Source organism: Chlamydotis macqueenii, chromosome 12, assembly GCF_036417535.1.
Source record: "Chlamydotis macqueenii isolate bChlMac1 chromosome 12, bChlMac1.mat, whole genome shotgun sequence".
Taxonomy (NCBI): Eukaryota; Metazoa; Chordata; class Aves; order Otidiformes; family Otididae; genus Chlamydotis; species Chlamydotis macqueenii.
In genome coordinates, this window is record NC_141567.1 from 1,722,714 (window position 1) to 1,963,016 (window position 240,303).

Genomic DNA, 240,303 nt, shown 5'->3' on the forward strand with positions numbered 1-240,303 from the left:
TACACGGCTCCCTCCACCCCAGTACACGGCTTTGTGCACCCCATCTCTCCCACACTGCAACCCTCCCATCTCTCCCACCGTGTCCCCCCTTCCATGCACTCCACACCACCCACCATGCACCCCCAGTGCACCCTCAGCCCCCCTAACACGCACCCTGGCCCTCCCCCACATACGCCCCTCGACATGCCTCCATTTCCCCGCTGTCCCACCCCCCCAGCTGCTGTCACCCCCGTGTCCCCCGTGGCAGTGCTGCCCCTCACCTTCCCGGCCGCCCGAGCCCCCCGCCTGCCTGCCCTGCCAGCTCTCATTTCCCTCGGCCAGCGTGGCTGTGGTGGAACGCGGCGTGCGCCATCGATAGACGTGACTTTATTGATCAGGTCCAAGCAGCGCCTTCGCCAAGACGGAGCGGGACGAGCCGAGGGTAGGAACGAGCTCTGCCTTCGCCGGGACTCCGCGTTCCTCCAGGACAGGGCTGCACCCACCTGCACGCAGGGCCTGGCCGGCAGCTTCGTCTCTGCCGCAGAGAAGTTCTCCTCCTCCTGCGTGTAAAAGCCCCCGACATCCATTTGCTATCAAACACCCCCCCCGTTTATAAACCTTGAACTTTCACTGCGGGACGCGGCGGTGAGAGCAGCCGCAGCGGGGTCCTGGCGAAGCGGCGGCCGCTGCAGCAGCCGGTAAGGCTCAATCTATAAATCCTGCCCGGAGCGCGCGCGTGCTTTATGGCCGTACCCTCTGCTGAAGGTAAAGCGGCCCTGGGTCAGCGCAGCTCCTCGGCAGCCGCACCGCTGCAGCTCCCCGCAGGGACAGGCACAGACCTCTCAGCTCTGCTGTTCTTAAAGCACAACCTGCTTTTTGTTCAGTGCGACCAAAATAATACTGTCAGAGATTTTTTCCCCCCCCAGTTAGGCTCTCCCAGCCCAGGCCAGGCAGACCAGCGGTGTGATACTGGTGAGCTGGGGGAGCAGGAGGAGGCCAGCAAGGTCAGGGCCTGGACCCCCATCCCTCCAGATCCTGTGAGCCCCCTGCCAGCCTGAGGGGTCCCTCAGGGAAGGCTGAAGATGGGTTCCCCTAAAATACCTGCTGTAGCTCAGGACCCCGCCGCCGTGCAACGGGCCCTGGTTCCCCGTCCCTGCCCGTGAGCCCCCCTGCACCCCAGGGCCTGGCGGCCACCACGGGGACAGCGGAGCTGTAGCATCTGGGGCTCCGGCTGGCTCCTGCCTTTGCTCTCAGTCAGAGGATTTTACTCCCTGCAGGATCAGGGATTTTTTTTTTTTCCAGTTAAGACCCAAACTCCCAGGTTTTGTTTCAGACCTTGCCCGCGCGCTCCCTGCACCGCAGCAGCCGAGGGTCCCTGCAGCCCATCCCTTTTCCATCCATACCTCCAGGTAAACTTCCCCTGCAGCTCCCAGAGGCAGGAAAACGCATGCGTCGCTCCTAGATTCAATCCTTCGGGATGCTTCTGCTCTTGGACGTCAAAGGGAGCAAGCGAAGCTGGTGGGAGCTGTTCTGGGCGCTCGCTCTGTTGTTCACGTCAGCCCCTCGCTGGCCGCTGCCGTCCCTGCTCGGCCGACACTGAGCCCGGGCCGGGGACCCCTCGCAGCCACAGCCCGCTGCAATTCCCCGATTTTGGCTTCTTTGCCAGATGCGTGTGTGGGGACGGACAGACACACCCACCCACCCAGAGCGCTTTTCAGGCTGCTTTTTCAGAAAACAGACACCTTGCCTTTGGAAAGCTGACAGCAGGACGTATTTGGCCACGGGATACAAGAAACAAAATATTTTCAAATTCTGTGCTGTGTTTAAGGAGAACCTGCCCCGGCCTCATCTCACAGGACGAGCTTCGCCTGGCAACGATGGCAGGCAGGGGAAAGCGGAAAACAGTGGAAATTTCGGCACAGACGGGACATACCCGGTTTTCCCCAGAGCCCGAGCTTCCGCATACGCGCTCCCATGGGAGATGGGGCTGTGGGTGCCGCCATGCCTGAGGTTACAGGGAGAGGAGATGTGAGACCGGTGTGGGTGCTGGTGGAGCCCCTGAATGAGATGGTGGGAGGGGGAGTGGGACTGGGAGAGATGGGGGGGGTCAACGAGTGCACCTATAGCATCCGCTGCCGAATTTGTGTTCATTACGCATGCCCCTGTTGCCGTCTTCTGAGTAGGACTCAGCTGCAGGGTGTAACTTTCTGCAAGCTCTTCAGCCAAGAAACGCCTTGATCTGGACTCCAAAAAGTTGCAGCAGGAAGGAGGCACAAGGCCCCCGGGCAGCCCTGGCCCCAGCACAGCTCCTGCCTCGTGGTTCCCCAACCCCGGGGCGGGTTTCAGGGCCGCAATGCCGTTACCCAGCCCTGGAGCGGGTTTTGGGGTCACCATGCCGTTACCCAGCCCCGGGGGCAGGTTTCGGGGCCACGATGCCATTACCTGCTAGGCTGGCGGCAGAGCCCGGGGCTGGGCTCGCAGCGATGCGTTGCACATGTCTTGGCCATCCCAAAGTCACGTTGGCCCAGGGTCACCTTAGCCCGAATGCAGCACTGCAGCCCCCCCGGCTGCACCCCAGGGTCCCCTTCATCCAGGTTTTGGGGGGACCCTACCTCGCTGCCGCTCAACACCCACCGTGGCAGCGAGGCTGGCTGTGATGAAGAAGAGCCGGATTTTCCCCAACCCGCCTGCTCCGCAATCCCATCCAGCCGTAACTCCCCCCAAAACAGCGCTAACCCCGGCGCTGGGAGCGGAGCGGGGCGGAAGCTCGTCCTCCTCCCATCCCCTGGCTGCACCGAATTCAAGGCCCTGGGGAAGGAAAGACGACAGAGGCCCCAAACCTCCTGCATCATCACCGGATTGATTAAGTACACTGATGAAGACAGCAAGGTTAATACGCGTGCCAGTGAATTATAACGCTGTCAGCCCCTCGGCCAGGAGATTTTTCACGTTTCCATCAGCTGGCATCCCGAAAAGATTTTCAGGGTGACGTCTTCCCCTCCCGACCTTCCTGCCAGGGAAAGCGAGAGGAAGAGCCTTGGTTTTACTGACTTTTTAACTAAATCTGAGGGAGAGACTTTTTATCCAGAGAAAGCTAATGCAAACTGTTAGGGATAAATAAATGGCAGAGCTGCCTGCAGTCTGGTCGGCGCAGGGGGAAGAAATTTGTCTCACTTTAGAAAAAGGACCTGAAGGAACGGGGGCCACTGGCTCATTCATTGTACTGTTATCTGCCAGGGAGGTTGTGACATCAGAGCAATTAAGACAAACTTTAGTCTATAAGTTCATGCCTGCAACCTCTATACTTCAACGGAAGACAAACGATCCCTCCAAGGAAGGAAACAAATTCTTTTCCAGGCTGCTTCCAAAGTAACATTTCAGATTTGCAGCGGTTCAGGAGGAATTTTTCACCGCACGGGTTTGCTTTTTATTTTTTTTTAAGCTGCTGGTATATAATAAACTACCTAAGCTTTTTTTTTTTTTTTAGCAAAAGTTTATTTCTAATGCAAAAACAAGCAAACAAAAGCCCCGACCTCCTCCCTTGCCCGAGTCGCAGCAATGCTCAGCTCCTTAACCTAAACCTCAGCCCTGCCTTTCCTCGTTCTCCTCTCATCTGTGCGTTTTTAGTAAGTGTCTCAACGCAGGGGCTGGTTAAATCTGTGTCAGCCTGGCGTGGAAGCGTCCACAGAAATGGCAGGAGCAACAAACACACAGCGGAGACATCACCATCGTTCCTTCCTTTACGGTAACAGCCAGCCTGGGAGCCTTTGCCCGACCCAGCCGCACGCATCCCGCGGCGACTCCGCCGTAAGAACGTAAGCGACCCAAGGTAGAGCTGAGACAGGCAAGACGCCTCCCAGCAAGCCACAACCTGCTGCGGTAAGAAGCAAACCCTGCGGCCTGTTCTCCGGCCACGAGGGCAAGCGGCACAGCGCGGCCCGAGCCCCTCCACGCCGGCTCTTCCCTCCCCAGGCTGCGGGGTGCCCCCCCAGCAGGACCCCTTCCCCCCGTCTCACCTCTTCCCCCTCACCTCTCTCCACCTCAGCAAAACCCTTCCGCACGTTCGGACCGGCCCGCGGTGCCCGAGCATTGGCAGGGTGCTCGTTGCGCGCAGCGGAGTGCTGTCTGCTTGCTTGGCCCTCCCAGCAAACCCCAGTCCCAGCAGCAGGATGGGCAAGTCTATCTATCTTTTTTTTTTTTTTTTTGTTTGCTTTTGTTTTACATTTAAAACCAGCATTTTGCGGATGTCTGCGCTCAAAGACAGCCAACAACTCCTTAGGAAATCCTCTGAACACTCAGCGTGTCCTTCGTACAGTAGCAAAAGACTAACGGTTAAAAAATACTCTGGAGCCAGGAAATATATAATACATTCAATAACAAAAAATATAGATATAAAATACTTGCTGTAAGGCTGTGCACAGTTTAACTGAAGGTAATCTGAGGACATTAAATTGCTCAGCAACAAAAGAAATGTGGGAAGAAAACTCCTTAACGTGATGGCGAGGGAAAGGCAGCAACAAATATCCTGGAAGATTTTGTTGATGCTCCTAGAAAAATACTTTCAGTAAGATACGATCCAGAGAGAGTCTGAAGCGCGGGGCTGGCGCTGCTCGTCCGGGGTGAGGCAGGGCGGCTCACTGCGGCCCCTGGGTCGACCGCCGCTCCTCCAGCATCCTGCACACCCACATGGACACCACTTCGGCGTTCCCATCGTTGTACTGCACGATGAACGGGTGGCCCTGGAAAGCAAGAAAGGCAGAGTTAGCCAAGAAAAACTCAACCCTCCCCGTGAAAACCCCAAGCGGTTTGTTTTCTTAATTATTTTTTTTAAATACTTTGGAACATCCTGTAGTTACAGCCACAAAAATGCAATAAATCAGCGATTCAAACCAGGGAACTTTCTCTTGGATCTGTATTATCCGTGTTCATTGTTCACACAGTGAAGGGAGGGCTGGGGGAACCTTAGCCTAGCACTCCTTGAAAACTCTGATTAAAAAAAAAAGTTTGATTAGCTCACTGTATTTTGAAAACACGCAGCCGTACGACTGCCACATTCACTGCCATCTGTGTCCTTGACTTTTATCCGTGGAAATCTTACAGGTATCCCTTAAACGGACGGTCCTACACACTCCCTAGAAAAACACCAGTATCCCTGCAAGCGTTGCGTTCCTTCTGTCACTCGGTCGTTGAGCTCGGCGCCTGCGGACGCAGCGGGACCGGGCGCCAGGCTCTGCGGCACTCGCAGCGTCCGTAACGGACCGGCGTTCCTTCACGCGCGTACATGCTAGCACATGGCATTTGCAGTGATCCCCCACGTATGACTGACACAGGTCTTCAGGAGGAGCTACTGTGGGAATTAAGTGTGGCGGAAAGCGGGTAACTATCAGATATTCTGGGGCATGGATGACACGGTTACTGCAGGCACTGGAAGGCCGTGTCTTAGACACCTCGGAAAATCAGAGCAGCATCTCGGCATGAAGCAAAAATCATAGAATCATAGAATCATAGAATGGTTAGGGTTGGAAGGGACCTTCAAAGGTCATCTAGTCCAACCCCCCTGCAAGGAGCAGGGACATCCCTGACTAGGTCAGGTTGCTCAGAGCCTCATCCAGCCTGGCCTTGAACGTTTCCAGGGATGGGGCCTCCACCACCTCTCTGGGCAACCTGTTCCAGTGTTCTATAACTCGCATCGTAAAAAATTTTTTCCTAATTTCCAATCTAAATCTACCCCCCTCTATTTTAAAACCATTACCTCGTCCTATCGCAACAGGCCCTACTAAACAGCCTCTCCCCATCTTTCCTGTAGGCCCCCTTGAGGTACTGGAAGACCGCTATCAGGTCTCCCCAGAGCCTCCTCTTCTCCAGGCTGAACAGCCCCAGCTCTCTCAGCCTGTCCTCATAGGAAAGGTGCTCCAGCCCTTTTATCATCTTCGTGGCCTCCTCTGGACCTTCTCCAACTGGTCCATGTCCTTCTTGTGTTGGGGGCTCCAGAGCTGGACACAGTACTCCAGGTGGGGTCTCACCAGGGCAGAGTAGAGGGGGAGAATCACCTCCCTCGACCTGCTGGCCACGCTCCTCTTGATGCAGCCCAGGATGCGGTTGCATCCAGGATACGGGCTGCCATTTCAGCAGCCAGCTTAGGCGGCTCATGCCTCAATCTGGCCACATTCCTAGAGATGGGAACATGCCATCTTCAGATGAATCTCAAATGAAGTATAAAAATCCACAGGAAACCGAGCACTGCAATTACAGAAATGACTGAAAGAAAGCAATCGCCAGGAGAAACCATCACAGATGATGGAAACCTCTCCTCCCAGTCACTCGGAAGCAGCTCTGTTTTTGCAGCACTAAACTTCACAGCTCTCACAAATAACGCCTGAAAGGAATCAGAGTTGATCTGCCGGGGAGCCTTCGGGGAGGGTGACGTACGTGTGGGAATTGCCGGCGCGCGCAGCCCGATGCCAGCCGCGGCGGTGAACGACGACCGTCGGCGCAGGGAGAGCCAGCGCGGGTCTGAGGCGGGGCCCAGGAAGCCCGGCTGGGTTAGGGTAGCACCGAGCGGAGCAATGAAGCAGCACCGGGCTAAATAGAGCACAATAAATCCTCACGGCATCAGCTCCAAGCAATAAAACGCTCTGCGGGGCCAGGGCCAGCAAATGCAGGAGCCACAGGAATAAAATATGCCATTATCTGCAAGAATTATGGAGGAAGCGTGAGATGCTGTTGCTTCCACTCCTTGGGATGGCTGGAATCAGAGCTAGAACTTTTTAGGGAGAGGTCTGGGATGCGGAGAGCCCTTCTTCGGATCTGACTGGGACCAGCTCAGTTGCTTTCCCAGTTAACTTTGCAGAGGAAAGCTGGAAGGAATTCTCCGGTGGGGTTGAGCAAGAAGTCCACCACAGGGAGAACATGACGCACAGACCATGCCACGAAGCTGCAAACGTCCCAAGTGTTTTATTTCGCCACGCTGGCTAAATTTAGGTGCCCTGAAAGCTACCTAACAGCCCCAGGCACGAGTTTCTGTGCAGCAATGCAAGAGTCATCGCGACCCGAGCCTGCAGACACGGAGCAGAGCCCAGCCCAAGTCTTTCCCTCACCTCAGCAACCTCCTGGCACCTGGCATCTCAGCTTGAAAAGGGTCCGGGTCCAGCAGCAGGAAAGCCGCTGCCCACATCAGCGGAGGTGCCGATGAGCTCTGCTACCTTGCGTTTTAAGCTCGGAGAAGAAAACCAACAGACAGCAATCTCCATGGCAGCAGGGTCCCCAGACAGGCACCTGCAGGTCCCCGTACCCACAGAGCCAGCACATTACTTGGTCTTTATCTCCTCTCACGTTGCAATCTCTGCTGTACTCTCCTGGTGGGGAAAAACTGCAGATGTGGCTACATCACCATGAAGATGGAGAAATGCCATAGCGAGAGGCAAGACAGGGCTAAAAACCCCACAAAGGTGAACTCACCAGTAGCTGCCGGGGGCCAGCTCTCACTTCCATTCATCTCAAAGGACGAATTCCCACAATTAAACTCGTGAGAGTTGCGGTGGTACAGCCCACAGACCAGAGACAAGAGGTGTATTAAGAGGAAAGGATAAGGTTAAAAAAAGGTAAGGGAGAGACCCCAAAAGTGGGGGAAAAAGGAGAAGCAAGTTTGCCTGTCTGCTAATACAGAGCTGGGAGGTGGCAGGGGGCACAACCACACCAGTCAGGACATTTAGGGGCTTAATCTCTCAGCTACAAAACAGATTTTACTTTGGAACTACTAAAATGAAACCCTTCCCCATCCACTCACCAGAGTGGAAGAGACCGCACAGGTTTGTGCTGTGAATCACACTACAAGCATGGCCAGACCTTGGAGAGAAGATAACTGGGACAGATGTCCTCTCCAGTATTAGCATGAACAAAGCTCGTGAGTTTTTCTGCACAAAATTCCTTTTGTGTGAAAGCCCACACACATGGGAACATGGACACCCCGCAGGAAACAACCCCTGAGACGTCCAGGTCTGCAGAGATGAGATCACCCGACTCCAGCAAACTAGAGGCTGCAGTGTGACTCTCGTGTGGCTACAGGTTTCCAAAGCAAAGCTCGTCCAAAGAACTTGCCTTCCCCTCCTCACATTTGTCAGGGCATCCCACCAGGCACAGGCTGCAAGCCTTTAATTTTATCTCCAGGCCTTTGGAACTGTGGGCAGCTGCTAGCTGCCATTGCAATCGACCTCTCTGAGGTTCCTCTTCCACCAAGGAAGAACACCACATCCGGAGGTGCCCGAGTCCGCTTGAGCTTTGAGGATGGCGGCACACAGTTCAATGCTACCAAGAGAAGATGGATGATCTTAAAACGATGCACTTAAGTACACAGATGCTTGTGGAATTGAGCATACAGACAATGTCTTCTTCCTTCCAACACCTGGCTACCAGAAATCTCCAGCTTTGGTCTTGAATGTCAGGAAAAACACTATGGAAAGACTGCACCCTCTTTTTTTTTTTCATCTCATACTCCAGACATTTCACGTATGTTTGGATTTCATCATTTTACTCAACAAATTCAACCTGAAATATTCCTGCTTTTACTTGGCTCCTACCTATGAAAACAATTCAGGAGAGGGCACGACCGGGAACCCAGAGGCAGGGTCCTGGTTTATTCCCAAGCTGCCACATACTTTCCAGCGTGCCCTTCACAAAGCTGCTTAATCTCCCTCAGCCTCATGGTTAAAAAGGGAATAAATGACTCCACTGTCTCCCGAGAGTGCTGTAAGAATGAGCGCGTGCGTGTTTTGCCCAGCACTTCAGTATTTTTGGGTGCAAAAGGTGCAAGAGTAAGAAAAATGCTTACGATCAGCAAGGCAGCCTAGAAGCAGCTGTTTGCCTCTTAAACGAAACACCAGTCAAGGACAGTAGTGAGAACCGGGAAAAACAATCAAGAGTTCACAGACAAGGAAGAGCAGATGCACCGGGGCAATTCAAACCCAGCTATTACAGCCAGTCCCCTCCGCCCATGAATCTCCTTTACGACGGAGAGACTCCCTGCAGAGAAAGGTGCCTCACACCCAGCACATCCTCGCGACTCACGACGTGCAAAGGGAAACTGCAGGCTAGCTCTGCACGGCTTAAAACATCGGCTGGCCGTGCTCTTCATCCCGCTTGCTTTGTTTTGTGGGGTTATTCCACCGAAGCCTGGGGTTTTACACACTCACTTTCCTCCCTAGGAATAAGCTGAAATTGAAACTACTGTCCAGATTTTCCTTGGTGTCAGACCACATTGCTGTAGGGAGGGTTTTTCTCAGGCTGAAGGGATGTTTTTACCAGAAACGCTTTTTCAGAATCTGGTGGTTGGGTTTTTTTAGTTTTGTTTGTTTTGGGGTGGGTTTGTTGTTGTTGTTGTTGTTTTCCTTTTTAATAGGGAATGGAAAAACAGAGATTTCCACCAAAGCTAAGACTACAGTGTCAGTGGGCCCTGTCCTTGCGAATCTTGGTGGACAGCCCATGGCATGTCCAGGTCAGGCACCCAGAAAAAGGTCACAAGCAGCACAAGGACGTACAACATCCATGGACCACCTGCGCTGAAGTCTACACCAAAACCACTCTGCTGCTTCTAATACCTGGCCTCGCTAGATCACACCTCGCTCAGTGGCATCTTGCCTGCTGCAGTCACGCCTGCAACCGCAGTAAAACACGCATCAAAGAGCAATACAGAGTTGTGGATGGTGCACAAGTCCATCAAAACTTGCCCTTGGCCTGCTTACAGCAACATTTGAAGTGAAAATGCAGTACCAGCTACGTACGAGGGACTGGCAGGTGGCTTAGCATCCAGAAACATGGAAGATTTCCTCCAAAGTCTCCAACCACCACATTTCCACCAGCAGCAGTCTCCTCTGCCCTTAGCAACTTCTTCACAAAGCCACCCTGACAGGTTCTCTGCATTTTGTCACTATTCAGCATCTCGTCTCCCATTCCCCTGCTTCAGGCAACCATTACTCTTGCAGTCCAAAACACGCACACCTCAGAAACCAGTGCCTTAAACTGGAGATATCTCTGGAAGGGAGAGCGGAGAGAAGGTGCAGGGAAGGAAGGAACAAGGGAAAAAACAAACTAAACCAACCAACCAACAAACCCAGCAAAAAACCACAACAGGTGAAAATCAAGACTGCTAAAGGAGAAATGCAGCTGCACTACTCCAGGTCTAGCACATGCCCAGGCTGCAGCATGGGGCTGGGATAAACTCTCAAAAAATAAAACCAACAACCCAAAAAACCCCAACCCCAAGTCACCACAGCTTGGACACTATTAATAAATTCTGTTCACTGAGCGTCTCAGGCACAAGTCAAAATCCCAGCCCCGACTTCCACAGAAAGCAACGTGTTCTCAAACAAACCCAAGCAACCCGCTGTACTTCAATATTCCCATACTGATCTATTTTGCTTTGCAAGGCAACGCTGAAGAAAGTTAAATGTGTGGAAGCTTGAAATGCATTTTCTGTTGCAGTGGCTGGTTTCTGTACCTTTTTCGCAGGATGGCAGCCATCCATCCTTTTTTTTGGTGCGGGGACATTCGCCAGCTTCCAGCCCGGATCGCGGTGCCCCCAGCCCTGCGCTCAGATGGCCCAGAGCAGCAGCAGAGTCGGGGTGCTGAGCTGTACCCGGCTCTCCTGCTCCAACTGCACCCCAAAACGTCAGCAGAGAGCCCGGCCCTTTTACATTGACACCATGTCCACTGTGAACTGGCAACTAAGGGGCTGAGATTAAACCTTCCTTAGTAACATCACTGCCACGCAGACCGTTCATGCCCTGCCAGCGATGGTTCAGCCAACATCTGAGTCTCAGCAACGCGCGAGAGCTCACCGCAACACTGGCAGGCGGGAAGCGTGACGCCAAGGAAAGAGATGCTGACGAGAGGAGCCTGGAGGTGTCACGGGACGTCCCAGTGGCAGAGCCAATCCCACCCCCACGCATTTCATGTTTGCTCAGGCTTCGTTACAAAACAGTAACCATGGCCTTGCCAATTCTTAAACACTCAGCCTTAAAAATACGCGGCAATCTGTACTCCCAGCAGACCCAAGCAGCACAAAATATGCTCAAAAGCCACCACCAAAGCACTCCCCACACCTGCCTCACCCCGGCCGGCACTCTTTGCTCGGTAGGACGCGCAGCAACTTTTGCAGCTGAGGGGAAGTGGCCGTCGGCAAGCACACAGCAGCTCGGAGCCGAAAAGGTCAGGCAGGATGGGGCCAGGGATAGCCCCGGAGTGAGTGTCAGCCAGCCTAATTTTCTGTGTCAACTCCGAAAATTAGATAAACAATGACAAACCAGGCTTCTTAAATGGACTTGTCTCATCTCGTTCTCTTGATAAAGGGTACATTTCTCAAGTTGCAGGGTCCCACCAGACAGGTTAACTCTTTCACAGGGGAGCGCCTTGCAGAGGGGGATGTAAATGATTTAAATATCTGACATGAAATTAAAAGGGCAGTGCCCCCCTGAACACACAGCCCTGGTAATTCGAACTCATTGCTCACAAACCATCAATCATTTAGCCCAGTCAATTAAATTGCCATTATTCAAGGGTAAAAGTTCCGTAATTTTACCTGCCTTTAAAATTCAGCAATTTGCTTTCATGGCCTTCTCCTCCGGCCTGAGAAATCTTCGTTTCTGCTAACAACCCACGCAGAGCTCATTGCAGCAGACCTTGCATCGCATCCTTGGCAGGCCTGCAGGCCTGGGGGGCTTTTCCAGCACCAGGTGCCCCCGTGCAGCTCTGCTTCGGATCTGCTCACCAGCACTGCCGGTAGCAGCGAGGGTGAACTGCTCGGGGGAGACAAAAAGTCCCTCCTGGGACACAGCCCTAATAGAAGATCCGTGCATCACCCACAGCCCCAAATCTGGGCTACCTGAACCCTTTCAGCTGTCTAGTCCAACGCATACGTAACTGCCTCTCACACACAAGTCCAAGGAAGATGAAAGCTTCACAAGAGTCTCTCCCATAAACAGGTTCCTCTGCCACTGACTCCAAAATGCTCATGTTTGGATAGCACCAAGGGGGTTTAGACCAACGCTGAGGCTCCTGAACACCACCAAAGGACAGGCAGATGATAAATAACATCCTGTAAGCAATGCTTCTGTGATTTCAGAGGACTTTCCAGGCACAAATCAAGTGAGTTTGTTGTGAGACTGGTTTAAAGGGTCCCTGAAACAGGCAGCTACTGACCTTAGCGACAACGTACATTCCCAACGCGAAATACCAGTCAGTCACCAATTTCCTTGTAAATCTGAAAAAATGACAAGATGCTGTTTCCTGGGGCAGAGGACATGAGCAGGACGAGGAGGACACGGACAGGAACCTTCATCCCAAATGGTGCTCAAGGATATTGCTCTTCTTTTGCCAGTGCATCCAGATCTAACCCACATCATCAACTCCTTGGATTTCACCGGGCAGCGAGAGGTTAACTGGGGAGGGCAGCTCTTCTGGAAAAGGTGCCAGGGTCAGTGCTGCCCACAGAGCTGCAGGGAGAGCGGCATTGCTGCAGGAGGACACAAAGGCTCAGGGGAGGAAGGGCTACATGACACCCACAGGTAACCACAACAGCTAGCTAATTAGAAACTACAGCAACAGACTTCATGCTTATGCAAGGTAGGCTAGGAAATAAGCAGTGCTGCTGTTGTTTGCAACAGTGCCATCCTTTAAACGTTCTCTTTTACAGGAATCCTCCCAGACTGCAGTGAAAGGACTGTGCTCCACTTATTACGAAGAAGCGCAGACAAATTACGCCTTGCATTTAAAAACTTGAATTCAGCATAACAAAAACCACAACAAAAAGATCCCAACTGTTGCAGGCGCAGACTATCAAGACGATGGCAGCGCCCTCAGACAGCCTTTCAAATACAGTTTATTAGCGTGTGATATGAAAAGGGTATTTTTATTGCATGATATAATGCAATGGGACCTTGGGCGCTCTGCAGAAGGACCTTGCACTCAGAAGTGTAATGAACCCATAGTCCAAAAAACATTATACTGTACATTAACCTATCATTAATGGCACATTAGGGCTAGGGGCATTGCACGCTTGCTGGTCAGGGCTCCATCAGGACAGTATGGAGGAAACCACAGTCTTCACAGGCTTAAAACAAATAGAGAAAATAAATATTACTGATGGCTACAGGCTGCTTTAAGGGAAGCTCACTCTCCGCTTAACATGCGGTTTCGATGCCGTTTTTTAAAAGGAGGGAGGGAGAAGACAACGTGGCAGTTTATTAGGCACTATCCGAGATGGCACGTCACTGCTTTGCAGCATCGAATGTCTCTGCGGTGCAGCACATGCATCAACACAGCTTTTCCTGCACCAAACATGGCACCGCTGAGCACTCGGGCACCTTTTAAGAACAAAATAAAAACCAGAAATCTGCTCCCCTTTTCTGCCATTCCCTAATCCCCGATGATGCTGGTAAGGCTTCCCTGGCAGCAGGAGTTGAGACTTAGGAAGAGCGTCCTCCCGCCCAGCTCTGCACAGCCCCATCGCTGCCCGCAGGACAGCTGGGACCCCTCCTTTTGCATCCACACTGACTTCTACCCCACACCACATCCGAGAGCCGTTCGGAGGAACTCCTGCCACGACACTTCTTACGTTCCTCAATCCGCTGGGATATCCAACACCTTTGTTCACTGGAGGTGCTCTCTTTGTTCAAAGGCAAGCTTGATCAGCTGGCCATAGCGCCAGCTTGAAATTCTTGCCCATTCACGAGTTTAATGGGAACACAAGTCGGACCTCCAAAATGAGAAATACAAACCTCGGCTCCAGAACTGGGCTGTCTTCCCAGGACTCCTAGAGATGTGAAGTCCCCGAATAACCCAAACTACCCCGCACTGACCCTGCGTCCCCCTCTCCTGACCTCAGCACACGTGAGATTCCATCACTCTACCACTGCCGCCAGTAGCGGAGGGGTATACATCTAGAGCTCCTGCCTCCAAGGACAAGCCAAACTAAACGCTGCTCTAATTATCTGTGCTAGCTATCCACAAGGCCGATTTCTGCTCCCGCAGCCAGGAATAGCAGCGAGGAATCCTCAGGCCAATACTCTACTGCCGGCTCCCCAAACATTGTTAATTCCCAGCCACAGAAGGCGTCAGAGTCCTCCTCGGGGGCTGCTCCACGCAGCAGGCTTCCCTCCGTCACTCGCTTCTCAGGCTTGAGTGGGGCAAAAAAATCTGAAGGCTCCAGACACTTGCACGGATCCAGCAAGTTGAGCCATGAAGTACCAGCTTTTCCTATGTACTTACATGGCTGTGCTTGATCTGGGACCAAGTCTTTACTGGCCCAGTTCTCTCTCCCAGTTCCCGTCCTCAGAACAGGGACTATTCAGGGCAAAGACTGCCTCTCGCTGTGCTTGGTGAGGAATTCAGCATCCCCTGAGAGCCTGCTCTCGGCTGGCTGCTAGAGTGAAATCTCCCGTGGCAGGGGCCGAAGATGCTGTGCTTCAACAGATCTGCCTGCAAAGCTGCGGGTGGCACAGGCGGGATGGGGCACAGGGGCTCCCGGAGTCATAAGAAAAAAGCACCCAGAAGACAGCGTTTTCACAGAATTTCCCACCCTCACGAGGGCATCACGCGTAGCTTCTGCCAGCTCAGAGAGCAGAAGGGACCGACCTGTCTAGAGAAGGGTGCGGGCAGCAAAGAGGGCCAGAAAGCCGCATTGATCGGCGGTGTTCTCTGGGTGGAGATGAAGCAGGGACAAGAATACCTCCGTAAGCAAAACCAAGTATCCTTAGTCTCCTGGAAGTTTCTGCTCTCTTTCCTCATTCCTGATTCCGCGCAGCAGACAGCACGGCCCCAGCCTGCTGAACAGTTCCACGCGGAGTGTCGGGAAGTGGCGAGTCGTGTTTGTTGCACGGCCTCCCTAACACACACTGTAATTAAAACGTTGATTACTAAACAGTTTAAATATATGACAGACAATGCAGTTAAAGCCTACAGTTAGGTCAATATGTGATTTAGATTTGCCATTTAAAAACTCTCATTTAAATTTTGCATACATTAATCACTAGCATACTTCAATGTTCTGATATCCACCTGACTACACTATTAAAATAAAACTTGCTGCCCCAGGGAAATCCTACTTATTCTTAATTGTTTCGAGGCTTTGATGGGCTTTTAATCTAAGATTAATTTATGCAATTTTAAATAACTCTTCTTATGATTAATAAGCTTGAAAATTAAAAGGAGTCTAAAGCAATTATAATGAGCATTTGGTCATAACCTCATTAGGAGAAGGAGTGAAGGATACAGCTCCGGAATTCTTACAAGACTACAATTTAAGGTTACTTTCAGAGGAGTCAAACATAGTTCTTGAAATTGCAAAGGCAGATTAGCCTAGGTCAGTGTTAGAACCATGGCTATCTAGATTAGCACACTAATGACTTTATCCCTCTGATGATATTCAAGATGGTGAAAAGATGACAAAAAAAAAAAAAAATCTATCAAGCGAAGATAAATGGCTAACACTACTACATGGTGAAGTCTTGGAGCTGTATTTCTTGTTTATCCTTTTTTTTTTTCTGAAAAGGATTCCTTTTCGTTCTTTAAATTTTGCATATCATTTCTCTATTTCTAGATTAACTTTTAACAATGCACTTTCACTTTTTATATGGTAAAGTTAATTGCAAATGATTTTCAGCTGGTTTAGTATTTGTTGAGGCACCAAAATTCTGCTGCAATTTACAGAATTTGTCTTTAAATAACAGCAGTTCCCAAGCATAATGGATGGGCCAAGAAGGACAGTTTAACTTAAACCTGAAAATCTTAACCCGAGGAGGAACGGTCAACATATCACACCTGAATTTCCATTTTTAAACAGCAGTACAGATCCTTCTATTATGATTAAAATAATTTTTTCACCCCTCTTCTGAAGCTCTGGACATTGGCCACAGCCAAACAACTTGTCGGTGGTCCTAAAAACAGCCCTCAGAGACCCCTCATGCACTTGAGCGATGCGTCCAGGCTGGCAACTCATCATCAGACTTGAGGTCAAGAGGGATTTTTTTTTTTTTCAGGTCAGATTAGCAGGAATCAGTGCAGCTCCTCTGGCTTCTGTGGCGTGGACCCGAATTCAGACAACTCCATCCCCTCCCATTTTGGGACCGCAGTGGGTGCGCGGCTGCATATGTGGATGGGTCTGATTTTCGCTGTTCACGTTCCGTGGCGTATACTAGTCTTAAATTTACTACAGAGTTTTGGTTTTGGCTGTGGCACAGGGGAGTCTATTTGCCCATCTGCACATCATTCTTTCCACAGCAGTTTTGCTTTTGATATTTGCTGTTAAACCGATAACTGTACTTGGCATGCCTCTTGGTGTTCAGCTAACAAAACGAGCCAACTCCCAGCAAAGGTAATTTTTTTTGTGATGACTCTTAAAAAAAAACTAAGACAACCAAAATACAATTGGAGTGAGTTTTTGCAAATGCTGTTGAGGTTAAGAAGAGCCGTAGAAGAGGAATAGCGAGAGTGGCCCAAGGCTGGTAAGTGTATGTCAACATTAGCAAGCTGTTGACAACAGAAGCAGATCCGCAGAGTGAAACGGCTGGTGTGATGTTTCAGGGATGGAAGAGGTTTTACTTTTGACCAGCTCCGGTCTGGTCTGTGGACACAGCGCCCATTAGTGGCTGGAGCTCATTAGGTGTGTGCCTGGAGTGCATCTTCTGGTCCGGTTTCCATTTGAAATCGCTTCAATCCATGAGCTTCAAGACCTGGCTGTGATGAGAATGAAAGAGCGGAAGCTCTGAAAGAGCGGAAGGTTCACACCAAACAGGCACGCTGGACCTGAACTCTAACGTTCATGTGGATGCACCTGCAGAAGTGTCTTCAGCCCATGTCTCACCACCAGCATTGGAGTGGTCTTGCATACATCAAACAGAGCTAGCCAGGTTAAAAACTGATGTAGTATTTCCTTCAAATGGGGACTAAGTGTTCCCCTGGACTGGGGAAGAAGGGTGGAAAAACCAATTGTTTTCTCCAAGTTTTGAGAAACTGGTTTCTACTGACAGGGAGGAAAAAAAAAATATCACTAAGCTAGAGTAAACTGAAACAATCACCTAAATGTTTTTCACCCAAACCTTGGAGTAGAAAATGCTGTGTGCATACACACATGCACACACACACAAATAACAGCAGTTAACAAAAAACCCCGAAAATTATCTGTCTGGAAGCAAAAAGGGAGAATGAAACAGCCCGCATTTCTCTAGCATTTCCGTGATTAAGTTTCTGCAAATGAACAATTTGTTTTAAAAAAACTCCGCACAATCATACTGCGTTACATGCCTACGCACTGACGGCATCCAGTGCAAAATAACATCCCCGTGTTTGCCAGGTTTAGTAAAAAGACTAAATAAAGCAAGTACTAAATAATCAAGCATGAACACACTGTCGAATCACCCCATCTCGGGAGCAGAAAAAGCACAGGTATGAAACGACATCCGCACAAACGCGTGGAGCCCTGCTGAAAACACAGAGAAGGCGGCAAAATAGATCACCACTAGTTGGCTCGGGAAAAGAAAAATTCCTTTGAATCTCTCACAAGGTCACTGAACAAACGACCGAGGCCACCAGAACCACTTCCATTCTCAGACTTGTGTTTTAATGCCACCGTTCCCTCCCGGGAGCCCTTCCCCCGTGGAAACCCCAGCTCTCTCCAACCGCGCAGGCAGACGCCGGCAGAGCCATCCTGATTTACACCAGCCGAACGTTTACCCCAGCATCTCCCATTAAATCCGAACAGGCAGATGCACATTTATGGGACAATGAACTTTTCCACGGCTGCGGCTCGTCGTGCTTTGCTGTTACGGCCTTAATAAACCTGCGCATTCCCGTGCTGCGGCAGCTGCCTCGGGTGGGAGCGCAAGCAGCCAGAGAGGCCGCAGCTTAAAAAAAAAAAAAAAAAAAAATCATGTTTAATTTAAAAATTAGAAACTGGAGCAGGCTGTGAGCACAGAGGTTGATTGAAACAAAATTTAAATTCCTGTCAAGCCCATTTAAACACAGGGGCCCTTCATAGACAATTAGCTGCTCCCTGTGAACGCTGAATAAACTCGGGCCTGGTCACTGTTAGAAGAGAGCAGACCTACTGTGAGGAGCTGGAAAAAAATTAACTAAAATCAGGCTGTATGAAATATTTAGCCTCCCAGTTTATCACGGGGGTTTGGAAGTGTAAACAAGACAAAAATCGATTCCTCGGTGCCCTCCAATCAATCCCCCAAAATGGTTAGGGCATCTGTTTCTGCTAAATTTTGTTTACTCTGGCAGATTTGCCTTAATTGCAGTTGTTTATCTCCCATTGTCCCCGGGGCCCTAATCTCCCGATTACTAATACTTAACACTCATTTCACATCTAAAGCTACTTCTAATCCTCAACAGGTTTCTGGGGCTCTTAAAATTATTGAAACGGAGGAGCCAGGAGATGCAACCTCTTTGTGAAAGGCACATTTTCTTATCTACTACCAGCTGGGCCCAATCATCACCAGGGATGGCGGCAACAAAGGTGCTAAAAGGCTCTTTCACAGGCTCTGCTGCTCCGCTGGGGATTCAGCGGATAAAAAAAAAAAAAAAAAAAAAAAAGAGCTTTGATGGAAAAAAAAAAACAACAAAAAACCACAAAACCCAACCCTGAACAAGAGGGCTATAACAGTCCAGCCAAATAAAGTTACTGTCATAATCAAACGCTGTCAATCACAATGAAAATCCAATTAAAAATCTTTCAGCGTGGCCCTCTTAAGTAGAAAAATGTTCCCTATTTATATGTGTTTTTATCAACCGCACAAATTAGAAAGTAGTATTAATTGATTTTTTACTACTTCAGGCCCTGATCCTTCAGCTGAATTTCTGCAGATGCAAGAATCAACCGGCGCAAATCTGATTAAGGGATTTGAGGCATAATGCACACAGGTCACTAAGAAGCCATATCTGTATCTCCTGCTTTATACGCCGCTTATTCACAGGCAATTATTACTCTTATTTAACACTGCAGGAGCGTCTGGAGGTGCTGATCAGAATACAGACCCACAGGTAGCTGGGACTATACAAGTGCCAGCAATTTTAATCCATGCAGCAGGTCTGGGACAATTTAAAACTCCAGTTTTATTACACAAATACTGTATGCGGATTTCAACAGTCGCCTGTTAAAGCAAATTCCTTGATAAATTTGGAATGGACAGGAAGGACAGTATTGTGGGAATTAAAGATATGGCTCTTGTTTGGGAATTCTTAACTTTTTTTTTTTAATAAATATATACAGAAGACAGCTGACATAAAAATACCAACAAGACAAACGCACAACTTCTCAATGAAACATAATTGAGAGATTTGCAATTCTGCTGCCAAAATGTGCAAGATGTAAATATTTGTCTCTGTGTCTGAAGAAGGAGGAAACAACCAGAAGTGCCAAATGAAACATTTGCTCAAATTAAATAGCAAACCCAGGAGACTCAAGTAACCAAAAATATTAACACTCTAAGCTGTTGCCAATTTCATTTTGTCTGATTTTTTTTAGATTTTCAATACTTCTTTGAGCCAACTCAAGTTATTTCTTTTCACATTTCACTGGAAAGTGCTAGTATATTGTGCAGCTTTAGGGCATGTTAGAAAAATCAGATGTTCGCATTTTCTGTAAAAAGTCAGTGGTCGCACGAGCAATGGGATTGCAGAAGACTGAATGAATGTAACCCCTTAAAACTCCAACCTCGTCACAGTCTTAGTCCTCTGTAATTGCTGGATTTAGTGACACTGATAGCATGTACTTCTCCATTTTGATAGCTGATTCCTCAAGTGACAAAGAAGAGCAAATCATACCCCTAAGGACAGAGATGTCTTGTGGTTGTTTTTTTTTGTTTTTAAGACAGAGTGAAAGATCCACAACTCACCTTTCCCCATTTCAGCTGAGTGGGGAATAAGCTGAACAATGCAGCCACCTGAAAGAAGACTTTTTTTTTTTTCCTCTCCCTCCAACTCTTGAGCTACCCTGACCAAGAAAGATGATGAACACAGGAACATTCTGAGCCCTAGTGTGAAATCCTCCCATCAATGAAGTCAATATAAATTCTGACGTTGCCTCCGATGTACCTGGGATTTGATCCAGAATTCCTTGCCCACTGCATGTCTGAATCGATAGACTGAAGATACAGTTTAATATCAATCATATTTACAACAGCTAAAATACTTGGCTCTGTACTTTTTTTCCTTGGGAAATCAGGAGAGAGCCTTTTCCTTCCCATTTGGCATGTGGCTTGGTGTCTGTCAGAATTCCTGCTCGTCATGGGATGAATAACTGGGATCATTGTGACAGAGGAGAGTCTAAATGTTTGCAAACAAAACCATCCATCACTGGTTCAAGCAGGGTCAATTTTATGCTGGACAAATCATCACTGATAGGAGATCCTGCACTGGCTCAGGTGAAAAAAAAAAACAAAAACCAAACAACAAAACCAATGCTTGTAAGTAGCCAAAAAGGGAAAATTCTTGACTCACAGTGATCCAGCAACGATGCACAAACATCTAGAGAGATGCAGACAGAAAACATTTATCTGTAAAGGCGTCTTCAAAAGATTTACGGGATGCGTTTGTGAAAAGCAAAGTGCAGGCAGCCCTCTGGTCTTTCTTAAAAGTTATGACCATCAAAAACCCCAACCCGTACAGTACCTCAGCTGCTCGGTCAACGACGCCACCGCTATAACGCAAAGCCGAATTAGCTGCTGGAGGCACTCCCTTCTATCAACAACCCTAAGCAGCAGGATTTTACTGCCTTTATTCTGAGGGTTTATACGAAAATCCAGGTAAGATTATGCCAATCCTACATTTGCTTGTTTAAATGAGAAAAGTATTTCCTTAGAGCTACAAACAATGGTTTAACAACAAGTTGTGAGTAAGTTTAGCTCTACCTGGTAAGAAATCCTACTGTCCAGACCCGACAGAATTTAGCTACTTAAAAAACAGCTACTTAAAATCTTCTCATTTTTAATGCCCTATACTTGTTGGAGATGGAGGGGAATAACCTGACAGAATCCATTTTTGAGCATCTGTAATATCCTGACTTTAAGAAAGCACACTTAAATATAAAACCAAAAGATCTATCTGAAAAAAATGCCCATTTTGGCTAATGAGATGAGGGTGCCTGGACTAAACGCCATTCCTGAAATGGAGAGGGGATTGCTGGATGCACAGGAATGGGAAATTTCAATTCTGCACTGGGCACTAAAACAACAACAGAAAAACCCAACAACACAACAAACCCCACAAAGGAGGAAGAATACATTTTTCAGCAGGTCAGTGGTTTTGACACAGACAATACCCTATTTATCATACAATCTTTGGAAGTAATAAGACGTCAACATAAAAAGCATTGCTAATTTAAACTTAGAACGGAGAAAAACTAAAAGTTGTGCTTCAAATTTGGAGACCCAAACAAAAATGAGAAGATCTGTGCAAAAGCAATCAAGTGCAGAAGCTGACCATATCCTTGGCCAAAAGCATTGCCTCTCCCTGCCCAACGCTTTCCTTGAGAAATCCAAGTGGCATCCCAAAGACTGTATTTCTGCGCATCCATGGGAAGGCATAACGGAGTAACTGCAACAGGCTTGACTTCTGGTATTTCAAATACAATTTAAGTAAATGGCTTTCGTATAAACAGCCATGCGTAGCACGGTAGAGTTCAATGCTGTACCGACAAAAAACTCAACAAGAGACTTCAACAGTTCTGCTGGCTTTCTGAACAGCGCACACAATCTGCAAAATAAAAGGCCAAGCTTCCAGCTAAAGAAGAGATTTTAAACAATTACCAAAGCGGGATAGTGATATCATAAAGGCAATTTCTGCGCTAGCTTGTTTTCTTTGCCTCCGAACAGCTAGAACAGATAATAACTATTAGTAAATCAAACTCCTGCAATATCCAGCTGTGTCTCACACATTTACATACAGATAGAATGGGTATATGTTTTTAATATGTATGCGATACGTACTTTTACCACAGCTGAAGTGCATGCTACAAAGGAGGAGGAGAATGGGAATGGAATCAGCATGAGATAATAAAGTGGCCTAGATAAAGTATTAGCCAGCGATTGATCTCAAACAGGGGATGTTGCTTCTCTCTGACCTGATTACTTACTATGCATAGATTCCATTAAATAGAGCTTAGAATGGAAAGCTTCTGAAAAATACCGTAAATACAGTCAGATCTACAGCTTCCTGAGCCAGACCAGCCTGCGGATACCTACTTGTACACTCGGCACAAGTGGGAGTTTAAACCTCACCCGTACTGCCACATCACACCTGTTAAATACACGCGTACGTCTGCGCTTCCCTGGGAGCCAGGCTTGTGACGCCAGGAAACTCCACCTTTTAAACGAAAATGGGAAGTTCACAGGGAAAAATAAACAAAAATAATCTTCATACAGAAGAATTGTTGAGATTTTCCTTTTCTAGTTGGAAGGGGAGAGAAGAGAGACAGAGGAATACGCTACGATATTGTGCAGACTTCCCTGGTGCTGAAACAGGAGTACGTTCAGTTTAACTGACTGTTCGCCTTTCCCTTCTTAGGGGGAAACAAACTGGAGAGAAAAGAGCAGACACTGTAAGCACAGGGTTCAAAATAATCACCGGTGAATTAATAAAGATTGCTCCTTTCCCTGGATGGGGAATTTTCCCATTGCTTGGCAAACCTACATTTTTTTCACTCCTGTGGAAAATGTCTGTTAATTTGAAATACTTGGCAACAATTAAATCATTGATTATGTATACGCAGAGAAGGTGGTGATGTATCTTGTTTGGTGGATGGATATACGGCAGAAAGGGCATAGCGACCGAGTATAAATACAGGAACCTGCTTTACACCTGCTGTTCCGGAATCTGGCGTTCGCTTGCACAAGAGTATCTATGGTACTGGACAGCCTGACTTTATACAGGAATTTCATACAGCTTTGGCTCTATTTTCTGACAAAATGTGCATAGTGACTTTTATAAAAAAGGCTTCCTAACATGATAGACAGGGTAAATCCATCCCCGATGTAACCCCGGGACTTCACCGGAGTTGCCAGTCTGGCACTCCAGGTATTGTTAGTTGGCTCTTAAAATGCATTTAACAATTCACCGATTATCAGGAGAGTAGAAAAAGATTGATGTTCTGCTCCCTTCATTTTGCTTTCAGTCTTTAATTATACTAAATTGGTTACAAAATAGTGACTTTCAGTACGGTTAACGTCCATAGGGGAGAAAGCCTGCACTCCACTGTTCTGTCTGAAGTTAACGATGATTGTGTGTTACACCTTTCATCTTCGCTAGTACATTTCTTCTAAATAAAAAGAAAAAAAACAACCCACAACCAAACCAAAACCCAATGAACAAGGTGAAATGCTCTCATTTAAATCAACGGTAAGCTGACCTTGCCAAGTCCAGGATTTCACAGATAGCATCTGCATCGCTCTACCCACTCCGATAGTTATCGGGGAGATACCCACCAGAACCACAACAGAGGTTTCAAAAGGGATGACGTGGAATCAGAAGGATTGTGTGGTCAGCAATTCCAGAATTCAGAGGATATTTAACAGTTCTTGTTCTGGCCCCGTTTTCCAACAAGGCATGGTAATCTATATACGCATACGTACATGTATGTACAGATACGCTGTATCCGTATGGACATAGGATGCTAATGTATAGCTGCATGTGAGTTTTATGAATAAAGTGCTCCTTGACTAGACTGGGTAGGTTGCACAAATGTAAAGGGCGTGACTGGCGAGCAACTCCTGAGCTAACAGCGAGTCTGCCACAGAAAAGCACCGGCTGCTCCGAGCCCATCCGGATGGAGAGGGGAATTAGGGCAGCTTGAGGGTCAGCCACACTGCAGGCGAGGGCCGGGTCACTTCTGTATTTCAGCAGCAGTCTCCCTCATGCTTTAATACTTGTTGTTGCAAGTCCATTTATTATTGATTAGAAAGTAGCATGAGGGGAAAAATGCATTAAACAAAAGATTTTGTTTAAAAAGTAGGAAGGCTTTTTTTTTTTTTTCCTGAGCTGCTATAATTTCAAAATTATTTTACAAAATACCTCCTTAAAAGGGGACTAGCGCACTCCAGGGCATGTAGTTGTAAAGATAAATCTGTGCACTTCCCTGGTACTGCAGGCACTCACCCTTTGGCCTCGTTTTTATGACTCTACACCCTGGAGTGGTGTTATTGCTTACAAACATACATACACACTTATGGGGGTATGCGTGATCCGCAGATGTTTTATTTATAAGTGGCAGGCCTATTGCATCACTGAGACACGCATTTACAAACAGATACAGGTTTTATGAAACCCTATTCCGTTGTTTTAATAGCTAAGCTATCCAGCCATAGCATAATGGTGCACAAGGCAAATGTGTCTACATCTCTAGAACCTGCTCCAAGTTTTCTCAGATGTGACTAACTGCAAGAATTTTCCAACCATCAAAAGTTAATAAAAAAAACCCAAAATAAGGCACTGCAAACCTTTCACAGGAGACACACCACCGCAAAGTGGAGGGGCTCTGATAAACTTTAAGGCCTCATTTTGCCAAGGTATTTAAGCGGATGCCTACCGTCAAACGTAGATCTACTGGAGTTAATATCCTTAAAATTAGATTCACAGTTAAATACTTTACTAACCAGGACCTAAATTGAGACTAGTCTGAATTGCGAGATACCTGCCCCAGGGTGTCTGCGGAGATTAGCCTTTAACTAGAGAATAGCTGCACCAGAAACACTTCTTTATTCTACCTGCAATTCGCAGCATGCAAGCGAGAAATGAGATGATACGCATGTGTATATACCTCGTTAAAATTATTCTTAGATTGTTAATGAACAGAAAATAAATTACGATGATTTTACACAAACCTCCAAGTTACAGGAAACGTAGCATATAAAGAAAAGTAATGAAATATTTAAAAATTGAATATATTTGATGCGCGTCAGAGGGACTACAACTCTTATCTACAATGTAAGTTATAGTAAATATTTATAATAATGGTTTGACACAGTAGTTTCCTAACTGCTTAGAACCAGTCAAAACAGCACTCTGCACTAAATGCAGTCACAAGGGACCAGCTTGCGAGCAGGTACCCTATTATTGTCTTACCGCAAGCAAAAGAAGCGGTCTCTGAGCTCAGATTCCAACACCGAGAGCCCTTCTATGGACAGACCAAAGGTACGTATTAACTCAACTTTTGGTAGCCCATCCAATTTTATTTTACATGAATATAACTGAAATCAGTAGTCCCTGCATTTCATCAAAATACAATATCTTGACCATATCCCCCATTTTCAATATTCAGATTTTGAAAGGTTAAGACTAGCAAATGGTGACAAAGAGTGACCTACATTAAGCTGTAATCCCTGGACATGCAAACTGAAAAAACTGTGTACTATGCATCCAAATGGTTTTGATTGAAACTTGACACTGGCTGTTAACTCCCCAAATCACAAGGGAAGCTTTGGCCACAATGAAGGTAGCAGCAAAATACCCATGAGCTTCACTGGGATTGTAACTCCACCTTTGGTCTGTGTGCTCTCTGGAAAGAAGTAATTGCTGCACAAGCCAGAAAGAGTTTACATTTCAATTTGTACATATTGAAAAATGTATAAAAATTGGATAGACATATATATGAATAAAAAGTATTCACAGACAAATACACGCTCTGAAGTTTCACTTACCATTAAATCTTCAGGTGCTGGCCTTTCCTTTGGTTGCTTTTTCATGCTATGTGTCACAAAACAAAATGTTCATAGATAAACAACTGTCCATTTATATTTATTGCTTAAATATTGAAGATACCCTCTTTAAACCCAGACTGAAGAATTTCAATGTGTTTCTTAACTTTATCATGTGCTGATGGAAGACCGGGTTCCTAATTGTGGCCAAAATGTGAATGGATTTTTTCCTTTCCTCCCGTCCCTCCCTCGTGGGACGCAGTGGTTTACACTGGTTGTGACCATCAAAGCGTGTAAACATAAGAGATCACTGAAAACCAGCCAGCTCAGAAGGCACAGTAAGCTCGTTCTCATTTTGCCCGGGATTATGACATAGCTTGACACCAAGTACGACACAAACAGGTGGGAAATGTAACTCTAACAGTCAGCAGCTTCAGGAGAACACAATACCCTGGGGTTTCTACCTTCATTTTTTCCCATTTATTTCCATTACACCGCAGGGTGATAGTTCATTACACAGCGTTAACCCGTTTATAAGATCATGTTTCTCATCCAAATAGTCCTAGTTTTCCGTGCAACAGGTGCAATTAGCTAGCGGAGGCTGCGCTGAGCTGTGTGAAGGAACACAATAACGTGGCATGGAGGTGACCGTCAGGAGCTGCCTACTGACTAATTGGATTACAGCCAAACAGCCTGCGTTTACGGCGTAATTGGCATAAAGTCATAAAGTCGGATAACACCGTTCACTTGACATCTCATACTTCCTAGGAATTGATTGCTTAAATAGCAGATAGTTTCTTATTTGCTTTTTTTTTTAAAGCCGTAATGCCTCCCACTAAAAAGTGCAGCCAATATAACACTGTATCTAAAATACTAGATGATTTGTGTGGTAAATCGGAGGTATTAACGATACAATTTACCTTCCCTACAAATAACAAGCACCTCAGATAAAGCAGGCGTACGTAACGCAAGCCGTCTGAGGAGCAGGCTGGTAGCAGTTCTAATCTGACAGTCCAAAGTAGCTGTGTCCCCAGGGAAAACAAGGCTATTAGCCACCATCAGTTATGCTTCAGTTTGACATCTGTGGAAATTTTAACACAGGTTATCCCTCCCTCTGCCTCAATGAGAATTTTTTTTTTTTTAAAGCAGTCTGTCACCATTTTTTTTGCAGGGATAAAAAGCGTAGACCTCCATGCGCATCAGCTCATTGCGCTGCAGAATCCTCCAAATAGCGCTGCTCTTTGTAAACTGAAACTATTGAAAATGGAGGCCTGCAGTACACAAACTTTAATTATTTAGTTACTTTAATTAACCGATAATCAGACTGCTTTTTGTGTCTGCGTTATTTGTTACCGAGTACGCCAGTCCTGAGAGGTACTTTCTCCTGTGCTATGTATTCAAAATTCTACTTTATTCAGACGACTTCTGCTGCAGCGGCCCTGCCACGGAGACCCCGAAAGGGCTGCGCAGCCCGACCCACAGACCCGTGCGGGGCCGAGGGCTGCGAGAGCCTTGCTTTGGCCGAGGACGCGGCCCCGAAGCCGGACTCCCTCCCGGCATGCGGCTGCAGCTCGCAGCGGCACACGCTGAGATGGCTCCGTCTGACTTAGCACACAGCTGAGCATCCAGTCCTGGAAACGCAGAAGGGATGCTTCTCTGTCAAACACATCATTTTTGGACAAATTTCAAGCTTGTTCCTTCTGCCATACATAAATAAAAGCCCTTTGTTTTTTTTCTTTTTTGGAGGGGGGTGAAGAGGAAACAAGACAGTTTAAAAAAATATATTTTCCTTCACTTTATTTCTTTAGGAGAGCTTACCACCAAGATTTTTATTCTCTAGTCACTCAAGAACTGCATTCTTTATTCTACAAATTCCTCCTCTCCCCAATTCTCCTTTAATTTAAAAGGTTTCCAATGAACTATTCAGTTTTAAGGAAAAAAAATATACCCAGTGGTGTGTTTTAAAATACGACTCTCAGTAAAAATTACTTACTGAAAAGCCAATGGATTAATCAAGGCTGCTTGCCCTTCCAAATATTGAGGGAATTTTATCAGTAATATTTTAAAAAGCCCTGAATAAAGCTATTATGCACACGAGTCTTTTTGGCCTCTTTACCCCCAGATGAATTCGTAGGAGTCTCCGCGCACAAGACTGCACCCACACTCAGGGCAGGTTTATTAAACCAGGAAAAAACCCCTTGTAAGTACTTTTATGACCCTTTGTGTAAATAACGTTTACATAATTTAAACAGTTTGCTTAGCTTTGCTGCCCCATCTGCCCAAGGCCCCCAAGTCCCTCTCCTCTCAGAAAGGATGCAAGAGAAGCCATAAGGTCTCGCGGAGCGGCGGAGTTAATGGCATGTATCATTTACATCGAGGGCACGGCGTGTTTGCAAACCGAGCTTACCATTGAGTGATGAAGTGTACAAATGGCTCAGAGAACTCCCCGGCTGGAAGGACGGGCGATTCCTGGGATTGGATTGAAACAAGAAGCAGAGTCAGGAGGAGAGACGACGATTTTTTTTTTAGAGAGACTAATATAACAGCGACAACAAAAAATAAATTAAAAAAAAAAAAAGCGTGACAAAGCCTCCTTTTCACACAGAGAATTTGAGGGAGAAAGGTACAAATTCATCCGAGAATGTGTTATAAAACACTGAATTTCAAGTAATGAGTATTACACAATGGGTAAAAACATGTGGAAAGACACTGAGGGGAGGTGAAAAAAGGACAATGATAGCCACAGGGTAAAAAGGAAGGTAGGGAAAGTGTAAATGAGAAATTAATGATTATTTAAGTAACACACAAATGGTCTTGTAATTAACAAAGAGCTGTGAAATTATTCTTGTGTTGACCTTTGTTTCTTTCACTGCATTCGCTATTTATTTACACTCATGTTTATTTACACTTATTCATTTTAGAGGCTGTCCTCATATGCTGTCTGTTCTAGATTTAAAAGGCAAAAGAATTTTTAAGGGGAAAAATTGCGGGGTTTACCAGTCTGGTGGTAGAAAATAACCAGCCGGTGTTTATGAAAGAAAAAAAAAAAAAAACTAAAATAAAAAATTAAGAGCACAAGGAAAAAAAATAAATTACAAACAGGGAACAAACAACATCACCATTTGCAAAGAAGTGCTTTACGAATTTAGGAGTTTTTCCAAGAATGACAGAGAGCTCCACTGTGTTTATAGTGTAACGGCTCAGGATGTAATGAAATTACACCGCAGAGTACTTTACCAGTGTCATCTCATTAGACCTACAGTTGGAACAAGAGAGCCACATAAACCAGGCAGCTGCAAATGACTCCATTCTCATCTATTCTCATTTGCTATTAAAAATACCTTTCGGCGGCTTTTTTCCTCCCTGACATCCCTACACAAAGTACCCTGCAAAGTATGATACATGCACCTATTTAAATTAACAAAGGAATGACTTATTTTAATCTCACTGTGCTTTGGAGTGCTTTGGCCATTTGGATGAGCAATATATCATTACATACAACCTTCCAGCGCTGCAGGCAAGAAACTCGGAGCGTGCAGCATTTGGTGGGAGCCAAACAATTTCTCTAGCACACAACTGTGTCAAATGCATGCATGTATTCATTACGGAGAACGCGAGGAAATAGCTTTGATGTAGTGGAAAAAAGAAGATGATAAAAGCACCTCTGCAATGTGTGTGCCATTATCAATGGTGGCAGATAGACACAACTGCGGAGCCTCCTATGTGATTAGTAAATATACATATAATTGCTGCGGCCAATTATCAGAAAAATGAGATCGGTAATTACAAGACAGAAAATTAACTAGAACTCTTATTAAGGCTTTGTTTCCAATTCAAACAATTGGAAACTGCTGGAAAATACAATTAAACCAAAAGTAAGTGAAGAGTAAAAGGAGAAGCCAAAATTGCTTTACAATTTCAAAGACTTCTATTAAAAACAAGGAGCGTTTGATATAACATGCCCAAATTCTCTTTGAACTTCGCCCGGGTGAGGGAGAGGTTATTGTTTCTAAACTTATAAATGACATCAATATAGGAAGGTTTCCACTGGAGAGTGGAAGGAACGCAAGGAACTAAGCACTGCAATTAAACTTCCTCCACTTCAAAGAACCGCGCATGAAAATTATTCTTATTAATACAGAAAAAGCAAAGTGTCAGGCTTGCTTGTGCAGCGTGGAGCCTCTCCCCATCGCTCTCTTGCCCAGCGGAGCCCTCCTGCGCTTGCACCTGAAGCGGCATGAGCCGCTTTCCCCGGTGGGACAGACTCAACGCAGAGCGGTAGGAAACACTCCGGGCGTGAATTACGGATCATTTTGAGAACTACAGGGTGAAGCTCTTGGAGCCCATTCCCCAGGAACTGGCCCTGCCCAGCCATCCACTCCTGCTGTTTAAGGAAACCCCACGGTGAGAGGGGAGGAGAAGCCGATGAACTGCTCTGTTTCGCTTCGGCTATCCCAAGCTAAGCTGGCGTCAGGGTTCCTGCAGGCATGGGAAGAAGTTGCTCCAACGTCTATATCAACGCCTTGGCCGCGTGGCTCTCAACTGCAGCACAGCCAGGAAACAAGCTGCTCCTGCATAAGCATGCAGAGAAAACGTCACCTGGATGAAAGTAAATGTTAAACGCTAATTTTTTTTTGTCACATTTTTTCTGTACAATGCAGGTACTGTACAGAACCCCCATCGAGGCTTGCTCTCTTCTGCCGTAGACCAGTCAGTCACGGCCATGCCTTGGTTGGTTTGCTCTCAGGAGCTCAGGAAGAGGTTGCGTGTGTGGAGATGAACACCATCTCTACACCAGCTGGATCTCCGGGTGAAAATCAGGCGCTTTAACACTGTCTTCCCAAGGGTTTTAGACTGGGCACCCACAAATTTATTGGCTACGTGCCTGACAAACTGCAAGCTTTTGGGAGAGTCCATCCACCTCAAGATAATACTTGCTGGGAAACGTGTTTGAGGGCAAAGAGATCAGCACAGACAAAAACTTTAATTTCACCCCTGTACATGTGAGCTGGCCATTACTTTACAGTCTAGGTAAGACGGGGAAGGAGGTGGCAGGTTTTGGTTTTAGCTGAACCTGGGAAGTACGACCCTCAAAATGGCTTCCAAAGGTGAACACTGAAAAGCTGCCTCAAATGCTGCATTTTGTGTTAGAACGAGAAAACAGCCAGTCAGTTATGCTATCTACCCAGGGAAAACAATGACCGAAATATTTTGATTTCTGATACTGTTCTACGCAAGACCATTTGAGTAGCAGAAAGGTGAGAGTATTTTCCAGTTACAGTCATTTCTAATGAGGGAAAGTGTTGTCATTCCTACCTCTGTAACTTGAGCAATCACTACGTTGATGCTTAAAAGCAAAATTTCCAAAACTACACAAAATAAATACATCCTATATTGTATCCTGAAGTTCCCTGGACTTTGGCTGAGACTTTACCCAATCTACACTGTCCGTGTGATGCAACAGGGTCACGTTTGATGTCACCATAGGGAACGGTCCAGCACGCTGATGGCCTGCCTTAGTTGACCCACCTGCATGCTGAAATCATACTACAGAGGCAAAAAAAAGCAGAAAACCAAGATTTTAAATGAGTGAGAAATAGAAATACTAATTTTAAACTCAGAAATGGTGCTTTTGTTTTCATTAAACCCTATCTTCTAACCAAGATCACAAAGCCCTACATCTTGGGGATGCTGCTACAACAGCAATCAAGACACAAACGGTTGGAAGGGTCAACGTACCACCGGCCTCTTGCACTCCCAGGCAGCTTATTCCCAAGGCTGGCTATTGCCCTGAGCATCCAAAAAACGTTTCCGTAAGCGGGATCTCCCGCAGGAGGAGCCAAGATCAGCCTCTGACTCCTGAAAACCAGCCGAACTGCGCGCACACAGGGAGAACGGGGAAGGGCAATAGGAAAAAAAGTTTGAGTGATGCCTTTGCCTTGTGAATAATGAACAGTTCAAGGAGGTCAACCCATTACAACTGAAACCGTTTAATTATTAATTATGCACAATCTATGAGCAAAAGGACAAGTTCAGAATGTTTAATGTGTGGTAACTCCGACTGGACCCTCTCTTGGCATTTTGTTATTAGCACTTGTCAGCAAGGTGCTCAGGCATAAAGAAAAAAGCACAGCAGCAGAAAATCTGAGCTAGCAGGAGAAGGGAGGGCTTTAAACTTCAAACACTGCTCCTAATATTTAATTTATAGAGTGCCAAGGCACTCCGGTATAAACCTTATTGACTTCCACGGAGTTGTGGGACGTCGCATTATCTAAATGAAGAGCTGAGAAGGTGACTACTGCGACAACCCCTCCGACAGCACTCTCTTTTGAAGGCAGTGAGAACATCACCATCTGTATCTTCTTGTTTTTTTCACAGCTCTGAGCAGAGGAAGAGTGAACCACCTAATAGCGCGTCCAGAAGTCAAGCAATCCTTTGCAACCTACGCAATAAGAGCTTGAATTACAGGTCTGAGCATTATCCTCACCTACTCCTCAAACCTATTATTCGAGATGCCTCCTGATCTGTTTGCTCTCATTAAGCACAGCGGTAGCAGATATGCTACTGAGGCTCAGGAAACAATGCCCAGCAAACCCACAAATAAATACGGACAAGGCACCTTTCCCGTCTTTTCTGCCCAGCTTGGAGATTTCCCTGGATAAACTCAAGAAGCAAATTCAACAGATACAGCTCTGAGTTGCTTATTTTCTTTGGAAACACTCTTGTGTCAATGAAATCTGGGAGTAACTCTTGACTGGCAATATCACCAACAGCATCTCCTGCTTCAGAGGTCTTACTCCACAGACCATTTCTTAAGAGCAAAATATTTTCTCAAAGCAATTGGAAGTCAGAGATGTATCACATCCTTTCTGATGAAAGAGAACGCCCACAATCTCCCTATAACAGGAAAATCAGCAAACACAGCTTTCTACCTCAAACCGTCCCGAAGGCGACGGCGAAGCCCCCAGCTATGTGTTAAGATCAAACCTGCGTCCCTCCTGCCTCCTCTGTCGGGGACCAGCCTGATGGGCGGCCAGGGCGAGAACGATAGCAGCCTGGCATCGGCACGTCCCCAGAAGCCCGGCTTGAAGACAAGCTCAGCCACGCTTCGTGGGCAACAGAGGTTGGCATTCCCAGTGGATCCCCACCCTCAGTGCAAATAGGTTTTACCCCCTCTTCTCATCTGCTAACTCCCTCTCCGTGAAGGGTTAAATTTTCCCATTCCCCACAGCTACTGCTATTTTGCAATACGCGAACGCTTGTGCAGAAGGAAATGCCATGGTCCTATGGCTCTGTGGCCACAAGAGGGAAGTTAGCAGAACCCAGCAAACCAAACTCCAGCTCCTCTCTCCTCTGGGTTCCCCCAGCACACCCTCTCTTTGAAACGATCATCTCCTCTGGGCAGATACTCCCGTTCTGCAACTCGTCCGTTGACTCTGAAACGGCAGTGTTTAATAAATAATGCGTGCGCCTTACAAAGCATTGCTGGCTTATCACTTCAGCCTAAAAAATCTCTAGGATTAAAGAACTTATATGCACTCCAGCTTCTCAAATAATATATCTATTTTTATATAGTAGCTGCATTTTATCTTGTGGCCAAATACTGATTTTTTTTTTTTCAGACAAACTTCAGTTTTAGATGCACCAGAACTGCTGCCAGGTGCAATTAGCTGTAATAAATGCAGTGCATTTCAACAAGACCAGCAAATCACAGTATTGTACATGTTCAGATTTACTCCTGCAAGGACAACTTTCTTTTACAGCATTCCCCCAAAAAAATAATTCAATTTCTGACTTTCTAGCCAATCTACTTCAAAAGCCTTGCAGGAACCTAATGGCAGGTGATTTCCTACAAGTAACAAGTTTGCAGAGGACAGCGATGTCTGGAGGTGGCTCAGAGGCCCAGACTTGAAAGCATTTCTGGATTGTCCCCATTATGCTCCCGCCCCCAGCAGGAAGGTGAAAGACGATTACATCTCCGCGCCAGGTCGCTTCTTGCTCTTTTCTTAGTAGCAGATGCCAGATGTGACAAATTATACGTGGGGGCATTTTGGTGTGAAGTTTTGTCCGCTGGGATTGGAGTGTCAGCAGTAAACTCATTTATTTCCCGATCTCGAGCTGGACGAGAACCAAGGTCGAAAGGCCAGCGTTTTATCCACCAAAACACTCAGCCTACCTTTAACACCCCAAACCACGTGAGAACCAGCTATGCTCTCAGCAGCGCTACCCGCTCCCCGAGTTCTTGAAAATATCACGTCTGCGTAACCTACATCTGTGCCCAGCGCGTGGGATGTCTCTGGTTAAAGAAGTCAGTAGGCACTCGGGGCTATCCGGTTGTCACTTTTGCAGCATTTGTCACTTTGGGATATTTTCCAGAGCCCAAAAGAAGGAAAGAAAGAAGTGGAAGAGTAATTAACGCCAGGAATAATCTAGACTGTACGACACGACATTTTCTACCTCTTGCCAAGCTTTCTGCTCGTCAGTGTGGCTCGCTAAAGGGCCTTGCACATAAGCGTACAGGTAGCTGGAAAAACAGGTTAATCCTTTAACCGTAACTGTAATTGCTTTCTCTCTAAAACAAACAGAAGAATTTTTGCCTCTCATTGCTGGTCTCTTGCCGATCATAAGCTAGCAGAGCACAGCAGTGTTTTGGGTAGGTACACACGCACGCACATTTCAAATAGCTAAGGCACAGCAGCATGAAACGCAGCCGCTACCTGCTCACACCGAAGGGACTCAATTGAAAAACTAAACCCATTTATTGTTCCCTTTTTTCCTCTGTACACTCCCAATGCATTTTTATTGCTTTTTCATAAAACACTGCTGCAAATAATCAAGCATGACCATTGACATCCACAAGATTGAGTTTTAGGAACCATTAAATGAGCTTGCCCTCTTGGGAAGGTTCTTGCTCAGGTTGGTCTAAAGGTAATTATTCAGCAATTCCTACCTGTGGTTTTACCTTGTTGCTGCAGAAGTCTCTGAATCTCAAACACTAGTAAGGTCACAGTTTCTGTCTCAATAGAAGTACAGCCCAAAACAACTTCTCCACAGGACAAATTACGAGGGTTTGCGTGCACACGCGCACACACGTGTGTATATCCTACCAGCAGCTTCTCTTGCGTGGAAATCTTCAAAACTTTTGAAATTTTCAGGGTTAAATATAGGTGTTCACTTAAACCAACACCTGAGACTCTAAAGAGAAACTGCTAAAGAAAAAAATAATATCTTGTTTCATTCTGAGCCTTTGGAGTTTTTACTTCATTTCTAGAAATAGCAAAACGTAGCCGTGATGCATAAGGTTACGAAATTCAGCCCTCGAGAGGCAGCGGTTTTCATTGTGCTATTTCATCAAGCCGAACATCCTGTGAATTTTTAAGGCTATGCTGTAGCAATAAATAGAGGGATGTATTTAACCGAGTAAGAAAAGAAGGGAATACAAACAACTACACAGGATACACGTATTAAGTCCAAGTTATTTTTTTCTACGGAAAAATTTGAAAATTTATTAACACTGAAATGCTTCATAGCTCAGCACTCACACTACACCAGCATTACTGATGCTGCTAAATGTTTCTAGAGTACTAATTTAAAAAGGAAAAAAAAAAAAAGAGCTCTTTGATTTGTGGAGTTTGTAAAGTCCTTGAGCTAGATTAAACTGCAGTCTTGTGAGACCGAGTATCTCTGTGGGGGCACTTAACAGAAATCCTCAGGAAACTCATGGAAAGCTTCTCACTACTTACTCCTGAAGCTATCAGAGTAAGAACTGGTGAGTACAACTCATTAATTTTTCTTTTAAAATTCTGTTCAACTCATCAAAACCAGTAGGTTTTCCATGCTGCCTCGTATTTATAAAAATAGGATTTGTTCTTGTAAGTCTTCACTCCTCAAGCTTCTGGTGTAATTGGAATAATGCAATAATTTAACTAAAACTGATGGACAAAAATAGAGTTATTTTTCTCCCTAATTCAACAGTTTGGGAAGAAAAAAAAAAAAAAAAGGCAAACCCAACACCTAAGTCACTATTACACTGAGCCAAGCTATGGAAGCTTTGAAACCAAAATCAATCTATTTCAGGTTATGAAGAAGAAAGGGCTGGAAACCAGAGCTGATGCTTAACTACAGAGCTGGTGACCACAACTGCTCCAGCACAGTGAAACCGGGTTTACAGCAACCACCCAGGGGGCTGCCAATAATTGCTTTCCTAGAAGGGATCCTCTAACTAAATAAAGGTCAAACCAAATAGCCCTGGAGAGCTTAAAGAAAATTTAAAGGAGCGCTTAAGTCAGGAGGGCTGCTGCTGGACGCACTCCACAGTGTGAATTTTGTCTACCCAACCTTCTCCAGCACCCTCATTTACCTTCTCAACTGAGAATTTTCTAATGCATTAAAAGGAAAATGCATAATTATGATCAAGGGTATGGTTCTCCTGCTTCCAGCAGAACTCCATCCTCCTTCCTGCCGGAGCGTTTCCGGAAAGGCTGCATGCTCAGCACGGGATGCACGTCCTTCCCAACAGGGACTCATCCGCACTGCTCAGCGCTTTGCTACAACACAGTGAGCTGGAGACAAACGAAGTTGAGCGCTAGAATATTAAACTCCTCTCAGCTCCCAAACAATAGCAGACTGCCTTTATTGCTGGCTGCGTTGCAGGATGAACTACGCTAACAACCAGTCCATCCTCATCTTTGGACCAGAAGCAGAAGTCTTGTCACGGTGGGGGATGCTGCTACAATTAGAACTGTTGCTTAAACGAGCGTGTCTTATGTGGAGCTGGATCGGATTTCACCGTAAGTTACCACATGTTAAAAAATAAAGGTCCTGGCAGGCACCTATCCTATTCACACAATGTTCCTTGCCAGTTTTCCCATTGAAAAAATAATCCCAGAACCAATGTCATTAAAAGCCAACATAATTTAACAATAAAAATGTCAGGCGCAGTTGACTGCGATTTGGGAAGAACCACCATGTCTGACAGTTTTTTGTTAGATTATCCTGCTTCTCAAATCCCTTATCCATTCCGCAGAATTTCTGCAAGCAAATCTAAGTCCCAGAAAATGAGCAAACAGACTTTTTAAACTGCCACAGTGACCTACTGTCTCATGGATTCCACCAAGAGCTTAAAGACAGCTCCAAAAATCTCACTACTGTGGAACACCTAAAAGCCCCCATGCATGGCAAATTTATTCCATAGCGAGGCACCTCACAGAGCTTGAGAAACATCCAGGATACCTCAGTGATACAGAAGGAACCTCTTAACTCGTTCAGTCGTCACTAAATCTGATGAATTAATGACGATGAATGAACATAACTAACTTTTGGATTCCTGCTGTCTTTTGGTGGAACGTGGAACAGTTCTACAAACCCCAATGACTACCAGTATAATAAGCAACTATTATAGAGGCAAGATCTCCATTTCATCATTTTAAAGAACTTCTAGATTGTCCCATATCAGTAGTTCTCCCGTATCTAGAGTTTAGCTGGCTCTGGGGGGAAAGACTGGGGTATGCATGCTGCCAGCAAAGACCCCATTTCAACAAACACTCTCTTCCTCAGAGCTGTTTAATCACAATTTTAGGAGCTGAAAGTCCAAACCGTTCTCTGTCACACACACACACACAAAAATTTACTAAGGGACTTGAAGAAAAAAAGACCCAGAGTTTTCAACTGCAACAACTTCAGCAAATTATTGCTATGGCATAAAGCTACTTGAAGGTCCTGAGGCAGCTGGATCCTTGCAGATCTGTTCCTCCCACACCCTACGACACTACGGCTCCTCCAGACGCCATGACGTTACGGCAGCACTGCTGTGCTCTCTGCTTGGAAGGAGAGGCGAGCTACAGATCGTCACTCCTCGCTGTTCTGATCGTCGTTAAGCTGGGGAATTCTGCACCAGTATCCGGGGGGGGTCCTATGGGACGGGCTGTTCAGTGCAGCTCAGGGAGTGGGCTCTGCTCCTGCCTCCTGTGAGTTTTAGGACCTCCTTACAGCCAAGGGGAAAATGTGACCCCAAATAATCAGTCTTACAACACTAAGCATTTCTAATCCTTAATACTCATGGTAGTAACAGCAGCTGTACAGTTCCAGCCAGTAAAGAGACTTTCCCTCTCAAAAGGTCCTTGCGTAGAAGGAAGAGCATGTACCAGCCAAATCAGCAGGTCCCTCCGTTATTCTCCAGGAGGCACATCTTACAGAAGATAAAGTGAGGAGGAAAAAAAAAAAAAATAGTTACAAGTGAAACGCGTTTTGCTTTGAGTTCTTTGTACATGGGACAGGGCTGGGGGTGGCAGGAGGACCTGTTAAAGTCAACACTACCCACGAGCTGGAACAGAAAACCTCCTAATATAAATGTTCTCCAAGCCACCGTCACTCCAAGAATTTGCACTACCAAGTGTGCAGCCACTATCTAACCGCGATCTATCTTATTAAATGACCCCCTGACAACACACACGCACCGAGCAAACACCACTACGGAGCCAATCCATTCCCCCAGGCTCTAAACGTTATGGCACGCGACCTCCACTTAGACACCGAGTGTGTCACAAAACAAAGCGAGTCGCACTGAAAGAACTTTCAACTCAGCTACGCTCTGTAACCTGAAGTCCTAACGTGCCCATGAGCTCGGCGCACTCTGAACCACCTCCTCAGGAGCACCGTGGCTCTGCGGCGTACTGCGGAGTATAAAATAAGTTAAAATGAGTAAATACCAAAACTCTAACCTTAAAGCCAGCCCGGTACTCAGATGTTTACAGACTGCACAGTATCCCATGGCTAAAGTTGTTGTGAGAAGGCTGGAGCGATTCTAAGCTCGAGGAAAAGACGTGAAAGCTGCAAGATGCTCTACCATAACCTGCAGCTCTGCAGGGCTGTATTTTAGCACAGAGAGCTTGGACTCAGGCACCAGTACCAGCCCATTTAAAAGCAGTTTGTCTGGCAGTAGCGAAACACAGGTAAAAACATGGGCATCGTTAACCGACCTCCTTTAGGACAAAGGTGGCCTTTTGCTGGTGGCATACACAGCATCAGTGCTTTGGCATTTCCATGCCTCCACCAAAGATGAACGTACCAGGAATAACAATGGACGAAAAAGGTGAAAGAAACAGAATTGCCTACAAACCTCCCAAAGAACCAGATCGCCATAAAGAGCCAGGTGAAAGAGCTAGTGCTGCTGGAGGACTAGGAGAACTTCTCTCCCTGACACAAAGGATGCCTGCTCGTTTTAGTTTAACTGCATCCCTCAAGGCCCAAATGTCACTTTAAAAAGGAAGTTCAACTGAGCCACTAAGTCATTCTCCAAGAAAAGCACAAAAGCGTTCACTGCAGGTAAGAGCAGTTCATACAAGCAGCCATTACAGCCGTTACGCGGGACAGGTTGGACGCAGCTGAACGGTCTACGTGGATGCGTCAGCACCAAGGCACCCCAACCTGATGAGCCAGCAACGACGTTCTACTAGAGACTGATGCAAGTCTTTACAAAGTTATGGCTTTTTCCTCTCGTTCAAACGTCCTACTTATCATCATCATATTAAACATTAAACCCAAGCAACACCGACAGCAGTCTGCCCTCGGCTGTTGTTGTACTATCAAGAGTTGGGACCCCTGCTCACACTTCAGTCTGCGACAGGAGATGGGAGCTGCCAAGAAGTGTTTCCATGGAGAAAGGTGATGTTAGCCACTGAAATTCAGTCTAGCGTTCACACCTGGATCTCCCACATCTCAGCTTTTTATTTTGTCCTTCTGATTAAATAAAAATGACTAGACGACATGCAGATGCTTCCTGCTCCCACCGTGAGTTTCTCTCCTTGTCAAAACGCCCTTTTTGCCCATCTGAACCGCAGCAAAAGCCCGCTATGAAGCGTGCCATCACTCGAACGCCTCTGTTCCAGCTCATCCGGCAAAGGCAGAGGATGGACTCACGCGGCGAGGCCGAGGCTCTCGGGCCTGAACAAGGACAAGCCTTTGAGATGACAGACTTTCTCAAAGACTCAAGAGTAGAAAACCACCATAAAGTGGGACAAGGCCGGTTGATGTTCGACAGCTCCAAGCTGCACAAGGCAACGCGTGCTCTGAGGATGTTGGGCATTGTGCTTCATTAGGAAACAAAATATAAGCTTTCCACTCCATTAGGAATGACTTTAGGAGTGAAAGCACATAAGACGACGACTCACCTCATCAACAATGCACTGCAATAACTGGAGAGGCTGCAATGGAAAGAAGAGAGGGAAAAAGTATTAGCCCGTATGCAATATCTTTACAGTGGAGTGGAAAGAAAAAATCATTAATGCAATAAAATATAGCAAGATTAATCAACAGCAGCAAACTCTTATAAAAACATTGATGCTCAGGATGTTCTATTATTTCTAATGGTACCTAATCTAATACAGGCAGTTAAAGGTTTGCATTTTCCTCAAAATGCAATTTGCTAAGTTTAAAACAAGGCATTCAAGCATGCAGAGGGAGCAGCCATCAGGAAAAAGAAAAGTGAATTTTTTTTCTGAACTCATAAAGCTTACCATTAAAGATCCCTGGTTTTTCTGAATCTGAAAAAAGGCAATATGTAATTAGCATGTCATAATCAAAATGACTCACTTGGACACATTATGATCACTGAGAGAAAATTATTGCATCGCTGGTGGCAATTTGTGGGCATGTGTTAACACAATTTACATAATGAAAATACACAAATGTTAATAGCTCGCTTCTCATTTATAGGCGAAAGTCAGCAGAATGTTAATTTCACACAACACTTTTTAGTACCCTCCAGGTTGTATTAGAATAGGAAGAAAAACCATAATCCATTTCAAAAGGCTGTTTACGATTCAGATATAAATAATGTTTTATATTGCTAGATTGTGAACACTGGGCTTAATGTTGCAATCATTGCTAATGTTATGAAGCTCACTCTTTTTAAATTAAAAACCGATTTATTTAAAATTGAAATTAAATCATAGTCAGAAATTAGAATTTTGGATTACTGCCAGACTCTGCTCACAATCCCTTTTTTTTGTGAAGAAAACTTTAATTATGTGGTTGAAGTATCTGCCGCTGCTCAGGAAAGCCACCAATGCTCCACTTTCACCCCAGTTTCTTACACATTCCCACCCAGTTCTACTTTGACTACAAGTGGAGCGTTGCCATCTGTGAGGCTGGAAAGTTTGGTGAACTTTGCGTTGTTTTAAACGGCAACGGAAAAACTTGTTATTAGGCATCTCTGAGCCCTTCTTCAGTTTCTTAATGTCAGTTTGCTAGGTAAATGAATTAATGGCTCGTAGTAACAGACCATTCGGCTGCTTACGGAGAGCTACAGAATGTCCCGGCCCGTATCGGCGGAGCATCCTTTGATTACAAAGGGAAACAAAGGCAGAATGACAACGCAAACAATTAAACACAAAACACAGAGGAGGTACTTAACGCGAAACATCGGACTGAGCTGAGGGATGCTGGTATCCCGATAATCTGTACCCGCACACCATCTCCAATGCGTGTGGATAACTAATGATGTGTTTTTCCTAAACAGACGCAAAGTTGCCTGCAACCCATCATAACCGCAGCACACAGAGAACGCAGTCCTTTGTGAAAACGTGGTCCCCTGCTCCAACAGAGTTTATCTGGCTCGCCCCTTGCATCTCTCATTCTCTGCTGCGCAGCGCCACGATGACAGACGCTGCGGGGCTGGATCCTCCAGCAATGCTTTCCAGGGGGGAAAAGGTAATAGAGGAGGCTGAAAACTAGCACCCAGAAAACAGCTGGTATTATGCACGTGGACTCTGTCATTATTGTATTAGTAGCGCACAAATATACACATCAAGTTTCTCTGTATAATTCTATTTTTTCCAAGGAAGTAAAGGAAATAATAAATAGATAGAAGTAGTCCATTATATTTTTTAATGGTCAACATCAATCTGTTACAATTCAACAGAACAAACCTGCTGTTTTACATTATTATTGTTAATAAGCAAAATATTCTCTGAATATAAAAAGACTTTTTTTCCATACTTCACTTCCAGATGCTAAGCGACAAAATAGACTCAGCTGATTCGACAGGGACGATTCGCAGCTCCTTTAGATCAGCGCACACGAACAGGCGGCTCAGTCTGTCACCCAAACAGGGTATCGGTCACATCTCCTTCCCGGGAAAATAGGTCTTGTCATGAGAAGGAATGGGAGTGGGCTCACATATAGCAGCCCCAGCACAGATATGATTACTTCCAATTTCAGAATCAGATTTAAAATATTATTTCTAATAAAAGTGCTCAGTGCTTCTAATGAAAAATAAAGCGAGGCAAATTGAAGCATTACAGAATTCTTCCCGCGACACTGCGACTCTGCCGGAGCAGCAGGCCCAGCTTCTGCGAGGGGGAGAGACGTGTGCTCGCTCACACACACATCGTTACCGGGTTTTATTGCACAATTTTGATGGCGACATATTATTTGGAGATCATCTTCATAAATTTTGCATTAAGGTAGCTGTGCCAGTACCTGGAATTGATTCAAAATGCTTAAGACACTCAATTACTTTTTAACACCGTTACCCGATGTAATGACATATCTGCTATTTCCCCTGCATTTGATGATGCAACATCATTGTAATTGATTCATTTTCTCAATTAAATAAAGCTACTGTGCTTTGCTCTGTGCGAATGCCACCGAGACTCCCCGGTTAGATGTATTACCTATTTTCTCTGTCTCAGATATATTGCTTGTAAGGCCGCGCCGCGCTCCTCCGTTAACTCCCCTAGAAAATGCAACGTTACAGTCGTATTTTTCAAGTTCTGAAGAGCAATGAACGTAGCTGTATTTATATTAGGCATATTTTTCACTGTTCAAACTATGTTGTTTACCTTTTCCGAGACCACATTATTGGGCGGCCTCCGCGACTATAAACCAAACCTAACTGACGCCAACTTTACAGTCGGTGCCTCTCCTTTTGTGCACAGTTCATGAAAAAGTGAAGCATCCAGTTTTATAGCGCATTAAGGACAGTTTTAAAAGTACTCAACATAAAATGTTTTATCTTCCCGTTCACCCACGCTCCTTATTTTCCCTCCCCTAACCGCCTGGTTTTCATGCGCGAGCGGGAGAGAAGGAGTTTGGGAGGCGTTCACCACGAGGGATCACAAGGCAGCGGCTGCGGGTCTAAAGCTTGAGCATTCGGCACATCGCTTTCCCCAGGCGATGCTCAGAAAACTCGGGGCTCTGGAAGGAGACTGTCACCGTCACGTTTCTGTACTTTCCATGAAGGATTTCAAACAGCGAAGTGGTAGCAGAGACACAACTGAAACCCCGACTCAAAAGGAAGTGCACATTTTCGGAGGAAGGCTTGATTGCGCTCGTTAAGACATCATTCTCGTTGTGGAAACAACCCCCACCACGGTCCCTCAGCCGCCCCGGAAGGACCCGACCTGCTCATCGTTGGAAAACCCAGCTGGTCACAAGGTTTTGTAAGCTTTTAATAGGCAACCAAAACTGTGAATTTGCAGAATCAGATCAGCTATTTGATATTTTGGAATCTGTACTGGGTTTGCTGTGTTTTGACTTACTGCATGTGATAGTTTGTAACTTGAAGAAGCAGGGAGAATGATAAAGAAATCTACCACAGTACCGGTCTGCCTCTCAGGTCATGAAGTACCAGTGGTATCTGGATAAACTCCTCCGTGAAGCGTGTTCTCCAAACGGCATTTTTTTTAGGTTGGTTAAAAATGCAAAAGTTTGCCTCCTGCTTCATCTGCTATTTAATGAATGCCTCTGGTGATGAAAAGCAACTTTTGACAGACCATCAGGTTCTATTTCTGTCTCCATGGAGATACTTTGGACGGGAAGTGGCTGAGAAGACCTCTACCATTCCTTTCGCATTCTATTCACAAGCACAATCAACGGAACTCAAATGAATCCACCCCGGGTAACTTGGAGGAGTCACTCGCTACAGCTTTAATTTTCGCTTTTACTCTCTGGAATTAGGACTTGCCCTGGAGCTCTTGTTTGAGAGATTTGCAGGTGACCCAGGGTTAGATCTTCCCATATCAGTTAACAAATTTTCTCTTTACATATATACTGCTTTTCAAGCTATGATTTTTTTTTTAATAGAAAAATACATATACCAACAAATCATACAGTTATGATTTTTAAGGGAGGCTTCACAGTAGAACATTTATTTTCCTAATCCAGGAAACTGTGGATTTTAGAAGTACATATAACTTATCTTCAATCTTTATGAATGGGGATTAAGATTTCTTGAACAGAAGAAACACCAAAAGTTGTCTCCTATTGACAAACAACCAACACAGACTCGCTTTGTCTCTGCCCCGATATGAAAGGAAAAGGAATACGTAACCGTACCGCGTTTCCACATGGTCCTCACCACCATGGGTTTTAGACTTCCTCTGGAATGAAAGCCTGATCTTCCGACCTATTTCACAAAGTCTTGCAGAACTGCCTGGTTATACTTCCAAAAGAAGTCAAAACACTCTAGCCAGTAAGATTGACCCCCCCCCCCCCAATTTGTTCCTGATATTCTGAACAACCCTCCCCATCCCAATCTGTGGGGATTTTGCAAACGGCAAACTTCAATCACTGTCACAAAACAGAAGACAAAAAAAGGACAAAAATAATTTCAAAATGTAAAAAAAAGTCAATTCATAACAACCTTAATATTAAATATATTCTTACAATTATATTACGCTGGTTCTCCCAGAGGTCTACAAACAAATTTATATAAAGAGATTATTTCATCCACCAGTGAACTGCAGCCACTTCTCACAGAAATCTGTTTACCGGAGTTCAGTAACACAATTCAACAAAGCGGGCATGAAAAACTACACACTGCTGAAATTACGGAGGGAGCGCAAGAAGCCAACAACAACTACTACACTGGAGAGGACCAGGATACTAATGGTAAGCCATTCCTCAGCCAGCAGGAATGTGGGACAAGCAAGTCTTCCAAAAGACAGCAAATTTAGCGAACCGCTGTTGAAGACCTTGTTTCAAACGCCACAAAAAGTGCAATAATTAGAAGAAAGGGTGGTCAGCCAGAAACCATATAAAGGAAAAGGGGTTAGTTCTAACCTGTTCTTGCTTCTTGTCACTCATTGTTATCAAGTTTAGTGAAACGACCACCGTGGTAATAGAGAGGAAAACCAGGAGAACCTAGAGAACACTTCGGAAGAGGAAAACTAATAACAATCGAGCAGGAACAATGTCACGATGCTACCAAAAAACCACCCCAAAAGCCAGCAATCTAGAAAGGACAGAGTGAGAGAACTGGGATCTGCAGACTAAATCCAGAGCAAGGTTGACATAACCACCAACAATCCTGCATCTTTTCTCCATGTTCATTACGCACACAACCACCACTACGCCCTGCGGAGGAACAAAGCATCTAAAGAAAAAAGAGCCTCCAGTACCAGAAGCGTTGGAGAGCACAGGCGAGTCTCCATCAGGACTGTCCCTCCCCAAAAGCGCACCACTGCAAGTCCCTTCTAGCTCAAAAAGAAACAGGTTAAAACACGAATTGCTAAAGCCTGTCACTGGAACCCATTGAGAAACATCCTGAGCTTTCTCCCATGAGCTGCAAAATCAACTGTGATCGCTACACGACACCATTCTAGGGACATCTGAAAGGAAATAATCCAAAGCAGCAAAAATTCAGGTATACCAGTGGGGTTTTCTATCTAAACTGAGGTGCTGAGTGTGTTTGGACAATGAAAGGTACGATGCTATGCAATGAGCACCCTCTGTGATGTCATTTGACTGGCTACCACAGGTAGCATAGCACTCCCATGTGAATTAAATCCATAGGTCCATGGGGCTGGCAGAAAAACAGCTGCCGACGAAGGGACTCACTTACCTAGACCTCAAAATCATTCACTCTTATTCTGGGCTTTGAGGTTCCTTACTACACCAAGCAACCATCACTCAGCAGAGGAGGACGAGGTGCTGATGGGTGCTGCATGCTCCTACAAGCAGACACCCCTGTGCTAGCAGTCCACGGATGTAGTGAAGACCAAAGGTTTGGACTGCTACCTCCATCTCCACAAGTGCCCTACAACCTCCCAGACCATGAGGAGCAGGTAACCTTGCTCCTCAAACAGGCTGAGAGCCACAGTTCATTTCTGAGCTCTTACACCCGCACCCTTGGTAAGGAAATAGGCAAATTGGAGCAGGGATCTGCGGTACCCTTGTCTCTGTTCATCTCCAGTTCCTGGGTGACTTGGGAGGAACCATGCCTCCTCCTCATCCTGGCCCAGAGAGCCTGCTCAGAGTGCAGGAGATGTAAATTTTCAGTAAATTCAATATTTGCTGACAGTTTGCAAACAGCCACCTAAAAAAAACAACCACATAAATCAATCCTCCTGCTGCCAGCTTTCTTCCTAAGGAGAGCTGATCTCCCAGGTCTGAGTTTTTGTTCAGGCAAGTCATTCAACGGCATCATCTGCAGGAACTATAACAGGGAAAGCCTCCTTCCAAGCCCTACAGGAACATTTCCCATTCCACAGGAACACCAACTCAAGCAGGAGATCCTTACATATTTGCAAAAATCTCTCTAAAGAGATTTCAGTATTTCCTTCTGGATGTTTTGGGTTTTTTTTCCCCTCCTGGTAAGTAGCTCTCACAGCAACAAACATCTCATTCCAGGGTCTCGCTCAACTTGTGCGGTCAAAAAGGTCTCAGCACCGTCAGTCGTGTGCTATGAAGGCAAGATAACTCCATGGAGCAGCGAGAGGGCTCGTTGCATTAAGCCATTTTTAAAATTCAGTACAAATGGTGAGGGGTGACAGTGCCATAACTAACTGAAAAACATCAGCTCACAACCTGCCGGCGAAGACGCACCCATGGGTGACTGTCTGTAGGAGTTCTCCTCCCGCTGCGGTACATGGAACTCTGCACAGGTTGGACGTTGACGCAGCGCGGCCGGGTACGGAACACATCCTGGAGTGACGGGCACGGAACACAGCCTAACCCCTGGCCCTCACGCTGCCTGCCATTGTTAGGGGTAGAGAGCAAAAATAATTACATCAGGCTTTCAGGAGCATAAGCTGATAACCCACTCTTAAAATGTATTAAAACATATTATAAAATCAGGATTTACTAGTTACCTACATTTCCAAGCTCAACTATGTTACTCAAACATCAGTTTTACATTTAAAAAAAGACAATAAGATAAAAATTGAAAAATCATAAATTCGTCCTTATACTTCAGATTCCTAATAGATTTTTTTTTTTTTGCGCTAAAATATCCCCATTTTCCAAAAAGATAACACCTCTGGAAAAAATAAAACTAAATTCAAATTTTAAAGCAAGTTTCTAACAGACAAATCAAATTGAAGTTCAAACTTCTTTCTGGCTAAGGAGAAAAAAAATAATAAAGCAGAATGTATCTGAAGTATATTGTCTCAGGAGTCATATACGTAGTGAACCCTATGGTAAGAGAAATTAGTAAGAGTTTAAAATAATAGCAGATGACTTAAAATATTGTCAGTGATTTCTGGACTACACTATAAAAGCAAAAAATATTTGCACAAATCTATCACAGTTAAGATATTATACAATAATTTTTTCACTATTTTGGCATTAGCAGTTGAACAGTGTTTAATGTCTTTTAAATGGTGAGATATAATGATATATGTGGAAGAAAAACATTTCTGTCTTCCTAGGAAACATGCTGTAACCAGCCCTCAATTTATTCCACAAAATAAATGAATACTTAAAGGATGTTTCTGTCAATTGAAAAAACAACAGTAAAATGGCTACTTTACATGCCAAGTTAAACCAAATATTTTTTTTCCTTGACAACCTGCTTACATTTAAATGAAACTAGGCCAAATTTGGTCAATAGTATGGATTACGTATAACAAAAAGAATCTCAGAGCGTGTTAATACAGGGATCAGAAAGCAGCAACTTCATTTAAAACCATGCAATTATTTAGCAAACTAAGATACAGCAAATAAATGAATCTGTTCTAAATGGAAGCGCTTGCACGGTAGCTTTTGGACCTATAATTAAATCTTACTTGCAGAAATCACAGCGAGGGCAGAATCTGCTGATGAAAGGATAAAAAGAAAACCTTGCAAAAAACCCCAGCTTTGATATCAGAAACTAAACAAAAAAAAAACCCAAATCTTTTCCTGCGGAAAAAAGGAGCCGTGTCCCAAAGCTGGGTCCGTCCGCACCGTCCCCGCTCCCCCGGCGCAGCGGGGCTGCTCCGCTCCAGCCGAGGATCCGGCCCAGCACACAGAACATTCCGCACGGCGCCTGCGGCGCTTCGCTGCGCCGGGCTTGGTCAAACGACAAACCTTCCCTACCAGGAGCAGCAAAAAGCCGGTTTCTTGCACCGAGGATTTTTCGCCTGTGTATTTTCCTATAAAGCAAACCAACGGCAAGTCTATAGCAAACGCTTTCTTGGGCTATAAAATTTCCTGTTATCCACTTATGCTTTCTTTGCAGTGGGATTTAAGAACGTCTCTTCCTTCAGACGAGCGATATGTCATCGTTTGGTTGAGCTAACGGGCCTGACAGCCTCCTCTCTCCGAGCCAGAGACACCGCTGCTCTGCGCTCGCGCTGCTGGGAAAATGAAGGTGAAAAAGCTGGGAGGATGAAAAAAAAAAAAATGAAGGGGAAAATCTTAACTATAACTAAATTATTCACTAATTCCTTCCCATTATTTATCATGCTGCAAAAACAAACTCTTTATATTTAAAAAGATCCCTAAATTAAGGTCTCTCTTACTTTCACTACATGGTGAAACAACTTATGTGAATCCTCAGATTATCTATTTTAACAAATATCAGCTGCTGGATTCATCATTTCTCCTGTCTTTTTAATCTTTTTTTTCCTACTTATCACGTTCTTTATTTGAAGCAGATTTTTAACAGATAATCTTGATCGTTACAACAATATCTTGCTTGCATTTTATTCAAATAATTCTTAAAAACAGCTTAAAAAGCCGTTTGGAATAACATCAAGCTCTCCATCAATCAAATGAAAAAATTCCGCTGGCGGTTGTATAAACATCAGATCAACTCTGATGTCTTCAAGGATTTCAGAGCGAACCATAAAAAACTCCATTAACTTCTGACAAAGAATGCAAATTAATCACAACATGGGGTGAAATGAAATTAAAGGCTCTTTTCTAATCAATGACAAGGCAGGATGAAATATTCCTTCCTCTCCGCGTCGCGGCTGCCGGGATGCCGCCGTTCTCCCCGCGCGCCCCCCAAAACGCTGGGACGCGAGCCGGGGATTCACCCGGGGCGGCCGCCGGGCCCCGGCCGCCCCTACGGCGATCCGCTCGCCCGTCGCCCGGATTCGCGGAACGCACTAATCATCCGAATCTCAGGTGCATCCAATTTGTTATTCACACTCGCCCGGTGCCAGCGAAGAGCCTGGCGTAGACAGATGCAGCGGGAACCTGAAATGACAGTTTTGGCCTCCGGAAGTGCGATCGCTACAGCAAAATCTAGTACAGCCTGCAGGTGAAATGTCTGGAGCTCCATATGGAGCAGGGAAAATTAACAACAAGATGAAAATCGCTGTAGCAGCGGGGAGTCTGAATTTAAAAAAAAAAAAAAAAAAAAAAAAGAAAAAAAAAGGAAAAAAAAATTTAAAGATGAGGAAAGAGAAGTAATAAATTAATGGGGTGTGAAAGCATTCAAAGCTTTACAATACCGGGGGCAGTGTTTGCTCAGATCGGGGGGGCAGCGGGGTGGGAGGGGGCGGAAGGGGGACAGCATTTTTGGGTGGATTTTTTTTTTTTTTTTTAATTTTAAAACTTCAGGTCATTTTCATGTGATTTATTAAGTGAGGCCTCGAATTGTAGCCAAAGGAAGGAAAACGTTTCTCTAAATGCAAAAGTATCTTAAATATACTCGTAACCCACACTTTCCTGTGGCTGATTAAATCCCCGGCAGCTGAGCGCTGCCTGCTTCTTTGGAATATTTCCCTAATGGATGCGGCATCCTTTTAACAACCTGCTTTGTATAAAGTTTGACTACAAGCCGAGAATATTTAGTGGGCAGTTCTTTTCATTTATCCCAAATTGCATTATCATTAAACAAGCCATTGCCCCCATCGTGTTTTTACACAATACGCTGAATTTGAATTTACGCGATGAACCACACGTCTCGGAGTCTGCGAAGCCGCTGCGCATCTTTGGGGTTCCAACTTCAAAATTTAATTAAATGTACTGTGAGGTGCCATGGCTTTTTGTTTGTTTTTGTTGTTGTTGTTGTTGTTGCTGTTGTGTTTTGGTTTTCTTTTTTTTTTTTTTTACAGTTCTTTCTGCACAGACACGCGAGATAAAAATCACATAAATTAAGGTTAAACTTTTAAAAGAAATTTGAAACTTATTTTCCGTCAGTGCCTACTTCAGATACCTAAAAAGCTGGACAGAGTATGGACTAGCAGCTGGCTTTGGTGACAGGGGTTTCCTTTCATTTTTAGGTGTTTACGTAGGAAAGAACTTTATTCAAAATAGACTGGTTTGTGTGTGTGCGCGCGCCACTCCTATCAGTTTTAACAGAGTTACGCAAACACATCAGGGGAAAAATATACCCTGAGTGGTTACGTTTGTGTCTGCAGAAAACCCTATGAGCACGGTTGCCTACGATTTCCAAAAGGAGTTAGACACCACAGCAAGCAAGAGCACACTGCCACACCACGCCAGGAAAACCACCAACAAAACAGCGAAACCCGTAACAGTTCTAGAAATTTATTACAGTTTAAGGATTACGGTATCCCGTGCAAAGTTTTTTATAGCAGAAGAGTCTGTTCTAATTATTACGCTTCGTTAATTCCTTGTTCAGACCACCACCTTTGGCAGTCAGCTACAGATTATGAAGTTAGCTGCGTATCAAGACCAAAAAAATTGTACCGAAACTCCAAATGCACCCGTAACAACTCTACTTACTTGAGTAGTTGCTGGCACGCTGAGGTGCTTTAAAGAGAAGACTTTATTATGAACATAAGACTAACGATAGTGTGCAAAGTGTGTGTTAGCAAAACAAACACTTACAAAAGATGTGCTAAGTTCTATCATTAAAATATTCTACTATAGGTCAGGAAAAAAAATAATCCCTCAATCTTACTGGCATATTGTAACAGTCCTGAATTTCCACACTGCAATGACTTCCCCTATAAATCTTATTTATTTAAACTGAATTTACACACACCATTTGCCTGTGTCTTAAAAATAGAGAAAAAGGAATTTTTTTTTCCTTTATTTTTCCCCCCAGCTTCAGTTGCAGATAAACATTCATTTGCAGGAAATTTCAGGTGTTCTCAAACATGCATCCATATTCTCCATTTTCAGAGAGAAGTAACTTCAAGTTATTTAGGGACAAACCCTGCAAGCACACATTTGATTAGCTTCATCCGCTTGAACGCGCCCACTGAAGTGAGGAGGATTTGCTCAAGTGAGTGACTGCAGAATCAGGCCCTTACGCAGGGAGACAAATAGATATTTAGACATCACCCCCCCACTAATTATCCCCCTAAACAGAGTGGGTTTCTAAGGGTTCCTCTGAACAGCTATGTAAGTACCTGTCTAAAATACATTTCTTCACGCAAAAACCCTTATGAAAAGCAGTTGCTTGAAAAGCTTAATAGCTACATTTTAAAGTTTCACCTCCTCAACTGTTTTACATCAAAAAAATATATACAATTTCATGGACTACTGACTTGCCAAATATTCTTTCGCAAACCCGATCCATTTTTTAATTAGAACAGCAAAAAAGGATCTTAAACTAGCAATCGTGGTTGGCTCCCAATTCAGAAAACAAATTTTTGTCCAGAAGCAGCCGCACCGTATGCGCTCGAACTTCCTCACGCTCCTGCGAGCAGAGGGTCGCCTCAAACCGCGGCCCAGTCACCGGGATTCAGTGTCACCACACACCCCGTACCGTAAACATCACCCACTCCACGGGCACAAGTGAGGACACTTCAGCACAAGAGCTGCTTTTTCAGTCCTCTCTTCAAAGGAGAGGGTACGTTTCAAAATACGGATAAAAGACGCAAAGTGTGTTCCGCTAACCTGCTACAGCTCCGTCACTCGGTAAATTTTTTCCACGGGAGATGAGAAAGTGAAAAAACAGTGTATTTCCACATATGCAAAATCTTTGCAAGTCCATAAAAGTGTCAGGAGAATTTGCTTAAAACAGCTTATAAAAATGGGAGCGAGAATGAGCCCCAGCCTATTATTCAATAACCATGTTTGTGAGGCATCTGCATAATCTAACCATGCATAAATTAGTGTGTGTATTACAACAGTTATTTGCATAATAATAGCAAGTTAATAGATGCTTAAAGAGCACAGACCAACACCACCTTTAAATCAGACATGCCTCCAGGCACTCTGATCTGTACAGACCGAGATGCAGAAAACACTGTTCATAAAACACACGAAAACATAAAAACCACATTCAAATAATTCATTTCAGTCCCTGGACACTTCACTTTTCCCCTCTCCCAGGAAAGAATGATTTGAGGAACCACGGAATAGTTTGTTACTATGAATTCTGACATCTGTCTTGCAATACGAATTTAAAGTAAGCATCAAACCTGTTTCCAGATTAGCTGTTTTGTTCAGAGCTTCACGTTTTTTCAACCATATGAAGTAAAATCTTACGTGGTAACGCAGCGCTCAGCATTGGCCTGACCGTTGCCGCTGAAGATGGAAATAGTTTTACCACTGACTTCAATGAGACTGAGTCAGGGCAGCGGGAAGTTAGAAAACGACAATATCTAAAGAAAATAATAACATTAGGTCCTCTTAAAAGGGACAATCCAGAGGTCCCTCAAGTATTCCATTCACACTGTATTTTTGATTTGAGATTTTAGATTATTGTACCATTATTCAAAATTGGAATGAAAAATGAAAATATAAAAAAGGAGTAGATACATCTCCTTGCTTCAAAAGCACTGTTGTACATCATATTGGATTATTTTTTAATCTCACAACAGAAGAGTCATTAACATGATCATAATTTTCATTCTCTCTAGGGAAAGAAAATCTAGAGTTTGGAGAAGAGAAAAAGAGAGATTAAAAAAATCAATAGAGACTTCTAAATGACTCCTTCAAGATACCACTTTTCAATTTAACAGGACAGATTTATTTGTATGTGGCTCAAATGTTCACAGTTGCTCTCTGCACCTTCATACATAGGAATGAATGTCACAGTGGCAAACAGCAGTAATGAACAATCTTACCTGAGGATATGGAAACCTCCCAAGAGCAAGCTGGGAAAGGAAATAATATTTGTCTAGTTATATAGATTTGCATGGAGGGCACATTTTCTTAAAGAGAGAAAAGTACTCAATTCTTACTATTGTATCAATCGGAAAATGTCAGCAAAAGTAATTCTGAAAACGCACCGAGAGCTGTATTTAGAATGGAGTCATTCACAACAATTACCTCTTGTTCTCCCTTTCTGAATATTTCCGTATTTTTCAGCCTCTTTTGTCTGTACACTCAGTAACACCGCTTGATGCCCAAGTTCCCCAGGACTCTCTAAATTAAACCAGTTCAGCCTCAACAGCGAGGCCAACGACACTGACCTTTCCCGATAATTATCTGCGAGGAACAGGTACTGCAGAGCACGCACTGAACTCCCAGACTCCTTCCCTAACCGGCTCAGAGTAAAATCTGGGTTACACATCCTTATCGGTGTCAAACCCAGCCAGGAACCCGTGGGTGGGATCTGGAGAGAGACCACTGCACCTGCAAAATGCCACTTGGCCTTTTCTTCAGGTCTACTCTCACTTGCACGTGGTATCAACTGGATTTATTGCCCACACTGTTTGTAAGTCAACTGATGCAACAGTAGAGTATCTGCTAGGATGAGTATTAGACCCAACAACGATACTACTCTGCCATAAAGCCATAGCTACTAAGTACTCCATGATAAATTCTTCATACAAGACTTTAGGTTTTCCCATTTGGTATCTGACCCTTGGAAACGATTTCAGCAAAACACAGCTAGTTTAAGTTATTTCGTCTACTATTCAGTGAAGGATGAGGGTTGACACAGACTCCTTCAAAAGGGCATTCAGAGCAGCTCCGTTCTGTCCCGCTTTCTGGATGAGCCCACCTCTCTCCACCGCATAGAGACAAGCCATGATCAGATGAGCTTCTCTACACTGCCGTCAACCGTCATGAACCCTGCCCTTACCAGCCTTCACAAGGAGGTCTACCAAAAAAAAAAATTACAGATGCACTACTATCATCAATTTGTCTGCATGACAAGCTCGGTATATAGACATCAGACCGAGCAACAGCACTAATGCTGAAGGCCATCGTGCCACCTACCACAAATGCCAAACCACAGGTCAGTGCTGGGCGAAAGCTCTTGCACGGCACCTGTATTGCCACCAATATTTGAGCTCCTTGGTGCCATGGTTACTTGACCTCGCCAGATTGCAGCTGAGGCAGCTGTGCTGAGCTATGATGAAATTCCAGCCTGGCCGGCAGCACAGGACTACCCTAAGTATGGACAATAAGGCACAGGCAGAGCTGCAGCAAGGCGGTGCAGTGGTGGGGAAAAGGCGAGTAGACATACTCGAGCCCCACCAGTTCAGGAAAAAGGTGATGAAAAGGTAATATGCAGAAACTTGAGGGGAAGCAACCAGGCAATGGTGGAGGTGGTGCCCTTTCTGCAAATCCAGCTGCCCTCCAAACAGAGTATGGTACTAGCCTTTCGACCATGAGCCTTTGGAAATCTAGCAAACCTCTCCCAGATGCTCAGAAAGAAGATATTACAGAAGCAGAGTAGGTCTTGAAAAATTTGTGTAAGAAAAACATGCAAGAGAAACCCAAAGAGAGGAAACTATTTTTTTTTGTGACTGCTCTTAAAAGAGGTTTTTGCAATAGTGAGATAGGACTTGTCCTGAAAACCTACAGACATAGCGAGGGGGCTCTAAAAGGGCTGCACTGTTTCTGCAATATCTCTGAATGCTCACTTACTGCACAGACATGTCATGGCTACAGGAACTGCATAGCTAAATTTCCATGCATCACTCTGAAATACCATCCCAATCTTTCCTAAATCAGTTGGAGTTTGCAGAATGACTGAGGAGGAGCCGTTGTGGTCTGCTATACCAGAACAGTGCTGACCGAGGATCCCTATGAGCAGTACTGTAATGAAGCAGAGCACAGTTTTTCTGAGATGTTCCTACTGTGCCACTCATCCCTCTGGAAGCTGTGGTCTGGTTGTATTGTAGACTTCCATTTGGGGGTCGTTGTGTTGGCTTGGTTTGTAAGACCAACACTACAGAATGCAGAAGAAAACAGGTTTACAAGAGACACTGGAATAGGGAACAACACTGAGGTGACAATCTCTTCAGGTTCTCTGAAGTGAATTTAAGCTAACTTCCTCCTCTGGGTTTCTTCTGTGCTTTGTCTTCCCGTTTTGCCTTTAAGACTCAATCTTTGGCGTGAATTCTGCCTTTCAGGTTTGTTTCTGGTGCAGTGCTGAGCGCATAGCTGCTCTCTGCAGCAAATCCATCCTCACAGCCAACAAACTTGAGCTAAGCAGGCTTGATGGCCATCCTTTCTATCACTCGTGTCTGGTTCACAGCTTCCCCCAGCTCAGAGTCACGCCAGTCACTCTTTGACGGCAGGCTTTGAAATACACTGCTAAACAGTTCAGCAAAGACCCCACGTTTTCTGTCACACTCAGTCTTAAGGAGCAGGAGCTAATAACACATACAAAGCAGTGCCCTTTGTCAGCACCTCTTCATCTGGGAGGACCAACCTCAATTTCCAAGAAGGGGCTCAAGATCCCAAGAAGCTCTGCTGCTGTGATAGCCTAGAAATGCCTAGAAACAAACCTGTAAACGTTAAACACTTTTCCACGAACAGAAGTAGAAGAAATTCTGATTTTTCCAATGACTACCAACTTAAGAATAGTCATTACGATAGCTACAGACTTGTGGGAATGTAATAGTTATCCCAGTGCCTAACAAGAGGATAATTATGGCTACATGCACAGGGCATCATCCTGCAGATGTTATTTAAGCAGAAAAACGACCACCGCCTCGGTGATGACTTCAAACTATGCATTTCCCTTCTCACCGATGATCCCTCTCCCTGACCACCAAGTGCCTCAGCAGGGGCTCCAACGGCAGCAGAGTAACTGGGGAAAAAGCGGTTTTCTGCCAGACATAAGTACGGGGTGTATAAATGAGCTTCCGAAATCCGAAATGTGTCAGGAAGAAGTTTCTCAGCGAGGCTGCTCCTTGACTGAGAACTGGAAAGCAATACAGCCACGGACGGATCGCGTGGCAGTTCCACATCCCCCCGAACCATCGCTCGATTTATCTAGGCAGAGCTGTTTCCTCCCTGCAAGATTGTCAAGGTATTATAAATTAAGAAACTTAGCAAAGAGTATGTAATCTTCCCTGAAATAGCCTGCAGATATGTCACTGTACTAAATGTGTTTCAGATTTAATGAAGCTTTAATGTCCTTTTTAATTTTGCCTGTTTCTATATCACCAGGGGTCGAGCGAGGCAATCAGCACTCAAGAGGGTGGTTTGGTTTAAAACTAGGAAAAACTCATTTGCTTATGAGTTGCACTGTATTTTCTTAATTAAATTTACTAAGTAAAACGGTTTAAGTTCAGCCAACCAGTGACCCCTGCATGTAGATTTAGATTTATAAATAGTGTCACAGTTAAAGTAAAGGAAAAAAAACCCCAAAAACCAAATAGATCAGAGCTTCACTAAAGGGATTTTCATACTCTATCATCTGTCTCAGGGAAGTCACATAAACATATGCAGCATAAGCCCAACGCAGGATACAAAAAAATGTAAACTACCAAATTAACACACTATCAAAAAGTTATTTCCTCTGCATGTACATGATGAAACTCAGTAACTTGCAATTTGGTTTTTAAGGCATTATAACCAAAATACAGCATTTCCCTGCATAGTTCGTTTGGGAACTGATCGGTACTTTATGCAGCACTGGCTATTAAGGAGGGGAGAAGGGAACGCTTACACTTTGAGGAGCTGCTTCTCATTCTTCTAGGGGTGCTTTCCCACTACACAACTGTAAAAAAACCAAACATCATTTTAAAAAGGCCCCACGACCAGAGGTTGTGTCCTGAAAAGTGATGTGCACTTCCACGTTCAAGTACCTGACCGGAGCCTGCCCCAGAGGTGCGGAGGGATGTGCAGGGTGCACCACCAGACTTTAACACAATAACTGATAAACTAAGAAACCATTTTGATTTACTAAATAAAAGGTAGAGGTACACTGTGCACATACGCTGATTTTTATCAGGCTATATCAAAATATACTAAAAAAAAAGGAAAAACCCTACAGAAAGCAAAGAGAACAGCAGGAGTAAGAAGGGCTGGAAAGCAGCTCTAACTTATCTCCAGTACAGACATTTAGTGTGCAAATGAGTGAACACAAGATTAAAATGACATGTTGAAATTATGTAATTAATAATTTTGGAACTGAAAATGGAAATCCTGAAATTCTCACTAACAAACTGCTTTCTCTACATCGCTCTCGCCCGCTATTGTTGATAAGAAGACGAGGAACCGGGCCCTCACCTGGTCAGAAGGTGACAGAGGGAAGGAAGTTCAAACCAGATTTTTAGGACACTCGGGCAATAAAGTCTCCCACTTAGATTACTGTCTACGTTGGGCAAGTTGTTTTTTAATTTACAGTTACACCGAAAAGCATGGGATGTTTTTATTCTTAATTTAGACACATTCCATGTTTCTCAGCATAACTGCAAATTGAAAATAAGCACTTACAATATCGCTAGCGATCTAGCTGAAGGAGGACTTTATAGTCTGAAGTGTTCTAAAATTTGTTCTTAATTACCTTGTGCACATTTTACACAATTAAATTTCCATCTAAGGATTTTGCATTTAGATGGTGCACTGCAGTTAAGCCCTCATTTTATGGAAAAGCAGCCGCCACTTCGGAACATTCAGACATGGGAAACTTTAAAAATCAGACTTAACTACTGGATAACATAAAATTCCCTAGGTGAAATTTCATTCCAAGACCAATTTATACATTCCTAGATAGATGGCTTAAAATCACCTGAAACTCTGCAGGGTATGGACCTTAATAAATATTAAATACCTCAAAAACTACTCTAAGATTTTTCTTTCCTTCTCATATCAATTTCACTGTCCTCTTATTGCACGGTTTGGAAAAAAAAAAAAAAAAAAAAAAAGAAAGAATCCAAAAGGATATAACAGCAATTTACCAGCATTAAAGTGCTTCTGAGGTTAAACTGACAACAAAGAAGCAGAGAAACACAAAGCATCTTGAAGTAGGGTTTCAATTAAATGTGCAGGATTTAGTAATGCAGGACGAAAAAAGAGTTACAAATTAATTTAATCTTCTGCCTATAGTTTGCAGCTGCACTCCAAAGTGTCTGGGGCTTAAGAACAAAGCCTTGAAAGGCCTCAGAGTGAGGAAAGCTTCAATTTTTAATGTATAACGCCATTAGCTGCTAACTTGTGGAATCTGCGACCCCTGCGGAGGGGCAGGAGCGCGGGTAACGGAGACTGATGAAGTGACATATTTGTTCACGGCTAGGACCGCGAGGAAGAAGGTTATTACTGACACCGGCAGGCCCAACACAAACCTGCCCTAATAACCTTTGGGACATTCCTTGGCTTGAGCAGATGAGTTTGAGAGCTCTCTCCATGAAAAATATTAAAAATCAAAGCCTAATTCACCTTAATTAAAGATAATTAGTTTCACTTTGACTTCTTTTAAATGTGAACTATAGTAAATGCACTGCAAACTAAAGACTGCAGACAATCATGATTAAATTGCACATTTTTTTCTCGCCACAAATCCCTGATATTACCAGGCTTTTACCGCTGCGTCTTCAAAGGTGCTGCTCAGAATGGCGGTGCCTTTTCTGAAGGGAAAAGGTGGGACAGCAGCCTTTCAGGGCCAATCTATGGAAATTGTCAGAAAAATTAACGCAAATGGGCCATAAAGATTAATGAGCCTACTTGTTAGAGCGGAGAGGCTTCCCACTTATTTGATCGCTGGACTGAGATTCAATATCTAAAGGAAAATAACGGTAAATTCGGTTGTGCCGGTGGAAATGCAGCTCAACTTTGGCGAAGCAGCAGCAGGGCTGCTCTCCACCTCCCCTGGCACGAGAGAGCTCATCTGCCAGTACAAACCAGTTAAATATCAGGGAAAGGCAGACTCAAGTGACAAACATTTCTAAATTTTTCACTTTTTTTACAAGTAGAAACAGCTATTCTACACAGTACGAGAACGGGGAACATAAATCTGTGTTACATAACGGCAGATGTTATATTTATACCGCAGCGGATGTTATCCCTTAATTGCCCACCCATCCATCCACGCAGGTAGAGAACCGTATTATTTATTTCGCTGCCGCCCAGCCTGCCCGCAGTGGCCTACGAGCAATTGCCGCGAAACATGATACATTGAGGTCTCAACCCGCGCAAACTGTACCTAAACTTCCACTTTATTGCGGCTTAGTTCACAATCTTCACCTAATATAGGGTTACATCCCAGCGCAGCGAGCGGATAAATCATCCCGGAATATTACTCTGGCTAAGTTTAGCTGGGAGTGGAGCATATGTGCTTCCGAGTCACTGAAGCAAAGGCCCATAAAATACACTAATTACTGGAAGTTATGGTCACTGAGTGATTGATAGCGCTCTGCCAGGCAACTTCCCGTTTTCCAGCTATTCTGACGGGCCTCCCCCACCACACAGCAATTATTAATTCATGACCCAACCCTCAGGCACTGGTACCTCTACTTCTAATTCCGCTACCACTAAGATTGTGGCGTAGCTGGACATTGTCCGTCTTCATCCTCGTGGCCACTGAAGAAGGCAGAAACGGAGCTAACGGCCACTGCTTGGAGAAACTGCCCAAAATAGCTCAAGGGAAACAAAATAATATAAATCTAGGTCAGCTTTTTCCTAAGAACAAGTTGCCGAAACACATAATTCTATAAAGAATTATTAAAACTACATGAATATTCTACAATAAGAAGAATTCAAGTTATTGAGTAAAATTCTGCATGTGCTACAGCCACTCTCAATGGCAAGGATTTGACCACCCAAGTCACAAACATCACACCACTACAGTCCTCAAAAATACAGACTAACAAGGTGAGGCTTATTTAAAAAAAAAAAGCGCTTTTAATATTCTTGCTTTCCTTAATCCTATATAAAAAAAAAAAAAAAAAAAAAAGTCTGCTACTAAATAATCACACCTACACAATTATCAGTGGTCCAAGCTACGAGAATCGCGGGTTCAAGGCATGAGTCCGCTTCTCAGTTGTACTTCATAAAACCAGAAAAAGGTCAGAAATTAAACATTTTCTCCATAAAATTGGTTCCTTTCCAGGAAGGGTTGGGCCAAGGGCTGAGGCCACAGAAACCAGGGCTGCCTGAGGCCCGGCTATTGGCAGAGGGAAGATGTCAGCCCACTGAGGTTTAAGTTTTCTCTAATATTAATATTATTTAGAGGGATTTGCAGTGACCAAGTAAACACTCATCGCATCCAAGCACTGCTGGGCACAGAAGTAAGGCCTGGGTTTGTTATTAGCTTAGAGGAGGCTGGAATTCAGTAAGGGGGGAAAAAAAGAAAAAAGAGAATAATTTAAGACACATCATACTGTATCTACTGGATCTACAGGTCCATCTAATGCCTTAATTTACGAACTTCTTGAATTCCCAGTGTAGGAATGGGACAATCATGCTCGTCACACGTTTGCTTGGTGATGAACTCAGGCCTTCTGCTACGAGCCATTCCCAGTGGCTCTACCAGCACCAGCACCATCACCACGGCAAGGCCTTTCCCAGTCTCTCCAGTTTAAACGCACAGAATGAAATCCTGCTCATTCCAAGCACACAAAAAGCAAGGACGAGCCCAGTAGGAACTGTCACTTGATTGGAGACACCTCACTTCGGCCAAGTATTTTGTTACAACATCAAGACTCCTGCTCTGCCTGGAGATTGAATGCAAATTCTCATTTCCCTTTTAAGCTTGACCCTTGCCATCTTCTAATGGGTTATTTTATGCTTCCAGCAGTCACACAGACATTCACAGCTGCCCCATCGTCATCGTACCCCTTTCTACCAAACCTTCACCAAGTCTCCAGTGCCAGTGTAGAAAGCTGTGCTGCACCACCAAGCTTCGGGTCTCAGCTCTCCCCCCAACATCTGTCTACCTGCTGTTGTTTAGGTAAGGGGGTAAAATTGATGAAAGACCAACCACAATGTTCACACATACGTGACATCCTGCAGAAGACGAAATCGCAGTCTGCAGACCTTCCTGCAGATGAGCTCACAACCGTTATCTTGAACCATTATCACTTCAGAGTTGGTAAGTGACTGATCACATATTTTAGACTCTTTACGAAGAGTTCTTCTGAAACCTCCTCTCCTTGACCAAATCACATGTAAGTGAGTCCTTCCACCAGTTCTATGCAGTGAAACTTAAAGACTGCAGTGCTTTAAGAGAATCACCTTAAAGCAGAGCTGCTTCTCAGGCAGCGCCCTCTTCAAACACGTTCCTCCTCTTTGCCTTCAAGGTCTGAGAGAGCTCTTCTTCCTTTAAACTTTAAACTAATTTTTATTTTTGGCAGAGGGAAGACTGAGCACCCTCAAGACACCTCTGACTTCAAAAGGAACAAGAACGCTCCCCATCTCTCAAAACTTAGGGGTGCCCACATCTAATACTTCTCACACAGCAAGTTTTTTGGGGCAGTTTTCCCAACCTTCAAAAGTAACAGTTCAGCTTCTCATTACACACAGCTTTGCAGCAAAGAAATTTGAGACTTTTTAAAGGCTCAGAAGAATATTAAAGAAAATGAGAACATTCACTTAGCTGCTATTTGGTATGATCGTATGTCAGAACAGCCCCTGCAGACTTGGTCCCACATGGCATTTCTTTAAAATGAACATGTTATCACTGTGCTACCTTGAAGTTGAAGGGACTGGAGTATTACACTGCTCAGTGGAGATGGTTTTTAAATCCTACAGCAAACGCTAACTTCCCTTTTTAACAGTTCCATCAACAAGAGCCTGGGTGTCTCCACTACCAACCCCCATGTCAATACCGTGTTACTTTAATGACAGTGACCTTGTGTGGCTCTTTGAGCATCTTCACCTTTTTTGAGACATTTTTCTAAGCCACTGTCCTTGCTTTCATCATTTAACACATCACTCAAACCACTTCAATAAAACAGCGATCACGTTGAAGAGAGGTCTCGGAGGCCCAGGTGACACACCAATTAACAAAGCACACACAACCAAATTGGTTTTTGTACGTCTGGTTCAGAAGATGCTTGTGGAAAGAGAAAGAGGAAAAAAAAGTTCGGAAGGTTTAAAAGAGGAGAGTAAATGCAAATGAAAGGAGTTTTCCTCCTGTCGGCTAATATAATGTGAAATTCATCCTTCAAATCAAATTAATGACCAGACAGGTTACCTACGAATAATCCTAAACTAAACTCCCAATATCTTAGTCTACACAGTAAATCTTTGGATTGCTGCTGCACTTCAAAATATGTGTTTTATTCAGCAAAGGAACTAGTAAATGCATAGGACTTGCACATTTTTAACACTCCATTCCACTGTGAGCCAGGAAGAACACTATAGTCAAGTCTGAATGTAACACAACCTTGTTTTAGCCCTTTGTTGCCTAAAAAGAAGTCATGAGGGCTCTCCAGCATCACAAACCATTAAAAGTTGCAGTAAAACAAACAGAGAACTGCATCCTTGGCGACACATTAAAGTATGGCATTACTGTAATTCAGAGCCAGCGTCAGCCAGACTCTGGAAAAGATTTACAAGATCTGAATGCAATGATTCAGTATTAAATGTTTTCATTTTGGTTAAAACTGACCTGGTAAGGAATGTATAATTTTAAAATGTAACACTAGTCCCGGCTGATTTTCAGGCTACAAAATGTGAAATTTGCCTCGATGGAGAGGGCCAGCACCAAGACTACTGAACCTCAATCTAATCTTCTGCTCAAACGTCAGCTGCACTTCACCAAAATGTAAATTCAGCTTCACCTCAGTGATACCACCTTGCACCAGAGGAGAAGGGAAGGGCACCTGTATTTTTTCAGTTAATCACATCACACCTTTGTCAGGCTGTGCAAAAAAAGATGATGCAAGTCATCAGCGGTTTGAATGAACTGTTCTTACGGGAAGAAACAACTACTCGAAGCAGAGGGATGTTCTTTCATGAGACTGTCCTTGAGGTGAAGAAGCCTCCCAAGAGCTTATTGCTTGAGCTGTCAAGGCTACAAGGGTTTCTGACCATAGCTCACTTGTTTGTGGCGAGCCTGGGCCAGCGTGAACACAGCCTTCCACCATCACCAGAGCAGAGCCACCCGTCCCCTCTGCCTGCCCAGACCAAGCCAGATCTGACTGCACCTGTCAAGACGTGATCACAACACAGGCATTTCTACTCAACTTACATGCTCTAGGCCATCCTTCCTATAAACAATTGTCTGTTTTCATAGTCATTGAAATTCACGTTTCTTAAAACATCTGAAAAAAAAACCAAAACCCTTTTTCCTGATTCAAAACCAACCTTGCTCTGACAGCCTGCAGAAAGCACGGCTTCTCTGGAACGACCGCATTTACGACCACATTCTCTTTGAACTGCTTGGTTTTGATAAGCCTTTCTCCTGCTTCAAACTACATTTGCGAGAAATCTTTCTAAAAGCCCTTGTGAACATGTAAATTCAAACACTTTATTTAATCGCACAGGGAGAGACTCAAACCATCAAATATTTCTGCAAAGATTTTTGCAAGGCCATTAACCAGCTCAAACCTTCAATCTGCATAACACTAATAACAGCCCACCCTACCCTGGCCTGTGAAGATGCGATACAGAAATGTCGGCATCTTCAACCCCGGAGGCGCTGAAAGGATGCATCCAGGTTCCAGGCCTCACTCCTTACTCTCACGTGGCGTTTGGTTAGAGGGTTTAAAAGCGTTACTGGGTTTGCACAGAGGCTTTTTCTATCGAACCAAATTGGATGCTGTAAGAACAAGCCCATTCTAAATACAGCCAAGAATTTAGCGACAGTTAAAAGCAAGCACACCTAAAAAACTACAAAAACTACATTAAAATATTTTGAGGTTAGATTTCATTTGATTCTTGCAAGGTGCATGTGAAAATGATCAATATTTGCATACCTCCATGAAGGAAATCCCCAAACTCCAAACGTCCGAATGAATTCCGTACTGTTCTCCTGAAATCCGCTCAGGCTGCAAAGAAACGGAGAAACATCTTCTTCAGCCTAGCGAACACACACACATTCCACCAAAGGTAGCCCAGGGTAAACAAATCAACTGAGAAAGTTAAAGCCCACCAGCTAACCTGGCAGAGAGCAAACCCACTCTTCAAATGTGACATTTATTTATTTTGGCCTCTTCTGCAAGCGCAAAGGACTCGGATACCCTCGGACTCGTGGCCACGCATGGCTACGTACCTTGCAGAGTTGGCCTCGGCATTTGGGTTCGGGCTGGTTTAGCCGACAAAAGAGCCAACGGCTCGCACGCGCGCAGCGAAGCGCAAGGACAGGCTGTGAGAGCTCAATGGTATGGGCACCCACCGCTAAGGGCAGGCACGGCAGCGAGGGACGCAAGGAAAACACCCGTGACGCTGAGTCACGGGGCTGGGGAGGAACCAGGGTTTAAAAAGCAAAGTTATGGGAGCCAAAAGAATCAATGAAGTCACATGCCAGCAATTTTCTTGTATCTACTTTTTAATTTCAGTTTTGACCTATAGAAAAAAAAAAAAAAAGACTTCACGCAAAACTATTAATAGCCAGTTTAATGCCTCATGAAATAGAATGCTGTAAAACATAACTGCTAGTTTTTACTTGAAAGCTACAATTTACGCATTTCCAAGGTCAAGTACAGCACGAAATGCAACAATAAAAGGCTCCAGGAGACCTCTCTCCCCACTGTGCTCTTAATGCACCTGTCTAGCCCAACCACCTACCAAGCACCGGCTGTATTTTCAGTCTTTAATAATCCAGAGCCCTTTTTTTTTTCAGAAAACAAACTCCCAAATTAGTGCCAGTCCAATGTGTTTTCGGATGTTTACTCTGCGCTGCTAATCCCAGGTCAAGAGCTTTTACCTCAGCGTGAATGTTAAGTAAAAAACCACCGCGTTGCCCACGTTACCTGTAAGGACAGCCTTCCACAACTGCCATAACCTAAAAAACCACCCTGGAAGGTAACTGGAACAGAATCTTTTTGACTGAGCCTCATTTATTTTGAGCTGAACAGTGATTAAAAAAAAAAAAAAAAAAAAAAAAAAAAATCTCTCTCACATAGAGAGCGGCAAGTAAATTGTTTGCAATTTAAATAAAAAGTCTAGTCACATGAATTTAAAAGTATCGAAAAGAAGGTGAAAATAACACACGCACAAAGTAAAGGGTGCAACGCAGATCGTCTGAAGGATACAGAGCTCAAAAATATTTTCTCACAAAAATTTCTACAAGTGGTTACTTTTTTCATCTAATTTTTTTTTCTGCATAAAGTGGTGATAAAATGACTGTACAGAAAATGTAATTTTGTCGAAATTTTTAATTTCTCAATCAGAAAGCTTTTTTGCTTATTTTTTTTTTTAAACAGAACTTTTTTTTTTAGTGTTTTCAAATTCACTCACAGTCTGCCAAGACAAACCAAAACTTACGACCTTCATTATTTTTTGATGACTAGACTATAAATTCGATGATGACAAATGGCTCATTCAGCAAGCAAAACAATTTTAACACAAGAAATCAGATCAAGTACGTTTTAGCTTAAACTTCTCTTTTTCAAGTGACGAATGCATCACATTCATCCACAAACAATAAGAAAGAGTAATTTATTTAATGTGCACCTGGCAAAGAATATGGTAATCTTGATTTGTACACTAGCAGCATAATACAATTTAATTCTCAGATCTGCTGAAGAACACTATAAGAGTAACACCTGAGTTGGAAAAGTTGATTAATTTGAAGCTGTTCATTTCTCTGAATTGCTGTATTCCAGTTCTTTTAGAAAAACAGAGGCACAGAAATAAGCAGGCTCACTAGCAGAAGTGGTAATATATAACAGCAGGGGTTTTTCCTCTCTCTCTCTTTTTTTTTTTTAAAAAACCCATTTTTCCACATGTAATATACTGATGACACAGGATAGCCCAAGCTTTCTAGGATAGTGACATGAGTGTTTCAGAAGCTACATAATGAGTACACCTTGACTGGAAAACCACTTAGCAAATAAATGGACACCCTGGTCTGCTTTCTTCTGATGAGAAAGTAAGAAAAAAATACCTGAAAGCGATTAAAGGTCATGGATTTCTCTCTTCTCTTTTCTGAGGTTTGAAAAGTACAAGTATCAACCACTTCATATTGTTTACTTTTTTAAAAAAATACAAGCTGAGCACTTATTTTTTTTCCCCTCATTAATATTACGATATAAGTAGTTTGCTAAAAGAATCTTAACGACCAAAACCAAAAGACATCAGTTACTGTAGCGCTTTAAACTGAAGTGGTCAAGTTTTCACATCTGTTAGATGCAGAACTAAAATTATTCAAACAGATTAATGGAAAACATGCCGATTTTAGTAGTTTACTTTCAGACTGGCTCTCGTCACCATTTTAATCTCAAAGACAGGGACACCACGTGCCCATCGTCAGGTCAGCCAGAGCTGCTCCAGCCAGACCTCACAGCCTAGCTCGCAGCAGCAGCGTCCCCCAGGTGACACATCTTTAGCAATGTGCTGCTTTGGTCTAAAAAGGATGGGAATCTGTGCTTTAACGTGCAGAAACAGGACAAAAGCAGTCTCATCATAACAAGCATTCTGACCAAAATTCATACAGGAAAGTGAAATGTAATGATGACTCGCTAAGCATGGTATGAACATTACACAATATGCAATTTAATGCCCTAATATTATTAGACCAAATATTTTTAGCTTCAGATTTCCAGGGCAGCTGGAAAGGAAGCACTCACACAGGTGTTTAGGTATCAAGAAGCCCGTGAGATGCCTGCACGGGTTTAAAGGCTTTGCTAAACTGCGGGCTCGGAGCAGTGGTTCCCAAACTGCGGACAGCACTGGAATGTCCGTGGTCTGTGAAGAGCCACAGGCTATCAGGGGAAACCTGGCTTTTTAATGTTCAACTGGCTCTCTTCTTTGTTCCCAGTTGTTACAACGCATTATAGATGACTAAAATCCATGAAACATACAATTTTCCAGTATTCCTCTTCCCTACCAGCAAGAAGCGCAGTTGTCACAGAGCTGGAAGGTGAGCAGAGACAGGGAGTGGGTCCGTGAGAGCAAAAGGAGTCGTTTGTGGCACAGCTTATGCCGGGGTGGAGAGATGAAGTCTGAGAACCCATTTAGAGTACATCCCGCAGCACACAGAACAAGACTGGGAACAAATACTTCTATTTAAATGTTATTCCTGCATAAATCCACTTACCGCCATATAAGCATTTGTTCCAACATACGTCTTGGCTATGGAATTCACCAGCTATCAGACAAAACAGTCTGTTAGAACAATATAAAGATAATGTGGAAATAAAATGGGCAATTATTCCTCATTTAACCTACAATCATCATTCCTATAAATCAACTAAAAATTATGTAAAGGGGAACAAATTTATCTGCAAAGGCATTAAAAATGATTAAATCTCTCTTTTGTTCAGAATGAGAGTTCCAATTTAAACAAGCACTGCATTACAGTTTATGGCAGATAACCTTAAACAATTCTGTTAAACAGGATGCTTATCGCTTTAGTACCCCAAACTAGTCTGATATAAAAAGTCAATTTGAAGTGGGATTGAACACACTCATTTTTCAGTCAGCTGGCTCAAGATGTGAATAGAGCCACATTCATCACTTGAATGCAACGAGCACTAAATACGCTGGAGGGACAACAGGCTCTGACAACCCATAATACAAGGCTGACCTTCTCTTTGGTCCTCATGTTTGGCTGAGAGGAAAGGTGCTGAAATTCAAATCAACATCACAGCAAGCTCACGGGTCACTCTCAGAGAGGTTCTCCAGGGAGGCCCAAAATGGAAATTAATTAAAATTTGTGCTGCACATTGTAAAAGCCCACCACTATTGTTACTCCCAATATTAATTTTTATTGTGGGCCAGTTGGGCTCCCCAGACACATCTCTCGCTCTGCCCTCCCTTTTGTCTGGCCAAAACACTTTCATATCAAAGCTGCATATCAATGAAGTTTGCTATTCGTAAGTAGTAATTACAATATCAGCAGTTTTTACTGTCATTAAACAATGAACAATCATATTCAGATGAAGAAAAGTCGCCCGGAGATTAAAAATGAATAGGGCTGTCCCAGCAGAGGGGAGCTGCTGTGGGGCTGCCTGTCTGGCAGCCAGGTGATTTTGATGTTAGAGAGAGCGCGGGCAGATATCTAACGGGGGAATTACCTGCGTGCTAACCCCAAAGTCACACAGCTTCACCTGGCCTCGTGTGTTCACCAGCATATTAGACGGCTTCACATCTGCAGAGGGAACAAAACTGCATTTAATCTACGTTATCCTAGACACGCATCGTATACCGAGGTCGTCACAAATATCGGCATGATGGATTTTAATAGGAAATATTGCCAAGATACATTTCAAACGCAACCTCTGGTTTGTAACCGTCAGTAGCACAGATGACATTATATATATACACATACACACACACACACCTCTCAAATACTGATAATCCCCGTTATTAAATAATATAGTCATTTAGCTTGGAAAAGACCATCGAGTCCAAATCTGCAGGTGACACCAATCTGGCAGGGACAGCAAATGCCCCGAAGGATGGGACCTAGAATTCAAAGTGATCTTGACAAATTGGAAAAATCAGTCTGAAAATATAAGATGACATTCAACAGGGACAAGCGGAAACACTACATTTAGACAGGGATTGATCAACTGCATAAATATAGGATTAAACAACTGCTGCAAAAAAGGCCCTGCAGATTACGGCATGGAGTGGAAATGACACAGAGGGAACAAAATGTCACCAGACAATTTAGGAGCAAGCCAAAAGCAACGGTGCACGCAGCAAAGCCCGTGTTTGTACCAAGGGATCACCAGGCCGGCCTTTTAAGGTTCATCCCAGCCCTGCAAAGCTACTCTAACACCGCAATTAACCCTGCCTCCGCCTTCTCTAACAGCTCGCACTTAATTTCCTGTAGTGGCAAGAGCAGAATTTAATATTCTACAAAAACTGCAAACACAAAGTTTCCCATACAAACACCTGTACATAGGAACACAGGCAAAACACAGACGAACGAGCACGTTTGAGTCTCCTTCTGCCACAAGAACACGGACAGCGTGGCTTTGCTCTTGCACACACCGTTATTCAAAGCTACCGGCTTCCACCTCTGTGCTGCTACGGCACGAAACAGCTCCCATCTCACCGCTTCAGAGCCTTTGCGGAGTAAACCGCCAGCAAGGCCTTAGAATAATCACTAATCCTGCTCCAGGAAATAAAACATCAATGTACACCGCAAAGCCAGGTTGTCAGTGCAAAAATCTTAATGATGACCCCCTTTGATGTCAAAAGAAGTTGGTGTGCTTCCATCGCATGCTGTAAAATCGGCATGTGAATAAACCGCTGAACATCCCGCCTGACTGCAGCGCAGCAAACACTGAGCATCTTCTCTGTTCCAGGGCTGCCAGTTGGAAAACATAATGTGCACGTTATGGCCTGGCTTAAACTTGGGGAGATTAGAGCACAGTGGCTTTGCCTAATCACTGCTTTCTTCTGTCAAGATGGATTAAAAGCAATAGCTTGTGTCTCTGCCTTCTTTAAAAGTGAACACTAGTTGGGCGCAGATGGATGAAACCCAACTAGAAAAGCACCTAATTTTGTTTATCATTAAGTTTGCCTTTGTTCAGCAGATGTTTTCTGGTACCACAGTAGCTTGCTTAATTTGTCTCTGCAATGTAGAAATGTATAACCTCAATTAACAAGCTGATTAAATGCTTTCCTATATTTGAGCTAAAAATCCAGTTTAAAGAGGGGAGCGCTCAATAGCACGCTATACAGCTTACGCGGATCTGTACGCTTTAACTTCGGTATCAATACTGCTGGTACGGTTTGCAATTTCCCCTCGAAGTCAACAGACAAATCAGTCACCAGTGTCCCTGTCACGTTAACAGCATCGCCAGACTCGGTTTGCGGATGGCGATCGCCATTTCCCCTTCAGGAACTCAGCCTGTGTGCCGCAGTTTGGGTGGCGTTTTACCTGCGCCAGGTGCTGAGCCACAACGCTGACACAGAGCAATCCCCGCAGTCCCAAAATCTCCTATACGCGTCCCAACGACATTTTAGGCATATGTTTTCTCACTGAAACTTCAGGGAGACTCAGATATTTGCTTTCAGCAACCTGCTAGGCAGGCAGGCCTCTGCGGTGCCGAGGGACTTCGCTAAATTGAACAAGAGGTGCCAAGCACATCAGCGGGCCCTATCCTGAACCCTGAGAAGAACAGTACCTGGCACAGTAATCCTGTTTAATCTGCTTTCTGAAAATATGGCAGCCAGCAGAGCCATCTCGTTACTAGGCCGTACTAAACCGCAGATGCAATTACACACACAGAAAATCCTACATTCTGCGCCACCAATCTAGCAGTGGGCAGTACCAACACTTTTAAAAGAAAACTGCAGTGTAACAAGAGCCCCTTGCTTTTAATTGTGAAGGATGCAACAAAAATAATTAATAATAAAATAATTAATAATAAAATTTTGGTGGAGTATGGCTGGAAACAAGTTTGTGGGAAAAATCCTTCTGCTCCGAGTGAAGGGTCTGGGAAGGCAGAAGGAAGCTCTGAACACAAAACACTACAACCTCATGGAAAGTGATGACAAGGCAACATGTGCGTAGCCAAATTTTCTTTCTATAAGGACTCAACCATGCCATGGATTCGGAAGAAGACGCAGGAAGTTCTCCAAGCATAGCCCACAAGGCCTTGTTCCCTTAACAGGACCCAGACGAAGCCACCAGGCCACATTTGTCCCCTGTCCCAGCAGGGCTGCCCATCAAGGAAGAGCCAAGGCCCTACCCAGCCACCGCCATGTGTCACTGCGGATCTGCAGGCCCCATCTCCCCTGCCCTGCGATGTGACAGTAAGTCGATATAATTAAAAAAACATCTGTCATTCATTAAGCGTTGCTTGATCCTGAAATCCTTTCATAAACAGAACTGGAACAAAAAAAAAAAAAACCAACACAAACCCCGAAGAGAAAAAAAAGCCACTGGGGATCAGCCCGTAACGGAAGGGAAGCCTCTGCAGGCTGGGGACTCCACTGAGCAAACCGCAGCCAAACAAGCACCGCTAAGAACAAATACTATGCATCCTTGCAGCAGAATTTAAATAGCACCATCAACGGGGGATTTGAGCAAATATTTGATATGAATTCCAGCAGTTGCGTTAGTTTCCTCAAGAAAAAAGGAAGTGACAATCCTGGACAAAAATGTCACTTCACAAAATGTCTCACACAGAAAGCGGGGACAAAAATCACCCCATCAGCAAATTAGCCTTTCTGTTTCACACACCGCTTCAGTTAAAGGGTTAAACATTTTTTTGTTTTTGGAAAACAAATGTGCATAAATAATGTTCTGCACCATCTGCTTGTGATTAATATTACTGTTTAGAAGTGCAAGAATTTAAACAAGAGCCAAAAGGGGTCATTATGCTCCCATTACCAGTGCTTGCTTAATACAAATGATTTCTATGAAGCGTCATTACAGAGGATGAACCAGTCCTCTTTATGATCTATCTGCCGAAGTCGCTTCACCTCTCCGCAAACAAATGGGACCTCCAAGCTCTTACTTACCAGTAAACAGAACTGTCAGAGGTTCAGCTTTCTGAACACCAAACACTGCAGTCATCTCATTTTATTGAAAAGCAAACAGATTAACGATTGTGGGAGAAAACCCCCAGATTTTTAAAAGCTGTCTCTTGACTTTTTCTGTCTTTTAAATATATAAACCCGCAATACGCTAGGTTCAAGGGAGACGGGAGACAAAGCACAATTTTAGCGGCAGACAGCTCACAGAGCATTACATTAACAAAGTGAAGCTGCCAGAGAATGAAAATATTTTCTTGCCATAACGACCCCATCAGCATGCTTTCTGCAAAGGTCAGAATTTTTTTTTTTAAATAAGCCTGAGTGGTCCATGAGTGTGCATGTATGCGTTTAGCTATACACACACATATATACATGTAAGTATGCAGAGGTATACATACACACGCCCTAGTATTTTTCTTTGTGCTTCATTACGTGCGGCACTGATGCTGATTAATTCTCACAAAGCTAAAGAGCAGTGAGAGGAAATACGCTGCTCTGGACGGCTTTGGTGAAATCCAGAGCAAACTCCGGTTCCTGCTGAGAAGACGGGAACACTCTTTGTCCACACTGCACCAGTGCCTAGCCCTACCAACCAGTATCCCTCCCATCAGCTCAATCTTGCACATCACAAACCAGATAACATTCCCAAAACTCCGACACAAATTCAAATCCGAGTCGGAAACCAGGGTCCCCAAACTGCGGAACCTGCACCGGTCCCCAGTACAGAGTCAGGCATACAGATGGGTACAATTAAAGACAAGCAGGTAACATTTATTTCATGCATTTCTTTCAGTAAGGAGGTGTGAAGAGAGGCAAACATACCAGATAAAATGCACATGGTCTATACTTATTCTTGAACTTAACAGATTTTGGTTCGTCTTTATACAAACTTTGACTTTGTACATGATTAGACTTGTTTAATTGCTAATTCTGTTTTAAATCTAAGTTAATTTCTCATTACCCTTCCATTTCTACTTCTTATCCTCTGGGGAAAAGAGCACACTTATCATTGGGACATTCTCACATCTTCCAAAGACGCGGTGTAGGTGTTAATCTTATGTTTACGTTTGATGTGGGTGTGATGACTACGACTACAGCGTTGCGTTCATTAATATGCACGGCTATCACCTCATTAGTTGCAAGGTTTGTTTTGAAGTTAAGCTGTAATATTTGCTGAAATGTCTGATCTGAAATAAAAGACTTGCTCATTGTTTGTTTCCTTCGCTTTAATCCACACTCTAGTCACAAACAGTCGTTTGCTGCGCTGCCTTACACAGCTTCTTCACCTTCGTTATCACCGCGGTGGAAACTCTTGACTTCTTAGCCTACGCGAGCTTCCCGCACGGTCTGCTTTACACATGACAGCAAGGAAGTCAGGGTTGAATTTTCTTTCCTTTACCTCTGGTGCATTAAAACCAGCAGAGAGCCGCAGGAGATTACCCTGAGAAACAGGTACCTTCCTTGCATGGTATTACTCTGTACTCATTTTTAAGATCTAGTACACACACGTTCTGTATCTTAAAAATGGGTACAGAGAAATATTGAAACCCAGTCCCTTGAGGAAACTCTGCTGAACCCTGGAACGCTAGTTATCCCCTCCATGGCATTTTGCACTGCTGTTCTCACTTTGGTCAACCCCCAACAGACCAAGGCCAGAAAAACCTGAAGAGTGATGAAAATTCAGTTTCTGTGCTTTTCTTCAGACCACAGCAAGGACTGTACACAATACATCAAAAACTCAGAGCTGCTCTTCAATCATGGCAATGAAACCCATGCAGAAGGGGAGCCTGTGTTTTACTCGCAAAGCAAAAAAAAATCATACCCAAGTTCTAAATTAACAGCAGCAGCAGAATTAAACATTATAGTATTTATGCCTGCCCACAATGATCTCTCCAAATCACATTCAGTAGGTGGCGAGAATCTTTAGTGAAAAAAAAATTTACATTAAAAAAAAAAAAAAATCAAATCTGCTTTTTTCTCTCTGGGTGTTATAGAAGTGCGACAAAGACCGTGCAGCCTATACAGAGCAACACCCAGCCACGGATGCTCCAGCTGCTTTTTCTTTTACACTTATTCTGACAACCACCGTGGCAGCTCTGGCACCTAGACTACTCATCCTCTTGCTGCGAGTGGACGGAGCTGACAAATCCCTGCACCCAGCAGCATTCAGGCTAGTAGGTGAAACGCTTAAACCATCATCAGACATGAAGCTTCCTTGGTAACCTGCACCGAGCTGGTCGTGGATCCTGGGTTATTTCTGTTCTTTTAATCCAGTGACAGCCTAGGGTCACCAGCAGCCTTAGCATTTCACTCACCCTCTCATCAGGGGTAACAAAGCCAGGTCCTCACTTGATTTCTGCTCACTCTTCTGGCCACTGCCCTCTTTCTCCCACTCAGGAGAAAGCCTGTGCTCTCACGTCACAGCAATCTCCCAAGAAGGAGATGCTGTGAGACTGAGAAGGAATCGAAGCCGACGTCCTGTTGCGCAGCTGCTTGCTGGGCCATCGCATAAAGGAAGGACCAACCTGCTCCTCCACTACAAACTCTTCACAAAAGCCTGAGGACAATCTGAGTCTAAACTCCACGGAGGAGCAGAACCTCAATCCATACTGGTAATTAGTGTTTCCTATTAGCGTGTTCTCCCCACTCAGCGCACAGATTTCTGGATTCCTCTCCAGAGCCGCCCAGCTCCCTGTACTGACCCCACCAGAACACTGGGCACCAAACCCAGGCATCGCTCAGCACCCTGCCAGAGCCTCATACCTCCTCAGCCACTCCAAAGCTACGCACCCCAGGAGAAACCATCTTACCTATTTGGTTTGCAACTTAACATTTGCTACGTGTCTCTCTACTTTACACTTCTCTTTCAATCACAAGTGATGTCGGTTACTGCACGCTCCAACTGTGCACGCGGGCTGAGCGAGCAGATGGGTTAAATTAAACAGTATTGTTAGCGACATTAGGAACCAGAGCAGTTACTTTCAGACACTTTAGAAACATTATAAATGTAATGAGTTTCTCTTTCTTCTTTTTTTTGGGGGGGGGAGTGGTAATGGTGGTGTAGGAGGAAGGGCTTTTCTCTGTTCTTTAAGCAGCATTTTCCACTGTTTCCATAACTGATACTGATTTTGAAAGTTCTAGTATATCCTAATTAACTTACCACAACAAACAATTAAAAAAAATGTAACAGCATTAAAAACCAAGAAATAAATGGGAAGTTTAAAAAAAAAAATACAGATTAGGTTCATGAAGAAGACTAAACAGCAAAATGCAAAAATGGCTTATGTCCAAGCAGGTTTAAAGTTTCTTTAAATATTCATGACCATATTTGAAGACAGTGGGCCACAATTTTAGAGATCTTGAGAATCTAGCAACGCTTGTGGCTGTCACGTGAGATTTCCGAAGTACAGAAGAAAATTCTTTTATTTTCAATACTAGTCAAGCATCCGATTTTCCTTGCTCAGTTTTCCACTGGGCACTTGTTTGTAACCCTAAGCATCTCAATCTCTGTAAAATTCATTTCTCTCTTTAGTCTTTTTCTTTGTAGGGGAGGAGGGAGGACAATAAAAGAGAACAGCAGTAAAAATATTTTATCAGAAAATCTGCAAGGCTAATGAATAAGATTCATTCTGCAGTACTTCACTGGAATCCAACCAGATGTTAGCATAGTCTACCTTCTCTGTGGAAAGTGTTGTTAAAATAAAATACAGTATTTATTTGGAAAACAGAAAATATCTGTTACTCACCTCTGTGTAAAATCTTGAGACTCCATAAATAGGTAAGGCCTTTCACAACCTGAATTCAAGAGAAAAAGCAACGACACATGTTAAAGATTTCTGGAAGAAACATTACACATCTTAGCTGGTGCGAGTTGTTAAAGACATGAGTTCCAGGACCACGAAAAGGGGAGACAAAGCGTCCCTTCCAAGGACTGCAGGACCCAGATGAGTCCCTGCTGCGGACTACATGGCAACAGTTCTTTAAGAATACACGAATAAACCTCGTCCCATGATCTGGGTGGTGACGTTAGGTGGGCTTATACTGAATCTCTGTAGACATTTCAATGTTATTTTTAATTCTTCTGGCTTTGCTGGGGTGTTAAAAGTTACAAAAGAGGAAGCGTGTAATGATTTGTCTTCTTGCAGCAAAAGCAACCCAGTGAAATTAAAGGCAAGAAAAGAAAATCTCTAACTGCTTCTTCCACTTCATCTTCCCTTTCCCTTTCTTTCCATTTGGTGCTTCTGTACTTTTTCCTTCTTTACTTCCCATGCGTTTACTCAATGCATGCAAATGCTGAACATTCCTTCCTGAACAGTACAAACTGTCTTTTTCTTCATATTGCTCATCTTGGCCCAAACGCCAGCCTTACTGTATTCCCTAGCCCCAGAAAACACAACTGGGACCCCTGAAAGATAAGAATTGGGGCAGACTTTGGCCACCGTTCCAGAATTTGCTCCTTCCACCTGCCAAACTTCAAACCAAACTCAAACCCTTGTTACTCCAGTACTATGCTGGAGTGCCTTATGTACGAGATGTATTTTAACGAAAATTTGTAGGACATGCTTGCATAGCTGTATTTCCCAAAACAACAACCCAAGCCACTCCTTGCACAGAACACGTACATACGGCTCTTTTGTATCTGACAAGACCATCGCTGGATCCAGCTAGCACTCTATTTACTATACGCAACGTGACTTTAACAGCCCCACATTGACCAGGATGCTCAGTCTGAGAGAGCAGCTGGGTACTGCAACACCTCTCTGCAGGTTTTGTTTCCGTAAAGTATTTAAACCCCAATATTTCCTGCATTTTTAACATTGTCATTTTTGCCCCTAGATTCACCCAAGATTCAACAAACATATTTCTATTACTGCTTACTTTTTACCCAAACCATCCCTGCTGTCTCAGCCAGCTTTTTTTAATAAGATGGAAACCTTGTAAAGAAGATTTTCTCTATGAGATGACATTTCATTCATTTTCCTGGCACACTCTCTCTGCACATCTCCAGAACAACAAAGCATTTCTGATGTTTGTAAACTTGTAGGAGTTTTTCAGACAAAACAATTCCATTCTTTTCATTGTCCAAGTAGATGGAAATGAAATTACTCCCGTTAGTGATCAAGCAGAAGTGCTAAAAATACTATACAGCCTGAAAGCAGACAGCAGAGTAACTTTCAGCCTTCCTACTGGATTAGAAACTCTTTTTAAAATTTATTCTGTAACCAAAACCAAAGTCAGTGAAGTCTGAATCTGTTTTGTAAAGCAAATAATGGCCCTGCAATTCCTCAGCGGTGAGCTCGCACTCCATCCCCAGCTCTCTCACGGCCTCGGATGGGAATTACCTGCGCCAAAAGGCCGCACTCACTTCTGCACGCCCAGCAACGCGGCCTTGTGCACGTCAGCCTTTCAAAAAGCAAAGCTGAGGAATTTACTTACACAGCATTTTTGACATAAGGGGGAGGAAAAACAAGTATTGACGCAAAAAATAAATAACCGGAGTGCAACATTTCAGGCTTCCTCCAATGGTGAAAGTGATTTTGAGATTAGTAAGCTGCTTTGATTATTAAACATATATTTAGACTATTTAAAATCTTTAAAACCATTTTAAAACTTTTTGATTTCTTTTAAAGCATGTATTCATAGGAAAAAAGGAAACATTTCCTATGGAAAAAACCCAATCGCTGTGAGTTATCAAACACTTATTATGGAACATGTGCTGAACAAGCAGTTATAAAAGACACAGCGTTAAACAAACTCACACATTCAGATTCTCGCAGCATCAGTGTGCAAAGGAAATAAGTTTTTCCCCTCCATCCTGGGCTGCAAACATGTACCCAGGAGCCTCCCAAATGGACTAACACGGTGTAACGCACCGTTATTCACTCACCTTACATGTGCCTATCAGGGAAGGACTCCGAAGCATTAAATATTATTCCAAAATGGTGCTGGAAGTGAGTATCTTTTGATTGAACATCTAGCAGGAATTATTGGTATTCAGTAAAGAAGGTTTTACCACAATGACTTGACAAAGCCTTGACACAAAAAGTACGTCTACCTGCTGTCAATCACTCACTCTCTTGACAGTTCAAGTGCACATCCTTTCAGGGAGAACTTCAATCAACATTAGCACTCAAAATACAGTGCACAATGTCACTGCTTCAGAAATTGAAGTGAAAATAAATGTGTGAAGTGGCAAGCAAAGGCTTTCACACCGGCAGACCCAAATAAGTACACACCAGTAAGAAAACAGGAGCGACCATAACATCACTTTGGGGGTGCCAAGACAGAATTTTCCTTTGGAAAACACCACCACTCCTTTGCACAAATAAAGAACACAAGGAAGAAGAGAGATTTTGTCTTCTCATTGACACTGCCTCATAGAGGTAACCAGGAAGAATTTTATGATGAAAGCAGAGATCCCTGGCAAATGCTTTCCTCTTTCAAAGATTTATTTTTACTACCTTGCTTTATTTGCACCATTCTGTCTTTCAGCCTCAAACCTACTCCCAACTCTTTACTCCTCAAAAAAATAACGAAGCGAGAAGAGCATCACATTCAGCAATCCATTCTTGCTATTTCAGCTCGAGAACTGATTGTTCATCACAATTAATGGTGATCCCTTCTTCAACAGGAAAGGGATAACAAGGACGCCAAAGAAGGCGACGGTGTAGAGACTACATGTAGGCTCTGCTAACCAGTCTAATCCTGAGCAGATAAAGGTTCACATCAGAAACAATACTGTGGCAGTTCCTATTATCAAAAAACGTTTGAACGTCTCAGCAGACAAAACTCTCCTCTGGCTCCTGCCAAATCATGAGAAAGTCTGGTTGGGACGGGAGTGTATGAGAAAGCAAGTACCACTCACGCCCATTAAGCAGTGCATTGCAGGTATCTGTTAAGCGTTTCCAGCACTGTTTCACGGAAATAAGTAGCAACATCGTCCTACTCTTTCGGCTACAGAAATTCAGGGTTGTCAAGAAAGAGAGATGTCTCTCAGGGAGTTCAGTCTGAGCCTGTGGAGATCAAAGAGTGCAAGGAAGTGACCTTGAGGACAACTCAGCGTTTAACTGAGCAAGAGGAGCGCAGGGGCAGCACGCTCCCTTTGTCCTATCATGTGGAGCAGATGCAGATCTTGTTCTAGACCAGCTCGAATTTCCTGTGCCTTCTGCGTTCACTGCTGTAGGACAATCGTTTCTAAGGGCTGTCAGTCCATCACTTTTCATGACTGTTAAACTTGTATAACAAGAAAGGAAGCAAGAAAATCATCAAGTCGGAGTGAGAGGAATGCTGGGATGTTGCTAGATGTCTACACATGCCTGCATCATTTTTCTCTGGAAATCGTTTCACTTAAAATCTTCTACAAGTACAACAAAAAAGTGCTCTAATTAACAGGTGCAGGTCACACATACTAGTAAGCAGCTTCAATAGACTACTGCACTGTACACGTCTCGGGAGAATAAAAGAGAAATGACTGTGTACATGGCGCAAGGAAGGTAGAACGAAAACATACAGACTGGAGGGAAAAAAAAAAAAAAAAAAAAGAGACTATAGAAGCACCAGATTTTCTCCACAAAATCCATGCATGCAAGCTCTAGCTTTTGTTTCACATTCTCCTCCTCATCTGTACACAAACAGAAATCCTCCAGGCTTTGGGTAATCTTCCCAAGCTGTTCGGGTGGGGATTACGGTGTCTGCGTACAGTACTCAGCAAAAAGGTGCCCCAGCCCACCAAAAGCGCTGCTGGGCTCCACTGAAGTGTCAGGCAGCCATTTCGGAAGACTTAAAGGAGCCTCTCCTGCTGCCCCTGACAAATCATAGAGACAACAAAGGCTTCCACAGCCTCCTTCCAACAAGTCTACTGTGCCAACTGAGAAAAAAAATCAGCAGCAGAGCAGAGGACGCTGCCAGAGCTGGTTCAGCCTCAGCGCACACCTTCTGTTACGGGAAGCAGGAGAAAGGGGAGAGTTCCTTCTCTGAAGGCACCTCTTTGTTCACCTTTTTACTGACCTCCTGCACCGCAGCGGGCATGGGCACAGGTTGCTAAAGCAGCAAATGAAACAATGAGAAAAAGTTAAGTATCAGCTCAGTGTCCATGTCAGGGAGTCATGCTCACTAACTAACAGATTTGTTAAGAGATGACCCTGCAGGTGAAGGGAAAAAAAAAATATATCTATATGAAGACATAAAAGATGGACTTGAAGCACCACCATTATGGACAAGTGGAAAACTGGAAGAGAACATCTGCAGAATAGCAAGGCAGGGGGGCTGGGGAGGAGAGACAAAAGCAAGTAAGGAAATGATACGGCAAGTTAGCGTGGGTGTATTAAGTACACAATGTGAAGGGAGACAGGGAAAAGGAGAAGGAAGAAGCACCTGAAGAAACCCTTGAAAGCCCATGCCAGTATTGTTACACTAAACACATGCTACTCGGCGTCGGGAATATGAAGACACCATGAGCAACTGATCATTCACCGCTCCGTAGGGAAGAAGAGATGAAACGTTTTCACTCTGAACTAAAGGTGAAAAGCATTCAAATTCCATAAGAAACTGCCAGGCGATATAATGAGCAGATTTGAAGCTACTTAGAGGAAACAGCATCAGAGAAGGATGTTCATCACCCTGGGCAGGCCACACAAATTAAGAGAAAGTAGAGCTGTGAATTACAATGAACAGAGACTAAATAGCTGCCTGTGTTGGATTAAAGGATTTAAATTGTCAGCTTGATGTATAATGAATGTGAAAACCCAGCACTTAATTAAATGGCACATGATAGAATAACTTTGTTATGCTTTAAACTGCTTAAGTTATCAAAGTATTCCTTACATTTAGCAATTGTTTAGCAGTATCTCACTCCCTGGAGAGATCCACTAAGGCAGTGGTCATTTACCCTGTGTTCAGCTCTGGCAAGGTATGGATTTTATTTAATTATTTCATTATTTTTTAATTTTTGTTGTTCTGTAATTTGAGTTTTCAATCACAGCTAGCGAATTTCTAGCAAGGCAGTCACTGAGTGCTGCTGAGACACAATGATGGGCTACCAGGTGCTCTAAGGATCCCACTGTCAGCACTTTCCTCCCAAATTCAGTGGACACTGGGGACTGAAAGCCCTCCCTAGATCACACCCCTAAAATGACTGCTAGCTCTTCAACTGCGACTGCTCGCATGTGAAGGGTCCCAGCACAGGGGTGAGAGAGCAGCCTGTCCCCGGGCAGTCTTTGTCAGGCCTGGCTCACGCCAAACAAAAACTTCAGCCTTCCCCTTATCTGTCTTAAGGAGTACATCTGCCATAGGGGAAGGCAGCAAATGTGTCCTGCCATTGCATTTTGATAACAGGAACTGACTTAATTTTTCAACCTGGGAAGCAAGTCTAACTGAGTTACTTTGTAATGAGGACAGGTAGAACGGAAATCACACAGGAGAAGCAGCAGAGGGATCACCGTAAGGGCTAGGACAGGGCTTCTGAATCACTTGTTAAAGGAGCTATCTAGCACAGGACTTAAAGGCTAAATAAAGGCGATGAAGAGGACCTCTCCATCCTACAAGGGTTGATATGAAGAAACAGGACCGCACAGCTCTCCAGCAAATTAACGATTTTTTTTTTTTTTCTTATCTTATTCAATTTATCACATCCTTTTACCTTTCTTGAGCAACCAGCAACTCACGTGTTGGTCACTCAAAACGAAGGCTTCCTCAACCCCGGTATCCATGTGCACACAGGGTGGTTAGGAAGAGCACAAGGATCCTCCCCTTCACACAGGCACAATGAGGACACGGATCCTGGAGACGACTCAGCGTCCCAAGGGACACGGCACGCTCAGATCAGAGATGCGTTATATGCACAATCAAAACCAGAAAGACAAAAAGAAAAAAGTACTTACAGCTACCGCTATTCTTCCAAGCACGTGTTCTGGAATTTTTCTATAAACATCCAAAGAACCCCCTGCAGGGACAAACAAAACATGCTCAGGTAAAACAAAATGAAATACTGCCCTAGATTTGAAGTCACAAGGGTTTTCTAGGCCTCTGTTATTAATAAAAACACCATCAACGATATAACAATAACTGTGTCAGAAATAACCGACCTTAAAAATCTACTAAACTGAGTAAACGCGTGGAACAGTACTCAGGTCTCTTTTCACCCACATTAATTATGTTTGCTTGCAGCATTAATGCTCAAACTCCTGTTAGAAAACCTCCCTGTCACAGAACAGAATAGAGAAACTGGAGAACTCAAAACCACCAGGCTTGGAGTAACTTCTCTAGAATAACAAATCCCAAAAAGCAGCAGTGGACGAAGGCATCCTGACCCTTGTTCCCCAAGCCGGGTGCTGACGTTACACGGTGTCTGACACAACGCTTATATACGCGCTCAGAGCTGTTTCTCCTTGACGATCAAACCAGTGAAAGCTTGGTTGAGTGTTGCAGTCTGTGTCCACGCCTGAAAACAAAAGACAAGGAGCTCCTGGGCAAGCAGATAAGTTTAGCCAGTAAACTCCAGTACGGGACCAAACTTACTGTTAGTTCTAACCCAGTCCAGCCGTCATCACACCTTCATGGGGACAGCGAGAAGTCGAAGTCTCTCTAACGGCCCTACGGACATTCCCAAGGGACTGGGAAGGATTGTTTCCCTTATCTCCTGCAAAGGAGATTCAGGACCAAACTAGTATTTAAAATGTCCCTGGGGCGAGATACAAATTCTTGGGCAAGAACTTTAGAACTGAGAATTAAAAATACCCAAGTGGAATGGGAAAAAAAAAAAAAGATGACAAGCCAATTACAAGCAGAGCATGTTACACCTAGCTGGGAAGAGCGTGCTGTCTTATTCAAGGCCTGAGGTTCTCAGAAGCGCTCAGCACTGATCCAGCTGCTCTCAGCGTAGCACATGGATTTTACTGATGACACCACTGGGAAAAGAGTCAGACCAACACCCAGCAATTAAGAAAATGACATCTTGTACTTTGCTTATGGTTCAGTTTTTAAAAGTAAAACCCATTCATTCTGAAATTCTGAAATCCAAAGAAGTCACAAGGTCTTTAATCCAGTCTTCAGCCTTAATTACACAACAGCTCTTATTTATACCAGACTACTTACTCTGCTGTCCACATTCCTGTGGGTTACAACGAATCTCAGCTTTAGAAGTAAATGTAAGGACTATTTCACAGAAATAGGAGAATGTAGCATCACAGACACCTACTGCTCGTTACAAAAGCCAAACAGAAGGCAATCACATGGCAGGTGGTTCCTGTTAATGGTCATAACAGACCCTTAAATTCCGGACAAAAAAAACCCAAACAACCTATTTTCATACCCCAAACTGCTAAGTCTCACTAGTACAGATGTCACTAAAGGCAGCGCTGTTTGAAAAATGAAGGGAAGTTGGTTTTTTTTTTTTTTTTGTGAACAATCAGGGCAATCTACCATTTTTCTGTGGAGAAAAAATTCTGTAGCGGACAACATTTCCAAATCCAAATAACGTTAGCTGCCATATCTATATGTAGACATCCGGCTACAGTCTGAGAACCTGCGCCTCTCGCTGCTTTTGAGGGGAAGCCAGTGGGTGCTCAGCAGCTCCAGGGAAAATAGGCAACAGCATAAGTAAAAGGCAAGAGTGCATTTCACCACCTTTATTTAGAACATCGCCTTTATTATAAATATAACCGGGAAACAATTAGAAAGCTTCATTTCACATCTCTGTTGCTCTTTAAGATCAGTTGGCAGGTGGGAGGGTGATCCAGGTCAGCTGAACCTCAGCGCTTTGATATCTGCAGACTTGGAGTAACTTGGCTCTTTCCTGCATGCAGGTGCCGGGAAGGAACCAACGTGGTACTACACGCACACCTTTTCCCTGTGTGCTCCGAGGATCCCAAAGGGGCAGATCCATCTGTACCCAGGTAACTCAAAAAGGAAATGCCCGTGTTTTGTAATATCGTACAGGACAGAACTGGGCAAACAAAGTCATGAGACATGGATTCGGGAAACACTACAAACTGATCTAAGACAGTCAAAAGGGCTCAAAATTTGTCAAGGTTAAAGCTGTTCACCTACAGGATGAGAAAGTATTGTTTTCTTATCTTTACCTGCACCCTTACGCACCAAAATTAAAGGTCTGGAGGGGAAAAAATGGCAAGGTCTCTTTATTTGCATTTTGTTCTTCCTTTAAATGATTGCTGTTGCGTTCTGCCAGAAGGAGAGCGCAACATGAGGCGGAGCAGAGGTCATCTCCAGCATAATTCCAAGTAATTTGTGCATGGTCAGTAAACACCATCGTTGTGCAACACCACGAGGGACGCATACCCTAAAGGCTGGAATATTTTCAAGCAAGAATTCAGAACTGCACGCGTTTATGTCCGTCATTTTTTAACATCTCTGAATTAACAGGAGCGTAGACACCGCAGCAGATGCATGTTTTGGCACGAGCACACACTTCCTGACCGCATGTGACTACTGCTTACCAGGGGCTTGTGAGTCTGAGTGCAACTGCAAGGACAGAACAGAGAAATGGCTAACAGTCACACAGCACGAGAGCAGCCAGGACTTTAACTTGTGGGCTTTGCTGAATAAATAGAATAGTTTTCCAACAAATATGGAAAACCTGAGAGAATACTTAAGCTTGGAAACAGGGCACAATGATCCCTGGGAGGAAGTGTAAAAAGAGAGAAATAACAGGAATAATGGACGATTTGAACAGGGAGAAAACAAAATGCACCACAGAACCCGGAATAGCTTTATCCGCAGTCCCCATCAGAAAGAGAGAAGCTACTCAGCGATGTTTAATGGTACGCATTTGGATTTGGAAATTTCTCCTGCCAGAAAGCTTTCCCTCCACAGTAAATTACTTGCAAGACCCCTACTTCTTTACACCCAGCTTAACCAAACCTTTGTGAGAAACCTGGATGAGGCATAAAATGCTGGCTCATAAGAAAATCCTGGAGAGAGTAATTGACTATCGCTTGTAACGACAGTGTGATATTAGAGGTTGAACGCTGTGAAGGGGGTTCTTGTGTTCAAGACACAAGGAGACTGCATCTGTCACGAGACATGCTCTCAGAATTGATACACAGAGGGCAGCAATGATTATAAATTGCCGTAATCAGGATACTTTTCCTGCCTTTTCTCCAAAAACGCCCCACAGCACAAGATTTCAAAGCAAAGTACTACTACATCTCCATAACGACAGCAGCATCGGATTGTGGGGAAGGGGATACTGTTGGTCTGAAGATTCAGATTGGGAGAAAGAGGAGTACACTCAAAAAGAAACTCGGCACAGCGCTGCTAAACAGCTGTGTTGGAAAATAATTCCTTGTCTTGCAATTAAGAGACGATTTCCACTGAAAACACATAGGACATTGGGTTAATAGATTTCTTTAAAAGAAAATCTGTTTTGGCTATCAAAACAGTAAAAGTGAGGAACAGCTGTTTTGTCAGCAAGGACAGATTGTATAGAAGACTCAAATATCAAACCACAAATTAAGCCAGCATTTACTTCTGTTCTATTTACATTTTCAATAAAAGTAAGCGAAGTTACGCTCAGGAAAATAGAGCGTACCATGGAGAACATAACACAATCCCAATACTAAACTGGTTTCTTAAAAACTACCTGCAAAGTTATTCATACTTCACATTTTCGAGTCATACCACTGCATTTTGCTTCATTCTGGAAAAGCACATCTTTGTCTGATTCTCCCATTTACATGCTTAGGAATCAAAAGCACGCTAGATACACAACTCACCATCCATGAACTCTGTACACAATGAAATTCTGTTTTCTACAAAAAAAGCACCATAAAATCCTATGATATATGATGAGTCACACTGGAAAAAGAAAGGAAAAAGAAAAGCCCATTTTAAAATTTGCTCTAAGAAGATTATAAGCAAGAATAATGAAAATTATAAAATCTATGTACCTTATAAAGGATTTCTAACTCCGACATTATCTGCTTCTGGAGTTCCAGTGTTATATCTAAGGGTATGACCTAAAATACAAACAACGGACATGTGATTAGAAAAAGTAAGTGAAAGATTCAAAATAAAAACCAAAAGACCCATGTATTAATTATCCTTATGTGAGAAAGCGAAAGAGAGGAATAGGTGGAAAGGATATCTGAACAGAGTGATGAGCACAGGAAGGAAATTAAAAATGAAAGGAAGACAAAAGGACAGATTTATTTACTTTGAAAAGCCAGTTACAAGTGAACCAAGTTTTACAGCCAGTATTATCCCTGAGATGTCATAAGGTTTGCGGTTTAACATTTCACGAAGAGACAAGTCAGAACCTGAACACAAGCCTCACACGCAGTGCGAGGAGCAGGCGTGGCAGATCTGCAGGTTGGTAAATTCAGAGCTGCTGCTTACGCACCCGAAGTGCCACCACCTCCCAGCTCCTGCTCGGTCCAGCCTCCTCATCTGTCTGGCACCGGGTTTCCTCGCTGCAGAGACACCTTGTGAAAAAGCCTGGAAGTCTGTGACCCCCGCAGGCCTTCCTGAATGCAGCGATGTTAACTCTAAGGGCTAACGAAATACTGCAGTACTGAAAGGATCTCTGAACATCTCAGTGGTGCCCTAAAGGAGCGTCTCCTACCACCGCTCTTACAGTTTCAGCTTCTTTACTATTGACACCTGTATTTATGTAAATCCTTAACGCTGTATATTTGTACGAAACATGGAAAATTTTTAAATATGCAGAAAAAATGCAGATGGTACAGATGCTTAGGTGAGCATTACCAAAGGATTCCTCAGAACAACTACAGCCAGCCTGACTTGGAGCGCTCAGCTCAAACCAGCCACTCATTGCCAGGCCTATCTGCTACTTCCTTCACCCCCGCCCTCGTTCTTCACCGCTCTGAGCCAGGCTGCTCACCAGGAATAAAGGACCAAGCGCTGCAGTGAAGGTGGAGTGCCGTGCCTGCAGTGACAAGGTTTCAGGATTTTCAAGACAGACCCTCTTAAAAGGATGCTGGTTCTGACAGAACCGGCGTTGAAGGTCAACTTCCACAAACAATTTGTTGCCGTGATATTTTGAACAGTTGCACGCTTAATTATTAAGTACTACTGTATAAACCCAAGTAGAGTGTAAACGGCTCGGTCTGCTACCAGACAGTATTTCACAGTTAATACTTTAAGCTAAAGGGAAACAAAACCTAGCCAATTTGCAGAATTAGCAGAATAGGTGTTCTAAGCTGCACATACTGCTGACAAAACAAAATCCAGAGAGATCATTTCCAAACACAGGCACTTTATGGTATCAAAATCTGTCTAAAAGAAAAACCGATAACCTGTTTCTATCAAGAGTTTGCTTTAGGGTTATTTATAAAAGCTGTCACTAAACTCAATTGTAAGTGTAATACAGGGCTGCCAAGAAACGTTTAACACACTTGTCTAGATCAATAATCATTTGCCAACAATATTCACTTACATTCTTCCAGCGTGAAAAACCTAAAATAATTTGCTGGAATACCATCGGTTTTACTTACTGAATATTAACAGAATTTAATCTTGTCAACAGCCTAAAAATTAAATTTTATCTCACTAAATTCTACTCACAGTGAGAAATTTCCCTGCCTCCCTCACCACGAAGGCTCCACCAGCCTGAGCAATGACTAGTTAGCACGATTGGCGTCAAATACATCGCTGACATCCAATCAACCGAGACCTGGCACGGAGAAAGGTCGCTGGTCGATTTGCATTAACTATAATTACACACAGACCCTGCATTCTAACAGTGAGGATAACCTGGGAAAGCAGAGCTACCCTATTTACAAGCGTTCAGGATACTACGGGGTAGAGAACGTACAGAAACGGTGTGGTAAGCATACATCACCATGAAATAAATTAGGAGAGACCACCGTCTCACGTTCTCTGCGTAGCTACTGTACAGAAGTGTTTTCTTCCATCGGAACGTGCGTGGCTTGCGTGACTTACAACACCGGAGAGACACCCATCTGATGTCAAGGTTGGAGGAACCTTATGCCATTTGCAGCACTGAAATGCAGGACAACGAGGAAAAAATATCTATATAACACTGTCTTAATCTGCATTTGTCATCTCCACGGTCATACTCCTTTTGTATAAAATTTCCAAGCGTATTTAGAAAGTGGAGTTTGTATGGGTGGAACAACTTGAAGAACAAGTGAGCTGCCAGTGTCAGGCATGGGCTGGGACAGCGTGAAAGCAAGGAAAATCCCAACCCCTCCTCAAACCCAGTGCTACCAAGGACAAAGTTGGAAATAAGGATTTGGCTGCAACTTCCACAACTAACACAGGTGAGCAAATGAGATGTAACATTAGACAAAAAACTTCTCCAGAACAGCACCTTTGGGAAGAACTTCTTAGCAAAAAATCACCATGATATCTAGAGATGGGGCCAAGGGCAACCTGGGCTGGCTGGAGAAGATGGGCTGGCAGCTGAGCTCCGAACTCCAGTACCTGCCCTGATTTCAAAACCAGTCAAAACAGTGCCCCAAAGGTAGCGCTGGAGAAGGATACTGGAAAAGGGGGGCATTTAAAAAATTTAAATGACTTTGCAGTCTTCTGGGATTCAGTAAGGAGCCCCAGGCACACCTGCACATCCTCCTTATCAAGCTCCTGCCTAAAATACAGCAATCTCCGAATCATTTAACGCGCTTACAACGTAGGCGAGCTCAGCGTACCTAACGCTTCAAGTGCAAAGGGTTAATTTTCAAAAGAGGAATACCTGAGCCTATTTCCTCTGCTCTCCACTACACCTCCAGGACAAATAAGGATGAGTTGTCAAGTTAAATACAAGCAGTCAAGTGACTGAATTATAATTTACTCTGTGCTCAATTTAAATTAGTGTGAGGCTATTAAAATATACAGTATAAATACGGCAATTCATCACAAGCTGTCATGGATGACTTCATCTATTTGCTGGAGTGGCATACGTTCCACTAAAGGGAACGAGAGCAAAATCACAGGTCAAATTAAGCTGCTATTCTGTTTTAATTCACTTATTTAATCTGCGGTGACATAATTGTCTTTTACAGTATGTACAACTCAAAGGAAATTTGGGAGTATTACAGTCAGTATACAGATGATTAATCAAATGGTCCATTTAAATGCTAGCTTAAGAGCAGGAGAAACTAAAAGCAGCTGAAGAACAACAATCAGCCAGTGTACACTCAAATTTTTCTCTTGGATTTTTCCCTCTAACCAGAAAAAAGTTACCTTAGGGGAAAAAAAAGTAATCTATGAAGTCCTTTCCACGCTATCTAGCTGTAAAGTTTACAAAAAATATGTAATGATACAGCTTTGGTCTATATCTTGTGTATTAGCATTGGTTTGTTCTCCTGTCCAATGTATTTGCAAGATTAACGACCAGCTGAAAGCATTTTAATCAACAGGTTTTCAGAATGTTATCCTGTCCTATCAGCTGTCAAAAAAGCCCCAAAATGCAGAGCTCTGCTTTCACAGATCCATCCAGTGATGTCTCTATGAGCATGGTAAACCTCTGTCAGAACACTTGATCCTTGTGATGACCGTGTCAAGACGCTGGCATTACCATCCTCTTTTTACTGCTGGGATGCTGAGCCATAGCTACGTTCAGCGATCTCCTTAATCGAGCAAGCTGGCACGACGACGATCGCGGCAGCTTTCCTGACCGCCAGCTTGTGAGTGTGCTATTTTAAACTATGATAATGCACACGTTGACACAATACTACGTCTGAAATCACACCAAAACCATATCATTTAGAGTGACAGGACCACCATGAGCAGTATCTACAAGAGAACCCAGCTTCCCAGGTCTTCAGGATGCTAATTATCCACGAGGACTAACCAAACCCTCGGACTCTAAGGGAAACAAGGAGGTGAAATTGCTGGGGGAAGAGGCTTTTTGCCACAGGGAGGTGATTTCAATTAACCTTGCAAAGGGTGAACTCATTTCCCCTCCTGCCTGTGTAATTTTTCTCTTGCTCCACCTCCTCTCCAGGCACCTTCGGAGGGCACCTACGGCCCCACGGGGCAGGCTGGAGAGCGGCAGTGCCAGCGCCGAGCAGAGCTGGCACAGAAGATCCTCTCTGTAGAGCTTGAAGAAGACTATTAGAGGAAGCAATGCAGTAGGTGCCAGGGAAAAGCGGCATCCTCACACAACCCCAGCAGTTAGGGGAAGAGCTTTTTTTAGTTCCACATTAATAGTTGTAATAAAACTATTTTCGATTATTAAACTCTCTGTACTTTTGTGCCTGTTACAACTTGGAGAGCTCCTGTCTGGCTCTAACTGCTCATGACAGGTTTAGGAATGATGGGTACCACTTGAAAGGACTTCTTCAAGGTGACTTTTTCAAGTGATATTTGTATCCCATACAATTAGAAGTTATTTGGATGTTATTTCAGTTTCCATATTTTCCACATGTAGAGAAACATTTCAAATCCAGTAATAAGCATTTGCTTTTCTGCAATTCACTGGAAAGTCAAAAGCATTTCTCCTAGCAAAGGGATTTATGGCATGCTCAGGAAAGCTGAAACACGAGCAGAATCTCCTTGTGGTATCTGATTGGAAAACAAGAAATCTGAGCCCAAATGTGAAAGTTACCCATATCCGTAAACATTGCCTGGTAAATAGAAATGCTCCATTTGAAGTCTTAGTGTATATAATCTTCAATCTTTAAACTCCATTTAACACCAGTTCTGCTTGCCGCAACCAGCTCCCATCACTCCTCCTCTTGCTCTCCTCTCCTACCCCCACATTCTTTCAGTTTAACTCAGTTACACCAGCATTTAATGATTAAATAAAGACAGCAAAAATAAAAAGATACGATACAAAGAGCCCATGTTACAGTTTTCTAAGTAATTATTCAATAAAATATATTTTTTAAATATGTATTTTTTAAAAGAACCAAAAATAACTCTAATTGTATGATTGCAATTAATTTGTTTTCCAAAAGTCTCTATTGCTTTGAGCTTTAACTTTTTTTTAAAAAAAGGTTTGATATATCAAAAAAGGACATCTCCCTTTCATTTATATAGATTAACTGTATTAATAATTCAATTTAACAAATTGCATACAAGAGTTGGCATACTGTTGTCAGCCTTGTGCTATTAGTTTACCAGAGCTTTAACTGAACTTTCAGAAAAGACTGGTATTTATCTGACCACATAACACTACAGTATGAGCTTCACTGCAAAGAATGCTAGCAAGAAAAGGGGAAAAAAAAAGACGACAGATCAGTTGGATTTAAAAAAACCCCAAACAAACAATCGGGGGGGCGGGGACGACGACACAGGACATTAAAATAAATAAACTTGTTACAACCACAAAATCTCCTAGGAAAACAGAATATTATCCCAAAGAAAAGAGGGAAATTATCTTTATTTAAAAATGAGGTTGCAGAGACCACTCAAGAACATGCCCTTGGGAACAGTTTGGCATTAGCAGAGAAAGGTACAGGCTGACATTCCGTGACTTCTCCATTCCCGCTCCCGGAATGCCGGGTTCAGGACGGTGGAGCAGCATCTCTGCCAGTCGCCAGAGAGGCGCAAATCACAACCGCACGTGGACGCATGCACGGAACTCCGCGGGAAGACGTGGTGGTACCTACACACCATGCCGAGCACTTCCCAGTGGGTGAAATCTGGATTCTGGGAACTCTGTGCTCATTTGGAATTTGGATGTTTATGGGCTGGGGTTTTGCTGCTTAAGCCATGTGAACTTCAATGCAACAAAACAAATCGAGATCTAAATCAGAGGGAGGGAAAGGAAACCAAGGTCAAGAAAGAATGGCGAGAAAGAGAGAAAGAAAATTACTGTAATATCTTACCTTTACTGCTAGTATTTTTCCACTAGGGACATGAAATGCCCTGCATGAGGGAAAAAATTAAATAACTTGAGATCACATAAAATTACCTCCATACATATGTGCAACATGTATACACTAATTTCACAGAAAAATGACTTGGAGCTAATGTGTTTTACGTTAAAGCAATCTTATACAGCATTTCTAAAGAAAGACTGATGAAAACAATTGATCAAAAGAATATACTTACAATGAAACCGCTTGCAGGTTTTTCCATCTGCATGTTTTATGTAAAATTTACACATTGAAGACTTTCGTACAGCATAACAGCAAACGTACAAGTATGAATTTATCTATATGTACCCAAAATAATTTTCCACAGTATTTCAAGAGCAGTTTGTCTTAATTTCTGAAGACAAACATTCACAATTGGCTATTTAACAATGACTTGTGTATTCCTAACCATGAACTCGTACGAAATAAAAAGGTAGGCAAAAAAAGTCTACTGAAAATCCGATGTAATTTTGCATAAAAACAAAACCATTAAAGGTTTTCCTCTTCACTAGTTTTATTGTCTCATACTGATTTATGGCACTACGCGCAGTAATGTCATGTATGTGGCACTAACTTTAAAGAATTATGATATTTTACCATTGTATACCTCTAGCAATTATTACTGAAGAAGAAAAGCTTTAATAGTTTGGGGTTTTTTTTCAAAATCATACACAGTACAGGGCAAGACCATTGTTTAATCTTATAACCCTGAGTGCTTATATAATTTCCGTTAATAGCACCGAACTTTTAAAAACTTCACCTTAATTTAATAACTCATGGATAAACATTTATGTAACTGAGTGGCATCAGCTTTTAGGAACAAACCCAGTTTAAAAAGCCACACCAAAAATCAGTGCCATTTAACGGCAGGGCAACACGCAAAAAGCAAGATGACCAGCCGAAGCCCTGGCAGACCGGCAGCTGAACGCACAACCGATGAGTCCAGCGGGTAAACGAACTCTGCTGTAACTGTGGATGAACCAACAGCGGCAGAGCACGACGGGCTTCAGCTCCGCAGAAACGATAAGAAAACGCACAGGTTGAGACAGCGTGCTGTCGGCGTGCCTAACGTCTGTTAGCTTAATACGTACTGCGCCGGCCAGTTTGGCAACTTAATTAGCCTGTCAGGAAAGCTGATCTTTTTTCCATAAGAGAGATCTCCTGTTTCCAAGTGAATTAAAAGGGAAGACTTGATTATTTAATTATGATGCACGCTAATTCATCCGTGGAAGTTTGGGTTAAATTTCCAGCAGAGGGCAGATACTTGGTTTGGTTTACAGAGCACTGACAGTACCAATTTAACATTTAATTATCGCTGAGAATTGGATCACAAAGGAGATACCATGCCCATGGGTACGGTGCGTCCGGTGGCTTTGCGAGCGGCATGCTACCTGGGAGGAAAGGAATTTGTTTACTCCGGGCTGATCCGGCCTCTCGGTTGTCCTGACCTCCCCCAACACAATAACTGTAAAGTGATTAATGAAGTTTGAAGAGGAGCTTTGGTTACACCAAAAGACAACCGTACACCTCTGTAGTGTTTTAATTAACAGCTAACACTTCAAATTAGTCTGTAGTTGCTACAGTAATTACCCGTTCCAATGAGCGCGTAGGGAAAACGTTTTTGTTGGATATTACGTAGAACTGGAAGTTGGAATTGATCATTTTGGTTACAGTCAGCACAGCTAAAGCCTGAGATTTAGTACCTTTATGTAGCTCCAGAAGGATGCACTAAAAAAAAACAAACAACCAACCTCACAGAATAATGTGCACAGCATGAAGAAAAACACACTTTTTGTGCCTACTGCACCCGTCAGTGAGTCCGTGGATGTCTACGAGGAGATTAAACTAATATTCATACTCTGAGTAATGTGGAGTCTCATCCCAAGGTTCAACTCTCACAGATTTCAGTGTCACCTCCAAAAGTAAGTAAACAAACTCATCCCTGCAGAACCACGTCATTAGATGAAGCAAAAGCAGCAAAATGCAAAAGGTTCCTCAGCAACGCTCCACATTTCACTGAGCACACACTGAAAAATCTTCCAGGATGGCAGGCAAACGATGCCGCCTAATAAACAGCTCCAACAACAGCTCCTCTTGCTAGGAGCGCATTTGAGCGGTGCGGAACAGTAAAGACACGCGGATGCTAGAGACGAGTGAAAACAGTTGCTAAATAGCTGCTGAACTACTTAGAGACAAATGTAAAGAGCAGAAATTACAGGCAATGAAATGCAAAATATTCAAGGAGAACGCTGTTTTGATGTTGGCAGAATTTAAGTCCTTGCAGAAACCGGCTTTGGGAGGAGCTGATCATTTTCCTGCTTTTTGTTGGTTGGGTTTTGGTTTGCTTCTGACTCACCGCAAAAGCTGTAACAAATGACCGGGAACAGGCGGCTGTAAGTCATTTATTGGTAAAGAGAAATCAAAGAGACAGTACTGCATCAGAGAGTCAACCGCTGCAATCGGAGCGGTGCCCTTTTTGGACACTTGATGCCAGTACCACCGATTAAAAATATAAAAATTATTATTTTTGTCGCAGTCTGCCAGTTGCAGGAAGCCGGTTCCAGTCTGCATTTCCCCTTCCCTCGCTGCCTCTTAGTTAAACTGGGAATTTATCAGACAAATTCTGGGGCGTGGAATGCTCTTTTTACTCTCTAGAGAGCAAACTCCTGAGAGGCACTGGGACAAGTTACGAACAAACCCATGCAGGGGCTGATCCAGATCCCACCCAGGTTAGCTAGAGAATTGCATCTACCACAAACTTACTGTTTTATTATTTTAAGTGCAAATTAATGGAAATGCCATTAGATTAATAACCATTTTAGTAACAGCTTTCTCCACTACTACAAATACTTTTAAAGGAAATATTAAAAAAATATGACATAGTATTTATTACGATAGTAGAAAAATAAACACAACAGCAATCAGGGAATTCATTTGGTGCCCAATTTCTGTGCCTAAAGAGACTGCAATTCCGGCACCGTGCACCCAACTAATTGGATTTTAAAAAAAAAAATCAAAATAGACAGTTGTTAGCTACTGTAGCCACAACACACTGGCGACGGGAGATGGAGGATGCAGTCGGCATCTCCTTTTGGGAAGTTCTCCTAGCAAACACGCACAGCACGCGATGCGGAGAGGTTGGCTTAAAGCTACCGCACGTTGCGTAAGGAAAGAACAGGCAGACTTCAACCATCGCGTGTTCTGAAACATTCCCACGAGTGAGAAGAAATTTAAATCTCTTCCTTCACATTCCCATTAGAGTCCTTTGTTCTGAGCCCCCTGCATCCATTACAACAAACGGCTTCTAAGCAAGACTGGCACAGTTGTGTCAAATATTTTATTAACCTTGACTATTAACCATATCCCCAGACACTTAAAGCCCTGAAGGGACCCATGCGAGCCAAATCCTTTAGCATAACTTTGTCTCTACTCTGAAAACGGAGAGGCCCTTCAGGGAGCCAGGCGAAGGCAGCCTGCCCAGCTCCACGGCAAAGGCTGGGTTATTTTGGGGAAGAAAAAAAAAAAAAAAAAACAAAAAACCAAAACCGGTGTGAGCAAGCACGCACTCTGCTCGAACAAAGCCCTCCAGCTAAGCCAGAAAAACTTCTGACGGACTGCGGAGTATGGCGTGTGCATCCCTTGTGTTCCAGAAAATAAAAATCAATATCATGGAAAAGTAGAATAGGGCTTTGGGGGAACTGCCAGCTCCTCGGCATCTCTCCCCTTGTATTGAAGATGTGTTTCTACAAGAAAGCAAATTTAAAAATGAAAGCATCACAAGCAGCTGGTTTCTGTTTTAAAAATAAAAGGAAGACAAAGGTAGCTGAATTTCACATCGCCTGCTTTGTTTTTCCTGAGCTCTACTGCAAAGAAAACCAGGAGAAATGTAAGATGTTTTGGCTCAATCCTCGTTACGCAATAAACCACCGCCCATTCTAATATTTAATGCTAAAAAATTCATACGCTATGGTGAATTTCTACTTGGTTCAAAAGTAAACCAAACAAAACCAACCAAACAGAACATGCACAAGCTTCCTAATAAATAGCTTAGATGTCAAAACAAAAAATTTCTCTCTCTTTCAACTTGCTAAGACTAACAATTTTATATTCTTCCTCTGAGAAATTTTACCTAAAAGCACAGTGGGGAGCTGCGTTACTTGCTGTGACTGAGGTATAATTTCTTCCAGGGCAAACGAAGAACTAACTCCAGGTTTCAACATGCAGGCACTCAAGAGAAAGAGCAATTTTCAATTTCTTTACTAATTTTTAATTGTAAAGCATTTGCCCACATATGTGTAACATAAGGATGGTCACGTCAGAGGCACAGGCTGATTCTACAAAGATCCCTGAGCTTTCTCAAATAGCTTTTCCTAACATATACAGGACCTTTTTTAGAACCTGAGTTTACTATTATCTGAAAAGTCTAAATGTAATCTCTTCCAAGAAGCAAAAATTCATTTAAATCATTGCATCATGCTGCTAATGCAAAAAAAGCGCTGAAGCAGCCTGCAGCAGCCCGCCATGCAAAGACCCTGCTTCCCACCTCTTCCCTCCGGCCACCAGGATATATTTTTCTATTTTTCCCCCCAATAGCCATAGACACAATTTCTAATCAATAAGATACTCCTTGGCAAGACCAAATGATTCAAGGGAAAGCCATGACCTGTCTGCTATGCCAATGAGTCAGTCCTTTCCCTTCCTAGAAATATAACTAACATCAGCAAATATGACAAAATGATATACTGACAGCGCCGCTGCACAGCACCGCGACTGCAGGGATGCAACACTCCCCTCGCCGGGGTACCAGAGACACCTACGGCTGGTGCCACCAACTCAGAGCTGCTGTAGTGCTACCGGCTCACAAGCATTGGGGCGTCATTCTGCTGAACGATGCTTTTCATAGATGAAAGGGTGGCTGAAAGGGACCTCTGCACAGCATCCAGTCCAGCCTCCTTGAAGCGGGACCGTAGCAGCGGATGAGCTCAGTGCTGAAAGCCTCAAGGAAGGAGATCTCCCTGCCCCGTTACAGAGCTGCACCGTCTGACTTGTGAAAAGGTTCCTCCTAATGCCCAACAGGACCTGCCCAAGTGGCAACTTGAGGCCACAAAGTAAAAAGAAAAGTAAATATTTCAGGTCCTTTCTCCCCGATATGTTTCCTTCTGCTTGGTATATATTCATTATATGCATGCATTTGTTAAAATCATCAAGATATCACTTCACTCAACAAGAACCACAAATGCTGTCCCGTTTCCCCATATCTCTACCAGCTCACCCATCGCACTGCACCGATGAACCGCAGAGGGAGTCCTCCAGACATCCTCCTCACTCGACGCACGGAATAACACGCACGAAAGGTCTGTGGGACAGGCAGAGTGTCTCCTAACAGGAATGGACACACACACAGGAGCCCTAGGTTTCTTGTTTGACTTAAAAAGTTAGCACAAAAAGCTATGGTTGTAGCTAGCTGCACCTTCAGATGTCAGGGCACTGAATAAAGTCAAACTGAGCATTTTCCCGCCCTGTGAGAAATAACCTAGAGCAAAACGACTGTGTCTGTGTCACGCAGGATAAATACCATTCTCTAAGTGTTATGCATTGCAGAATGACATGCCAGCCACCAGCTGCAAACTATACGCAGCAAAACACCCACGGATTTGGTTTACTGTTAGGTTTTCCTCTTTTTCCCTGGTACTGCCAGTGTCTGTTGTGCTCCTGGTCAGACTCTGCCAGCCTGACGATGGAACTGTCACATACTCTGATGGCCATCTAAAGAAACAGATTCAAATTGTTCCTAGGAAATAAACACTTTGACAGTTGTTGCCTTCTGCAATAGACAAACACATTAGCCGGTTAAAACAGCAAATCCAGAGTGCACAGCAGTTGTAAAAAGGAGCTTTTATAGGGGCTGCGCTAGTTCAAACAGTAATCTACGCCAACCTCCCCTCCATCTAAAATCCCATTACAGATGCTTGAGTACCGACTGCAAAATGATTTGTTGTTAAACTAGAAAACAAACCAAAAATACTTGTATCTAAATTTTAAGCTTTTCAACAGAGCAAAATTGGCACCAGAAGCTGCATAAAGAAAATGTCTCACTTAACCCATTGCTGTGGGAAAGAGGCGGGTTTGGCACGCGAGCCTAAGCACAGCAGGATGAATCCCTCACCTCTCCTGGGCTGTAACCCACTGCCATTTCCATCTGTTACCACTTGCGTGAGTCTTCCTTCTCCACTGCAGCCAAACATTCACTGTCAGCCTTTGAGAACTGGATTATGAGTCTTCCTCCTTGTACCCATCCCATTGCAATTCTGTCTGTACAGCTCTCTAAGGAATCGGGAGAGAAGGGACTAAAGACGGAGATGGCTTAGCCTTGCACTGCTTTGGGAGGCCGTGGTGCCACCATCACCAATACGAGGTCACTCGCTACCACAGGACCAACCCAGAGAAGATGCAGACGCAGTAACGTACTGGCTTTAAACGAGCTGAAAGGACAAAAGACAGCAGAGCAGTCATAGGCTTAGACTGACACGGACTGGCATTATCTGACACAGCATAAAACCTGCCAATACAAAGTAAACCCACCACAATTTTAGGAAGAAATTTGAAGCAACAGAGTGAGCCAAAAAGTACGTCACGCCTATGGTGACAGCAATTTAGATGGTCATGTGTCTCCACGAGGACACCGGAAGCCGGATTTGCTGCATTATCAAACCTTTGGTTCACGAGAGCTGTGCTATGACACGCACAGCATAACAACTATCAAGGAGAAACAGAGCTGTTCAGTAATTCCGTAATGACCAGCAGTAGAAACCAGAACGGTGCCAAGAAGCAAAAGTTCTCTACGTCTTCACTGTAATAACTCAAAGAGAGTTTTCTTCTAAGCACAGTTCAGTTTCAAGCAGAAAGCTTGCTCTCCCCCAGCAGCAGGCTGAGAGCACGAACACCGTGAGGGCAGTTACACTGCTCCGCTCGCTCCTGGACTGTGCTGAGATACCACTGCAAGGAGCAACATGCCAGAAGCAATTCTGGCATCGCTCCTCCTGTATCGCTCCTCGTCACCATCACTAGGACAGCGGTGGTGACATACAGGGAAGGTGGCCACACGTCAGAGCTGAGTGTGGCTGGCTGAGCCTTATGATGATCCATCGATATCTGAGCGTTGATTTTTAGCATTTTGAGTGAACTTGTTCAAATAATCTGGGGTGAAAAGAAATGGAAGAAACCAACGCCAACCTTGCCGGTGTTGTTACACCCACTCGGTTCTTCAACGAGACATCAGAGATTAAGGAGAGAATCTGAAACACAACACTGGCAGTATAACGACAAAAAAAGATTCTTACATAAACCCACGTTCTTCTGCCCCATATTATCGCACACCCACTACTATGAGCAAAAGTATTATTTTAAAAAATATTCTATATTAGGGAACAGTCAGTGCCTATAAGCTTGGCATAGCTTGGCTGTGGCAAATTCCACCAGTTCCCTACTATGCAGTGTTATTTGTAACCAAGAAACAGGCAGTATCACCCACGTCGCGGCGAGACACAAAGCAAGCTGCGCTACGCTCACACACCGCCTCAACTCACGGGGAACAAGAACAGACTCAAATTTTCAGGATTGCTATTCGCTTAATCTTCCAAGCCACGGGCATGCAAACAAAACAACTTTAATTTAAGAATCATCCAGTTTCTAATTAAACAGCCATAGGCAGCTGGCTGGATACATTTTAATCAGTTTCAATAACCTATTGATTGTATACTGAAGCTTAAAAATTAAAAGTAAAAAGATGACCAGGGAATTGTCCCATCTCAGAACAACAGCAGAACCCTCTGTAAATAACTCCTCTTTTAACCATCAGCTAAATGAACACTTCAATACTGCAGTACAAAGTCTTCTGCAAAATTACTTTAACTAACAAGCAGAAATTTATCAGCTTCAGCCAAAATCAATGCTGAAATCAATTTGAACACTGGTTGTGTCTAAAGGGGCTCATTGGCAATTTAGGGAAATTACACCATGTAAATGCCTGTGCTTTAATTGAACAGTTTCATCAACTAGGCTGTGATTGCTGTCCATTCATTTATTTACTTTCACTGCAGCTACCATTCTGCAAAGGAAGGGTTTTTGTCAGACTCGAAGGAGGTACTTTATCTTCATTTTATGCACTTTTGCGCATAACAGATTTTATGAGGCAGGCAAGCGATAGCCGGGGTCAAAAGAAACAAGTGAACAGCAATCACTGGTCAGTCTTGTTTAAGCTGCAATGCTAATACACAGAAATTTGCTGGGGTATTTCTAACTCAGTCCAGCTATTATTGCGTCAATGCTTTTCAGTGTGACTAAAAACAAAACAAGAGAAACAGAAAATGAATGTGGTCTGGGAAAGGAAATAAAGGAAAATGCCTTCACAATTGCAACATGAGAACGCAAGGAGATGTGATTTCCAGACTTCCCATGGCCACACATCTGTTTTGTCACCAAACAAAACACTGAACCTGCCTGTACTTCCTTCCTTCAGAGCTGCGTCAAGCATCAGTCTGGGACAAGCAATGTGCGTCAAACGTAGTGAGAACCTCCCCTGGAAGCTGCGTGGGTCGGCTGGCAGTGCTCTGGGCGGGGAACCTGCAGAGATGGGCTCCGTTCCTGCTTCTGTCGCTGCTTCGCTGCCTCGGGGAAAATCATTTCCCTCTGTCTCCATTCACCCTCTGCCACGTGTAGAGGATGACACTAGCCTCCTTTGCAAAAGGGCTAAAATAATCTGTGAGTGAAAGCATTTTAAAGAGGGACAAATTATTGCTTTGTATTCCATATTCATCAGAGAAACAAATGAACAGAAGAGAGCAACAGCTCTGCTTAGATCCAGACTGGTTTCCCACACCATTTGAGATGGATGATGGTTACCACTTCTGAAGAACAAACTGGAACTATACCGACTCTCTTGAGGGAGCTCCTTCAAGACAGCACTGGTGTCCTGCCATGGGACAACCCAAAAAGAGCAAACCCTGCTGAGCCAAAGCTCCTCAAGACAAGGATAAACTCCAGCTATTCCACCACCATCCCACGTCCACCTCCCTTACACCCAAACGCAGCTACATCTCCAGCATCCTCGCTCCAGGACTGACAGCGCCTTTCCCTGCTCACATTAGAGGCTCTGCAGTGCACTCACCAGGCACAGTGTGCAGCCTGTCTTGCCAGAGACAGCAACTTCCCAGCTGTCTCGCCACGCGCTATGTTTAACGTGCTAATGGGGCACCCCAAGGTTGGCTGAGATGGAGAATAAAGAAACGGGCATATGCTGGGACGTACAATTCAACTGAACAGCAAAACTGCTCAAGTAAATTGCTCAAAGAAATTAAGTTTCCACATTTATTGGTATTTTCCCTAGCTATACAACTCTTCCGGGCGGTACATCATCAACAGCTACTTCTCTCCCAATTACTCAACTTAAAGCAAAGCCGTCTGGTTTACCAGCATTTTGCTAGGATGATAACGGATTCTCCCTCTCCCTCTCTCTCTCCCAGATTTGAGGTAACTTCACAAATCAATTACGGCATCACTGGGACTTTATGTTTATTTCAGTATCCGGAGCGTTATAGCTTGCTGCTGCTGAAGACTCCTCTAACAGAATCCAAAGGTTTACAAATCACACACAACACACATTTTTAAAAAATCCCAGGCACACAAAAGGCTATGCCATCTCCTGAGTTCCTTGAACATCTCATTTCTCATTAGCTAGAATTATAAAGAAAAAACTAACAAACACAAAATAAGAGATAAATATTTTTGCTTGTACGTAAAGGAAGGAAATAGCAATACTTTAGATATGCCATGTGAGAGAGACTTCACAGAGTAATTATTTGCCAGAGATAAATATCTCTACTCTGTAATGCTGAGATTCAAAATACACACAACTAAGGATTTTAGGTCTAAATAACTTCATGTAGCTATTCCTGAGACTGGCTGGCAGAGCGCACACACCCCATTACAAAGCACAACGTTAACCTTCTTTCTCTGAAGTAAAAAAGAGCAATCTCCGCAAAACGGTCTCTCAGAGCTCTGCAGCCAATGACGGAGTTAAAAGATGCAGCGCAGAAGCACATCCTTTAAATGTCTTTTGGACCCACCAGTGGATGAGTTTTTCCAAAAAAGCAATTTAAGTAAATACCATAGATGTACCGGTACACTGAATTTCTCTTCTGCTGTGAAGCAGCCCAAACCCTGTATTCTCCATCCTAGTAGCTTCCATAAAACCGTTCATAAAAAAAAAAATAAAAAAATTAGAAGTCTGTCACAGAGCTGGAAGGTCATACATCCACCAGTACAACAGGCTAAGGGCCCTCTTGTCAGGTCCAACCTCCATAAAATAATGGCAGCTGAGAGTTTCCAAAAATTTGTAAAATTGCACTTACGATACTCCATGAAAAGCAGAAATCCCAGTTAACGATGTAGACTGCCTACAACAACTGCAAACAGAAGAGCAAGATACTGGTGCGCTTTCAGTCCTCGCACGGCAGATTTCATCACTTTCTTGACAATCCTTAACAGCAGATAATTCTTGCTTTCTGATTGTATATTCAAAGATACAAAGAATCCCAAACTATATATTAAAAAAGTATGTTCTCGTATATTTTTTAAAAATAGAAGCAATCAGAAAGCAAAAATAATAAACTGGTTTTGCCATATCTAACTCTATAATTGTTACCATTCCTTAATTAAGAAAAGGGTGTATCAAAAGGTAGGGGAAAAAAAGGAAGTCCAACAACTATAAAACCCCTTCATTTCAGAACAGGAAAAACATTTAGATTCAGCAAGTTCTCGCTAGAAATATTGCTATAAAGTATTGATTTTTTACCAGACTCAATTGACTGAAAAGTTGTTTGTATAGCAATATTGGCCAAGCCAATATACTGGAACAATTTTGCTACACACAGTAATCAAGTGTATTTCTAAAGTATAATTATACTGTCATAAAAATAAAGCTAAGATACCTCTTCTCCAAGCAATAAAACAGCCGCAGCTGTAAAGAACCCAAATAAATGAAATACATTTTCTAACTAAACATAGTGTCTTCCAAAGAGAAGGAGAACACCTCCCCTCTCCCCCTTAAGGCAAGGTTAGCATGAAAAGTGATCAATACTTCCATCTCAATAAACTATTTCAATAGTAGTTAATTCACGTGGAAAGAGAGCCTGAAAATTTTTGCTCAGCGACCTGCGACACGCTATCTTGTCTGCTGAATGCTGATAATATATCATCGCTGTAATGGATATGACTTAGTATAAAGAGCTAGAAAGAAAAAAGATACCACACGGACACGCTCGTTCTTTAGATTCAGATCAATACTACACACAGCCTCTTCTAAAACAAACCGACAGCGTGGAATGCTGGAAGAGGAAAACAGCCAAACGTTTGCAATTAATTTTATTTGACAAATGTTCATTGATTTACTGGAATAAAATATATGTGGGCTGCTATCCATGACTAGTGCAATCCAGCCACCTGTAAGTATTCCATTTTGCAATTTCTTACTGGCTTTTGTCGCACAGATGCTCGAGGGAGAACAGGCTCCCCTTTACGAAGGGACGATGGTTCCAAGACAGGAAGCTCTGCGTGCTTTGCCCAAAGCACATCACCATGGCACGGTACCTGCCAACTCCCTGCAACAACGGCAACCAGCCGCTCTCCAGGGATGACAGAGTGAATTGGTACAACCCGTCAATTCAACACACCAAGAAATAAATTTGGGAACACCTGAGAGGAACGCACGGCTTAGAAGGCAGGTTTGGGAGAAAACCGTATTTCATATTTATATCCTGCTATCGTTTGCATTGCCTAAAAAGCCAGACTTCAGGAACGTGCAATGCATCCGCATGTCAAAACGGTGCGCGTTCCCTGGAGCAGCGCAGAATGACACTTGCGCTACAAAAAATACTGTGAAGTCACTGCAACTGCTGACTTAAAATACGAACGCAATAAAAAGGAAAAAGAAAGGCAGAAATATTTCCCTGATACAGAAGAGGGCTCCTGTATTTACAGGTAACATTTCTTACTTTCCCAAATCGCAGGCAAATACAACGCTCAACCACTTAACAAAGCAGATCACACCATCAGCCCGCACAATGCAGCACGTCAACACAGAAGAAACGCCAGGTGGATTGCGCATTCCCTCCTGTGCTATTCTCCTCTGCACCTTCAGCGTTCACACCTCTGTTCTAAAGCAGCAGTCATCACAAAAGAAAAATATTTTTGTTAAAATATTAAACAAAAAGCAGGCATGTTACTATATGACCCTTCAGAAATACAAAAAGAAGTCCAAAAGTGCAAGTCTGGCTTTCCATAGCATTTTATCCAAATTTCCCATATGGATTTTATGAAATGTGAAATACACTCTATGCATGTGGCAACATTATAGAAGAATGAGACATTTTTGTACTGCCTTCTGCGTGTAAAAGCACCGCATCACAATTTTGCATTGCTAGCTCCTTACTTCAGCTACTTCTCTAAAGAAAATGACCCCAAATTGGGTAACAGTGACACATGCGGCTTCCCTCCCTTTGTGGGATATTCCTTTTCCCTGACTGTGCCTCAAGTGCCTTCCAGGGGGATGACAGCATGTGGCTCTCCTCTGCGATGACTCTCCCACCCACATCCACTCCCAGAGCCACCATCAGTACACGGGGAAGGGAAGCAACCTTCTCTAAATCAGAAAACACCAAGTCACTAAGTCGTAAAGTTCAACACTCTTCTCAAATCTTTCTTGTTACAAAGTAAGAAAAGAACCCCGTTTCTGCAAGTTTCTTGGTCTAGGAACACCTTTCTACAAGAGAACACCAACGAGAAGATTGCTGAACTACATCCCACCCACAAGGCTAACCTGATTTCTGAAGAGTCCGTTAAAAAACCAGATTTGTCCCTTTAAGGTTTTGGAAGTCCACTTTCATTAAACCTTCTGCAAGGAGACCAAAGCTAGTAGTTGTGCAATGCTGGCAGCCAATCAGAAGCTAAACTAAATGCACGGTAGCTTTTAAAACATTTTTTAAAAAATTGTTAATATCAAAGTTAAAATGTCTAAGGTATAAACAAAATGATAATGGGATGCTGGGTTACTGTATATGGTAAATAGCTCTCTGGAGGAAACCTTTATTGCTCCCTCAGGGCTTTCTTACAAAGTATGGATTTCTTAATTCCCAGAGGGATATTTTTCATACATCACTGCAGACTATTAAGTACCAGATATTACATTATGTAGTTTAAACTTTGCACTATGCATGAGAAAGACTTTCCTGTCGAGAAAACTATCTCTCTGCTATTATAATCTTTACAATATTAAAATTAATACTGGCTGCAGGGTATAAGCTTCGCTACCAAAATTTGGGGGAGTTTATCATTTAATATATTCATCAGCCTGTGCGTGAAGCTGCTCGTTAAGGGAGGGAAGTCACTGCAACAGTGCAAGGGGTATTTACTAATTTTCAATTGCTAGAGAAAGGCAGAGCCGTGGTGTCATCGCATCCCACCGGTGTCACTCTCAGCACTGGGCTAGCGAAGGGCGTGGTGAAGCAGCAAGAATAATGGCAATGCAAATACTGAAGGCAATTCATTTTGCTTCAGGACATTTCAAGTTCCACTTGCGAACCATTAACTTGTTACCCAGGAGGGATTCAAAGCTAAGTATTAAAAAGATAATAAAAATGCACCAGCCCTCACGGCACCCAAGAGCAGATACCTTGTAAATATGTAAAGAGAACTCTTTAAAAGTGTATATTAAGAATGTATTTTATAATCTTTTCTGCATAGCAGCAATGGCCCACCTAGTTCTCACTATAAATATCACTATAAATATGAAGGGGGGGGGAAGAGTGCTGTTAAATTTTCTTTTCAAAAATTTTAAGTGAAATTCAACACTCACTTGTAGACCGTGCCTCCATTGCCATGACCGAGGATGTCTCGATACCGTATGTCTTGTTCATTCATCTCCACAAGAAAGAAAGAAAAACAAAAGGGATGTCATGCTGTGGATGGAAATGTCAAGGAAAAGCAACTCTAGGCCATAAACAACAAGCAGTCTGGGTCATTTCAAGTTCAGCTGCAAGAACGAGAAGATCAATACAACATTTGCTGTCCAATTTATAAAAGACGATACCAAGGGACAAAGTGATGGAAAGTTTAATGACAATTTGTTTGCCTGGGTCATTTCATTAAAGTTTGATAAAAGGTGTCAAAATGGAATGATATAATATAGCTCAAGAGGGTCAGGTCACAGATACTGATAGGAAAAGGGTCTCCAGAACAGCACATCACCAAAGCCAAAGTTGGAGGTGAATGGAAGCAATCCAACAGAAAACTGTCATCTTAAGTATGGCTAGAAAAGTTTATGATTTATTCTGGAATCGGCATAATTGACATTAATTGAGCGACAGTTCTGTCAGTAGGATTCCTTTGTGGTGCTTAATTTACGTACCTTGTAACTAAAGCAAATATTCTGAAAAAATTAAGTCTTGAATTGCTATACAATAAAAATCATTTTCCTTGAAATACACAACTAATTGCTTACCTCAATCTTTCTGCTCACTGGGAGAACTCTCCAGATACGGGATATCCTCAGATATTTAAGCAGAAGCCTGATACAGGCACTGCACATTGCAAAAGCTGGAATTTGGGATCTTTCTGATATGGATTTTATGAAAGCTTATTATGCATCACCTTGTTGGATGAGCAATTCAAACGTAAAACTACTGGTCAAACTTCTCCTGTACAAATACATTTATACTGATCTTCCAGCTAAACCATTTATTAAAAAACTACAGTTTTACTGGGTTTTAACCCAGTCACTACAGACATTTTTGGAACGCACGTGCACACTTGAAATTAAATATTTTAGTAAGAGTAAATTCTGGGCTGCATGCATTTGCTATTCCAAAAAGACCTCCTCCATTGCTTGATCTTTATGAGTAATAAATGCCTGGGCAAATCCCATTTTTAAAAGATATTTTCCTAGGAATTTGTTACCAATTCATTAACTTGTTTCTATTAAGTATTTATATTTGATGGTATATGAAGTTAAACTTTTTACATGAGTTGGCATGGCTAAAGTCTGTCATTTTTATGTGTTAAAAGGCATCAAAAAAATCTGAATGATATGTCTGCTCTGCTGCCACTGATGTGATTAGAGATCACGTAAGCACATCTGAGAGCTTCAGGTCTGCTGTTTCAAGCACCATGGCGAGAGCCACGCAGAGCTTGCCATAAGCTATCTGCATTTATCCGGCTTCCAAAATGGCTTTTAAAATTCAGTGGGGACACGTGCCCTTCAGTTACTGGGCCCAGTTGAAGCATCCCCTTTCGTACGATGGCAGCGGAGATAAGAGGAACTTTGCCCCAGCTTCAACTGGAACAAGTAAGTGATGGTAACGAGCTGAAACACCCTAAAGAGTCAGCATGTCTTACCAGCAGAAAACAGAGTATTTAATTGATTTAAAACACTAAGTTTTAAAGACAGAAGTTATGAACTCCAAAATTTGTGTTCTTTCCTTTCACTACCCGAACAAAACCCATGCTTGTTTCTCACAGGCAGTACTCATCCTTTGATGCATTTCTTCCCGTGAGGTCAAAAATCTCTGAGTTCTGAGAAAATCTGAAATACCTCAAAGTAGAACCTGACGCTACATTATCACCTAGTGGTAGTTAAATCTGGGCCAGGTATCATAAGATGGTATGAAATGGCCCATTCTAGCACCAAGGTTTATGATGAAAACGAAAATTTATTTTATTACTGAAAGCTAGCTTGCTTATTGTACCAATCAGAAAATGTAAATAAGGAGGGGGGAAGACACCTCATAAGGAACAACTCACGAATGGGTTTTAAAATACGTAAAGAATCTACACTAGATCCCTAGCGCTAAACAGAACGTCTCTCAGACTGCAGTCCTCATTGATTTCAAGGACATATTGTGTTTAAGGAGTTCTGCTCCCCTAAGCTGGAGGACCTTAGCTCTGCAGTCTTTGAGGTAACAAGAAACACCTCTTCCCTATATTCCCAGCAATGCTGTTCTAAACAAAACTCTTACGAGAAATCAAATGAATGCAAAAGCTATGAACATTCTTGTATCTTTGCTTCTTGAGGGGAGGGAAAAGGACATTTTTTTTGGTAGTTACACAAGTTACAAGCAACAAATTGAGCAGAACGAGAGACGAAGTGCATTGTCTTTTCTCCTGCTTTTGCTAACTGGTAAAAGGAGAGCATTTTCCTTGCACCGTTCCCTAAAAACCAGTGACAGGAGCAGCTCCCTCCTCTGATGCTGCACCGCTCGCACCCGCTGCCAGCTCAGCACCACTTCTTGTCTCCGCACAAAGGAGCAACCAGAAACCCAGGGTGAAATGGGAAGACTCGGGTGGAGCAAGGATCTGCCAGCAACTGATAGAGAGATAAAGTGTGATTTACTGGCTCAAATAAAGATGCCAAAAACATGTGGTGATTTATTTATTTTACTGGGAAAACTAGATTCTCAATCATAAAACGATAACATAATAACAACGAACCTGACAGTAAGGACTGGAATATTAAACCCGCAAAACCAAGTTTGATTGGATGCCAATTTTAACAGAATTAATGAAAAGGCAAAACTGACTTCAATTACGGATCAGCAAACAAAACATCCCTTGCTTATACCCGCTGGTTTTGAAAGAAATCTGTGTCTATCTCTTGTAAATCATTAAAAACAAAATGCTCAATTAATCCTTATTTTACATGTAGAGGCCTGACAGAGGCGAAGTCCTATCGCCATACCTTTGCTTTACGAATCGAAGCAATATTGGTTTCAGAAAGCAGTCACACTCTCTGAGCAGACAATTGAAGAGATTTAGTAAATCCCACTTTATAGAGCAGAGACTAATCGGAAAACACAAGCCAGTCAAATGTTTCTTATGAACTGTTGACACTATATCAATGCTGAATCAATTGGTGGCATTTACTCTGAGTGACAGAAAAGAAATAAATATTTATATCACATCACCTATATCAATGAACCTAGGCAGAAAGCTATTTCTAACCTGTCAATATTTGATTATCTTGAAGAATCATGTCCCCTTCTTTTAATGATTAATATGAATTCCTTATTAAACCTAAATGGAAACTACTAGAGGAGTATCATTATGAATGCCTGAAAGCATAAACTGCCAAAAAATAACTAAAAAAAATAACCCAACCCATACTTAAGTAATGGTAAGTGTGACTTAATCCTCCAAAAGGGGGAAAGTTAAAGTTACAGCTAGAAACCTATTTCCAGTTGTGCATCTGTGACCGAATTTTGCAGAACACAATGCAGCATAACAAAAAGCATTTTCTCTCGACAGAAAGCAGTGCAATTCCTATCAGAGCATTGTGACAAAAAGGTAGTAAACTTTTCTTTTTTAATACTAGGTTTAAGTAACATTGTTTAATATCATAAGAGGTTTGGTTCCTTTATATCTTTCTAGAATTCTACTAGGCAGGAAAAATCTGTACATCTGTTGCAGGGCACACCAAACACTCATTCCGATTGCTCAGAACAGATAAAATGCCAAACTCGGTTTACGGACTCAATCACAAAAAGATGGCTTTTACTTACATTCCATAATTCTACTTCAAAAACATCAGTAATATTGGAGTAATTATCAACTTCATTTTAAAAGTTCAGAAGCATGCTGCTAGTACTTGCATAATTGTAAGTTACCCAGAGAAATACATTGCTTAGCTAGGATTTTGAAGCATAAACAAATCTACCTGGTAGGAATCTGTGAACACTGAACTAAGTCTGCACGTAAGGAACGCTGACAAGCTTAAAAACACATCTCCAAGCTGTATTCAAAGGATTCGGTGCCAAAGAGGCAAGGCTGCAGCACCGGTCTGTTCGACTCATGGTGTAGAGGGGCACTCTCATCTATTAGACCGCAATGGTACAGGTGATACTGAAGGACAAGCACGGAGACCAGCCTTTATCTTCTTGACATGCTCAACTACAACTACTTGATTCATGAAATGCCAATGAGGCTTGGAGAGGTCATTGTGTGAAGGCACTGAATACGCATCTGAGATAATTAAGATTTCAGCCTTCGAAACATGGAGGGGAAGTGAACAGCAGTTAAGAAAATCAATAAGAGTCTTTTATTTGCAGTGACACAGATGTCTCAGTCAATAGAGCCTAATAGGCAAGCTTGATCGCAACGGACAGGTGCCTGCCTCCAAGGCTATCAAAGGGTTTCACGATGACAAACGTTAAAACATATTTACGCTGCTGCTGAAGAATCCGCGATTCTTTTAAGGTAGTTTAATTTAACGGTGTATATTTAATGCCATTACGCTACTGGGAGTCTACCCAGCTCAAAATGGGCAAGAAATGGTTGCTCCGTTTGTCCAGGACATCCACTTGTCCATCACTTGCTACATTAAACTTTTCACTTCTGGGTGCCAGAATCTGAACACCTGGAGCAGGAAGAGAAAGTAACATGACAGCTTTCTACAACTTTGGGGGTTTTTTTGGTTTAATTTTTTTTTTTTCCTTTTTAGGAAGCTACAACATAAGATGATTCCAAATAGTACAGAGCAGTTCCTTGCAGGAACCTGCTAAATATTTAAGTACCTACTGCTCTAAAAAATACGAAGGTCATTCTAACTGAGCAGTTGACTTAGTTATTCAAAATTGATTAACTTTCTTCCCTGAAATTGTGGCAGCGGCGCAACATGTGTGAGGTACTTCAATCTATTTGGAGCTAAATCTGATTAGCACATTTTGAGAAATGGGAAGCAAATTGCTATGCCAATCAAAGTAAATCAGGACACATAACTCATTCTTATCATGGAGGCTTTCATGGTCCCTCCAGTTCTGTATTAAAAGAACACATTACAACTAAACAAGCAGTAAGCATCTCTCCACCTATTTGGGGTATGCCAATCACGGCAGTATTAGGCAGTAACGAGACGTGCATGTAGCCAAGACTCAATTCAGTGCACCTACCTGGCCATTTGCAAGTATTTTCTTCAGCTCTGCAGAAGACTTTTTTAAGCTGAAAAAGTAAGAGGCAATTACTTTTAACGACTGTGCCATTTCACTCTATAAAACGAAGTGAAAGCATAAGAAACAACAAGCCATCAGGTTAAGTTCGTGGTTACATATTCCGAATGGATTTATCTTTAGCAACGCTGACTGATGTTCAGAATAGCTACTCCTCAAGCTGCAGAACGCAGAAATGGAAAAGCAACAAACATTTAAGAAAAATCAATATATTTTTCACCTTTACAAACTAGCTTTTTTGGATACCTGACTCTACTACCCCTTGAGATACAAGCTATTTGTCAGTTCAAAGAAGAAAAATAAAAAAAGACACTCTCACACACCAGGTGTTTCAAAAAACAACAGGAAAAGAAGGCTTACATCTAGTTTTCAGCGCCTTATCTTGTTTTAAAGACCCTTAAGGCATTATCCCTGAGTAATTTCTATAAATCTGCAGCAGAAGGGTGTGCTGTTGATGATGCCTCACCACCTCAACTGGCAGCGGACTGCAGCACGGTGAGCAGGTGAGTACAGCTCCTGATTGAGGCGTCTGAGGGACATGCCTGAAGTGAGGGGGTGAGTCCACGCTGCCACGTGCATCCATTCTGGGTCAGCTTGCTGCTGCGGTCCCTGTGCTTTTTCAGGAGAAACTACTCCTGGGTCAGCAGGCTTATATTAGGCAAAATAACCCATATTACTTTTTTCTAGTAAGAGAACTTAAACAAACCACAACTACCAGCTTGGTGTGTTTTGTAGGTAAAACTATTAACGGCTTCAAACTTCTTCCACCCACTCACAAAATACCGCTTCACCTCCTTTCCTGACAAACTCTGCTCCTTGAACGTGCCACACAACAAACTGCCTGCGTAGCAATACATCTGCAAAACTTAATCTCTGAGATGTTCTGCTCTTATTACTGAAGTTAAAAAAAAGTACAAAATAATATATTCTTGAAAGAGATGTGCATGTGTCTTGATCACAGATCATTATTAACAAGAACAGTGAAAACGCAGATTTCATATTTGGTGGCTTTGTTCTTTAATAGGCCTCTTGTTCCCACGACTACTTTAAAGAAAAACTAAGTTTTCCAAGGAAACATAAGTTGATCTTGTCATCTTTCATGACTAACAATTTGTGAACATGAAACAAAGAGAGACTTTCAATTACTTCAAAAACAAAACTCAGTGCAGAAGGTTTCGGAAAAGGAATGGCAATTAACCGCCAAATAAGGTGACAAGAATCTTCTAGAAGCTTCATTTTCAATGCACTTTAAGAACAAGCTCAAAGTACAGGAAGTACTGAAAGCCAAAGCACAACAGCGACAGAAAGCAGCTTTATTTAGTTCAGTGGTATGAGAGATGAAGAGGAGAACTGCAGTTCATAAAGACATTCAGATTTATTTTCTTTAAAGAGTCTTGGATAGGACCCTCCCCATTGCAATACTCAGCAAATCCTCCCCAAGGACGGGGGCAAACTTTGCTGGAAGAGATTCACCCAGCTATTGGCTTCGCTTTTGTACCCCTGCAATCAGCAAAGCCACTAAATGGAGCACCAAAACTGGTTGTAGTGGTACCTGAACGGGGCTACCCACTGTAGCACACCTCCAGCACTGCTGCCAGCTACGTGGGGTGGCATCGTCCTCATCAACAGGTGACCACGTCACGCCCACCACGCAAAGACAGGGTTTGTGGGACAGTCCCACCACAGCAGCACTTTGCCGTGGCTGCCAGAACGGGTTCCGACACTTCACCGCCTGAACATGCTTAATGCAATAGGACTGTTGTCTTTGATCATGTTCATCTCTGCCAATTTCTCTTTTTTCCAAATGCTCTGAGAGAGAAAAGGGAGCAGCACGGATGCTGCTGATGCATGGATAAATGTAATATTATACGCTTATTAGAATAATAGAATAATTTAGGTTGCAAGGGACCTCCAGAGATTTCTGTTCCCACATTTCAAATACGCTCTTATATGAAGAGGATGGAGACAGATTTTTCTTATTTCCTTTTAAGAATATACAAGATTTTCTGCATTTTTTGTTTGCTTGTTTTAACATCAGTATTGAGTATAACAACTTCCTGTAACTCTTCGTGTAAAAGGAAATTTATGCTCCAGTATTTAAAAACAGATCTCTAGGAAAGAAGAGAGAAAGAGTCCTCTTCCATTTTAAGATCTTAATACAGGTTTTGAAATTAGGACTGGAATCTAAAAAAGATAAAGGAGATGGACTCCAAACTTTGCTGAAGCTGTACAAAACACAATATCTAAGCTGTTCAGATTTTTCAAGAATCTTACCCTACAACAATAAGCCTACTGAATTGAGTATCAAATTTTAAAATCAAAGAATCCTAGAATGAGATAAGCAACGAAGACTTCAACATACAGACCTTGCCATAGACAGTGATTATTAGATCAACTAAAACAAATTAGCTCACCCACAAACAGTACTTCAATGCTTTACGAAGGACAAAGCCACCTGAAATACCCAGCAAAGACTTATTTCTTTCGGCAGAAAATAACTCTCCTGAAGAACCAGCAGCACAAGTCTAACAAGATCAGTGATTCAAGGTAATTTAGTCTTCCTCACTCCACTCCTGCCTGCCCAGTAGTCATACTGGAAAAGTTATCAACATCAAGCTTATCGTGGGTAACTACTGCACACAAGGTTCCATTTTGTTTTAATAAAAGAAAAGAAAACAAAACATACGCTCCTATTCTTGACTCTTACCTATTGCTTGGAAGGGAATCCGAGACTGCCGAACTGCTATTATTAGCAGCCCCTGCTCGCGTATTTACCTGCAGGCAGGGAAAGAATCTTTATCAGTCGTTTGTGTTCAGAGGACACTATTCTAATTAACCTGTAATTTGCCATGAATTTCTCATTTCACTACGAAGGTTAATTAGCTTGTTGCTAGGCATGCCGATGGTTGGGGTCTTGCCTGTATGTAGGTTAGCAGGCTATATACTTCATGGGCCACGATACACTATCTTTACATCTTAAACACCTAGTTAAATAATACAGAAAAAGAGATTATATGTCCACCATTTATTTTCATTTTAAAAACTAAACAGTCATGTAATATATTCTGCATTTCAAAATGACTACAGAGACAATGAGCATACCTGAGAGAAGCAAACAACCTAAAATAATTCAACTGCAGTGCCTCTCACACTCAGACAAATTACTGAAATCAAATTAATATGGTAGGGTTTTTTAAACTCTTTGAAGTAGTAACAGACATTAGTTGATAAACTGAACATTAAAATTTAGGAATCTTATTAACAGAGGTCAAAAACAAAAAGAAAGGCAATTCCATTTTTAATGAATCTGTATATATATAGACAGTGCAGCCAACACCCAGCAATGAATCCTTCTCCTATCCTTACAAAAAAAAAAAAAAAAAATTAAAAAAAAATCTGCTTGTCAGAGCTCAAGAAAGTGCAGTTTTATTTGACATTTCAATAAGTGGAACACAGCATTACAAATCCATCTAACTTTACTGAAACAATTATTGAAATTCGTACCTTCAGGCCATGTATGTTCCGTTTCCCAGGAGGCTTGCAGGCTGAAACAGTAATTGACTAAATTGTAGAACACATCAGGGCCATTTACAAATTTGCTCAAAATGAATCTTTTAAAAAAGAAATGAGGGTGACACCAAAATTAGCAGAGAGAAATGATTGAAAAGTGCCTCACAAGACCCAGAGTGGGAATTACGAACCAGGATTTTTAACTTGCAGGAGTGAGCATTTATAAATGCTAAGAGCTTTCTGACACCATGTAATATAAATTCTAATTTCTGCTTAGAACGCATCAAAATCAAGAGAACGGTTGGCTTAAATGATCAGATTCTTTTCGCAATTCAAATTAAAATCAATATCTTGTGTCACTATATTTTCACACGCTGTATTTTTTTCCTGGCATTTAACAGAAATATTTGCAAGGTGTATTTTAAAGGAACCAGCCGCCACGCATCACGAATGAGTCATATTGTCAAACGCAGACAGCTTGTCTTAAGTGTGGAAAAAACACGTCGGGGGCAACAGCAGCGAGTCTCAAGAAACCAAATACTGGGTAAATGCAATACAAAATGCCACATTTTGGACACAGACGTACAAACGTGGCACCTTATTACGATGTCTAGGTTTACAGAAGGACACGCTGCTTGAGGAGAAAGTATTTTCCTGAAGTCTCTCGAACTCTATACTGCCTTGTTCTTCCGTTCGGTGGATGTGCTTCTGTCAAATGTTAAAGCCACAAAGGCTTCTAGCTACACGTCACCGACAGCTCCCATTTTAAAACCCCAGTGCCCTACAAACGGTGTGTTAAAGGGCCTGTCACTTTTGATTGATTGTCTGAGTAGGGAGGAATTTGATTTTTTTCTCTCTCTGATGCACATGCATTTCACTTCAATTTTTGACAGCAGGAAACAGAACTATTTATTAGTCAAAAGGACACAGATGATAGTTATTAAACACATCAGTTAGGGCCAGGCCATGTGTCTTTAAATGAAGTTGCAAGTTACCAAGTGCATCTCAAAGAAGAAAAATATTATGATACTGTGGGCACAAAAAACCACAATAAACTATTCTAACATACACATAAGCATATTATATTTCTCCCAATAGATTAAAACCAACATTTTGAACAAGATATTAAAAGAATAATATTTTTAATTAAATATATTTGAGCGGTGTATTCACCTTGGGTTCCACAGCTGGGACACGTCCAGCACGGACAGGACGACATGCGTGCGTGTGCGCACACGCACTCTTGTTTATGTGTATGCATACAGAGGTTTATTTTCCAACACAAAAAAAGAACTCTGGCTCTTACTACCTAGACAGCAACAAAGCATTTTCTAATTTAAAAAGAGACAAAATATCATTTTTTCACCTTAAAGACCTTTAAATTATCAAATGAATACAGCAGAGCCAAGGTAACACAGGATGGCACACAGAATTTGCTGCTGGCAGGCTTTATGGAAGATGCAAATTTTTGGAAGCTGACTGGAGACAGCAACTGGGAGGCTTCCTCAGAAGTGAAAGAGGCATAAAGGGAAAAGAACTCAAAGGAAGATTGGGCTTGCGAAGAAAGCTCTTAAAAAGGGAGAACCTTAGAAGACAGACAGAAAAGCTTGCAAGTTACTGGAGTGGCTTTAAGCTGCAGTACATAGAGGCCAAAAGGGCATGAAAGAAAAATGCTTGTGCTAACAAAATTTGGGATGTTCATCAGAGAGGCAGAACTAAAACTTTAAATGGGAGAAGAAAAAAAAAAATGCAGGAAAGCACATTTTGTTCAATATTGCAGAAAAGCAGCAGCAGAACTTGGAGGCGGTCTGGGTATGAAGGGAGAGCAGGGTAGCTTTAAAACAGTAACCTAGAAAGAGGAAGAATAGATGCTTTCAGAAGGTGATTTGGAAAGATGAAACAGCAACTCAGCTCTGAAGCAATTTAGAGCAAGTGGCCACGCACAAGGAAACACCCAGCAGACCCATGCGTAGTTGAGCCAACGGTGAAAATGTGGAGACAATACACGAGGATCACATCCTCCGCAGCACGGAGAGGAACCCTGAATCCGCACAGAGAAGGCTATCTTTAGACACAAAGCAAACAGAAAAGGAGCCAGCAGCAGGAATCCACTTGGCTGGTTCTTCAGGAATGACCAAAAAGGAGAATCTAGAAGAAGGTTAGGCCTGGTTTGTAACCACAAAACGTCCCTTTAAACACTCGGCCACACCAGCTACTGAGCACCTCCTCCCACAGCTTACTTGAACTGTTTGCTCGACGGGACAGTTATCTGACTCCTTTGCGTTTCCAAGGGTTGCCCAGCTACTTGGATCATCCAATGCATCCGTTTCTCCAAGCTACATGGAAGCCTAGCACTTTATTTCTCGCCAGTGGTGGTCAGTGGTTTTAGACAGAGGCTCTGTCAGTAATGAGACGGCCTCCTACAGAAAGGGACAGCTCAGGAGGAAGGCTGAGACCCTCACCTCTCAGCCTGGGAAGAGGCAAGGGGCGTAACACAGCTTCCCCCATCAGGGCTGTCCTGCCGGCTGCTCTGGAGTCCTGCAGCTCCAATATCTTGGAGTCCTCCCTCTCAATCAGATCCCACTAGCCTGAGCTATTTAAAAAAAAAAATTTTTTTAAAAATCTCTGTATTCCCCTTGAATTCAAGTCTGTCTTCCATAGGAGCGTACTAACTACCAGGAAACCCAGCCTCCTTTTGAGACCTGATTAGCATGTGTTTGAGAAGGCTGTTGGTTAATTGCCCAATTCAAACTTCAGAGAGTTGTAAGTAATGGAAGTCTAGAATGTTTAATTGGGAAACTCACAGTATGATTATTTGTATAATATCAGTTAAGTGAGAAGAGTTTAATTTTTAATTATTTCAATTAATTTATTGCTGGGAGATTTACTTGGAGAATTTAAACCTTATCTCTTTCATCAATTAAAAACCAGAGATTCAAAGACAGGATAGCGAGGGCATCTGAATGAATCAGCGGAATTACGTAATGCATTAGTCCTTTTTAACCATTATTTGAGTTCACAGAGCACGGCGCATTCCCAAAAACCTAACTAGCTGCCTACGGATTTGTGTTCAGGATGTAGATGACCTATTTTTTAATTGCCTCAGCCTACATAATTGACTACATCTTTCCCTGTTCAGGAGAACTACTAAAGTGCTCGTCATCGTTTTGATACCGCTGCTAAGTGCCCAAATCTCAAATAAAATGTGTTACGGATAGAGCTTCTGTGACAGACAGGTTCCCATTTTCAAAATGAACGACAGCCACATTCCCCAAGTCTGTTAGACTGATTAATGACATCAGAAGATTTTAACAAAGCCCAATTTTCATAAGTATCCAAAACTTAAGTTATTCATCTGCTTTGGTATGAATACATGCAGAACCACCACCAAGTTTTTAAAATGTGTACTACGCAAACTGAATCTTGTTAGTCTAATTTACTCCCGTAAATTAGCTATTTTATATGCAATAAATGTAGTTTTCTCTACACTCTCCACAATAATGAATTCTTCTATTCAAATTAAGAGGTAAACATCACGTTATGCGCATTTAAACCTCCCGAAAACATAACTGTTGATGAAACAGTTTACTGATATCATCGTTGTTGATTAGAATTTGTTAAGCATTACCTCTTGGATATATCTGTAGCGGCTCTATTAACTGTCCATTTACTTGCTGTTCCATTACAGTGGAGTAATACTGCAAAGAGATTAAAGAAAGAAATGACTCAGTAATGTATGAACAGGAGTAAGAGCACTTATGGATTGTTTAATTCAACGTATTTTTATTCCTTTTTTTTTTAAATTGCCATAGTACATATCAGCCTTTAGATTGCTTTCTTACCATTTGCAACATTCACACAACAAAGCGGCACGGAGGAGCGTAAGTAAGTGGCCGCGATGCCCGGCACAGCTCCGACTCCAGCCCAGGGATCTGGTTTTGGCTCAGCTAAGCAAGTTTCAGGCCCACCTGAAACCTGGGAATGCTTCAGAAGAGCGAGCAAACGCAACATTTACAGCAAACACAGCAGTTGCCGCACCTGGAGAAGCCAGGAAAACTGGTCAAATGCGGAAACAAAGAAACACTGTAAATATAGTAAAAAAACCCTGCAATTAGGAAAACTCAAAGGGAGAAAATATTCTGGAGACTATCCAAGGATCTGCAGTGCTGAAGCACAGTCAGGGCAGTTGGAGCCATACCCCGGGTAAGCGGAAATGTCGTCCGTTCCCTTAGCACACAAACGGAATGCACGGGAGGGGATGCAAAACCGCGTTACTAGGGAGCCGCTGCAGCCACAGCGAGACCTGGGGCTCCACAGGGACTGCCAGGAGCCATCCGCGGGGGGAAGTTCATGGAGAAAGAAAGGCTGAGAAGGAGCAAAAGGGTATCTGAGAGCGCCCAGACGAGGAAGACAGAAAATATCTGGTGCGGGATGAGGAGTCCTGAGAAGCAGTATGAGGATGAAGAGTGCCATTAAATTAAGAAATAAACAATGGGATTATATAAATCAAAGATCTTTATTAGCCTTTCATAATTGACCTTCACTCCTGAGCAGGGGTGAACACTCACCAGACGGGACATTTAACATTACCACCAGACAATCCTGGGGCAGGAGGCAGACCCTGCTATGAGTTTCCTGTCTGTAACCCACACATCCCTCATCACAACGTGCTAAATATTGAAAGCACATCACAAAGCACGTTTCTTCTATGATCGCCGAACATCTTTGAAGCAAACACGCTGGCTGTTGGCCAGATCTTCATGGCATAAATCAGTGTAGCTCCAGTGACTTTCATGCTAATTCTCACCAGCCGAGTGTGGTCTAAGACTCCAGCATGTCACTGTTACCAGTGTTCTGTGATACTATTACTCAAACTGGCAAGCATGGATGTCAACACAAAAAAAAATTCCAAGTCTCTATGGAATCAAACACATGTACTTCGCTCACACCAACGGTTTCCCATAGCGCAAGCATTTTTCACTTACGCAACTTAAAAGAAACAAAAGTTCATTAACTACCTAACGTTACAAAACGTCTTTTTTGCTCTTGCGATGGGATTAAACAAACGAACTATAGTAAGCAAATGTTAGATGGACATCAAAGTCAATTTATATGATGAAGTTTTTCAATGCTTCTGTTTTTCACGTTCATGTCAAGAAATGGGAACAAATTTCCTTTTTGTGAAAAAACTGCTATGGAGAAAGCAGCTGAGGGCTGAAGGATCCATCCAGTCCCACCTCCTGTGTGTACACGAGGCACAATGCCTGCTGCTGAAAGCACTTCCCTCACTAAAATCTCACCACAAGATTTTTGAGGGGGTCATCTCATTCATACCAGTGTACAAACATATAAATCTACCTCTTAAAAAAATGCGTAACACATGCTTTCGCTGTGCTGATACAGAGCAAAGCTATTCGTTGAAAATGATCAAGAGATGTTGCAGGAGTCAGGACTACCCCACAGACCTGTTTTGTATCGGGGTGGGGGGGGTCATGAAAAACATGCCAAATCCCCCGCCACGTCCCCACACCCCTTCACCAAAACGTGTCACCAGTACCTAATGGTTATGGAGCAGTGAAAGAATCTCCTGCTCCACTGGGCGCCAAAATTGCTTAAGAAAAACAAACTTTTTAATTACCATTTTACTAGTGGCATTCTATGACCTGACGACACACACACAAGGTATAAGCATACATCACATACTCTCCAGAATATTATACTAAAATAAGCATACATGAGAGTGTTTCCCACAAAAAAAAAAAAAAAAAAAAAAAAAAAAAAAAAAAAAGAGAGAGAGAGAAAAACACGGCCCTCTCCATTACTCAAACAGTGATGACAAGTAAATGAAATATCAATCATGTAAGCTGTCAACCTTTTGGGACAGCAATAACTGTTAACAAGTAGTCTGGAAAAATTGTCTGAAAATGACTTGTCCCCCACACACGAGCATTTGAGGTTTCCATGGAAAATTAAGATGCCAGTGGCTATTTGGAACATTGTTCAGGTATTCTTTTTAATGGAAAATTTGCCAGTTATTGATCCAGAGCATGTAGCCCTTGCTTTCAGAAAGCTGCAAGCAACTTTCCAATCAGTGGCTGTCAAAAAAATTACTGCCTTTTTATACCGATACAAGACAACAGCTAAAGTGCAACTCCACTGCCACTCAACGTCTGTCTTTAATTAACTGGAATACACAACAGAAAAGTTATTTACCATTCCGCAATATTTGCACAGGCATAACACAAAGTATTTCTGCACACATGATTCCAGAACTGCCTGAAATCACTTACTGTCAAGTTCAGAAACCAAAAAACCTGAAGATAAGAGGTCGTGCACGAATCAAAATATCTTCCCTAATTACAACGTCATACCTGCATGGAAGAGATCTGTATTCTCAGGGAATTATTTTTTTTGTTCTTAAACTGAAAGAAAATCCTTCACGTTGGTTTTGGAGAATACTAGCAGAACTGAGGCAAACTGCACCATTTCAAAATTCCTAGAAATATTTTATCAGCCATTCAATCCTCCAAGTATTTGTTCCAGGCCTCAACATACTTAAAAATGAGTATTTTTCTTCCCCAGTATATTCCTCAAGATTACAGTAGATGAATTCTTTTTCTTGTACGCTAAGAACATTTGTTTTCTTATAAACACATTCCAAAATGACACCTATAAGATGTTAGAAAGTTAAATCATCAATGCAACACAAATACAACACCAGTTTAAAACTGAAGGGAAAATTTTCAGAGAAGAAAAGCTGCTGAAGCAGAAATAAGTCATTTACAGACATCCCATAATTTTTAAGGGAAAGCAGAGAGTTGAGCAATCATAACTCTAATGTACTGAAACTTTAACAGTAAGCTTGGAAGCAGAGCAAAAAGATGACCTTACCAAGGCATGGTTAATCTAAAGGCTGTGCCAGGAAAACTCAAGTTTTCTATTTTAACAGCAAAAATGACAGACATTTTATAAGGAAAATTGAGAAACAAAACAAATTCCAGTGAGGAAGCATCAACAGTGATCTGGTTGTATGAAACAAACCAAAAACAAACAAACACAACAAACTAAACAAGCACAAAACCTCCTCGACTGCAGCAAGATTTTTCTTCCTTCCTTTCACACAACTGTCTTACACTCTTTAATATCAAACTTGTCATACAATGGTTTCACCTCCTCTGGGAAGAAACCCGCACAGGAGAGGGGCTTACTTCATAAATCCCTGGAGTTTCACAGGGATCAATCGCCAGCATCTGGAACCTGCACTTCTTTCACCCTAGGATTAAGTCACAGGCAATGACTAAGGTCTCTCTCAACCAGGGTCCAAGACATTTCCAGTCAACGAACGCCCCCCCCAGCCTTCGCAAGGGGAGAACGCCGGGGTGCAGAAATACTACAGCCTCTGTAGATATCAAAAGGATCAGAATTTCACTGAAGCCTAGAAAAGACGAGCCCCCTTCACAAGAAACACTGACCGTTGGATGTCTTTATGCGCTAAGTTCACAACAATGAACTACATCGTCTGCCAAATGCTAGAGAACACGTGCCCAAGAGCGACCCGTTCATCAGAGATGTGGGCACTACGTAGGTGACAGAAGTATGTCCCTGCTCTGCTTCCTCTGCAACGGGAAACTGGCGAGGAGGAGTAAACCCAGTCAAACCATTAAGTCCCACCAAAAGCACCTACAACCAGTACTAAACAGGGCTTGTTCCTGGTAAGTTCCGAGTTAAGGCATTAGCACGGTGAGACGTGCACTTCGTAAGTGGATAAAACATCCACTTGTTATTGTCTTGCTTATCAATTTCATTTGAAAGGAAATGTAAAATTATTTTTTTTCACTTACTTATTGAAACAAAATGATTTGCATATAGCTTCAGTGTATGTTTCATGTTGCATATGTAACTGCACACTTTATTTCTGTAGACAGATCTGATATTTAGAGGTATCTAGATAAAGGTTTTACACACACCTATGTATATAAAAGCACACACAGACACACATATATCTCACAGTAAAAACCAGAAAATACGTCTTTAAATCTTCCACGAATATTGAGCCTGCAGCTACAATGAAACTCTTCTGTGAGGAGGGGTGAAACAGTCTCCAGATGAAAGTAGATTTTGAAAAATTTTTAGAGCCCAGGGGTTCATTTTTAATGAGCCGTTACTTTAAGTACTGCATAAAAAATACAAGAAATTGATAGTCCATTTAGCCTGCACTATACCTAATGCAAAAGTCATTAAGATGCATTATTCTTAATGTTCATGATATGATCAGTAAGTGTACAAGTCTTTTTTTTTTTTTTAAAGTCAAGCATGTCCATATATCTCATGCGATATGGTTTTTTAACACCTACATTTAACACAGGACTATTGTACTGTGAACACTGCAGCTTATAATAGCACTTTGATACAAGCAAGAAAGACACAAATAGAAACTGAAAAACATGGAAAATAGCAGCATTTGTTATACTATACCTACATAGGACAGCATGGCTTTCATTTCTTCATCGCTTCTAACAGTAATCCGATCACCATCCTCATCTTCGTCTAACAAAGAAATGTATTATATTCATGAGCAATGGAAGAAGAATATTTACAATTTTAATATGTAATGTTTTCACCTGGGCTTTTAGAAGCAAATAGAAATATAAGGAGTGTATAAGCCAACGGCACAGACAACCATGTACCTTGAAATAATAATGTATAATGACCCCAAACATTAATTAACAAAGACTACAACTACATTGTAAGAAGAGGGCACAAACAAAGTGCTCAAAACTTTGCCCTCAACAGCTCTTTTACTGCCAGAACCTCTCCAGAGCAGAGCACCTTATACTCACCGTAATACCCTCCACTGAAACCCATCAAGTTATTATTTTGACATGGCAAACAAAGCAAAGTTCCTCAGTGTGCTTCGATCCTCCTAGATGGAGTTAAATTTTGGCAGTTTCCTTTACCAGAAGTTAATTACTACAGTTAAAAAAATAAATAAATAAATATTTAAATGGTTTCTCCCCCATGAAAAGCTTCTGGTCTTACTGCCAACCCTACCTCAACGCACCTGCCCTACGTCAAGTCTCTCCCACCCCTGAAAGACATCCATGGGCATCTCTGCTTCTTCATGACGCAATGCTGACTTCAAAGCTTACAAGCGGCCATAAATCCAGTGTTTATACAGAGAGATTTGGATGAAGTCTGTGAACAAGCAGAAGCAGCCTGTGTTTTTGTTCACAGTACAACTGTGAGCAAAGGGGAGGCAGGGCAGCATTACCAGGCAATCACAGTTTTGTGACGACGGCTCAGGCACAGCCACAAACGCAGACAAGGCACTTCTGGGGTAAGGAAAGAGGCTGCTGCAGAAACAGAACCAGAGGAGGGGGAGCAAGATTCAGAAAGGCTCCAGCAGAGCAAGGCACTCAGAAAGAATTATTAATATGAAGATCTGGAGAAGGAATAGACTTTCCAAAGACATATGGCGGGATTCAGCAGGTGCAGATTTACCAGGGGGCTCAATCCCCCCATTCGCACCAGCTGGTGCAACAACACGCTCCAGTGTCACAAGCTGCAGTGGCTGAGACATCCCGCATGGTTCCTTCACTCCGACGGGAGCAGTGCCCACCCCGTCCTCTCCTGCCCCGGTCCTGGTGAGAAGCTCATACACTTTCACCGATGGGAGAGCTGCACCAGTTGCCAGATGAACAGAACAGACCCCTCCCCTCCAAACCAGTTACAAAATGTTAATTTCTTTTTATTGCTCTAGCTTTGGGGGACAAGGGAGGGGTTAATGATCTGTCTCCAATTTTTGCCTGCTGCAAGTTAAATATCTTCCTTAGATACTTAATAAAAAAAAAAAAAAACAAAAACAACAACAACAAACCAAAGCACTTTGGCGCATAGCTCAGTTTTCCACTTGTTTTTCCCTTTGGACATGGAGCTCTTTGCAAATAAAACAACAACGGAACATCCAATTGATACCCAAGAATGGCCAACAAATTCACACACCTTTTTGGCCAGAAAACATCTGTTATGGGGAATCTCAAGCACGCAGGCCCATTTGAGCTGAGCTGTTTCAGAGGCCTGAGACACCCACCTTTTCCTGAAAGCTGACGGGGCTCAGTGTGTCAGGATGTATCCACACACACGAGGACCAAGAGACTGAACAGTTCTGCCTGTGCTTCAAGTTGCAAGAAAGCTGGACAGAAAGCCGTACGGCTACAATAGAAAAGCCCCCTGCCCGAGCTAACGTGGACGGGGAAATCGGGGAGCAACTTTCAAACACCTATTAAATATCAAAGAGTGGGGAGGTGGAGATGAGCAAGGGCATTTAGACAGCTTCAGGACTGGAACAGGTTTGCTCCTGAGCGGCTCGGGACACGAGTAGAGGCTGGGGCAGTCTGTCTGTCTATCCCCATCACTACAGGTGTGCCCTGATACATGTGCTTACAGCAATCACAGCCCCCGCGTATCACATCAGCATTAAAAAAGTGTCCTGATGTCCTTGGATGAAAACTCACTCTCGCCCCTAGTTTTGCAAAGAATGTGGGAACAGATCTGACTCAACGAATTAAAATTACCCAGGATAATGAGTTTGTTCATTTTACCTGTGAAAACCTAGCAGGTAATTCTGAAGCTATAACGAAAGAAGCAAAACAATGCAGAAGAGAAAGCAAAACAACAAGAGAGAAATAATAAGGGAAAAAAAAAAAGTAACAAAAACCTTACAGCTATGGGACACTGGAAACATAAAAGCTGGAAGAGGAACAAGACAGCACAGTCATGTCCTAGAAGAGCCTTGTCTCATGAAAATTTAACTGGTGAAGTGCCAGATTGCTAAAACTACTTGCTAGGGTTACCAGCCCGCAGCAAGTCATGAATGATGAAAAGATTAAGAAGAGTTAGTGAGTTGAAACTGAATGCTTCCTTGCCTGGAAACATTCTAGGCAGAAAGGAGGAGGAGTTGTAAAACTGCTACCTGGCCGAGACCCAAGTTCCAGGCGCAGCGCGTAACGGAGTAAGAAAGGCTGAAGAAGCAGCTGCGAACACAACAAACGCCATGCCTCAACAAGGAGGGACCAGGGTAAACTGCAGAAGAGGGGAAACATATGACAGAGAGAGACAAATATACAGAGATAAAAGCTGTTAAACAGGCCTAGCTTGAGGGAACACACTGAGCTGGGACCACCAAAAAGAAAAGACAAAAGCTGGAAAACTCTTAGAACCCACTTGCAAATATTTAAAAAAAAAAAAAAACAAAAAAACAAACCAAACCAACACCACACATTATTCATTGCAGATGATTAAGAAATTAACTCTGAAATTCTCAGAACTGATGCTGGTACAAAGAGAATAAAATAAAAACATGTTACAAAAATGTTACCTGGCATTCAAAAAGCCAAAGCTAAAATAGCCAACCAGGAAAAAAAAAAAAAAAAATAAAATTTCTTGTATCTGTGCAGAAGCAGCCAAACCCCAAAAACTAGCTAGATATGACACATGGGTTCAGAAAGAATTCCAGGCTTCTCTACTTGCCTAAAGCACAGCAATACGATTTTCCAGCACATTAGGGAAGCAAAAGTAGAAACAAAAAAAAGCCTACGTACCGGCTGGATTTTGCTAATGTCACTTAAAATGGAGGAAGAAATCCTCGCAAGATACCAAACAGACTGCAGCAGATGGTAAACAAATATTATGAAGCAATCTTCACAAAATCTGCAGTGTGTCACAAATACACAAAATGGCAGAGTTTGGATAAAAGGATCATAACAGGCCATATGCTGTTGGTGATTTTATTTGTAGCGATGTGTAACGCAGTGGCGAAACCCACAGAAAGGTCCAGCCGTGGGAGAAGCGCAGCCCCAGGTAGGAGCCACAATGGATGGTACACTGCAGCTAGCAACGACTAAACAAACAGGAGAGGAGCCTGCACTGGATGACAATTATCCACATCTGAAGAAGCAATGAAGCAGGTGAGAATAAAGCTTAAGCTGGCAAAATTTGATGCCATTGGATATGGAAAAAGTAACCAGAAAACAATCGCACATCAATATACATAACATATTTTAGATGCCAGTTAAATGGCAGGGGAAACGGTTTTGTGCAGATGTAAATGACAGACTAGAGACATGAACTGAAAGCACAGAAGCAGATGTTAGAAGACACAACGAAATAAGTATTTCCAGGAAAGTTCTACACATGGTCCCATTAATATGGGCTACTGCTCTGATTGCAGCGACTGCTACTGGTGCATGAAGTTCAAACAAAGCTAACGGGTGATGTGGGAGGCATGTAACAAAAATATTAACAAATTATTAAAAAAATGGCAAGGTCTGGAGCCTGGTTTTGCTCAGGTCTCTGCTGAAAGTCTTGTTTTAAAAAGTAGGACAGGAGAAATGTTGAGGCTGCAGAGAAATAACACTTACAATCTCCATAACCTAATCTTATAACCTAAGAAAGGTTTCTGGCATTTTAGGAGGGGAAAACACAAACATAAGAAAAATAAAACGCACTAAATAGTACTTGAAGGACCATAAAACAGTATTTTCTTTCATTATCTACATATAGAATTATCCATAAAGCTCTAAAAGGGGAAGAAATGCTAATAAGAATGCAAGGCCCTATCTTGCCGTGTCTGCGCTCTCACCTTCAGCACACTACCTTCCTCATTAACACTCTGAATCCCCTCCAGCTCCTTCCTGCTATTTCATCTCTATCAAAGGAAAAAAGAGTTACACAGAAAAAAAAAATATAATAAACATTAAAAGGGAATAGCAGGGGCCCTCTCCACTTGAAGAAAACTCTAGCTCAGTATCTTATTCCATAAGACACAGATTTTTGACTCCCCTTTGCAGCTTATTGCTCTTCAGGTAGGACAATCCCCCAGGAATCCCTCAAAAAAAAAACAGGGTTCAAAGAACAGAACTGAAATAGCTACTAGCAGATATAGGCCTAAATCTGTACTAACAACCACCGAGAGCTTTCCTAATTCAGCAAAGGCACAACAAAACCACCTTCACGGGGTGCAAGTGCTACTAGGGACAACCCCAACCCACAGCTTCCTCAGATTCTGCACAGCAGCTGTATTTCCCAGCTTCTCAACCAGACTCACGTGGCCTTTTGGAAGTTATTACTACGGCCCAAGTTCAACCAGGTGGCATCTTCCTGCAGCTCTCGTACCTCCTCCAGGAGCTGAACCCGAGTAACTACCCAAACCTCCTGCTCTCGCGCGGGAGACAGACAATGGTGTATTTAGCTTGAGCCCAGCAGAAGGAAAAAAGGAAATATTAACTTCCAACGCTGCTACATTTGGTACAAGATCTGTACCTTGCACGGTATTTCTGTAAAAGCTGTTGCTCTTTTGGTTTCTCCCAATGGAAGATTAAAATTTTTAACTTAGACCTACAGGTGCTTTATACTTTTCATCTAATTTGAGCAACATAATTTCAGTAAGGTCATGCTGGTAATTAAAGCTGTATTGTAGAAATATGCTCATTCAAGATGTGATTAAATAATAAAATACTGCTTAGTTCAGTATCATCATTAAACTCGCATTAATGCATAAATATTTAACTGGAACATACAACGAACATAAACATTATTTATTTTTAAAAATTACAGCCCTATAATGTGACAAAGGGGACAGTTTACACAAGTCATACTTACATTCAAATGCTGTTGTCGTTGCATCTGGCAAAACTTGACTGATGACATCCTAAAATACAAAGAAGAATTAGCTATATATCATACAGGAAATGCCCGAGATGGTTCAGAGTAAATCATCTTAATTGCTCCTCTGCTGCAAGCTGAAGACTTAAAGTCCTGCTACTCACCACTGCCCCAAAATTAGAAACTTTTTAGCACACAACACAAATCAACACAAATCATGGTGCTCTTCTCCTTCCTCTCCATGTTACCTTGAGGAAAAACTGGTTTTCTTTTTAAATACCTCAATCATAATTGCAGACAAGTCAGTGTGTTGCAGTTTAAAGAATCGATTTTGTCCGCAGCTTATAGAAAAGCGTACATCTAACTCATCGAGGTTCCTGCACAACTAAATCAAGAGCAGGAGAGTGGATTTTCGTTTGTTTTGTTTCAGGTTTTGGTTGTTTTTTTGGTTTTTTTTTGAGCCTTGACATACAGCATTTACTCAAAATTCAGTGAAAAATATCTGCTCAGACTGAAGTCATCCTGGCTTCCCAGCGTATGTGCTGCTGTCAGCCTTTGCGAGGCTGCAATACGTCACGTCAGGGCACGGCATAAATGCACAGCATGGTTTTTTTTCCTTCCTGCTGCCTGACTTCTCATGTCAGACAATCTCTCCACTGACAGTGTCACAAAGTGATTAGAAATTAATGATCAACAATATTTATTGTAGTACATACACTGTGAGCATCTTGGGGTGCTAACAGCCCCCCCCTTATCAAAGCTTTAGCGATGACTGTCACTTTCGTTTTCTCTAATGTTCATTCAGTCTAAAAATGAGACATTAAACATCCTGTGAAATGTCAAAAAGACACAATACCATGAGAAAGCAGCAAAAGCAACCTAAAGATTTCCACAGAGCTAACTGAAGTACCTAATATTTTGAATGCTTTCTCATGTTGTCTGCTCATTTTAGATGCTAAAACAACTCAATCGTACGTAATTTAAACTATTAATTGTATACAAAAAACCAAAAGATGTGCAATACAGCTTACCAAATGATGTAGACTATAAATTTGTAGAACCAAAAGTAGAAAAAAAAACCAAAGAAACCCGCCCCCAAACGTAAACATTGCCACTTTAACGAAAGTTCTTCAATGTAATACTTCTACAGGGTTTGACAGCTGTCAGTTCTCTGTCAAGAGCCAGCCAAACTGTGCCCTCCATTCCTAACAAGAAATTAAAGTCTTGCCTAAACAGAAGACTGTGCTATTCACTAATTATTTCTAAATCCATTTAGTTAAACACTGAAAATCCCCCAGCAAACACACTTTACTTGCGTTAGGCTTAAGCCACTTGCAAAATATTATTATGTGGGCACACAGATGCTCCCACTGAATGGATTTCAAAATTGTTATCAGAAAAGGATCCCAGCTCTGGGGTATTTACAACCTGCACTTAGGAGGTGTGAGCATGCCACTGAGACAGAGACGGTTCTGATGGCCCCAAACGTCTGCTAGGAAAGCTCCAAGACTCCCAAAGCTGCGAGAGCACTGAAACAGTGACGGCAAAGTATTTTGTAATTTTTTTTTCCTATTCAGAATAACTTTTTCTATAAATTCAGATTCTTTAAAATGAGTCATAACCAAGTACATGAATTTAAGAACTGTACTTCATATAAGACAGATTACGGTATAAATAGTTAAAAAGAAAACCCTACCAACAGCCACAAAAATCTTTGCTCTAGCCAACTTTCACTCTTCCTATTTAACAGATGCACCTGAGATAAACGAGTCTCACAGGAGGTGGGAGGGAAGGCAATCACACCATTGCTCTGCTGTTACCATAGTATTTTCATCAGCTGCTTAAGACTTCCACGCTCAAACATTCAGCAGACCTCTCAGTGACCCAAGCTTAAAGGATTACCCTAAACTTCAACAGATTACGCGCGGTCATTTTCTACTATCACAACAGAGATCACAAGCAATAAAACACTACAACTCGAAGGCATTGTTCAAGTGGGCTCACATACACGACAGCTTCTATTTTATCTTACAAGACTGAAAAGTCTCTAACAACAAAGAAAAAAAATCAGGAAACAGCGGCTGAAACAAGAACTCCATCAAATCTGCTCTCTAGAAGAGCTGGGGAGCACTTACCTCTCGGGTCAGGAAACAGAAAATGTGAAAGCACTGCTTTAAACAGTCCAAATACTGAAACCACGGTCCTCTCCCATCTCAGTTAAAACTTGTTTTATCTCAGCATGACATCACAAAGTTACCCTGAATTAACACCAAGGGCTTAAATACTCCAGTGACAGCTAGGGCAAACGACTCTAGACAGCTTGATGAAACAAAAATAAGCTTATTGTAATTCATTTAGTGGTGCCTTTAAAATAAATCTGTTTCCTGGTAACTTCCAGGTCTGCAAAGCTGACATATACAGAAGATATTTAAAGTGACATTATGAAGAACAGCTCTTAGCACGCAGTTTAGGAAAGTAATCAAGAGAAAGCCTAAAGGACACAAACAGTGCCACTTCTGTGGGTCAAGCACTGTCCTACTGAGTCAAGGCCAACCACCAGCACCAACCTGCCAATCCAATCAGGATTTTCTGTATTCAAACTGAGTTTCATACCTGTACAGGCTCCTCCAAGAGACAGAAATGGAGCAGTTGAAATTTAAGAAATTTGTGTGTAAGGCGTTGCTCTGAGCATCAAGACTCCTGGACTCCAACAGGTGACTCTATGGCTACGGACAGGATATTTGGTGACTCTACACTGCAGCTCTTCCTCTGAAAAAGGAAGATGTACGCCAGCGTGAAATCCTGCAAGGCTACGCTCATTCGTATTCACAATGCTGTTCACACTTCCAGGATGTTAAATTAATAAAAATAGTTTAAAGAAATGTTGCTCTTCTCAAAGATAATTTTGCAGATCTTTCTTAACACAAAGCAGAACATGGGAGCTACCTTAGAAGGAAGAACAGCCTCACTAGGCAGGTAGTCCAAGGCTCTTCCTGGCCCCCGTTCCCACCGACGCTGCAGATCTGGGGGTAGACTGACTGGGTCAGCCCCAGTCCTGCCCTCCCCACCACTCTCGGGGCTCCCTCCCAGCCACACTTGGTACCAGATCTACCACGCTTTAGCGTACGGAGCCTTATGTCATTTAATTTCCGCAGTTACCAGATAAATTAAGTGCATGTGCATACTGTGATGGCACCTTCTGAAACACAGTTAGACAAACGAGGGCCTTGAGACAGTTCAGGCGTTATTAAACTTCTTCCTTCTTAAGATTTCACAGTCCACAAGAGAGGACAAGACATGAAAATGACAATCATCCAATGGTACTATTGCATGGCTGCGCTCCCAGTTGAACACTGGCATAGCACTCGTCATCCCCACATCTGCGATTTCCACTGATGGCGAGAAACGCGTCATCACCTACTGACTCACCACATGCAACCCAGCCCTTGGTCTGGACGGATGTACTGCTGTCTCCACTACCCTCAATGCAACAGCCTAACAGCGGACAACCGAAAATTATCACCACCAACACAGATGTGACCTGATGGAGAAATCTATCCACTTTCACGCGACAAAGAGCTGGGACTTTTCAACCCAGGAACAATTCATATTATTCTATCAGTGCGTGGAAATAATTCAGTGTGCAGATGGCTGGAGACAAACTCATGCCTGCAGAGGAGCTGGGTGAAGAGAACCACAGGGGTTTGCAGCAGCTGCATCTTCTCAGAATACTGTGAGCGCAGGGATCTCAACCTGCACCACGTAGAACAGCGGGCAGCATGCGTGGCGACCCACCCAGCGCAGTTCTCCATAGTGCTCTGCTGTGCTAAATGAAACAACTGCACAAGGGTACTGCTCCCCACCTCACCAGCTGTGCCTGGCTGGGGTAGAAGTGCCTACAGCACAGGCAGTGGACATCACCAGATGTTTTGTGGCTGCCTCACTGGGTAGAGCTTCCTACGCAAACATCACAGAAGTTCAGGAAGAACATCGATGATCGCCGAACAGGTCATAACAACAGAAAGTGGAAAACCAGCAATGTACACTCTTGTTGTGTTCCACCATCATCCGCTGCTTTTATGCTGAAGCAACAAGGATGAAAACAAAAAAGCAAAATGGTTTTGGAAAGCCATGCCCTCAACCTGACAACACTTCACTATTTACTTTTAAGTAATACAACCAAACTTAATTTCCCAATAATTCTAAAATGCCAAGGGATAGTCCAAGCATCAGCGATTGTCTCATTTTATTTGGGAAGAACAGGAAAATGGGAAGCAGAGTGTGGAGCAAACCTGTCTCAAATTTGCATCGCTTGTACTTGAAGAGTAGAGGGGGTTTTCCCTAGAAAGAGGGGCTTGCTGTGTAGCCAGTGGAAACCCACAGCAGTCTCCAAGGGGAAACCGCCACTCCCAAAAAATCTCACTGGCCTGTCTAAAGTTCTGCTCCCTCTCCTCCATCTATAGAGTCTTGGAACAATGCTAAATGTTAGGAAGAATGAAGCCTGGAACATCTACCATCTGCTCCAATTACCTCTGCAGTCTTCTATAGGACAAACATTTAATATTTTCCAGCAAATCAACCCCTTAATCCCTGCATGTCTTCTCAGTAAAATGCCACACGTTGAAAGAGATCTGCAGAATCTCTCTCCAATATCAATAACAGAAGAAACTAAATATGCACATGATTTGTGGTATGGGAAGATGTTTCATCTTCCCTTTTTCTTCAGAAAAATAGGGGCTCATGGAGTCCCTAGCAGAGATGTGTTATGTAGGAAAGATGAAGGCATCCTGAAGAAAATAAGTATGTCCTGCTCACAAGGGTTAGACTTTCTTTGGGCTAAGGGTGCAACTAAGAAGAAACAGCGAGTGGGATAAATATCCACTGCCATTTCTAAGTAAACTGAGGCTCTCTGATGTGCAGATGGGGACAAAATAAGGCAGGCAGGGCTCTAGGGTAGCCCAGACCAAATGAGATGCTGCAAATCCATAGCATAGCGACGGGCAGCATCATCAAGAGCTAGTACAGCTACAGCCCCTGCGCAGAGCGCTCAGTTTTGGAGCCTGAGCCAGGGAGGCACTCATTTCCAAACCACAACTGCTGGAATCCCCCGAAAGCCGTGCCTTGGCATGGCCCCACCAGGCCGAGGCCCTTCAGTCCCTGGCAGGAACCAGCCCCTCAGAGGAGCTGGGGCCACGGCTGTGCAGCTGGGCCCTGCCGAGCGCCCCACGGCAGCCGACCCCTCTGCACACGAGAGAGCCCACCCCAGCCGCGGCACCGGCACCGCCGCCCGCAGAGCGGGGAGCGGCACAGGCGCTGCCCCAGGCCGTGATTTTTGTTCTCCTCTCCCAGAATCACGTTCCCATTAAAACTCTGAGGCGCAGACAAGAGGCACCAAAAAGCCTCTTCCAGAAAATAAAAAAAAAAACTCAACGCACTTTTCGCTTTCTAGGGAGGATTTTTATTACCACTTTCCCCGCCAGCCCGGGCTGACCGGTCGGCGGTGACGGAGCCGCCGCGTCCCCCCGTCTCCTCCCAGGCAGGGCTGAGGAAGCGACCCGGGCCCGCCGCCCCCGCTGGGACTCACCAGCACGTCCCTGAAGAGCAGCTGAGGCGCCGAATGGACGGTCCAGTCGACGGCCCCACCGTCGGGGATTTTGATGCGGATGACCAGCGCCTGGCACTCCATGGCGCGGGAGGGGCCGCAGAGCAGCCAGAGCATCCCCGCCCGGCCGGGCTCACATGCTGCGGCGGGCCGCGGCGGCTACCGAGTCGAGTCGAGCAGAGCCGAGCCTGCGCCGGCCCGCCCCGCCTGCAGGAAGGAATCGCTACCCCGGAACCAAAATGAGAAGCCGGGAGGAAGGAAAAATGGAGGAGGGGGAGGAGGAAGCGGAGGCGGGAGCGGAGGCGGCGCCATGTTGTGGGAGGAGGCGGCTCCCAGGGCAGGCCTGGCCCGCCCCGGGGAGCGGGCAGGAACGGCTCCGAAAGGTGGGGATAGAACGATTTTATTTTTTTTTTTTTACGTCCATTATGCCTTCTGCTTTTAACAGAAAAAATACCTGTGAGACAGCAGTCAATCAGAACCAGGCTCGGACTCCTGCGTTAGTTAAAAAGTGTGGAAAGTCCCGAGTGCTGCCGGTCTTCAAAATTCAGAGTATGAATTGGGGTCACCTCCAGTGACCGCTTCTCCTCAGGAACTCATGGGGCTTTTGTCTTCAGGTTATTCAAACTAACACACAAAACCATATCTGCAAACATAAACCCAGGTGTGAGGTCCCTGGCGCTCACAGCCAGACCAAAACGCCAAGGTGTTACTGGGAGCACTGGAAGCAGGCCGACTCTGTGCTCGTTACTGTAATGTCCAAACATCCGCATTAATGTGCTACAGGCAGTTTTGACAATAGCTGTCATGTACTTCGCGCTGTCTCCACATTACAGAATACTCGGCTAAATATCTCCTATACTGATGCTCGGGTAAAATTCTTCCACCAAAGAGTTTTTCCACATCTGTTCAGTGGTGCAGCTGAAAACAGCCTGTTTCAAAACACAGTCTGTTTTAAAGCATAACTTTGATGAGAAAAAAACCCCATTAAAAGCTTACATGCCACGTCCTCAGCAGCAGCAAAGAATGGTTCTGTGTTTCAGCATGACAGCTCCATAATCTCCGTACCACAATCACAAGCCATGATATGCTACGTGCAGCTTTTAAAAAAAAGCTTTTTGCCAGACAGAAGTTAGAGGGACGGCTCTCCTCTCCATACACTCCGCAGCACTGAACTTTGCAGTTCTTTTTAGTGGGAGAAGAGCATTAATCTCAATTGTAGGCTATTGATCTGTACATTTTATCACAATCTCTCACATTATCATATATGACAAACTGGACTATTTGAGTTATATTACCAATTTAGAGGGCGGAAAAATGGAAGGTATATTTGATTTAATTCCTGAAACATCTTGGAGCTTCCTCATACTAGAATTCTACTTTGTTTGAGCTGTAGAAAAAAAAAAAAAAGGATCTTTCAATGGCCATTAGCAGAGATAAATTCTCTCTCTGTTCAATAACTTTATAATTTAGTTCCTACACTAGAAATTAATAGAGCCCCAGCTCCTAAGTATCTAAGGGATTGCTGCAGCCCACACAGACATCTTTCTGTTCAAATGAACCTTTTGCCTACAGTCCCTGTATACCTCTCAGTCAGGCTCATTTCAATCAGATTCATTTTCTATTAAATTTTAAAGAATAGGATACAGAATCATAGAATTTCTACAGAACTGCAATTTTTCTAAAATGTCTTTTTCATTTACAAGACTATGGGGAAACCAACTCAATTTGCCAAATTTGCATAAATATTATGTCGCTTTTCCAGAGCTAATCATAACCTTAATCCTCCATTCTGATTTGTGTTGATGCAGCTGTAATCAAACTTCAAGGTTTTTTATCTCTTAGGAAGCAAAGCGCATCAAACATGTGTTTCGTTTGATTTTGACATATATTTCTTTAAAACCTGTATTTCCTAAGAAATTTTAACTCTAATTACACCAACGTTTGAAACAAACAGTTAAATTTTATCATTCTGCAGAATTTCTGTTATGAGAACAGAACTTCACCAAAATCTATTTTTATATTTTTCCTCAACTTTGGGGGAAAACATGTGTGTAGCAAGAACACTGATTTTTTTAATATGCATTATAAAATATTCTTAAAGTTCAGTATTTGACTGCCCCTTTTGACTGTCCTCTTTAAATGTTTCCAACATAGGAAGTTCAAGAATTCTAGAAAGCCACAGAAAAAAATAATTAAGCAGTCTCATTTTCTCTACTAAATCCAGATGACATGCTGTCAGTAAGAAATATGCATAGATTTCCTATTTATAATTACGTATCCAAAGTTATTGTCTATCCCCAATGAAATAACATTCAAAATCTGCAAAGGAACAGTATATCAGTTCTTTAATTACAGGAGGATCATGAAGCCCATGACTTCTATAAATTTTATTTTATTTCTGTGGGGGAAATATTCTCGATCAGTGCCACTGACTTCCAGGCTGGTTTTCTGCTACAAGCGCAAGAACAACTGTCTCACTGCAGTCTGCTGCTGCTCTCTGCTGCTTTTCATTGCGGTTAGAGAGGACAGGGGAGATCTGGAGATGGCCACGTAAAGAAAATAAATGTTTGTTTTCAAGGAAAAGCAGAATGCTGACACAGAAGAATACTAAAATGATTAGATTTGCCATGCTGCGGAATCTCACAGGAGTATCGGTGAGCGGTATGGAAAAAATGCTGCACCCCACTGATTGCCTGGAAGACTTATGATAATTTGCAAGGCCCTCAAAAAGTAAGGAAATAAGTTATTACTTGTTTCCCCCTCTAATTCCCACTGCAAAAGAAGTTCTCTAACATAAGTCATTTTCTATCTTTTCACTACCACAGACGACATATAATGAAATGTTGAGTCCCTCTACTAAAACTCCATAAAAATAAGAAGAAGAAAAGAAAGAGCTGACTCCCCTGGCCCTATTCTTGAATATTCCTGTTCCAGGATCTGTATCTGGGAGATTTTCCTTGCTGTTGGTGGAGGGATGTGTGAGCTCAATCGCGGGAGTGAATCAGGCCAATGCAGGTGAAAAATGCAGTGCTTAGAGCTTACATAGTTCTCTTTAATAATATACAACTTTCTATGTTGATAAAGTAACATATCATGGTGAAATTCACCTTTTTTTCCTTCCAACATTTTCAGAGTGCGGCAAACCGAATTCCCTTAGGCTTATGAAAAAAAGTAGGTCAACAGTGTCCAGACCTTCTAAACATATTCTTCTCTAAAATGCACCTCCCAGGGAAGAATCACCCAAATGTATCAGCTTGATCAATACATGTATAGATTAAGATCCCTTAAAACCTGCAGGAAAACTTGCAGAAAACTAGCTGCGTTCCTTCCACGGCTTCCCACTGCCCCTTGCTGTCACTTTGCACGGGCTCTGAGGAATAAGAGGCAAAGGACTGTGAACCAAATATCAGGATAGAAATTGATCTTACTTTCAATTCAGTGGGAGCAGAATCCGGCCTCAAATAGTTCTTTTAAAACTCTTTCTCATAGCAAACTCATCTTGAACTGGAAAAAAAAAAAAAAAACAAAACAGTAAACTTGATTAACTTGATTTAGGCTGAATTATTAAACGTTCAGCTCTTGCTTTAAATTATGAACACATTTTGAAATAAAGCCGATTACAAGCATGTTTTATGTCCGTTTTAAAGGCTAGATACGATACACAGTTACTGAAAAATTACAACGTAAACTATACCAGTTGGATTGAGCAACAACGGCTGTGTTACTGTACCCCATCAGACCAGCTTCAGGGGCTGCATAATTGTTTTTCTGTCAACCTATAAATTCTTGAGTAACAACAAAATTATTGTGATTTTTCTTACTAAATAATTCATGTATCACAAAGCACGTATATAACCAGGCCCATGAATCACTAAGCACGTAACAATCATATCTAATGGTATTTCTTCCTGTAAGAGTAAAAATAGGTTTGGCTTTGCAGTCTTTTATGATCTTGTTAAAAAATGTCAAGTGTTCTTTTAAAGTGGTCTGTTTTGAAATTTACACTTTAAACTTGAAAGTTTCCTTGATCAGACGTTTTGTCTGAAGGATTACTTTTAATCATGTTTTAATTCTATTAGGATTATTAATATCACTGAGAGTAATAAATTGATTTTATAATGAACTAGAACAGAGCTCATAAACTGTGCTTGAAGTGGTGCAGTTGCTATTAAAATCACTCCAAGCCATGTGTATTCTGCCTTACCAAGCAACCCACCACCATAATGCATCCAAACTGGCTAAATTAAACAAGAGTATTCCGGCATTTCAAACCTTAGTGGCTTCCTCTGTATTTTTTTAAATGCTGAACAGATACACATTCCAGTTTTCTCTAAGACAACCTCCTCACTGAAAATGTTAATCAACTGGATCATTTATAACTTGAACTGCGACAAAATCGTCATCTCCTACGGTCTGCTGCAGAAAGCTCTCATGCTACACGGACACCGTTACTTTCTACATACATATTGCAGTGTATTTACTAGAACACTATGATGTATTAGCATAAATAATTAAGGCTAAACTACACTCATCTATGAGTAATAAGTATTTTGTGATACATTAGCCCTCTTTCAGCTGCATTTATTCACTTACTAATTCACAAAGGTCGGTAATTGACATTGAGTCTCCCAATCATTAATGCAAATTTTGATGTTCTACTGCACACATGCTTTACTAAAAAGACTTAAATGCAAACACAGTGATAACATCTTATTATTTTCTAGAAATAAAGAACATCTTTTAAATAAACTTGGAATATATTAGTGACAATTTTTATTCTACATTCCCCTTGCTGTAATGCCAAAGCTGCCACTTTTTCTTAGGCCTATTTAAACAGAACCGTACAGCCCAAGAAAGCGTAACACGACATCTGCTTCCATAAATACGTATATTTGGGGATGAAATGAAGACAACTCAATTACTAACTTACTTTTCTGTAGTGAACATGATTAAGGAGCTACAGTAAAAGCCAATTTAAATTAAATGGCCAAAGTAAATAATATATGAAGCAAAATTTCCTTTGTTTCAGGCAAAGTTAGTCTAAAGGAGAGGCCTAAGGGCATTCAGCTATTAAGAAATACTTAAGTTTCATTCAATAATAATGTGCATCAGGGAGATGTATGATTATGGTTTGCAAAGAGATTTAAGACGTCAAGGATCTTTTTACTGCTGTTAGATTCTTGATTTGGTCAACTCATACTTTTCTACTTGGTTTTTCTTGTCTATGAAATTATTCAATAAATTCTGTTTCATCAGAGAATTTAAATCTGTCCATGACAAATGGCAGTAACACTTCTCTTTTGAGTGCTGGAAAAATTAACTCTGGATTCCTGTTCTCCTTTTTCAGAAAGCATTAGTAATGGAAGGAGTATGAACACGTTTGAGAATACTTACTGCTGAAGAGTACCAGGCTGAGGTAAGCAACTTCTCAAAACCTGACATTTTTAGCTCATTCTCAGTCCCATTCTAGACGTCCTTCCTACCAAATCCATCCTTCTCCATCTGAACACCACCCCATCCCTTCTATTCCACTGAGGCTGTTTTTGGTGAAGCCTCTCATTTGCTCAGTACATTTGTCCGAGAATGAATGATTCCTCCACTCCATTTTCCTGAAGGAGCTCCAAAAGTTCCACATCATCGTTCTCCTTCTTTTCTCCAACTTCTTTAATCTTAGCAGTTAAAAATATAAGAGTAGCCTTTCTCTCTGTTGAAGAGTAATTAACTTGCCTTCCTACTCCACCGCTGCAGAGCTGGAACTGCTTTGAGTAAGTAAATTAGCTGACACCAGTGTACCTTCCCGTAAGATCTCAGAAAGGACCGACAGTTTCTCTCAACTGGTTGACTCAAATTAAGGTGGAGGTTATTGATGTGGTTACTGTTTTACAGATTTTTGGTATTCATACCGTTCATTGAGCACAGGCGAGCCTGGCAAGCCTACGCAAGCACGCCTGGGAGCTCAGATTTGCATACAAACACAGGCGCATCGCTTTGTCAGATAGTCCTGTTGTTAAATTTGGGACACTGCTGCTCACAGGAGTCTTGAGAAACTGAGATCTGCTCATGCCTGCCAAATTTTGCAGGCAAACACAAATATGCAAAAAACCAAAGGAAAAAAACCAAAAGATTCTACCTAACACTGCAACGCACACAGAATTACAGTAGGTCAACCACAGAAAGCAAGTTGAGGACAGATCTAACTTCTGCTTAAGTCAGTGGAAGGTCAGTTGGCTCCAGGTTTCTCTGAAGACTGGAGACAAGCCCTGGATATCGCTCCAGGGAAGGAAAGGGAATCAAGAAGGGGACACAGCAACTTAGTTTTGAGACAATGTTAATAATGAACACAATAAACAATTGTGAATATCAATCCTTACTAGTTACATTGGAAGAAAAGAACTTCATGCTGAAACTATGTCCACCTGACAGTTAGCAAGTAGTAAAAAGGAGTGTTGCTATATGTAAAAACGACACTTAAGTACAATGAGCTGCCTAGAACACGTTTGCATTACTAGTCACAAAACTTCACTAAAACAAACTTAGAAACACCCATGTGTTATCATAATCTCAAGGAGCAGACAATATCAGAAAACAGTATTTCTTGGGGTACTATCATTAGTGCTACACAGTCTCTAGTGAAACATTCGTCAAGCAAACAAAAAGGTATAAAAGTGAAATATAGTAATTAAGACCTGGGTTTTATCGATCGTGTGGCTTAAGTAATTTTTCACAACAAACATAAGATTTAATAAGTATAAGTAGTTAAAGATCTTGACTTGGCTGTAGTCATTAGCATGTAATTGAACTGGTAAAAAAGATCAGTTAAACCTCTGTTGATTACCACCTTATCTTTGAAAGGCAATTAAGGACCTCAATCATTGCAACAAGATTTGATTGTGCAGCCTTTATTGGACATTGATCTTTCAGCAAAGCGCAGTTACATTTTCCATTAATTTACAGTAACACAGTTTAACTGGGATACCTGAGACCATTGACCTAGGTAAGATGTAATGCTAAGCGCTCGTTTAGGTTAAGATGCCCTCAATAGTCATTACTGTTTAAAAAGACTGCGACAAGAAGTAGCTACCTGATCCTCTGGGTTTAGACTACGGTTTCATTTATCTGAAGTAGTTGTTCAGTGAGGTGAAACAAAGCTCCCTGCCTTTTTATGTCATCTCTCACTCATTTAAACATCATTCTTGAATACAGTAAGGAGATAATTAAGGCAAGACTTACAAGATAAACTGCACTTTATTTCAAATGGAAACGGTGCAGATCAAATATGTAAAAAGTTAGAAAGGTCATTTTGTAGTTCAATCATCTATAAAAAAATGTGTGTCAACATTAGCATATGTTGCATATACAACATACATGCATTACAAGCCATTCAAAAAGGAACCTGATAATTAAAACAATTACAAATAAATTATTCTGGACCAGAGGAATTAAGAAAGTCAGGTTCCCTACAAGTTTGTCTTTCGAAGCAACGAGGTTACAAGACAACCCAAAAAGACCTTACAGGCAACAGACAGCAGTTAGGTGCTACGCAAGGAAACAATGCGTCTTTGAACAGCAGCTCACCTTTAAAGCCCACTTTGGGGACATTCTTTAGTTCAAGCATTCAGACTTTTCCACAAGAGAAGACCTTGCTCTCCTTATACGGGACTGTCCCTTTAGAAAGCAGCAGCTACAAGGCAAGAGTTTATGGTGGTGGGGATTAGAAAAGTGAAGCAGCAAAGGTTCTGCTGAGAACTACCTACGTGCTGCATGCTCATCCGTGCTTGCCATTCCCACGTTCCCGAGCCTTACAGAACATTTTTAGACAAGATGGTCTAAATCTTCATGGATCTTCTTGGCCCTCAACACTTCATCTTGCGTTCAGGCCAAAACTTAAAGATAAGTGATCAAAAAAAGATAACTAAGAAGTAGGTATTTATAGCAAAAAGAGAAGGAAAGCCAGATGAAGTATTTTACCTTTGGTTGAAGACAAGCAGGTAGGTGTTTATTCATACTTGAAAATTGTTTTTGTCATGATTCAGTTACTCTAGCATTATCCCTTATAAAAAGCATATTTTCCCTGTTAAGTACTGTAGGGGTCACGTACCAGCCTTAATGATAGAACAAATGATGCTATATTTGCACTCTGCCCTCAGACATCTTCCAGTTCATCCTTTAGCATGATCAACTTCATAAGAGCAAGAGGTCTATTGATTTTCATGTAATACAAGAAAATATTACATTTGCTTAATTGTTACACAGTGAGATCATTGAACAAGAAATCAAGTCTCTGTTTAATGCTGCAAGCAGCACAGAATTGCACTGATCAATAGGGTAGTTTGTCAAAGATGTTCTCTAAGGAGACTTGCCCATCACTGTATGGACAAGGAGTCATGTTGCCTGCATTTATTGAAAAACAGGTAAGCAAAGTCAGCAGTACACATTATCAGAAATCAAACAAGCTGCAGTGAGTGGAGGTGCAACTCCAATGAAGAGCTGTATTTATAGTCTGGTAATTAAAAACCATTTTATCAACCTTGCGTTGAGACTAAACCTTTACAGCAAGGTATTGACAAGATCCGTGGCAATGAATGAGCAGTATTTGACTTTAAACTTATGAGCTGCAGTTATTTAACTTCATCCAATACAGTGAAAATCAGTTCTAGAAAAATGCTAAGTCATTTTTATTATGAATGAGGCTTCTTGTAATGCTGTCTCTTATCTTTGAGACCCATTTAACTTGTGTGAAGAATATTCTCCAAAATTAAATAGAACAGCGCAAGTGCTTCTCTGATTAAAGTGTTATTTAGTGCTGCTTTTAGAAAAACCACATGTATTGCTTCATTAAGTGGGAAACAGTTCCATTATCTGGAATTAAGTAAAAAAGTATTTAAATGAAATTATACTGTAGCTTGATAATAATTTATTTAGGAATAGTGATTACCCTCCAAAAACAGTACTCACCCATTCCACATTTATCTTCCTACTTATGAAAATTGGAATAATCAACTTACGTCACCAGATGCAGGATTTGGAATAGACAGCATTGTTTGCTGGCACTAAAACTAAGCACCAGGAGTATATCCTGTACAGGTGTTTCTGTTGTTTGAACTTGCTATCAAATAATTCTGTATTCCCACTATCCAAATAATTCCCTAAAAGCTTTTTCTTTGCCAAGGTTTCCAAATGAATTTAAGTCATTTCATCATTAAATATGCCTGTTACAGCTGTGCTTAGTTACAGCTGAAGAAATCAGTTATTTTGCATAAAAAAAACTGAGGGTAGTATTCTTCTCATTCTCCTGCGTGAATTAAAAATATCAGCAATCTGTAAATTAGTGCAGGGCACTACATCTTCTAGATTACTTAAGTTTTGGTTTTTTACCTATAAAGCAACCAAAAAAAAAAAAAAAAAAAAAAAAGGCAGATATCTGGAGTTCAAGAATTGCAAAAATTACAAGTACAAACTGTATTTTAGATCTTTTATTTAAATATAGTCTGAAGAAATGTGATACAGCCATTTTTAACTTACTGGGGTGGTATTCTTCCAAAGAGTCTTCTGGGCAATTGTGAACAGTCAGTGCCATGGATTCATTCAAACATGCTTGCAACAATGACTATTAATGCATTCTGAAACACCTAGTCAGAGCCTAAACCCGAGCAGCTTAATCTTTTCAGAGACATTCTGAAAGTGGCTAGTGTATTCACAGTTTCTTTACCCACACACTACAGCGCGGTTCTCGAAGTTGGTAGATGCACCCCTGTAAATGATCACAAGTTTGCTCAGCAGTACTAGTCCCTGACTTCCATAAATTCTAATACCCTTAGGAATATTAATTCTTCTCCCAAGGCTTCTACTTTTTCAACCCTACTGACCTCTGCAAAAATAAATCTCTATGACCAAAAAGTCCATGAAGCTTCCCGAAGACAGCATGTTAAGTAAAAGAATACACTGCAAAAAACAGTTCTTTTTAGTCAAAGGGAGCAGCTATTTGTAGCAGCCGTAACACAGAAACCCACCAAATGACAAGTACGTGAGGGCATGATTTCAGTACATTGCGCCTTCATCTTCTTTATTTAGAAAATATATAGTAACGGGGCCATGACTCGTGTGAACAGTCTCTGTGACACTGACAAAGAACCAGGAGCCAATTCCATACAGTAAAGTTGGGATGCCTAAGGAAAGACAAAAACATGTTACATACAAAGACAGCAAGCCAGGAAAACTAAAATCGCCTATTAATATTAAAGAATAACAACTCCAAAATGACATTAGAGGAGAAGCATTCCTGTAAAAGCTGCCTTATTAATATTTTGCCTTTAATGAAATGCTTACAAGCAGCATCAGTACATAACAGCCTTCTTGTGTCTCAAGCACACAAGAATCAGAAAGCAGCTTAAGAAAAGCAGCAACACCCAGGAATTATTAGAAAAAGAAAATGTGAGGATAGCAGTATGAAAGAGGTGAAACATGGTCATCTATACAGCCTGATTTCTACTGAGTAAAAAAAAAAAAAAAAAAAAAAACAAACAAAAAACCCCCCCAAAACTCCAAACACTAAAAATCAAACTTACACCCCCTTAAGTTTATCAGTTCTGAGTTTGTCCATGTATCAGAGTAGAGACAGGAAGGAAAGTAGGCAGTGACTTCATAGATCAACATGAAGCTGCTCTTGGGAAAATCAGATCACTAGTCAAGACTACCGATGCCACCAAAACCGGAATGAGAGAAAGGTGAATATATAAAAAGGGCCATCATTTTTAGCACTGCCGAGTTACCCGTCTATTATATACAACAATATTTTACTTAACCAAGGGGAAAAAACAGAGATGGATTTGGGCCCTAAATTCAGTAAGGTACAGAAACACCAAATTTAACTGGCTTAAAGTTATGCAAGTGCTTAAGCTAGATTCTCAGAAGAGGGAGAGGAGTTGACTTTTTAATCATGCTTGCTAATCATTTAAAGATGAAACATGCAGAGTTGCAAGAAAAATGAGGAAGATAAAAGGTCTGAGTATGTGGAGGGAAAAATAAAATCAGATTTAAAGTTAAGAAATCAATCTTGGTGATTAACTTTCTTACTGTGTCAAAGATCAAAAAAATGAAGACTAGCAGACATGTTTTGTAAAAAGTCACTGAAGAGTTGCAAAGCCAATGAGATTTATTTTTTTACATGAAATATGAAAACAAGACATTTACGAAATTAGTTATGTTACTGTCACTGTGTGGTATCCCTACACTAAATTTTGAATATTAATATATTCAAAACTTATCTATATCTATTTTAATATTAATATTGCAGCAGCACTTTAGGATCCAGCATGGTCCCAGTCCTTCACTACATCAGACACGGCCTGTAACTAACACAGAAAAAATTAGCCCAGGCACTTGCTAAGAAACAACTTGTTTTGCTTCATCTAGAACTCGTGTATTTGCTTAGAGGGCAGAATTTCATCCACGGTAAATAGAACATAGCTTTTTAGGTGGAAAATGATCCATACCAACCGATGTCAGCCATTTAAATAACAAGCCCTCGCCCGTTTGCTTTAAGGCGGTTTAATTTTTCACTCTCACAACGGGGCAGAGAAACACGAACTCGGCAAAACCCCGACGAGGATCGATTTACAGCTCTGCCTTCTCGCAGCTGCTCAAAGCTCGGAGGTTTTTTCATTCGTGTTTTCTTACACCGCCTGGTCCGACCCGGGGGCGGGGGGCGGAGGGCGAGGCACCTCAAGCGGGTTCACGCACCTCAGGGGGAGAGGAGCGGGAAAGGGGGGGGGAAGGAGGGCGAGAGGGGGGACCGGCCCCCGACTCCAAGGGTAGCGGCTCCCGCCCGCCAGCGCCGCTTTCCCGCCACCCTGTTCCCGCCTCCGCCTGCCCGCCCGCCTCACCCCGCAGGCGGGAGCCCAGGGCCAGCGCCTCCCCGCCCGCCCCGCGAAGCCGGGAGGAGGCGGCAGAGCCGGGACTCACCGGCATTGAGGACCTTGAGGGCGGTGAAGGCGGCGTTCTGGAGCGCCAGGTCCTGCGGGGCGGCGCGGGAGCAGTGGTACTTGATGAAGGGGAAGCAGCCGGTGCGCAGGACGTGGTAGTTGGCGCCGTTCACCCGCCAGTTGAAGTGGGAGAGGCCGAACTGGTCGTTGCGGACGGCGCTGTACTTGACGCAGTAGGAGGTCCAGTGGGGCAGGCCGCGCTGCCGCAGGTGCTGGCTCAGCACCTCCGAGGCGGCGGGGCGGGACGCCGCCCCCGATCCCCGCCACAGCAGCAGCCCCACCGCCGCCTCGTGCAGCCGCCGCAGCACCCGCATCCCGCGGGGCTACCGCCCCCCCCCCCCCCCTTCGCTCCGCACCCACCCCGCACCAAGCGCTCCCGCCGGCGCGCGTGCGCCGCCTCTGCGCCTGCGCGGCCCGAGGGCGGGAAGGGGCGGCGGCGGCGGCCGCGGGACAGGGCTGCGGGGCTGGCCCTCGCCCGCGGGTGAGGGGGGGGAGTGGGGCGGGTTGGTGCGTGCGGCTCCCGCAGGGGAGGGTCCGGTCCGAAAGGGCCCCCCGGAGCTCTCCGCGCTGAGGGGAGGCGGCGGGGGCAGTGCGTGATGGCACCCGGCACCGGCGGGGAGACGGGCCCGTCCTTCCTACGGCGAGTGAGAATAGCGCAAGGAAGCGGGCAGGTGCGTTTTCAGAAAGGGTTTTGGTGACAGGAGCGCCCGGTGTGGCTGGGGCATCTCCCCGCTGCGGGATCAACCGGGTTAGCGTGCACCCGGGAAAACACGCGTTAGGCTGCGTTGGTTTTACCTGGTGAAGCCTGACAGCGATCCCGGGTTAAAACCAGTTCTTTGAGAGCGTCAGACCCCTTCGAAGAGAAGCATTTTAAAATCGTAGCCAGTATTGCACAATATGATTTCTCTCAATAAAAGCGAAGGTTTTGAACCATTAAACATTCTATTTGAGAAAAAAAGACTGTACAGAAGAGTACACTGAGAAATGGGAAGAGATTTTTTTTTTCCTTTTAATAATTGCAAACAATATCTCAAACTCAGCAATCTCAAACCGTTGAGCTGTGGTGGGATGAATGTGCTAATTAATCAGTTACATTCCAAACAATGTACCCTGTTTATTTACTGTAATGTACTACGTGTGTGTAGAACCAGTAATTATTAATCATATTTGACTCAAGTTCACCTTCCTATAATTAATAGAGCATATAGTGAGCTTTAATATTTTTCTTTATTAGTGGCATCAGTGACTGAGAGTAGAAAAGAAGTTGGACTCTGATACTGTGGCTCACTATGGTGAGGGGCTGAGCTAATGCATTACACCTTAAGAGTGTAATATATTATATTTCTCTTATATTTCATGGTCAAAATTACCTCCTATAAAGCTTTTGCCTCTAAAGTGGACATATGATAATGACTTTCATTTTTAGAAGTATTTATTTCAAGATATTTTGCTGTTAACTTTGTGTTGCTCTTGTTAGAAGTGCAAGAAGAATGGAAAAATCCTTCGGCCTCTGGCATCGTAACCTCGCACTGGTTAGGAGAGCGTAGATGCACCTCTGCTTGCACCGCGTACCACAAACGGAACGAAGTAGCCTCTGTATTTACGAATGCATAGCAATACATGACGTACTTCAAAAGTGTGCAAGAATCATGACCAAACATCCTAAAAATGAGGCTGGCAGCATTGAAGCATTCTTCCAGATGTCTTCGGTTAATGATACCTGGTTGCAGAGTTCAGGTCTCTTGTGTTTGTTGGATTCTGGTAGAGTCTGACCATTTTTACGTCAAAGCAGTCTTCTGTAATGCGTATCTTTGTAACGAAGCTAAACACCTGCCCAACCATTCTTCAGTTGTGCTGATACATTAAATTACACGCATAAAGATTGTCAGTGACTGTAGTTCCTAATGTTTAGTGCCCGATTGCTGTAACAAAATCTGTAGTCTAAAATGAAATACAGAGGATCTGCACACTGTAAGAGGGAGGACCTCAGATCTGTGATAGATGATTTGTTAAACGGGAAGTGATGTTCGGTAATCACTGTGAAATGTTGAGGACCAGGTTAGTCTGAAGATTCCTGGGATCCATTACCTTAACCTAGATGGAAGGTGGTAATTTCTCCTGAGCTATCAGTTTGAATGAGGTTTCAGAGATCTTTCAGGAATAAATAATCCAATTGTGTGAACAGGAGAAACATTACTATATTTCTGACCCCCCCCCTTTTTTTTTAAAGATTACCATTTCATTTTATATATGCTGTATTGCTAAAAAAAAATTACATTTTTGGCAGTTGAATGTGAGAGACTGTAAAGCGGTTTCAATCCTTCCATCAGCTCAACGCTCAGAAGTGTTAATAGTAATTAAAAACTTTTTTTTCCTCAAAATACATTTCACACTTTGCACATACTGAGAAATCTCTCTCACCATGGGAACTTTCAGATCAGTTGTTCCCTGCAAAAACAGGTACAGTTTTCTTTTGTCAGAACAGAACAAAGACATAAGGAAGTGCAGGTTTCATTTACTCCTAGGACACCGCAGTCTATTAAGTGCCAGTGAACTAATGAGCCTCTCAGACCTTATGTTGTTCTGGCTTGGATCTAAGGCTTAATTCTCCTTAACCCTTAAGGAACTAGCTGACTCCTATGCCTCGTTTTTCCCCAGGATATTGCTGCTGCTGACCAAATAGGGACATTATACAGCTTGGATAGGAAGCTGGGCGAGACATCTACGAAGTGCTTCTCAGCAGTAAAACGGGAGGGAATGCATTATAAGTGCGGTGAGGAAATAGAACAACGTAACTGTTCTGGAGCCCCTAAAAGTAGAACAGAGAACAAATATATCTCATCTTGTAGGAAGAACTAATAAGCATTTACACTGTGCTTTTTGTCATATTGGTTCCTGGCAAATGAGAGATCGTTGTTGTACCTGGCACAGCCAAAAATACTTCTGTTGCTTTCATTTCTAACCATAATAAATAAAGACTTCCAGGAAGCTCATTCATTTGCTACATTTCACATTAGAAAAACCTGTGTGGGCTCTGGTATGTCCAAAACCAAGACCATATTGAGATTACATGTAAGAAAGGAACAAAACCAAACAGGAATTAAACATTTTTTTCAATCTTTATTTGAAATGAGGATCAGCATTTATGCAAACATTCTCACCTGCAATAAATTATTTCTGCAACCAAAGTAGAAGAGAAAATGGCTAACACAAAAGATAATGTACGAAGCTAACGGATCAAAGACTCTGGCACTGGGAAAAAACTGGGCGCTGATCTGCTGCAACTGCTTGGTCACATTCATTATTTGTCTTAGAAACTGGTTTTGCCTGAGCTTTTTGGGATGTAACCTCAAAGGTACTTGCCATGCTTGGGGCAGTAGTGCCCATCCAATGGAGAAGATGCACTCTCCTATAGTAAAATTTAGAATGTGTTGTCTGTTGGGATGAGATTACAGATCGGATGGACAAATTGTACAAATATAACAGCGCACAGCAATTCTGGCAACAAAGTCAGCAGTACCTGAAACACAGAATTTATCTGCTGGACACGTAGATCCGCAAAGTTCACAGCGTACAAGTATAATTCTGCTGGTCCTCTCAGAATCTCTTGTTGAACCAGTGCCATTATTATTGGTTTTGGTAATTTGAAAGTGAACATAAAACAGCTGCTGCAAAAATCTGAAGGTAACAAAAGAAATTGCAGAATGACAACAGTAAGGACAATCGGTTCTGAGGAGAAATCTGGGTTGCTGGCCTTACTGGTAAGAGGGCATTTAGGTGTATTTATTCACAGGCAGAAGAGCTCTGGACCTACTTTCACGTTGGAAGCCCTTGTTTTAGAAGACAATAGGTTTGAAAGGGAATTTAGGGTCACGGTACTCTTTTTCAATAGGGTATGATCTCCTGGTCTGATTGCGTGACAAAGACAGCATGAGCCCTCCGTGTGTTCAATTAATAAGATTTTAAAAACAGATACTGTACTTGGAGAACCACAATGTAGACATCAGGGTTATTACGATCCTCTGCTTTTCAGCAGTTTATTTTTGTGAGAGGAGGAATATTCTAAACACTGCACTCAGAAACCATGGCAATGTACTGTCTCATGTTAAAATTACTTCACGTGCCAATGCAGAAGGAAAACCAAACCTGTTCTTACAGATGAGAAAGCGTTTCCAGAAGCATAAAGAACAAGGCACTTAAACATTTTCCGTTAACTATTCTTTCAGAGCATCTGCTTTCGAAGGTTGCTCCTCTTCCAATTTCAGTTTGTTTTCTGCTGTAATTCCTAGAATTGCTTCAATATCTTGAATTGCCATCTGTAACAGATTCAAGGAATACAGGTTATTTAATGGGCATTACAATGAAATCCAGCAGGCGACGTGCACAGCTGGTAGTGCTTGCCTTGAACGGTAACCGGTGTCACACAGGACATGATGCACCAACGCAATTGCCTGACTTCGGGGAGAGCTGGGGGAGTTATTAGTAAATATGTACAAATCTCAGGTTAAAAAAAGTACAATTTGTTGCAATTTGTACTTCTAATTAACTAACAGGTATTCTGTTTCACATAGGTAAATCATTGTTAACTCACTATGAAGAGTTCCCTTGTGGTTTTTTTTTTTTCTAATAGTTGCTTTTTACTCCCTCATATTGAAAAAAGGGGGGGTTGTTTGTTTATGCTGTAACATGTTGAAATTAATTATATCGTCTCTAAAACTGTCATTTCACATTCTGCTGGTCAGAGGAAAATATAGTTGGAGTTAACACTGGAAAGAATCTGATATAAATTATGTGATTTAAGATACAAATCTGTAACGCAGTGCTCCCCTTCACCTTTCTACAAAACACTTACAGAGAGGATCTTAGAAACTTTCTATAAAGTTAAAGGTGACACAGTTTAGCAAAGTAACTCCCTCCGGAAAGTTCAGCTATTCTCTGCAATCAAAAAGCAGCATTGTAATGAGTGCTGGTTTCAGGGCACGGGGTTGGATTCATTATTGCTCTACTGTCTCCTTTTGCCAGCAAGGTCGGAGTCAAGGTGGGCGCTCCTGGGGGAACGTTCCCAGTGTGGCAGGCCCCCACGCTTTGTCCCGCGTCCCGCCGCACCACCCCAGAGCATCCTCTGGCATGCAGGGACGGGCGCTGCGGGCAGATTCAAAGAGGAGAGAAAATTGGGAACAGAATTGACTTGTGAAATTGGTGGCGGGGTGAAAGGAAAGATGTGAACTAATGGATTAAGTACTCAGTAGCTGCCCGCTTAAAAAAAAATCTGTGTTAATAATCTAAGGAGCTTTTATAAACTGAGAAGTGTGTTTCTTATTTAAGATCTCTACCTCGATGGTGTCGCTTTAAAATAAAACAGACAAGTGTGACAGAACTGTCTGAGGCAGTGCCAATAGCTCCTTCGCTCTGACAAAGGACAATCAGGAGCATTACATTACAAATCATTTCACACTGAAGTATGCGTCTTTTCAAAGAAAAAGTTTCAAACTTAAATTTAACTAACAGGTTCATTGGGAGACTTACTATATTGACCCAGCCACTGGAAAATACCGCTAACAATAAAAAAGGAATGGTTTAGTACTTGTTTATGATACAGCATGAGGTATTTTTAGCCCTTGTATAGAAATTAACCGGGATCGTTAGTTAATTAACACCTCACCTTAAAATTGGTCTCGCCTTGCATATTAGGTGCTGATATTTCTTGATGGATGATAAAGAGATTGCGAGCAAAGGTCATGAGGGCCCCCTGGAGATCCTCTCCGATTGTTCTGTTAATGATATCCAAACAAATGAGTTTACCAATGATTCCCTTCACATGCTTAAAAACAATCGCCCTCTCATTTGTGCCTGTCTGGTGATGGAATTTAATGAGCATTTTCAATCTCACAAGGTGGCAATCTGCAGGGAGATATGAAAGATGAGGCCCCATTTTAACTTGTCAACAGAAAGGATTTGTGTAATAAATATTTTTTATTAATCAACTTTGCAGAAGTAAGCAGCAAGGTTTCAGCTACTCCAAGTAGAAGGCTACTGTTGAGTTAGGGCTGAGCCAGCAGAACACTTCAGACACCTGGATTAGTTCAGAAGAACTGTTGCTTCTGCCCACAATTTGTGAAAGACATCTGGAAGAGGAGTTTGAGCAGCATCAGCATTTCTTTAGATTGTAGTAGCTTTCAAGGCTTTGGTTTCTCAGTGGCACCTGCAGACTCTCGATACCTATGATCGTAAGGAACAGGATATTATGCTGAGGAAGGAGGGACCTCGTTTACTGACCGGATCTATAGATCTCCAATGTAGTAAAATGGATTATAAATCACATGGATGTCTCAGGTATTTCAGTGATTTTATAAGCTCAAACTCTTCCATTCTTGAAAATATTTCCAAATTAAGATAATGAAATTGCATTGAAAATCTGATGGAAGACAAATCTGTGATCAGAATGTATGGGAAATGTATTTGAGAGTATCCTGGTGATATATTAATAACTGCCAGTTCAAGCTGGTGATCCGAGAGGGGTTGATGCGTTTCTTACTGGGGAAGCAACTGCTGATGTACTGTTCCGAAGGAGTTAGCAAGGCTGTCGGTAGGCCACGGTACCCCTGACATAAGGACTCATTTTCCAAGGTGCGTGGCTAACAGAGTGGAATCACACCAACAGGGACAAGCCAGGCCAGCCGTGCACGGACTCTGAAAAGGGCAGGTCCTTCTCCTCTCTTCAGTTCCTCCCCGTCTATCTTGTCCAGCTCTCACTATATGCCCCTCCACAGACCGATTCTATCTTAGCCTCACAGAAAACCAATCCAATAAAAGCAAGCTTCCTGCTGAGTTACTGAGCCGAACCAACTCCTGGAGAGGTGTAGAAGTACCAGAGACCATGCAGAAGGAGGGTCAGGAGGGAGGAGGTCTGCATAGCTGGTGTCAGGGCAGGAAAGAGCTCACCCTTCAGCATCAGTGGGCTGGTAGGAGAGTTTAGCAGTTAGCGGAACACTTTCACATGCCTAAATCACCTTTTTAAATGGCTCCTGTAGATATTTTACAAGTTCTTGTGCAGTGATTTTCCTTCCAACTTATCTTACAGCTCAGTCATGTAAGGCGCTGCATTGTGACCGCAGGTGAGCGCAGTGCAGCGTAGGAATATCGAAGCTTTAAACAAATCCGACTTGCTGGCAGACTACCAACAGCCTCCCGCACAAGGAGCTCAGTACAGGCTGAAAGAACCACAGCCCTAGAAACCATCTTTAGGGTTCATTTAGTCCATTCCCCGTGCTAGGGCAGGATCAATGCTACTTACATCATCCTGACAGAGGTTTGTCTGATCTGTTACTAAGCACTGCCCATGACAACCGCACCAAACAATCTAATTAGTTGTTCCCTTGCCATCAGAAATTCCTCTTACGCTGAACATAAATCTTTCTTGCTGCAAGTTAAGCTCGTTTCTTCTCGTCCTGCTACCAAAGTCAGGGAAATCAGATTTTTCCTTCCCACAAAGGCTTTTTTATGTGCTTGAAGACTGTTAGCACATCTCACTTCTGCCTCCTCCCTCTGCCCCTTTAGCCTGGCGTTGTAAGTCACGCTTTCTAGAACTCTCGACGTTTCCACTGCCTCCCTCTGAGTAGAATTGAAGGATTAGTGCCAATGTCTCCCAGGTTATATTGTTTACCTTTTTCTGTAAGATCATGACATCGGGACTCGCAGGCAGTGTGTAAGCCACGGGAACTCGCAGATCCTTCTCTGCAAAGCTAGTTGTTCCTCATATTCATTACTGCTATCCAAGTGTAATTTCTTGCACCTGGTTCCAATTGAACATAATTCTGCTTTTCATAGTGTTCCTTCAATTTGTTGAGATCATTTTGAATTCTCTTCTTGCCCTCCAAAATACTTGCAGTCAGATCCAGCACCCAAGAGGCTGTTTTCTTACCCAGGTCGTAAATGAAATAGCTCCAGCATCAAAGGCACGCAGAATAGACGGAGAAGAGACCGTTTCAGCCCCTCACTCATTATTTCCTATTTTGGCAGTAAACTTTACATAAATTCTCTCTAAGGAGGGGTTTTCAATCAGTGTACAGTAGATTTGTGCAGACTATGCTTTCTTAGACTTCTTAGGAGAGGTACATGTGTCTGAAGAATTACTGGCATTAAACTCCAACCTTCTTTGCATCATGTATAGTTAGGTTTTAATAATGTTGCCTGTAAAAGCAAGCCTGTGCTAATCCACGTGCTCTGACAGCGAGATTGCTATCGATGGTAAATCTATCTCCTGTAAGGCTAACGGCAGTAGGTCTTTAGTCTGCAATGCAGTCAGGCTTTGATCTAAGCAGATTCCTTTTCTTTTGTTACTACCAAATGCTTTTATTACTAAAACGCTCCCTAAAACTTTTCAAAAGGCCAGTCTTACTCTTTTGAATAGCAGAGCGAACTGGAGCACGTGGCGTTCAGATTGTTCGTTTCCTGCACGAGCTCTGCCAGAGCCCCAGCCAGCACACGCTGTGGGGTCACTGGTTATCGGACCGTGGAACGGACAGTGTGTACTTACATCATTCCCAATCGGTATCGCTTCTGGTCCTCATACAGTATAAAAACAGTTCCCTGTTTTTCCTGGTAAATAAAAAGAGAAGGTTGCTTTAATTATTCCTAAAGTAGTGATAATTATAATAGAGAAAGGGCAGGTCTGAATTGTGTGTAACGGATTATTGCTCAGCGTAAGCAGATTATTGCTCTAACATTGTAGAGAATGCAATACATTAACTTTATGTAAAAAAAAATACATACAGCAGAGTCTGTTCAATAGTAAATATTTCTGTTCCAGAGTAGGAACAGAAGTGTGTGAAGAAGCCACGCAATGGCCAGGTGCTCTCATGAAAACCGCGTGCCAGCACGGTTCTGAACCCAAGCCCAACTTCTGGATGACAGCCGTCAGCCTTTTTGCCCACAGAGCCATGTGAAGATCTTTATGCAATTCCAAGTTCATTTCTTAGCAGCATCATGAAAACAATTTTAAATAAAATAAATTCTGATTTATACCGAGTCCTCTTCAGCCAACTGTAGAGCAACACCTTGCTGTGCTTCATCAGAACACTTAAACATTATATTATGCTAAACAGAACACTTAAACTTTACCTTGTGCTAAGTGGTTTCACCATATTAGAATTTACATGCAAAAATTATGCAGAGTGAGTATCTCATTTTCTTATCTTTCCCGTTCATACCTGGAGGTCAAATCCAACACCATGAGCTTTACACATCTGGAGGAGAGCGTTGTAGTGGATTAGCGAAAGGCTGGCGTGCCTCAGCTGACTGCTTGCTACCGCACACCAGCTGGTTATTGGAGAAGGCTAGAGAAAATAACGCAGGATTCTTTATTTCATACCAGTTTATATCAGAAACCAACAATTTTCTACTTAAAGGCTTTTTCTCAGTGAACTCATCTAAGTGTGGAGTAAGACTCCTTTTGGAGGAATTCCTCTTGATAACAATGTCTATTGAACACCGACATTTCTATGCAGCAAAATTAAATCCTCACCTCACACTGTACACAAAACCTTAGATTATGGATCAGGTCTACGGACTCACCCTTTGTGAACCACATGTTGATATTTTCACAGCTCCATTGGTAACGGAGCCCTGTGAAATCATTCTCAGTGGATCCTCTGACGCCATCCTGCCCTGTGCTAACACACGTGGTTTGAGAGCTGGTTCTTCTCGATAGCAGAAATTCCAGAGTGGATAATCAGGAGTTTCAAAATTGGGTTTCTCCAAGACTGAGCACTTAGCTACAGCATTAGCGTGCATGATTCTTCCAGCAAGTCTTTGAGGAGACGAGGCCCCGCGACTCCAGGGAGCCGTACAACTGATACCAGTGGAGGCCATGCTATGGATAAAAACCAGTACTGCGCTTGAGTTTAAACTCTCACCGGTGCTTCGGACAAAAGAACAGAGGTGTAGCGTTGAGTAGAACTGAACAGAGATGTTCTCCTACAGCAAGGCTTTCCTGTGATGTTATTTTTAACACTGGACTGTTCATTCAGAGTGGGGATACTGCACGTTGAAGCATGTAATTTACAGTAATTTTTCTAAAATGATATTTGTTTTGACATTGACTCATTTAAGTTGTCATAGTTGAAATCCTTATATAATACATCTCTGCCTGAAAATTAATCATGTTTATAATATTCTGAGAATTAATAACACCCATTGCTCAAGTCATTAACTTAAAAAAGGAGCTTCCAAAATCTGTTCTCTGCAGTAGGGGACCACAAATAAATGAATGCTTGATAAAATAATCCAAGTAGCAGTTTAACAAGCGTAAACTTGAATGTGGCTGCAATAACACAGAACTATTGTTTAAGGGTTGGCATCAGGTTGATGAGGTGCTTATTTCAGCTACAAAGCATGCATACACATGCATAATGAACTGCGGTATGAATTATTAATGTGTTGCTTATTTAGCCTCATCTGTCTAGAAGATAATGTATCCTAACTATAATGAGTGATTGGTTTTGTACATAATTACAGTAGCAGCAGTATCTAGGAAATTTGTTCTTTCAAAGAAGGATTTCTAAAAATAAAATCATCACACAAACTCAGTTGCTGCTCCATTTTATCAAAATCAAACCTACCAGGACTGAGACTATATAATAAATTAAAAGGGACAGAATCATTATTAACATCATAATTTTACACAAAGTGTTTTACTTAATCATTCATTACAGATCATGTGCTGTAAACCCATTTGTCTCTTGGTTTGTTTGTTTCTTTTTCTGCAGATATTTTCCTGAGAGAGTGCGTTTTTGTAGTTAACTCTTCAGGAGATAAACCCCTCAAAAATACAGAAGGAAGAAAAATAAAGGATCTAGTGACAATTTATGTTAATTCTGACAGAATTTTAATTAAAAAAAAGTTGCTACTTGATTACTTTTCATTTCTAAAACTTGTACTACTGGGACTAATCAGATCTAATTTACTTCTCTCCAAGTAAAAGTGGTTGCTTGACAAGAACAATAGATCAAGAGCTCATTAACCTCTAAATTACAGCTCCATGACATTTTAGGAATGGTGCTACATTCCCCCTCTATGTATGAAAAAAGGGAGTTGTGAATTTTCTGTCAAAATGTGTAAAATGGCATCTGGTTTATAGGTATATGTGTATATATACATACATTTCTTATTCTCTGACTTCTCTAAGGGCCTTTTGTCCCTTTCTAAGAGGGACAGTCTCGAGGTTCAGAGCCACATGAAACCCCGCACCCCGAGACTGATCTAATTTAACAAGACAGCATAATAACAAGTCATATGTTAGCCATGCTTCTGTGACAGTGCGTTTATAAGGATGTCCAAGCAATACACAAATATCTTCTTCAAGATCCCATCCCTGGGAGACGCTGTTATGGACACAATCTTAGGAGTTTTCCAAGAGATTAAAGGAGAGACCCACCAGAAGCCAGTGCCACAGCGCTGGGGGTTTCAGCACCAAAACCTACAATCCTGAGCAGCTCCGCTCCGCGTGCAGCGCCCACGGAGAGCCGAGCACGCGTGAGCTCACAGCACGCGACGCTGAGCGCAGCTGAACCTGACCCAGCAACAGCAAACAAAGGTTGGGCGGGGGGACGTCAGGGCTCAGCTCTCTTGCTTGGTGCTGCAAACAGTGCTTCTTGCCTTGGGCTTTGCAACTCTGGTCCAGAGAGAGCAAGCAGGAGCGAGTAAATGGCACATTCCTGCTTCGGGAACTCACCTCAGTTAGGGCGCTATGAGTTGTTCCTCCTGTTCAAATGACTGCGTCCATAATTAACACTGAATAATTAATGCTGAACAATTAGATGGATGCAGAACTGAATGAAGGTTTTGAGAACCAGCCTGTGGGTTTAACTCAAGTGAGAGCTGGGAGGGATTTAGGTGTCCAGATCCTTCCGCAGATGTAGCCCCGATTGTTTTACTCTCTGTTTTGGGCATGAAAGTACAGAGATGGGGTAGAACTTCAGTGCTCTAACTTCTGATCCCAAATCAGAGCTCATGAGCTGAAGGCTCAGATTTCTTTGTGACTGCTTTTAAGTTACTCCTACAGTCAGGGCAGTGCTTTCATCTCCTTCCCTTTTCTTGCATCACAAATTACAGTGTTTTTTACAACTTGAAAACTACCAGAAATATTTAGAGGTTAGTTACTACCACAGATCAGTATTACTGCGTACAAAGGATGAATCATCAGGTACCCATAAATATCCAGGCCCTTTCCTTTAATTTCTAACGTGATGATATTGTGTTTACTTTATTAACCTTGTAAAATCTAAAAGTAGCCGTTTAAAATCTGAAAGGAGCAGATTCAGCTCCTCCAGAACAGTGATCTAGGGCAGATTTTAACTTTTCAGTAGTTTACATCAATGACTTTATTTGTAAACAAATCACTGCTTACAGATTTTGTCTCCTCGTGCTGAATTTGTTGGCTTTTCATTTTCTTTGATCCAAGACATACTTCCAAGCGGCTGGAGCAACAATCCAGATTTCCATCTGTCACGTACAACATGAGCTGAGTCAAGGCCAGCTGGTCACTATAGCAAAGGTCAAGGTCCGTTGCCCATACCTAAGCAAAACACAAACAGGTGCATTAAAATTAAAAAAAAAAAAAAAAAAAAGAACAGGAAGGGTGAAACTCAGGAGTTGTGTAAAGGAGCATCTATTTTCATGCATGTTGGTGTGCATACCTCTGGTCTCCTTCTGCTGGTGCATCACTGGCAGCGATAAACCGCTTCCAAACAGGAACAACCTGAATCCTTACAGAACTTCAAAAGTAACTTTTCAGAGAAAACCAAAAGCCTGAGTGCAAAACAGTCACCCAGATTTTAGCAGCAATTAGAAAAAGTAGATTAGATGAGCTCAACAGCTGTATCGCATTAAATAGGTAATTATCCAAATACTAAATACTAAATTCTTTCACCTGAAGAATAATTAAGGTTAAATAAAGTCAGCCTTGAGTTACAAATAGGTATTCTGGGACAGAAAAAGGGAGGTTCCAGAAGGCAAAGCTAACCTGAGCAAAAGGAGCAGGGAAGCGTGAAATCCGTGTGTGAGGATATGTATCAAGCCATATGTAGGGCTGCCAGCGGAACACGTCCCACGGGCAGGCGGAAGGGAAGCCCACCCCACACCTGATGGCAATGACAAAAGTCTCATATAAACCTCCAGAAGATAGTGAAGTACATAAAAGTCAGGCAGGATTTGTGAGGCCCATCCATGCCGAGGTGCGGCAGAAGTACGTACTGTGGATCGCTTCTGCGAGGCTCCTCTGCCACCAAGAACCTCAGCCTGGTTTTACCCGTGAGCTTTTTCCCCACTTAAAAATTGCTTGCGCCCACTACGCCAACGCGAAATGTTAACGCACGCAAATCTCTGCCCTACAGTGGACGCCTTCAAAACAAATCCAGCAGTGAATGACTTGAATGAGCCTTCGAATGGTAAATGGCGTCATTATAAGGATATTAGGAGGTCAGGCAGTCAAGGCCTCTTGGTAAACTGGAGTTAATTTCTGAATCGTATGCACATCGTAATGCCCTTTTTATAACGGTGAATAAATCACACCAGTAACAGTTGTTAATATCTAACCGCCAAGTATCTGTTGCTGTATTAAATATCCTATTTGTCAACTTAAATATTTCCTGCTGCATGGTGTAAAATGCAAATCGGATGCTAATGGCTGCCTTTACTTAGTAATAAGGGAATATTCCCCAATTATAATGCTTAATTTTCTTCAATAATTTATTCCTTATCATCACTTCTGCAAGACAGGAAGGAACTTCCATACCGGTTTGTACTTTCCCAGTATGTGCTAACCTTTTCAGTGAGCCGGACAGTCATTATAAACTATACATACTGGAGAAGCGTTACAGCAATCTCCATAAATATATCAACAAACCAGTAACAGCCACTGCGTCTTGAACCTTGTTTGAGTTGGATTTTAGATTCTCAGTTAAAGCTTTGCCCGTAGAAAGAGATGGCAGGGCTACAGGAGGGGACCAGGGACTACTGAAGATTTGGGATACGCGAGGACTCTTCAACTGGTTGCTCCTGATCCGGCCCCTGATGTTACAGCTGTGTTGCTCTGACCTCAGAGCCTACAGCAGCCCCATCTGGGAGCTTTGTCGGTGGGTGAACAGGAGGGAAGTTAGCCTGAAGATGGACCACGAAACAGCTGAGATAGAAAAACCACAGAAGAAAGCGAAGCCATCCCTGCGAGCGTCGTGCATCAGGGCGAGTACAATTCAGGCAATGTGTAGAGAACGGGTTGAGCATTTAGCAGCAGATAAAGCATTAAAAACTGCAGCCTGGCACACAAACAGCCATTAGCACAAGGGAAATTAATTACAGCCTGGTAGAGATTCAGACAAACTGTACCAAGCGTGGGATAGCACCTACGTTTCACAAGAGCCGCTCAACAAATCCCATGTTGTCAGTAACTAACATTAAAGCACATGCAAGTGACATTGTTTTAATTTCAGATGGAAAAAAGAGATTACTTGTGTGATAATTACTTGTGTGATACATTTCACATCATCTGAACAAAAACCCAGCATGCCAGCCTGGCTCTAACGCTTTACTGGCACCTTCCCAGTCGCTGCTCTGGGAAGGCCCAGAAGCATCCCTGGATCCCAGCTCCGGGGGATGGCTCCAGCCTCAGCTCTGCCCAGTAGTTAAGATTTTAGACAGTTTTTCGAGAAGTTTTAGATTAAGCTAAGCAAAGCACAGATAAGGACTTTGCAGAATCCCACCACTGGAAAAAAAAAAACAGTTAGAAATACATCTTGCAAGACTTACTGTCTGTGTTGTCCAAGGAAATATGACGCAGTCTGGAATTGCTCCCTGTTACACAGCCTGCCAAGTGCTGCCGGGAGACGCTCTCCTTCAGCACGCGCGGCTTAAGAGCCCGCGCTTTGTCGGAGGGACGTCCCAAGTGAATAAAGTCACAATTATAGTGTCATTCTTTACAACTGCCATAAAAATGCTTCGGCTTTGAAATGTAAACTTGAGAGGGGAAGGAACATAAATTCTTAAAGAGTTAACAGAATTACAGCTTTTCTTTCTCCAGTTTAACCGTTTTATCTGCATCTCGTATTGACATTTACATTATTGAACAGAGCACACCTGCTATTTTTAAAGAAGTGGTTGAATGACACTTAAAATGTCAATTAGTAAAACAGTAATGCAACTTGAGCGTTGAAGAGAGAGCTGCTTTGACGACTTTTAAATTTCGCAATAGAATTGATTATTGCGGCGGCGATTGCAGACAGGATCTTATCCGGCTGCCATCTCGTGGCAGCTGCTGGGATGGTCTGGTCCTGGCCCAAAACCAGAAGTTTTAGGGCCCCAGGACGGGTCCTAATCTCTATTCTGCTGAATGTAAAATTGGAAGACTGTTAATGAAAACACCGTGGCTCTTGTTTGAAGATAACACATAAAACCCGCTACATTCTGTTTGGAGAAATCTTAAAAAGACATATGTAAGTACAGAACGCATCCCACCAAAAGCACCTCTGAAAGCATCACCAGAATTGTGACATCAGAGCTGACCGGTGCGCTGCAGAGCCATCCGTGCTCTGTTCATCCTAACCCCAGAGCCACCTGCGCTGGCTGGCAGCCCCGGAGCCGTCCTCCTCAGGGCCTTCTTAAGCTGCTGGACTGGAATGGAGGGAGAATACTCCCCCGCTAAAACCTTCCCAGCTCTATAATTCTCCTCTTGATACGTTCTGCCTCATCTTTTCCTCTGCGCCCAAGCTGAACAACTCAGTCCAGTGTTCTTTCACTATTGCTGCAACAGGTACAGAGCTGTGTAAGGTACCAGACCAATGGAAAAGGTGACTTATGACCCCGCTTCTCCAAATTCTCTCTCCACAGATCTATGGATGTAAGTAAGTTTATGCGTTCAAGCAGTCCCAGTCAATTAAATGGACTCATTTAGGTGCAGCTCCTTGACAAGTTGGGATGTGAGCAGCATTCAGTCAATATTGTGCGAGACTTCACTTCGAAGGGTCAAGGCCCGGCTCTTAAAGATCAGCCTTGGAAAAGAGAGCGGGAGTCAGAAGCGATTCAATCCAAGTTACACACCTCATTTTTCTCCTCCACTTCTTTCCCCAAGGCATTGAAAACTGTGTGTCTCCATCTTCCTTTCCCTCGGGAGCAAATCACAGATGCTTATAACTGAGCTAGAAATAGATTCCTGAGGCAAACAGAATGATGTCCTCGACTTTCTCTGCCCCTGGGTGGGAAGCTCTGCCTTGCCACCTTCCTTGGCTAACCCAGCACCGTCACTTCGATCTTAGCCTCAGAGTTACACACAAAATAAACAACAAAATGCAAGAAATGCAGCAGAACATGCACTAGGCCGCAGGACAGACAGGTTTGAAGACAGCCAGACAGGAGTTAGACAGGCACCACCCTCAATGCTCCTGGCTGCAAAGCACAACCTCCTCCAGTTCTGTCATCATTTCAGGAAGGGCTTCACGTAGATGGAGGATGACACAATCTGTCCAAGTCTCTGAATTACTTGCTGTACGTAGAAGCAGTGGCAAACAGGCAGCTAGGGCTGCACCGGCAGTGACAGACTGAAAAGCTCCCGCGTGAGGATGAGGGAAAGGGAGCTGGGAGAGACCTGGGTACTGAGTGAAGGAAATGGAAAATCCAGTGGAAACAGGAGGCGGTGTGTCTTACGTCTGAAAGGTTACGGCATCACCCAGCTCCTCCGGGCCTGAGGACAGCATCCCTCTTGGCACCTTTTGGTCAGCGTAGACAGCGAGAACTGCAGGACAACGAAGATCCTGCTGTGTTTGTGACCCAAAGGGCGATTACACGCTCATTGCCACATTCACGCTTGTTTCCCCTTTGACCCGTGTGTCTGATAGACGTGCGGTTTTCCTTACCCGTCACGCAGCCTCTTTGCTACTGGTGCTCCAGAGGAGCACAGCAATATGACAACAGCACGCTGAACAAAAATACTGCCTAACAGTAGCAATCTTGAAAAATATAAGCAATACCCCGGTGTTCATATAAAAAATAATGCTGTGCTTATGACACAGAGATTTTTCAAGGCTTTCAGATGGAGAGCCTGAAACTCAAAGCACATTTCATTGCTTTCTCCTGCTCCAAAGTCCCCTTTGCATGAGTGCACAGGGGAAGTACGGGTGAAGACATGGACTGCAGCATACAGCAGAAATATGGTTTCACTTTTTTGGCCCTTCACATTTCTTAAGGAGTTGTATTTATGTAGCATTTATGAAGGTTTCAGTGATTTTTAAGTATTTAAATACTCAGACTGCATTAGTAACAATAAGATGTTCAATGATATATTTAATTTTTAGTTTTACTGAAAATATCATGTATCAGTTGATATTCTCTGTAAAACATAACATTGAAGCAATGCCTAAGTATACTGAACTTCCAGGAAATGTATCTGAGCCTTTCAGCTACTGCATTCACGTGAGCACTTCTGAAATTAGTGAGCAAATGTTCTGAGAGTCTAATAGGATTTCTTGTTTGCCAAAAAACAGTGCTTTCAGGAGCACAATCTTTTGTGTAATCTCTCTCTCACAAGACAGATGGCATCATTAATTGCCTCTACATCTAGTTAAATTTTAAAACCTGTGCTTAAATAATGTTAAAGTTGTGGTACATGCTGACAAACGGGAAATATTAAGGTAGAATCAATTGGAAACAAGGCAAGAAAACCAAGACAGAATAGACAAGAATAGTAAGAGGCCACAGGAAACACTGACCGATTTAATATGTCCTTGTTCAAGCCAGGAAGTGTCACAACCTTAATAATCTAGGAAGCATTTCTGCATTTTGGCAAACTCCTGGCTTGAGTGAGGCAACTGGCAAAACTCCCATTGACTTCATGGGTGAAATGGCATCCCTTCATCTTTTTAAAGCAACTTTACATGGAAGTTGTCCAGTCTGGCTAATCTGCAGTTCTAATTACTATGCCTGTGTAAATACATTTTGGGAGTCAAATGTAACTGTGATCTGTGTTTCAAAGCTAACGTTATTCCCACTCGCTGCCTTACCACAGCCACCCTATAGTGGTACTAGTTACCAAACCCCCGATTTTAAGCCTTCTCTGAGCTTAAAATGGAATATAATTATCACGGTGCTGCCGAAGAGCCAGCTTTTGCCAATAGATACCATATGCTAACTCTTTGGTTTTAAATACAAGCCCTGTGTTTGAAAGCTTTTTCTCACACCCTACGAGCTGTGATTTTCAGACGCCTAGGAGCAGCAGACACCCAAATGGATTGCGGGGCGTACAGCCCCACCGTCTTCTGAAAGCCCACCCATTAAATACAGACGTGTTCCCTTTCACAGCTGAACTCTTCTTAAACAGCGAGGGTCTTAATTGAAGATTGTAGAAGAAAACAATGTCAAAAGAGCAAAAACCCAAGGAGATGCTCTGGAAATAGAAGAAATTAGTATCTAATTTCAAATTTGTGTGGTTGTACCTAGTAAGCTCAACAATACTCTTCATCACTAACAGTAAGGATTTTATGTTCTTTAAAAATTATCTCATTTCTTTAGTCTTCAAACACAAGGCCATTACCAGAACACTGAAAGCTCAGTCTCTTCACCCAGATTTTACTTGATTTTGTTTTGTTTTAGTCTGGCATTATGCTTTAGGTTTGTACATCTGTGATAATATTCAATCCTATCGGCCAATATCAACCAAGTTTGGAAGAAGGTAAAATTGTCAAATATATTAAACTCCCATGAGATTCCCAAAATAAGTGGACAGAGGAAACCCAGTAATCTACTAGCAACCTTACAGTGGGAAAGGCTGGAGAACATGTGGGAACTTAACTTCAAGGCACAAATCTATGGGAAGCCTGGCCTGACTGTTTTTAAGCTCATGGAAGTGTTTTTATTTTTAGTATTCAATAATGTGAATTTGGTTTTCACAGTGTCCAACTGGTGAAAGAATTCAGTAGACTACATTGTGATAAAGAAATCTGACCTTAGAAATAAACAAAATGTCAGATTATTCTAGCATAAAACCAAGCAATATTAATATTTTGTTACAAACTGTGATCAAGGCTGATCATCAGCATTCATGCCAAGGGTTAAATTGCTTCTTTAAATCCGTTCTCTTCCCTACTTGTTCCTTGGCACTGAAAGCTGTGCGCGTTGAGACAACATCCTCCATCACTTCTCAGTTCAATTATGCGTTATAAGGGACAGTGGCCACCCCTCCTCTGCTTCCCTGCCATCCATCGTAGGCAACGGCAGATTCCGGAGCCAACGCCCTTCTGCTGCCTTGATTTATTAGATTACTTACATTGTCAAAAGTTCTGATCCAGCTGACGACGAGGTTTTGCTGATAGGCTTGTAAACTCTGGCAGGGAGGACTAAGGTCACTCGAGTGGTTCTGATCTTACCTTTTTTTAAAAAGACTCCATTAGTCATCCGTCAAAAGACTCTCCTGGGCAGGATTCCATGAGAAAGCATTTATTTAGTCCCTTCCATTCTGCTCAGTTTTACCTGACGTAAGTCACACAGTGCTCCAGCTCTCCAAAACCCCACTGGCTTCCTACCAGCATTTTATTTTCTAGGTAATTCAAGGTGTTCACCTCAGAATATCGTTATTTAAAATGCTGTACTCTTCAGTCTAGACTCCTCAAAAGGCCACTCATCTCTCCTCACATCAGTGCAACCTATGCCTGCAGTTAACGTGCCCATGGTAATGATGTTTTCAGGACTGGAAGAAGTATGATACACGGCCAGACGCTGCTGTAAAACTGAATTTCCCAATGAGTCACACAGCACCTGGATCTGCTGATCTTCTGCTAAGGTATTCTGAAATACTCTGAAGCAAGCAAACTACCATGCACACATTTTGCGCTGCGGCAGAAAGTGCTGTGTGGCCTCAGGCTGTAGGATAGGAGCTGGAATGGTGCCTTGCACTGCTCTGCTCTCACATACTGCCCCCGATACCAGGCATGCAGGAAGCCTCAGAGCTTTGACAGACCAAAAGGGCTCAGCAAGAACACTCAGGAGCCTGGTAGCCCACGTGGAAGACTCGTTAGGACAAGGATCTACCGAGGGAATTCCACAGGAACATTTATGCTAGAGATGAACAGCCTAAGCTATCGCATGAGCACAATGAAGACGTTACTGCCCCTCAAGTGAGATGATGTAAAAGCACCACACTCATTGCTCCCATGCCCCTACATCTGGGAAGCGATGCAGGTTCATTTCAGTCCCTGCAACGATATCTTTAACCACACGCACATGCCACACATTGACCTCAGGCTCTGTTTTGATGTTGGGGGATAATTTTGCGTCCAGTGTGAGATCACATTTATCTTTCATGCAGAAAATTCTTCTCTCAGACATTCTAAAAGCCAAATGGGGAGCAGAAGTGGTTTGAATGAACATGTTTTCCTTTTCATCCACAATGAACCAATATCCCACAGGCAGCTGCTCTGTACCAGCTAAGAGACAGTAACTCCTGACCCAGGGCTGTAACTTCCTGAGACATGATAACTGGACTGCTTTCCATTACCTCTACTTAAATTAGCCATCATGATGTAAACCCAATTGTTCATCACTACCATCCTGTTTGCTATCAGAAATTGTCAATATCCCCTCTTCTTCAGATTCATCCTCAAATCTGCATTCTTACGGAGACATTGTTTTACTGAAGAGTACAATAATCTCTGTAATTATTTTTACAGAGCAAAATACAAGAGATTCAGAACATTTTGAAACTAAAATCATTTAAACATCTTAGCCGTAAGGCTATCACCTGTAATTGACAGCTTAATGCAGAGTGCACTTATTTTAGGGGAGAAAAAGTCTTTAGAAGAAATGCAAATACTATTTTCTTATCCCTCAACTTTGAAAGAAGCCCTGCAGGCTTTGTTACTCTTCAGGCTGATGAAAATGGTTCCTCAGGTCCACTTGTCAGATCACATCTAAATTTTACGCTCTTGTTAGAGTAACCATGTGCTTCACCTGCCTCCATGTGCCTCACTGCTTAGAAATAAAGTTTGTTCAAAAGAGAAAAACTTTCTACTGATATCTGTTCAAATCAAGTAGAAAGCAGACATTTATTGATCGCAGGAGAACAGCGTGAAGTAACATATCTGCCCCACTCACCTGCTGCTCCATCGTTTGTGGATGGACGAAAGTGACAAAATCAACTGAGAAGTAACCAAGCACTCCTTTAGATCTACAGGTTTCTCCAATTTTTAAGCAGAATGAATTAAGAACTGCTGGATCAACAGAACACTGCGGAATGGTGGTGCCAGATGATCGCAGAGGGCCGTCAGCGTGGAGCTGGTCTCCAGATGACACTATTTTTATCTTGCCCGTTGGCTCTATCAGCATATCCACCGTAAGGTTTGTGACGTTTTCTGAGAGCGGGAAGGCTTCTATCACACCACCTAGTAAGAAATGAATTAGCTGTTAGGCTAGCAATCAGATTCACATGTGAGGCTCTTCAGAGTGCACCGAGTGAAACCATCCAGCTCCTGTTGTGCTCAGACATTGCAGGGAGGACTGCTACGGAGATGCAAGTAAATAAATGTAATGTGAGCAGCAGAGCTAGAACCCATGAATCTCTTACAAGAGAAAGAAGATATCTCCTCTACTGTAGCACTGTACAGTTCATCCAGCAGCTCTGAAGCTGCAGATGCTTTGCAAGCAGTTCCAAACTGGATATATCATATGTCTGTCTGACTGGAGGAATATGCTCTTCGGTAGTATGAATGAATCCTGGGCTGTCTTGCAGCCCACCTCAACGACAGGCCCAGAACAGCAGTGAAATGCCATACTGGGACTTTGGGGGAGTGGTGTCTCCTGCTGCTAACTAATCCTGGAGCTTCCCTTCCATACAACGGTCTGAAATAAGTGATCTGCCTTTCGGGAGGAACTTGGTACGTAGATGGGAGGGGCTAGAAAAGCTGTCAAAACTTCTAGAATGGTTGTCCATAGGAAAAAATCACAAAGAAAAAAGGTTGGCATTCTGGATTTGCCTTTTTCTGCATATAATGCCATAACTCATTTAGTTAAGATAAACTAATGTATAATAAAAATTGATACTATATATGTTAACAGGCATTATTTTTCAAAAAATACTTTCAAAGCTTTTTGTCTCTTGCACAGGTAATGGAATGTATAAAACATATACATGCATTTTATATCATACAAAACAACGGCAGGGCAGGATCACCACAGAAATTTACCACTCCGTGACAAACACTGCATCTTTTCCTCCCAAATTTGGCGTACAAATGTAGGATGTTAACATGTCTGTGCAAAGCCCGCTCACAGATACACTGATTTGCAGTATCAGAGAAGGGTTTTATCTGCATGGCCTCTTACGGACAAACGCGGGCTCACTGCTGAGCTCTGGGCCAGGTGGGTACCAGCCAGCTTTGAGCCAAAGGTGCCGTGAGTGGGTTTAATGCAGGAAGCCCTGCTGAGGACACAGCACCACACAAAAAAAAAACCTATCCAGCTAAACATTATGAGCACATTTCCCTTTATGCAATGTATGTATGTAGCATCCAGAGTTTACATACAGCTTCCTTCCTAGTCCTATGGGATGGAAAAGCAAGTCTTGTAGATGTTTGCTCACTAACACCTAACAAAAATTAAATGTTCTCACATTTACCTACATGCAAACTCACATGCTAGCGTTGCCTAAAGCCTTTTGTGAAACATGATGGCCTCCAGTACAGTAACCCAGGATGGGCTGGTGCTTATTGATTCGGAATAATGCAAGAAAGGTAATCCAGGATTAATACGGGTTAAATGCTTGGATGGGACATATGAATGATAGAATAATTGACTATAATTCATTTGTAAATGAACATTTGAAGCATAATGGAGAAATAAAAGGAGATAAATTTTTAAATGGGCCTGAGATTAACAAGAAAATGGCATACAATATGGTATAATTACCCCTTATAACACTTAACAGCGACTTTGCAGTCTTATTTACCTTGACTAAGAAATGTTTGGAGGAATTTTTTCCATGTAGGGAATCGTTTCTCATTGACTGGCTGTACGTGCTGTGCTAAAAGGCCTGGCAGCTCCTGGGAGATCTTCACCAAAGCTGGCTCCTGCAGAAACAAATTAAATAGAACCACAAGCAATTTTACTACAGAAATGAAAACTGCTTGTGGGGTGATTAAAAACCAGGCCTCCAACAGGCAAAAAAAAAAAAAAAAAAAAAAATGTGGTTACTGTTTACCCACAGTCAGGAAGCCTTTTTTAATTTTTCTACTTAGCACTCTTCCCTTCTATGAAAACTGTCTTTCTCTGAAAGACAATCCCCCCCTTCAGTATAGCATCTATTTCTTTATAATTTATATCAATAATTTGATCTAGCAACTGAAAATACTAAGCACTTGGTAACTGCTTCAGGATCAATACCAGCAGTCAATAATTTCTACGTTGTTTATATTTTGAAACTGAGCATACTGGAATAGTCACGTAGGCCAGAAATAGTTTTACTGACTATGTCTAAGCTGTCATATCAACCCAAACACTCTTTAGTTATTAAAAAAGGGAGAAGGAGGAATAATCAAGCAAAAGCATTTCTAAAGCAGGAGGTATCCTTTTACACTCTCCGATCTGCAACATAAATTCACAAGAGTATTTGTGCCTCTATTTTGGGTAGAATTTGATCAGTCATACTATAGGAGATAAACTAGCTTTTCCCTAGTTTCAAATTCTGTACTATATTTTCACACACACAAAACAACCCCATTAAATACAGAGACTGCATTGCTTTTACTGTTCAAAAATGTCCCAGAAGTACACAAGCATATAAAGTGCAAGGACCCTGACTCTATTGCTTCAGGCTCCTTTCCTTGCTGCTTCAGAAGCATCCGCCTGCTTCCCCGGGGTCTCTTTCCTTCTGTTTTACACCCTCCCTCTTCAGCATCCCCTGCTTCAGAAGATGACCAGCTGTCCTCTGATCTTGCCAATGTCCTAAGCCACAACCGTATTATCTTGAGCTCTGGAGAAACATGACAAAACCTTATGGCTAACATCTAAGAATACAGGGGAAGAAAAAAAAAAAATTAAAAAAAAAAAAATCTATTTTTCCAGACAAGTCAGCTTGAAGAGATGGGCTTTGTCATGAAGTGCACAATGTGACATAACCAAAAATACAAATTAAAAATCAGCTTACTGTGATTTATCTACCAGAACGAGTGAGAAGGAGGATGGGGCAATGACTAGGGTACCAACTTTGCATATAGGAGACCTGGATATATCTTATTCCTGAATGCAGTCTGCCTGTGAGATTTCGGGAAAGTGAAACTCTGTCTGTGCCTCAGCTGCCCAGCCATGAAAGGGAGACAATTGCTGTCCCTGCCTCACATGGAATTGAAAAAAAAAATGCTTTAAAAATGTTGAGGTGCTTAGATAGCGATGCTGATCCAGGCTATGTGGGCTCCTATCATATGCTAAGGAGAACAGTATGTTGTTGACTTTAAATATCTCAGAAAAACACATTTAAATTTGTTTTAGTCAGTATATCAATATACTAAGCAGCACAACCTTAATCTTATGGGGAAAACAAAGGACCACATAAAACATGAGATCCAAGTTCAGAATCTACCCAGACTCAGGTCTTACACTGCTCATTTCCGTACAAGCTGTAAGGAGGAATTTAGGTTCTGGACAGCTCAGCTGACTAAACCAACAGTGCAGTGAGCAAGCGTCAGCTGGCCTTGTCTTGGTTTGTTTTTGCGTTGAAATATTGCCTAGCTAAGAAGTCACAAGATCAGATGTTTCAATGCATAGTGAAAATAAACGCAGCTTTGGAGAGAGGCTGGGAGCCATGATGGATGTTGTGGAGCTGCTGACCTACAAAACAGTTTGCACCTGCCAGTGCATTCAGTGATTCCTCTGTGACACGGGGTCTCATCCCTGAGAACTACAGGCTTTGGGTATCAGGAGATTTAAATGGAAATATAAAAAGAAACAAGCAAAAGAGGTATGCAATAGCTGCCTGAAAGCTTTTGATAAATTACTGGGGAAAAAACCAATAATCCCTGCTGGATGTGTAGAAGCATTTGAGAGTGCTGTGACCAAGCTTGTAAAAGTAAAAATTGAAGTGTAAGCATGTGAACTGGGACACGATTTTCCACTGCAACAATTCCGAGGGATACAAGGGCAGCTGTGCCAGCTCCACGGAACAGTGCTGGGGACAGCAGTATCTCCTTTTACAGGGAGTTGGTTTTGAGGATCGCACACGGCTGTGAAAAAGCTCCCTAAAGCGGGTGCAAAATCAAGCAGAACTTCCAAACTTTGAAGTTTGGAAGTTTGAGCCACGCGCACCTGGCTCAGAAACAGAGACACAGAATCTCCATACACCTCATCCATAGAGTAACATTGTATGCTACTACTGGCTGTCCATATGGTGGACGTTAGACAGGCAAGACCGTTGTACTTCCTCGGCAAACCGCGTTGCTTGCTTAAATGAGGTCAAATAGCATTTGAGGGGGACCCGCACGCAGGATGAACGCAAAACATCTGTCAGGGCAACGCAGATGCACGGTGCCCGGCTCGGGAGCGTCCTGCCATTCAAAGCACCCCCGGTACTCGCTGACTGTCAAGGATGCGTGCACCAAAACCAGTCGTCTTACAGAAAGAAGACAGGGTTTTTTAAAGAAATAACTAATTCAAGGAATCTGAAAAATGTTCTTGAGATCAAACCCAACGTAACAGTGTATTTACCAAGTAATGCCTAGATAATCACGGTGTTCACAGAAGGGAGTCGGGCAACCGCTTTTTAAGGATCAGCACCTGGAATTCTAGTTGAAGGTTTTTTGCAACTGTAAGCTCTAAAAAGGCAATAATCCTGATTATAGGGAGTTTTAGTAGGCAAATTCAAGCCCGGATCCAACATCCACTTATGAAGTCAAACCTTTTAAAAGGATCAGTGCTCAGTAGGCTAATTTCATTTAAATTGGACGGTATCTCCAGCAGAGCTTACCAATGTTTTATCTCTTGATGTGGCACAAACCAATTCAGAATCATAGGCTCAACAGAAACAGGGAGCATTTGTTCAAACTCTTCAGCTGATGTTTTTTAGTACCAAGTAAAAAAGGAGCAGCCCAAGTACTCTTTATGCCATGTACAAATCATTAAATCTACTCAAATCTGTTTTGCACCTTTTTATAACAATAAACAAACACACAAAAAAAATTTACACCTTTTTACCCCACAATATAAAATAGTTTCTCACCCTTCGGCAAGCTGAATTTTGAAAGGCTTTCTTGGAATGGCACTTGCAACAAAAAATTAGGACCCAACGTGGCATATGTTGAAGGCACTGGTAGGAAATCTACTCAGGACAGATCAGTCAAAGGAAAAGCCTGTTGAGAAGAAAAGTAAATAAACAGAAGGAAGAAATAGACTTTGAAATAGGAAGAAAGACCTGGGGACAGAAAGAAGCTGCAGAGCAGATTGCATGAGAAAGACTTGGGCCTTTTTAGCTAAAAATCAGATTGAAAGGAAATTATTTAGACTTTGCAAGCAAATAGAGTGAAGAAAGTAACTCCAAATAAGTAAAGCTGACTGGGCCAGAAAAGAATAAAATCAGCAGACAGATCCTCAGCAATACAAACTGCCACATCTCTGCTGAAGTCAATGAAGCTACGGCAATTTATGCCACTTCAGTGGCACCGTGACAATTCATACCATTTACACAGTATATCCTTTATATTGCGATCAGTGGAGCTATGATAACTTATTCCAGCTGCCTTGATGTGAATTGGTCCAGCCCAGCTTATTCATACGTTCTCAGCGACACCAGCGAACGTGGCAAAATTGGAAGAGTCCAGTGACTGCAGTCTGACTGTCCAAACAACTGTTGTTATTTCCTATTTTGCAAATTACACTGATTTGACATTTTTTTCTAACTCAGACAGGTACACGCTGGCCAGAAGCACAATCTACTGCACTGGACAAAACAATCCGAGACGTTTATAAAAATGGAAATGTTTTTGGAAGCGATACACTGAATGCCCAATCTACTTAAAGTTTGCAACCTGATTTAAAGCCCAGGCATTTAATTGTTAACTGCAAATATTAAAATTAAAAAGCGCCAATTTTGCCTTCCACGAGCTGGAAAAGTACGTTCTGATAGAAGGCACCATCATGTAAAACAGCCATCATTACCAAGTAACACAAATGTTTTTTGTATGTAAAATTGCTTTGTAAAATATTTGCTCCATCTGCTGAAAGTAGCAAAGACAATTTTCCCTGATAGCTAATGGCCCATTTCAGCTGGATGGCAAGCGATTCACCGTGGCTGCGACTTGCATTAAGTCGAATGGCGAAAACGGCGCACAGAATTCTCCACTTATGCAGTATTATCTACTCACTGCTTCCCGAGAGCCCGGCCCTCATTACCACGGCCTTCGCTTTGGATCAGCACGCAGGACGAGGGTTGCTTTGACTCAAGAGGCTTTTTGTCAAACTGAGGCACATATGCTATGCTTCAATACAAAAGCACAAAACAGCCACTTTCCTTGACTACAAGAACAAGGAGGTTAGTTCTCTTTCAACTTTCCAGCACTTAAACTGCTGTTCCTTTTTTCACACCACATGGGGCCATGGTTTTCTCTTCTGGCTCATGCTGTCGCTCTGCACGCTGAGGATTTCAATATATAAAGATCAAGCACTTCTTTTGATTCTAAATTCAACTACATATAAACACACACAAAAAAAAAAGGCAGAAAAAAACCCCAACCCACTGGCCTAATCCAAAAAACCTTTCCCAATCGCTTCCTTCATTGTATACTTTGCTACTTACCATACCCTATTGAAAAGCACATGTTTACATTGTGCCCTGAACTGATTCAACATCTGCTAACAGACCAATAAAAAAATAAATAAACCAGGATTGTTTAGAAAGAGAGATCCTTTCTGTTTGCTCTGAACACTCCTAAACTGGCAACAGCAGGATGGTGCGATATTCCTTCTTCGTAGATGTCACATCGGAAAAAACACACACAGGGAAACGAAATATAAAATCACTACAGCCTGAGCTACCAAAAATCAGACAGAAAGCTGTATGAGCTTGTGAAATAATTCTGCGTGTTTACGCGCTGCATGTTAATTTGAGACAATTTTAAAAAATAATTTGCTTTTTTAATCCAAAAAAAATACTCCATGTGTGTTGCTATTTTATACATAAAAGCACGTCTTTTGTGAGGTTGCAGCCTTCATTTTTCAAGGTTCTCCACATCTACCTTCAGAGAGAAGAAAACATAACATAATTGTCATGATTTTAAAAATAAAATCTCTCTTTTTTTTAAAAAAAAAAAACATATGTTTATTTCAAATGCACCATTTTTAAGTTCAGGACATTGGGATGTTAATCCTCATTACAAAATTAGATAAGCAATATTTGAATGCATCTTTTCTGTATTTTAATTAGACCTCTGCAAATGCACAAGCAATTCAGATGCCCTCAGATTAATAAGATTTTCCTAATTAAATTATTTTTCCCTATTTCAATTTCTACATTTTTTTTTCACTTTTGTTCACTTGCCCTCCCTTTCTGGCTTGTATCTCTAAATAAAGGATTCTAATCAACTCCGAAAATGCAATTTCAAAAAAAAACCAAAAACCACATCATATAGATAATCCAAAGTCACTTCCCAGGAATTTTATCTAAATTGCTGAGCTGTAATGCTAAAGGAATTGTCAGACAAAACCTGCATTGCATTTCCCAAACAACACACAGCTAAACTTCTTTTATTCTTAGAGTTGCCTATGTGTTACTTTTTGGATTTTAGCAAAATAAACATTTTAAAAATAATCCAAGCAGGCATTTTATTGGCTGCGATAACATTAACGGATTTCAGATTTCTTTAGTGCTCTTGCTTTATTCTTTCCTTCCACACTGTTATTGCCACAAACTGGCACTTAAATTCAATTGATTCAAAATATTCTGGATCCATATGGCCTAAAACCCTGGAGCTGAAGTTCTGATATTGCCTCACTGCTGTTTGCTAGCATTTGCCTCTACTCCAGTCCCCAGATGGTGGAAGTAACATTTAAACCTCCTTTCCTCTGCCTTGTACAATAGACCTTGGCACCATTTCAACTGTTTACTCCGGTAATTAACAGCACTGATACCACAACAATTACAACTCCTACAATCTTACCACAATAATGCTATGAATTAGTGAGAGCTAATGGCTGGAAGGTATAGTGGTTCCAGACTGCGAGATCTGCGCGTTTTTAGAATAAAATAAAAGGTACAAACAGCACGCTTGTGGTAGACAATGATTACCTAGTAATTAGTTTACACAAAGCTTCCTATTTAATGGCAAAACACTGTAATTAACGCGTGACAGAAAATCAAAGGGTACTTTGTAAGCATATGAAAAATTAACACTGCAGGCCTATAGCTTTATGTACTGATTAGAAGCATATTAAATCAATAGGACATACAAACCAACAGCTTGCATATCGGATTATTGCGAGCCGTAGGATGGGTATCATGGCTTTAATTTAACCAGGGGACACAATTACCATGCTTTATTTTACTTCGGATTTAAGCATCACCTGAAACATCTCCAGGGCAGACACCCAGCTATATTAATAAACTGAATAAGAGCACTACGGACTGTTTGCAGATACAGTGAATATTTAAACTATTTAGGATATATTGCTGACAGAGCTCTGCCCGTACCAGGAAAAACCTGCAGCTGTACTGCTTTATCGGTAATCAATTTCTTCCTTAAGTCTTTGGGTTCTTTCTCTTTTCCTATTAAACATCATATCAGCTAGGAGAAATTTTAAAAGCCTGACAAAATGCTGTAAATGGATCTTGGGTGTATCTGTCAGAATTTCCAGCCCTCTTCAGGCTAAAAAAATTATCACCCCTGCAATTGCGTCTGTACAAAACAGCAGCAAAGTCTACTTGCTTAAGAACCCCCTGGGTAGACTTTAGGTGTTACACCAAGACCAGTTCAATTGTTTGCGATTTATTCCAGTGTCTGTAGTATTGGTAGTGTTGCCCTACAACAAAGCTGGTGGCCTTGCAAAAGGTGAGTGGAGTGATGAAAGAGAGAATGGGGAGCAGAAAGGGAAAAACCAGTGTTCGGAAGCTACACCGAGTTCAAAGACAGTCAGAACTGGCAGTGGGCTGGCAATGCCGTGTTTCTAAAATGACGTCTTTGGCAGTATTATAGTTACTTTTGTTTTGACCTATTTATACGCACGTGCTCTTTACTCTGAATTCCTTACTTCAGTAAAGAAACAAGACATGGTATGTAACCTTCAGGTTTCTTTTGAGGAATGCAATTCACTCAACCAGTGAAGAATCTGCTCACCACTATTCCCAATTATCACATAATCACAAAGTTTATCTGTTATTTATTATAGGACTTTTGAAAGTTGACCAAAAAAAATTTAATATAAATGAACAGCCAGCATTTTGCAGCATTTGATCTTGGCATTTGAAACTGTAATTTTCCAATAGCAATCAATGCAAAATCCTGCAACTGGTGGCTGAATATTGCTTTACGCAACTCAGGCCAAAAGTTTGATTCTCCAGATTTCTCACCTTTTAAAACAATTTTGATATCTTCTTACACAATTTAGTGAATTAACCAAGATATAGTCTATAAGGAAAAGAAATCGTGACTAAATACTGTGACACAACTGGAGGCAGTAAGATTCAAACCCTCACATTTAAAACAGTAGGTTGCACAAGCGCATTAAATCGCTTTTTTCTTCTACAACAGATATTTAATGGAGAGTTTTGAAATGGTTGTGTAGCTATGGCCAATTATGATTGCTTATTGAGAGAATGTTTGTTGCTTGTTTTTCTGTATCTTGTTCTATTCTGGCATTTTCAGCTCTTTTCCTCTTTATCTCCAGACATCCCTTTTTTTTTTTTGTCTTGAGTCTGATCTTTGTTATCTTTAGGATTGCTCCTAGGTAAACTCACATTGTGTTGCTAGTCCGGGTGATTAATTAAGAGTCATAGTGTAATAAAAGATAATTCTAAAATTAATTTGACTAGTAAATTAATCTAGTGATTTAGATTCTATTTAGAGTTCTACAGTTATATAAGAGGATGGGATCTCTGCATAGTTCTGTATTATTTATGTAAAAGGCAGACTGTTAAAAGAAGAAAAAAGGCAACACTAACAGGAAGGTGATGTTATCTTTCCTCTGCCCAGAGAGGTGGTGGATGCCTCATCCCTGGAATCTAGTCTATGACTCCCCAGATAATCTCTCAGCCTCCCAGTCACCCAGTAAGGTTCCATATTGCAATAGGTGAGATTTTCCAAAAACTGAACTGTGACTTTCAGCAGGAGTGAGATACCCAGCTTCTTAGCATACTTTGAAACGCCATCTGTTAATAAGTATTATCGATATCTTTCTCTAGATATTCCCAACAGGCCCTCATGCCATTGCCCTATTGTTTTTTCACTTACTCTAGTAGTGGCAGAACTGCAGTTTTTGCTATCCATGGACTAACTGAAGCTTGAATTGGTACAGAAACTAGGTTGGAAAATTGTGACACAATGGCATAAGAGCATTTCACACAGCACACATGCCTTACATGCATATGTTAAACAGTTAAAAATCTGAATTTTTTTTTGTTCCCTCCAAGAGCTGTTCACATTGCAAGATACAATTGAACTGCTAAGGTGTCTCAGTACTTACTGATGGCTTTGCACGTCACTGGGGCCAGATCCTGATATTCTTTTTCACACTGGAGAATGTCTCCACAAACGGCCTGACAATTGCCAAATGTGCACTTGTGGAAGCAGCAGTTCTCTTGATATTGAATATCATTAGTATCTGGGCCGCAGGATGAGATTTTTTATATGCTGACAGACTTCAGCAGTGCACAGTAGGATGAAGGCTTTACAGAGACATTCAGAATAGTTTGTGAATTCTACCCTTTATGCAGTTGCAAAATAATTGTTCAGATAACTCAGAGGCTGCATTAAGTTAACAAGGTAAAAGACATCAGTAATCCTGTCCTGCATTGTTGTTTGCGCAATGTTATGCTTGAAATGAGGAATCTAAAATCAGTCTCATTTTTAGATGGAATAGATTTTTTTTTTTTTTTTTTAACACAGTTCAAACTCACAAACTACATTATTTTTAATCTGTTGCCTACTACATACCAATGAGGAAAATCTGGGTATCGTGTCTCAAACTGCTATGCAAATTATGCTATTTGTAAGTATTAACATAATTTAGTGCTTACAGTCATATTCTAATTTCTAATAATTCTACCAGAATGGAGAGTCTTCACTGTACTCTTAGCCTGCAGGATAGTCTTTCATCAAGAAGCTGAATTTTTTAATAACCTGCCAGCATACGTTTTGTATGTGGCAGCCTATGCCGATGACACAATGTCTTCATTATCAAAAGAAACAGGTCTACATACTGTAATAGGACATTAAAGCATGCCTGTGCTCATAAACTAATGCTTTGATGTTTAAATGTGTATCATTACAATGGTATTCCTTAACAAAGGAGGATTTTAATCCTCTGCTCCCTATGGTAATACTCAGTGGAGACTGCAATTCATTATATATAAAAAAGGTCTTCCATTCTACAAAAGAGGGCTAAACTCAGAAGGCAGAAAAATTTGAACACACCTATTCAAACAAGATGTTCAACACAGCAGCAAGTTTCATGCTTTGCCAACGCCTGCTTTAATACTGGCCTGGATTTATGGAAGCTTTCCTGCTGACTCTAGGACATTAGATCAAATCTATTAATCTGTATATATTTCCCACCTTCCAACAACTATTTACAATTAAGTGCCTCTAACAGGTAGATTCCTGGTTGCAAAAAAGCTCAACATAAATGCAGTATAAAAGGGAAACCAAAGAAAGCCAGTTACCACTGTGTCCTTTAGTCAGGGTCACCTAGCCATAAGAGAATTAAAAAGGCACAGAAACAGGAACGCTAATACTAACACCACGTAATATCACCTATATAGGGAATTTATACTGGCAAAGGACTACCCTTGTGAACCATGTCTTCTGCCCTGCTGACTCCGATGGTGGAAGCAGGATCTGGGTACATCCCGAGAGCTTTATGTCCCAGCGAGCTCTGCGGCCAGTCAATGCTTCCACTGGGATGGCTCTTCAGTGCTCTACTTCATATCGCTTGACTTGTGTGGAGTGAGGGATCTTTAGCAGCTCAGAGAAATTAGCCCTTCAGCTTTATGTTATAAGCTCTATTTTACAAAGTGGAATTATTTTGTAGTTGTCAAATGCAGCAGAACTGTAATCAGCACAATTTGAAATTTTAATATACAATATAATTCAATCAAACAAAAATTTCAAAACAGTTTTGATTGAATTAAAAAATCAAAAGAGCTATAATGAGTAGTTTATGTAAATTAAACAATTCTTTCTGGATACATTCCTTCTGGCTTTAAAACCATTACATTAGGAATGAATTTGGCACTATATAGAGAAATATCAAATGCTTATTGAAATTAACACATTTAAATACCAATGAATATTTAAAGTACAAATAGTTCTCTGAATGCCACAACTAATGAACTCTAGTTTCATGTGGATTTTGCTGCCGTTGAAATGTATCATCTTACAGCCTCTCTCAATCATGTGGGTTCTGAGAGATCTCCTAGTGCACGAGTTCATGCTATCCTGCTCCCCTCAGTTAAGTATCTATAGATCTCTCTCCTTACCTAAACACCCACTGTAATGAAATGTGCAGGAGTCCAATGATCGCTGAGACCTCAAGTGTTCTGTCGTATACAGCTGAAAACAGCTAACAGGTTTTAAAGTTATTAATGAGGAAAAACGTACAGAAAAAATAATCCGTAGAAAAGATTAAAAAGTAATCAGTTTGTACGTGGTTCCAAATTGATTAGTATTGTTCAACTGTATTAGTCCAACACTTCATTCCAGTAATTCCAAGTTTCTAGGTAGATATAAGGTTCTGCACCTATATACTTTTATTTACACATCCTCATTTTGGATAAAAAACACTGTGTAAAATTTGCACATTATTGCATATGAATGAAGTATTATGACATCCAGCTTATTCCACAGTTGGATGCTAGGCATTCGTTTATATTTTAGAATATTTAACTGTTTTATTTGACTTACTGTTACCTATTGCTTTGTACAAGCTAGTCTGGACTCCGTAATACCAACTCTTACCAAAGTCTTAAAATGAAAGCTCAGAGGAAGGATGTCCTGTGAGAAAGAACCCCAGGACTATTGAGAAGCTACGACAACAAGCAGACACCCTGCTCCTTCGTTACTTACATGTGCCCACTGCTTACGCCACATCTCAGGGCTGTATCTCTGACGTTCCTTCTGAACCCACTGGTAACATTTCAAATGCAAAATAATATCACAATAGGCAGTGCCATTTCCTCCAGATTCATCATTCACTTTAAACAGCCAACGCCGCACTTCGATATTGTCAACGATCAGCTGGCTGAGAACACTAATCATCTGTGGAGCAACGACACAAAGATCTTTTGCACTGACAATATTAAATTGTTCCTCAGTTTAGACTTCGAGTTCTCAAATATTTGGACTTGAAATTTATTCTCTAACTATGGTTTCTGTTTCTTAGAGATGCTTGTATTGTTACACTTACCTTGGATAAGTAACGAAAGCAACCCTGAACATTTTTTTGATGAAGAATCTGTGGCCTTCATCTCGTACTTGAGTCCACCTGGGCAGACTACCAAACGGCTACTGAGCTCCTCTGGCAGTCAGTGGAGCTGTATTCTGCAGAGAGGAATTTGCCTGTCCAGGCTTTTTTGCCCCATCAGGATCTTAGGTTTTGGATAATCAGTACCGCTCAATAAATGTTCGTGAGAGAATAACACGGGATGGACTACACTATTTGCAAAATGTGAGAAACAATTGTGCCAGACTAACACCAGCTGAAACAGCTGTGTAATTTTCCTACCGAAGAGTACATTATGTGGTTATAAATGTATGAAGGAGTTACCAGGCAGGCTTTATAAAAATGCTAATTATTTATTTGTGTATGTACACAGATTTAAATGGCTTTAAAATGCCTTTTGCCCAGCTGGTGTAGGGTGCAATTAGCTTCTCAGAAACTGCAAATGCCTTTGAACCTGCTAAAAGTATTATCAGATCTTGTTGCATTGGCTAGAGTCTTCCACATTTTTACATAGTAATTTTGGGGACTTTTGTTTATTTCTTTTTTATGTTGACCTAAACCACAATTATATGTGTGTCCCACATGCTATTATTTGTGGCTTTTGAGAATTGCACAAATGTGTTTTTCTTGATGACTCATCTACAATAACAAAGAGAATCAATAATATTGTAAAGGACTGTACCAATCAAAGAATTATGTGCCATCTTTAAGTGAAAAATGGAACTCTACTTTAACATAGCATCACCTCGCTTTGATTATTTAACCTAAAATCTCAATATTTCATACAAAGAAACAACAGAAGTAGAACTTCCATAACACTGTAGTATGAGCCAAAAGTATTACATTCACATAAATTATTTACCGATAAATCAAAGGTGTTTTTCAGATCACTGATCATATATTTATTTTATCTACTATAGAAGTTGCAATGTATTTGTTTTGCTTAGATTATTAATCACCTTTATTACTGAAAACAAAAAGCAAAGCAATGTGAAAAGCTTCTCTAAGAAGCAGGAATACCTGCACAGATTATTTTCCTGTATGAGGTGAAGCACCGTCATAAAAATATTTTTTTAAAAAAATCAATACAGATCATACTTAGACATATCATTGCAAATTGCAAAATCAGCTTATAGGATGAAATACTGAGGCACTGAATGCAAAATAAACACATATAAACTGATGGCAGTACAGAAAACTCTTGTTTTACAAGACACTTGTGTCTTGTAATTTTAGTTGAGTAATATTTTGTTCTTTTCTTACAGGTCATGCTAACAAGACAGACAAATTTAACAATGATAAGCCAGATAAAAAGTAAAACTTCAGCTGCAGATATGCTCAGTGAACCTCAGTTTGAATCGGCTGACTTCCTAAGTGGAAGAAATTTTCCCTTCATCAAATACTTAATTTTCCCAGAAATCCCTGCTTTATTTTCAGTCACTGTTAAAACTCCTGTCAATTTCATTGAGGCCACAACTTCATCCACGGAGCAGCAACACAAACTGTTTGAAATAGCTGGACCAAACACCCTTACATATTCTCAAGAAAGACCATGAAGAAGACCAGAAAAATTGTATTACTTCCTGATTAGGACACAAATTGCATTTCATTGGTCAGATGAAGCTAAGAAAGAACCTAGCCTCATACATGATTTACTCAAACACAGTTAGGGTCTAATCAATACAGTCATTGCAATTGTTGCAGAAGTTTGCGTCCTATCAAGTGAAGATAAGTGTCTGCATGTTGACACATCCCGGACCACATCCGGCTTACCTGTTCATTGCTGTAGATGTCAGATCCTCCAGGAGGGGTTGGCACACCAGCACTGGCAAAAATGCGTTTACTTCCAGACTTGGTACTACAGAGATGAGCCACTTCTGGCACCGAGCCTAAAATAGGCACATTTAGCATGTCAGCCACCGCTAAATCATCTTTGTGGGGAACCCCTCCGATAATGTAGGCGTCTCTGCTCTCGATAAGATTTTTTATTCTTTTGATTGTCTTGGGACTGTACTTCAGCTGAGTGGCTAGGCACATGTGATGCTTCTGTATAAAGATAACATCACTCTTGTTAAAAGGTGTTCTTTGCTATTCCATGAACCTAATTTTTAATGTTGCACACAATAAATACATTATTAATAGCAGGCTGGGTTATGACCTATCCTGTAGCTTAGCAGTTTAAATTGATAAAAGCTGTTGGGGTGAGGCTCCATAATCGTGCACATCTTCAGCGTGTTGGAAATGGGCTCACTGGGAATAGAACTAATTACTACACATCTGTATTTATTTGATCCATGCGGAATTATCCTTCTGTCAGTCGGCAGAGAGGCTGGTGGCCTTTGGATAATAGTGATTCATCTCGGCAACACTGCTGGCATGGTTTAACTCTAAAGCTCCTAAAAATCAATACAAAAATGAAGAAAAAACCCTATAGCAGGGAATGTATTTCACCATACAGTTCAGCAGTATTTTAAGTGATTCTCTGCGAATAAAACAAACACTTTGATTTACACAGCCTTCACTGATCACATTAAATTACTGGGAATATACATTTCCATTTCACAGCAGTTGTGATAGCGACTGTAAACGCAACTGCAGAGTTCTCAAGGAGAGGGTAGCATTTTTGTTGTTTAAAGTACAAGAGTTTCAACTTTTTGGAAGGAATTTTTCAATTCTTCCAAAAAAGAAGACCTATTGCTGAAAAAGCTGTTCATGACAGATGCCATAACCTCTAAATTTAAACTAAAAACATCAGTCATGGTAGGTGAAATCTCAAAAATATTTTCTACAACATGTCATATGCATGGCCTGCAGATAACCCAATTATCTTTCCAAAGGTATAGACAGAGGTGCACGGAGATTGAGACAGATAGGGATGGACATTGTGCAGAAACAGTACAAGAGAGATTCACTGAAATAGATTGCCATAAACAAACTATAATTGTAACAAGAAGAAAATCATCTTCAGATTGAGATCTCATCTATTGTAGGCCTTAATCAGGAAAGTATTCCTTTTCAGGATTGCCTAAATACTTGATTTGCTGGGGATTTCTAGAATATTTTTCTTCAAAGTCCTGGATGCTCCTTCACAGTTACTGAAGTATAAATCCTGATTTCACTACTTGGATGGGGACAATGGTGGATAAGGAGATGGGGGAGCCCCTGGAAGAGGACAAAAGGAATCCCCTTTAGGCAATTCCTCAGTGCTTTCAAACACGGAGCCCCAAAAAGTGGCCAGGTGTCTCTGTAAAGGAGTCAGACATACTGCAAGGAGAGCAAGGATATAAGTCAGAGAAACGAGATACTTGTCAAAGTATGGGGAAAAGGGAGGGAGTCACAGGAGAGTCACAGAAGTATAAGGGCAAAAAGAACAAGCAAGTTTCCTGGAGTCTTTTTCCTTCCATCACTTTTAAAACTGAGATTCTTAATATTCCAATTCATTTGTTTCCCTTCTCCTGACCACTGGTATAAAAGCAGGGAGGCGGCCCGTTCTGTTGGTCTCATGGCAGAGTTCTGCCACATAGAGAACAGGATCAATTTCCAGCCCCGGTCACTTGCTCCCTGGGGCAATGAGTGGTGATGTAGGGACGAGATTTGCTTTGTGTCTCTCAATAATGGATTTTACAGTTAATTAAGGAGTGCTGGAAACAGGCTGTAAAATCTAGTTCATTCCTGCTTTGAGAGTGGTATAGCTGCCATGATATATAGTAGTAAGAGTGAAAGCAGATAAAAGCAGGAGAACCGAGGAATCCTGAGAATTCCAGCACGACTGCACAGAATAATGGTTAGTAGGTTAACCAAAAGGCTAGTTCTTGGTTCTCAAGGCGGATGATTTTTTTTTTTTAAACTTCTCAATATTAGAGATGCTGACCTTGGCATCAGCCTCACCATGATGAGAAAAGCTACCACTATGCGGTTTTGATATGCTGCTAGCTGAGGATCAGGATAGCGTAACGCTTTGTAAAAAGTGTTTCACATTGCACCTGGATGCACAAGAGGTCATTCTAATAGCTAGCAAACGCCTAAGGACAACGGTGTACAGACGCTCCTTTCTCATAGTCTCTGTCTGCCTCCCCTCTGCAGTGGCACAGGGCTATCTGCGTCTGGGTGTCTTTTCCACAGATTTTTTCCTTCCATCCAGTTCCATCAAAATAGCTAGGAAACTGGCCAAGGGCGATGTGTACTTCTAGAATTGCTCAAAGGAGCATGCTAAGGTGGCCTTCAAACCACACTTTCATACACTAGGAATAAATTTAGATACATAAGGTACAACAAGAGCTTTTTACTAAATAACCCAGAAGAGAGATGCTTAGAAAGCACCTCTAGCGCTCTAACCCTTACACAGACAAAATGACAGCTAAATCCACGGTCAGTGAAGCTAATGGATGGCTAGGATCAGTTATGAGGACAGATTCTTCTCCTCAAAAGACAGATTTCTTGGACACATTAGTTAATAGATGGTAAAGAATATAAGCTTAATGAAACTACACTTCTCAGCATTCCACAACTGGGTAAGCAGAGCAATCCATAGCCATGAAAGAACCACATAGCTCTTGTAACTAAGGTTAGCTCCCTACATCACAGCATTTAACTTTTCCCAGTAAATCACAGCTACATAATAAATTTTCACAAAGCTGTTTCCTCTTCACATGGAAAAGAAACTTGGTTTGGAATATTTCAACATAAATTGGAAGTCTGAAAGCTAAACGCAAGAGATGCATACCTGAAAACAACCTGCTTTGACATTAAAACTACTTCAGTCAAATCACCGTGACCCAAATCGGCCATGAAAGACATTTTCAATCCCTGGACAGCCTGTCCGTGTTTAGTAGCCCATCTTTTATCCATAGTATGAAGTGGTTTAGATTATGTTTTTAGCATGTTTTATGTAGGAGGCTTCCTAAAGCTTCCAATATTTGGTAATTAGTACTGTAAAAATAACCCAGTATCCAGAGAAAAAACAGCTACAATTGTCAAATTGCAATTTAAACAGAAAATATATCACTGGTATTTATCAAAGATTTACATTCCCAATAATTTTACTGTACAAGGTGAAGGCCCAGCACAGGCAGCCGTGATTCTTGAAGGTTTCCAGTATTCAGATAAAAGAACAATACTAAAGAAAGCCAGCTCCTAAAACTACAAATATCATCTTGATGCTTCTTCTCTAACTTCAGAGAAAACAGAACACATTCCTGGCTATAGAATTCATTTCAACTACGGCAAAACTATCAGACAGCTCTGACTCAGGGGTCTCTCCCTATACAGCAAAAGAGCTCAGCACTTTTCTCATGTGGGTGTTTTCAGACTATTTCAACAGAAAAGGATTCATACATCTAAGCAAGTGTTGCTGAACAGTACGCTACTATGGAACTACATTTGAAAACCAACACATTTATGAAATATAAAAAGCTTCTTTACCTTCTGAAGGCATCAGTTTCAATCAGTATATGACATAATAAATGCTTGTTCAACAAACTAACTAGAATAGGGTTATTAATATATATATATAAAAAAGAGCAGGTCTTCAAGCATTGGCTCCAAAGACATAAACGTACCATAAAGTTTCACAAAAATAAAATCTCCGCTAAGACATTGTGGACTTAATATTTACAATATAAAAGTATTCTCCACTGTAAAGAATCTTCACTGCTCTGCAGTATTTTCAGAAACGCTGTATGTAGTGTACATTCAGTAAGATCTCTTTTTAGACTATGTTTTAGCACATGCCTTTAAAACTGGCTTAACAGTTTTGGAACCAATATTTCTGTATTACCTAACATAAGTAGTTTTAAGTTCTGTTCTTTAAGAAGTTCTGCATTGGATTTAATTCCAAGAAACACTGCAAACACATGAATGATTGAATGCTGGGCTACCCGGAGATAAAATTTGAGTAATAAGAATGGTTTATTGCCACGATTTGCTCAGAGATATAAATCTATCAAGTTCCCAGTCCCAAGCATATAGTAGGAAGGGACAGTGGGCTACAAATAGCCAATACAGTACTATCTCAACTAGGTCTATAAAGCTAAACTGGGATATTTATTTCCAGTGCTCTAACTAGTAGTCTAATCAGTAAAGCCCTTAAACTTGCAATAATATTTCACTGATGTGTACCAGAGCGTTACAAGTTATAAAATTTCCAATTTAATTTTACTGCATCCCTCAAGCTGTAGTAATTAGAAGACAAACTCACAGGGAAGCTGTTTATAGCTTCAGGGGTGAGAATTTTGAACCTGTCCTGCAGGTCACCCATGTCCTCAGGGTTCCCAGATCTAACAGCTGTCTGCAGACCCAGGAGTTTATTGTAATACTGCAGTAACTCCTCACTCAGACGAAGGGGGCAGATGTAGATGACGTCCACGTTGGCATCTAAAACAAAGGGGCATAATGTTCATTATTGGGAAAAAGGTAGACTCCATTCAGAACAGCAATCTGGTAATTCCTCATCATTTGCTAACAAACAGCTTCCCTAGAAGAGCACTGGTAATAAAAATGAGAACAGTAATTCCCAAATCTTAGTGGTTTAACTGCTTTTTCTGTGCTTCAGCATTTGTCTGAAGACAGGTCAGCAACGCAAAGAAACAGCTAGTTTTCAGAATTCAATCTGCAGAACGTATTGGGGGCAGAATTTTGAAAGTGCTGCAGGGGGATTTATATGCGCAACTCACGTTAACATCAATGGGAATTGCGCACTGCTTTAAAAAATATATCCCATTAACTTCAGTAAATTATAAAACTCAGCTGTTAAGTTTAGAAAGCTGATGAAGTTCCAATTTCATATGCTGCCCAGATTTTGCATGGCCTGTTCCTATTCTTGTCCTGTCCACATAAAAGCTCACAGTAGGATGCCATTAATAACTACTGCTGAGCATGTGAGTGTGCAGATTAGCTAGTTAAATACCACAGTGTGAAAATCTGTTTTTCTGCATGTAAAACAACTTGGGCTGAAAGACAGTGTATACACAAACACTTAAGAGGTGAGAAAGTGAAAGTCTTTAATATATGCTGTTTTGGAAAATTTTAACTGCTCTTCTAAAATATTAATGTTAATAGATGAGCTAATGAATTAACGGACCTTGCAACATCAAAGGAATACACTGCCAAAAAGCACTCCTAGATTTTGATCCAACTCCTGCTGAAATCAGTAGGAAGTCTTTCATTGTCTTTACCGGGCACAGGAACAAGAGCCTGGAAAGTGCCAGGGACAACTGCTATTACACGTGCATGAGTCGGAAGCAAAGCAAGTGTTGGACTAAGGAAAATCTGAGCCTAACGTTATGAAGGAATAAGCTGTTCCACTCATTCACTTTGTTTTGCCGTCCTGCTGCGGGCAAACAACCCACATTAAAAACGTAAGGCCAGAATCTCAACTGAAGCATTTTAGTAGTACAGCATCCAAAAACCAGCCGTGTATCCGAAGCCTTGACAGAGCCTTTATATAATACAGTACCGTATTAGTTTTTAAAAGAACAGTTCACTAGAACTGTTAGTCAATACTCTCTTGCTTTTAGACATTTACTCAGACTTGCAAAATGAGCCTGAAAATTTTCCAGCTCGGGTACAAAAAGACTACTTGCCAATGTTGGCTGGAATGCTGAATGGACTGCACTGTCAAAAACTGCCAAGCGCAAGTGAATTTGTTGAATAAAATGCTGCAACACATTTTGCTGCTCTTAACACTGCCCCATAAGGAGATATACAAGTCTGCTTTGGACGCAGTGGGGCTCCAGAGACAGATTAGCTAATAGCAGGTCACAAGAGGCAAGGAAATCCTCTTGTACTGTAAAGAAAAAGAAAACCAATATGGTAAATATCAATGCTCTTCTGGCAGGCACAGGTAAAGCTTCTGATCTAGTTAATAATTTAGTTAATATTTCACTAGTTTTTATCTTACTCATGGTCTATTTTATATTTTACAGTAAAACCAATATTCACATTCACAGATTTTAAAGCGATAAAGAATGCCTGTACAATGTGTTGGCTTTGTCCCTTTAAGTTTCTAACTATCATTTTAGAGAAAAAAAAAATCTATGTTAAAAAATGAAAAAAAAAAAAAACAAAACTGTACTGTGGAAAAACAATATTAGTGCCGAGATAATATATAAAGGCAATTACATTATTATTTTAGGCAACTGTAAATTTCTGGATCTAATATATTTTTGTTACAAACTTAGTGAATGGCATTTATAAAATAATAATGATACTGAAATATACATGAATCATGTAAAGTATGTCATTCCAGGGAGCCAATGAAGTTGGTCATTGACAAATAATTTTCTTCACTGCTTTGCTCAAAAGAGGACTGCCATTCTTGGAAAAAACTTTTTAATGTATACCTTTTGCCTTGTTTGGCAATTAAAAAAAAAAAAGGTTTAAATAAGGGCTTGCTCTTTTCTAGCACATCTTTCTCTCTGTATGAGCCTGAATGAACACCAGCAGAATTAGCTACCTAATTTTGTAGAACACTAAACACTTTGGGTCGTTTGTGGTGCTCAGCATGCCACAGGATGAGGCTGCTTCACTTTATCACAGAGTCGGAAAAAATCAGCATGTTCTTCCTATGAATAACATGGACCGGAGCAAATGCCGTAGCAGATAAATTACTTCTGAGTTTATATGTTCTCTGTATTTAACATTGACCAGTGAAGACTTTTTTTTGGTATTGTTCTCTATTACTCACAACTATGGGCAAATAACAATCAAAACCAGCCAGCCAGCAGCTCATAACATACCCAGTATGTCACACAGCCTTCCCATCTGCACGTTCTGCTGGAGAGCAAGATCAGGAATATGCTCACGGATGCATTGGGAATATCCTGGAAAACAAGTAAATCCCCTTGCAAACTGTATTCAGAAAAGCCCTAGTACATATTTGAAAAAAAATAGACTTTTGGATTAAAAAAAAGCTGTAATAAAAGTATTTCAAATCCCAAACATAGTATAGCACTAATTGCATCATATTTATGAATTTACTTTTAGAGTGAACTGATGTAACATCATGTTTTTATGTCATGAGGCTTTAAATATAGACCTAAATGTTACAGACCCACGGAGCTCTACAATTTAAACACACAGACCAAGTGTTTTGCCTGAGCCTTCTATGTTGCTGGATTTTTTTTAAACACTGAAAAAAAAAAAAAAAAAATCACACTATTATGAAGCAAGAATCCTGGTACATTTTGTCCTTCACACAGATAAAAGGCAACAAAATCACTTCATTAAGGAGATGTCTCAGCAATACCTGATCACTTTGTTGCAGAGGATGAATGAGTGGCAGCCTGTCTGAGCTTGGATTATCTATTTGGATGTCAGACTTCCAACTGATTGCCTACTTGCATTCAAAAAGATGGCAGTAAATGACATGATCACTGTAACTATCATCTCTAATCCTGTAATTTTTCAATTCAGCTAATTCTAAATTAATCAGTGTGTATATACAAACATACACAACCACACAATGCGAGTTGTTAGTTGCAATAGCTGTGATTGAATTAATAAGGAAGCCTAACATTCACTGTTTGGCATAAAAGCTTGACTGATCCAGTAACAAGACCCTTACAGCATATCCATATATCTGCATGTGACCAGTCACCTGAAACTTATGAAAAATTTAGTCTGTCTAAAATCTGCTCAGTATTTCAGTGCTTTCATTTTAGAAGACAGTAGATCTTCCAGGCAAATTAGAAAGACAATTATTATAAGTAATCAGCAGTTTAAGGTGCGGTGGCAATGACACTTTCCACACAGGAGAATAGAACATAATAAAATACAGAGAAATGGAAATCGCAAGTTTTATTTTTAGTATTTTCTTGTAAAACTTGCATATTTAGCACAGTGGTAACAGGCACCTGCAGAACTACATCACTGTAAAAGATACTGATTTTTTTTTTTTGCCACTCTAATATTAGGCTACAGTAATTTGAAAAAGCTTGCTCTGATTACTTAAATTTTAGTCTCAAGTATTCATTTTGTTCTCCCAGGTGCGGACCAATTGTAAGCCACTAACAGTGCTGCCTAACAATATCAAAACATTTAAATTTCAAACACAGAAAGCAGCTGATGTCCCTGCGCTGAACTGTCCTCTTGAAAACAGAATTAAATCTGGGTTGAAAAACAACTTGCAAATAGCACTTGGAAAATCAGTAATTATTTGAAAGGAATAACGGTTAAAGTAGCAATTGAACAAAAGTTAAAACTTACACGTTGCTACGGTTCTGCAGATACATGACAGCATTATACCAGCTACTACATGCACTTTTCTTAGATATGTTAATAAAACATATTAATTCACAATACATTAGCTTCCATTGGCATGACCCCATTAGATTTAATGAGAGGAATATTCACTCCTTGTGAACCTTTCACCTTCCCATGGACGTTATGAACCACATTAAACCTCACACCGATATATTTTGAACGCTCTGTACCTCCATGGGTGCTTGTCTGACAATGCTTATTAAAGGCAGAGGCTTAATATTCCTTTCCTTGCAGTTTAAACCAAATTAAACTCAAATGAATTACATCTACTGTGATCATAGTCTACATGTTCCAGTACAAACATAACCTGTGACATCACTTCTGTTTTGTTACATACAGTTGGTTTATTTATCACTAACATTTTGCACTACAGCATTTGGTCTCAAATTCATGAAACATTTCAGATAAATTTGCATTTTCCAGAAGCAAAAACTCCTATTTTGATTCAAAGAACCACTACTTTAATTGAGAGTTACCAAAGTACTAAAATAAGTGGGGTATGAATTAATGGTAAAAGGCCTGCTTTCACCTCCCCTTTCAACCTCAGCCATGACCTAATGCTATTTTCTTAATAAATTTTGCTATCTCAAAGTGTCTTCTCTCATTAAAAAATCCAAAACCTGTTTCAAACTTGCCTTTGAAAAAAGAAGTAGCACTATAGAGCAGAGAGGGACGTGACATGACAGTTTAAGTAACCATGGGTGGATGTCTGAAGGGGAAGGAGGAAGACAAGCTATCTAGGATTCAGCCATCTTGTGCTCCCCAGTGCTTGGGATGGGTCTAATAAATAATACCTAGCTTTTTTTCACTCTACTGAAACTGCTTTTAGAAAGGATTAATGTATCACATAAGAGGAAGCTTTGATAAATATACAGTAGGTTACATAAGGTGACAAATTTTATTTATTGTAATCTAACTATTCAGGTAGAAAGACTGATCAATCATTTAAAAAATAGTTGAATGAAAGAAGAAACAGTATTTGCATCCCAAAAATTGCAGAAGTGTATTCATCCATTAGAGTGTGGGAGTAAATCAGATTAGAAAGTTCAAATTCATTTTTCCTTACACTAGCTGACAAAAATGCTAAACAATCTTTAAACAATGGAATCTACTTTCTTTTTTAGCTATACCAGAAATCCAATATTTTTGTTTTGGTGGAATAAACTGAAACATTTGTTCCTCAGAGCAATATGATTCAAGTCCTTCGCTATCCTTCTTCCTGGATTATTTCCAGAAACTTGACAAACTGTTGTGAAAATGAAGACTGATGAGAAATTCACAGTTATGACTATCTCCATTTATTGGAATTCTATTTGCACAGGAAGAAAAATTAGACTCTGACTTGCCCTAATTCCTAAAGTCAAGGAAATCTGAGTAGAAAATATCAGGTTCTTTTTTTTGATTTACAAAACTGAAGAGAGAAACTACTAACAGAATATGTTTAAACTTCTCTCTCTTGGTGTTTATCTATACTCTGTCCCAGTTTTCATAATTTAGATGCATTTTTATCATTACCTAGACTCAGGCCTTAAAAAAAAAAAAAAATCAACCTGCTGAAATCAGTGGACATTTTGCATATTTAGGCCTCTTGGACTGAAACAAATGTTATTTGTTTAAACTGTCCAGCTTCCTAGAAGTCTACTGAAACAGGCCTTTTAATGGTAACATTCCATTAAGCTAAAGAAAAGAAGGCAAAATATTTCAGTATCATGGCTAGAGGTATTTAGCAGTTCTTTTTCAAAACAAATATTATTAGATGTGACAGATCAAAAGCATAATTGGAAAAGGCCTGAGAACCTACACAATGTTACTCGCTGGAAGTGTTCCAGTAACGGGCCCAGAATTTTGCAAATGTTTTTTAAAATTACAAATGTGTAGGAGCAGAAAAAGAAAACATTTAAAATATTTTATATTCTTACATTTAAAATGTTTTTAATTTACAGTCCTTATGTTCTCATCTTTTCAAATTTTAAATATAAGCTGTTCTTAAAATTATATAAAACCAAATTTGTTCTATTTCTTAGTTATTTTCTATTGATGTTTCTCAAAACTAGTTCAATTAACATTTCAAAAGAAAAAAATGGCTTGTATCTACATTACATTTTAATAGGCTAAATGCTTATAATGATTTAATTCACATAAAACCCCTATGGAACTCTACTAGAACTCTCGATATAGTTGATGCATTTAATAAAAACAAGCATGAATAACTTTTTCAAACAGCACTTTCAAATCCCTCCTTTGGAGGGCATAATATATTTTTTCCATGCCCTATTTAAATAGGTTTCCTAATTTTCTAAGAAAACATCTGCACTCAAATTATCTTTACTACTTACTTGCTTCCTCATTAAGGGAAAATTTCCCCTTGAATACTGCAACCTCCTACGCACGCACATAAAAATTTCTGTATTTACAGCAGAAGGTTGTATAAAGCATGATACAGAACCAGGGCCTGGGCTCCAGGTGAAGTGTTAAATGAAGCGGATTTTCCCTAGAGGTTTAGAATTTACTTAAGAGGTTGAAATTATTTTAAAACTTTTATAAATTCAACTGCACGTTACAAATCCAGAGTAACAGGGACATAATGAACTTTTTTTTTATGTTAGCCTGATTTGATTGTACTCATTTTTTTTTTAACACAGCTTTGAAAGCATCTGTTGTGCAAAAACTCTGCTCACTTTTGAATTCACTTACCTAATTAATAATTGCTTTTTCCTGTATAAACGTTCTGCATCACATTTTCACACAGTTTAGAGCACTGTAAAGTGTAAGTTATTTTTAAATGATCCTGTTTTAAAATAGGATTCAGCCACATGATATAACCTAGCATATTCGCATGAGACAGACAGAGGTGTAATCCAAAACAGCTGATAATCAAATGTATATTTATGTTAAACATAGTCAGCAGAATCTTGAAATAAAAAGACTATCTGGGCTTCAAAACTGAGAGCTTAAAACTTATTTACAGTCTTCACTAATTCAGGTCTTAACCAATTCACTTTACGAAATCCTGAATCTCTCAGGTCAATTAATTCGGTTTGTAAGTACAAAATAGAAATCAAATTACAAGCATTTTGACAGGATTTCATGTTTTAAGAGATTATCGGTGCATTTTAGAAATTCCCAAGAAATCACGTTCTGTAATTTCTAAACACCTACACTTGCCATTGCATTGCAGAAAACAGCTTTTAAGCTCCCCAATTCATAAATGTAATTAAATAATTACATTAGTGCTAATTAACATGAAACTGCAGATTATTTAAGCGCAAAAAACACTATTCAACTTCTTAATTATTCTTGTTCACACAGCATTTCCTTTTGCTCAGGCGCCCTAGGTGCAAATAAAGCATCCCATCTGCTCGTAATTAGAACTAAATAATTTCAGAGAATGTAGCTTATCATTTTGACTGCACATTTGATTAAAAACAGTGTACAAGCAATATCCTGGCTTATTGCTGTAACAGCAACAACACACACAGGCCCGTGTTTTCCTATCATTAAAGAAGACTGAAAACATTATCTGTTATTTCAGGGGGAAAAAATACAACTTTTTAGTTCATTTCATACAGATGAAAGCAAATTACAGCAAATCACCTCTCCACTGAATAGCGGCCCCCACATAATGACTTTATTTGCTTAATCCCCAAATTAAACGCCGTTTCGAGCGAAGGCCCTCTGTTATTACTCTCATCATGTCGAGAACATTTTCCTGCCGAGACCAATTTGAATAAAACAAGGGGCCTTCCTTGAACTCAATCAAGGAGTCATAATGTGGTGGGTAATAGAAGTTGCTGATAGATTTGCAGGCAAAAGTGTTATACCTAATGATGGGATATGGATAATAGTCCTCCTGGAGGTCCTGATGCGATTCCAGTTGGCTGCCAGATGCTAAAAATCAAGAAGAGCATTGATCAGTGACAGGAAGCTGTAGTGGATTCATCTAGTCAAACTTCAGCTGTTTTTCCACTGTACAGTTAAGCCAGGCATAAATTATATTAATTGATTTAATTACATACTTAAAACATCTTCCTCAATTAATTTAATTAGGTGGCTACATGAAGCTACTGGCAGGGGAAGATTAGAGGCTGCTCACTTAATTAACAGAATATGAATGAAAAAAAAGAAAGCAAACATAAATGAAATTGTGAGCACTAATTAAGAGGCTGTCTGCAAACTTAAATACTTTCTGACAAAGTGGTGACAGGAATGTAGACAAGAGAGGGATTTTTTTCCCAGCAAATTAAGTGCCACAAGGTATATATAAGGAACTAAGGTAATGCAGTTAAAAAATTGATTTTCTGACAGAACTACTGAACTCAAAGTGAAGGGACATTTTCAATAGAAACACTGCAACAGATTTTGCAGCCACAAAGGCTAAATTGCTGATGAAGGATGAAATATGATACTCGGACAAGTGTATGGTTAAAGGGGAAAAAAATGGAAACAGCTTATTGCAAGCACTGAAGCAAGAGATGTTTAGAAAAGAAGTGCTGCCGTAACAGCTGGTAGCACTGCACACCTTGGCCCTGATGTAAAAATTCTCCAGGTGTCTCTGACGTGATTCCTTCAGGGTCTTTTTCACACATGCCACGCGATTACGCAAGAGCCAAGAACTGGCAATCACACCTGATGCCCACTGCTGCTGCCTGAAATGGACGTAGGCTTTTCTGGCCCGATAACATCGCCATGTTGCTTGGATCTTTGTTGCGGCCATTTCAGTACCCCCTTGGCCTTTGTATCTTTGGCCAGGTCGATTTAAGATTTTTTCCACAGTTGATTGATTCTTTATCACTGACAGAATGTCGCTTTTGGTAGGATTCTCATTAAGCTCAGAGTCTGATGCAACTTCCGCCAGCTTTTTAGAGTTTATTGTAGCCAACGGTACTGCGTAGTCCTTGAGAAGCTTTTCTGTGTGTTCCAAAAAAAAGACAATGCTCCCCCACAATAAACAATAATGTTGCTTGAATGCCAGAAAGCCGGGAGCTTTCTGGTCTATTGTGCCATAGTGAACAGCAATGTCACAATCAAAGCACGGATCCTGTGAGGACTGACATGGAGACATTTGCAGGGGCTGGAGGAAGAGAATAGATAGAGATTAAGAGTAATTGCCATTGATCATAAATGAGTGGTCAAGACACATTATTACTGTTTATGACTTAACTGTGGGAATATATGCATCTGAAATACACCCATACTGATTTATACATCATAACCACAAAGTCTAGCACAGCTTTACCATAAAACCCATTGCCACACAAAGACCACAGAGGTCATGCACGATTATGAGCATTTTTACAGAAACACAGTGATGGCACAGAGGAACTATGCTTCATTTACCAAATATAAAAATTAAGCTCTGTGATTCACTGGACAGCAATCAGAAAGTAACTGCAATAGCATTCTTCCACTGAGACTGCCTCCACCTACCCCAGGAGAATAGGTAACATCCTGCCATATAAATGCAAACAGGGTGAAACTTGGAATAGAAATGTCCCTGCCTCTTAACAGAATTCCATATTTACTGATAACTTTATCCAGCAACTCATTAGCTCTTATTTTCCTTCTGCATGCACTATTTTCAAACTATTTTTAGGTAATTATTTTTATTTACATTAATAACTCATTGATCTCCGTTTCTCAAGTTTGCTTTATTTTGGATTTTCAGATCTCCTTTTTCATTTTCAGATCTCCTCAATGGCACAAAAGTCAAAAAGTCTGGAAAGATCAAGCAAAACTCCAGACAGTTTGCTATAGAACACAATAATTAGACATAAAAAGGAAGAAATGTCCCCTTTGCATGGGGATCAAGAACAATCAGCGAGCATTAAGCAGTCAAGGTCAAACTCCCCTATAGTCTTTTGTAAATATAAAGGGAAACACTACATTTGTTTAACTGCAGTGAGGAAGATTTAGATGAGACATTAAAAAACTCTTTTATAACAGTAAAGATAGTTAGTTAAGCTTTGGAACAGATGGCTTAGGGAGACTGTGGAGTTACTATCACCAAAAGTTTTCAGAACAGGTTAGAAAAACATCTGTCTGCAATATTACAGGTACAGGTAATTCTGCCTGGAGGTCTAGATAACCTCGTAACATCCTTTCTAGACTTATTTTCTAAGACTCCGTGAAAAAGCAGAAAAATTTAGGTAGAAGACTTGAAAAAGTAGAAACTGGCAATATACAAAGTATTTCAAACTTACTTGAATAGTTACTATTTACTGTCTTTGGTTCAAACCTTCCTGCACCAATTCTGTGATTTACAGTCACTTCCTAAATCATCTCTCATGAAGACAGTATTAAAAACATGAATAAAAACCTCATTATCCTCACTGTCTAAATACCTGGGTCTGAGAGGGAATCTGCAGCTCTGATTCCAATGGTTGAGCTGGATACATCCATATTGGCTTTGATTTCCTTGCTGAAACCATGGAGCTGCTGGGTGGAAGTGGTGCAATGTTACCTTTACTAGAGGAGTATGTGCCATGAATTGCTTCCTTTGCGTTTGGGAAGGTGACGGCATCTGTATTCTCAGGATCCACCTTATTACTAATCTCTCCTGTACCAAAGAAAAAAATTGATTGCAGGTTTCATTGTTAAAGTGCAATACTGGCATCAAACTGATACTCTACCACCTGCCATTAGGGACTAGCAGGCTCCAGTTAGCTCTTGTGTCTAAGTAGGTTGCAATTTTCAGTTTTAATCTATAATGTTCTAAAGTTTGTAATATGCCAGCCAACAGTATACCCAGGATAACAATGTCAAAATATTAGCACTTATACTCCAGGTTATTCCATACATAATTTTAGTTTCCAATCACTCCTTTTCACTAGGAGAACTTTTCAAATTTACAGGATTGCTACTGAGTCCACTGCTCCTTTTGCTTATGCTCCTTTCCATACTGATGTCCCACGCCACAAGCAGCTGTAGCAATAACAGTTTTGAGTACACTTTGTGTTAGGTCAGAATCCCATTGCCGAGAGTGTATTTACTTATTAGGAATCATTCATTTAATCACAGTGGCAAAATAGATGCTTGATCAGCTGTTGTAAGTAAGTCATTACTTAAAGTAACACTGGCTTTACGCTAACATCAATGGTCAGATCTTCAGATTCAGGTGCTTAGAATATGAGACATGCAGGTAGGAACCTACTAGGACTTCAGAAATTAAGAAGGACCAAATCCTCACAGGGATTAAGTAGTTTGATTCCCACTCAGTTGCAAGACACAGGATGCTAACCCACCTCTTTATGCACTTGTATTCTTAAGAATTTGAGTGAGTGCTCATCAGACAGCTGTTTCTTTGTGAGATAAAACAAGGACCTGAAAGTGAAGCTGGAGATGCACTGATGGTTGTTATCAACCCTTTGCACTCACCTACAGCTGACTTCTTGTGCTGCCGGTGAAATTCATAGAAAGGTGCTGCTTTGGACATAACAGGAGGTGTCTGGAGAGTTATCTTTGCTGCTGGAGGGATAAGCCTCTGTTCAGTTAGGCTCAGAATACCTACAAGATGATGACATTACTGAACAATTCATATACATTCCAGCTATTAAAGAAAAAGAATTAGTAACAACAAAGAAAGAATTAAACAAGGGCAGACTCAAGTTCTTCCAATTCCAAGTCAAAATCCGAAAAGCAGCAGTTTTCTTTTATTGAAAGATTCTTATCTTTCAATATTTTACCTTCAAGGAAGGTGAACTTTGTCTATAAAAACTGACAAATACATGAAACATATTGTGCTGATTCTGAGAAGAAATTATATGCTTGTACAATGGCAATTTAATATGCAGAATGGATGAGAATTAACTCTTGTAAACCACAATGTAATCATGAATATGGACTGATTGCTGTATCAGTCCAAGTGTAGATCTAGTTAAGATTGAATGATTAATAACCAGACATTAATCATGACCATTTATTTTTACCATGTTATTTAGTCATACAAGAACCCTCCATCATACACAATTTTTCTTTGTGGTAGCAACCAAACTCTGAATTACATGATAACTGACTCGGAGGATGACGCTCAACATAGAATCCTAGAATGGTTTGGGTTGGAAGGGACATTTTAAGGTCATCTAGTACATAACATATGCTATGCCCTAGGTTGCTACCACATGGAGCAAGTAGTCTGAAGTTAAGCTCTATCCTTTGCAACATTTGAGATCATAATTCTTACAAGTTTGGAGGTGGCAGAAAATTTCATTACCAGATACCTGCTGCAAACAGCAAACACCACTGCTTATGTAGCATACGTCTGGTGGCAACAGTACCCAGGCGAGCTTTTGTGACTCACCTTTTGTTATATCTTCTTCTAACAGGGGTAAGGAAGAATCCATGTGGTGAGAGGCAGGCAAATCCCAAAGGTTGCTACCTGTATGACCTTTCACTATCTTCTGACTACGCATCTAGGAAGAGACAATCTTCTTTTAACAAAGAGAATTCCGGGATTTACAAAGACACATTTTTCTGCTCCCACAATAATAAATAATTAATATAACTTCTTCTACGAATAGTTTCATTATGATTTAATAATGTACCAGTAGAAGCACTGCTTTTACTACTTATGAACATGCTATAGTATTGTCTACTGTCATTACTTTAGCAATTTAAAATAACGTTAATTAAATTCAATTGATGTCTTGTGACTTCTTCTATACAAAAATCAGTATCTTAGTTAATAAAGGAGTCACAAGAAGTTTGCTCTATTTTAATGAGCATAGAGTAGAAATAGTATTTCTTGACAGAACAGTCTTTAAATATCTAACACACATACACATGCAAGGAACCAGAAAGAAAAGGAAGTACTTTCAAATATGTAAATAAGTTTTCACTGGGAAGAATATAAATGGAATTAAAATATGTGAAACTACACACAAATGAGGGAAGAGTAAGTACCATAGACTTCTGAAGTTTCAGAGTTCCTCAAGGACAGCAGGGAATGACACAGTCTGATAATGTGATGTGGAAACATGTGCCACACTGCCTGTGCTAATGTGGGGATTAAAGCTTCCTTACTTCTCCAATTAACCTGCGGTTGCCTGAAAAAATGGCACCTGCTGGTTCTAAGTGCCAGGAATTCAAGCAGTGACACACATCACTTTGGGACAGTGGTACCCTGTGTCTTACTGTTACTCTTACTATCTCACATAAAGAGCATTGCACAGGGAAAATAGTATATTGCCACCTTATACTTCAGCATTACAAGGACAAAAACTCGGTGTTATCGTTTTTTCTCTCTTCAGTATCCTAAGTATCTTCAGTTTCTTTCTGACTAGGAATACACATTGGGACTTTCTGATTTAAAATACCAGGTTTTAATAACTGATTGCTTGTGTACAGATTTTAGTACAATAGGGTCCAGGCCATGACTGGGATCTTTCAGAATTATTGTGTCAATATTAGTGAGTAACATCAACCATCAACTCCATAGGAAGGGATAGGCAATTCTAAAGAACTGCTTATAATCCTAATAGGGAAATGAGATAGATCAAAAGCAACTATTATAATTTTTCCTCCCAATCTGTATAACAACACTGTCCACAAGAGACATTTGGGAGACAGAAAATATATACTCTTTATTGTAATACAGACTCTTTCAGAGAAATCATAGGCACTCATTTTAGTTATGGCCATTATGAAGCATTATGCTTTAAGGGATCTAGATGCATGAATCTTCATGTCCTTGTGTTCCAAGAAAACAGCAATAAACATATAGCAAAGATACCAGCTGGCATATAAGAGGCTTGATACTGAGAAAAAGGAATAATAAACTACACTTTTCTACTCACTCTCAGCCCCAGCAGCTTGTTGAAGACACAACAAAAATATATAAGAAGAAAGAAACTTAAATAGTGACTCCTTTTTTCGGGCCATTGTTATTCTATCTGTAAAGCAGCATTGATTTTACTATTGGTTAGTTTGATCCTAGTTTAAATCCCAGCAATTGTGTTATGATAAACAGCACTTTGAAACATATGTATTTCATTTGTGCTCACAGAGATGCAATAAGCTACAAAGAAAAGCAATTCAGGTGGAGTGTATGAGTTCAAAAGCAGCCTAGAGGCTTTTTGGGTTGTTTTTGTTTGGTTGGTTTTGTGTGGGCTATTTTTTAACTGGAAATTGATATTTAATTCTTCTTTGCTGTATCCTTTAATTTCTATAAAAGCCATGGCAGGTGTCACGTTAAAACCAGAACAGATGCAACCGTCATGTAATTTAAGTTCTCATTTACACCACACAGTGCCACTGTGACTCACTTCATTACAAAGTATGGGCAACACAGGGGAACTACGGAGCTGACCCAAAACAGTTACCTATGAACATTCCACAGCCTTCTTTTATGTTCTTTCAGCATCCTATTTACTGCATTAGCTGCCCTCTTAAGACTTCAGTGAGATATCAAAGCAAAATTTGACAAAATGCTTCAGTTATTTTCACTAAAATTAAGCCAACTCAATTACAACAACAAGACCTTAAAAATAATAAAAATAATATTAAGTATTGCAAGAATTTTTTTTTTTACTTTTAGCATCATTATATTATTTTATTAGCATTATTCAGTGACTTAACTTAAAAGGACATTTAAAAGGTTTTCAATATACTGCCATCTGCACAATTAAAAACCTTTACTCACACCTACAGTTTTTATGGCATAAACACAAAACACAGTGAATTCAATACCACATATTCCAGAACTGGCAGCTCCTAACTAGCATTTTCATGCTTGTAGTGTAGCCAGACCCAAACCATCATGGAAGCAGAGGATCACACCCTGTACAACACGAACCTGTAGGCACCTCAGCTGCTTCCTCCCTGGCAGGACCCAAGCAACCGTTACTGCTATGAGGTGATCGGAACCGCAAACATTCTCCTGCGTGAATGATGTCTTCTAGCGAAGTTTGCTATGGAGATTATAATTCAGCAAGTATACTTTACTGAAGTCAGCACATAGCCTGCTTCATCACGGGCACTTTTAAAGCACAGTTTTACAGGGCTGGGAGGGAGCACTTAATTTGCCGTGCAGACTAAGGCTTACTTGCCTGATAATATGCTTGGAGTGTGCTGAAAAACTATTTTTTCATTTCAAGCGCTTCTGAGCGTAATTAACCTGAGACATGAGAAAAACAATTCTATTACCCTTTCTGAAGTGTTTTTCTCCTGTGGATAAACCTCTCCCACTTGATTTTTTCCTTTTTGCTTCAGTTTAAATAGGGCATTTGCTGTAACACCACAGGGATTTTCTGATTTGTACCCTATTTGTTTTCTTTTTACCTAGCCAGCAATATTTAACTAGAGCAACTTATTTTTTTTAAATATGTTTATCAATGTTTTTCCCCTAGTAAAAGAATAGAGACTAGTATTAAATACAGAGGAAAGATGAGTACTATCATGTGTAAAAATTATAGTTTATCAACAAGAAAGATTAGATAGATGAGATTTGGTAAGTAAATATGAGAAAACCACAAAGCTGGATATGAGTAAGTAAATATGAGAAAACCACAAATGAACAGAGCCTGCTGATCATGCAAGCGGAGGAGGTAAGTTTTGAGCAGTAGGAGAAAATCAGTTCAGACTGTAAAAAACTCAACTGGTCTAAAGGCAGAGGTGCTAAGTGATTTTCACTCTTTACTCTCAATCACAGAATCACAGAATAATAGAAATGTTGGTCAGGAGGGATCTCTGCGAGACATCAAGTCCAATCTTGAGTCTACAAGCAACAATATATCAGGTCAGCTTTGGTTTTGTCTAGATAAGAATTACTATAGGATTTCATGGCATTTTATAGTTTCACAGTCTTACAGTCTAAGTGGATGTATTTTTTTTTCTGTGTTAATTTACACCCTGAGCAGCAAAGCAAGGACACAGTATCAAAGAATAGTTTCACTTACACTTCCGCCGTCTGCCAGTTTCTGTTTGGAAAAAGAATCTCATTCTGACAGTCAAGCCAAATAAGCTTAGTAATAAACAGTAAATAATGAAAGTGTTTAACTCTGGTTTCAAATAATATAATTTTGGTCATCCAAGTCTAAGAACCAGCACATGGAATTCAGTGCAGAAATACCCAATGCTAAGTAAAGGACAAATTCTTACCAGTGTCAGTGGAACTATTCAAGTCAGATGAGTCAAATTTGTAACAGTCTCTGTAAGAGATTTAAAATCTGAACAATTTTTAAGAATGGCTATCTTTTTATTCAAAAAGATTTATGAGTAGGAAAGTTATATAGAAAATTCAAGTTTGTCTTTCTCATTCCAATTTACATAGTCCAGCCTTTTATTTACCTATGATTAATACAGTGTCCCTTAGATGTAATACTGAGATATTATTTCTCTCAGATTTTCTTTATCTACAGAAAATAAAGTAAAATTTAAATGGAAAGCAAAACATTAAACCTTCAATTTGGAGCAACAAGGCATCTTTAACAATAGGTCTTATATGTTATGCTTACCTATTTAAGCTCCTAACCAGAGATGTCTCTGAACTGTCAGTTTTCCACGTACTTGGAAGAAATCAAGCTTTGCTTCTTTGATTGACTACTAAGTCCTCTCCCAGAAATTTACCTCTCAAAATTCTGCCATAACAGGTGCAAGAGAGAATAGATGGAGAACTTTGGTGAATCCCACATCTGCTTTTTGAAAAAGGCAACAGAAGCAGCACAGAAGGAAGTAAGATAGATAATTGCTGGCTTGAACTACAATACATTTTACTTGTGGGCAAAGGGCCAGCTTACACGAGGCAGAATATGCGGGACCAACTTATTGGAATTCAGGGGTGGGCTTCCATTCTTGTCCGGAGACAGCTGTAAACCAGCAGCCCATAGCATCACAATCAGGCACTGAGTTTTGTCAAGGAATGCTGATATGTACAGAAACAGCTTCAGCAGCTTTAGCTGCACCCCTACCTAGCAAAATGACAGTCAATCTCCAATTCCAGATGACAAGAACTGGATAAAAACTTAAAACAAATGGTGACCTTTCAAAAGATTAATTTGTTTACCAACAAAACGTTCTACGTTTTTCATCTGAGATGGGGGTGACCTTCACATTCCCATTTCTAGGTTGAAAGGATGCTGACTATAGTCATCTGTTAAGTTAACTCTATCTCACCAATTATATTCTTTTATTTTTAGCTACAAGAAGATTTTATTTATTTGCTGTGCTGCTTATTATGATCACACACCATAATACAGATGCAACAAGCTCATTTTGAACTACCATAGTGTAACATGGATTTGTTTAAGTCTCATTCTGCTACCACTGCCAAACTATGCTTTGACTGTAATTATAGCCATATGCATAAGTTTAACACACAATCAGGTTTTGAGGACCAAAAGACCTGTTTTTCTTCTGCAACTTCTTCTAGTCACTTGAAATGAAAAGAATTGTCCTGCTTTGCCTTACTTTATAATTTTGAAATGAATAGACTTCCAGGGATAAGCATGAGTGATGGCATGATGCAAATACTGAATAGGGAATGAATAACTGAGGAAAGGATTAGAATGGTTGTGCACAAATAAGGTGGCTTAAAAGAAAAAAAACCCACCACAACACAGCATCACTGCTAGCACCATTACAGCCACACTATGTAAGATACAACTCATAAAGGCAAGAAATCATCAACATATTAAATTCTGTCTCATGAATAAATTAAAAGGTTCCTAAGTTTACAGTATAATATACATTTATAAGAAAACAAGGACCAAAAAGTGCTAGTATAATTCTATAAAGAAGCAGCAGTTCTATGACAATTAAAGATATAGTTGTGAATCTTTTCTACATTGCAGCAGTTCATCAGAATTATTTTTGCTGCAATTCAGATTACTGTATGTTTTCCTAGGTACTCCATGGGAAGTATACATGTTTAATAATTATCTACTCATAGTTTTTCATTTGTTATCCAGATATAGGCTACAAAATGAAGCGATGCCCAGTCTGCCCATGGTGTTTCAAATAGAATTACAGTCCTCATTTTAAGATAACTACAGAACTTTGCAGAGGCTGAAGCATTAGTACTTATCAGACCCCAAAAAGTACAAAAGGGCAATAATTAATTGTTCTTAGTTTCTGTCATAAAATTCAGCATCAGCAATTTTATAATATCAAAAGAGCAAGAAAAGAAAACGTTTTTCATGAAACAATGAGATCCTTACTAATAATTTTTCAAACTACTCAAACAGCAGCAGAATAAAAAGTCCATGTAGATTTGTGCCTGACCTATCTAGTCACCTCAAAAGCAGTGTCTTTTTAATTTCATCACATTTTTAAATGCTTGAGCTTCCTTGAAAACTCAGATTGTAACTCTTGGAAAAAACCTGAATGCAGTTAACCAAGCAATTAGTTTTTAATTTACTTCAATGAGAGTCTTCTGGCACTGATTTTGCTGGGAGATGATCTTTGAACTTACATACATATGTAGGGCATGTACATGAGTAGACGCACACGTGTATGTGCCCGCATGTGTACGTACAAATATTGCCCTCTAATGGCTGATTAGTAAAAACAGAGTAGATAGCATCTAACATAATTCTTGTAGCTACTTTAATTGGTATTTTTTTCAAAACTAAAGACCATATAATTTTAGACCTGCACCTACACATTGATTTATTTCAGTTACTACTGGTGATCTGTAACTGTCATTCCTCTAAGTGCCAGGATAGATAATTTTTTGAAAAAGGCCTTAATTCAACCTTAGTAGTGGATTTTGTAAATCTAATTGCAAAATTTTACCCTCAGCAAAGCTAGAACATTTCAAAACGTGGACTGTGTAATGGGATTTAGAAAGCATTTAGTTCAGTGAATGCTGTAGAATAAATTAGAGATAGAAAATATCTACTTGTTTTATCAGCCCATTTCCCTGTCATAAATGGTTCCGTAGCAATTGTAAATATGTCAGAGAGCTTGACTGATTTATATGAAATATTTGTAATTTGCATCAACATTAATAAGTTTTCTCTGATCAGTATAGGTTTCAGTGAGAGTGGTAAAACACAGGGCTCTCTGCAGTAGCATAATATTCCTCTCTGTGAGCGTTTCAGAGTGGTTCTAAAAAGCTATTAGCCATGATGCTTTTTTCTAATTAACTCTGTATCACAGGGTTAGACAAATCACCTCTTAGTCTGGGCAACAGCTTTCAAAAATCATTTTTTATAAATGGCAGCTTACAACTGTGCCATTCACAGATTCTGTTTATGTTGTTTAAAACCAAACACCCTAGAACGTCTCTTACAGCACTGGCTTGCCGCATGATGCTTCTATTACACAAATTAAATTGTAGAAGAGCATCCTTGTGTGAGACCACAGGCATATTCTTTCATGTGGACCACAGAGCTGTGCTAAATTTGCGAACACAAATGATCTTTGGAGGGATGCCTGTGCCTGTTGTATTTTTTTAAAGCACACTTTGCAGAAAATGTCATCTTCATGTTCATTTGTTTAAGAGGAGCAGTGATCGCAGAACACAAATTTGGAAGAATCAAAACTTAATCTTCCACAACTTGAACTTTCTCAGACCAGAAAGATGAGAGATGCACGATTTGATGGATACTAGTCAGGGTACTCTTAGAAGATTGTTGTGGAAGTGCTCAGTCTCAGCTCCGGTAGATAATTGTTTTGTACCAAGGGAAACAGCTTGACCAGAAAGAAAAGAAAGGCTGTGCCTCAGAATACCTTGTAGCTCGACAGCGAGGACACTTGGGATCTATAAGACATGGAAATATCTTCATATAGAAGATGACCTTCACATTCTAAAGTGTGTGCTCCCAGCACCAAGCTAAAAAGTAGAACCCAATATTCCCCCCAAACCATGTCAGAAAAGAAAGACATAAATGACACCTAAACCCATGTTGTCACTCCAGGATTTTCATTTTCTTTCAGTATAACCCCTATTTTTTTTGATTCAGTGACACTGATTTGTGGTTGGTATCAGCAATCATGTGGCAGTATTGCTTTTCTTAAGAAAAGTAAATTAAAAAGAGCATCAAAACAAAGTACAAGTGTTTTTGACTCGTTCCTAACAATCCTGTTATCATTTGAAAACAGAATGTATTCTTGTTTTTTTAAGAAGTGGCCATAGAATGAACAGCTGAAAGCCCATTCTTGTCAGCAAAAGCCTTTCTACTTCTTCCTTGATCTTTGGGCCACATCCTAAACTCCACAAGCTCCAGTTTGCTTATCTTCACTCCCTGATGTTACTGAGATTAATTACCATGCACATTCCCATGTGTACTTATACTTTTCCTGTATTGGAGTCTTGCTACCTAAACCTGTTATACTACAGGTTTGTTTTTCCCAGTATTGTCACTCAAAATGTTTTGAGATTGTCACATATCAATGTCAAAGAGTCAAATTAGGAGGTACTTTCACTTTAAAATATTTTTTTAAATTTAGATCTGATATGTATTAACTTCAATAGTGAGAATTAATGCATATAATAAGCCCATAAGAGAATATAAATTACTTACAGGAGCAGATTTTTTCTTAGTTATAAGCGGCAGCCTGGTCTCAAAGTTCTGTTGTTTCAAAACAGCTTTATTATTGATGTTCTCTGAGTCAAGCACAATTTTCATATCCATTTCCAGCTGCTGTTGAAATATAATACAGATATTCTTAAAATAACTGCACTAGGACAGAAGTGTTTATAAGCAGGGGCTGGCTTACACTCATAAATTTGTAAAATTATGATTAAAATCCCTGTTATTTGACTATCCACACAGAACTGGGCAAACAATGAAAAGTGCCTTTTAATTAGATGATGACTTAGCAGGCATACAACTACTACTCACATACATGCTTTTGCCAAAATTTCTTCAGTTAGCTCCGAAATTTCCAACTTTGTACACCTTCGAGTTAAACTTGAGTGGAAAGGACAATCAGGTTTGACTCATTTGATTAATAGAAGTAATTCATTAATTCTGTTCACATGTGTTATAACAAATATTTTATACACACTATCTATTGGGAGGCTCTTACATGTGCATTCTTCCCATAGATGATAATAAAAGTCCAATCCACCTTGGCAATGTTTGCCAGAGACTTTAATTCAGGAATCATTGACCCGATGGACCAGAACAGCTTCTTTGGATTGGTTATAGCCCATTGGCTCAATCCAGATAGAGCACTTGCTTATAAGTAAATGAGGAAATAAAAAATCCTTATAATAATCATAAGAAATTAAAACATAGTAGTTTCTTATTGTACTGTGTTATCTGCATGGAATGGTTTCAACTATTTTGCTAGTAAAAATTATTATTTAAATCCCGATGGATAGAAAAATACTTTTAAAGTTTCTTCTTGTTATAAGAAGTATCTAAAGCACATACGTTTTCTATAAAATCTATAAGTGATGCCATATATTTTTACTAGAGTAGAAGTTTCTTAAGTTGAAGACATTTTGGTTCATCTTAATGCACGTGCTTTAGTTTACACCTGGATCGGTATCAAGCGCGGTAGTATCTCCCAATACTTTTATTGCAATAACGTTGCTAATGAGACTCTGCATCCAACAGGGTTTATTTACCAACCAGTGCCGGCCAAGGAAGAATCCTCAAATGAGAGAAGTTAAGTTATTACCAGAGAAGTCAACCGAGCTGAGGTAATTCAGAGGAGCTGGGGGCCTGGCACTGTGTGTGCTTAATGCCCATTACATGGGTATGGGAATACAAAAAGCTCCCTTACACAGTAAGATCCAACTAAACATTTATACACAAGAACTCTCTGCTGATACTTCCTTTATGTAAACGTAAAAGAGGAATTTATGAGACTTCTGTGTTTTGGTTTTTTTTTAAAATACGCCCTAACAAGTGTAAGAATCATTAGAGGTATATTCGAACTATTAAACAATTGTATTTCTTTGTGAAAGCACTAAAAATGGTTTAATTTGTTTATCTGCACAATATATTCTCTTATTTTCATAGTAATTACAAGCAGATGTATCAATGAGATGCTCATTTAGATTTGGGTTCGTAAGAACAAAAGTTATTATCTAAGCCAATTACTCTTTTACCCACATCGCTGCACAGAGACAGAAAGTTCCATTTTCACCTCATCAGTGATTTTGTGGTATTTATTTTATTACTATAACACACCACGGTACAGAAAGGAAACTGCTTGTGCTATTAAACAAGAATTGGGGGGAAATTGAGTACCTTCTCAACTAAAATAGGAGATGATTCACAATGCAGAGTCCCCACTCAGACTGACAGTGAAATGGTCAATGCTGGAGTGGCAGATTCCACACAGGATAACAAGAATTGAAATGCTTAATAAAAAAAACTGATAACAGTTACTTTGTCAGCTTAGATGTATGACAAGTGACAATTCTACATTTGCAGGAGCTGGAGCAGATGGTATCATGGGTCTCTTCCATTTATATTATCCAAAGTCTAAAATTTAAGCTCTCTTGAACCATCTTGATGTGGAATAAGAAAAAGATGAGAATAGCAGGGCTAACAGTGCATTATTACTAATACAATGCTCAACGAGAATGAGAATTATTGTGCTCAATTATTAACATGGAGTATACTGGATTACACAGAACACGTTGACAGTCCAGTACAATTAAATGGTTCAAATCTTATTCTACTTCAACAAAAAATACATTTCAGAGTGGAGGGCATTTTTATCATGTAGTAAGCCAACAAATCTGATTCACTATGTAATTCTGTTCTGCAGATTCATGTGGTGAAGGGTTTCCAACCGAGTCCAATTCCTTTATGAATGGACTACATTTTATTAATTTTTGAAACATCTGCATTGTCTGTAACTACACCACTTTTCATGTCTAGCTATTTATGTTATTTGCATATTCTAGAGACCCCTAGAAACATATTTTCATTTACATCTTTAATTCTATCAATGATGAGAAAATATTAACTTCCAGTGTGTATTCAGAATGTCACTGAAATTATCAACTTCTAGAAAAAAAAGGAAAAAAAAGCCCAAAAAACCAAGTAGCAGTTCAGGTGTATTCAATTAAGGATTAAAAAAAAAATAATAATAAATTGAACTTATACACTTACCAGTTACGGAAAACAGTGTCTTTTCAGCCACTGCTAAAAAGAGGCCTTACAATTACTGCATGAGAAAGACAACTCTGTGGTTCTTAAGCTTTATTAGAATAAATCCAATTGCAACACAGAGTGAGGGGGGGCTGGTTTGGAAAGAGTGCTTCACAATTCCCTCTATGAGCTAGGTTTGCAGGCTTATATGGCTGCTGCTGTTACTCAGAAATACTGTATGTGTGAGTAAACAATAATTTTAAGCCTATTCTGACACTTGTGGGCAAGCTATTTCCCATATGACAAGTATTCTAGCAATGCGTATGCGAAAATAGCATCTGTGCTTCTGTGACTCCAACCTCGTTTTACCCCAACTACTACAAACACAACTTATGCTCCATTTCTACTCTTGCACTGCGTACTATGGACTGTAAAGCACAAAAATATTACTGCGTGAATTATTAATTTCTCTCAGAACCACTACGAGTTAACTGTTGATTTCTGAAAGCCTGTCTGCACACAGAAAACTATTCAGTTCACTAAGATTTCCTTTGAGTGGAAAGGAATTTTGACAAACACTGAACTATGCTTTAAAAAAACCCAAAACTGTTTATAGCTACAAGTAAGGCAAAGACAGGAAGTAAGGAATTGCAGGTGATGATTTCCCAGCTGGATTTCACAACTATTTAAAAATAAAAGCTTTTCATGTTGGCATGCTGGGCATATAGAACAGCTGGCAAAACAGCACTGTTTGCCATTTCCTTTACAATGGGAAATTCGGGCTCGCTTGTGTGTCACTGGATATGCATTTCTAAGCAGATGCCACAGATATCAGAAATGAAAAGACAAAGAGAAAGTCAAGGCAGGACAGAGCATGTGCTCTCAGCCCGCTCATTCTACTGAGAATTTTTTAACACTTCCAGTCATAGATGGTATAGTATCAAAAAATGAATCCATGTGGAGTCAGAACACAACATTAAGGGATCAGCTAATAACCTACAGAACACATTTAATGTGGTCTCTTGCAGAATAAGTAGTAGGTTATTTCTGACCTGTGAACCTTGAGAAACGCGTAGTGCTGATTTGCTGTATGCCTGGACAGTCACAGGCTCAACAGGTACTCGTGGTGAAATAAGCTGTTTCTGAGAAGCACCAAAATGAAGCCCCCTGATTTAGAAAGAAACAAACAGTGAGGTTTTTAAAAATTACTTTGATTTTACCTATTAAACCCATACTGCTTCTATCTAGTTGAATCTGAAAGACTATATTTTTATTTAAATTTGCATTTAGTAAAAAAATCAGAGGAGTCAGCAGAAGGTTGCTGTAGCTATTTAGAACTGCATTTACTTTTGTATTGTTTTTTAACTTATAGAAAATAAAACCAAAATAGAAAATGACCAAAATAACATCATCTGGGCCCATATTCCCATTTGCTTTACAAGATTCTGATACCACAGTTTTTCTTTCTTGCTACCTGCATTGTCTCTGCAATAAAACAGCTGTTTCACTTACCATTTAGGGAGCTCTTTTGAGTGTACTTCCTTATTATCAGTAGAAGAAATTGTTAACATTTGTCTGCTTATAGCATTTAAATAATTGTCAGCATGTTTCTGTTAGAGGGAAAAAATACTGTTTAGACTATTACAAAGGTATGAAGGATATTAAATTTATCTAACTCAGTTAATTTAGCAATCCACATCTTCACTTGACTGAAAAGTTGATAGGCTTTGTGCTTCTGTCGGACTAAATCAGATTTGGGCTAATGGTATGGGGCACAAGGTCAGTTAATCTGACAGCCCCAAAAAAGGAAGCCATGGTTCTGAACCGTAACGTCTGATGAATTCCAGCATTTGTTAATCAGAAAGGGATCTTGCAGGATGACAAATACATGGCCCCATGTACTTTAAGTGAATTACTGACAGAGATCTCAAAAACTGAATTGTCTTCTGGATCTGCTCCATTTTACTTACTCTCAGCCCAAGTTCAGTTCTTTCAGGTGCTGTTTCTAGGATGCTAATATCCACAGCTTCTACATTTCCTTTCAAGTTGATATTTTTCACTTCAACTTTAAGTTTGTGAGGATCTTCTTGAACCTGAAAAGTAAGTTATGACAAAAATCATATCCATAACCAAAACCCATGGGATTGTGTAGCAGGACTTAGTACAAATTAAATGCTTCCTAAATACAGGAAATAAATACATGCGACTTCTCATACTTCTGTACTTTTAAAGTCATTGGCTTTGTATTCTTATTTATAAGTCAGACTTGATCTTAAAGGCCTTTTCCAACCTAAATTATGAAAGTCATTGATTGTAGAAAACCTGAAAAAATTTAATTTTACAACAAATCTCGCAAAGCAATGGCAATAAACTTCAGGACTGATGTCCTTTGCCAAGGAATGATCTTCCTTTACGGATTTCAAGCATCTTTCTTGGCACAGATGGCTTAACCCTACAGAAATCTCAGAAGCGCTAAGGAGGGACTGAAAGGCAGAGGCGGCCTGGGAGGAGAGCATAGCACGGCTGGGTTTGGAAGGACACTTAAAGAGGTCAGCTCATGTCAAAAAGGTATATTACACTATGTTAGCCAAAAAAAGTTCAAGGTCACGTTATGCTGACAACCGTAACATGTACAAATCCCAAGCCTTTATCCAAAATTAACGGGCCGCTCCCTCAGGCAGGGCCCCTCCCCTTCCCCTCAGCAGCAGGCCGCGCCGCCCGCGCCTCAGCCCAGGTGAGAGGCGGCCTCCCCAAGGGAGGAGGGGTCCCGCGGGGGCTCGGCACCACGGCCGCCGGGGAAGGACAGGCCGGCTCGGGCGCTGCCCGGACCCACCTGCACCAGGACGGCTCCCGCCTCCCGCCCCGGGGAACCGGCCATGGCGGCTGCCGCCCTCGCCCTTAGCAACGCGACGCGCTGACCAGACCGCACCATCCGCCTCGCCGCGGGGGGGGGAGGCCACGTCAAACGGCAGGGGCCGAGCCCGTTCCCCCCTCCCTGGAAGGGCTCTCCCGCCCGCCGCCTCCCCCCGCCGCGGCAGCCGGGTGGTAGCGGCGGGACCGGAAGGGGCGCAGCGGCGGGCGTCATGGCGGTGGCGGGGCCCTTCGCGCTGGTGACCAGCTGCGCCGCCGGCTTCGCGGCCGAGGAGCTCGTCAAACGTGAGTCGTCGTCGTCGCGGCCGCGCCGCGGGGCCCGGACGGGCTCAGCCGCGGGGATCCCGCGACTGCGGGGCGGGGCTCGCGGCCTGGCAGCTCCTCGCCCCCCGCCCGGGCCCTCGGGGGAAGCCGTGCGCGCCTCACCCTCCGCGGCCCGGCCCCTCGCCTGCCCCCGGGCCTGGGGCGTTTCACCGCCTGCCCTTGAGGCCGTCAGGGGCCTCCTTAGTGCTTTAAGGAAACAAGCTATTTCAGAGAGTGTAGAGCCGCAGATGGTGTGGTTTGTACCCTCTGACACTAAAGAACAGGCAATACCACCACCGGGAAAAGAAAAAAAAAAAAAAAACCAAACCCAAAACAACCCCCACATCCCAAAAATGCTTTGTTACCCACTGGCCACTTACCGTGTCTTAGGTCTGAATAAACTGTCCTTAAGTTATACCTGGACTAAATAATTTGAGAAATGCCTTGAGGTTGAATAACAATAATACTTTCTTCAATAACAAATGAAAAACAGATTAATGAGGCCATAAGATTTACTGCTGGCCATGTTGGTCATTCATAGAATTGTAGAATGGTTTGGGTTGGAATGGGACCGTTAAAGCCCATCCAGTTCCACCCCCCTGCCCCGGGCAGGGACACCTCCCACCAGCCCAGGTCGCTCACAGCCCCGTCCAGCCTGGCCCTGGGCACTGCCGGTGCTGGGGCACCCACAGCTCCTCTGGGCAGCCTGGGCCAGCGCCTCACTGCCCTCACAGTAAAGTATTTCTTCCTTATATCCAATCGAAATCTACCCTCTTCCAGTTTAAAGCCATCACCCCTTGTCATGTCACTACCTGCCCTTGTCAGAAGTCCCTCTCCAGCTTTCTTGCAGGCCCACCGGAAGGCCACTATAAGGTCTCCCTGGAGCCTTCTCTTCTGCAGGCTGAACAACCTTGACTCTGCCTGTCTTTGTAGGAGAGGTGCTGGTGCTCCAGCCCTCTGGTCATTCACACATACAGTGCAAAAATGACCGTGTTTCACCAGGATATGTCAATGGCCCAGACAGCCCTTAGAACTAGAGAGGGACCCCAGGGCAACCAGAGTGGCTCAGGAGTGTTGGCAAGGGGAAAACAAAAGCAGACTAAACACTGCCCCACTGGTTTCATCTTTCCATTACAAAGTGAACAGGCTATCTTGGACCTTAAAAGATGGTAGAATTTCTAAAATGCCTGATGGGTCTGAAATCTTGCTTAGGCTTGCTTTCACGCATTAGACCATTTGTTCCAATGCAGAAACAAAAAGCTAACAATTTTTCCCTTTCTGCAGTTGTCAGTTGTAGATTACACTTACTCCGTATCAAATACATAGAATTCATTCTGTAGGAAGTGGCTTTCTTGGAACAGAGTTCCCCTTTTTATGGTTTGAAAAAGGAAGCATAGGAATAAGACTTGATAGCAGAGAGAACTTTGATGCAATTTTCAGTAATTCTAAAATCAGGGGTGTTCCAGGAAGAAGACATTTAGATCTTGGTGGTTTTGCTGTTACTGCTTGTTACTACAGCCTTATGTTTTAGGGAACTATCATGAACAGTTTGGTGTCCGTACTAAGAGGTGTAACTTATCAACAGCCCCAACCCCTTTTCTGGTTTTGCTTTTGGCTGAGAGTGAGATCTTACCTAGGAGCCTGGTAAAGCACAGGGCTGCCCCTGGGGACTGGCTCCCTCCATCTCATTGATCCACGTTTTGAGACAAGAATGGCAGTACAAGGTCTACAGTCAAAGGCAGCTGGGTTAATACTGAATTATTTAAGGAAATTCCATACCAAAGAAGAATCAATTTCTCTAAAAATCTTATTCTTGGTTGCTTGTATGGAAGGTATAAGCAAACTGGAAGGAATTGTTCAAGGTTCCTGTAGCTTTCCTTTGATTCTATCTCACATTGAAATTAAACAAGTAAAAAAGGAAGGTGAGCAAAGAGCTTCATAGAAATGGTACTTAACCTGAGAAAGTCTTAAAACAATTTCAGGGTTTGTTTGGTTTTTTTGTGTGTGTGTATGTGGTGGTTTTGTTTTGTTTTTTTTTTTTGGTAACTCTACACACTTTGAAACATCTCCGCTTCCACTGTTTTCTAGTACAAAAACTAGAGTCTTGTGGATAGTCTGTGTCCTCTGATTGGGTTGCTTCACAAAAGACATTAAAATCTTCCTGAAAGAAATATGATCATTTGTTAAGATAAATACCATGATAATTTTAAGTTCCTGCTCTGTATAACAAGTGAAATTACATCCGATCTAGGAGCATAAGGAGAACAAACATTGTAAAATATTCAAGGACAAGGCAGCTGTGGCTGGCTACAGTAGGCTGGGCCAAAGGGTTTTGGTGGGTTGAAACAAAATGCTGGTGCAGTTCTCAGAACTTGTGCTTTGAGAGCGTGAAGGTGTCACGCTGGGCTAAAGGCATTATTTGGTAATGGTTTAGATCATTGCTGGGAATAAGACCATTACATTAGCACCTCTGAGGCTGTACAGTGTTTGAGATACAATATGTATGGGTAAATATGTGATTAATGCTGTGTTGGTTGGTAGGATCCATACAGCAGTTGGGTTTTTGGGTCTGTAACAGAAACATCAAAGCCCTTACCAGTATTATCACTGCTTTTGCTGCTGGATTTCCCTGCTGCGTGCTCTTTCTAGGCAAACCTGAGGTGTACGAGAACCGATTTCTCCCTGCTGCCTGCCGGAACTTTCCAGGCTAACTACAAGGCTTTTTTTCCCCACTGTTTTCATCCTGTTAAGTAGGAAATGGCTTGAGGATGAGAAGAATATTGTGGTACATTTGCTAGATATTTTTATTCTTTCAGGTTTCTGTGGGATACCCTAAATGGTTTATTTCATTAGGTACTGTGGCAAAACAAAGCTGTTTACAATGCACAGAATAGGATTGGCTCTTCTCTTGGATATGTTTATCACTAATTAAAAGAGAAAATAAGATTTAGTTTTTAAAAATGCTGTCCAACAAATAAATACTATCTAGTATTATTTTTTTCTCTTTGACTATTTATCACTCCACTCCTCCTCCACAGCAAAATATCTATGCCAAATGCATATTTCTGAGTTCTTTTGACAGCTTCTGTAATTTGCAGGAGTATTTTTTATGGTATATTCCACCAGGTGGCTCTCAAGGCCCAGAATGTGAGAACTACTTGGCGTACCTGCCAGCTGAGAGGACTTGGGATCATGTAGAGCATTCCAGGAAACTGAATTATGTTCTTGCACCATGTATTCAGTCTGAAAAACACTAGGAAGAGAGATCAATACCTTAATCTCTTCAGACGAAAGATCTGCGTGGGGGAGTTGTAATGATTTTGAAAAAAATATTACTATTTGACACACAATATAGTAGAAGTGCTTGAGTATCAGTTGGGTATGAGAGAGCAGGTAACACTGCTGCAAGAGGCAAAGGATCTGCATCTGGTTCTTTGATTATTATTCAGCTCTTTTCTGAAAAGCTCTTCTGGTATCCAGTTCTTTTGAACAAGTATCTACTGTCTTGCACTTACAGGATACTTACTAAGCCTCTGTATTACAAAAAGGGAATGGATGTTAGGTTTTACAGTTTTGCAGTGTCCTCTTCCTTGTCTTCTGAACCATTAATTTATCTTGTCTATATGCAAGCTCATTAAATTAAAAGTCACAAGTTTAAGTCAGTAAAATGAGCAAACCTTTATGTAAATAGCTGAAATTAATTTCCAAAAGTATGGGTCAGAATTTTGTCCACTTTATTAAAAATAATAGATACTTGTGAGTGAAGAAGGGACACAATTAATGAGCTTGCTGGAAAAACATGCTAGTGACTGGCTGCCTGAAGTGAAAGAGACTTTGCCTCTGGACGGATTCCACAGGAATTTGGGAGCTGAGCGAGCTATATGACACCAGTCACTATCGGTTACTGGATTAAGCCATGAACTGATCTTGTGTGTCAGTTGCTGTTATGTTCTTAAATGGTTTTCTGATAGAAAACAGGCAAAGTGAGTCCTGAACTGGGAGAAACTGGAGGAAGATAATTGTCCGTGTCCAACAAATGTGATCTCAGCGTAGGTTGGCATTAGTACAGGGGCTTTGGAGGTTGCAGAGGTGAATAGCGCCAACATATGCAGGAGGTAATGTTCCAAGGATGATACTGGAGCTGGCTTAGAAATGGTTGCTTAGGTCCCTACCCTCAAATAATGCCCTGTAGATAAAGAAGCTTCTATTGCTCCAAAGTGCTTTTGTACGGAAGGGTGAGACAAATACGTTCTCTCTTAATTAGTATTCAGCAGTTACTAGTAAGATAGTGAAAGTTATTGCAGTCAAACAAATGTCCAGCAGTTGCAGTACTTCTTAGAGAACCTTGAACTCTAAATCATGTTTTTGAGTGACACAGAGCAACGTTCTTTTGTGGCATGAACTTTTCCACGCGTGTTTTCAGTAGTCTTCAACAGTGATGCATTTGGAGCCTGTTTGCATTCCTGTCATCCGAAGAAGCCACTTCTGCTCTATGAAAAGGCAGGCTAATTAAGCCAGCTCAGTAAGGCTGCCTACTGTTGTGGTCAAAGAGTGACTCAGTTGGTTTTCCAGGCTCTTTGGATGGCAAACCACTGACACTTTCGATGGCTGAGGAGTTTAAAATTAAAAATGAGTAACTCACTAGAGATAAGTTTGACAAGCCACCTCCTTTTGCCATATTGATTTTCCAGAAGTTTGTTTTGTATTCAAATAGAACTTAGTGGGGTTTATTCTGATGAATATTGTCTAAAACTAGATATGAAAGTATTCTGTCTAAATTTACTTTTTTTTTCATTAAAATATAGGCTGTCTTGCAAAGAAATTCCTGGAATCCAGAGGTGGCAAATGTAATCCTTAAAACTAGTTCCAACATGGAATGTATCCTTGACAACTGTTTGAATTGCAGTGTATATTTCTTTTGTAGTCTCTGCTTGCTTTCTCTAAAGGCCAAAACCTAATTGGTCTAAATGACTTTTGTGGATTCACAAGATACCCAAGCTGCATTTAGTTTCCTGCCATGAGTAATCCGGCTGTTTTGCAGTAATTTGTTACAACCCGACGTGCAGGCTGAGGCACAGCAAGTCTGAATCCTTTCAGAAAGTTCCTGCAGTCCTTTGAGTTCAGTGTGCAGCGTCCGTTTTTACTGGGAGAGAAATTTCACAGGGGATTGGCAAAATCTCTTTGGATGAATGATGGGTCATCAGAACCACAACAGGATGAAAGAAGACTGCTTAAAACACAGGAGCAGTGGCATGTAATAGGAAATGGGACACGTCCTAATTCTTCTAGGCCTAAATTTGTCCATCAACTCTTTTGTAAGAAAAAAAAAATCACTTATAAAGGAAAAGTAAAAGTTCTTTCATATCAGCTTTTGAAAAATCATTTAAGAACTTCTTTCCTTTTGTATTCTTGCTAGAATGGCTGACTTCACTGAGTGACTTTTGAACTGACTTCTTTTCCTCACCCTGTTTTCTTCTCTTTGGCTTTCTAAGTCTTATTGTTGAATTTCTAGGTTTCAGTAATTTCTATGGGTTCCTTTATTCTTAGCTTCTTGTGGCATTGACTTCCAATTCTGTTAGCTTAGAACCGATTTTTATTTAGGTTTTTTTTTTTTAAACTGTAAAAACACTAGTAAAGGGAAATTTATAGCATATTTTATGTAGCATTCAAAATCTTCAAACAAAATATCTGGATTCCAGGGCAGAAAATTAAGATGATGCCTACATTTGAAAAGCTAGGTAACAGCTAGTTCTGGAAAGAAAAGGCATCTCTGTTTTGGACATGCACAGTGACATTATCTAACCTGTTTCCTCTCCCAGTTGCTAGAATTTTGTCACATTATGTCCACGCAAAGTGAAAGCTACCTCCATTGGCCCTAATATCGATTTAGAAGAAACTCCTGGTCTAGTAGCAATTGGCATATATTAAATGTACTCCTTTTTACCAAAGATACCAAACTAAATTATACCACATATAGCACTTGACTAGTCATTCTTAATGCTCCTGTTTTATAGCAGGAAAAAAAATTGTCATCTGACAAAATACCTTTATTATAATACATACATTAAAGCTATAGATTTTGTAAAGTGACATAATGTCATTTAATGACTTGTTTTACTTTTTATTTGGAGGGGTTTTTTTGAGGAAGAGTAGGCTCCATGTATTTGTGTAGCCTAAATTGAACAGCTTGATTTAAAACTGAAAAGCTATTTTCACGTTACCATGGAAGATGGATGCATAGGTGTTTGCTCCATGTCCGTAGAGCACAATATCAACTAATGCCAACAGGATGGAGATACCTGCTGCAAAGCAACTGCAGCATGACTATGGAGTGTTTCAGAGCCAGCAGAGAACCACAATTACAAGTTTTTATGAGATACGCATGGGAAAACAGCTTCTCTGTGACACTGGAACTGGTGCATACTGCTTAAGAGTGATTCAAAAAGCTGTGAAAGAATAGGAGTCTTTCAAAATGTCAGATTTTGGTTAGCTGTATTGGTAGTCTCTTCTGTATTTATATGAAGTAGCTAGTGTGCTAAGAATACAAAGTTCAGAATCAAGGCTGGATTGGTATTGACTCAGTGTCATCATCCCCCAGCCCTAAGGTGGTGACGTGGATAGTCTATCACAAAATAGCTTCTGACTGAAGACCAGTTACTCTGAAAACTATTGTCCTCCAAATTAAAAAGTCAACTTTCTTAACCTCAAAAAACCATGTAGAGGTAGGGTTTGGTTTTGGGGGTTTTTTTTTTTGTTTTTATTTTTTTTTAAGAAACCCAGACAGGAGATGCATTCCCTCCCAGGTTCCTGTTTTTTTAGGTCAAATTTTTCCTTCACATTCCCTGTGTCATTCTCCTCCTCCCCGCTGCTGCAAATAATCCTTCTGGTTTAGAGCTCTCCTTTGTGCTGCCTTGTGCACCACGCTCACTCGCCAGTTAGATTTCTCAGACTTCGCAGTTAGTTGCCAAAAAAAAAAAATCATTGAACCCTTCTATGGCAGCCTTGGCAGTGAGTTTTTCCTGCCTTTTTATTGATAAGATACAGATAATTTCAAATTCATGTGCAGACTATTGAGGAACAACCTGTTCTAGCATCTCCCAGAGCTCTCTCAGTACTTTTAAAATATGACCCTTGAGATCTTTGAAAACCCATATACATTTTTTTTTTAACTCTTCTGATGCCCTAGGGAGTTCTAGATGACTCAGTGTTATATCTAATTGACCTGTGTTTTAAAGTGTCTGTAGGTTTGTCCAGCTTGAACAAGACATTCTGCCTTTTCCAGCAAGGTATAGATGGTATGCTCTCCTCCCGACTAATTCAACTCCACCAGGTGGCTGTCATGCGATGAGTGTGTGCTGGGAAGGTTGCTACCAGCCCCCGAAGGGCGATGTTTAACGTTATGTTATCAAAGCACTGCCTTGGATTTTAATTATCCAACTCCTACATGGAATTTAATGGGAATTACAGTTGAATTGTCGTAACCTGGTTTATTTTCTCATTAGTTACCTTCAGGTTTTGGTCACAGTCAAACAGTTCTTCACAACTAATTGAACATGCAAGGTTTGTTCTGCTGTAATAAAGTCTAGATGTTCTGTCCATACAACCTGTTTACAGGTGGTAGGTTTGAGGCTAATACTTTAAAAGGCTTTTCCAGGAAAACAAGGCTTGCTTCCTGAAGAGCTTCTGTAGCATATTTTATTTAGAAAGATAGAAAATAAACTCTTTAGAAAGCTAAATGATAAACTCTAAGACAGGGTAACAAATTAAGTTTGAAGTTTTAAAGATCTTAAATACATACTGTTTTATTATAGAAAGTAAAGATGGCTCTGTATTGGCATTTTACCAAACTTCTCTAGACAAATTATGTTCTTGATGCTGGTTTTATCATCCCTCTCATTCATTATCTTTTATACAGGTATCACAGAAAAAGATGACCTTACTGTGGGTGCAATTACAAGAGGAAGAGTGAATTTTTACCCCTGGACAATAGATAATAAATATTATTCTGCAGATATTCACCTCTGTGTAGTACCAAACACATTTCTTGTAACTGGAGACATTGCTGAATCTGTGCAAGCATTTGTTGTGTACTTCGACAGCACAATAGTAAGATTTCTGCTTCATTATATTGCTTTATCTGTATGATGTAGTTGCCTTATCACAGTGGTAACTACAAATTATATTCTCTTCATCTTGCATCATATTATTTTTAGGCTGTTCTATTAATTGTCAGTAGATCAATGTTAAATTATGCTTGCTAACAAAGGAAGCAGTTCCCTTCCCTTTTACTATTATACTCCAGTTGGAAGAGAGGTTTTCAGGATGTAAATATGCCAATAAGTTGGGAAAATCCTCCTCCAGCTGGCCACCTCCACCTTTACTCCTAGCTGATGCTACTTCAGAAAGGCTGCTTTAGCACAGCCAAGAATGAGGGAGCTAAATATAAGACTCAGTGCTATCATTTTACCTGGAAATTGCTTCTACTAAGCTGGCAGCAGTGAAAACAGTGCTTTAGCAAAAGCCAGAAAGATTCTGAGACAAGAAAAATTCTAAATAAGGAACGGTTTTTCACCACAGATGGGAAAGGATGCATACTACTCATTCTGCAAAGATACCTTGAACCAGACATCTCAGGGCTGTCTCAGAATAAACTAGAGCAATGGGAGTAGTTCACCAGCCCCGGTAACATCCACTTCAGTGTGGAAGACTCAGTAGCTGCACATTAAACCTAAGACAGGCTTAAATGAAATACTCATGATTAGCCTTAAGTGGAAATCTTTCCTAATCTAAACTAGGATTGCACAATTAATATTAAACATGGAAGTGAGGTCCAAGGCAGTAGGATTGGTAACATCTGTTGGGTAAGTCAAGAATCAGAAGTTGTGTACAAATCAACTTCTCTGATTAGAACACAAATGTCAAACATACTTGATATGCAGCCTAGCATATTTAATTGCCTTTGTTCTAATACAAATAATGACGTAAAACTTGTTTAAAAACTGAAGTAATTGAGGATGTATTCCAAAAAACTTCTGTTTTTTCCCCTTTAGAAATCTGGACTTGATAGTGTCTCTGAATGGCTTCCCCTGATGGAAGAGTGGTTACCAGAAGTCATGATCCTGGTTTGTAACAGAGTATCTGAAAATGGTATGAAACCCAAAGAAATTCCAAACTGACAGAGTTATCAACTTTGCCTAATAATTTATTTTCTAATTAAATCTACACAATTGTTTCTTAATATATCTGTGTGAGGCTGAGCTTGAGATTGGATTGAGAAAAGCCAGGTTACTCTCGTGACCAGGAACAGCAGAGTCTTAAGCTAGTTGTGGTTAAAACCAAATCAGAATTTTACAAGCTTGCTTAAAATGAGCTCTGTGTATCCGATTCCTGCTACACCAGCATGCACTCCAAGGTAACGAAAAAGGCATTCCTCTTACTGGATGTGTGCAATCCTCTCTGGTGAAAAGCGAGGACAACTGTCAGTTGCTAAACTACAGTGGAAAGTACATTATTTTTTTTTATTGTTTGGACATCAAATACACATGCTTGCTTTGGTTCTAGATTAGTATATGCAGTACATCAGCAAGCTGTAAGCTGCAGATATATCACTGTAACAATTCAGATTCAAATGTAGAGTTAATAGAAGTCTTCATTTACTGTGGCACTTCACTAACATCTCCCTTTGATTACCTACTGCAAAGCCATTCGATTTTATGGTATTTAGAAAATAAAAGAACTCAAAGGAGTGTAACTCTGGAGTTTTTTTGAATCAAATTCAAAGTGAGTGGAGGACCCACGCCAGCTACTGTGTACCTTTTTCCCCATACAATCCAGAGTAAGTAAACAACTTCGATGGAATAAATGTGGCTAAATATTCAACTGCTGATATTAGTCTCAAATGTGTATGTTTAGTATGCATTTTTGTTTCCCAACTTCAGGTGTTAACAGACAGAAAGCTCAAGAATGGTGCATCAAGCATGGCTTTGAACTGGTAGAACTTAGCCCCGAGGAACTGCCTGATGAAGATGGTAGGACTGGTTCTGTTTTAATTTTTAGAAAAAAAAACACACCAAAATATATCCTAAGCTATTACAAGGAGTATAACTTTATGTGCTACATGGTTACAGCATGGAATGCTCCCAGTTGGTGAGGCTTAGTCTCATCTATAAAAGGCCGGGAGGAAGAGATTATTTTCTCCAAGAAATTCCATTTGTCTCCTCTCAAATACAGCTGCTGTTTATGTAGCACCTACATAAAAAAATAATATCTGCTCCTTTTTCTGGCACTAATCCTAAGACTGTATTGATAGATCAGAAGCGTTTATATTCCACTCTGAAAATAAGTCTAGAAAACAAGAACTAGAGGGATGCACAAGGGCAGGAAAATTCTGTCTTTTTTTTAAAAAAATACTTTAAAAACTATTGTACATACCAAGAAAAGATAGACATTACTCAAACAGTGACATGATAGGCCAAAAAGGGGAGATCATAATTAAAAGCATTTTAGACTAGCATGCAGTATTACACAGGAAATAAACCAGTTTCAAAATCACTGGCTGACCATACTTTTATAACTTGAAAAAACCCACGAAGCAAAGTCAGAAGTGTGATGTGTGATTTTCCACTCTTGAAAAGTGACTGTGCACTTCCTGAGAGCCTTATCAACATCAGCCTTATCTCCTCATTTCAGTGATACAAAAAAAAAAAAGTGTTTACATCTTACCTCTATAGAGGCAAAATGAGATAATAGACTCCATTTCCAGGCCTGAGTGGAATTAGTCACTAACATTTGCTCTGTTTCAGGTTCACCAAGTGCATAACTGTCACCAAAAATAATTTAGTCTAAAGGTCTTCTAAGCTAGAACTCAAATTCTGCCCCATCCCCTTTAAAGGCCTAGATTAAAATTGTATCTTGAGTAGCAAAGAACCTTCCTTCTCCCCACCACATCTTTAAAGATGCATTTCTTTTTGGGACTTTGTTACTCAAGGTGGGACAGATACACATATGTCTGATTTATAGAAACCAGAAAAATTGGAAGTTGGTACACCTTAGACTAAAGTTTTCTTATTTAGCGCTTTAAAAAGAAACACTAGTACCATTAAATCAATTTTTTTTCATATTGAATAATTGTTGTAAAGAACAAGCTATTTACTGTTTAGATAACACAAGTAACTGGAACAGTAACAACTCAGAATATTAATCTTTGAGTATTAAGATATATGTTCTTTCCTGGATTTTTAATCCTACGGTAGTTGATTCACTGTGACCCATGCATAGGAGAAGTGTATTCCAGTGAGTAACATATATACCCCATAAACATGCTGTATTAATTACTTACGAAAGATAAAATGGTTGCAGTAAACGTACTGGGCCAATATCAGTTTAAAAATTATGACATTTCTGGCAGCTCATCACAAATGAACTGGAGCTCTTGCTACGACTACACTGTCAGTTTGTTTGTGCAGTAAGGACAAGAACTCTAAATTGAGATTCTTGATAATGACTCTGATACAAAAGCAAACAGCAGTGTCTTAGAGGGTGAAATATTTGATCTCAGGAGTCATAGACAGCTTTAAATTAATTTTTAAAGGCAGTTCCAATTATTCCACCTGTTCCTAAGTCATCCTAAAAGAGTTTGACTTTTAAGCGATCACATTTTTGTATCCAAAATTTCCCCTGTTGCTTTGTGAGACCTGTACAAACATGGGAAGCTGACTAAACTGAGGAAATGGGAAAACTGGCTTTATACAGAACGGTGTCAGATCTATTCAGTAAATAAGTTGGAAGTCTGAATAATGCTTTCCATAGTCTTTCAAGTTACTGTAATTCACAGGATTACTGGAACATTTGGAGTTAGATGCTGTGGAGAGATCTTTACAATGATCGTTTTCATTTTTAACAAGTGTCACACCTTTTTAAAATGGTTGTCTGAAGTTCTTTTATTTTCTAAAGGCAGGAAAAGTAATTCTAGCATCTATTTTTATGCCATACAGCATTCTAAAAGATCTTGGGGTAAAAGATGCCTTGCTTTTAACAGCAACTTAAAAATTGTCTATTACTATCACATTTACTTGTATGTTATTTAACGATGTAGGCCTCATGGTACATATTTAACAAAACCCCACTCGAAATGTAGATCTCTCTACACAAGGCTGAGAGCTCACAGTTCATAATACCTGGAAGCCTAGACCAAAAAGTGAGGCATTCATTTAGATTTGTTTCGCCTCTCATGAAGCAAAGGCAAAAAAATCAGCGTTTCCTAACAGAAGTAGTAATTTACATGGATTGTGATAAGATAGGACAGGCATTCAGACAGACACCTTCTTACTTGCAGGCACATAATGGTTTTTGGTCTAATTGTTAGGAGTGCAATGTTTTTGTGTTTCGGTTTAGATGACTTCCCGGAGTCCACCGGAGTGAAACGCATTGTACAAGCCTTGAATGCCAATGTGTGGTCCAATGTAGTCATGAAGAGTGGTATGTAACATGTTCCTTTTATATCAGTTCTGGAGAATGCAGGGCCTAGAGGGCTTAGTATTTTTAGCAAGAGTTTTATCTGAGCAGCTACAGTGCTACTGCCCCTGCATCAGTATAAAGACAACTAGAGCATTCTTCAACCTTTTGCAAGGAACAGTAGGGTTTCAGGTGTTGTTTTCATTGTCCCTTGATGCAGAGAGAAACTTAGAGGCAGTGGGTGAGATTTATTCCTGTTTCAGTGTCCATCCCTGTTCCCTCTATACTTTAACTTGCTCTCTCCCAATAACTTGAGTTAAATATTCCACTAACTCTTGAAGTTTCAATGGAATATTAAAGCTTGTTCCACCAAACTCTAGCAGCAAATAATGGTTGTTATCATCAGCTTGGGCTAAAAATGGATACATAGTTTAATGGAGAAGTATTAAATTCCAAATCTCTTATAATTTTTTTTGAAAAAAAATTGAAACAGGGATGAGAATAGCAAGTGTGGAGAGGAGACTTGACAAAGAAGTCAATGTCTGTTGAAGGACATACTAAGTAGCTTGCAAGGACTGTCTTCCCTACAGAAAACCCCCATGTGAGTACATGAAAGCCACAAAATATTTTTTTAAATAGTGTAAAGAACAGGCAACCCTAGATCAGTTATCTGCAGATAATTGATTATCTGGTAGAGCTAGAATTTTGGAAAAATCTCTTTAGGATTAAACTTGTTAGAAAAGGAAATGCTGTGGCTAGCCCAGAGTTATCTCAAGTGTAGATTCTTCCATTTACTTGAAAACCTTTAGTTGCCTTTCTGATACCAGAGGCTGTTGCAGGAAATGTAGGAGGATTAAACTCTTGTGGAGTGCTTGGCCTTGCATTTCTTATTTCACAGAGTCTCATCCCACTAGCAACCTTCCAATGTCTGTCTGCTCCCTGATGTACAATTTTCCACTGTTGCAGCTTTTTCCTTCCTATGGCTTTTAACTGTGGCATGATTTCAAGTGCTGAGAGGTTTCTGCTGGTTCCTCTAACTGCAGGGTGGTTACTGGGACTCAGTAGAAGTAGGATGAGAACTACTAAACCAATAATCTTTTAGTTTTTTTTTTTTTAAACGTAGCCTTTTGAGTATTTCTCACACCAGCTCAGAATGAGGTTTAAGTGGATTCTAACCTAACGTAACCATTGTAGAGAAATATGTAGCCATCTGAGATGGTGTAAAGTTATCTCACCAGTACTAAAATGGTTTTCTTCACAGCGTATTTCCTGCGTTTGGCAGATGCCACATTACAGAACAGAACTTAGTCACATGTTCAGTTCTTCGTGGGGGGAAATTCCTATGTATCATTAGTGTGTTCTGTAAAGGTCAGACTCCTTGACAATCCGGATTTTCTGTCTCCACAATACAGCAGCCACACAGCATTGATGCACGTTGCTGCAGACCCCTCAGGAAGTGAGCTATATTTGTAAGTTGTTGGAGCCTGACTGTGCCTTCAAGGGGAAATTGTTGAGCTCATTTTACTTAAAATAAAAAACTTTTACAACCTGTAACATATCTTTTGTTTTCAGCTTCCTCCTGATCCTGGAAGCTGGCCACCATGTAAATCAAACCGTAGCTTTTCTACTAAGTTACTTATAACTGCTGGCCATTTAGAAACTACGCAGTTTTTTATAAGAGTATGGTATTTCTCTAGTAGTAACTGCTTATAGCACTGTTAAGTGTAGCCATTCAAAAAGCCAGGGTTACAGCGTTGCCTTACTTCAGCTGTCTATTTGTTACAGAATTTGTTTACAGACAGAGCAGAAATTACTTTTTTTTCTCAAGTAGAAGCATTAAACCTATATTATTTTAAAATGTTTTGCCTTAAACCCAAACACAATTCTTCAGGTGTTTTTTCAGGAGTTCTTCAGGAGTTTTTTCACACACTTATTAGAAAAATTCTTGACCTTTTGATTTTTCTCTAGCCATTAAATACATTCATTCTCACATCAATTCATTAAAATAAGCATTAAGTATAATGTTGTTGAATTATAAGCATTTTTATATCCAGTAGTACCACATGCTTTGCGAGTAAGGAAAGCAGTATTGTCTCTGCTAAAAGAAAAGCAAGCAGTCTTACCTGAGAGCCTCCACAAGGCAATTCCCTTTTGCAGTTGGTATGAAGTTGTTGGTCCTCCAGGCCTCAGAGCTCTCTCCAGTCTGAGAATCAGGTGGCTTTCTTCCCCTTGTGCAGAAGAGCATGAGTGGTTCTTCAGCTGACACCCTCCCTGCACGAAGGCAGTGCCCTGCTGTTATCCTTCACTGGGCCTTCAAGAGCAAAGCCAGTTGACCTGGATGGCAAGGAGAGAAACCACCTACTGCCCTCTGAAGGAGGCCAGTTGGCCACTTTCCTGCTTTAATATGTGTTCAGTGATTCCAGCTGAAGCTGGTTGCCTAGGGTGGGGCCCATAATTAGCCTGGCTTTCTTTACAAAGAATTAACCTGATTAAGGGGGAACTATTTAAACTTAGCTATTGAAACAAATGATGAGTTTTGCCTTTTTAACTCCAATTTTATATGGAAATCAGGAGCATGACATGTCACCTGAAGACAGGCTATGGCAGAATAGTAGATAAAGACAGTGGAAAACATTTTGCTGTGAAATGAGCCTATGTAAATCTCAAAGCCATGCTCAGAGCACAACGTACTACAGCTCTGCAGCTATTGCTGAGTGATACCTGTGAAACTGTATGGACTGCATCGTAATGAAGCCACCAACTATTACAATAAGCTGAGTGAGATAATTTTTGGCTTTGATGCTGTAAGAACACTGTGTAAGGCATCACCCACTTCCTGACTTGCACCCAGAAGTTGAAATAACTTTTACATCCAATAAAAAGAGTTTATAGGAAGACTTTTTCAAGGGTGTGCCTGCAACCAAGTGTTATGCATGCCACCTCCCTAACCACGGATCCAGAAACAAATAGCTGCTCCTCAGAGATCCCTGCTGTACATTCCAGTTCTTTTTAACTAGGACAACGTTTTGTGATTACGCTGGCTGAGGTTATGTGTATGCGGTGGGGGTGGGGGGTTGAAGCCGCTGTCATTTTTCTGTACGGGATGAACTCTCATAGATATGAAAGAAGTACATGATTAGGTCACTTCATCCACCCCTCTGCCAGTTTGGGAATGTTCTCTCAAGTACATTCTGGACTGCAATGTCCAATCTAGCTTCAGATGACTCAGAAATTGGCTAAATGTTGAGCTTTACAGTTTCTTTAAAGACAGCTCTTTGCTCAGCCTGCTGAAACGTGGGGAAGCTGCTTTGTTTTGGGTTGTGAGTCCTGCTCTCCTGTCACCCAAGTGCCTGTTGACTCAGCTGGCAAACTTCACGGGCTTTCACACGTCTTGCAACTGAACATTTTTAAGGCGATTCATGCAGCTCGACTGATTCACTTCTTCCCAAACCTTTGGCGAGTCATCTGTCAAAGCAGTAAAACTGTATAAACCAGAGCCAGCCGAAATAAATACCTGCTGGGGTAGGGGAGCATGCAGGGAGCAGAAGACTGGGACAGGACATATGTTAGCCTGAGTACACAGTGAAGATTATTAAACAGGAAATGAGGGCTTAGTAATTCTCTGTGGAGACATGTTTACGTGTTTTCTAGATAGCTGATGGGCTTAGTTACACATTCAACTCTTCAAAATGAAATTTCGTATAAATGGCAAGTAAATTTGGACAGTGCATAAAAATGACATCACCTCAACATTTGAGTCTAGAGCTTAGTCTTTAGTGTAATATTAATTTAAAACACATTCTTTTAAAAAAAGTAATCTTAAGCTTTCTTCTGGCACAAATCATTGTTTCCTGGCTATTTGTAGTACAATAACTTAGTATTGTTTCTTTTTTTAGTTGACTAAATACTAAGATTTTTCAGAAAAATCTCCTGAGTCCCCGGTGTAACTACAAATACTTACTACTCAGTGCAAGGCCAGCAGAAAACATGGCTTAGAAAAGAACTCAACCCATAATATCACCTATTAGCATAGTTCAATAAAAAACCATTGGTTTAATTTTAAAATAGTGTACCGCATCTGTTATCTTAGATGAAAAAGGTGAGTATTTAGTTTTAAGTTTCAATTAACTTTTTCTTAGGTTGAATTTTTAAATCCCATTGAAATCCACGGTAGGTTAGCAGATGTGGAAAGCCCAAAGCACCTTGCAGTGTGAAGAAACATCGGATTTGATGGCTGGGTCCTTCAATTAATTCTGAAGTAGACATTTTTAAATCGCCTTTGCTGCTGCTGTAGTGCTCAGCCTTTTTAGACACTGTGTGTATAAGCAAAAGCTCTTGCTGCATTTCCTGCATTTAACCACAAACTCAGTGTTGCTTCCCATGGACGGTGAGACCTGGTCCACTAAATGTCAGCGACAGCAAGTGCTGCTTCTGTATTTTGAAAACAGCCTTGTTTGGAATCAGAAGACATTTGCCAGACCAAATCCTAACAGAGCAGTGACTTCAAATAATAAGAAAAAAGAGCTCGTATCTCTTGTGGCTTACACGACTATTCCCTGTTGGTAACACTTAGCAGTAAATACTGTTAGGATACTTTTAAAAAAAGCTTAGAGAATATGAAAAGTTTCTGCTTGAAATAGTGCACTGATACAGTTTTACAGGGTGCTCTGTGTGTCTTCCCTGAAATATTCTCTATCCCATCCGGTCAGTTACAACTATTTGTAATAATATTGCATTTTCTGTCAAACTAACAGCGGTTTTGTTTTCAGACAGGACCCAGGGCTTTGGCCTTCTCAGTACACTAGCAGGGGCGAGCTGTAGCATTGGGTCAGAAGAGAACCAAGATTCAGAAGTAAACAGTAATTCCTATTTCTTGTTCTTTGCTCATGCCATTTCTTTCATTACTCTTTCCTGTTGTGACATTTGCTGTGGTGGGGGCTTGCTTTTTTTTTTCCCCCCTCCTTTCTCAAGGGATGCTTCACAGCCTATTGGAATGTATTTTAAAGAGACATTTCTGAAGTCTGAAAAGGTAGCTGCATTTTTCTTGCAAGTCCTCCCAAGACAGTTGTTCCTAGGAGCTGTCATCTCAGGGCTGTGAGCTTGCTGCTTTTCAGGACATGACCTCAGAACTCATCATTTTACCTGGAGATGTCCGACTGTGTGCTCAGCGTGGAAAGCTGTTGGGTGTCGATCACACTGACTTCAGCTCTGGGTGAATGCTTTCCCCCATACAACCCACTGGAGCCAAGGAAAGAGTATTTAAAGCTGCATTCAAGATTTTTTTTTCATTAATATGCAAGAGCAGTGTTTTGTGCAGAACAAAACCTATCACTGGATAGTGTTGCTTAAAAAACAACAATCCTGTCAGAGAAAAACTTCATTTACTACCTACGCAGGGTGTTGCAAAAGTGGCTTTTCATAATACACGATAAAGATTTTTGCAGTAACAGTTCAAGATAAAGAATAAGTTTTTGAAGTCAAAACAGGAAGCACCTGACTTGCTGATGATGCTTTTTAGGTTCATTATTGGATACTTTAATATCTGTTTGATTCCTGACAGTCCAATCCATCGTCAGCAGAGAGAGAAGAATCCCACTTAGACAACAGGGAAGATGGAGCCAGCACGAACGGCCTGCAGCTTGACAGCGTTGTAGGTAAGCTCTGTGTGCTTGGCAGATACGTTGGAGCAGGCACCTCTGGCTGGGATGGTCCCAGAAAGCCACTGGCTTTTTCTCAGTGAAAATTATGGCATGAATGTGCTTGCCAGAGCCAGTAGAGGCTAATGGTTTAGACTTTATGTGTTCTTCTTGAAGATATGGGCCCAGGGTTGGATAGGACCGAGCCCCTGCAGTGCTACCGACTGGAAACACGCAGATCTGATTTTGTGAAGTTTCCTGGCGCGCGTATTGTGTATATTCTGTATATCTAGAAACATCTTTATAAGAATAAAGTTCCAAGCTTTATGGTTGCAGAGAAAAATCATTACAGTTTGAGCGAGCAGGAGGTGAATGAAGCACACTCTACTTGGGTCAGTCCTAGGAGGTTCAGGTGTTTTAAGCTACAGGTCCTTAAATAATCTCACCATTCCAGGAGGTGGGACTTCCTTACAAGCTGTATGTGGAGATCTTCTGAACGTTGGGTGTTGGTAGCTGTTGTCTACGCATAGTCTCATGACTCTTTAATTTACTCTGTGGCTGTTCCTAGACAGATCATTTTTTAATAAGCAGGAAACCTTAAATATTGGATGAACTCAAACCCACTCTTGCAATGTAATGTATCAAAATTAATTACCACTGTACTGATGCCATGAGCTGTCTGTATGAGCAGTCGGTAAATTAAATGTTTCTTTCCCTCCTGTGGGATTGGGATTTGCAGCTGTTAAAATACTGCTTTTATCAGAAAGGCGTTCATACCTGCTGACAAACCAGAAGTTGCCTTAAACCAACCTATACGCATGCATTTCAGATCCCACGTTAGATATGGACATTCAAGAGTTAGCCAACCTGACCACGAGAGACGGTGACCTGGAGAACTTTGAAAGGCTGTTTTCAAAGCTGAAGGAAATGACAGGTACGTACCAGGGAGAGAGGTACCGCGCTCTATCACCTCTTCTAATCACTCAAGGCACAAAAGCCAGTCTGTGAATTTGGAAGACTGGACAAATTCCTGTTCTCCTGTGTGAGGTTTTTTCTAAGTAGCTGATCTTTTAATTAATTTGCCTTCATCCCAGTAGTGCTTTTGAAAGAAGTAGATATTCCTCAGCTGACTGCTGTCACACTGATTTTGGCCATCGTGAACTAATGCTACAGTTTTCTATAAACAAACCTACAAGACTTTTTTTATTTTTTTCCTTAGCTGTACAACTGCGTGCCAGTCTTGCAGTTTAAAGCTGCAAATGTTTGAGATGAAATCCAGAGTGCTGAGAAGCATTGTCTTTCTGATGTTTGGGAACCGCGATTGCTCTTACTAAATAAGATTCCTTTTTGTGACCTTAAACTAGTTTCTTGCTAGTTCCCTAAAACCAGCTGCAGTAGGTTTTTCTTTCCCTGCTCACTCCTGAGGCTGACAACCTAAGGCATGTTGTTTTCCACAGATAAAGCTGCAACGTTGACTCACGAACAAAGAAAACTGCATGCAGAAAAGGTGAGGTTTTGGAATTGCTGTTGAAATTACTGAAAATGGGGTTTTCCTTGCTAAGCGACAGTTACTTCTCTTGTAGAGTTCCTATGTTAAGAGTAGGAAGAACAAAGCACACGGTCCTAGGGGGGACTGATATCTCCCAAGAAATGACTACAAACCTGGACTTTTGAAACACCGGAAAAAGCTTTCCCCTTTCAAAATTTTTGAAATGAAGGCCCTGCAGTCACTGAGGGTGTAAGCCAGCTTCCGCTTAAGTCAGTGGAAAAGCCTTGATCTCAAGGAAGATTTAATCATGTCTTAATGACCACAAGTCTTGTATCGCGTATGCCGCCCATGAATTCTAAATAATTGTCTCTGTGTTGAAATTTCTTAACCTCAGAGAGGATTAGCATTGCACCTGGAAACATAGTTGCTAGAATTATCTGCTGCTCAGTTTGGTTTTTCGATGGTAAATGCAAAAACTTCAGTGATTTGAGGGGAGTTTCTCTCCTTTTTCCATCTTTTTTTCCGTTGTTAGGTGGCCAAAGCCTTCTGGGTGGCAATCGGAGGAGACAGAGATGAGATTGAAGGTCTCTCCTCGGATGAAGAAAACTAAGAAGTTCTTCAGCTGTAAGCGACAGAGCAATCCTAAAAGAATGATCTTTTCCTGCAATAAGTGTTTATTGTGAAAAGCCCCGTTTATAGCTTAAGTGCTTTCTTCGGTTAAAGAATTCCCCGCACCATTGTAGTAACACATTCCACACCACCTAATGGTTAGGGTGGTTTTGTCTGGCAGTTCATTTATTCTCTCTCAGAGAATTTTGGAAGGTGATGCATGCAGTTAGAGGAAATAATAATTAGTTTACATTTTTCAAATTAACATTTTAATTGCTTCCTCTTTTGAGTTTAAATAAACAAATTTACTACCAGTTATCTTCCTACATATGGCTGCTGGTTGTTAAGTGACTACTTAATTCTAAGCTCAATGTTTTAGATGTCGGCCTGTTTGATGTTTTTATGTAGCTTTATAGCTGACTTACGAGTTAAAACCAACCAGATTTCTATGAGCCATGAAGGGAAAGTTGCTGAATTGTACCCTGTTGTGGGATGCTCTGCCAAGGCTGCAAGGTTAATCCTGCTGGGTGCCAAAGCTATTAAAATCGGCCCACAGGCTCTGAATTCTGGTTGTGTGTAAGTATGTGGTCCTTCCCTGGAAAGTCAGGTATTGTGCCACACTCCCTGCGTTTCCATTAGAAACTAAATTGGGGATTAAATGCAAGACAGATTTTTGCTGGTGTTCCAGGGGCGAAGTTCCCTGCCCAAACCGTCTGCACTGCTTGGCCTCCGAGGCCTAGCAGGACGCGCAGACCGTCTGCTGGTGAATTCCGTCCTAAACACTGAAAGAGAAAAGCTGGGACTTCAGAAACCCCACACTGTCACCTGGTGCCGTACAAGTCTCAAATTGCAGCTTTGTGGTGTCAAGGATCAGAAAAAATTCCTTTGTCCTTAGACGCAGCACACTGTGATCTTCTGCACAGGCACATGGCCGCAGACTCAGTGGAGAGTATAAACGAGGACGGCACAAGCAGATGAGCAGGAAGGCGTGGGCTGGTGAGGGAGGGAGAGGAGAAAAGGTGAATGCCATCCTGTCTCATTTCTACCACAGTCAGCTGGCCGGTGCGGTCAGCAGATCAACGGAAGGAGGTAGCCAACAGCTGCCCGCTGAGGAATCGGGCCTCCTCCAGCGCTTGTCTGCCAAGAGCTTTTCCTTATCAATCTGAAAATACGCCCTGTTAAGCAATCTTCTTCAGAAACTTTGAAATTGACTTTTCCCATGATGTTTTTTGGTGGCAATAAATTTTGTGAGTCTTGAGACAGTGGCTTTCCATAAATTATTTGACCATTTAGATACACAGTAAATTAATTTTAAGACACGGTTCCGAAGGAAAACATGACAATGCTTCAGTGAAAATGGGAATTTTCACATCAATTTCTGTCTGTGGGCTTTGCAAGAAAGCTCAAAGGAAAGTGATTGCATCTGTGTTAGCAAAGAGCATCTGAACAGGGGTCAGCGAACACTCCCAAGGCTGTGGAAGACCTTTAAACAAAGCAGAACTGAAGAAACTGCAATTCCAGTTTTAGCTGTGACACAACTGCCACTGAATCTCATGGAAACACGCTGTAGTGAGTTAAACTTTCAAGGCTCCCTTGCCGATAGTTCATTTTCCCTGGGGGTCCCCAGCGGCCACCAGAGCGACTGGTGGCAAGAGAGGGACTGAGCAGGGGACATGACGAAGAACAGAAACGGAGCACGTGAAAGGCAGCAGGGAACTCAAACAGCACTGGACCATTGTCCTGCTGCTGCACGCTGGAGGCCTTACGAGGACGGGCGCCGTCACTGTCGCCACGCCTTAGAGGAGCGAGGGTGAGGGGCAGCCTGCGCTCACGACGGCACGAGCTGCACTCGCGGAGGCTTTGCAGAACGTGCCCTCGTTTGCAGCCCGCTGCTGTTGGTTTAGCCCAGCGGCCTTAGAGCTGCTTTAGCGCGTTTCAGACGGATTTTATCTCCACGCTCTGGAAGTAACCTCCCTCCTCCAAATCCAGCAGGCTGGCTGCTCTGCTGGAAGCTCTGCTCTGCACACGCGGAGAGAAGGTGAATGTTCTGCACCAGCATTTCATTGGGCAGTGGCACTTCCTAACCCAGAGGAGCATTTGCAGAAGTGAGCGAAGAGTTTGGGGGCCTTAGAGAAACACATTCAGCAGCCAGCTGTCACTCTGTGTCTGTTACAAACACGACTCAGCCTTCTCTTGCACTCAGGTTTAGTACTTTTACTAATCCTTCCTTAAATACAGCCAAAACACGCTGTAGTTTTCCTGGGCTTTGAGGGCTTTTCACTGCAATGCTGCTTTTCTGACTTGAGAAAAGACGCCTCTGTTATGCTGCCTGGAATTGATTCTGTTACCTGTGTGAAACAGGCTGCAGCTTCTGAGGCCAGGTCCTGTCTTTGTAGCCAGTTCAGTGTGCTGCTTTTTTTTTCGTGATTAAACTAGTTGCTAGGTTATTATAAATACAATAAATTGAGTGTAAAATTACACTGACAAACTCCAAGAATGCCACTGTTTGTTAGTGAACTTCCAACTCCCACTAAAGGCTGCAGAAATGTTGCGTTCAATTAATTATCAAAAAAAGAAAATGTTACTTGCCTACAGTAATGGTAACGTGCAGCTCAAACAAAACTGCATTACTCCCATAATGTTTTGGTCTCATGAAGATTTTGTCCTAAACATCCACAATTAGTACATTATAGCAAAAAAAAAAAAAAAAATTAAAATTATATAATTATATGCTTTACAAGGTGGGTGCTGTGGTGTCGGACTCTGGTTCCCTGTCTCCTCAGGGATTGTGCTCGCTGTCACTGCTTTCACCTTCTTCCCTCCGTCCCCTGCCATCGGCCTCGTGCCACTGCCCGGAGCAGGGGAGCTTCCTCAGAACTGAGAAGCCCCTCCCTCGCGCCAGGAGAAAGCACGGAGACAGGGATGAAACCTCGGCACAGAACCACCCATCTCGGGTGTAAAACCAGAGCCCCCCGCTCCCCTTGGTTCAGAATAACCAGTGGCTGGCAGGGCATTCCCAGTTCCCGTCTGGCACGTGGGCGTTGCTGTGCAAGCCAGGCTGCGGTGGTGGTGAAGCTCTGGGATGACTTTCCTGCCAGCACAGACCAAGCCCTCGTTATCCAACTTTTGTCTGAAATGAATCCTCTGCCAAACGTTGATGCACTTTTTTTTTGGCTCAGACTTTGAGATTTTTCATTTATCAGACCTGTTATTTTGCTTCAGCTTCCCGTTTCCAGTGCAGATGAGAAGACCGATACTGAAATCCGCGATCTGTTCAGGTGACAACCAGCAGAACCCGCAGCTCAGAGCTGATTTACTACATCATGCTCAAGTTTTGGCAACCCCCGTAGAAAACCTGGACGAGACCCTTTTATTACCACATTGCTGGAAAACCGAGTGGAAAAAGTATTCTCGTAAATCCTCAGTCAGGAAAAACAACAAAAAAAATCTGAATTTCAGTGAAACCCTGGGAGGAACGTTAGGAGTTCACAGAATCAGATCATAGCGTGCCTGGCTCAGCCAGCAGCGCTGTGTGGAGAATGCCCTCTCTGAGGCCAGCCGAGTGCCAGCGCATATGTACTTTTCCCCCAGAATGGCACCTGACCTGCCTGCTACTGAAACAGCTGCTTCGCGGGGCATCTCACAGCCCAGCCACCTCTGGGCGCAGTCCCACCCAGGACAACAGCAGCTGGGACACCTCCACAGCACCCAGTTCTCTGCAGCTGACCAGGTGGGTGCAAAGGACCCCACCACCCTGCAGCCGCTATTTCTGACTGCAGCGATTGCTAACGACGCTGTCCTTGACGGGTAGGGAGGAGCAGCGTCATCGCTGCAGAGAGACTGTAGACTCGTGAAACCCACTATAACAAGGAGCAGTAGCCAAAAGTGCAGCCTGGGAGATGAAGATGGGAAACCTTTTCCACTAGGAATGTAACGCGGCCATGGCACAGCCTGTCTGGGGAGGAGGTGGGCAGAATCTCTGTTCTTCAAGAACACGTGCTGTTCCAGGAGCGTTCACACCTCATCACCAATGCGCTACGGCCTGCAGCCCGTGTTCGTGCCCGTCCACCTGCCCGCCTCTGTCCTGCAGAACTGAACAACTGAGTGGCCAAAGCCCCGACTTCAGCACGGGGCCGAAAGATTCGCTTCCTCAGCACAGACACCTGAGCTCTTTTAGGGTCTGGCTCAGGACAGGACGCCGAGGACGAAGCAGTAAATAGTCACTGCTGCTCCCACAGTTCTGGTAACGGAGTTTCCCATTTCCCAGCCGTCAGGTGGAAGTACAGCTACGGTTTAGCACGCTGGGCAGAGTGAATGTTTAGCTACGTCTGACTGTTCCAGCAATTCCACAGTAAATCCTTTGAGCCACAGTGCTCCACTTCTACTCACCTCTGAATCCCATTAGTTAAAAGAACTAGTTGCATTTTTTAACTTCTTTTTTTATACATGGCTTTAAATTCCTGAACAAAACTGTGCAAAGTGTAAGAAGAATGAAGATCTTACCTGTAACTGAGCTCTCAAGGGAATTACTGGGAACAACCTCCATTGCACAAACCTACAGATGCTGCTGTCTCTGAATTATCTGTGGTTTCAAAACCCCAAATGCTTTCAGTCTGTGTCCTTAAATATATGTTTACAATACCCTTATCTTCTCATGAGGCTCGGTTTTCAAATCAAAGTTTATTAAAATGTCAAAAATAGAACTTACAGTTTCACATATGAAAGAAGAGGGCATACACAGTACAGGCCTTTAGTAACAAGAGGTGAATAATGCTTAACGAGCTACAGCGGGGAGGTGGCATCACCAGGCGTTAACATACCGTCTCGGGGGAAGGGAATCTAAACGCTACTGCAAACATGCTCATACATATCTAGCGAGGGGGAACAGTTCAGCTGAGCGTGAGGAAAGGAGGCTGCCTCCACGGGGAGCGTGAACTGGGCGCATCTCAGCAGCAGAGACCGGCGTGGGCTCCTCGAGTATCCACGTACCGGAGGAAACGCAAGATGAACCAAAACATCTCTGGAGTTACACGTTATTGTCGTTGTAAAGCCTCATCAATCTGAAAAGACCTGCAGAGCACAATTCAAGGGCCCATCTGGGAACCTGACTTGTTGCAAAAGATAAAACAGCAGCTCGGGCAACGGCTCCTGCTGGAGAAGTCCTGTTTCATTTGCCGGGGATTGCTGCTCAGTTCTGAGGTGAGACTCTCGTTCTCACGGCTGTAACTGCCTCATTTCTAGCAACCACCAGAAAGGAGCATAGGAAAGACTTAATACTCTGAATCCTTAATTGCCCTTTCTGTTAGAAATTAAATACTTGATTCATCCGAAGAGTCAAGAGAGACAACATAAATACAAAAGCACGTACATAATAAAAAACATATACTGCATCTCCTAACCACACCGCTCCATCAGCTACTACATAGTGACTACTTATTTCTCATTCTAGCTTACCAGCTTATTTGTGAAATGCCATTCCTCCTGCCTATCCAGTACCTTAGAGAGCCAGGAAAGCTCACAGATGTTTTGCGACGCGGCTGAAGTCCTTCACTGAGCCGTGTTCCTCCTGCTCCTTGCGCGGTTTCCAGTTAGCACGTAGCGCAAGGCACGGGTGTCAATACTCGCTGCGTGAGATGGAGTCCTGAACGTTCTTCGCCCTGCAAAGGAATCCTCTGCATGGCTCGAAGTATGCTGATCCTTAAGGGGAGAGGAAACCAATTTAACTCTTTCTCAAAGGCTACCCCCAGCCTTCTCACGGCACACGTGGGTAGCCAGAGCTTTGGGGAAATCTGTTCTGATTTGATTTCTCCATCTTGGAACATACGCTGATGTACAATGGCGATTAAATCAAACGGACAGCACTGGATTACTTCTAAAACAAGCTTAACACAAAATACAAACTGCAATTCAGTTCAATACAATAATAATAATTAAAAAAAAAATCACCACAGTAATTTAAAAGCACAAGGCCATCAATATCATCTGCCAGCAGCCAGGCCCTTGTGTACGGCTACACCGATTAAAAAGAGTCAAAGTTCCTGCTAGTGACTCTCTACCAGTAACAAAAATGTAGGGAATCCTGGTAAAACTAGCCAAGACTACCATTAAACGAGAAGATATTCCAGTACAGGTACGTAATCTGAGCTAGGGCGAGGCTGATTGCATACATTTGTGCTACATATCAAAGCTACTTTAATAAAGTTTTAGAAAAAAGTGAGAAGCAGCAGCAGCCACGTGCACCCCTGGGGCACCGCTACCTACAGTGGCCGACAGCCGAGTGCCGCCGCGTCCCTTTCGTTAGTGTCCACGCGAACGGCGTGAGTAAGCACGGCTCAGCGCTGACAGGGGAGCGTTCATCGGTACAGTCCGCTTCTACCGTGCAACATCAAACGAAACTCAGCCGTAACGTCCCTAGGATCACCCCCCGCCCTTATCTCTTCATTTGCGGCATGGTACAGGACTTTCCATTTGACTTTATAAGGTAACTTCAGAAACCAGAGAGCTTTTACCAATTAGTGAGAAGGCAAACAAAGGGGAGGAGAGGAAATTAATACTTGAGTGGAGATAATCTTCCCAGTTTTATCTAACTACACCGCTACCCCAGCTTACATTTTCCATTTTAAGTCATTGTACTTAAGGGATGGTGAGGTGAGGTTAACTCCAGTTTTTATGTATCGCCTGAATCCTGCATTTCAAAAGGCATCTGTTAATAACGGTTAGCACTTCATTCTCCTTTATCAGGCAGAAGATACAAATCTGGCTGATAGAGGAAATCCAGGTCCAATTCTCAGCTTGGCTGAGGAGGCGATGCCGTGTGCAAAGTTCCTATTAAACTCCGGGTTTATTCCAGCTCGTGGCCTCTGGCTCAGGCCGCGTTCCTGCAATGGACTCTCTGACGCTGGAATTTAAGATGTCAGATCTGTTGCTAATGCACAAGGCGCCGCAGAGGCCAACTTCCTCCGCGATCGTACGGACAACAGCAAATGCGACTTAAAGCAGTTCAGGGAGGAAACCTGGGGCCATTTCACATGGCAGTTTTTTCCCCCCTTTCACTAAAACACCAAGTCAAATACTTCCTCAAAAGTCAGGATAAATTTTTGTTTGCAGCTATGCTGGAAACCTGTATATGAAAATACAGGCCAAACCAACCCTCAGTGACAGACAGCCCTGCTTTTTAGGTGGCTAGAAAACACTATTTTATACGGATGCTCTTATTGCACAAGTCCATGCAATCAGAGATTTAACTACAGACACATCGCAAAAACTCAAATAAAACTTAAAAAAAATCCTAGAGAACCTCCAGCGCTGTGATACAGGCCGTGCTGCCCAGTGACAGCTCCAGTAAAGACTCTGCCAGAGGATGTTCCGAAGTGGCTGTATCGTTCAGGAGCACATCCTCCACTGAAAGTACTCAGAATTTAAATTTCAACTACAACATGGCGTTTCTGGAAGAAAACTCTCCTCTAAAGCATCCTTTCGTATGCCTGGTAAACCCACCACCAGCAACAGGCCTCTCGGCTCGTCTGTCCCTGTGCCCACCGAACACGGGGCACCTCCGACCCTGTCCTGCCGATGGCTCCGCTCCGGAAGTCTTGGTTTTCTGCAACCCGAGCGGTGGGGTGGATGAACAGTGGTCTCAAAGGAACAAGCGCATCAGAAAAGCCTCCCTACAGACAAGCAGGTCACGGCAATTCCTGGTAAGTGTTTGAACGCCATTCCCAGTCAGTCCCCGTTATGGGACCAGGGCGCGCTGAAGCCGCAGACCTCAACCCGGCACGCACAACTTCCACTGAGCTCACAGAGGCCGCTCGCGCTTGCTTCTGGGAGCACACAAGTTTGGAGGACTAAAGCCTTAACATAAACCACTGTAAAGTCCTTCCCAGAGCCAGAC

The 240,303-nt window shown here is 41.8% G+C and overlaps 4 protein-coding genes across 10 annotated transcripts; 1 reads left to right on the top strand and 3 right to left on the bottom strand.

Moving 5' to 3' along the window:
* Positions 1-4,335: 4,335 nt before the first annotated feature.
* Positions 4,336-133,367, bottom strand: MAP2K5 (mitogen-activated protein kinase kinase 5). 2 transcript variants are annotated; one of them, XM_086757541.1, is made up of 22 exons: positions 133,133-133,367; positions 127,546-127,594; positions 122,366-122,433; positions 117,515-117,584; positions 113,881-113,921; positions 113,084-113,151; positions 110,320-110,368; positions 105,237-105,301; positions 91,298-91,337; positions 85,430-85,498; positions 85,256-85,337; positions 81,404-81,465; positions 75,272-75,320; positions 68,102-68,175; positions 67,123-67,173; positions 63,839-63,910; positions 52,859-52,888; positions 40,172-40,198; positions 39,827-39,859; positions 28,066-28,127; positions 25,662-25,707; positions 4,336-4,718 (listed from the first exon to the last, which is right to left on the bottom strand). In XM_086757541.1, the coding sequence occupies exons 1-22, from the start codon at positions 133,265-133,267 to the stop codon at positions 4,614-4,616; spliced, it is 1,347 nt and encodes a 448-aa protein (XP_086613667.1). In that variant the 5' UTR covers positions 133,268-133,367; the 3' UTR covers positions 4,336-4,613. The 2 variants fall into 2 exon arrangements, with proteins under 2 accessions (XP_086613667.1, XP_086613668.1); XM_086757542.1 differs by lacking the exons at positions 39,827-39,859; positions 40,172-40,198.
* Positions 133,368-135,480: 2,113 nt separating this feature from the next.
* Positions 135,481-145,496, bottom strand: C12H15orf61 (chromosome 12 C15orf61 homolog). 2 transcript variants are annotated; one of them, XR_015259947.1, is made up of 4 exons: positions 145,112-145,496; positions 143,161-143,316; positions 136,579-136,654; positions 135,481-135,686 (listed from the first exon to the last, which is right to left on the bottom strand). XR_015259947.1 is itself a non-coding variant. In XM_086757676.1 (2 exons), the coding sequence occupies exons 1-2, from the start codon at positions 145,443-145,445 to the stop codon at positions 143,189-143,191; spliced, it is 462 nt and encodes a 153-aa protein (XP_086613802.1). In that variant the 5' UTR covers positions 145,446-145,496; the 3' UTR covers positions 142,609-143,188. The 2 variants fall into 2 exon arrangements, 1 of the variants encoding a protein (XP_086613802.1); XM_086757676.1 differs by lacking the exons at positions 135,481-135,686; positions 136,579-136,654 and having other exon boundaries at positions 142,609-143,316.
* Positions 145,497-148,231: 2,735 nt separating this feature from the next.
* IQCH (IQ motif containing H) lies at positions 148,232-212,136 on the bottom strand. 5 transcript variants are annotated; one of them, XM_086757308.1, is made up of 21 exons: positions 211,885-212,136; positions 211,022-211,144; positions 210,564-210,661; positions 210,104-210,218; positions 206,517-206,636; positions 198,353-198,464; positions 197,431-197,517; positions 196,398-196,612; positions 194,576-195,127; positions 193,878-193,944; positions 188,532-188,615; positions 185,993-186,168; positions 181,570-181,842; positions 179,421-179,612; positions 168,110-168,230; positions 166,261-166,547; positions 157,538-157,705; positions 154,341-154,466; positions 153,668-153,729; positions 150,794-150,902; positions 148,232-149,447 (listed from the first exon to the last, which is right to left on the bottom strand). In XM_086757308.1, exons 1-21 carry the CDS (start codon positions 212,134-212,136, stop codon positions 149,346-149,348), a joined length of 3,441 nt encoding a protein of 1,146 aa, XP_086613434.1. In that variant the 3' UTR covers positions 148,232-149,345. The 5 variants fall into 5 exon arrangements, with proteins under 5 accessions (XP_086613434.1, XP_086613433.1, XP_086613432.1 ...); XM_086757307.1 differs by having other exon boundaries at positions 197,431-197,520; XM_086757306.1 differs by having other exon boundaries at positions 197,431-197,559.
* Positions 212,084-233,670, top strand: AAGAB (alpha and gamma adaptin binding protein). Its single transcript, XM_086757313.1, has 10 exons — positions 212,084-212,207; positions 220,141-220,331; positions 221,276-221,372; positions 222,164-222,253; positions 224,619-224,702; positions 229,448-229,530; positions 230,239-230,332; positions 231,144-231,248; positions 231,772-231,821; positions 232,336-233,670. The coding sequence occupies exons 1-10, from the start codon at positions 212,135-212,137 to the stop codon at positions 232,411-232,413; spliced, it is 945 nt and encodes a 314-aa protein (XP_086613439.1). The 5' UTR covers positions 212,084-212,134; the 3' UTR covers positions 232,414-233,670.
* The last annotated feature ends 6,633 nt before the right edge of the window (positions 233,671-240,303 follow it).

Bases quoted from the DNA above. Each gene is read 5' to 3' on its own strand.
- AAGAB (XM_086757313.1), top strand. From the start codon at position 212,135: ATGGCGGTGGCGGGGCCCTTCGCGCTGGTGACCAGCTGCGCCGCCGGC. The intron at 224,703-229,447 runs GTATGTAACATG...TTTTGTTTTCAG, and splicing joins CAATGTAGTCATGAAGAGTG to ACAGGACCCAGGGCTTTGGC. The intron at 231,249-231,771 runs GTACGTACCAGG...TGTTTTCCACAG, and splicing joins AAAGCTGAAGGAAATGACAG to ATAAAGCTGCAACGTTGACT.
- C12H15orf61 (XM_086757676.1), bottom strand. From the start codon at position 145,445: ATGCGGGTGCTGCGGCGGCTGCACGAGGCGGCGGTGGGGCTGCTGCTG. The intron at 143,317-145,111 runs GTGAGTCCCGGC...GTCTTTCCTTAG, and splicing joins CCTCAAGGTCCTCAATGCCG to GCATCCCAACTTTACTGTAT.
- MAP2K5 (XM_086757541.1), bottom strand. From the start codon at position 133,267: ATGCTCTGGCTGCTCTGCGGCCCCTCCCGCGCCATGGAGTGCCAGGCG. The intron at 85,499-91,297 runs GTAAGATATTAC...TTTGTATTTTAG, and splicing joins GAAAAATACTAGCAGTAAAG to GTCATACCCTTAGATATAAC. The intron at 67,174-68,101 runs GTAATTCCCCCG...TTTGTCTGATAG, and splicing joins ACTTTGGGGTTAGCACGCAG to CTGGTGAATTCCATAGCCAA.
- IQCH (XM_086757306.1), bottom strand. From the start codon at position 212,136: ATGACGCCCGCCGCTGCGCCCCTTCCGGTCCCGCCGCTACCACCCGGC. The intron at 211,145-211,884 runs GTGGGTCCGGGC...CTTACTTTTCAG, and splicing joins CGGGAGCCGTCCTGGTGCAG to GTTCAAGAAGATCCTCACAA. The intron at 210,662-211,021 runs GTAAGTAAAATG...TCCCTCTAACAG, and splicing joins GAACTGAACTTGGGCTGAGA to AAACATGCTGACAATTATTT.